Here is a 245,814-nt window from a genome sequence, read left to right as displayed (position 1 = left end):
GTAAATGCTCTCAGTGAAGGGCAGTTCACATTCACAGATGTGCTGGGCTGTCCGTACCACGGATGCTGCCCGACCTGCTGAGTTCATCCAGCTTTTTTGTACGTCTTGATTTGATCACAGCATCTGCAGTGTACTTTGTGTTTTCTCTCTGCAGTGCCCAGTGATCAAGGTTGGTGCAGTTCCCATACCAGACAGTGACACAGCCAGTCAGGATGCTCTCGGAGGTGCCCCTGTAGAATGTCTTTGAGGATTTGGGGGTTCATGCCGAACTTCTTCAGTCGCCCGAGGTAGAAGAGACGCTGTTGTGCTTTTTTTTGCCACACAGCCGGTGTGTATAGTCTAGGTGAGATCTTCGATGATGTGCATAGCGAGGAATTTGAAACTTCATCCTCTCAACGGCATTGATGTTGATCGGGGCGAGCCTGTCTCCGTTTCTCCTGTCATCCACCATCAGTTCTTACGGTTTTCGGACATTGAGGGAGAAGTTGTTATTTTGGTACTACTGTATCAGGGTGTTAACCTCTCCCCTGTAGACTGTCTTATCACCGCTCGAAATAAGGTCGTGTCATCTGCAAATTTGATCAGCAGATTGGAGCTGTGTGTGTCAGCACAGTCGTAGGTGTAATGTCTAATGATTAACTTCTGTCTTGAAGGTGACAAAGTCTAACGTGCTGGCAAACGGAAAAGGATAATGCAAACAAGAGAACATCAGCAGATGTTGGAAATCCAAGCAACACGCACAAACTGCTGGAGGATCCCAGCATCTATGGAAAAGAGTACAGTCGACGTTTTGGGCCGAGACCCTTCAACAGGATAATGCAATATCAAGTCAGGCAACGTTCTCGTCACGGAATAAAAAGAAACACTCAGCAGGAAAGGCAGTATCTGTAAAGGAAAATGGATAGTTGACGTTTCGGGTCGAGACCTTCCATCTGGAATGGACGAGTCACTGGTCCGATTTAAGATCCCCTCTTAAATTCTCCTTCTTGAGTCGTCTAATGTCTTTAATTTTGACTCAAGTGGTGAAAATGGAAGTGTTTCCAAAGAAGTCATAGCAAGTGACTGTAATGCATCATGTGGATAGCAAATACTGTACTGCAGAATTTTTGAATGAAATGAAGACCCGCTCTAACCAAATGGAGTCAGACTTAATGAGTGTTGTTAGCATAACATTTATCCAGTTATAAATGGTGAAAATATTTGGAAGATAGGTCATTTTCTGCAGTACTTCTTCCTTTACTTGTCTTGTGTCCATAGTTCTTGACGTGGGTTTTCAATTATGTTTTGGATCAATAATGAGGCTTTTTGTTTGGTTGCTTCAATTTTATTTATTTATTTATTGGGGTACAGTTTAAAACAGGCCCTTCGAGTTGTGCCATCCAGCAATGCCCCGCTTTAATCCTAGCTTAATCATGGAACAACTTACAATGTCCAATTAACCTACCAACAGATAGATTTATCTGTGGGAGGAAACAGGAACACCCAGAGGAAACTCAGGCAGTGGTAGGAAATGAGCCTGTATTGTAAAGTTTTGTGCTAACCACTGCACTACCGTGCTTTGGAGGAGAATATGGACTTTGTTGGCATAGTCAGCGTTAATGGCCCAAACTTAATTGCAGAAGTCAATGGTGGGTTGCTTTGCTTATTTAGTGAAGTGATGTCAATCTCCCAGTCGTCAAATTTAACCCCTTTCCTCCACATGAAGGAACTTGCAAAATGCTGCTTAGGTAGGAAATTTCAGGATTTGGTCTTGTCACAGTGGAGAAATGATGATATTACTTCCAAATCAGAGTGGTATGCACACCAAGAGGAGAACCTGCATGCAGTGATGTGCTAGGTGCCCTTGTCCTTCTTGGTGTCAGAGCTGACATGTTTACAAGGTGGTGCTGGAATAGTTGGGAAAGTAACTGTAGAACTCAGCGTGCTCGTGGAGGGAGTAAATATTCTGGGTGGTGGATACTTTGCAAATCATTGGACCGTCTTGAGGTTCTTGAATAATGTTGAAGTTCTGTTCATCCAGGCAAGTGACTCATCTGTCATCCCGCCCACTTGTGTTTTATTGATGATGGAATGATCTCTCCATTTCAGGAGGCAAGACACACAGCAGGATATCCAGCCTCTTGCTTGTTGTTTTGCTACAATACCTTTTGACCAGTCCACTTTAGTTTGAAGTGAATCCTGACTCCAAGACATTATTGAGGGACGGGAATGGGTTGTCAAGAAAAAGTTAGATTCTCTTGTTGCCTGAAACTTTTGTCAGTGAGATACCTGTAATTTGGTGAAGATCTTTAATGTGAATGGGAGGTGGACAAAATTTCTCTTACTCTTGAGGATATTCACACACTGGCGCTTAAGCTGCAAATGATACCTATGCCACAAATCAGCTGAAACCTGAATGTTATCTAAATGAGTCCACCGAATTTCGTTATCTCAAGAAGATACAAATTAGGATCTGCCTCTTAATTCCTGAGCCTAGTCTGCCATTTAATAGGACAATAGATGGTCTCATAGCATCTCTACTTCTCATTCCTGAACAGCCTGGAGTAATGATCAAGAATCTATCTCCCATTGCCTTTAAAAATTCAAGTTCTCTCTTCCTCAAAATGTGAACAAAGCATATTCGCAAAGGCTTACAACAGGTGAATCCAGACCTTTTGACACAATGTGAGTAGGTCTGACTCCAGATCAAAAGGCTGCATGTTTGAATCATGTCGGGGTCACAAACACTGCGCTGTATTTGTGGGTGATATGGTGACGTAGTAGTTAGTGTAACGCTATTACAGTGCCAGTGATGCACCATCAATAACTCTCTGAGACATGAGGCGAGATATAGGCTTTTATTGGCTGGAAGAAAGAACAAGCAGCAATTGACCACCACACTACATCCTGGAGACTGAGGGCAGGGCTCAGGCTCCAATCGCCTTTATACCGGGGTCCGTGGGAGAAGCCACAGGAGCAGTCAGCGGGGGGGGGGGGGGGGGGGGGCGTGTCCAGACAGGTATACGTAGTTCACCACAGCCAGGGACCTGGGTTCACTTCCACCACTGCCTATTAGGAGTTTCTACATTCTTCCATGACCATGTGGGTTTCTTCCAAGTACTTCTGTTTCTTCCCACATTCTATAGACGTGTGGGTTAGTGGGTTAATTGGTCATTGGTATAATTGGGTGGCTCAGGCTCATTGGGCTGGAAGGACCTGTTACTGTGCTGTATCTCTAAATTTAAAAAAATTCAACTCAATTTTGTCTTAAATGGCAAGTCCTAATTTTCAGACACCCTAGTTTTACATTCTCCCCATAGGAAAAGACATCCTATCACATTCATGCTGTCAAGATGCCTCACTTTGATTGCTTCAATCAATTCCCCTCCCCTTCTTCTGAACTGCAAAGATAGATTTATAGAGTGGCACCAGCATTTTAAAAATGAGCCAAATGAGGAGAGAGATGGGGAAAGAATAATATAGGTTGGCAAGTGTTTGAGGTTTGAGTAAAGAAACAAATTGCCTTTAAGTAGAAGTAATATTAGGAAAAGAATAATAATAATAATAATAATAGTAATAAGTACTTTATTGATCCCAAGTGGGAAATTCTTTCATTACAGCAGCAACATTTAAAAACACTTAGCAATGTGCAGAATCAACTAATAATAAAGTACAGAATATTAATATACACAATGATTTACCAATGTGTAGTAATAATGTACAAAATAATAAAACAGAGACTATTACACTATGAAGTGTGTTCTCCTGTTGTGCAGAGATGAACTGTTGTCTATCTTTATTGCTTTTGATAGGAAAGACTTTCTATGACGATCCTTGTGACAGCGGAGCTGAATGAGTCTGTTCGAGACGGTGCTCCACTGCTTACTCAGTAGCTCATGGAGAGGATGTGCCTGATTGTCCACGGTAGTCAAGCACAGATCCAGCTTTTTTGATTAGTTTATTTAGTCCTTTTGCATCACCAGGACCGATACTGCTCCCCCAACATAAAATCATCTGTACAATGTGCATAATTGGAGTAGCATGGTGCCCTAACACTTTACAGCACCAGCAACCCAGGTTCAATTCCACCACTATCTGTAAGGAATTTATATCTTCTCCCTGTGACCACATGGGTTTCCTCTGAATGCTCTGGTTTCGTCCCACTTTCCAAAGACGTTTGGGTTAGTAAATCGTGGGCATGCTATGTTGGCACCAGAAGCAAGGCGACCTTTGCGCTCAGCCTCAGCATATCCTTGGACTGTGTCGGTCGTTGACTCTACCAGCACATTTCACTGTATGTTTCAATGTACTTGTGACAAATAAAGCTTATCTTTAATCTTTACTTGCAGTTACTGTTTACAATCTGTCAATGATATATTAAAATAAAGATTCTCTTCTTTTAGATAACTACAAGCAATACAGAATCACAGCCCTTCAGCTGGTTTCATGCTCCCTAAAACTCAGGAGAATTGAACCCAGGTTGCTGGTGTTGTAAAGTGTTATGTGACTGTGCTGCTCCGATTGTGCAATTTTGCACAGATTGTTTATTGGCCAGGCCCCTTTTTAAAAATAAAATATTATGTATGTAGCTGGGATTCCCATCCTAAGTCTACAGATTGAGAGAAGAGATATGGTTACATTCTGAAAAACTGCAGTTTGGATGAGCATGTATGTGGTTGGCATGATTTAGTAAGTTTGTAGATGACACCAAAATTGGTGGTTCAGTGAACAGTGAAGAAGATTGTCCAAGGTGACAACAGGATCTGGATCAACTGGGAAAGGGTGCAAGGGAAATGCCTGATAGGATTTAACTCAGACAGATATGAAGTGATGTATTTTGGGAAGTTAAACCAGGGCAGGACATACACAGTGGGAGAAGAGATGTCAGACAGCATGTGTGTAGAGTGCCCAGAAATTGGAGACAGAGGTAGACAGGGTGGTGAAAAGACACATGGCACTCTTACCTTTCTCATTCAGGGCACTGAGGTGTCATGTTGCAGTTTTACAAGATGTTGGTGAGACCCACCTTGAGTATTGTGTATAGTTCTGCTCACCAGATTATAGGAAGTCTATGATTAAATTGGAGATGTACTTGATAGAGAGTTAAGAAGAAGAGAATGATCTTTTTGAAACCTAAAGAATATTGAAAGACCTAAATATAGTGGACATTGAGAGGATGTTTCCAATAGTGAGGGAGTCTAGGACCAGAGAGCACAGCCTCAGAGTACAAGGATGTCCCTTTAGAACAGAGATGATGAAGAAATTCAAGAGCCTGAGGGTAGTGAATCGGTGAATTCATTGCCACAGGCAGCTGTGGAAGCCAAGTCATTGAGTATATTTAAAGCAGAGGTTCAACAGTTTAGTAAGGTTGTTAAAGGTTATGGAGAGAAGGCAGGAAAATGGGGTTAAGAGAATCAGAATCCAAACCAGGTTTAATATCACCGGTGGAGCAGGCTTGATGGGCCAAATGGCCTAATTCTGCTCCTATGTCTGATGATGCAGAAAAGATTCACGAGGCTGTTGCTGAAACCGGATGTCTTGAGTTATAAGGCATGGCTGGATGACTTCTCTCCAGCACTGGCGGCTGAAAAGTGAATAAATGGAGATTGATCCCAGTCTTTTTCCCAGGTACAAGGCGAGAGAGGGAAGATTTAAAGGGGCTGAGCAGCAAAATTGTCCTATACAGAGTGGTGGAAATGAGCTGTCAGAGAAAGTGGTAGAAGTGAGTACAATTATGTTAAAAGACATTTGGACTGGTCTGTAGATAGCAAAAGCTTATAAGGATATAAAACAAATGCAGGCAAACAGAACTAGCTCAGGTAGGCACCTTGGCTGAAGGATCTGTTTCTGTGCTGTACAAATCTGACTCAATGGATTTCCAGTTAGAGAGCTATTGGTCAAAGCACTGTAGCTAATTATTGTTAAAGCACCCACTCCCTGGTCAATGATGTAGATGTCAATCTCCAGTTTAAACAAATCAAAAAAAAACTTGCAGATGTGAATATAAAATTAAAAATAAAGAAAATGTGGTTTCTGTGGGGGAAAAAATTTCAGATCACCAGCAATGGTACAAAACATTAATCCATAAAATTCACAACTAATTTCTGGTGTGTTTACACTGAATCATTCTCCAGCTACAACACAAAGTCTCCTATTGCACCATTTAATTAAGCAAAATAATTATTCAAAACATAGCCAGAATTACTAATTTTCCTAATCAGAGCCATACAGTATCAGATATTCAGCAGGACTCCACATTATATCAGCTCTTTAATCCCAATGGACAGGTTCTTGTTATGTAGGGTGTTTACTTGAAGTATATTCCCCATGCTGCTAGAGGAAGATAGAAATAGAAGTAAACCATTCTGCCCTTGGAGTCTGCTCCACCGCTAAATTACTGCACAAAAATGTAAATACACATAAGAAGGTAAGCACACTGATTTAAAGAATTGTCATTTCATTGACTGTGTAAAGGTTTTCTTGTCCTAATTAGAAATCTTAAAGCAAATTTAAATTTTGAATGTAAGCCTTCTGTTGATGGAAAAAATGTATACAGCAAATAGAGTGAAGAAAGAACTGAAATGAATCAGATTCAAAGATCAAAATTCAAATTAAATTTATTATCAAAGTACATATATATCACCAAATACTACCCTGAGATTAATGTTATTGCAGGTGTTCACAGTAATATGAAGAAGGACAGTAGAAACAATGAAAAATAAAGAGAATTTAGAGGTTAAGAATAAGAGAATGAATGAAAGAGCGGGGAGCGGAACATAACAGAAACATGAGATTAGACAACAATTCTTCACAAATTTCTTTGAACATTTAAAAAAAATAATTTCTGATAGGTGGGGTAATGCCTCTGTTGGTATTTCATTAAAGCCCTTTCGACTACTGTGAGTGTTGAAAGTCACGAAGAATCCTTCTGTGAGTCAAGCTTCTTTTCCCAACAGTTCCATAAATATACTTTATCAAGTACCTGTCTAGTTTGTTTGCTTATTTATTTATCTATTGGGGTACAGCACAGAATAGGTCCTTCTGGCCCTTCCAGCTCTGCCACACAGCAACCCCCCGATTTAACCCTAGCCTAATCACGGGACAATTTACAATGACCAATGAGCCTCCCAGCTGGCACATCTTTGGACCGTGGGAAGAAATCAGAGCATCTGGAGGAAACCCGCACGGTCACGGAGAGAAGGTAGGACTCTTTGCTAACAACAGCAGGAATTGAACCCAGGTTACTGGCTCTGAAAGCACTGTGCTAATGGATGGGTGGGGTATGGAGGGCTATGGTCCAGGTGCAGGTTGATGGGACTGTTCGTAATATATTCACTTTCATTACCCTATTATTCAGTGCTTTCTTGATACCTCATTTTGAAAGTATTGAATTGACTTTATTACTTACACCCTTCATATATATGGGGAGTAAAAATCTTTATGTTAAGTCTCCATCTAAATATGCAATGTGCAATTTATAGTAATTTATAATAAATAGTATGTACAACAGGATAGTCAATATAACATGGAAATACAGTTGTGTCAGCATGAATTAATCAGTCTGATGGCCCGATGGAAGAAGCTGTCCCGGAACCTGTTGGTCTTGGCTTTTATGCTGTGATCCCGTTTCCCAGATGGTAGCAGCTGGAACAGTTTATTGTTGGGGTGACTCGGGTCCCCAAAGATCCTTTGGGCCCTTTTTACACATCTGTCTTTCTAAATGTCCTGAATAGTAGGAAGTTCACATCTACAGATGCGCTGGACTATCTGCACCACCCTCTGCAGAGTCCTGCGATTGAGGGAAGTACAGTTCCCATACCAGGCAGTGATGCAGCCAGTCAGGATGCTCTCAATTGTGCCCCTATAGAAAGTTCTTGGGATTTGGGGGCCCATACCAAATTTCTTCAACCGTCTGTACAGCTGTGCCCTTTTAGATAGATAGATAGATAGATAGATAGATAGATAGATAGATAGATAGATAGATAGATAGATAGATACTTTATTCATCCCCATGGGGAAATTCAACTTTTTTTCCAATGTCCCATACACTTGTTGTAGCAAAACTAATAACATACAATACTTAACTCAGTAAAAAAATATGATATGCATCTAAATCACTATCTCAAAAAGCATTAATAATAGCTTTTAAAAAGTTCTTAAGTCCTGGCGGTTGAATTGTAAAGCCTAATGGCATTGGGGAGTATTGACCTCTTCATCCTGTCTGAGGAGCATTGCATCGATAGTAACCTGTCGCTGAAACTGCTTCTCTTCTTCTTTTCACCACACAGCCGGTATGTACGGACCACGTGAGATCCTCGGTGATGTTTATGCCGAGGAATTTAAAGCTGTTTACCCTCTCAACTCCAGATTCATTGATGTCGGAGTGTCAGACACCCTGAGCCAATAGGCTGGTCCTGGACATTTCCACTTGGAATAATTTACTTATTATTATTTAATTATTTATGGTTTTATATTGCTATATTTCTACACTATTCTTGGTTGGTGCGACTGTAACAAAACCCAATTTCCCTCAGGATCAATAAAGTATGTCTGTCTGTCTGTCAATAGGGGTTAGCCTGTCTCCATTCCTCCTGTAGTTCACAACCAGCTCCTTTGTTTTTGCGACGTTGACGGAGAGGTTGTTTTCTTGACACCACTGTGTCAGGGTGATGACTTCTTCTCTGTAGCCTGCCTCATTATTATTTAAGATTAGGCCAATCAGTGTAGTGTCATCAGCAAATTTAACTAGCAGATTGGGTGGCAACACAGTCATGGGTATACAGAGAGTAAAGGAGGGGGTGAAGGACACAGCCTGAGGGACACCTGTGTTAGGGTCAGAGGGGCAGAGGTGGGGGAGCCCACGCTTACCACCTGCTGGCGATCTGACAGGATCCAGCTACACAAGGCAGGGTGAAGGCCCAGGTCTGTGAGCTTCTTGCCGAGCCTGGAGGGAATTATAGTTTTGAATGCTGACCTGTAGTCCAAGAACAGCATTCTCACATAAGCATCCTTCTTCTCCTGATGTGTAAGGACAGCATGTAGAGCTGTGGCTAATGTGTCATCTGTTGATCGGTTGTGTCAGTAGGCAAATTGTAGGAGGTCCATTCTGGGTGGTAGCATGCTGCAGATGTAGTCCTTGACCAGCCTCTCAAAGCATTTGCTTATTATCGAGGTGAGTACGACAGGATGCCAGTTGTTCAGGCATGTTACCTTGGTCTTTTTAACTACAGGGACAATGGTGGATGTTTTGAAGCAGGAGGGCACTCTACACTGGGAGAGGGAGAGATCTGAATTGTACAATGGTTTCATTTATCTACCTTGGTTCAGTCACCTTGAATCTAACTATTTCAGTTTTCATGTGGTTCTGGCTTTCCTCTGCCCCTGCTTGACATTACCTCCAAAAACTTAACTCCATATATTTCCATGTTCTGGACTTCCCATCAGAGGAAAATCTTTTCCTAGGATCACTCCTTGAAATTGCTTGCTTGATTGATTACAGCAAAAGGGTAATTCTGTAATTTCACAAAATAAAGTTGGTGATGTTACTAACTAGAATAATAAATGATATAATATCTGAAATGCTTGATGTGATCTATAGAATAACTGTAATAGAATCAATGAAAGATCGCCCATCTAGGGCGTTCAACCAGAGCGCAGAAGATAACAAACTGTGCAAATGCAAAAAGAAACGATAATATAAATAAAAAAGCAACAAATATTAAGGACGTGAGATGAAAAGTCCTTGAAAGTGAGTCCATAGGTTGCGGGAACATTTCAATGCTGGGGCGAGTGAAGTTGAGTCAAGTTATACCCTTTTGTGGAAGAGCCTAATAACTGTCCCGGAACCTGGCCTTATGAGCCCTAAGGCTCCTGTACCTTCTGTCTGATACCAGCAACGTGAAGGGAGCATGGCCTAGGTGGTGGGGGCTCTTGACGATGGATGCTGCTTTCCGGCGACAGCATTTCATGTAGATGCGCTCATTGGCTGGCCGAGATTTACCCATGATGAATTGGCCCATTGATGCACCATCAATAACTCACTCTGAGACGGAAGAAACGAGATATCAGCTTTTATTGACTAGAAGAATGAACAACACTACATCCTGGAGAATGAGGGCCGGCCTCAGGCCTCATTCGCCTTTATACAGGGGTCTGAGGGAGGAGCCACAGGAGCAGTCAGCAGAGGTCTGTTGGGAGCAAACCACTCTGGTATATGTAGTTCACCACATTCACCCCCCCACCCCCCCCCGTTGGAAAAGAGTCCCCAGGTGGCGAAGTTTCTTACAAGTATATTTACAGGTTAAGTCTATCAGGTGGTCGAATCTGTCGCTGCGATCTGCGTAGCTCCGGCTGCGATTGCACAGGTGCTGGAGGTGGTGATAGCTCAGGGGACGGAGGTTGTGCTGGTTCTGGCCTAACTGGAGGTGTCAGTGATCCCTCACTTGTGTGCGAGGCGTCCGGAATATACGCGTACGAGATGTCTGGTACATGAGCGTCGTGAGGAGTCTGTGTAGGGCTCGGTGTGCTCGGTGTCACCTCGGGTACAGGGTTCATAGTTACCGTGGAGTGTACGGGGTAGTAGTCTGCTGCTCCTGCGGGCGCCAGGTCGCGGACGGAGACCGTGTCCTCCCGCCCATCAGGTAAGACCACGTAGGCATACTGGGGGTTCGCATGTAGTAGGTGAACCCTCTCGACCAGCAGGGAGTATTTATTACTCCTCACATGTTTCCGGAGCAGCACTGGCCCCAGGGACGTCAGCCAAACTGGTAGGAGTTTCCCAGTGACAGACTTCCTGGGAAAAGAGAATAGGCGCTCGTGAGGGGTGGCATTGGTGGACATACATAACAGGGAGCGGATAGAGTGGAGTGCCTCAGGGAGGACCTCCTGCCATCGAGAGACCGGCAACCCTTTTGACTTAAGGGCTAAAAGTGTGGCCTTCCACACCGTGGCATTCTCCCTCTCCACCTGTCCATTCCCCCGGGGATTGTAACTCGTGGTCCGACTAGAGGCAATGCCCCTAGCTAGCAGGTACCGGCGCAGCTCGTCACTCATAAAGGAGGATCCTCTATCACTGTGGATATAGCAGGGATATCCGAACAGAGTGAAGAGCTGGCGCAGGGCTTTTATGACGGACGCGGTAGAGGTGTCGGGGCAGGGAGTGGCAAAGGGGAACCGCGAGTACTCGTCAATAATACTGAGAAAATAGACATTGCGGTCTGTGGAGGGAAGGGGGCCCTTAAAGTCATCACTCAGTCGCTCAAAAGGGCGGGTGGCCTTGACAAGTTGCGCCGTGTCAGGACGGTAGAAGTGCGGTTTGCACTCAGCGCAGATCTGGCAGTCCCTGGTCATCGTCCTGATGTCCTCCAGGGAGTGCGGCAGGTTCCGGGCTTTAACGAAATGGTAAAATCGGGTGACCCCCGGATGGCAAAGATGTGCATGAAGGGCATACAGCTGGTCGAGCTGTGCGCTAGCACACGTTCCCCGGGATAGGGCATCAGGGGGCTCATTGAGTCTGCCAGGTCGGCAACAGGTTCACCTTGCTGACCGACCAGCGCTCGGTTGCTGATCATTCGCCTTTATACAGGGGTTTGTGGGAGGAGCCACAGGAGCAGTCAGCCGGGGTCTGTTGGGAGCAAACCACTCTGGTATATGTAGTTCACCACACCTATATCCACTACTTATTTGTCGGCTTTTCCGTTCAAGGGCATTGGTGTTTCCATACCAGGCTGTGATGCAGCCAGTCAATGTACTCGCCACTACACATCTATAGAAGTTTGGCAAAGTTTTAGATGTCATGCCGAATCTACACAAACTCCTAAGGAAGTAGTCTTGCTTTATTTGTAATTGCACTTACAGGACCTAGGCGGATCATCTGAAATACTAATATCTAGGAATTTAAAACGAGTCAACAAAACTTGTAAGCAAAAATCCTTCCCTCCCACCTCCAACAAATAAATTAAGGGATTCAAGACAAATAGCGATAACACTTCGTATTATTGTTGCCTAATGTAGAACAGCCCAAACTGTAGACCATTAATTCTAGAGATCAGTTTTCCTGTTTGGTACATTCTGTGTTGAGAGCCTAGCTCATTACCAGACTCATTAATAATTTTAATATTTCTCCCAAGTATTTGATGATCTGCATTCTTCATCTCCGCGTTACTTCACCTTTCCTCGACGTCACTCTGCGTAAGCGCCCGGTGTGTATTACGTCACCGAAACTCCGACCGTCACTATTCTGGATGCTGGCAACGAAGGGATGCAGTATATCATAGGCTGACGATACAAATTAAGTTGAATGACCTTTTCTTTATTTTCGGAATAAAGTTATTTCTGGAAATGTACCGACAAACCTCGCAAAGCTGCCAGCTAACCAATCGACTTCCTTGTCTCAAAGCACACCAATCAGAGAGCCCTGCTGAAGGGACGACCAATCAGCGGGCTCGTCTCACGGGAGGGCAGTGCGTAGAAACGGACAACAAACATGGCGGAAGGTGAGTCTGGGGATGGCTGGCCTCTTACTCTATGTCTTGTCATTGCTTTTGCTCAAAGGTGGATGCTGCGTTTCCACGGAGTGCCGGTCGCAACGGGATTGGGCGCGGTGAGGCCGTAAACTTGTTGCCGGCGCCGCAATTAACTCGACGCTGCATTTGGACGACCGTATGACCCGAAAATCGCAGTTCCTCGGTGTCCAGGGACCCCGGTTCCCGTGGCAAGTGTTTGTTGTCATAAGCACAAGTATGGTGAGGTACAGGTATAACAGAAAACTTTGCAGCAGCATCACAGGCACTTAAATACAAATAACAACATAAATTGTACAAGAGTGGGAGAAAAGCATGCAAAACAAACAATTATATACGAGTGCATGGAGGATAAGAGGTGGTCGGTAATACTCAGTTGTTGAGGTGGATTAGGATTCAGGAACTTGACATTTGTAGGGAAGAAGCTGATCCTGAATCTAGTGACGTGGGACCTCTTGCCTGATAGTAACAACGAGAAGAAGGCCAGATCCATATGGTTGGGATCCTTAATGATAGATACTGCCTTCTTGAGGCATCACCTCTTGTAGATGCTGCTTCAGGGCTCCCACTGTGTCCTGGGCTTCTGAGCCCCTTTTCTCTCAACCGACCCCATCTGACTTTCTGCCCCTCTGCACCATCCTTCCTGCAACTCCATTCTTGAGCCCGGGGTATCCAAGTAGGTTAAACTCTACCCTTTGTAGCTTTGTTTTTATTTAAACTACAGCTTTGCCACCAATTTAGCTCTCACTTCCCCGTACCACAGTTTGGATTTTAATCGTTTGAAATCCTATTTGCCAACATTTCATTTGGGACCTTGATGCCATGTCAGATCAGATGCAACCATTTGTAAATATGATAAGAGGTGTAGATTGAGTGGACAGCCAACTTATTCCTAGGGAGGCAATGGCTATTACAAAGGTGCATCATTTTAAGGTAACTAGAGAAAATAGGTTTTTTACTGAGAGAATGCTAAGTGTGTGGAATGTGCTACTTGGGGGGGGTGGTAGAGGCAGATTTATTAGGGACATTTAAGACAATCTTAGGCACGTGCATGAAAGAAAAGAGGAAGGCTATGTGGAAGGGAAGGGTTAGATTGGTCTTGGACTAGCTTAAAAGACTACTGGCACAATATTGTGGGCCGAAGAGCCTGTACTGTGCTGTACGGTTCTATGTTCTAATACAATTATCACCTGTTCCAAAGCTTGTATTTCTATCATTTCCTCCCACCTTTTTGTCACATCTACATTTTCTTTGTCCTAGTACCAGTTGGCATGTGACTTGAAGAATTAGAATGGTATTTTGGAAAGTTATGAAATATCTATCGTTTTTCATTCTCATTTCTGCAGTATCTAATTGTACATAGCTGAATGTTTTAATGCCACTGCCTCTTGTTTCTTAGAACACGGTGAAACACTCACAGAACCAAACATGGAAGGACAGATACAGGTAATAATACTTGAAGTAATTGAGAATAAGAGCTCAAGTTCCTTGGCTTTTACTTGAATTGGACAGTAGCAGTAATTTTCTCATTAAACATTTTCTTTTTCAGATGTCGGAAAATCCTCATGCAGAGTATGGACTCACAGAGAATGTGCAGGTATGTGAGTGATTTGACAAGATGTGACTGTTTACTCCAAGGACAGGTTCATGTAGTTAAGCCTAGATGCATGCAGCATTTTACCATGCATAATTACCCTTGCTAACTATTTATAATGATATGAATGCAATTATTTACATTGGCTTATAAAATGGTGAGACCTTTGGTTTGTAACTAGCATTGCTTTTTCTATAGCTGGCTGCTGCTAATGTAATTGTTAAAAACGTAAATAAGTTTGATCGCAGACAATTTAAATATTGAAAGTGTCTTGCAGCAGCAGACTGAAGAAAGAAAAGCTATTTACTGTCAAACATAGTTTATCAAAATAGTTGTGGTTTGAAAAATGAACCTTCTCTTTCCATAAAGAATATAATCTGGAGTTTTATTGTGCAGGCACTAATAACAAGAATGCCATTGTGTTAATATATTTACTAAATACAAATGTGTGTATAATTCTGTGATTGTTACAGCACCGGTGATCATTTGATTCATCAAGTTGATGGGCTCTCTTCTGAGTTCCATTGAGCAATTTTATAATTTTCTTTCTTCTGAACTCTGCAATTTTTCCCCATGTTTCTCAAAGCCCTGACTCTTTCTAACACCCCTACGGACAGAGTTTCAGATAATTTTTTTCTTTCTCTTTTTTAAGCTTTTCTTCACATACCTCCACTAAAAGTTTAAATTTGTCTTAATCCATCTGCTGTTAACGACAGCTTCCCTCTATATTCTCTCAACCAGTCATGATCTTGCTTACCTTGAATAAATGTACTCTTGTTCTAAAGGAAAACTAAAGTCAGTCTGTCTGTCCTTACTGAAATTCTTTAGCAAGTCCTTTCTGCATGCTCTCTGTGGTCTTCTCACCTTAAAGTTGTGGGCTCGGAAGTGGTTATGTTATGTTGTGCTAGTTATGGCCTCTAGCCAGTGTTTCTCGTATGTTTGATGTATCAATATATTCATGTATCATCCCTGCTTTTGTACATTGCTTGCACAGATAAATCTTATGATCCCATTCACTTTATTTAGTATACCCAGCCATTTTCAAGCATTTTTACACACATATATCCAGGTCCTCATTGGTTTCTGCAGGGATTTTGACACCCAGGAACTTGTAACTGCTCACTCTCTCCACTTCTGATACCTCTGTGAGGATTGGTATATGTTCCTTCGTCTTGCCCTTCCTGAAGTCCACAATCAGCTCTTCCACCTTACTAATGTTGAATGCAAGGTTGATCGTGCGATACCACTTCAATAGTTGGCATATCTCACTCCTGTACGCCCTCTTGTCTCCATCTGAGATTCTACCAACAATGGTTGTATCTTAAGCAAATTTGTAGATGGTATTTGAGCTATGCCTAGCCACACACTCATGGGTATAGAGACAGTAGGGCAGTGGGCTAAGCACACACCCCTGAGGTGCACCAGTGTTGATTGTCAACAAGGAGGAGATATTATCACCAATCTGCACAGATTGTGGTCTTCTGGTAGGAAGTCCAAGATCCAATTGCAGAGGGAGGTACAGACGCCCAGGATTGTGGGAATGATGATGTTAAATGCTGAGCTACAGTCAAATGAACAGTGTTCTGATGTAGGTGTTTGTATTGTCCAGGTGGTCTAAAGCTGTGTGAAGGCCCTCCTTTGCATAACTGAAGGTGGTCTTCCTCCATAGTTGGCCTGAACTAGTCATAAATGAAAGCAGATTAAAATGGTATTAATAGATGCATGGTAATCTTGGTTGCCCTTGAAGTGATCATTGGAAATGTTTTTGTTTTTAGAGGTTTAATTTCTTTTATTGATTATTAACACAAAGTAAAAGTGATTGTTGTACAAGTGGCTTACTACTTTGAAGATGTACTGAGGTCTAAACTGAAGCTGTACATATTTTCTCACTGGAGCAGAGGATAGTTGAGAATGAAAAACTGAATGCGGAGAAAACATCGAAGCAGAAAGTTGATCTGCAGTCCCTTCCAACTCGGGCATATCTGGATCAGACAGTGGTGCCTATTCTGTTACAAGGCCTATCGGTTCTGGCAAAAGAAAGGTAAGATGTGTTGTGGAAATTTGAGTACATGCTGCTCTTTGAATCAACGCTGCATTTGAATATAGAATATAAAACAGTACAGCATAGTACAGGTCCTCAGCCCACTATGTTGTACCAATCTATTAACCTTCTCCAAGATCAATCAAACCCTTCTCTCCCACATGCCCTCCCATTTTTCTTTCATCTATGTGGCTATCTAAGAATCATTTAAATGTCTCTAATGTATTTGTTCCTGTACCACCGCCCCGGGAGCATGTTCCACACACTTGCGACTCGTGTTTTTTTTCAAAAAAGACACCTCTGACACCACCACCGAATGCCTTAAAGTTATGCCTCATTAATCATTTCCACCGCAGTAAAAGTTGCTGGCTGTCCACTATCTGCTTTTTACCCTATTCATCTCTGTCAAGTTACCTCTCATGCTCCTTCTCTTCAGAGAGGAAAAACTCTTATCACACTCAACATATTGAATAAAATGTTTCTTGTGTTAAATGGATAGAAACATTTCCCAAATTCTAGGATAACTAGCAGCATACATTTTGTATCCAATGATCAAGTCAGGCATTTGCAGATATTGTAAAATGAAGTGAAAATATTAAACTAACAGTTTAACTGAATCATAATGCTTGGATTGGGTTCCAAGGCATGGAAAAATAGTTCTACTTCCATGTTTAATATACCAGCTTATTCTTTAAAAACATGTACAGTAGTCTGTGGAGTGAACTGCCTGGGATCATGTTACGGATCTATTCACAGGATTAATTCTTGGTTTTTGTTGCATTTTTATTTGGAAGATTGAAGACCTCCTCAGATCATTCAACCTGACCAATCAGTATAGCTTAAGACAACCTGAGCAGAATTTGAGCGCTGGGGAAACTGCACTCAAATTATTGCTTAGCAAATACAGAAGTTCCCCCCCCCCCCCCCCCAAAGGTAGAGCGTTCCTATGAAACCTTTCTTAAACCAAAATGGCGTAAAGCGAAGAACCATTAATTTATTTGGGAAGAATTTTCGTAAAAGCGAAAATCCTCTGTAATGTGAAAACAGGTTATTAATGTAGGTCTTTTGTAAAAGCGAAGCGGCATAAAGCGAACATTCGTAAACTGGGGGACACCTATACTGATTTTGCTGAGGAGTAATGCTCCAATCTTTGATGTTGCTTTGGTTCGAAAGGGAAATGTTAAACTTTTCAAGAATTAAAGACATAAATGTGTTGACGTTGACAAGCCTTACATCCTATAGGACTATCAGCAAAATTCATTTTTTCTTCTTATAGATATAGCATCCTGTCCTGACCTCCCTCGATGGAATAGCTTAAAATTCTTAAGTCTGTAAACATCTGTACTATTTTGTACAAACAAATCCATAATCTAACAGGAAAAATCATGTAAATGTGACAACAGAATGGATGCAGGTAACATCCAAGGAGCAGATATTCAAAACAATAACATTGAGGATTTTAAACAAGAGATTCTCCAAATGCTGGAAATCCAGAGATTCCCAAGCTTTCTATTTTTAATTTTCAGAGTAGAGGTGTAGAGTAGACATCCTCTGATCTCTCCAGTTACCTATAACATAAAGTTGAAATTGAGCTGAACCAATTCAGGTATATCACCTGACCTTAGCTGCCTCTTTCAACCTTCTGCAGGCATATTTGGGAGTCCTCACATTAACTTACTTTTGTAACTAGTCATGTTTGCTGTAAATAAGTAGTGGTTTAAATTTGATTCCATTATCGTTTGAATTAAACCTGGGATGAAAAATGCACGTACCATGGATATATATTAATGGGAAGTTTGCTAACCCTGCTTTGCATAAAACATGATCCAGTAAATGTTTTGCTTTTCAGACCTCCTAATCCGATTGAATTTTTGGCTGCCTATCTTTTGAAGAACAAGACACAGTTTGAAGAAAGAAATTAGCTTGCACCAAATTAGATTTGAACTTCACCAGTCCTGTTTTATCGAGAGGATAGAAGTAATTCCAGATTCAACTATCAGTTTGTATAAACAAATTTTAAACAGAAAATGGGCCTGTTTGGAAGACCAGAGTATGTGTGGAATGGCCCATTATATATTGTAACTGTGCAGGGTTCCCCATTGACTGTAATTTATGTAAACATTGTGCTTCTAAATAAACCAAGTGATTTTACATGTGCACTTCATTTACCTATATCTGAAGAAAAAGTTATCCTTTAAAAAAAAAAATCCTAAAAGAGCTTAGAAATGTGTGACTGGAATGTTTGAGTTAAGGATTGTAATTCAGCTAATTTAAGAGTTGGATGGCCCTGGGCCAATTGTTCTGTTCTTCCCTCACCATACAAGCTCTTCTTGTTTGTATCTTTTGATAAGATTGGTTTACATTTTTATTACCAGATTATACTAAAACAATTTGTCAGGTAGATCACCTTGGGGCAAGTTTGTCTGTAACTTGACTTCATGTAATATACCACAAAATATTAATTTCCTTGCTTGTACCTACTTGCTTCAGTTAATTTATAATTGATCTGGATGCGACAGGACATCCTTTCTACTTGCAAGTATTGGTGGTCAGGCTTTTCAGTTTATAAATCCAGAAAGTGAGGGTAAAATATAATTCTATAGATAGAAATATTGAGGTGCTGGAAAAATATTATGATAGTACATGCAAAGGGGAAGAGCCAAGTCAAAAAGTAATGACCAGAAGTGCTGCACGAGAGGAATCAGGACAAACAGAAATATAGTGCACATGCAGCCCTGTGAAATCCTGGCTAACTTTAGAACACTTGCTTAGAAATTATTAATGAGCTATTTATTTCTGGCCAGCTCAAGTTCAAAATGTCATACTGGGTTCCATAATTTCCAATGGGTAATGCAATTCATCCAGATCAATGATCCTCAAAAAATGTTCCTGTCAGAGTGAAGGGCAAGGCTGGCAGGATTGGGAAACACTGGTTCACAAGGGAAATTGAGGCTCAAATTGGGGGATAAAGGGGACATGTGTCAGGCATAGACAGCTGGGATCAAGCAAATCCCTTGAGTACAAGAAACATAATATTCTCTTGAAATCAGGAGGCCTTGAGATAACTTTGCCAATTTAGGTAAAGGAAAATATAAAAATTCTGTAAGTCTGTTAAAAGCTAAAGAGTAACACACACACAAAATGCTGGAGGAACTCAGCAGGTAGCATCTATAGAAATGAATATTGTTGATGTTTCAGACGGAAACATCGACAATATTCTTTACTATAGATGCTGCCTGGCCTGCTGAGTTCCTCCAGTATGTTGTGTGTGTTGCTCTTGTTTGTGATTAGGTAACTAGGGAGAATAGGTCCTTTTAAGGATCAGTGTGGTTGTTTATGTGGAGCTGCAGGAGATGGGTGAGATCTTAAATTCTTGTCTGTATTTACCATGGAAGCTCAGGAATTTGGGAAGAGGAGTAATGTTTTCAGATACATCCATGTTACAAGAGAGGAGTTGCTGGCAGTCTTAAAGTAGATAAGTGCCTGGGGACTGACCCAGGGAAGAAATTGTTGCGGCCCCAGTAGATAGATTTGTATCATCAGACTAGATTAGCTTTTATTTGTCATATGTGCATCAAAACACATAATGATTGTCCTGGGGGGCAATTCACAAGTGTTGCCATGCTTCCAGTGTCAACATGCCCACAACTCACTAGCCCTAATTGTACGTGTTTGGAACAAAAGCACCCGGAGGGAGAACATACAGAATTCCTTACAGACAGTGGCAGGAGTCAAACATCAATCAGTGGTCACTGCCATTGTAAAGTGATTGAGCTAACTGCTCTGCTCACATACTGCCCTAGTCACACAAGACTGGAAGGTAGCTAAAGTGCCGTTAAGCACCTAAAAGGGCAAGCCATGGAACTACAAGCCAGTCAGCCCAAAATCAATCGTGGGTAAGTTACTGAAAGATTCTGTGGGTTAAGATCTACATTTAGACAGGCAATAACTTAATTAAGGATAACTAGTGGGAAAGGGTATTTCACAAATTTGATTTGAGTTCGTATGAAGAGATAACCAAGAGGATTAATGAGGGTGGTAGATGTCTACATGGACTTTAGTAAGATTCCTGCATAGTAGACTGGTCCAGAAGATTAGATCACAGAATCCAGGGTGAGCTCACCAACTAGATATACAAGTGTTAGTGGAGTGTTCTTTCCATTCAGAGGCCTGCAATCATTGGTGTGCCACAGGAGTGAGTGCCAAGGCTGCTGTTGTCCATCTATAATAATTTTGATGAGAATGTAGAATCGGGTTTGTTATCACCGGCATGTGACGTGAAATTTCTTAACTTAGCAGCAGCAGTTCAATGCAATACATAATCTAGTAGGAAAAAATAAGGAATAAAATAAAACATAATAATAAACAAGTATATCAATTACATATATTGAGTAGATTTTTTTAAAAGTGTGCAAAAACAGAAATACTGTATATTTGAAAAAGTGAGGTAGTGTCCAAAGCTTCAATGTCCATTTAGGAATCAGGTGAGAGAGGGGAAGAAGCTGTTCCTCATCACTGTGTGTGTGCCTTCGGGCTTTCGTATCTCCTACCTGATATTAACAGTGGGAAAAGAGCATACCCTGGGTGCTGGAGGCCCTTAATAATGGACGCTGCCTTTCTGGGACACCACTCCCTAAAGATGTCCTGGGTACTTTGTAGGCTAGTGCCCAAGATGGAGGTGACTAGATTTACAACCTTCTGCAGTAGCCCCTCCATACCAGACAGTGATGCAGCCTGTCAGAATGCTCTCCACAGTACATCTATAGAAGTTTTTGAGTGTATTTGTTGACATGTCAAATCTCTTCAAACTCCTAATAAAGTACAGCTGCTTTATAGTTGGCATGGTTAGTAAGATTGGAGATGGCATAGAAGTGAATGAATAAAAGACAGGATAGGCTGGGACTTCTTTCACTTGAGTGCAGGAGGCTAAGGGTAACCTTATTAAGGTACATAAATTCATGAGGAATGCAGATAAGATGAATGGCCACATTATTTCTCCTAGATAAGGTGAATCTGAAATTAGACAGCATAGATTTAAAGTGAAAGTGGAGAAATTTAAAGTGGGCCTGACAGACAACTTTCCCCCCCACATAGAGGCTGGAATGATCTGCCAGAAGTGATGGAGCTGGAAACAATTACAACATTTAAAAGTTGTTTGGACAGATACCTGATGAGAAAAGGTTTATTTAGGGGGTTTGGGCCAACATAGACAATTGAGACTAACTCAGGAAGGCCAACTTGTTCAGTATAGTACAGTTGGGCGGAAGGACCTGTTTTCCATGTTGCATAACTCTATGACTAATGTGAACAGAACATAATTCAATCCAGTACTAGAAAAAAGCCAGAACTGAAGATTTTGTAATAATGAATTTTACTTGGCGCTAAAAATCACAGATTATAATTTTCAGATGTGAAGGTGACATCTCATTCAGTTACATCTTACTGGAAACCATCACAAACATCCTAACTGGTCTTTGCACAAGAAACCCTTCACCATCTTATGTGTTTCCACAGTGGCCCAGTGGTTTGGTAATGTTTGAACTCCCCATCCAAGTATTTACGCCCAAGCAAGCAGAAGGGACTATAATCATATAACTCTCATTAATAGCCCTCATTATTTTCATACTGAGCCAACTATTTGTCAATATTTTAGAACCTGTGAACCCTCAAACCTGCCACTCAAGATGTGTCAAGACAGCCTGTGACTATGCAAAGATAAGATGTCAATTTAAAGATACTGCGCAATAAAATTCTGGTTGTTGCCAGGTTTCTGAACATAAACCTTGGAATGGTACAGGGTGTCCATCTAGCTGCTTGAAACTCAACAACTTGGCTTTGTTTCCTCAGAGTCCAATAACATTTTCTCAAGGATTCATCCAGGATTTTTGAACAACCTCCACCACCCTTTCAAACCTTTGTGCAAAACACAACCCTGCTGTTTCTGACTTGTTTGCCAATTAAACCGAATGTTCATCCTTTGCCTCACTCTTTTGGAGAGATGGGGACGATTTTATAAATGCTAGTATCTAGCCATTATCTAGGTGCTTTGATATTATTGACCAATATCGTTGTTTTGATAAGGTTAATCTGGGGAATGCATCACAGTTACACTTTGAAGACCTTTCAGAGAGACTGCAATTCTACAATAGTTTGGCAAGCGTTTCTTCCAAAACGAGCATACAAATCAAAGGACATACAATTCTATTTTACTCACTGAAATGCTACAAAAACCTGAGGAAATATTTGGGCAAGACTGTTGCATAAAAATCAGTTTGTTGTACGAAAAGTGCTTCCTGTTCTGTGCAAATCGGCCTGGTACTGATCGTATTATCACAGCGACACTAAAAGTTTTTTTTAAAGAAATAGAAAATACACGAGCTTGTCAAGAATCATTCATGTCCAAACAAAATGTAAAACAGATGGTACTTCATTTTAACACAGGGTACCAGTTCCCCAATACGTCACAGTTCACAAATATATCGTTTGAAGATGAGACGCAATTATTCTCAAACAACTGAGAACATTGGAATAATTAACTCATTTAACCCTGGCTCCATTTCATACCGCCTTTAAGTTCTAACCTTAGCCTTAAAGGGATCAAGAACCTGAAGTTCCTCACTGAGACAAGAGTTGCTTCCTGTGGGACACTACCATCAAATCCTTGATGGCTAGTCAGTAGGATGACTAACTAAATACATTTCAGGTATCAACAGACTTGCTTTTATAACTTGTTTCTATGAAGACACCACAAAAACATCTTAACTGACGATCTGCTTGGCAAAATCAATGGTTTATCACTTTCATCATTAAATTACAACAAACATAAATGAAAATATTCTGTTTCTCTTCTTAAGTTCTACAGTGTAACGTCGGTGCAAACATTTCCCCAACATTGCAGTCAGCTCAAGGCGAGGTTTTAGTTGTCATTGGCTTCCTAGATATAAAACTGGTGGTAGGCAAGAGTGTCCATGAAAGGACGCACCAGGTTGTCGGTGGAGAAGTAGAACACCAGGCCGAAGGTGATGGAGATGGGAAGAGCAGGCAGGGCTTTCTTAAATACAGCTAGCAGCAAGAGGGTGAGACACAATCCCTGTTGAAAGCAAAGTGAAAGATTCAAGATTGTTTATTATCATTCTTCAGTCCACAAGTGCAAAAGAGAACAAAATGATTGTTACTCATGATCCATTGCAGCATAAACAAACACAGTAAGCAAAAAGAGCACAATAAAAATACAAATATAGATACTTAAGATGGCTTATATAAATAGACTGTATGTGCATAAGGAGTTGCTAGGTACAGGAGTTATCTGTACGTAAGGTGATGGACGGGAAATGATAAAGTGGGTGGTGTGGGTTAATTTGGTGGAGGTGTCGGTCATCCTGACAGGTTCGGGAAGAAAGTGTGTTTGAGTTCGGAGGTCCTGGTGTGGATGCTGTGTAGCCTCTTCCCTGATGGGAGTGGAACAATCAGTCCATGAACAGGGTGTGTGGGATCCTTCATGATATTTCCAACTTTTATCCGGCACCTTTCTGTGTGTATGTATAGAATATATACATTCTTGATGTCAGGTAGGCTGGTGGCCGGTGCTGGTGATGCACTGAGCAGTTTCAGTTACCCACCGTAGAACCCTTCTGTCCAGCGCAGTGCGGTTTCCAGACGACACAGTGACGCAGCATGAAAGAGTGACTTTCAATTAACATGCCTGACATGTACAGTTGGAGGCAGAGGGTGCTACTAATGGCTACAAATACTGCAGGGAACTATGAATGGATGTATTCTTACATGGCCTTCAGTCACAAGGACTTTCCCAATCACATATCTCCATCCCCCCTCCAAAAAGATCCCTTTCTGGGGAAGATTACGGCTCCTATACCTTCTTTCCAGAGGCAGCAATGAGCAGAGAGTATGGCCTGGATGGTGGGGGTCCTCGATGATGGGTGTTGCTTTCTTCTGGCAGTGCTCCTTGTAGGTGTGCTCAATGGCACACAAGCTGCACCACTGTGGTCAAAGCCAAGGGTTTATCCCAAGGGCCATGGCATAAATCAGTCCATTACCTCACCAGAGTGGTTAAAGTCAGCAAATTAATCTTCAAATGCCACATCCCATCCACAGTACCACTCACCTCCAACCTACTCAAATCACCGTGCCCTTGACACTCTCCCATCACCATACCTGATGAACCAGCACTCGCACACATCCATTCCCTTCAAATGACCCTCAAAAGCTGCAAGCCTGTATCACACATCGCTAACTATTCACTTGTACGGCAGTATTACATTATTTCCTTGACTGTCAGTCAAGCTGGCGTTATTCTTTCCAACCCCACGATGCCCAACAATTTTAGAACAAATAAATAAAACTATTCTAAAAAAAAATGTCCACAAGACATAAATCCCTAAATGCCCCTAAATAAATTCTCCATAGACCATAAAATATAGGACCAGAGTTAGGCCATTCCATCATGGCTGATTTATTATCCCTCTCAATCCCATTCTTTCTTTAGCCAGAGGATGGTGAATCTGTGGAATTCATTGCCACAGACAGCTATGGAGGCCAAGTCACTGGGTACTTTTAAAGCAAAGGTTGACAGGATCTTGATTAGTAAGGACATCAAAGGTTATGGGTAAAAGGCGGGAGAACAGGATTGAGAGGGAATATAAATCAGCCATGATCAAAAGGCGAAGCAGACCGGATAGGCTGAATGGCCTTAATCTGCTCCTATGTCTCATGGTCTTATGGTCTCTTGCATTCTCCCTGTAAATTTTGATGTCTTTACTAATCAAGAACCCATCAACCTCAGCTTTAAATATACCCAGTGACTCGGCCTGTGCAACCATCTGTGGCAATGAATTCCACAGATACACTTCCCTCTGGTTAAAGAAATTCCTGCATGGATTTGTGCTCACAAATTCGAATTAAGCTTTAGGACATGCTGTGAACTGCAGCAATACAAAATGAAACATGCAAAGTGCTCCTTCTCTCCACTTACAATGAGAATTGCGATGAAGCAGGCCAAAGTTGTGTTCCAGTCCCCGCTGGCACCTGCCGCAGCCTTGCCCACAAGGACGCTGTAGAAGATGAAGTCTCCCAAGCCTAGCTTCACGCCCTCTGTTAAAATAGTCACATCAATGACAACATACCCAGAGGTATAACAGTAACGAAAGACTAACCATGCTGGGACTGTTCCCGTAAGGTGCGGGATGGAAACCAGAGGACATCACTCCAGAGGTCCTCCCACATTCCAAAGACATACAGGTTAATAAATGGAGCAGCACAGTACCACAGTCGTTAGTGGAATGCTATCACAGTGCCAGCGACCCGGGTTCAATTCCCACCACTGTCTCTGATAAGTTTGTATGTTCTCTCCATGGGTTTCCTCCCACATTCCAAAACTGAGTGGGTTAGTAGTTCAATTGGTCACATGGGAGTAATCGGGAGCGCGAGCACATTTACCCCGTGTTGTATACGTAAATAAAGATAAATAATTGTGGGCAACCTATGTTGGCGCTGGAAGCATGGCACAAATTGCGGGCTGCCCGCAGCACACCCTTGGAATGTGTTTGCCTTTGACGCAAACAATGCGTTTCACTGTATGCTTCGATGTTTCAAAGTACACGTCACAAATAAGTTAATCATTAAAGATCCTTAAATCTGTAAGAATCCAGAATTGAGTTCAGAAGGAACCTTTGTATTAGATCGGGGAATGTGCTGAAAAGGATGCAAATCAGGTTTATTATCACTGACATATACCATGAAACTTGTGGAAGCAGTACACTGTAAGACAGCTTAAAAAATACTTAGTTTCTACAATAAATAGTGTGAAACAAGAATAGTGAGGTTGTTTTCATGGACCCTTCAGAAGTCTGATGGCAAAGGGGAGTATGATGTTCAGGCTCCTGTAGCTCTTCCCGAACGGTAGCAACGAGAAGAGAGCACATCCTGGGCAAAAAGAGTCCTTGATGATGGATGCCACCTTCAGAAAAGATGTATTTATTTTGTTTTATTTAGAGATTCAGCTTGGAAACGGGCCTTTCAGCCCATAAGCCTGCGATGCCCAATTATACCCATGTGACCAATTAACCTGCTAACTCAACTACACGCTTGTTATATAAGCATAGGATGGAAAATGAAGTAAAAGACCATATTGAGGAATGGGAATTTTGGGTGGAATTGTAACAGTCTACACAAATACCATATAAACTGAATTGGAACTGGAACTGAATATTTTACATATTTTGCTTGCACTTGCAATGCAAAGAATTACAATAGAATTTATGAAATAAATATATTTAAACAAAAGCTAACAAACAACCTATGTGCAAAAGAAGACAATTTATACAAATAAAAAAATGAGGGGTATAGATAAGGTAAATACAAACAGGCTTTTTCCACTGAGGTTGGGTAAGACTAGAGCTGGAGGTCATACGTTAAGGGTAAAAGGTGATATATTTAAGGGGAGGGGAAACTTCTCCACACAGAGGATGGTAAGAGTGTGGAACGAGCTGCCAATGGAAGTGGTAGATACAGGTTCGATTTTGACACTTAAGGGAGGTTTGGATAAGTACATGGATGGAGGGGTACTATGGTGGACTATGTTCCACATGTGAGTCAATGAGAATAACAGTTCAGCACAGACCGGATGGGCCAAAGAACCTGTTTCTGTGCTGTAGTTTTCTATCACTCTGCAAAGAGTCCCTTAAAGTGAGTCTCTAGGTCGGGAGCTCCCAACCTTTTCTACGCCTTGGACTAAAACCATTAAGCAAGGGGTCTGTGGACCCCAGGTTAGGAACCCCCGCTCTAGATAGTGGAATCAGTTCAGAGTCGTGGGGAGTAAAGTTATGCATGCCAGTTCAGGAGTCTGATGCTTTTAGGGTAATTATTCCTGAACCTGATGGTGTGGGACCTAAGGCTCCTGTAGCCCTTGCCCAATGGTAGGAGCAAGAAGACAGCATGGCCTGGATGGTAGTTTGTTATGAAAAGGTCAGACCCAATTTATGCCACACTATTCCATGCAGGACCACTGACAACTTAGAAAACTCCACGCTGGTTTGGGATTAGGGTTAAGGTTAGGGTTATAGCCCTATCTATCATGGTTTTAGCGTAATAACTGTTTCTGAACCTGGTGGTGTAGGACCTAAGGCACCATGTCCCACACCATGGTTTGAGTGTTTCTGCCCAATGGTAGTAGCGAGAAGAGAGCAAGGTCCAGTTTATTCCAAACCTTCTCAAACCCATTCTCTTGCCTTTTACCCATAACCTATGGGCAACTGAAAAAAACTCCATGCTTTTCCAGTAATGCTGGGATGTGGAGTTGGCGAAGTTGGCGGCAATGAGTTAGTGGAGCCTGCTACATCCAACTTCAGTTCCACGTTCCCTCTGAAAAACAACTCCTGACTCAACATACAGAGAAGTATTACACCAGGTAGAGATCAAGATATAACAACTTGCATGGCTGGAGGGATGACCAAGAGTTTACTCAAAGAAATAGGCTTTATTGAGGATTTACTTATTATTATATTTTTTGCGCTGTTTGTCTTTGTTTGCATATTGATTATTTGGCAGTCTGTGTGTAGTTTTTCATTAATTCTATTGTATTTCTTTGTTCTACTGTGAAACCCTGCAAGAAAATGTATCTATGGTGACATACAGATACCCCGATAATGAAGTTACTTCGAGCTTTGATTTGAAAAGGAGAAGTAGGCATGCAGGTTTAGTAGGATCTAGACAGACAAATGCATGGGAAGTGAAGGAGGATTAGAGGCACAGAAGAGTACAACACAGAAACAGGCCTTTTGGCCCATCCAGTCTGGTTGGTGGTTGAATGAGCAGAACAAGTTCACCTACTTTCCTCCTCCGGTTCCTCTGTACCAGAAGCTGCATGGTGCCCTCCGTGGACCTGGGCCTGGGGTAAACTGGTGACATCATCCAATGCTTGGTCAGCTTGATGGTTTACCTCAACATCCACATCAGGATAATTCTCTACACAGGAGAGTAAGGTTCTAAATTGACAAAGGTCTTCAGAAGAATTCCTATTTAAATAATAAAGCATCTCACAGACACTGCTTCAATATATTACTCCTGCTGATGTCCACACATTATTCTGTAGCTACTCTCCCATATTCCCAACACTGGTCACTCAACATGTCCAGCCTATAGTAGCTATCTTCCTCCAGCAATGGGAACAGAGACTTCTCCTTACCTCTTTGGTTGCTTCCTTAGCATCACAGAAGATAGAACAGTACAGCCCAGTACAGGCCCCTCTGACCACAATGTTGTACTGACCTTTAACCTACTCAAAGATTAATCTAACCCTTTTCTGCCACATAGTCCTCCATTTTTCTTTCAACTAAGTGCTCTTTCCCCACAACACAATAAAAACAAAGGGGGTTCCGGGTTACAGCTCCTCATCTCTGTCCTAAAGGGGCATCCCTCTATTCTGAGGCTCTGCCCTCTGGTCCTAGACTCACCCACTCTTGGAAACATCATTTCCACATCTACCCTATCAATGGGTTTCAATGAGATCCTCCCTTAATTCTTCAGTGAGCACAGGCTCAGAGCCATCAAACACTCCTTTTGTTCCCAGAATCGTTCTCATAAACCTCCTCTGGACCCTCTCTAATGCCAACACATCTTTTCTTCAATAAGGGGCCCAAAATTGCTCACAATACTCCAAGTGCAGTCTGAAGAATGCCTTTTAAAGCCTCAGCATTACATATCCTAGTCCCAGTGAACACTTGTTGTAGGAAAGGCATTGTCAAGCTGGGGTGGGAGGTGCAGGACAGATTTACAAGGATGCTGACTGGGCTAGACAGCCTGAGTTACAGCAAGGGGTTAGCCACACTGGACCTTTATTCCCTGGAGTGCAGGAGAATGAGGAGCGAACTTGGAGAAGTTTATCTGAACAATCATAGTCTTTTTCTCCAGGGTGGAGAGTCCAAAACTACAGAACATAGATACAAGAGGGGAGAGATTTATCATCAATGACGGGAATATGGTGTGAAAGTTATTGTTCAGTGGAATACATCAAAAAGCTATAACTTCCTACAAAATAAATAAATTAGTGCAAAAAGTGAGGTTTAAAGGAGACCCAAGAGGTAACTTCTTTATGTGGACGATGGTGAATACCTGGAATGAGCTGCCAGAGGAAGTGATCAGGGCAAGTATGATTGCAACACGCAAGAGACATTTAGATAGGAACAGGGAGGGAGGGGCTTGGGGGGGTTATGGGCCGAACATAGGTGACTCAGAATAACAGGGAGGATACTGTGGTTGGTATGCACCAGTAAGGCTGGCTATATAATCTATGACACTATGATTCCGTTTCTGAAGCCAGGTATTTCTAGAAGCCCTCTGCAGCTCACTGACCGGGCCATCTCTGAGCACAACAGATGGACCAATGTTATTTTAAAGCATTCATTGCTCACCACTGAAGTCCTGATGGAGGGTCGCGGCCTGAAATGCTGACTATACATTTCCCTCCATAGGTGCTGCATGAGCTTGCGTTCCTGCTGCGTTGTGTGTGTTACAGAAAGGTGGTGGAAACCAAAATCAGTCTCTCCCCCCCCCACCCCCCCACAATATCCAGGATAAAAATGCAACTATCACATTGTCATCACCAGGAGTGTCCAGATGTAGCAATAAGACAGGAGAATGGAGTTAAGGTGCAGATAAACCACAATCTACACTCAGTAGCCACTTTATTAGATACACCTGCTCATTAATACAGATATCTAATCAGCCAATCATGTGGCAGCAACTTAATACATAAAAGCATGCAGACATGGTCAAGAGATTCAGTTATTGTTCAGACCAAACATCAGAATGGGGAAGAGACGTGATCTAAGTGACTTTAACTGTGGAATGATTGGTGCCAGATGGGGTAGTTTGAGTATCCCAGAAACTGTTGATCTCCTGGGATTTTCATGCACAACAGTCTCTAGTGTTTATGGAGAAGGGTGCAAAAAACAAAGACATCCAGTGAGTGGCAGTTCTGTAGGTGGAAACACCTTGTTAATGAGAGAGGTCAGAGGAGAATGACCACACTGGCTCAAGCTAACAAGAAGATAGCAGTAGTTTAAAGAAACACGTGTTACAACAGTGGTGTGCAGAAGAGCATCTTTGAACCACACATCAAACCTTGAAGAGAATAGGCTACAGCAGCAGCAGGTCACGAACATACACACAACAGCCACTTTATTAAGCCAGTTCCCGCAGAGCTCTGTAGGATTCAATGATAATCAACATAAATAATATTGTCATTGCAATAAAAAGGGTCTTGGATCTGTATTCAACAAACTAACCTCCGCCCAAGTCCTAACATGCCTTACTGCAAATCTCCGTGTGTCAGTCTTACACCAACCTGAATTACATGTGTTGTTCAGAGGCTCCTCAGTGCCCAAATCTCGCTTTGCCATCGTCACCAGCCAGACCATGGTGGCTGCAGGGAAAGACATCTGATTAAGAAAGTGTGTCCACTTGCTTGGGTCAAGGCAAATTTAATTTGATTTCCTGTTATACCAATCTACCCAGGATAGACTGTGATCTGACTCTCCCATAGATAGCACCTTGGAAATCCCAGATTAGTCCTATTCCACTGTAGATTGTAAATACATTCCACTGTATTCCATTGGGCAGTGTGGTAGCGTAGCAGTTAGCATAACACTTTACAGCTCTAGCGATCGATCAGGGTTCAATTCCCACTGGTGTCTGTAAAGAGTTTGTACATTCTCCCTGTGACCGTGTGGGTTTCCTCCAATGTACAAGTTAGGGTTAGTAAGTTGTGGGCATGTTATATTTGTGCGGGCTGCCCCCAACACAACCTCAGACTCTTGATTGTTGATGCAAACAATGCATTTCACTGTATGTTTGTTTTGATGTTCCGATGTACATTTGACAAATAAAAACTAATCTTTAATAATCTTCAGACAGGGTCATAAATCCACACTTCAAAGCACAACCCAAAGTAGCAGTTTTGTTTAGTTATTATCATGTTCACCGAAGGATGAGCAGCTCCCAGCCAAATGTGCGTATCAACAGCCACACAGCTGGTACAGCCGCTGCCTGACTGCTCCCGAGACCCTCGTTCGTGCTTTCCCTCCCTCTCTCTCTCCCTCTCGTCACTGGCTTTGGACAATTCATGTTTAAGTTAAACTTCCCCAGAACACAATGGTGCAATTCTACATTGCTATCATAGACAACATCCTCACATCAGCTATCATTGTCCGTAGTGTTCTCTCACAATATATGAGAACTATAGCAAACTGTCAGGTCAGCAGAAAAGGTCATTGGCTGCAGTCCATCATCACTACAGCACTTGTATGTGTCCAGGACAAAGAAGCAGGCAGGAAAAATCGCTGCAGACACTACCCACCCAGCAAAGTGCCCTTTCCAAAAGCTCCCTTCTGGAAAGTGCTATAGGGCTATTAAAACAAAAAACTTCACACCTTCTGAAAAGTTTCTCCCTACAGAAAGTTAATGTGATCAACCATTCTAGTTACGCTCCCCCCCCCAATCGTCCCTGTCTATTATCCCCATCACTGCACTGCATCGTAAAGACTTCAAAACACTTTTCATAATACTGTTTACTTTGTAAATACATGCTGGTATTTATGAATCTATGCCCATTTTATTCCTTCAATCTCGACCTTTATTAGATATATCTTTATTTTCTAAATAGTTTTTATTCTTAATATTAATTGTAAAATGTTGTTTTTTGTTGTATGCCATGCCCTGACCAACACACCACAGCAAATTCCAATTACGTGTAAATACATATGGCCATAAGACCATTAAGACTACCAGACATAGGAGCAGAACTGGCTACTCAGTTTATCGACTCTGCTCCATCATTCCATCATGGCTGATTTAGAATCCATCTCCTGCCTTCCCCCCCATAAACTTTGAAATCCTAACTAATCTAGAACCTATCAACCTCTGCTTTAAGTTACTCAATGACTTGGCCTCCACAGATTCGCCCCTCTGACTAAAGAAATTCCACCGTATCTCTGTCCTAAATGGACATCCCTCTATTCTAAGGCTGTGTCCTCTAGTCTGAGACTCCCCACTAGAGCAAACATCCTCTCCACATCAACTCTACCTAGGCCTTTCAATATTTGATAGGTTTCAATGAGATCCACCCTCAATCTTCTAAACCCTAATGAGTACGGGCCCGGAGCCATCAAATGCGCCTCATATGTTAACCCTTTGATTCCTGAAATCATTTTCATGAACTTCTCTGACCCTATCCAATGCCAGCACATTTTTTCTTAGATAAGGGGCCCAAAACTACTCATAATATTCCTTGCGCGGTCTGACAAATGCCTTATAAAGATACAGCATTACATCCTTGCTTTTATATTCTAGTCACCTCTGCCACTTCTTTGCCCATTCTTCCAATCTGTCAAAGTCCTTTGGCAGACATGCTGCTTCCTCAACCTATCTGCTAACCTGGCCACAAAGCTCTCGATTCCATCATCCAAATCGCTGACACATAACGTGGAAAGAAGCAGTCCCAACACTAATAACAAATGTACTTTGAATCTGGGTCATTACATAACAACCAGTCTGGAACTGCCTTTCCCTAGTGGGCTCAACCACGAGCTGCTCTAAAAAGCCATCACATCAGCATCCTACAAATTCCCTCTCTTGGGATCCAGCACCAATGTGATTCTCCCACTCTACCTGCATATTGAAATTCTCCATGACTAACGGAACATTGTCTTTTTGACATGCCCTTTCTATCTCCCGTTGTAATTTACACTCCACATCCAGATGCTATTTGGAGGCCTGTATGTAATTCCCGTTAAGGCCTTTTTACCCTTGCAGTTTGTTAACTCTACCCACAAGGATTCTACATCTTCCAATCCGATGTCACTTCTTTCTAAGGATTTGATTTCATTTTTTATCAACAGTCACCCCAGTTCCTCTGCCTACCTGCCTGTTCTTTCAATACAAGGTGTGTGCTTGGATGTTAAGCTCTAACTTTCAGCCACGTCTCAGAAATGTCCACAGCATCGTACCTGCCAATCTCTAACCGCACAAGATCAATTACTTTATTCTGCATATTGCGTGCATTCAAATATAACACCATCAGTCATGTATTCATCACTCTTTTCAATTTTGACCCTTGTTGCACATTAACACATCCCATGGACTGTACTTTTGCCCTATCAGCTGCTTGTCCTTCCTCACAGTCTCACTGCATCTACTTGGAAACCAACTGTCCCTTCCTCAGTTGTATCACTCTGGTTCCCATCCCCCTGGCGAATTAGTTTAACCCTCCCACACAACTCTAGAAAACTTGCCCATAAGGATACTGGTCCTGCTCAGGTTCAGGTGTAACCCCTCCTTTTCCTACCGGTCAAACCTTCCTCAGGAGAGATCCCAATGATCCAGAAATCTGAAACCCTGACCCCTGCACCAATTCCTCAGCCACTCATTCATCTGTACCATCATCCTATTCCTGCCCTGTACTGGATGTGTAACGAGGAGTAATCCAGAGAATATTATCTTGAAGGGGTCACATCTGCCTGTCTGTGTTGTATTTTGTGTTATGAGTTCTCTACGGGGAATTTGTTACATGGGTTGGGGTGTGGTAGAAGTAAATGAATATATTTACATATTCATGCTTTGGCTTTAGGTCAGTTTAGTTTAGTTACAGCCAGGGTAAGTCATGTGGGGAGTGGGGGTGATTTTTTTTGTTGATCGCTAATTATGCTGAATGGAATGCTATTACACTGTTTAATATATAGCTAAGACCGCTAACTTCGTTATTTCGCTTATTTCATTAACTTCACTCTACCGCTAATTTTAGTTTTGTTAGTTTTTTTAAAATCACTATAAGATCATTCGTCTTTGCTGGTTTTGTAATAAAGGATCAGACGTACTTCTTTCAACTTGGAGATTAATTATCTGAGAAGCACATCATACAGTGCCAGCCTCCGCCCTCAGTCGCTCAGCCATTTGGTTTGTTTTCAAGTAACCCCTACAGTCTCATCTGAGATGTTTCCAGCCTCCCAGATGGTGCAAGTACATTCAGCTCCAGCCTCCAGTGCTTTGACCTTGTCAATCAGGTGCTGAAGTTGGCTGAACTTCCGGCAGATGTAGTCACCAAGGAGACAGTCAGATACCCTGACATCTCACATCTCACATGAGTAGCATTTCACTGCTTGAACTACCATCCTGCCTACACTTGTTACACCTCTAACTTCCCAAGCTTAAGCTCTAGCCTCTGTCTGTTCTCACTGGAGCCTGACCACTCTAACACTCACAATGGCTGCTCTGCTTCCCTTCATTTTATTGGTCTCTGCTGAGTGTGTAAAAGGTCGCGATGATTGCAGCCTGCCGAAAAATTCTGAAAGGCCTCAAGCTCTTTTTAAATCTCGCGCTGCCTCACCAACAAATACCCTCTCATGATGGTGCTTGATTCACGATTCCATGTGTCCTCTGCGCCTACATGACTGAGATGCTGCTGCAAACAAGTCTTTCATGGTACCTATCTATACCTTACTGTACTTGTGAACATGACAATAAACTTGACTTCACTCTATCTTGACCACCAACACTCTGTGCATTTTACACATTTTCGCTGTGACCATATGGGTTTCCCCCAGATGTTCGGCTTTCCTGGTCGGTAAGTTAATTGGCCACAGTAAATTGCCCGCAATGTGTAGGCAAGTGGCAGAATCTAGGGAAACATAAGAGCAGAATTAGGCCTTTCCATCATGGCTGATTTATTATTCCTCTCCACCCATTCTTCTAATCAGTCTAAGTCATTCCACAGACTCCATTCTTGCTCAACACTGCCAGCCCCTCAGCCTATCTTGGCCAGAAAGCCCACAATTCTGTCACCTGAATCATTGACATGTGGGCAGGATACAACGGGATTAGAGGCAGCATGCACTCAGTGGGCCATTGGAGCTGCTTCTGTCTTGGATGTCTGTCACATTATGACACCAATGTTTAACAAATTGATATTCCCAACATCAGTTATCAGAATGCCTAAGAGGAGCTGCTACTCTTCCACACAGTGGCCTTATCACTTACCCGAATCCCACCAATCCGCTCCATTACTATCACACTGGGAACCACAGAGCCTCACTCCCCCCCAATTCTACCTCTTCTAGTTTGCATGGGCCGAGGACTGAGAGGTAGTGTGGGAAGAGACAGACAGAATTTTGCACAGCAGAGAAATTAAGGGTTATGGAGAACAAGTGTGTAGGTTAGCTAGATCAGCCATGATCTTATTGAACGGTGGAGTGAGCTCGAGGGGACAGTTGGCCGACTCCTGCTCCTGTTCTTTGCTTGTATTATCCCGTTAATGACCGCAACCTTCCCCAAGTCTGCGAATTTTCCTTTAACAACCAAGTGTGAACAAGAAAATCAAAAGTGGACTTACATGAATATATCAAGGCTGGGAATATTGGTTCATTCCTCTCCTGGGCCGTCTCCACGAGCACTCTCAGGGGACCCTTAGGGCACAGCACTGCGATAAGATCTGGAGTAAAACAGGAACCATCTAGCATCAATGTGCTTGTGACCAGTACCTGCAATTATGCGGCTTAAAGGCCATTGCTGACAATGGTCCCGTCACATTCCTAGATGCTAATTTATTGTTGGTACAATCTACTACTTTGCCTACAATTGGTTATGGAAACTGCACTGCAACCGACAGGAAAGCCCTACAGCGAGTAGTCAAAGCTGCCCAATGCATCACCGTCACCAGCCTACCTGCCATCAAGGGCATAGATACAGAAAGGTGGCGGAAAAGGAGCAGTAACATCATGAAGGATCCCACCCACCCTGCTCAAGATCTGTTTGTCCCACTCTCATCAGGAAGGAGGCTACGTAGCATCTACACCAGGACAACAAACTCAAAACCAGTTACTTTTGCCAAGCAGTAAGGCTGATCAACACCTCCACCCACTAACCCACACTTCCACACCCCAACCACCACTACTTTATCATTTCCTATCAGTCACCTTATGCAGAGACTCTCCTGTGCCTAGCGTCACTTTATGGACATACAATCAATCTATGCATATAAGCTATCTTATGTATTTATATTTATTGTGCTTTTATTATTATTGTCTTCTTTAATTGTGTTTTCTTTTGTCTTGCGTCAAATCTGGAGTAACATTTATTTAATTTTCTTTTCCACTTGTTTACCGGAAATGACAGTAAACTCTTGAATCATGAAGACATTAAATTAGCACAGAAGTCTTAAACTTATAGAGCACTTCACATTGTGAGCATTCACAGCAGTGTTGGTGTAGAAAATGGGTGGCATAATAGAGTAGCAATTCATACAATCGCTTTACAGTGCCAGGAACTGGTCAGTGTTCGACTCCTGCGGCTGTACATGCTCCCCGTGACCACGTGGGTTTCACCCAAGCACCCCTGTTTCCTCCCACATTCCAAACACATATGGGTCAGGGCACTAAACTGTGGGCGTGCTACGTTGGTTCCGGAAGCCTGGCAACACGTGGGCTGCCCCAGCACATCCTTGGACTGACACATTTCACTGTATGTTTTGACATACATTTAACCAATAAAGCCAATCATTCTTTTTTCTTTCCTTACTACACATACTTTCTGTCCATTCCTGGCTCTCTGCTCTTGAGAACTCTGCCTGAAACTACCCTAATTGAGGCGTTAACTAATGCTAGGCAGTGTTGATGTTACAATGCAATTTCAAAAGCGGGGAGCTGTATCACGGAGGATGACACACATACCATATACTGATATTGCACCGAGAATGACCCAGGCTGACCACTCGGGAAGGTACTTAATGAAGACCAGGGCCATCAGTGCACTGATCATGATGAGGTAAGCCTGCTGCAGCTGGAGAGGACCCTTCCAGTGGATGCAGATCATTCCGACCACGCCGAAGTTCCAAATTATGAGGATAAGGGTCGGGTAGTCCATGGCCACATTGTATGTCTTAAGCACTTCACTGCGTGGGGAAACAGGTCAGTCTGTTATCACAGGAACCTACACCAAGCTGCAAAAACTGAGTTGGAAAACAAATGGCGGAAGGCAGATACTTACCCGAGGTATATATAGGTGAAGAGAAAAAGTAACAGCAGAGAAGAGAGGATCAACCAGCCGTGAATAAACTGGAAGACACAGGCACTGTGGTTAGACAGCAGTCCAACAATATCTCTCTTGTTATGATCGTAAGACACAAGAGCAAAATTGCTGATATAACGACATAAGTGTGGCCTGACCAATGCTTTATAAGGCCTCACACTTTTTAAACCCTGGTGGATTGTCACAAGGTCAAATTCCAACCATACCATATCTTAAGATCATACTAATCGCAGATCAGGAAAACTTGCTTTCCTCACAAACTGATGTTGTTTGGAGCTAATGAAGTCCTGTCACTCTTGCAATGCAAGAAAAAGACACAGCCAGTTTTTGCAAACACAACTCCCTCATAATAATTGGACAATCTGTTTTATGATATTGATTAAAGGATAAATGTGGTCACTCTGAACTGGGCGAGAACTTGTTCTTCATCAAGTTTGTGGAATGGGATGTTCTCTGTCCAAGGGAGGCCTGTCTACATTTAATTCTTCTGAAAAATGGCAGCCACAACAAAGCATCTCACTCTCTTGAATTCCCTATCTCTCTCTAACCCACCCCTCCCCACATCTCCCCTCTACCCCTCACCCTCCCTCCCTAACCCTCTCTACCTCTCCCCTCCCCTCTCAACCTCTCCCCCTCCCCTCTCCCCTCCCTCCCTACCTCTCCTCCTCCCCTCCCCCCTCTCTACCTTTCCCCTCCCCATCTCTCCACCTCTCCTGTCCCCCCCTCTCACTCCCCGTCCCCTCTCTCCCTAACTTTCCGCCTCCCCTCTCCCCCTCCGTGTTTCTGCTAAGTGTTAGCCTACATCAAATGTCAAAATCTCAGGACTGAGACCACTTTCCAACTGAGCAAGTGAAAAGCTGTCACTGAGCCAGGGATGACGACTGCAAAATACTCGTATTAATGGAAGTTGTCACTTCTTTTCTTCGTGCTGTTAGTGTTTTGTGCTCTGGGTGCTTGACACCTGTTGCTAGAGAGTTAAGCGTGAGCTTCTGTTTACACAGGGAGACAAACCTTTTTACAGACACAAAAAGCTGGAGGAGCTCAGTAGGCCAGGCAACATCCATGGAAAAAAGTACAGGGTTTCGGGCCGAGACCTTTTGGCAGGACAGAAAACACTGTCTGGAGCTGGACTGCATCATGAAAAAGAGCCCATAGAAGCAGAAATGAGATACTAAACCTCCCTTATTGCATTTGCTGTACCTAATAAAGTGGCCACTGAGTGTATGTTCACAGCCTTCTGCTGCTGTAGCCCATCCACTTCAAGATTCAACATGTGGTATGTTTAGAGATGCTCTTCTGCACACCACTGTTGTAACACGTTGGTTATCTGAGTTAGTGTCACCTACTTAGAACAAAGAACATAGAAAGCCTACAGCACAACACAGGCCCTTCGGCCCACAAAGCTGTGCTGAACATGCCCTTACCTCAGAAATTACCTAGAGTTACCAATAGCCCTCTATTTTTCTAAGCTCCATGTACCTATCCAGGAATCTCTTAAAAGACCCTTTCGTATCTGCCTCTACCACCGTCGCATGCAGCCCATTCCACACACTCACCACTCTCTGAGTAAAAAACTTATCCCTGACATCTCCTCTGTACCTACTCCCCAGCACCTTAAATCTGTGTCCTCTTGTGGCAACCAGTTCAGCCCTGGGAAAAAGCCTCTGACTATCCACACAATCAATGCCTCTCATCATCTTATACACCTCTATCAGGTCACCTCTCATCCTCCGTCACTCCAAGGAGAAAAGGCAGGTTCACTCAACCTATTCTCATGAGGCATACTCCCCAATCCAGGCAACATCCTTGTAAATCTCCTCTGCACCCTTTCTATGGTTTCCACGTCCTTCCTGTAGTGAGGTGACCAGAACTGAGCACAGTACTCCAAGTGGGGTCTGACCAGAGTCCTATATAGCTGTAACATTACCTCTCCACTCCTAAATTCATTTCCACGATTGATGAAGGCCAATGCACCATAAGCCTTCTTAACCACAGAGTCAACCTGCGCAGCAACTTCGAGTGTCTGATGGACTCGGACCCCAAGATCCCTCTGATCCTTCACACTGCCAAGAGTCTTACCATTAATACTGTATTCTGCCATCATATTTGACCTACCAAAATGCACCACCTCACACCTATCTGGGTTGAACTCCATTCGTGTCAGCTTGAATCTAAACACTGCCACACCCACATCCCTTAAAAATGAATTTTAAAAACGTGGGCTTGCGGGGTTTGTCCCAAAATATTGTATAGTTCTGTTCCCATTAGCTGAGCTCCCAGCCCTGGACGAGGAGTGGTTTGACTTTTCTTATGATTTGTTTATCTGCAATACTTCTGAACGTGGGTTTCCTCCAGATGCTCTAGTTTCCTTCCACATTCCAAAGACATACAGGTTGGTAAGATGTGGGCATGTTACGTTGCTGCTGGAAGCACACAAACACTTACAAGCTGCCTTCAGCACATCCTCGGTTGAAACAAACAACACAATTCGCTGAATGTTTTCATGTACCAGTGACAAATAAAGCTCATGTTTTTGAAAAAGTGAAGCATACAGAACTTAATTAGTTTCACTAACTTGAATTTATTACACAAACAGAAATCCAAAAACTCCTACCTTGTAACATCGATATTTGTAAAGAAAGACAAGAAGAATTGTCATTATGACAATAACACTGATCATGATCAAAGTGTTAAGGATAGAGTTGAGAATACGCTGTCCAACCGAGTCAGTATCTTCTGTGAACGGGGTGTAAATTCTGTGGGAATAGAAGTCAAAAATGTTTAATGTATTTCCAATATTTATAATTAGTCACAAATGTATTTGGATATCATCTTTAACTTTGCACTTACAATGTAATAAAAACACCCCAAGGCACTTTACGGGAACATTATCCAACAGGAAGTGAACAAGCTAGTGTCCTAGTGCAATCACAACAACTTGGATCTGAATGTCCTCACTGTGTTGAGGATGCATACCATCTTCGGGAGGATTGTTTCCTCCCTCCACCCGCTCATCACCAATGACTTTACGGTCAGCACCATTTCTGGTGAACAAAGTTGGTCCCTGATAAACAGATATCATGACACAAAAGTGTAGTTTTCACACGTGTCATGGAGGGAGGAAAGAGATGTAGACAGCTAGAGTGGTTTTGGGCAACAGTTGCTAAGCCTGAGGGTTCCACATCAGTGATGGAATGAAAAGCATCGTCCAGATTCAGAAATACAGGAGATTCTGCAGATGCTGGAAATCCAGAGCAACACACACAAAATGCAGGAGGGACTCAGCGGGTCAGGCAGCATCTACAGAAATGATTAAACAGTCGCCATTTCAGGCTGAGACCCTTCTTCAGGACTGGAAAGGAAGGGGAAAGACGGCAAAATAAAAAGATGGGGGGGTAGGGAAGGAGTACAAGCTGGCTGGTGATGGGCGAAGCCAGGTGGGGGGTGGGGAAAGGTGAGACAAAGTGAGATCATAGAACAGTAGAGCACAGGAACAGGGCTTCACCTCATGGTGTCCTGCTGAACCAATTAAATTAGTAATCAGATGGACAACTAAACTAATCCCTTTTGCTTACATAATGTCTATCCATTCCTCTCATGTGCCTCTCTTAAAAGTCCCCAATGTGCCTGCCTCTAGCACGATACCAGGGCAGTGCATTCCAGACACCCACCCCTCATTCTTTGTGTAAAACACTTGCCTTCATATTTCCTTTGGAGAAGCTGGGAGGTGATAGGTGGAATCGGATAGGCAAGGAGAGTGGACCATGGGAAAAAGGGGAGGAGGAGGGGCACCAGAGGGAAGTGAGAAGGAAATGGGTAAAAGGGGAGCCAGAAAAGAGAAAAGGGAAGGTGAGAGAAATTATACCGGAAGTTACAGGAATCGATGTTCATGCCAGGTTCAGAGGCATTTTACGTTGGTAAATCTCTACATTAAGGCATGCTGTTATGTAAAAATTTAAACCAGAAGACTACTCTAACGATAGAAATTGTCTCAAAACATGTCAATCATGAGTTGCAGAGCAATGAGTTTACATCCCAGCCCTGTCCTGCCAGTGTACCTAGGGAATGCTGCCCTGCCAAAGGGGCAGACATCTATTAAAATGCACTCTGCAATGCCAGCGAGAGTGAGAACATGGGTGGAACACAAACTGCAGCACAGACCACTTGCCACGTGGCAGGTTTCTATGCTGAGAAGGCTAATCTGAGAGATCCTTAAACTGCCCGGCTGCAAGTGGGTGCCGCGCAAGGCACTTACAGCTGGCCATCCTTCCTTGTGTAAAAGCTGACAGATTTGATGGTCACCACCACCACGGCCATGCACAGAGTGACTGGTACAAACAGCATGATGACGTGCTTGGCTCCATACTTCAGGATCAGCTCCTCCTCCTCTTCCTCCTCACCTTCTCCGCCCGCCTCTCTGCCTGAGGTCCCGGCCCCCGAACCTTGGCTCCCATCCACGGGGTGACTGGCAGAGGATCTGCTCTGCAGGGGTCAGACAGCACAAGATCATTGGAATTGGAGCTAGTTTATTATTGTCACATATACCATCGTACAGTGAGCAGCTTGTCTCGCGTACCACTCATACAGTTCAGATCATTACACAGTGCACTGAAAGGAGAATTATCATAGTAGCACCATCATGGACACACGTCTCTCCATCATCGAGGACACTGATGAAAGACGGTCTCAAGAAGATGCTGTGCATCGTGAAGCACCCTCACCATCCAAGACATTCCCTCTTTTCACTACTACAATCGGGGAGGAGGTCCTGCCTGAAGACACAGGCTCAAAGTTTTAGGGACAGCTTCTCCCCTCCACCAACAGATTTCTGATCGGTCCATGAACCCATCGACGCTACCTCACTATCTTGCTCTCTGTTTTGCATCCTTTTTTTATATGGTCCTATTTATAGTGTTTTTTTTAATGTATTTCTCTGTACTGCTCCCACAAAACAACAAACTTCACAACACATCAGTGTTCATAAACCTGATTCTGAGAAATAGTGTGCGAAAACGCTTTCAATGTGCCGTCATCTTGCATCAATCTTCTATTCTTTTTTGTTTCCAGATATTTCTCAGTATGCATCACCAATCTGTGATTTGCGTCTTAGAAATGAAAAATACCATTGTTTTTGAACCACAAGCTACCTCCAACGGATAAGAATGGATCAATGACTTAGACCTCCTGCTTAGGGACCTTACACATGTGTGGGAGAAGGTTGTAAAGACGGGCCACGGCTGGAGAACGGGAACTGGACACGTGGAGCGTCTTCTGTGTGTGGATTCAGAATTGGCTTGCCCATGGAAGTCAGTGGGTGATAGTAGATGGAGCATATTCTGCCTGGAGGTCGGTGGTCAGTGGTGTTCCACAGGGAACCCTATTCTTTGTGATTTTTATAAATGACTTACATGAGGAAGTGGAAGGTTGGGTTAGTAAATTTGCAGATGACCCAGAGGTTGGTGGTATTGTGGATAGTAGTGTAGAAAGTCAACAGCAGGACAGAGACAGGATGCAGAGCTGGGCTGAGAAATACAGGTGAGGTTCAATCAGGAAAAGTGTGAAGTGATACAACTTGGAAGGTCAAACTTAAAGATGGAGTACAGAGTTAATGGCAGAATTCTTAGCGGTGTGGAGGAGCAGAGGGATCTTGGGGTCCACATCCATAGATACTTCAGAGTTGGTGCACTAGTTGATAGGCTGGTTAAGAGGGTGCGTATAGTATCTTGGCCTTCATTAGTCAAGGGATTCAGTTCAAGAGCCGTGAGGTAATATTGCAGATCTATAAACTGGTCAGACCGCACTTGGAGTATTGTTTTAATGTCTGGTCGCCTCATTATCGGAAGGATGTGGAAGTTTTTGAAAGAGTGCGGAGGAGTATGCTGCCTAAATTAGAGAGCATGTCTCTCGTGGAAAGCTTCAGCGAGCTAGGCCTCCTCCCTTTGGAGCGAAGGAGAATGAGAGGTGACTTGGAAGCAGTGTGTAAGATTATAAGAGGCACAGACAGAGTGGACAGTCAGTGCCTTTTACCCCAGGGGCAGTGATGACTAATGCCAGAGGACATCCTCTTAAGATGAGTAGAGCAAGATTTAGAGGGCGGGGGGATGTCAGAGGTAGGTTTCTTTTTGCACAGAGAGTGACAGGTGCCTGGAATGCACTGCCAGGGGTCGGAACAGAAGCAGGTACATTAACGGTATTTAAGAGACTCTTAGATAGAGCAATGCATGAAAGAAAAATCGAGGGCTATGGACTGTGTAGGAGGAAAGGGCTAGATCGATTGTGGTTTATATAGTTCAGCACAATATAATGGGCCAAAGGTACTAAACAATGCTGTACTTTTCTATGTTCTATATTAAAAGTAGAAACAGTTGAAAACTTCAGCAAGTCAGGCAGAAACAGGTCATTGAACAGGGATCAGAGGAAAGGTCACCAGCTTGAAATGTTAACTCAGTTTCTCTCCCCACAGATGCTGCCTAGCCAGCTGAGTGTCTCCACCAACCATGGCATTTTAACTCCAGCCTCTTTCAGCTTCGTGAATACAACATAATCTGCACAATTCGACAAGGGACTGAGTAATTCAAGACACTTCACATTGTTCAAAATTCCATTTACATTAGATAAAATTAAAATTAGCTTTATTGGATACTGAAACACGATGAAATGCATCGTTTATGTCAATGGCCAAAGCAGTGCGTAGTTTCGCCATGCTTCTGGCACCTATATAGCGTGCCCACAAGTTAATAACCCTTAATAATCTGTACGTTTTTGGACTGTGGGAGGAAACCACAGGGAGAACATACAAACTCCTTACAGACAGCAGCAGGAATTGAACCCAGGTCTGTGGCACTGCAAAGCATCGTGCCTACCTCTACGCTACAGTGCTGCTCACTATCGGTGCCTGACGTTTATACCGAGATCAGCTGCAGCCCCACAACAGTGCAGCAGCTCTTACCCGATTCGTCCCCTTGCTGCCGAGGCCATGCACCCCATCCATCTCCTGGTACGAAGGCATGGTCGAGGCGCTGGCTGGTATCAGAGCTGTCCGCTCGCTGTACTGGTCGTCTTCACTGTCTGATGAAATCATGAACAAGCTTTCTATAGGCAGCAGTGAGTAATCTCACAGGCACTGGATAAGGCTGAAATGCAGAAAAGACCTATGTTAGAAATTTGTAATGAGTATTATTATAGAGCCATAGATCACTACACACAGAAACAGGCCCTTTGGCCCATCTAGTCTGTGCCGAGCTATTAATCTACATAGTCCCATCGAGCCACACCTGGACCATAGCTCTCCACACTCCTCCTATCCATGTACCTATCCAAAATTCTCTTAACTGTGGAAATCAAACCTGCATCCACTACTTCTCATCGCCCTCTGAGTGAAAAAAACTCCCACTCCTGTTCCCCTTAGACATTTCATCTTTCATCCTTAACCCATGACCTTATCGTTACATGAAGAGCAAGATTAGTTTTGTTAGTCACATGTACAGTCAAATGTATAGTTTGCATAAATGACCAACGCAACTGGGGGCAGCCCACAAGTGTTGATATGCTTCCAGCGCCAACATAGTATGTCCAGAATTTACTAACCCTTACTAAACCTCTTGGAATGCGAGAGGAAACTGGAGCACCCAGAGGAAACCCACATGGTACATGAAGAATGTACAGGAATTGAACCCCAACCATTGGCACTATAAAGCGTTACAATAGCCACTAGGCTACTGAGCCGCCATGTTCCGAGGTACAATGAAAATCTTTGATTTGTATGCCATCCACACAGAGCATTTCCCAAAGTCAGTACATTCACAGGTATGTGCATCCCTTGCTGACTATAAAAAGATTAAGAATACTCTTAAAAAGGAAATCAGGAAGGCAAAGAGGAAATACGAGATGGAGGGTTAAGGAAAATCCCAAGAGTTTCTAAAGCTCTATGGAGGACAGGAGATTCAGAAGGGAATCAGCCCACTTAGAAATCAGCAGGACTGCCCATGACAAAGCCGCTGAAGATGTGTTGATTTTTCAATAAATATCTCTCCTCAGTGTTTACTTAAGATTTCACTAAAGGTTTCGACAAACTTGTGATAAGTAAATTAATCCAATCTGATCTGGAATGTGAGTGTCTCCAGTACCATTGTGAAAGGGTTACTGGAAGCCGCAGTCTTGAACTCATACAATCCATGTGAAGGTTTTCCCACAACACTTTGCTGCACGTTGTTTCAGGTGTGGGATTATCTTTCCAGGTTAGGAAGGCTAATTAATTGGATGGGATCTTAGAGCTAGTAGTGGTGCCCTTCTGCCAAAGGAAATGGACAGTCGAATTTTCAGATTGACAAGTCCAGCTGAAGTTCAAGTTCAGGTTTAATTACCATTCAACTATACATCAATACAGCCAAACAAAACAGCATTACTCCAGGGGCCAAGGTGCAAACCATAGTACCAACAGCCACACACAGCACAAGGCACATATAGCGCATATGAATGCAAGCACATACATCATTAACATACAGCAACACAAAAAATATATAGTCTAAGAACCTGAGTCGAACACAAAGCAGCTTGTCTTCTGCTGAGCAAACACTGGGGACAGTACTGTCTCCAGCTTGGTCGCCACACCTCTGGTGGAGTGCTCCGACTCCAGGGTGGCTGTAAACAGGCGACACCACGGCTTGAGGCCTAATCCTCGCTACAACTGAGGCCGCGCAGCTCCCCCGCCATCTGTCTACAAATTAGTGAGTCAGACTTGCAGCATTCCACAATGTCCAACAGGGTCTTGCACCAAGTCCAGCTCCTTCAGATTCTCTGCCAACGAGCAACTCGCTGATGGGGTTAACCTGCAGTACTACAAATTCTTAATTTCCAGCAGGGTCTTGCAATTGTAAAAAGTATGTTTAAAAGAGTTTTGACCTGAATGTCAACAGTCCAATGTCAACTACTTCCACAGATGTTGCCAGACTCGCTGAGTCCCACCAGCATCTTGGCTGTTGCTCCAGATTCCAGGACCTTGTGCTTCCATGAAGCAGGGATACAGCCTAATGATATTACATTGTCTATGGGTAGCCTTTGTGACTGAACAGATTAAAAAGGTTCAAATCACGTTGGAATCTCAGAATCATACAGGCAGGGACCATTCAGCCTACTCTAACTGTTCAAAAGATCCATCCAGTTCATTCCATTCACCCTCCTTATTCCATAACTCTGCAAGATTTCAAGTTATCCAACTTTTCCAAAAATACTATCATGGACTACCACAGCACAGAAATAGGCCCTTTGGCCCATCTAGTCCATACTAAACTATTATTCTGCCTAGTCCAATCGACCTGCCCCTTCATACACCTCCCATCCAAACTTCTGTGAAATGTTACACTCGAACCCACATTCACCGACTCCTCTGGCAGCTCACACTACCCTCTGAGTGGAGACATTACCCCTCAAGTTCCCCTTACATAATTCACATTTCACCCTTAGCCTAGTTCTAGTTCCACCCATTTTTAGTGGGGAAAGCCTATCTATGCCTCTGTCAAATCTCCCCTCATTCTCCCAGCTCCAGGGTATGAAGTCCTAACCTATTCAACCTTTCCCGAAAACTCAATACTGGCAGCGTTTTCTCTGCTCTTTCTCAATCTTATTGATATCTTGGTACCCACTTCTACACCAACCCGTCCAGACTTTGCATCCCACACCATAACAGCTGCTGGGTTGGGGGGAGGGGAGTTACCGGGGCAGGCATTCATAGTCGGGTGCGTACCCGGAGGCTTCATCGAGTGAGCTGTATCACCGTAAACCTCGGCTCAGCACTCAACCCCCCTCGTTATCCAAGGAGAAGTGGATAAACTTCCTCATCCAACCAGCCGGCCAGCTCAAAAGGAAGAGGAAACGAAAGGGAAATCTTGGTAAAACCCAGCGATTTCTCTTCCGGATTATTTTGGTATCGAAAATGCTGCTGGATTTTTAAAAAAACTTGAAATCTTGGAGGGTTAGGGGATAATAGGAGAAGGTTCTGGAGATTAAAGTCCGGTTCCTAGGGAGTTGTGTCTGCTGGGCGCTGGAACATTTCTCCAGCTGGTCTGAGGGTCAGTGGCGAGGCGCGAACCTGTCGCCTGCCCGTCAGATCCCAAGGGGCCGAATGAAGGACAGAGGACGCTCGACCAGACAGTACCCCTTTACCGCCCCACGCCTCTGCAAATGGCAGCGGCCTGCAGTGCAGTGCATTCCAGCCCAGCCCAGCCCAGCCCCCGGCCCTTTATACTTGCCTGGAAGAAGTGTGGAGGGAGAGAAGAAGCCAAAAGCAACGTTGGTGCTTTGATGTCGCTAAATATCTACAGACAGGAGGAGGACATTCCACAGGCAAAACGATCGACTGCAAAGAAGCCGGACCGGGGAGGGCGACGGTAGTCAGCTGCTCGGATCAAAACATAGCGACCAGGGCTTTCCCACAAGCCCTACGTCTCATGGGAAATGTCCTTCCCCCTGCTCGGCGCTTGGCAATGCAAGGTAGCTGCCCCCTCGCTCGGCTGCACGGTGGAACTGTAGGCTAGCGCAGAGGCGCTCACTGTATCCTCAACCCTGACCGAAGCATACATTTTTGTTTTTCTAAATATGAACCCTCAATGGACTAACTTAAATCTTATAAAATCAGGAATTAAGTTGTAATATGCCGACTAACTTTCTGCATAGTGAATTCAATTCCGAAACCAGATTTGCATGATATTGGTATTAGTAACACAAGAGATTCTGCAGATGTTGGAAAGCCAGAGTAACAGATCAGACAAAGTCAGGAGGAAGTGGTGCTACCAGTGTTCCGAGCTGCGTATATTCCAATGCGAGAAGTATGGTAGGAAAGGCAGATGAATCTACATCTGGAATTATGATGTTGTAGCCATTAGTGAGACTTGGCTGCAGGAGGGGCAGGACTGGCAGCTCAGTGTTCTGGGGTTCCGTTGTTTAGAAGTGACAGAGCGGGAGGGGTGGCATTACTAGCTCGGGAAAATGTCACGGCAGTGCTCAACTCAGTCAGGACAGACTGGAGAACTCGTCTGGTGAGGCTTTTTTTGGGTGGAACTGGGAAATAAGAATGGAATGGCCGCGTTAATTGGGCCATGTTTTATAGACCACCCAACAGTCCATGGGAACAAATTTGTAGAGAGATTGCAGACTGTTGCAAGAAACATAAGGTTGTTATAATAGGTGATTTTAATTTTCCACATATTGACCGAGAATCCCATACTGTAACAGGACTAGAAGGAATAGTTTGTCAAGTGTGTTCAGGAAAGTTCCCTTCGTCGGTACATAGAAATCCGACAAGAGGATATGCGATGCTTGATCTACTGTTGGGGAATGAGAGGTGACAGAAGTTTGTGCAGAGGAACGCTTTGCATCCAGTGATCATATTGCCATTAGTTTCAAAGTAAATATGGAAAAAGATAGGTCAGATCAGAGGGTTGAGATTCTAAATTGGAGAAAGGCCAATTTTGATGGAATCAGAAAGGATCTGGCGAGTGTGGATTGGGACAGGCTGTTTTCTGCCAAAGGTGAGCTTGGCAAGTGGGAGGCCTTCAAAAAGAAGATTTTCAGCGTACAAAGCGTGTATGTGTTTGTCAGAATAAAAGGTAAAAACAACAGGTTTAGGGAATCTCAGTTTTCAAGAGATATTGAGGTCTAGGTTTAAAAAAAGGGAGGTGTATAACAAGTATAGGCAGGTAGGAACAAGTGAGGTGCTTATGGAGTACAAGAAATGCAAGAGAACACTGAAGAAAGAAATCAGGCATGAAGTTGCCCTAGCAGACAAGGTGAAGGAGAATCCGATGGGATTCTATAGATTTGTTAAGAGCAAAAGGACTGCAAGGACAAAAATAGTTGGACCTTGTAGACATTACAGAAGAGGAACTGTTTGCTAGTCTGAGGCAAATCAGGGTGAATAAATCCCCAGTGCCTGACAAGGTGTTCCCTTGGATTTTGTGGGGGGAAATAGCAGAAATTGCAGAGGCCCTAGTAGAGATATTTAAATCATCCTTAGCGACAGGTGAGGTACTGGCAGAATAGGGGATAGTTAATGTGTTCTGCTGTTTAAAAAAGGCTCTAAAAACAAACCAGGAAATAAAAGGCCAGTGAGCTTGACATCGGTGGTGGGAAAGTTATTGGAAGGTATTCTAAGAGACTGGATATATGAGAATTTGGAGAGACAGGGACTGATTAGGGACAGACAACATGGCTCCATGTGTGGTAGGTCGTGTCTCACCAAACTTATAGAGGTTTTTGAGGAAGTTACCAGGAAAGTTGATGAAGGAAGTCAGTGGAAGTTGTCTACATGGACTTTAGCAAGGCATTTGACAAGGTCCCTCATGGGAGGTTGGTCAAGAAGGTTCAGTTGCTTGGCATCCAAGATGAGGTAGTAAATTGGATTAAACATTGGCTTTGTGGGAGAAGCCAGAGAGTGGCAGTGTATGGGTGCCTCTCTAACGAGTGGAGTGCCGCAGGGATTAGTGCTGGGTCCGCTGTTGTTTGTCATCTATATCAAAGATCTGGATGACAATATGGTTAATTGGATCAGCAAACATACAGATAACACCAAGACTGGGGATGTAGAGGACAGTGAGGAAGACTATCAGAACTTGCAGCAGGATCTGGACCTGCTGGAAAAATGGTCTGGAAATGGCAGATGGAACTTAATGCAGAAAAGTGCAAGGTGTTGCACTTGAGTAAGTCCAACGAGGGTAGGTCTTATGTGTCGAATGGTAGGGCACTGTGAGGAGTGTGATAGAGCAGAGGGATCTGGGGATCCAGGTCCATAATTCATTAAAAGTGGTGTCACAGGTTGATAGGGTTGTAAAGAAAGTTCTTGGCACCTTGGCCTTCATAAATCATTATTGAGTACAGGAGATGGGATGGTATGTTGAAGTTGTATAAGACACTGGTGAAGCCTAATTTGGAGTATTGTGTACAGTTTTGGTCACCCACATACAGGAAAGATGTAAATAAGGTTGAAAGAGCAGAGAAAAAATTGACAAGGATGTTGCCAGGACTGGAGGACCCGAGATATAAGGAAAGATTGAATAGATTAGGAACGTATTCCTTGAAACATAAGAGATTGAAGGGAGATTTAATAGAGGTATACAAAACTATGAGAGGTACGGTTAGGGTAAATGCAAGCTGACCTTTTCCACTGAGGCTCGGTGGTCGTAGGTTATGGGTGAAAGGTGAAATGTTTAAGAGGAACTTGAGGGGAAACTACTTCTTTCAGAGAGTTGTGAGAGTGTGAAACGAGCTGCCAGCACAAGTGGAGCATGAACTTGATTTCAACCTTTAAGCAAAGTTTGGACAGGTACGTGGATGGTAGGGGTATAGAGGGTTATGTTCCCAGTGCAGGATGTTGGGAGTGGGTAGTTTAAATGGTTGAGCAAAATGGGCCAAAAGGCCTGTTTCTGTGCCATGATTTTCTCTGACTCTAAAACACATACAAAATGCTGGAAGAACTCAGCAGTTTCTTCCAGTACAGGAGGGAAATAAACAGTTGATGTTTCAGGCCAAGATCCTTCATCAGTACTGGAAGGGAAGGAGCCAGCAGCAGAAAATGAGAGTGATAGGTGTAGCTAGATGACAGGGAAGGTGTGTGGGTGGGTGGGGGTGGTGAGAAGTGGGATGAGGGTGACAGGTGGAGATAGATGATGGGGAAGGTGGGGAGGGTCGGTGAGAAGTGGGATGAGGGTGACAGGTGGAGATAGATGATGGGGAAGGTGGGGAGGGGTGGTGAGAAGTGAGGATGAGGGTGACAGGTGGAGATAGATGATGGGGAAGGTGGGGAGGGTCGGTGAGAAGTGGGATGAGGGTGACAGGTGGAGATAGATGATGGAGAAGGTGGGTGGGTGGGGTGAAGTGAGAAGCTGGAAGATTAGTGGAAAAAGTAAAGGGCTGACGAAGAAGGATCTGAGGAGACAGGACCATGGGAGAGAGGGAAGGAGGAAGGGCACCAGAGGGAGGTGTTGGGCAGGTGAGAAGATGAGAAAGGGTAAGGAGGGAGCCAGAAAGGCAAATGGAAAAGGAGAAAAGGGAGAGAGATGAGAAATCAACCTTCATGCCGTCAGGTTGGAGGCTACCCAAATGGAATAGGAGATATTGCTCCTCCAGCCTGAAAGTGGAGTCATCATGGCAGTGGAGAGGTCCGTGGACCAACATGTCCGAATGGGAATAGGGGGTGCAATTCCTCCCTGTTGCAGATGGAGCAAAGGCACTCATCAAAGTGGCTCCCCCAGTCACTGTCAGGTCCCACCGATGTAGAGGAAGCCACACCAGGAACACTGAATAGATAGCCCTGACAGAATTGCAGGTGAAATGCTGCGTTGCCTGGAAGGACTGTTGGCGGCCCTGAATGGTGGTAAGAGAGGAGGTGTTCATCTGTTGGCGGCCCTGAATGGTGGTAAGAGAGGAGGTGTTCATCTGTTTGCGGCCCTGAATGGTGGTAAGAGTGGAGGTGTACATCTGTTTGCGGCCCTGAATGGTGGTAAGAGAGGAGGTGTTCATCTGTTTGCGGCCCTGAATGGTGGTAAGAGTGGAGGTGTACATCTGTTTGCGGCCCTGAATGGTGGTAAGTGAGGAGGTGTACATCTGTTTGCGGCCCTGAATGGTGGTAAGAGAGGAGGTGTACATCTGTTTGCGGCCCTGAATGGTGGTAAGAGAGGAGGTGTACATCTGTTTGCGGCCCTGAATGGTGGTAAGAGAGGAGGTGTACATCTGTTTGCGGCCCTGAATGGTGGTAAGAGAGGAGGTGTACATCTGTTTGCGGCCCTGAATGGTGGTAAGAGAGGAGGTGTACATCTGTTTGCGGCCTTGAATGGTGGTAAGAGAGGAGGTGTACGTCTGTTTGCGGCCCTGAATGGTGGTAAGAGAGGAGGTGTACATCTGTTTGCGGCCCTGAATGGTGGTAAGAGAGGAGGTGTACGTCTGCTTGCGGCCCTGAATGGTGGTAAGAGAGGAGGTGTACATCTGTTTGCGGCCCTGAATGGTGGTAAGAGAGGAGGTGTACATCTGTTTGCGGCCCTGAATGGTGGTAAGAGAGGAGGTGTACATCTGTGGATTGCATCCTCAACTCTGGCTGGAGAAGACATGGTTTGTTCTTTAAAAATAAACCCTCAAGGATGAACTTAAGTTTGGTTTAAATATTAAAAAGTTATAAATCAATTAATTTCTGTAGAGTGAATTCTATTCCAAAACTAGATTTGCATTATATTGGTGTTTGTATTGGTTTACAAGTGTAACAGGTAACAGAATACAGTGAAATACAGTGAAAAGCTCGTCTTCCATATTGTTCAAATAGATCAGTGCATTGAGGTAGAACAAGGTGAACTAATAACAATGCAGGGTAACTGCACAGACTGTCCCCAGCACATCCTCAGACTGTTAACGCAATCAACATATTTCACTCTATGTTTCAAAGTATAAGCGATAAATAAATTAAAATCTGAACACCTGAGTCACTCTGTGGGTCGGGCAGCAAATGAACAATTCCCCCACTGAGGTCCTCCAACGGTTTTGTTTTGCTTCAGATTCCAGCATTTGCAGACTTGTGTCTTTGCATCAAATGAAGCCATCTGCAAACTGAAGTCAAATCTAAACTCTTACGTCTGTTGGTTCCTGATGGCTTTCTGACCTAAAGGTTTTTCGCAACTCAAAAATGAGGCACAAAACTTGTTGCTTACAATCATCTTATCAAGTGTTACAGGAGCAAAGAATACAAGGGAAGTAAAATAACTTCCCTTCCACAGGTATCAAAGATAGAGAGGAGACAAGTGGAGAAGAGTGGGGCAGGAGGTGATGGGGTGGGGGGGGGCATGGGGAGAGCCTCAGGAAAAATAGAACAAAGATGGTCTGATGACAGACCACTAATAACAATAAATTCCGGTAACCAATTAAATAGTTGGATTTAAGTAACGTGATACCTGTCACTGAAACCAAGAGGTTTCCAGAAAAATACAGAGGCAACTGAAAGACACACTGACCAATCACGTGTGTGTTCAGTGGCCACTTTGTTAGGTACACCTGTTTGTTATTGCAAATATCTAATCTGCCAATCATGTGGCAGCAGCTCCGTGCACAAAAGCACGCAGACATGGTCAAGAGGTTCAGTTGTTGTTCAGACCAAACATCAGAATGGGGAAGAAATGGGATCTTAGACTCTTTCATTGTGGAATAATTGTTGGTGCCAGATGGGATGGTTTGAGTATGATCTGGGACTTTCATGCACAACAATCTCTAGAGTTTATAGAGAGTGGTACAAAAAACAAAAAAAAAATCCAGAGAGTGGTAGTTTTTGTTAATGAGAGAGGTCAGAGGAGAATGGACAGATGAGTCCAAGGTGATAGATGCAACAGAGGTGTGCTGAAGAGCACCCCTGAATGCACAACTTGTTGAACCCTGACCCTGAGATGGATGAGTGACAGCAGCAGCAGACCAGGAACATACACTCAATCGCCACGGTATTAGGTACGGGAGGTATTAGCAACGGAACCACTGAAGTGTACAGAATATAGGCGATTATATAACAACAAAAGCAAGCATAAGAAAGATAAACTACAAAAACAACAGCAAATCTACACCCCAATCCAACACATTAAGCCAAGTTCAAGATCGTATTCAAATTTATTCAACTACACACACGTATACAGCTAAACAAAATATTATTCTCTGGAGCCAAGGTGTGAAATACTGTACATACACTCACACACAGCACATGTAGCTATGATCTGTACAGTCACACACAGCTTACATAGTTACGATCCAGTACAGTCACACACAGCTCATATAGTTACGATCCAGTACAGTCACACACAGCTTATATAGTTACGATCCAGTACAGTCACACACAGCATATATAGTTACGATCCAGTACAGTCACACACAGCATATATAGTTACGATCCAGTACAGTCACACACAGCTTACATAGTTACGATCCAGTACAGTCACACACAGCATATATAGTTACGATCCAGTACAGTCACACACAGCTCATATAGTTACGATCCAGTACAGTCACACACAGCTCATATAGTTATGATCCAGTACAGTCACACACAGCTCATATAGTTACGATCCAGTACAGTCACACACAGCTCATATAGCTACGATCCAGTACAGTCACACACAGCTCATATAGTTATGATCCAGTACAGTCACACACAGCTCATATAGTTACGATCCAGTACAGTCACACACAGCTCATATAGTTACGATCCAGTACAGTCACACACAGCTCATATAGCTACGATCCAGTACAGTCACACACAGCTCATATAGTTATGATCCAGTACAGTCACACACAGCTCATATAGTTACGATCCAGTACAGTCACACACAGCTCATATAGCTATAATCTGTACAGTCACACACAGCTCATATAGTTACGATCCAGTACAGTCACACACAGCTCATATAGTTACGATCCAGTACAGTCACACACAGCTCATATAGTTACGATCCAGTACAGTCACACACAGCTCATATAGTTATGATCCAGTACAGTCACACACAGCTCATATAGTTATGATCCAGTACAGTCACACACAGCTCATATAGTTATGATCCAGTACAGTCACACACAGCTCATATAGTTACGATCCAGTACAGTCACACACAGCTCATATAGTTATGATCCAGTACAGTCACACACAGCTCATATAGTTATGATCCAGTACAGTCACACACAGCTCATATAGTTACGATCCAGTACAGTCACACACAGCTCATATAGTTACGATCCAGTACAGTCACACACAGCTCATATAGTTATGATCCAGTACAGTCACACACAGCTCATATAGTTACGATCCAGTACAGTCACACACAGCTCATATAGTTACGATCCAGTACAGTCACACACAGCTCATATAGTTACGATCCAGTACAGTCACACACAGCTCATATAGTTATGATCCAGTACAGTCACACACAGCTCATATAGTTACGATCCAGTACAGTCACACACAGCTCATATAGTTACGATCCAGTACAGTCACACACAGCTCATATAGTTACGATCCAGTACAGTCACACACAGCATATATAGTTACGATCCAGTACAGTCACACACAGCTCATATAGTTACAATCCAGTACAGTCACACACAGCTTATATAGTTACGATCCAGTACAGTCACACACAGCTCATATAGTTACGATCCAGTACAGCCACACACAGCTCATATAGTTACGATCCAGTACAGTCACACACAGCTTATATAGTTACGATCCAGTACAGTCACACACAGCTCATATAGCTATGATCTGTACAGTCACACACAGCATATATAGTTATGATCCAGTACAGTCACACACAGCATATATAGTTACGATCCAGTACAGCCACACACAGCTCATATAGTTACGATCCAGTACAGTCACACACAGCTTATATAGTTACGATCCAGTACAGTCACACACAGCTCATATAGTTACGATCCAGTACAGCCACACACAGCTCATATAGTTACGATCCAGTACAGTCACACACAGCTTATATAGTTACGATCCAGTACAGTCACACACAGCTCATATAGCTATGATCTGTACAGTCACACACAGCATATATAGTTATGATCCAGTACAGTCACACACAGCATATATAGTTACGATCCAGTACAGTCACACACAGCTCATATAGTTACGATCCAGTACACTCACACACAGCTCATATAGCTATGATCTGTACAGTCACACACAGCATATATAGTTACGATCCAGTACAGTCACACACAGCTCATATAGTTACGATCCAGTACAGTCACACACAGCTCATATAGTTACGATCCAGTACAGTCACACACAGCATATATAGTTACGATCCAGTACAGTCACACACAGCTTATATAGTTACGATCCAGTACAGTCACACACAGCTCATATAGCTACGATCCAGTACAGTCACACACAGCTTATATAGTTACGATCCAGTACAGTCACACACAGCTCATATAGTTACGATCCAGTACAGTCACACACAGCTCATATAGTTACGATCCAGTACAGTCTCACACAGCTTATATAGTTACGATCCAGTACAGTCACACACAGCTCATATAGCTACGATCCAGTACAGTCACACACAGCTTATATAGTTACGATCCAGTACAGTCACACACAGCTCATATAGTTACGATCCAGTACAGTCACACAAAACACGTATAGTTATGACTCAGTTTCTGAGATAGTCAAACCACCCCATCTGACACCAATAGTCATCTCACAGTCAAAGTCACTGTGATCACATTTCTTCTCTATTCTGAGGTTGGTCTGAACTGCTTGCCTTTATGCAGTGAGTCGCTGCCACATGATTGGCTGATTAGATATTTGCATTATGAGCAGGTGTACAGGTGTACCTAATAAAGTGGCAACTGAGTGCAAACTAATCTAATCTAAACATGTGCAGGTTGATCGGCCTCTATTATCACTGCAAGTGTAGGGTAGGTGACTGGCAGGAAAAACAGAGACTGTTGATGAAATTATGCAAGAGAACTGATCACAGGGGACAAGTGGGGGTGGTGTTTAAAGGAATTACTGAGAGCCAGCATAAATTCAATGGGCTGAATGGACTAGTTACTAATTCAAGATAAAGATCTTGAATTAAAAATTTGCATTATTTGCCACATGTACATCAAAACATACAGTGAAATGCATCATTTTGTGTCAATGACGTAAGGATTGTGCTGGGGGCAGCTCACAGGCATTGCCATACTTTCTGCACCAATGCAGCATGCTCACAACTTCCTAACCCTAGCCTGTACATCTTTGAACTGTGGAAGGAAACTGGAGCACCCAGAGGAAACCCACACAGTCATGGGGAGAACATACAAACTCCTTACAGACAGTGGCGGGAATTGAATCCAGATCAGTGATAGCTGGTGCCGTAAAGCAATTGTGCCTACTGCTATGCTACCGTGCCACCTAGAATTTACAAGTGGCAGGAGGTCATCAGGAAACTAAACAATTTGCCCCTCTGCTTTGCAAAATAATTCTGGAAAAGGATACAGTACTCCTAAAACACCATCAAAATTGTAACAGTGAAAGCAGGCTGTTCCGGCCAACCAGTCAGTGTTAGTGTACATTTAGTGGATTAATCTCACGTTCTCCCTGTATCCTATTCTCCCTTTTTCTTTCAACAAAGGAAGGCTTACAAATGCCCAATACATCACCGGTACCTGCCTATCCACCATCAAAGACATATAGTATATACAGAAAGGCCAGAATTATCATGAAAGATTCCACCCACCCTGTTTATGGACTGTTTGTCCCACTCTCATCAGGGAGAAGGTTAATCAGCATCCATGCCAAGACCACCAGACTCAAAAACAGTTACTTTCACCATGCAGTAAGGCTAATCAACAGCTCTACCTACAAACACACCCCACCACCGCCAGTTTATCATTTTCTGTCAGATACTCCTGCTCCTAGTGCAATGTTATGTACAATCAGTATATGAGCTAATTGTACATGTTTATAAGGGAATCCACCCTAACAAAATATGTGGATCCCGGATCAGCCTCTACAGCTATCTGAGGACCCACCAATAGACAACCGCTTAGGAGAGCGTCTTACTGGACTCGCACTACTACCATGTATTTATATTTATAATGTTTTTTGTGTACTCTATGCTGCATCAGATCCAGAGTAACAATCATTTTGTTCTTTACACTTGCGTACTGAATGAATGACAATAATCAATCTTGAAACTTAACTAGTGTCATGCAACAAACTATCTGCTGGAAGAACTCCAGGAATACTGTAGTCAATATTACAGGGTGTGACCCCAAATGTTGACAATTCCTTTCCTCTCCCAGATGTTGCTTGACCCACTGAGTTCTTCCAGCAGATCTTTTGTTGTTCCCAGTTCCAGCTCTCGCAGTCTTCCATGTGACTAATCTCATCATTGCTGAAAGAGACTTCATGGCAAGTTAATGGGCTGCTATGTTTCTAAAAGAACAACTTCCACTTGCAGTTACTCTCTTTAATACAGGGCACAGATTGTTCAAAGAAGCCCAGGGATCATAGCAATAGCATGTCTCTGGTGACCATAAGACCATAAAATATAGGAGCAGAAGCAGGCCATTTGACCCATTGAGTCTGCTCCGCCATTCAACATGGGCTGATCCAATTTTTCCAGTCATCCCCACTCCCCTGCTTTCACCCCATACCCTTTGATACCCTGGCTAATCAAGACCCTATCTATCTCTGCCTTAAATGCACCCAGTGACTTGGCCTCCACAGCCACTCGTGGCAACAAATTCCACAGATTTACCACCCTCTGACTAAAGTAATTTCTCCACATTTCAGTTCTAAATGAACGTCCTTCGACCCTGAAGTTGTGCCCTCTTGTCCTAGACTTCCCTACCATGGGAAATAACTTAGCCATATCTAATCTGTTCAGGCCTTTTAACATTCCGAATGTCTCTATGAGATCCCCCCTCATCCTTCTGAACTCCAGGGAATACAGCCCAAGAGCTGCCAGATGTTCCTCATATGGTAACCCTTTCATTCTTGGAATCATTCATGTGAATCTTCTCTGAACCCTCTCCAATGTCAGTGTATCCATTCTAAAAGAAGGAGCCCAAAACTGCACACAATACTCCAAGTGTGGTCTCACGAGTGCCTTATAGAGCCTCAACATCACATCCCTGCTCTTGTATTCTATACCTTTAGAAATGAATGCCAACATTACATTCACCTTCTGCACCACTAACTCAACCTGGAGGTTAACCTTTAGGGTATCCTGCACAAGGACTCCCAAGTCCCTTTGCATCTCTGCACTTTGAATTCTCTCCCCACACATTCTCTACATGTCCATGAACAGGTTGAATTAGTACAATTTTGATGACATTTTCGGGATGTTGTTATCTGTACTTCGCTGCTGAAGCGTCTCTGACTGAACATCAATGTTTATTCCCCTCCATGAATACTGTGTGGCCTGCTGAGTTCCTCCAGCATATTGTACATGTTGCTCTGAATTTCCAGCATCTACGAAGTCTAGGGTTTGGAATTTTTTTCCTTCTTATGTTTTATAATTCAGAATGAGTTAGGAGTTCATTCAGCCCACTGAGTCTCTGCCAGCTTTCCATACTTTTATCCCCTATTTTAGCTCCCTGTATTCTGTTCCCTTGCACATTCCCAACAACACCCCTCTTTCTTCTTGCACCGAGTACCTAGACAAAGTTAAAAGCTGCTGTGTGTTGATGCACCATCAATAACTCACGCTGAGACTTAGGAAACGAGTTATCGGCTTTTATTGACTGGAAGAATAAACAACACTACATCCTGGGGAAAATGAGGGAGAGCAGCAGCCCACAGTCGCCTTTATACAGGGGTCTGTGGGAGGAGCCACAGGAGCAGTCAGACAGGTATATCTAGTTCACCACAGTGTGTGTGCTTGTTTGGATTTAAAATTGGTAACTTTTCAAAATGAGATGCTTTTAGACCGTAAGCCAATGCAGGTCAGTTGAGTGAATGATAAATTGATCTGGTTGAAATGCGTGTGCTGACAGCAGAGTTAGAGATAGGCAGAGCTGAGGAGGAGGCTGGTCAGTAGAGAATTGAGATTGCTAGCTTACCATAATGCATAGGAACAGAATTAGGTCAGTGAGCTCATCAAGTCTGCACCACCATTCCAACATAGCTGATTCACTATTCCTCTCAGATACCTTCTGCTGCTTTCTCCCCGTAACTTCTGGCACCCTTACTAATCGAGAGCCTCTGCTTTTACTATATTCAATAACTTGACCTGTAATGAATTCCACAGATTCATCACTCTAGCTAAAAAAATCCCTCATTTCTATCGTAAAAGGACATCCTTCTATTCTGATAGAACCATAGAACATTACAGCACAGAAACAGGCCTTTTAGCCCTTCTTGGCTGTGCCGAACCATTTTTCCGCTTAGTCCCACTGACCTGCACCTGGGCCATATCCCTCCAAACCCCTTTCATCCATGTACCTGTCCAAGTTTTTCTTAAATGTCAAAAGTGAGCCCGCATTTACCACTTCATCTGGCAGCTCATTCCACACTCCCACCACTCTCTGTGTGAAGAAGCCCCCCCTAATGTTCCCTTTAAACTTTTCCCCCTTCACCCTTAACCCATAACCTCTGGTTTTTTTCTCCCCTGGCCTCAGTGGAAAAAGCCTGCTTGCATTCACTCTATCTATACCCATAATAATTTTATACACTTCTATCAAATCACCCCTCATTCTCCTACGCTCCAGGGAATGAAGTCCTAACCTATAACTCTGCAACTCAGTTTCTCAAGTCCCGGCAACATCCTTGTAAACCTTCTCTGCACTCTTTCAACCTTATTAATATCCTTCCTGTAATTAGGTGTCCAATACTCCAGATTCGGTCTCACCAATGTCTTATACAACCTCACCATTACATTCTAACTCTTATACTCAATACTTTGATTTATAAAGGCCAATGTACCAAAAGCTCTCTTTACGACTCTATCCACCTGTGACACCACTTTTAGGGAATTATGTATCTGTACTCCCAGATCCCTCTGTTCTACTGCACTCCTCAGTGTCCTACCATTTACCTTTTATGTTTTACCCTGGTTTGACCTTCTGAAGTGCAATACCTCACACATGTCCGCATATACTCCATCTGCCATTTTTCAGCCCATTCCTCCAACTGGTCCAAATCCCTCTGCAAGCTTTGAAAACCTTCCTCACTGTCCACTACACCTCCAATCTTTGTATCATCAGCAAATTTGCTGATCCAATTTGCCACATTATCATCCAGATCATTGATATAGATGACAAATAACAATGGACCCAGCACTGATCCCTGTGGCACACCACTAGTCACAGGCCTCCACTCAGAGAAGCAATCCTCCACTACCACTCTCTGGCTTCTTCCATTGAGCCAATGTCTAATCCAATTTACTACCTCTCCATGTATACCTAACGACTGAATCGTCCTAACTAACCTTGTCAAAGGCCTTACTGAAGTCCATGTAGACAACATCCACTGCCTTCCCTTCATCCACTTTCCTGGTAACCTCCTCGAAAAACTCTAATAGATTGGTTAAACATGACCTACCACACACAAAGCCATGCTGACTTTTTCTAATAAGTCCCTGTCTATCCAAATACTTGTAGATCCTATCTCTTAGTATTCCTTCCAATAATTTACCTACTACCGATGTCAAACTTATCGGCCTATAATTTCCCAGCTTATTTTTGAGCCTTTTTTAAACAACGGAACTACATGAGCTATCCTCCAATCCTCCGGCACCTGACCCGTGCATATCGACATTTTAAATATTTCTGCCAGGGCCCCTGCAATTTCAACACTAGTCTCCCTCAAGGTCCGAGGGAATACCCTGTCAGGTCCTGGGGATTTATCTATTCTGATTTGCCTCAAGATAGCAAGCACCTCCCCCTCTTTAATCTGTATAAATTCTATGACCTCCCTATTTGTTTGCCTTGTTTCCATAGACTCCATTCCAGTTTCCTTAGTAAATACAGATGCAAAAAAACCCATTTAATATCTCTCCCATTTCTTTTGGTTCCATACATAACCGGCCACTCTGATCTTCAAGAGGACCAATTTTATCCCTTACTATCCTTTTGCTCTTAACATACCTGTAGAAGCTCTTAGGATTATCTTTCACCCTGACTGCTAACGCAACCTCATGTCTTCTTTTAGCCCTCCTGATTTCTTTCTTAAGTATTTTCTTATTCTTTTTATACTCCTCAAGCATCTTATTTCCTCCCTGTTGCCTGTACATGTTATACATCTCTCTCTTCTTCTTTATCAGAGTTCCAATATCCCTCGAGAACCAAGGTTCCTTATTCTTATTCATTTTGCCTTTAACCCTGACAGGAACATACGAACTCTGCACTCTCAAAATTTCTCCTTTGAAGGCCTCCCACTTACCAATCACATCCTTGCCAGAGAACAACCTGTCCCAATCTATGTTTTTTAGATCCTTTCTCATTTCTTCAAATTTGGCCTTTTTCCAGTTTAGAACTTCAACCCAAGGACCAGATCTATCTTTATCCATGATCAAGTTGAAACTAATGACGTTATGATCACTGGAACCAAAGTGTTCCCCTACACACACTTCTGTCACCTGCCCTAACTCATTTCCTAATAGGAGATCTAATATTGCATCCTCCCTAGTTGGTACATCTATATATTGATTTAAAAAACTTTCCTGAACACATTTTACAAACTCTAACCCATCTAGACCTTTAACAGTATGGGAGTCCCAATCAATGTGTGGAAAATTAAAATCCCCTACAATCACAACTTTCTGTCTCCCGCAGTTGTCTGTTATCTCTCTGCAGATTTGCTCCTCCAATTCTCGCTGACTATTGGGTGGTCTATAATACAACCCTATTAATGTGGTCATACCTTTCCTGTTTCTCAGCTCCACCCGTACAGCCTCAGTAGACAAGCCCTCTAATCTGTCCTGCTGAAGCACTGCTGTAATATTTTCCCTGACTAGCAAAGCCACCCTCCCCCACCCTTCATCCCTCTGCCTCTATCATGCCTGAAACATCGGAACCCTGGAACATTGAGCTGCCAGTCCTGCCCCTCCTGTAGCCAAGTTTCAGTAATGGCTACAATGTCATAATTCCATGTGTCAATCCAGGCCCTCAGCCTTTCCCACAATACTCCTTGCATTAAAATATACACACCTCAGAAGATTGTTACCACCACACACAACCTTACTATTTGTGACTTTGCATGAACTACTAACATCATTTATTTTTACCCCCGTTCCACTATCTACTCCGGCACTCTGGTTCCCATCCCCCTGCAAATCTAGTTTAAACCCTCCCCAATAACACTAGCAAACCTCCCTGCAAGTATATTGGTCCCCCTGTAGTTCAGGTGTAACCTGTCTCTCTTGTACAGGTCCCACCTGCCCCAGAAGAGGTCCCAATGATCCTGAAATCTGAAACCCTGCCCCCTACACCAGTTTCTCAGCCACGTGTTCATCTGCCAGAGCATCCTACTCTTACCCTCACTGGCACGTGGCACAGGTAGCAATCCGGAGATTACTACCCTCGAGGTCCTGTTTTTCAACTTCCTACCAAGCTCTCTGTACTCACTCTTCAGGACCTCCTGACTCTTTCTACCCATGTCATTGGTACTGATGTGTACCACGACATCTGGCTGATCACCCTCCCACCTCAGAATGCTGTGCACGTGATCAGAGACATCCCTGACCCTGGCACCCGGGAGTCAACAAACCATCCAGGAGTCTCTGTCATGACCACAGAATCTCCTGTCTGTACCCCTGACTATGGAGTCCCCTATCACTACTGCTCTCCTCTTCTTCCCCCCTCCCTTCTGCACTGCAGAACCAGACTCAGTGCCAGAGACCCGGCTGCCGCAGCTTGTCCCAGGTAAGCCATCCCTCCCAACAGTATCCAAATTGGTATACCTGTTTTGGAGGGGAATGGCCACAGGGGAACCCTGCAGTACCTGCCCTTTCCTCTTCCCTCACCTGATGGTAACCCAATAACCTGTGCCCTGTTCCTTAGGTGTAACTACCTCTAGGAAGCTACCATCTATAAACTGCTCAGTCTCCCGAATGATCCGGAGGTCATCCAGCTCCTGCTCCAGTTCCCTAAAGCGGTCTGTTAGGAGCTGCAGCTGGATGCACTTCTTGCAGGTATCATTGTCAGGGACACCGGAGGTCTCCCTGACTTCCCACATCCTGTAAGAGGAGCATTCCAACATCCTGCCTGGCATATTCTCTAGTCTGAACAAAAAAAAAGAAAAACAGAAACTTACCAGAACCCATCCTTGCCACTGCCTGTTTCTCGCCGAAGCCTGATTGAGCCAAAGCCGTCCCACTCCGACTCAGTCCACTCCAACGATGGCCGCTACGATGATGCGTGCCTTCTAGTCTTAGACCACCCCCCTCCCCCACTATAGGAAACATCTTCTCTATGTCCGCTCCATCTAGGCCTTTCAAAATTCGATAGGCTTCAATGAGATCTCCCCTGTTCTTCTAAACTCCAGTAAGTACAGGCTTAGGGCCATCAAATGCTCCTCACACATTATTAACCCTTTAATTTCTGGGATAGTTCTGATGAACCTTCTCTGGACCCTCTCTGATGCCAGCGTTTTCTTTCTTAGATAAGGATCTTCACCACCCAGGCTAAGCCCTCTTCTCATTACTACCATCAGGGAGGAGGTACAGAACATGAAGACACACATTCAATGTTTTAGGAATAGCTTCTTCCCTTTGGCCATCAGATTTCTGACTGGTCCATGAAGCAATGAATAGTACCTCACTACTCTTCTTTTGCACTATTTGCTTTTATTGTAGCTTATAATAATATTTCATGTCTTGTAATGTATTGCTGCCACAAATTTCACAATATATGTCAGTGATAATAAACCTGATTTTAATTAAAATGTGCAGGTATCTGGGTTGACACAGAATCAATAATATCTTACAAAATTTTAAAAAACCTTTTTCGCGAGACAAATAACTGATTCTCAGCTGGTGATGAGGTAGCATACAGGAGTGAGGTAGTTCAGCTCGTTGAGTAGTGTTTCAACAACAACCTTGCACTCAGCCAGTAAGACTTCGGAAAGGGAAATCTCAATCTATCCTGCACCCAACACTTTGATACAATCACAAATGCAGCATTTCCAACAGCTCCACTTCATTAGGAGTTTGAGGGAACTTGGTATGGCCTTAACACACTCAACAATTTAGAAACTTCTTCCTCTCTGCCATCAGATTTCTGAATGATTAACACAATTGAAAGGTTACTAAACTGATTCCACTATCTATGGACTCACTTTCAAAGATTCTGTAACTCATGTTCTTGAAATTGTTTGCGTATTTATTATTATGGTAATGTTTTCTCTTTTTGTCTCTACACAGTTGTCTTTTGCATATTGGTGTTTTATTCATCTTTGTTGTGTGTAGATTCTGTTATGTTTCTTGATATTTACTGTGATATATATACACACACACATACATAGCACACACACATATATACATACTCTTTGATAATAAATTTACTTTGAACAATTTATTTCATTGCATATTTCCATTAACATGAGATAAATAAATCTGAATCTAAACAAATTATAATACATTTTGCACCTTTTTTTGTAATTTTGTTATTAAGAACATTTACAGAACTGTATGCTTGCTAAAAAGGGAATTAGCGTGCTATACAGGTGCACAATGTACTGGAAGTAAGCCTTGGACAACTTTCAGTCTTTGGCTGGTAAAAGTCTAATACCACACAAGTAATTATCTTCAGCCTAATCTCTCGTCCTTGACATTTTAAAAAAGATTTTCACAACCAAGTCTCTTAGACCTTCCTTCTGCCCTCTCGCCCTGCCAAATCAACATCGGGAAGTCAACACTGAGCAGAAACACAAATGGACGAGCTACGTGACTACTGCAGTCAGCCTTGGAATGGACAATACAGCACAGTACAAGCAATTTGGCCCACAATGTTGTGCCAACCCTTTAGATAGATAGATAGATACTTTATTCATCCCCATGGGGAAATTCAACTTTTTTCCAATGTCCCATACACTTGTTGTAGCAAAACTAATTACATACAATACTTAACTCAGTAAGAAAATATGATATGCATCTAAATCACTATCTCATAAAGCATTAATAATAGCTTTTAAAAAGTTCTTAAGTCCTGGCGGTAGAATTGTAAAGCCTAATGGCATTGGGGAGTATTGACCTCTTCATCCTGTCTGAGGAGCACTGCATCGATAGTAACCTGTCGCTGAAACTGCTTCTCTGTCTCTGGATGGTGCTATGTAGAGGATGTTCAGAGTTTTCCATAATTGACCGTAGCCTACTCAGCGCCCTTCGCTCAGCTACCGATGTTAAACTCTCCAGTACTTTGCCCACGACAGAGCCCGCCTTCCTCACCAGCTTATTAAGACGTGAGGCGTCCCTCTTCTTAATGCTTCCTCCCCAACACGCCACCACAAAGAAGAGGGCGCTCTCCACAACTGACCTATAGAACATCTTCAGCATCTCACTACAGACATTGAATGACGCCAACCTTCTAAGGAAGTACAGTCGACTCTGTGCCTTCCTGCACAAGGCATCTGTGTTGGCAGTCCAGTCTAGCTTCTCGTCTAACTGTACTCCCAGATACTTGTAGGTCTTAACCTGCTCCACACATTCTCCATTAATGATCACTGGCTCCATATGAGGCCTAGATCTCCTAAAGTCCACCACCATCTCCTTGGTCTTGGTGATATTGAGACGCAGGTAGTTTGAGTTGCACCATATCACAAAGTCCTGTATCAGTTTCCTATACTCCTCCTCCTGTCCATTCCTGACACACCCCACTATGGCCGTGTCATCAGCGAACTTCTGCACATGGCAGGACTCCGAGTTATATTGGAAGTCTGATGTGTACAGGGTGAACAGGACTGGAGAGAGTACAGTTCCCTGCGGCGCTCCTGTGCTGCTGACCACCGTGTCAGACCTACAGTCTCCCAACCGCACATACTGAGGTCTATCTGTCAAGTAGTCCACTATCCAACCTACTTTAGATTTTAACCTACTTTAAAATCAATCTCGCACTTCTCTCCCAATCCCTCTGCAAGGCTTAAGTCAGGAACGTGATGAAATATGATGTTCTCGCCAGAATACGCACGGCTGACACCTCGGGAACCTTGAACCCATCCAGGACAAATCAAATCTGTTTAATTGGCACCTTATCTGTAAATTCTCTCACTCCAACACTGTTGTCACAGTGAATACAAGAGTTAATGGAGACATTTTATAATGGAGACATTTTATAATGGAGAGCATTTTAGAGATCAGCAACTTTCTCTTTTCTCCTCCCCCCACCCTTCATTTTTAAATTGCTTGAAAGCTCGCTCAGCTTGCTCAGCTTGCTTTTGCAAATTCTAGCCCTGTCTGAAATTTGTTCCTTCAAACATTGGCTCTTTATCATTCCAAGATCTTATCACATCATTAGCAGTTGTGCCTTTACTTGCCAAGACAGTAAACTCTGGAATTCCCTTAAAGCTGTTTTTTCCCTTTAATAGTCATTAAACCTCTCTCTTCGCTCTAACATTTATTCCTATCTGCTTTATTATCCCTTGCAGGGACAATAGATGAATGTGTGTTAGATTTTGCTAGCACCCCTTACAGCTGTTCATACATGAAATTAATTGCTGGCTAGCCTTTCCAGCACATATAAATGAACAAATAAATCAGGATGACTAGGACACTCGGCCGATCTACCCCGCCATTCAATTAGATCCTAGTTCATCAAAATGTAGCCTTAATTCTGCATTCCTGTCTACTTTCAATGATCTTTTATTCTTTCTCATAAATTCTAACTCTGCTTTAAGATATTCTGCTTCTTCCACTCTTATTAACAGTTCCAAAAACTCACTACCCTCTGAAGGAAAACACTACTTCATTGTGGTCTTTAAGAGGGCAGTCTCTTATTCTTCTGTGACGAGTAATTCTAAAGTAACAAGCACAAAATGCTGGAGCGACTCTGGTCAGGCAACATCTAAAGAGTCAATGTTTCGAGACGGGACTGTTCATCGGACTTCTTCATTTCCTCCGGCATTGTGTATGTTACCCTGGGCTTCCACCATCTGCAGAGTGTTTATGATGTACCATTAATCCTAGATTTTCCCACAAGAGGAAATGTCCTGTCCACATCCACCCTGTTGAGATCCATCAAAACAGGAACACAAACAGGAAGACACAACGCAGAAAAACAGGAAAACACCAGTCCCCCCCAAAAAAAACATTTGAAATATGCTAAAATTAAGCCTCTATACTGTATTTTCTAAAATCAGAAAGCATCACTATTCGATAGTAAAAATAAGCAAAACTGCAAGATTTACACTGTACAAAAAAGTCACACCCTGCTCTAAAAATGATGATTCTTGGGATTAGGCTGGGTTTACCTTTTTAAAAAAAATCGAGAACATCAACTTCTAGCTAATCACCAGTTCCGGCTCTCAGATTATTTCCCGTCAGTACTGCCTAAACCAAGGACGACCATTAGATTTAAACAAAGAACTGGAACATTCAGAGAATAAACCCACCAAACCCAGTTCCAATCAATTAATTTGCTCCTGGTTACTTAGAAAATGGAAGCCATTTGGTTCATCAGGTCCATTCCAGCTACCAACAGTATAAACCCATTAGTCTCATTCCTCTTCACCTTGTTTCCTTATGAGAGAGTAAAAGCTGCAGGGCTTTATGTCCATTTACATCCTTTGGACCTTTCTTTGCGGCAGCATGGTAACATAGTGGTTAGCACGCTTTACCACACCATTTGTAAGATCAGAGTTTGACTCTTGCCTTGTAAGGCATTTGTATGTTCTCCCCATGACCATATGAGTTTCCTCCAGTTTCCTCCCACAGTCCAATGATGCACAAGTTAGAGTTAGTTATGTTAAAGCCCAAATCGTGGCAGCAGTTGCACAATCCTTGCTGATTTGACACAAACGACACAGTTCACTGTATGTTTAGATGTACATGTTACCAATAAAGCTTATCTCTTCTTCCCCACCTCTAACCTTCTCCAAGGAGGAATTTACAGTAGCCAATTAACCATCAGCACATTTTGAGAAAGAGGAAAAACCAGAGCAACTAGCATAAACTTTTACATCACAGAGAGAAGATGCAATTTCTACATAGATAGCATCCAAGGACAGGATTGAATTCGGGTTGCTGGAGACATTAGGTAGCACCTCTAACTATGGCTCCATTCCAAGCCATCCTGATATGATGAATATGGCAGAATAACAAATGATTTGTACTCATTATTTCTCTACTTACATAACAGTGCATGAAGTTGTGCATGGCAGTATGGTAGCTATCATAATGCTTTACAGAACCCATGATCCAGGATCATTTCCCACTGCTTCTGTAGGGAGCTTGTACATGGGTTTCCACTGGATGCTCCAGTTTCCTCTTACCACGTTCCAAGACGTACATGTTAGTAAGTTGCGGGCATACTGGGTTGGCACCAGAAGCATGGCGACACTTACAAACTGTCCCCAGCACATCCTTAGATTGTATTGGATGTTGATGCAAAGTGACACGTTTCACATGCTGTCATGTATAGTACATGTGACAAATTCATGAACAGTAAATCATTGAATAGTCTTGCTCACAATACATTGAATGATTTTATATCGAGACACGGAGGAAACAGTAACTGAGGCTGTTGTTGATTACAATAAACAGACTTGAGGAAAGCTTTGTAGATTGAGCAGTTAGATGTAAAGGGCAAGATGCAATCAAACACAGACAAGTGAGAAATAATCAATTAGTAGACAAGTTACACAAGAGAGGTTTCAAGGTGTCTTTTAAAATGAGTCGGTGTGCCTCCCACCCACCCTCAGGAATGCAAAGGTTTCCTTCCATAGTCCAAAGACTTAATAGGTTATTGTAAATTGTCCTGTGATTAAGGTAGAGTTAAATCAGGGGTTGCTGGTGGTGTGGCTCAAAGGTCTAAATGGGTCTATTCCACACTGCATCTCTACATAAAAACTGGATATTGATGAGCTGAGTAAGTGGGCAGAAATGTGGTAGATTAAATACAATGTGGAGAAATATAAGATCATTCAATTAAGTGTGCAAACCAAAGTTTTATTTAAAATTTTGATATACTGGGAAATGTTGATGTGTGAAGGTATGAGAGCATCCTTCTGTCCACTGAAAGTTAACATGCAGGTGAAGCATTCAAGTATGGAGTAAATATGTCATACTACAATTACCTAACCTTTACTGTGATCCCTGGTTCTAGACGCCAACACAAGAGATTCTGCAGATGCTGGAAATCTGGAGTATCACACACTTAATGCTGGAGGAATTAAACAGGTCAGGCAGGGTCTATAGAAAGGCCCAAGATGTCAACTATTTATTCCTTTCCATAGACACTGCTTGATGTGCTGAGTTCCTCCAGCATTTTTTGTGTGTTATTATTATCTCCAAATTGAATCACATCTCCCTCATGCCTCCACTACTATTGTTTCATCCACAGCAAACCCCTTGTAAAAATATGCAAAAAATCCACATATGCAAAACAATTTAACCAAAAACATGTCTGTTACCAGTTTAGGTTTATTATCCTTTAGAGAAAACATCCATTTTTCAACATGGTTTCTGTATTTGGTCACTGCATCTTTAAAAGTGAGGTTTAAAAAAAAAAATCACAGTATAGGTTTAAAATGTGAAATACACAATATTTGTGCCTTCAACAATCGGCTAGGCATCAAGGGTTGCTATTTTTCTTTGCTAATAAATTTAATGATGCAAAGTGTTTTCTTCCCAGCTTTGAACCTATTACAATGCATGCAGATTAGTCTCACATAACCACAACCACTCCAAAGCAATCATGAGCTAACATTTGAAATATACAAGTGCAAATGGACAAGAAGCATGTTTTAAATTGAATGTCCCAGCTGCATAAAAATCCTGCTTTCACTGGACACATTCAGTATTGTAAACTGGAAGACTTGTTGATTTTGCAGTTCATTTAAATAACAAATACAACAGCTGAAATCTTAAAATTGCACTAAGAACTTAAATGTTAATGGGTAGGAGGCAAGAACAAATGATAGATCATAAGTGTCATTGTCTTTTTTGAAAACATTCTAGTGGTCAGTGTGATAAAGTGATGTTAAATCCCTTGCAATGTTCAAGGAAAACAAGTTGCTCTCAAAAGGCCATGCACAAGTACCTAGTCTGAAAACTTTATAGATAGCCAGCACTTGAAATGCAAGTCCAAAAAAAAATCAAAAGTGCTGTGCAAAAGTTATTGAACTGGATTTTCTATCCTCTTAAAGTGTCCTAAACAAAACTTTTAATATAATTCTGCACCAACTTCATAAATTAGAAATAGTAAAAAAGCTGAATTAATAATTTCAAACACCAAACCTCAAGATACAAAATGACTTGTTATAAAAACAGCTTTGCAAACCATGAAAGAAACTGCATTTTCAATATAGGGCTCTGTATAGTTAATCAAGTTCACTAGTGAAGTAGCCCTAGCTGCAAGTTTGTCTTCCATATATAATAAAACAAGTTAAATTTGGTATAAAAACTCTTAATCTCATTAATGAAATTTGTATACTCTTGCTGGGCTTTGATTGTTGTTATTTTAAAAACCCTAGAGTACCTTAGCAATAGAAGTTTAGAAAAATAAAGTAAATGAAAATAATTATGATTTGATGGAAGAGGTTGGTTCTGATGACAATTCCAGCAGCACTGTGTTTAACTGTAGGGATTTGGTTCTCTCCTATTTTACACAGAAAACATTTTATTCTGCAGCAAAACATTGCTGTTTTAATAAGTTCAGATAATCCTATAATCAACTCATTCTTACAACCACCTCAGGGCTAACCTAATTATTCTGTTATTATTCACTAGCAGTTATGCAAATATTTTATTATATCTTTGTAATAATTAATATTAAATCATTATTTCTAAACAATTCCCAGGAACTCTTTCACACCAGCTTTATACTTTCCAGCTTGCCAACAAGTTATTTTGCAGTGTGTGTGTGTTTTGGATCACAAGACCAGGTTAAAAAAAACGTTTTTTTCTGGATTAGTGCAGAACAAGAGCACAAAGTTAAATGTAACAATACAAAATTATCAGTGTGATTCATTCCTACTTCATGTTTACATAAATACACTCCAAATTTACAGACAAGCTTAATCACTTTCCAGTTTACTGTAGTCCAAAACCACTATCTCTCAGCAAACAGCAAGGGCAGGACAGTCTGACATGCAAAACTGGATTTTATTTACACATGGCAGGGAGTGGACTTCCATTCCAATACAAAACGACTAGAATGATTAGTTTAATTCTTTTGTGACTATAATTCTGTAATTATTTTAAGAAAAAGTTCTCAGCCCTTAATATGGTAATCACAGTGTTTATATTGTTCAGGCCTACAAACTCATTTGCTCAGCTTGAAAATTAAACCTGCCATTTTGATTTCTCAAAGACCACCAACAACAGCCCAACTCTAGTGCTTCAGCATCTAGAAAAAAAAAGCCTGGCTCCAACAATAAACTTAAATCCCTGCTTTGGCATTAGCCAAAAACAAATAAATATTATTTAGCTCAAAGCAATTTGCTCTTTTTGAGTAAAAGACAGTTAAGTACCAATCTTATCAAATGATCTTTACATGAATGTGTACAATGCTGCCAACTAACACTGCTTAACTTGGCTAATGAAATCTTGTTACTAAAACTTTCTCTTTCCATTCTATCTTCTCTCCAGATTACATTGAGGGCCCCTCCCCCACACTTCAACTTGTTTCCAAAATCTACAATGGTATTTGGTTAGAAACAGTGTGAAGGCCAAAACTGCAGAACATCTCTATATGGTAATGTGAAAGGAATCCTGCATCCACTGGTCTCGGGAATTGAGAGTTTTAGGCACTGCGAGATTTGTCTCCAAGTTGTCAGCTTTCCCATTTTCCACACTTTCCTGGAAATATTCTTCCTCTTCATCGAAGTATCCATTTTCCAATCCATAGGAGCAATCAGAATTTGCTGCAGCTGTTCCTTTATATTCCTGAATGGATTCATAAAGAGACCACAGCTGGCAGAGCAATGACATATCCAACTGGCGCAGACCAACCTGTTATATTAAAAAAAAGAGATAGAATTTAAGTGATTTGTACATCTTTCACTTAGCTCAATCGTGACATTAAAACAAATTCAAATGAATGCATGCACAGGAAGTTTACTGGGAGGTGAAATAGATCAAATAAATAAATCAAATAAATTGTGCTCTTGCAACTAGCCACCACTTTTCACAAAGATGCAGGGATTGGGGTGGGAGGAGCAAGAAAGGGGGTAGTTGGAAAAAAGACAACATTCCACAGCTTTCTACCACAACTGAAGAACAAGCTTGGAAAGTGTAAACAACTGGTCCAGACAAGATTGAGCCCTAAGCTTTTTTTCTAGACACCCAGCTTTTTCCAGAGATCCTGAAGGTAAAAGCTTCTACTGCCTTTAAACGAATCCCTGCCCATTCCACCAGCTCTCTCCATATTGTGCATCAGAAGGAGCAAACCTGGACCATGAAACTTCCTGTTTCCCTAGGGATCTGCCAGAACATACTATAGATTTGGTCCAATAATCGTTCCAGACAAACATACCATTTTGCTGGCAAATACCTGTGGAATCACAAAGAAAAATTCCATCTGTGATTGCTAGTCTTTTTTACATAACAAATAACTGGAAAAGGGCAAAGATTGATAGACTTAAATCAATTCCCTCTCCTTCCTTAAATTTTATTCCTACAAATCTGTTCCAAGCTTTCATTGCAAACTTTTATCCATCCTGCCATCTTGTCCCAAATTCCCTCAAAAGCTTCTGTGCCTCACTCTCTTCCTTAAAACCCAAGTTCACCACCAAGCTTCAGACCCAGTAACAGGCACCAACATCCTCCAAACCTTAGTTTTCTTTGTGACTATCAATAACCTTGGGCCATTTCCCCTCACAAACCTTTTCAAAAATTGCAGAAACTGCATAAAGGCAATCTGGGCCCAAATTAACCCATCAGAAAAAAAAAGTTACAGGACAGCAGAGCACCATTGGGTAGTTATTAAATGCAAGACAGCAACAGTGTGAAAAATTCATTCTATAGTGCTTAAGTGCACATTATTTAGTCATCTAACAAACTTACAGGAACAATGATTAAAATTAAGATCAGAAGTATTAAAATATATTGAATATATAAAGGGAATGTAGATCAAGATGAAGAAATATACCTTAAATAGTCTAGAAAATGAGATCTTACAAGAAAAGTATAAACATGGTTATCAGCATTTTGTGATCATGAAATTGGGAAAACAGACTACACATGGTGTAGTACACATGGTAGACTCTCACATGGTGGATTGGATAGTGGACTACTTGACAGATAGACCTCAGTATGTGCGGTTGGGAGACTGTAGGTCTGACAGGGTAGTCAGCAGCACAGGAGCGCCGCAGGGAACCGTACTCTCTCCGGTCCTGTTCACCCTGTACACATCAGACTTCCAATATAACTCGGAGTCCTGCCATGTGCAGAAGTTCGCTGATGACACGGCCATAGTGGGGTGTGTCAGGAATGGACAGGAGGAGGAGTATAGGAAACGGGGAGGAAGAGGGATGCCTCACGTCTTAATAAGCTGGTAAGGAAGGTGGGCTCTGTCGTGGGCAAAGTACTGGAGAGTTTAACATCGGTAGCTGAGCGAAGGGCGCTGAGTAGGCTACGGTCAATTATGGAAAACTCTGAACATCCTCTACATAGCACCATCCAGAGACAGAGAAGCAGTTTCAGCGACAGGTTACTATCGATGCAATGCTCCTCAGACAGGATGAAGAGGTCAATACTCCCCAATGCCATTAGGCTTTACAATTCAACCGCCAGGACTTAAGAACTTTTTAAAAGCTATTATTAATGCTTTTTGAGATAGTGATTTAGATGCATATCATATTTTTTACTGAGTTAAGTATTGTATGTAATTAGTTTTGCTACAACAAGTGTATGGGACATTGGAAAAAAAGTTGAATTTCCCCATGGGGATGAATAAAGTATCTATCTATTTTGTGTGTGTTGCCAGCTGCATTTGTACAATAGCACAGTGGTACTATTGATCTAAGGAAATGACTTAATTCTTTGAGGAAAAGAGTAGTAGAACTCAAGCAATCAGCAAGCTTCTTGAGATAAGGAATATCAGTCACAGAGATAAAGGCCCTGATCATATTATATATTGATCTCCAATAACTGAACAAACTGCAAGATAAGAGACTGGATGAAGTAATGCCTTCACTGAAGGTCTGTGACAGTTTATTTATTATGAAGTTTTAATGGCACTAGATCTCAACTCAGCCATTCATGTTGCTCAAATTACTAGAACTGTGCAAAATATAAATACACATCTATGCTTAAAAAGTATTCTTACATTAAGCCCAGTGTTGCAAAATGAAGTACAACCACACTAATTATGTGTGGCGCGTGGCCAAGTGGTTAAGGTGTTGGACTAGCGATCTGAAGGCCGTGAATTAGAGCTCCAGCCGAGGCAGCGTGTTGTGTCCTTGAGCGAGACACTTAACCACACATTGCTGCAGTCCACCCAGTTGAAAATTAGTACCGCCAAAATGCTGGGGGTTAACCTCGCGATAGGCTGGCGTCCTATCCGTGGGAGGGGGAACTCTCGTACTCTCAGTCACTTCACACCACGGAAACTGCCATAAGCCTGGTGAGCCTATAATGCTCGGGACAGACCTTAACTTAACTACACCAAGTGTGAAGGAACCAGCATACCGTTGATATCATACCTACTGTATATGCAAGGATTTAAGTTCAACTGAATACTATAAATATTATTCAGTTGAGAATGCAAGGAGCCAAGATATTTAATGCAGAAGTAATTGTAGAACCAGAGCAAGAAAGAAACTTGAATATTATTTGAAATGAAACAAGGGAGACAAAATGATCTGGGTTGGGACGTAGCAGCAAAAAAACATTTAGGAGAAATTCAGTTACATCAAAAACAAGGCAATGACTTGAGGGGAAAGTTCTTTTTAAAAACAGGTGGTTCATATAGGAAATATACCACACAAAGAGTTGATGAAGTCAAATACCATCACTACATTCAAGAATCATTTAGACAGACACTTAAATAGGCAAGTCCTAAAAAGATACAGATAAATGGGCTAAGTGTTAGATGGGCAATTAGGTCAGTATGGACATGTTGGGCTAGAGAGCTGTACAGCACAGAAACACCATCTAGGACCATTTGTTAATTCTGAGCAGAATCAGCCTCAAAGAAGTATCAATAACTGACAGGTTTAAAACTGTTGACATTCTGGACTGAGACCCAATGAAGGGTGTCAGCCCAAAATAGCAACTGTTTATTTCCCTCCACAGATGCTGGCTGACCTGCTAAGTTCCTCCAGCATTTGCTGTGTTACCATAAATCCGAATCACAGTTCAGCCATGAACTCGTCAATGGGATGAGTTTAAGGAGTAACTGACCCTACACCTGCTTCTATGGTCTTAATTGCAGTTAAAATTAACTTTGATAAACAAACAGGAGAATTTCCCAAATAGGTGCTTGGAAACAGTTGGGAAAAATCAGACCAAGGAAAATCATATCCAAAAGATTGAGCAAAAGCTACAAAGAAAAAGTAGAGAGCCTTTTCACAGAAATTCAAGGAGCAGGAGCAGCCTTCAGGTAAAGGCTTCAACCTGAAAAGTGAAATTGGTGATAGAGAAATTAACACAAGAATTAAACATTCCCAAAGGGAGAATCTAAAGAGCAGTAAACAATTTAATCTGTTGAGAGACAGGAAAAATGGCAGCAATTAAGCAGCTAACAAGGGCGAGTCTTCTCTCCATAATAACAGAAGCAGTAGTTTGTCCAAGGCGTCATGTTCCATGTTATTTTAAACATTAGGTCATATTGTGGCTTCAAGCCATATTTCTACTCTTTGGGAAACATTTTGTAAAGGTCTTTTGTAAAGAGTTCAAATGGAAATAGAAACCAGTGATCCATGTACTTCTGTGTATCAATGGGAAAGAGCTCACTGATACTGGACAAAACATCCATTTTGGGATGAAATCAGGGAAAGGAGGATAGAAACCAACTGATGCGGATGCCCAGCAGTGGCCAGTTAAAGAGTTATTATACCACCTACGAGTGTGAAGTGTTTGCAATTTAACTTAAAGGAAAACCAATCTATGAATGCTAAAGTATATAACAAGGTTAAACTTTTTCCAGGCTTTAATACTGAGTATTTTGAGAATTGAACCTAGTCTAGGATGCAAGAGAGGATATGTCATGCAGAGAATGATAAGAAAGAAATGTCAGATTTTTCCTTTGTTTAATTAGCCTTGGGCTTTGTTTCTTCCAACAAGATAAACATTGTGCCAAGAATTTGGTCCTGTTAAAACATCTGGAATACATTAGGTGGAACTGATTTTTTTTAAATTTGAATGCCTTTTGGTATTTGTATACAGGTAGTGTGTGTGTTACACAAGGATTACATTTTTTAAAGAATTGTCTGTAAACTGATTTTCCACAAGTCAGAAACTAGCTAATTGGTTTATTTATTTACTGTCTTCATTTGTATGAAAATCTATGTTTGTGATTGGATGATAACTGCACTCCAAAACAAACACTTAGTTCCCAGCAGTTAACCTTCAGCATTACCTGTGATACAACTCACCCAGAGACAATTAAACCAAATTCAGGTTTGATATGAAAAACTGTCTTAACAGCAAACGTTTCTATTTCTTCCACACAGAATGTACATCAGCCATGAAATGATGCATCTGTACGTTGTGCTCCACCCAAAGGGAAATTTAACTTGCTGGTTCTTAACAGCGTGCTCCGATACTGAGCAACTCCAAGTGCCACAATGAAACCATCAATGTCCAGACACGTACAGGCAGCTACAGGGCACGCCTCCGGGGTGGACAAGGAAAATGCCAGCAATAAACACAGGCATCGTTCGCCTCCAAAGTTACAGAAAAGGGCAAGGAGCACCCCGGGCACCCCAAGGCCGGGAGCACACCACTAGCATCACAGGTTTGAGGGAGCACCTCGGGCACCCCGGGGACAGGGAGCATCACCCTAGGGTTGCGGGGAGCACCACCGGCTCTCCCGAGGCAGGGTACCCAGGATGCCGGTGCACCCTGAACTCACCATTTCTTTGCGGAGCAGGGCCAGGGCAGCGTCCAGGTTGGCCGGCTTGCTGGGCTGCTGGGCGCGCCGGCTGCCCGCACTGCGGGCCCGGCTCAGGTCCTCCTGGATCATGCAGCGCTTGGCGTACACGCGCTCGATCTCGCGCCACGAGCCGCCGCTCGAGTTCAGCAGGCCGCTCAGGCTCTTGGGCAGGGGCGGCAAGCCCTGCAGGCACGTTGTGTTGGGCACCGGCCCGCCGTTCGCCTGCCTCCCGGCCATGTCAGCCGCTTCCCGAGGCAGCTCCGGCTGGGTATGAGGGAATGGGGGAGGGTCCATCACGCCTTCGCCGTTTCTCTGGGGACTGGGCGGCTCTCATTCACTCACATCCCGCGCACGCGCACCAACCCTCCCTCAGGCAGCGGCCGTTAAACTCTCCTTCGGACGCCTAGCGTACTTAACGATCACCGTGACGTCGGTCGCCCGCTGTCCGACTGAGACCCAGAAATCCCCGCCCCTACCCCTCTCTCATTGGATGATTTATCTCTATTCCCAATATCTATTGGTTGGAATGTCTGCCAATCAGAAGGGTGACGATCTGATTGGGCAAGTGCTGTACAGGGCTAAAATGGTTCAGAGCCGCCAAGGACATGTGTAGTGTGAGTTCTACGGGAAGGTGATGATAAATATATTTTATGGTGTATGCAGCGGCCAAAGTGCTTATTCTGGGCCCAGAGTTTGAGCAATGAACATAAGCACCTGATATTTTCCCATTATTAAAATCTTGACTACTAAAATGTATATGTCCTCCCTTTCTTCCAAGGTTAATGTTCGCTGAGCTGGAATATTCAGTTAATTCTGGGCATTACACTTTTTATTTATGGCAGGGTCCGTGACATAGTAGCATCTCTTACATTCTGCAGTAGGATGATCAGTTCAGCTTCAAGCGCTCAAGTGTCTGAAATGTATCTTGAATCCAAGAGCTTCTGACTCAGGCGAGGGTGCTATACGTCGACCGTGGGTGGCACAGTGAAATCATCTTCCACACATCTATCCTTTAAAAAAACTAAGTTCTTCAATAAGGATATACCCCTTAGCCGTTCTTTAGAGAATAGTGATAAGCTCGTAAACTAGGGATTCCCAACCGTTTTATGCCCTACCACCAAAGGATCCCCGGCTGTAAAGCCTTTCCTGGTGGCGATGTGAACATATGTTTTATGCTTCTCCGCCCATGTCAAACCCCCCTCCCCCTCACAAAACGGAACAAGAACATCGATCGCCAAAAACAACCCATCCCCCACTCAAAAACACCTCGGCATCCCTAGGAAAGAATAGCATTTCATATCCGTGTTTTATTTCCTGGTGTGTAGGAGAAGCAGTGGGATATACTTGAGACACATGGACGTCTCTCTAAAACTTTCACTATTTTCAGATAATCTGTTGATCTTTTAACTTATGTATCAAAATTACATTGAGATATTTTAAATTGAAATAGCTTTTCTTTTTTTGACAATTTGACTATTTGGAGAGATGTACCGTGCTCGGATTAAATTACGTAATTTGCTACAAACGTCCTGGGCACAATGTTAATTACAAAAAACAGATTTTCTCGTAAACGTTCTAAGTTTGTAAACTGCTGGAATAGCGCCGCCCAAGTTTTTGATCTCCTCTTTCTGATGAAGACATTGCCCAGCTGAGAACGGTGCAAAACTAAATAAAGAATCGTCACAGTAACCATTTCTGTAATGTCAGCAAACAAAAGTCTTCATTAATCCTCGACGAGCCTAGATGAGCATGGTACCAAGCAGGAATCAGAACCAGACGCAAAGTAAGGAAGAGTTCTTTAGCTGACTGGATATAATCCTGTCCAATTTTTTAATCAATCTAAACTTTACTCATAGTAAAAATATTTACAAGAATAAGCCGTGCAAATCCCTTACAACTCATAGCCAATGCTTTCCGCACTGTTCTATTATATTCCTAAACGTCAATAACACTGCAGCAATCATGCGGCCCCGCTCTCTCAGAATTACCCATGATTCTCAGTATTAGTTGATTTTTTTTCGAGTGGTAGTTCCCTTAATAAATTTTCTAGAACCACTATCACCTTACCTCACATATAACTTTCTATGGGATGCGGATATAAGCACAAATCATCCAAAACAAGTTACTAATCCCAATAATTATCCATGTGGGAACGAAGAAGTTCTACAGAGAACGAAAACAAGACGTACATTACTTTTAAAAAATCTGAAAACAGCTATCAAAATTCTTTGGACAATCATGCGAAGAGAATCATTAGAACATTTAGTTACAACTGGAAAACTGGAAGGAAAAAGAAGCAGAGGCTGACAAAGAATGAAAATGATAGATGGATTAACATCATGGTTAGAAACAGGGGAGGCAACAACTACAATTTGGAGGGTCAGGGACCGTGATGGATGAAGAGACATGATTGCCCACGCCGAACGGCAAGGCGCCTGAACTGGGAATTGTGTTCCTATGACGTCATTGTATTATCTACGTCAAAGCATTCAATACAATTCAATTGTTTAACGTCACATCTAGTACACTAGTGTAAGGATTACCAGTGTAGAGGAGGCCGCATCAGGAGCACCGGACAACCCCAGCAGATTCGCACTTGAACTGCTGCCTCACCTGGAAGGACTGTTTAGACCTTCTAATTTGGCGGACCACTTCGTCCCGCTCCTCCGCACCATCCGCCACAAGCGAGACTTGGCCAAACATTTTAATTCCCATTTCCGCCCCGACCTATCAATCCATTGCCTTCTCGTGTGCCAAGAAGAGGCCACCCTCAGGGTGGAGGAGCAATACCCTGCATTCCAACCTGGGTACCCTCCATCCCGATGTCATGAATATCGATTTCTCCTTCCGGTGGACATATTTCACCCCTCCCCTTCTGACCTTTTACTTCTTCTCACCTGTCTATTACTTACACCCGCGTCCCCTCCTCCTTTCCTTTCTCATATAGTCCACTCTCCTCCGCTAATAGATTCTGTCCTCTCCAGCCCTTGCCCGCTATCCCCTCCCCCACCTTTTAATGCTGGCATCTTCCACCCTTCCTTCTCAGTCCTGAAGAACGAAAACATCCACTGTTTATATTCTTCTCCATGAATACATTCTGCCTGACCTGCTGAGTTCCACCGGCGATTTGTATGCGTTGCTTTGGATTTCTAGCATCTGCAGACTTTCTCGTGTTTTTAATAACGGTAAATATACCTGGAATGTCCAGATTTATGATGTTCACCAGTGGAGTAATTGCAGACACTGGAACACTTTCCTGGCATTGTCTGGAGAAAAGCTGTTGAAACTGGCTGCCTGAAGACAATGTTGAAAATAGTGGCTCCCATCTTAACTGCGTTTCCCAGGAGCACCATTGAGAGCGTCCTGACAAGTTGCTATGGGAGCAGAAGTCCCTGCAAAGGACTGTGAGAACAGCTGAGAGGATCATAGGGGTCTCCCTACCTTCCATCGGAGACATTTATCCGGAGCGCTGCGTACGCAGGGCGCCACCTATCCTTCCAGCATCCTCTTTGACTTTCTAGCATCAGGCAGGAGACTACAATGCATAAAAACGAGAACGGTTAGAATGAGAAAGTTTCTTCCCGCAGGCTTTTAGGCCTCTGAATTTCCAACCGTATCGTACTCGAAGTGTCACTCGTTAGTTAATCTGTTTTGTACTTTGCAATATTTAAAATTATGCATCTCAGTTTGTTAGTTATGTGTGATTCATGTGTAAATTTTACCCTTACTTTCATAAATTACCGTGTGTTATATGTGCTACTGTGCTTTACACCCTGGTTTGGAGAAACATTGTCTCATTTCTGTATACATTATGGTTATATACGTTAGATATACAGTATGTACAGAATGTAGTTAAATGACAATAAACTTGACTAGTGGTAGTAACTGAGACGGATTTTACATTGACCATGTAGCTTACTGCTGTTCTGAACTCAGCAGCATCCATTGAAATGAGCAGTCAACGGATGCTGCCCGACCTGCTGAGTTCATCCAGCTTGTTTGTGCGTGCTGATTTGACCACAGCATCTGCAGTGTACTTTGTGTTTACTGCTGTTCTTGTAGGTAAATGTAAAATGTTGCCCTGTTAAGGCACAATGATTTAGTCTCCCCTGAAAAATAATTTCAGCTTCCATGGCTACAGCAACAATATCAGAATTTCATACTTATAAGTATGGTAAATTATACCCTCTGGCTCAGTCCTTGACTAATTTTGGTTTGCTTCCATTTCAGCTTTGTGGCATACTGCTACTTTGAAAACATTGGACAAAAAGCTGGAGAAACTCAGCAGGTCAGGCCGCATCTATGAAGGAAAACGAACAGTAGACGTTTCGAGCAGAGGCCTTCTTCTGGATTCGACCCAGTGCCGGCCCGATACGTCGGTCCACTTCCCTCCGAAGATGCTGCCTGAGTTGCTGAGTTTCTCCGCCTTTGTGTGTTGTACAGATTCCTGTATCTGCAGTCTCTTTGTCTCCATTTGATTAGTTTTAAACTCGGGCCACTATACTGTGCGAAGTTAAACCTCGCAATCTGACTCCGGATTCCAACTGAATTTGCACATGCACACCCAATTCGCCTGATTGGCCCAGATGCATTTGTAGAATATACAAACCAAAAAGAGTTCGTTATTATTAATACTAACGGAAACCTGGTGACTGCAGAAACTTGCCAAGACTGATGAGCGTGTCTGGGAGAAGGGTGCAGTCGCCCTACTCGGGCATGACAATAATGGACTACAAATCCCGACAAGCAGTGCGAGGGCTCGGCCTCCCTCCACGCCGATGGAGCGTGCACATGCGCAGTACGCGACGGTGGCGCTGTCCCTCGCCGGGTGCTGGTGAGCGGCTGAAAGCTGCACGTACCACTCCGCCGCCTCCTCCTCTCACTCGACGATTCCCCGGTTGCCGCTGCATGGCTGACATGGAAGACGAACTCAAGTGCCCGGTCTGCGGCTCCTTCTACCGCGACCCCATTATCTTGCCGTGCTCTCACAATGTGTGCCTGCCGTGTGCGCGCACCATCATGGTGCAGACTCCCGAGGCAGAGCCATCGTCACCCCAGGGCCGCCCGCCAGCCTCCGACTACGACTACCTGGACGTGGACAAGATGAGCGTGTACAGCGAGGCGGACAGCGGCTACGGCTCCTACACCAGCTTCGCGCCGCCCGTCTCCAACCAGAAGTCTCCGAACGGGGTGCGGGTCTTCCCGCCGGCGCCGCCGCCGCTCCGCCACTCGAGCCTGACCTGCCCGCAGTGCCACCGCAGCGCGCTGCTGGAGGAGCGCGGTCTCCGCGGCTTCTCCAGGAACCGGCTGCTCGAGGCCATCGTCGGCCGCTATCAGCAGAGCCGCTCGGTGGCCGTCCGCTGCCAGCTGTGCGAGCGCAACCCGCAAGAGGCGGCCGTCATGTGCGAGCAATGTGACGTCTTCTACTGCGAGCCATGCCAACGGCGCTGTCACCCGGCCCGCGGGCCGCTGGCCAAGCACCGGCTCCTGCCGCCCGCTCAGGGCCGTGCGGCCGGCAAACCCGCGCCTCGCAAGATCTCCACCTGCACCGAGCACGAACTGGAGAACTACAGCATGTACTGCGCCAACTGCAAGATACCCGTGTGCTACCAGTGTCTGGAGGAAGGCAAGCACAGCAAGCACGACGTGAAGGCACTGGGAGCCATGTGGAAGCAGCACAAGGTAGGAGCTAGGTGGAGAGCATGTGATGTGAGAGGCCCCCTCAATGTTACCAATGGAAGAGGGGCTGACTAGCGACATTCAACCGAGAGAACAGGATTGGAAAGGGGCAAATCAGAATCTTTGCACCTAGCAGATGGTTAGAGCATGGGTAATAGAGCAATTGGATAAATCCAATCCCTTTCTCGGTTGGTAATCGGGAATCATTATCTTTTGGTTGTAGGGGTTTGAACAGAAGCTGAGTTGCCTAGCTTCTCAACGTTGACAATTGACAGTGGGACTGCTTGATTCCTGCATGCCTGGACCACGGTTTGCATGTGTGCAAGGTTAAAATCTGCTTTGCTTGGTGCGTGACATTTTTGGAACATGCTAAGTGAATTCAAAAGCATCCCACCCCATCCCCCCAGACTTGTCTGCAGTTCCTAATGAGACACAGTGAAGTTGTACAATATCCAAATGGTCAATCAAATGTAATCTTGGATTTGGAGCATTTAGCAAGCTGTCTTACAGTTGTTGAATGAGTTTGTTAATTGGAGTGCCAATGCAGAGGCTCAGCTGGTCAGATCTCATGCTCAGGCTACTCTGATATAATTTGGGTCTGGCTGTTGTATTGTCCCCTAAGGTAAAAACTGCTGAGATCTCATCACAGAGCCAGTAACTAGGGAATAGCTCCTCATCAGCTTCCTCACAGCATTTGCCTTCAAAGTCTAACTGGGTTACAAATAATGTTTCAAAAGCCAGTACCTTTCAAAGCAAGTACACATGTGGGTCCAGCTCATTGAGAGCTGGTGCTGACATTATGTTGCTTTGAAGGATACATTCTGACCTACGGAAAGTGGATCAGTGAGCATTTATAACTGTCCAGCTCAGATTTGCAAGTTATTTTCATTATGGGCAGGACACTAGTATAGTGGTTAGCGTAAGGCTGTTACAATGCCAATGAGCTGGGTTCAATTCCTATCACCATCTGTGAGGAGTTTTTTCATTCTCCCCATGACAGCTAGTGTTTCCTCCGGATCCTCTGGTCTCCTCCCATATTACAAAGGCATATGGGTTAGTAGATTAATTGGTCACATGCATGTAAATGGGTGATGTGAGCAAGTTGGACCAAAGGACCTGTTACTGTGTTGTATCTCTAAATAGAATAAATAAAATATTGCAGGCCTTCAGGCTGAATGTATAATCTTCTAACCTAGGTGAGCTTGCCGCTCAGCCAGCATTTCCTTCTAATCTTTATCTGAAGGAGATATGGTACATATCCATGAGCATGTGGATGATTGGAAGATGCAGTCAGTCAGAATGTTACAGTATATGTAAAACCGAAAGCACTGGAAGCCTGATTTCAGTAAATCCGAATCACTGTCCTGTAGTTTGAATATTATTTAAGTGGTGGAGGGAAAAATGTCATTAATCGAGCAGCTGACCATATTTGGAGATGGGGTGACTGGCTCGTAACAACCACAATCCCCTTACATTTTACAAACTATGATTCCAGTCAGAGTGTCTTCCCACTGATCACAATTCATATCAGTTTTACTGAGGTTTCTCAATGCCGTCTCAGTCAAACGTTGCCTTGAGCAGTCACTGTCACCTCACCTTTCATATTCTGCTCTTTTATCTGCTTGGATTATGACTTTAATGAGGCGACTTGATGTGTATAAGATTATCTAAGGCATAGACAGAATGGACAGTGAGCAGCTTTTTCTCAGTGTGTCAGTGCCCAATACCAGATGACATCTGTTTAAGGTGAGTAAAAGAAAGTTCAGGGGAGATATCAGAGGTAGGATTTTGCACATATGTAGTTGGTGATTGAAACACACTGCTGGAGATGGTGGTAGAGGCTGATATTTATAACCTTCCATTTCACAACATTGCATAACCTATTTTACTTACCCTCTATGCTAAGAAAAAATGGAGGGTTAGATCAGAATCAGGTTCAATATCGCTGACATATGTCGTGAAATTTGTTTACTTTGTGGTTCCAGTACAGTGCAATACATGACAATACGGGGGGAAAAAACTGAATTACAGTAAGTATATATGTATATCAAATAGTCAAATTAAATAATTAGTGCAAAAACACAAATAAAAAATGTAGTGAGGTGGTGTTCATGGTTTCAATATCCATTCAGATATCAGATGGCAGAGGTGAAGAAGCTGTTGCTCAGTTGCTGAGTGTGTGCTTTCAGACTTCTGTACCTCCTTCATTGATCATGAAGGAAGTTTATAGAAGTTGTCATGACATTGTGTGCCAAAGGGCCTCTACTGTGCTGTTCTGTTTTATGTTCTAGGATGTAACCCAGGGAATTTTCCCTGATATTGGAACAGCTTAATAGGGAAGTAGCTAATTTTGGAGTGCAGGTGTTTTGTACTGCAGCTGGGGTGCTCATTCTTCCCATGGTCTCTGCTGTATACAGCTGTTTATTAATACCACGTGGAGTGAATCACATTGGCTGGAGACCAGTCTGGATCTCAGCACTTCTGGCTGAGCATGTTTGTGAGTCCGTCAGTCATTTCGTTAGCACTCGTATGCTGGGCTCCTCCATTGCTGAGCATGAGAATGCTATTGGAAACTTTCTTCTCCTGCATCTTGCTCAATTGTCCACCACCATTTATCAGTTGATGGCAAAACAGCGATTAGTCCCAGGCTGGTGGGGGGCACTAATGTTGTAGCCCTGCCGAAGCAGCTTGGCTGGAGTCCTGAACAGGTCTTGAGCACAGCCTTAACACTGCAGCCCGAATGTTTTCTAGTGTCTGAGCCTCTGCTCTCAGCTGTGACTTGTTATCATGCGGAACAAATTGAATTGGTTGAAAATTCATATCTGTGTATGAGTGATCTTAGAGAATGCCAAAATGGATCAGTCTTGCTGTGAATCATTGAAAATGGTTCAGTTTTGCCTTTGGCACTTGTTCTGGGCTCTGCATGACTGAACACGGGGATATTGTTCTATACGCCTCCTCCCATTACCTATTTAATAATCCACCACCATTAAATACAGCCTGTCCTAAACACAAGAGATTCTGCAAAGGGTGGAAATATTGAGCAACACATACAAAATGCTGGAGGAACTCAGTGTCAGACAGAATCAGAATAAAGTTTAACATCATTGGTATATGTCATAGAATTTGGTGCTTTGCGGCAGTAGTACAGGGCAATACGGTACATAATAAAAAATCTGTAAATTACCATTTGAAATATTATATATATTTCTGTGAATTCCAGCGTATTCCGTAGGTTCCGGTTAATTGGGCCATCGGTTAATTGGGACAGCCGCTTATTTGGGACAACTCTTAAAGAACAAAAACTAATCGAGAAAATAGCTGGGTTTCCGGCTTTTGTTGCAGAACAGTTTCTAACAAGCATCAGTCATGTGCACTTGTGTGCCTGTTAGACACTACACCGTGCTTAGAGAGAACAGTTTCTAAATGGCATCAGTGGCATGTGTGTGTGTGTTCAAAAAGCTACGAGTTTTGTCACTGATAGTTGGTGAGAAATAAGCAGTAAGGCAATTCAGAATTGTTCACTGTGGTTTCAAGCATTGAGGCTTGGAGATGCCAGAAATGGCTGGGAATGAAAATAGAACTATTTCACTACTTCAAAAAGTTCGATATTGCGAAGATTTGAAGGAATTGACAATCATCTTGAATATACAATGAAAATGAAGATTTGGAGGATGCAATCTTGGCAGGCAGTCCATTATCTACACTAAAATTCTGTGCTGATTGTGTTCTTTTACAGTCAAAAGAATGTGACACGGATAAACTCCTTGATCATCAGTATTAGGAACTAATACACGGTCTTCCAGTACTGCAGTATTATTAGTAGTGTTCTAATTTGTTCTGTATTTCATTTAAAAATGTAATTTTATGCTCAGTTTGTCTTTTTTTTTAATACCTTTTTAACTATTTCTGGGAAACCAGTTAATTTGGGCGGCTGCCTTATTAGGCCAAAATGTACTAGACTCGATGTGTCCCAATTAACTGGAATTCACTGTATATACACATGCACTATTTATTTAATTTAAATTGTAAAAAAAAAACAAGAAGTAGTGAAGTAGTGTTCATGGGTTCATTGTCCATTCAGAAATCTGATTACGGATGGGAAGACACTGTTCCTAAAATGATGAGTGTGTGCGTGTCTTCAGGCTCCTTGTACCTCCCTGCTGGTAGCAATGAGAAGAGGGCATATCCTGCATGATGGTTCTTAATTATGGATGCTGCCATTTGGAGGCATCACCTTTTGAAGACGTCCTTGATGCTGGGGAGGCTAGTGCCCATGATGGAGCTGGCTGATTTTGCAACTTCCTGCAACATTTTCTAATCCATTGTAGTATCCCCTCCATAGAAGACAGTGATGCAACCAGTTAGAATGCTCTGAAATACAGCATCCATGGAAGGGAATAAACAGTCAACGTTTCAAGCTGAGACCCTTCATCGGTCCTGGAAAGGAAGGGGGCAGAAGCCAGAATAAGAGGGTGGGATGTCGAGCTGTGCTCTGAGCTGCAGAATCATTGAACTGTTTCTCGCATGCTGCTTCCCTTTCCAGTTCTGTGTGGGAGTTTTTCCAGTTTGGTACCTCATTTTGTCTTTTTTGCTGCTGGTGTACCATTCTGTGCCCCTTATTGAAGGAGGGTTGGTCTCCTGTCTTGCCGCTGAGTAAAAGGATGTGTCAAGCTATTAGATTAGAGGTTGTGATGGAATATGGTTTTGTTGCTTGAAATGCTTATAGATACTCAGTTTTGAACTTTTCTTAACTCCTATTTAGCTCAAATCTATTGCCCCCCCCCCAACACCAAGGATCGACTTTATTTACCAGATATAATTACTGTACATGTATTTGGAATTTGCCGTGTTGTGTTGGTGCGACATGCAACAAGAATAACATTCAAAGAATAACAATTTATGTAAAAATAAGAGGTTAAAGTACAGATATGGAATAAAATGTGCATAAATATTTAAATGCCAATAAATAATGGAGGATGTCTCTGCATGCAGATAGAACTTTGTGTGCATAAGCACAGTGTGAAGGCACCTTATCAATACAATAGGTAGTCTCATCTAGATTGGTGAGAACTGAGCTTAAGTACGGTACATTTATTAGTTGCCACAGACTGATTGGATATCTATTGGATGTAGGATCAGGAATTGTTCATTTAGCCTTGACTCTGCTCCACCATTCAATAGGGATCCCTTGATTCTCTTAATGATCAAAAAATCTACCTCAGCCTTAAATACACCCAAGGACTCTATCCCTCACCCAGTGTGGCAAAGAGTTCCAAGTAACCTCCTGAAAGTAGAATCCTCCTACCTCAGTCTTAAATGGATTCCACCTTGTTCTGAAACCATACCCTCCAGTTCTGAACTCTCCCATGAAAGGAAATAGCTTCTTTATGTTAAAAAATCTTTATGTTTAAAAAAAAAAGATAAATATCTCTGTAGAGGCACCATCATCACTGATGTTATTAAGCTAGTCTAGTGATTGAAGTCATCCACCCATTGTGGTGTCTTTGCTCTTGCTACTCTCAGTGCTGGAGGTGTATTGAGTCATCAGCTGAAGGAGGATGAGTGTGTGCATTTAGCAGGCTTCTTTGTGCATGTTCCTGATACAATGCCACAAGACTTTTTTAGATCTGGCATCCATGTTGAAAACCCCAAGGTCACTAGTACCTGATCATATAGCAGTGTGCGGCTATTTCTGATCAACTCTGGGATTAGGTTGAAGTGTTGGTTAAATCTATGAATTTGGGAATAATGGGCTTTTGCTTGACAGATCTTCAGATTTATCTTTATTGTGTTTATAAGTATTGGGTTGACATAAAATACTCGGTGGTTTCAGAGGATTGCTAAAAGTCTGGAGATGTATATATATATATAACCAGATGGGCCTCTAACATAATATGACAGTTTAATGATCACATACACTAGCTTTTGGAAATAAAATGTTTAATCAAACTGAATTTAAATTTCCTAACTGCTGTGATGGGATTTGGACAAGTATCTCTGAATTGATAGTCTTTGGGTTGCTAGTCTAGTGATGGCATACCATTTGTTAATTATTCTCCAAATCACAATGGATCATTCAAAAAATGTAACACAAAGGACATAATAGCTGAAAGGCTCTCAGCGTTAAGGACAAATTCAGCTTTTCAAGTTATTTTGCCACCCACCCACACTGAATGGATACATTCCACGGATAAACTACTGTATCGTTCAGAAGCCAAAGTGGTCGTAATCTATAGATTGTTGTATAGTTTTTGATTTAATACAAAATAACAGAACCCTGCAGTGCTTGGAAACAAAAGTTTAAAAAAATCGGTCATAACAGACCTTTGTTGTCCTGGGACTCTAGTACAGTATAAAAGATTAATTCTTTTATTCTTCTCCACTAACATTTGAGATAAGAAGATTTTTTGTATCGGGCAAATGATAAGAGTCAGATGAATGGGCATTTGTATAGTTCCTTATTTTACTCTTGGGATAGCATAATGCAATTGACAGCTATTGAATTCTTTAAAAAATGTTGAGAAGAATTCAGTGCATCAAATTCACTATTATCTAGAATATTGCAGACAATTTACACATAATATGCAATGAAATATAACAATTCAGAAACCAATGATTTTTATGTCCATGTGTATCTTCCACATGAATAAATATTTCTAATCACATTCTAGCAGTTTGTTCCTGTATCTGTTCAATCTCTTTTCTTTCATCTGCTATCCAATCTAATCTTGAATGCTGACCTAGTTTCCTCCGCGGCCACTAATCCTAAAAGTCAATTTCATGCTTTGTAACCCCATGAAGCTGTTCCTCACAGTTTTAAAATCTCTTGCATTTAATATAGTCCCCTGTTGATCCCACCAAACTATAAGAAGTAGCTTTTTTTTCTACTTTAATGCATTCTGCCACAGTGCTAAGACCTGTACATTATCCTGTAATTTGAGTATTAGTATAAAGACCCAAATTTCTTTGCAATTCTTTCCTATTGAGCAGCATTTCAGTAAATTGCTGGCATTATCCTTTCTGAATTCCAATGTCTTTCCTCCAACACAGAGCCCCGTAATACCGCAGAGATTTTATTGAGGTTTTATTTTGGCCGATAATTATTTCTTTCTTACATTCCATACTTGTAAGATGAGGCCTACAGTTCTGTGTTTTTTAAAAAGTGCATTTGGACCTGTAACCTAATTTTCTCTGTTCTTCCCTAACACCTTTATTCATGCAGAGGATTAATTTTGTTACTTTCTTTTATAGAAATGCATCAAATTACAAGTGATACTACAATTTCATCTGTTACTGTTTAGTTCTATTGCTCCATCAAATCAATCGATCAATGCTCAACTTACCTTTAATTGGCTAAGAATTAACCGTGCCAATAACCTGGTATTATTATCAAGTTTCAATGCCCTTCCCTCTAGACTCGTGTCCAAGACCCCATGAAAATTGGATGAACGGTAGTTGAATGCTTTTTTGATGGTTGGTGCAGAGAGGAATGCTCGCAAGCAGCGCAGTCTGTACCTTGAATTGCGCATGTGGATCTGTTGGTCCAGCTGGTGACTGATGGCACGATCTCTGTTGCTTTGGTAGGTGGGTGACATAGTAGCATGGTGGTCGGCACAGTGCTGCCGATCACCAGTCAGGGTTCAATTCCCACCACTGTTCTCCCCGTGATTGTGTGGGTTTCCTCCAAAGACATACGGATTAGGGTTAGTAAGTCAGCATGCTATGTTAGTGCCGGAAGCGTGTCAACACTTGTGGGCTGCCCACAGCACAATCCTCACTGATTTGATTTGACACAAACCAAACTTCAAAGTAAATTTATCATCAAAGTGTGTACATGTCACCACATGTTGCCTTGAGATTCATTTTCTTGCAGGCATTCACAGAAGAACAAAAAAAATACACAATAGAATCAATTAAAACTACACACCAAGACTGACAAGCAACCAATGTGAAACAGAAGGCAAACTGTGCAAATAAACACAAATAATAAATAAAATAAATGATACAGAGGACATTTCACTGGATGTTTTATTGTACACATGACAAATAAGGTTAACCTCTTTGCTCCAGCATCTCCAAGAACATGCTGTCCCTTGTTTTCACAGTGAAGTATGCGCTGCATGAAGTTCTGAAGAACTCCCAAGTCTGGTGAAGGAGTGGTGACTGATGTATTGAAACTCTAGTCCTTTGAGATAGAGAGATGAGTTTTACAGCTAACCTAACCTGAAACTTAAATCCATAACCTGTCAATGTTAAAAGTTAATTTTCATGACTGTGAAATATGTAAAGGGGAATATATGGTTTAATGGCTATCTTTATGTTTTTTAAAACTATAGGCCCAACTATCTCAAGCATTAACTGGTGTTTCTGATAAAGCAAAGGAGGCCAAAGAGTTTTTAGTGCATTTGAAAAACATGGTACAACTAATTCAGGTAAGGCAGTTATGAGATACTTGGCATTGCGTGTATGGTTCATTCGTGAACTTACACATTTTTGTAATACTTTGTACTTGGATTGCTGATTTTCCATCATTGGAAACTGGAGCTTTTTCCCATTCATACCATGAGGCGTCATGGTGTCATAGCGGTTAGTGCGATGCAATTACAGCTTGGGGCATCAGAGTTCGAGTTCATTTCCGACACTGTCTGTAACAAGTGTCTGTCTGTATGTCTTCCCTCTGGAATGTGTGGGTTTTTCCTGGGTGCTCCAGTTTCCTCCCTCAGTCCAAAGACATACTAAGTCAGTTAATTGGTCATTATAAATTGTCCTGGGATTAGGTTAGGGTTAATTGGGGGTTGCTGGGTCAGCATGGCTTGAAGGGCCAGAAGGGCCTACTCAGTGGTGTAATAGTAAATAAATATATTCCATTCTTGGTGCTATTTAGTATATCATTTTTAAATCTGGCTGTGTTGAGGTTCAAATATTGAAAATCCTTTTATTTATTAGCTGCATTATATTTAATGTTTAATTTCTTCCTTGAATTTGTTTAACATGATTATTGCTTTTGTTTCTTTACTTGCAGTAGATGCATGATTTTACAACTATATTAACATATACAAATGTCATTTGACAGTAAATTTACTTCATATTCTGCAATTCCAACATCTCAGCTAAGAGACCAGACCATTGCCATTGTGCTTTTAAGTTTGCCAGCATTTCTTTTATTTTTCTTTCTTTTCTGAGCATGTCTATTTAAGTCCTAGGCAGTGAATGATAAACATTTATGGCACAGATGAAATCCATAACAAATTATTTTTACAAAAGTAGACTACTGTGTTGTTTCTCAGCATAGTCTTGTAGATAACAGCTCTTCAGGTACAGATCCAGGTACATTTTGCAAGGTTTTCAGCCTCTGCAACTCTTTTCTCTTCCTCCGCCATCCTCTAAACCTAGAGCTCTGTTGGGAACACCTTCCGCGGAAGGATTTCTGTGCTTTAGAGAGGTCACCACCATGTCCTGGGCAATTAAATTTGGACAATAAACGCTGGCCTTGCTAGCAATACCCTGATCTCCACAGTGGATAAACTAAAACAAAATTAAATCTTCCATGAGTCACACTCATAGAGGCATACAGCAGGGGAAGCAGGGCCTCCAGCTTGCCTAGTCTATGCTGCACATCAAGCACCACTTTATGCTAATCGCATTTTATTCCCCCTGCAGTCCCACAAATTCCCCCGAGATTCTACAACTCATATACACAGATTGTGGGCAATTTACAGCACGTAGTTAATCTCCTAATAGAGGACGTAGGGAAAAATACTGGAGCCTCTGATAGAAACTCATACAGTCACAGGGGGAACATGAGGTCAGGAGTGAACCTGGATTGCTGCAGCTGTAAGAGAGCAGCTCTGCTAAGCTTCTTTGTTCTATAGAAGCAACTCCAGCTCTGGGAATATTCTCATAAGGCAATAAGATACAGGAGCAAAATTAGGCCACTTGGCCCAATGAGTCTGCTCTGCCTTTCAATCATGGCTGATTTTGTTTTCAACCCTATTCTCTTAACCTTGTCCCTGTAACCTTTAGCAACCTCCTGCCCCACCAATCAAGAACATAAGTCGTTGAGTCAGTGGTGAGGAAGGCAAATGCAATGTTAGCATTCATTTCAAGAGGTCGAGAATACAAGAGCAGGGATGTGATGCTGAGGCTTTATAAGGCACTGCTGAGGCCTCATCTTGAATGTTGTGTACAGTTTTGGGCTCCTCATCTTAGAAGAGCTGTGCTGACATTGGAGAGGGTCCAGAGGAGGTTCACAAAGATGATTCCAGGAAAGAAGGGTTATCATACGAGAAACATTTGATGGCTCTGGGTCTGTACTCGCTAGAATTTAGAAGGATGAGGGGGATCTCATTGAAACCTTTCAAATGTTGAAAGGCCTAGACAGAGTAGATGTGGAAAGGATGTTTCCCATGGTGGGAGAGATGCAGAGAAATTTCTTTAGCCAAAGTGTGGTGAATTTGTGGAATTTGTTGCCACATGTAGCTGTAGAGGCCAGGTTGTTGGGTGTATTTAAGGCGGAGATTGGTGGGTTCTTGATTGGACACGGCATCAAAGGTTATGGGGAGAAGACTGGGAAATGGGGTTGAGGAGGAGAGAAAAAAGAATCAGCCATGATTAAATGGCAGAGCAGATTTGATGGGCCAAATGGCCTAATTCTGCTCCTATGTCTTATGGTCTAACAATCTCTGACTTAAATACACCCAATGACTTGACCTCAATGGCCCTCTGTGGCAACAAACTCTACAGATTCATCACTCTCTGGCTGAAAAAATTCCTCCTCATCTCAGTTTTAAAAGGATGTCCTCAGATTCTTGATTCTCCTGCTAATAAAAGCATCCTCTTCAAGTCCACTCTGTGCAGGCCTTTCAGTACTCAATAGGCTTTATGAGATGCCCCTCATTCTCCTGAACTCCAAACCCCAGAGCCATCAAACGCTACTCATATGTTAAGTAGCAACACTTCACCTGTGAGTCTGTTGGGGTCATGTACTGGGCCTCCTGTATATGGGTGAGACTTGTTGTAGGTTGGGAGACTGCTTCACCGAGCACCTATGCTCCGTCCGACAGAAGAAGAGGGATCTCTAGGTGGCCACCCATTTCAATCCCACTTACCATTCTCATTTCAACATATCAGTCCGAGGCCTCCTCTACTGTCACAATGAGGCTACACTCAGGCTGGAGGAGCAACACCTTAATTTACGTCTGGGTAGCCTCCAACCTGATGGCATGAACATCGATATCTCAAAACTTCTGGTAATTGTCCCTCCCCCCCCCAACCTCACCCGTTTTCCTCTCTCACCTCACCTCCTTACCTGCCCATTGCCTCCTTCTGGTGCTCCTCCTACTTCCCTTCTTCCATGGTCTTCTACTGTCTCCTATCAGATCCCCCATTCTCCAGCCTTTTACCTCTTGCACCTATCAGCTTCCCAGCTCTTTACTTCATCCCTCCCCCGCTCCTGGTTTCACCTATCACCTACCGCCTTGTACTACTTCCCCTCCCCCCACCTTCTTGATCCAACCTCATCTTCCTTTTCCCCAGTCCTGTTGCAGGGTCTCGGCCTGAAGATTTGACTGTGTACTCTTTTCCATAGATGCTGCCTAGCCTGCTGAGTTCCTCAGCATTTTATGTGTGTTGCTTGGATTTCCAGCATCTACAGATTTTCTTGTCACATGTTAAGCTTTTTATTTCCAGGATTATTCTTGTGAATCTCCTCTAGACTCTCTCCAGGGCTAGCACATCTATTGTTGGACATGAATCCCAAAATTGTTCACAATATTGCAAATGCAGTCTAAACGATGTGTTAAAGCCTCAGCTGTATGTCCTTAATCTGAAGTCCAACCAAGTGCACCCTTGCACCCATGTTCATGAATTTTCTCAGCACCCTCTTTAGTGCTAGCAATTACTTCCTTTGAGATGGACAGACCTCTTTATATTATTCTATTTGTGGTCTCACAAATCTTTTATACATTTTTAGCATCAGACCCCGCTTCTGCATTCTCTGCCTCAGTCAATAAGGGCAAATATCCTGTAAACCTCTTAAACCAGCTTCTTGCTGTCCTGCTACATTCAGGGATTTGTGAACATACACTCCAAAAGCCTTCAGATCCTACTGCTTATCATGCATTCTTTGCCTTAGTTGCTCTTCCCAAATGCATTACCTCATACACTCGGTGGCCACTTTATGAGGTACCTTCTGCTGCTGTAGCCCATCCACTTCAAGGTTCAATGTGTTGTGAGCTCAGAGATGCTTTTCTGTACACCACTGTTGTAATGCATGGTTGTTTGAGTTCCCATCTCTGTCCTGTCAGCTTGAACCTGTCTGGCCATTCCTCTCTCATCTCTCCCATTAACAAGGCATTTTCACCCATAGAATAGTCGTTCACTGTAATATATATTTTTTTGTTTTTTGCACCATTCTCTGTAAACTCTAGAGACTGTTGTGCATGAACATTCCAGAAGATCAGCAGTTTCTGAGATAGTCAATCCACCCTGTCTGGCAACAACAATCATTCCACGGTCAAAGTCATTTAGATCACATTTCTTCCCCATTCTGACATTTGTTCTGAACAACAGGTAAACTTCTTGACCATGTCTGCATACTTTTATGTACTAAGTTGCTACCACCTGATTGGCTAATTAGATACTTGCATTACTGACCAAGTGTATCTAATAAAGTGGCCACTAAGTGTATTTCTCCGGATTACATTACATTTGAAACTTTTTTTCACTTATCTGGTATCTGATATCTTCCTGCCACCCAGAGCTTTCTTGCTCAGGATCATCCCCATTGCAAAATTTTATGTCTTTGGAAAATTCATTATCGCTGTCCCTATATTTAAGTCTGGAGTGGTGGGGTTGAGATAGGTCTCTACCAAAGGAGGTGTAAGGCATGCCTTCCCTCCTCTAGCCTGCTGCTCGACAGAACTGTATTCTGTTGTAGCAATCTTCCACTCACCAATATTTTCTTCAACCAGAATCCAAGACTTTCTTCCTGAGTCATCTTTTCCACAAGCTTTTTATAATCTGCCGTGTGTCAAATACCTTGTTAAAGGTCCGTCCTACATCAAACTCATTAGACTTATCAATACTCCTTGTTACCTCTTCAGTAAAATAAATTATTAGTCAGATGAATCCTTGGTTAATTTGTGCTTCTGAAGATGATTATATGTAATTCCTCCAGAATATTTTGGCATTAATTTGCCCACTACTGATGTACTGTAATGATGGTCAACCTGTAGTCACTTGGTGTCTGACACTATCTCTTTTATACAATGATAGTACATCACCTGTCTGCTGGACCTGGTCAGGACCAGTGACCAAAAAATATAGGAGAACGATTGGAGAATATTTCCTCACCTGCTCTTGCATGTAAAAGCCTGGGATACATTTTACCCAGGCCTGGTATATGGATATGATTCCATTTTTGAATTGGCACACTGGGTATTGAGATATCTGGAAATATTTGCTTGTTGCAGTATAAATTGATAGAGCAGACATTGATTGATAATGCACAGAGTGGACAGCCAGCACATTTTACCTGGTGTGGAAATGGCTGATATGAGAGCGAGTAATTGTAAGGTGACTGGAAGAAATATAGAGGGTTGACAGAGGTAGGTATTTTTATATAGAGAGTGGTAGGTGTGTGGAACACGTTGCTGGGGTGGTAATGAAGCAATGTTGTCGTCTCTGGAAACGGAAGTGGATGAACTGCAAAAGCTTTGTGAAAAGCAATCGAAGTCCAACGAAAAGTTAAGACAGTATCCACATAGAAAATAGAAGTAGAAGGAACAATCTACGGATTCTGGGTCTCGAAGAATTAATCGAAGGTAATCATCCTATGGAATTCTTTGCAAACTTTCTACAAGAATTATTTCTGGAAATTTTGGTGTCTTTGCCTATGATTGATCGAGTTCACAGGTCCCCGTGGTTAGATCTCCTAACAGAGAAAGACCAAGATCCATAATAATTTATTTTCATGAATTTAAAACAAAGGAACAGTTATTTCTAACCCTCACAGTAATTTATATTGTTCTTTTGCAGGAGAATGGTGTGGAGTTTGAAGCTTGCCTTGTGGCACAATGTGATGCACTTGTTGATGCATTAAATCGTCAAAAAGCTAAATTGCTTACGCGAGTGACCAAGGAGCGTGAGTTTAAATTAAAGGTGGGTTCTGTAGATGCTGCCTGGCCTGCTGTGTTCCACCAGCATTTTGTGTGTGTTGTTTTTTATATATTTCCCTATCTGTTTAAACCTTGTTGATCAGTGGCAAGCCAGTACTAATTTCCTATACGTAACTGTTGATAGAAATATAGTGATGAACTGCCTTCTTGAAATTCAATTACATTACCTTTATTAAAGGTTCGAAGTACATTTATTATCAAAGTATGTATGCAGTATGCTTCCACCATGAGGTATATTTGGGGGGCAATGCAGGCAATTGTCATGTTTGGACTCCCAATCTAGAGAAGATCATTGTCCATCAACTGTGTTGCATTTGTTACCATAATGTCATGGCATTACAAACGCTACACAATACAGATCAACCCCCCTTGTCTGAGCTGGCTTCTTGAGCCACTTCATGCTCTTTCCCTTTTGTCTTGTAGATATTTTGCTTTCAAGTATTTATCCATTTATCTATTCAAAATTCCAAATGAATCTTCTTCTATCATCCTTTTACTTACACTAGGAAACTCTTCCTTTCCTTTACCTCTAATCTTCAGTATTCAGTTTAAATAGAATGCTGGAAGAATTCGGTAGGCAGGCAGCATTGGTGGAGGGGAACGTGGTGTAAGCTTTCCTGCTTGAACTTTAAGTAGAATTGGGAATATTTAGAGAGAAGGCACGGTATAAAATGCAGAACAAAGGGGAGAGAAGAAGGATACAAGGAACATGTGATAAAATGGGGATTAAGTAAGAAGCAGTAAAGGAGGGTGGCATAGGTCAAAAACAGGTGTATTGATGGCATGGGGCAGCACAATTACACAGCAGTTAGTACAATACTTTACAGAACCAGCTGTAAAATCGATTGGGTTCAATTTCCACCTCTGTAATAGAGTACCTATCACCCCATGAGCTTCTGCATCCGACATATCATCCTCTGCAAAATTCCGCCATCTCCAAAGGGATCCTACCACCAAATATATCTTTACCACCCCCCCGCTTTCCACATTCCCCTATCCATTCATCCCTCCCCACTAGTCTCCCTTCCAGCACTTAACCCTGCAAGTGGCCAAAGTGCTACACCTGCCCATTCACCTCCTCCCTCACCTCCATTCAGTCCTTCCAGGTGAGGCAACACTTCATCTGTGAATCTGCTGGGGTTGTCTGGTGCTCCTGATGCAGTCTCTTCTACATTGTTGAGCCCTTTCGTAAATTGGGGGACTACTTCATCGAGTGCCTTCGCTCCATCCACCAAAAGTGGAACTTCCTAGTGGCCAAATATTTTATTTCTGCTCCCCATGGCTGCCTCTTGTACCAGGATGAGGCCACTCTCAGGGTGGAGGAGCAACAACTTATACTCCATCTGGGTAGCTTCCAACTTGATGGCATGATTTCTCCTTCCAGTGAAAAAAAATTCTGTTCTTCCCCCACCACCCGCCTCTAATATTCCACACTCTGGCTTCTTACCTTTCCTCAGTTGCCTATCACCTCTCCCTGGGTTCCCTCCTCATTCCTTTGTTTCTGTTGTCCTCTATACTCTCCTATCAGATTCCTTCCTCTCCTGCCCTTTATCTTTCCCACCCACCCAGCTTCACCTCTCACCTTCTAGCTATCCTCCTTCCCCCCCCCCCCCCCCCACCCCACCTTTTTATTCTGGTGTCTTTTCCTTTCCTCTCCAGTTCTGGTCTCGCCCCCCAAATGCTGACCGTTAATTCATTTCCATAGATACTGCCTGACTTGCTAAGTTCGTGTAGCGTTTTGTGTGTGTTGCTTTGGATTTCCAGCATCTGCAGATTTTCTCATGTTTGTGCATTCTCCCTGAGACTGCATGGACTTCTTCCAGGTGCTCCAGTTTCCTTCCACATTTCAAAGACATACAGGTTAGGGTTGATCAGTTTTGGGTATGCTATGTTGACACCAGAAGCACTGTGACACTTGCAGGCTGCTTTGCACAATCCTCACTGCTTTAATTTGACACAGGCAATTCATTTCACTATATGCTTCAATGTACATGTGACGTATAAAGCTAATCTCTCTCTCTAATCCCTGATGAAGATGTAGTCCCTCCTCTTCAGAACCAAAATATTAACTTTGCAACTGTAGTCTGCCAGTAAATGTTCAAACTTTACACCAAGCAATATTTTGCATGATAAACATTTGAATATTAGGACAGTTAAAATATGAATGAAAAGAAACCCCGTGATGTGCTGATTTCTTGCTTTATTTTCACAATATACTGAGTTGAGTTGGATTATACCCCTGCTTTGCAGGTTGTTCGGGACCAGATAAGCCACTGTACTTTGAAGCTTCGTCAGACGACTGGTCTCATTGAGTACTGCTTGGAAGTATTGAAAGACAATGACTCCAGTGGATTCCTACAGGTGTGTAACATACTCCTTTTTAGCAGCAATTAACCTGGTGGTGGTAGCTAAAAACAAATTAGCAAGACCTTGCAGATGTTGGGAATCTGAAATAAAATTTAAAAAGCTGGAAATATAGTGTGGGTCAGAGAGAACATGGAGCTCTACACCAACAGCATCAAAAATCAGGATTCAACCTGATCTCTGGAGAGAGAGGCAGTTAAAGTTTTGGGTTTTGATGAGAACAAGGTCATTAACCTGAATCATCAGCTCTGTATCTCTCTCCACACACATATGCTGCCTGATCTGCTGCGCATTTCCAGCATCTTCTGAGATTGACTGTAATGTTACTGGGGGAAGGACTTCACTTGTATGGACAGATAGGAGAAACTGGATTTATTTCCCTTTGAAAAGAGAAGAGTAAGGTGGTGTGCAAAATCACACATGGTTTTGACCGGACTAAATAAAGAGAAATTATTTACAGTGGCAGAAATGTCAGTAGTTAGATGACTGACATCTAAAATATTCCAGAAGAATGAGAAATTGCAGAAAGAGCAAGAGGTAGGGACTAATTAGGTAACTGTACTGATGAGCAGGCTTATGAACAATGAGTCATACTGAACTGGAGACTCAGTGCGTGGAAACAAAATAATCTTTGTTCAGATTTCAGATTTAGATTTATTTATCACATGTTCATCAAAACAAATGTGTCATTTACATTAACAACCTTCACAACCTAAGGATGTGCTGGGGGCAGCCCACAAGTATCACCAGACATTCCAGCGCCAACGTAGCTAGCCCACAGTGTTTAGTAAAACAACACAAGCAACAACAAGACAAGACCCTTTCCCAGCCACTCTCATGCACAGACAGGCGTCTAGTCCCAGAACAGGCTGCCTCCAAGCCTCTGGCCTCCAGTCCCTCACCTGGATTCTCAGACATTGGGCCTTCGACTTCCATACACACTGACCAAGAGGCATCAACTTCTGGACTTTGTAATCTAAATTCTCCATCCTATATTCATTTAAACTGTAAGCATTTCTCTGAAACAACTTCAAATCAAAATATTGAATATTACAGTTAACTTGCAATAAGAAGTTTTGTTTCCAGATTTCAGATGCACTAATCAAGCGTGTGCAAGTATCTCAGGAGCAGTGGGTTAAAGGAGCTTTAGAACCCAAAATAAATCCTGAATTTGACCTGACACTCGACAATAGCCCATTACTGCAGTCAATTCACCAGCTGGACTTTATTCAGATGAAAAGTAAGTAATGATGCAATATACTAGATTATCTTTTGCAAAAAGTACCTTTTATTTAATCAAAACCTGCCGAAAATGTTATATCATATAACCAAGTACTTTGGCTTCCCTCATATGGTATTAGGGGAAGTATGTTAGTATGGACTGAAGACTGGTTATCAAAGAAGACAGAATTGGAATCCACGTTCCTGTTACCGGCTGTAAGGATGTAACTAATGAAGTTCCCCAATGATCTGTCCTTGGCCCTAGATTATTTATGATTTATAGCAATAAAGATAGATTAAACTCTAATGTAATTGTTTTCAGAATCTGGTTTATTATCAGGATTGATGCTTTGCTGCTGCCTGTGTGTGGGAGGGGGAGTAGGGGGGTTTTGGGGTTCTAATGTTTTTACTGTCTCTCACTCTTATGTTTTTGTGGATGCCTGTGAAGAACTTCAGGTTGTATATTGTACACATTTCTGATATTAAATGGAACTATCGAACTACTATCACTAACATACTGTATGTCATGAAGTTTGTTGTTTCGTGGCAGCAGTACAGTGTGATACATAAAATGTACTATAACTTATAATAAGAAATGTATATTTAAAATAGATAAGCAAGTAGTGCAAAACGTTAGGTTGTGTTCATGGCATCATTGTTTGTCGAGAAATCGATGGCGAAGGGGAAGATGCTTTTCCCAAACCGTTGAGTGGGTGTCTTCAGGCTCCTGTACCACCACCCTGATGAGAGTAATGAGAAGAGGGCATGTCCTAGGTGCTGGAGATCCTTAATGATGGATCCTGCCTTTTGATTATGTATGATTTATACAATATTATGGAAGACGGAGTAGAATGTGAGGTATCCGAGTTTGCTGATGACATCGAAGTAGTCAGAAGGACATGAATATTGATAGGCCCAGATAGAGTGGATGTGCAGAGAATGTTTTTGATAGTCTGGGTATCTCAGACCAGACAGTACAGCCTCAGGACATCCCTTTTGAACAGAAATGAGGAATTTCTTTAGCCAGTGATCTCTTTACTAATCTGTGGAATTTGTTGTCACAGACAGCTGTGGGAGGCCAAATCATTGGGTATATTTAAAGTGGTGGTTGATAGGTTCTTGATTAGTAATGGCATCAAAGGTTACGGGAAGAAGGCAGGAGGGTGGGGTTGAGAGGAATGATAAACCTGCCCTGATGAAATGGTGTAGCTGACTCAATGGGCCAAATGGCCTAACTCTACTCTTGTGTTTTATGATCTGATGATCTTATGTAATGACAAGGTATTAAGGCTCTGCAAGAGAATATGGATAGATTGAATGGGTGGATAAAAGCTTGGCAAATGGAGCTTAATGTGGGCAAATGTGAGCTTTGGACTTCTGTAAGAGAAATCTAAATACAGGCTATTATTTAAACATCGGAAAAATTACAAGTGAGCATTGTACTGTGGATGAAAACACAAAGTACACTGCAGATGCTGTGGTACAAAAGCTGGATGAACTGAGCAGGACAGGCAGTATTCATTGAAATGAGCAGTCAACATTTCGGGCCAAGACCCTTCATGCTGCCCAACCTGCTGAGTTCATCCAGCTTTTGTACGTGTACAGTGGATGAAGGTGTTCCTGTGCACATTCTACAGAATGTTAGGCATGTACAGCAAATGGATGTTCCATGGCACGTTGCCTTTGGAAGACGACTGGAGGTTAGAAGTAGGGATTAGTGTTACAGTAATACAGGGTACTAGTGAGACCGTACCTTGAGTACCACACACTGTTTGATCCTCTTATTTGAGAAAGGATACACTGGCATTGGAAGCAGTCCAAAAGAGATATAGTAGGTAATTTCTGGATGAGTAGATTGTCATACCATGAGTGGCTAAAGAAATTAGATCTACACTCAGTTGCCACTTTATTAGGTACACCTGTTTACCTGCTCGTTAATCCAAATATCTAATCAGTCAATCATGTAGCAGCAAATCGACACATTAAAGCATCCAGACATGGTCAAGAGGTTCAACTCAAACATCAGAATCAGGAAGAAATGTGATCTAAATGACTGACCATGGCATAATTGTTGGTGCCAGACAACGTGGTTTGAATATTTCGGAAACTGCTGATCTCCTGGAATTCTCACTCGCAATAGTCTAGAGTTTATAGAGAATAGTGAAAGAAACAAAAAAAAACATCCATTGACTATTCTACGAGCATTTGGAGAAGTACAGTCTACTCATGGATAGTCAATATGGCTTTGTGAAGGGAAGATCATGCTTCACGAGCCTGATTGAGTTTTTTGAAGAGGTAACAAAAGAAATTGATGAGGGTAGGGCAGTGGATGTGGTCTACATGGACTTTAGCAAAGCATTTGACAAGATCCCTCATGAGAAACTCATCCAGAAAGTCATGAGGCATGGGATAAGTGGAACCTTGGCTGTTTGGATAAAAAATTGGCTTAAAGGAAGAAAGCAGAGGGTAGTTGTGGAAGGAAAGTATTCTGCCTGGAGGTCAGTGACTAGTGGAGTGCCGCAGGGATCTGTCCTGGGACCCTGCTATTTGTGATTTTTATAAATGACCTGAATGCAGAGGCCGAAGGATGGGTGAGTAAGTTTGCAGATGACACGAAGATTGGAGGAGTTGTGGATGGAGCTGTAGGTTGTTGAAGGTTACAAGAGGATATAGACAGGCTGCAGAGTTGGGCAGAAAAATGGCAGATGGAGTTCAATCCGGATAAGTGTGAAGTGATGCATTTTGGAAGGACAAACCAGAAGACTGAGGACAGGATTAATGGTCAGTTACTTAAGAGTGTGGATGAACAAAGGGACCTTGGGATTCAAATCCATACATCCCTCAAGGGCACTGCACAGGTTGATAGGGTAGTTAAGAAGGTCTATGGGATGCTAGGTTTCATTAACGGGGATTGAGTTCAAGAGTAGAGAGGTCATGTTGCAACTCTACAAATCTCTGGTGAGACTGCACTTAGAGTATTGTGTTCAATTCTGGTCACCTCATTATAGGAAGGATATGGAAGCTATGAAGAGGGTGCAGAGGAGATTTACCAGGATGTTGCCTGGTTTGGAGAACAAGTCACATGAAGCAAGGTTAGCAGAGCTGGGACTTTTCTCTTTGGAGCGTAGAAGAATGAGAGGGAACTTGATAGAGGTCTACAAGATTATGAGAGGCGTAGATAGGGTGGATAGTCAGTACCTGTTTCCCAGGGCACCAATGGCAAACACCAGAGGGCATATGTACAAAATTAAGGGAGGGAAGTTTAGGGGAGACACCAAGGTTAAGTTTTTTACACAGAGGGTTGTGAGTGCCTGGAATGACTTGCCAGGGATGGTGGCGGAGGCTAAAACATTAGGGGTATTTAAGAGCCTCTTGGACAGGCACATGGATGAAAGAAAAATGGAGGGTTATGGGGTAGTGTGGGTTTAGTACTTTTTTTTAAGGATTATATGGGTCGGCACAACATGGAGGGTTGAAGGGCCTGTACTGTGCTGTAGTGTTCTATGGACTCAGTTCTGTGGGTGAAAATGCCTTGTAAGTGAGAGAGGTCAGAGGAGAATCACCAGACTGGTTCCAGATAATGGAAAGCAACAGTAATTCAACACGTTACAACAGTGGTGTGCAGAAGAGCATCTCTGAATGCACAATCTGTTGAACCGTGAAGTAGATGGGCTACATCAGCAGAAGACCATGAACATGTGTGGCCTCTTTATCAGGTATAGGAGGGAGCTAATAAAGTGACTACTGAGTATGTATTCTTGAGGTTTAGAAGATAAAGGATTGATTTTATAGAAACACATAATGAGCTGCTACAGTCCTTCTAGTGGAAGAAGATCCACAGAGCTATTGGGTAGGGAGTTGCTGGATTTAAACTCACCTGTGATGAAAGACTCGTAACTTACTTCAGAATTAGGATGATATGTGACATACAGTGGATCCTGCAGGTAGTGATCTTCCCAGGAACCTGCTGCTCTTGTCCTTCTTGGTGGTAGAAATCACTGGTTGGGCTCATGTTTTGCTGTAAATGCCTGCAAGAAAATAAATCCCAAGGTAGTCTATGGTAACACATATGACCTTTGACATTAAATTACCTTGACTTTTGACTTTGTTTTCGGAGCGTCCTGGTCGAACAACTGCACAGCATTTTATAGATGGCACACGTTGCAGGCACAGGTATTGCAATGAAGGAATGTTCATCGTGGTTGATGGGGTACTATTTGGTTGCTTTGTTTTAAATTATGTTCAACCTGGGAGTTGTACACATCCGTTCTATTACAATCCTAACCTGTGCCTTGAAGATGGTGGAAAGGTCAATGGTGTCAGAAGGGAGTCACTCATTGCAGGATGCTCAGATTCTCAGGAGAACAGTGAATTAATCCTAGTGTGGTAGAATCTAGGGGCAGTTGGTCAGATTGGGGAGAATAAAACGGAATGAATGCAGCATGAGTGTAAGTGGGTGGTTGATGGTCAACATGGGCTTCATGTGCTGTGGGGTCTGCTCCTGTACTGTGTCTTGCTGTGACTCTGGTGACAGAAAGCTCCATTGGCAGTAGATGATACCGGCCAGGGTAATTGAAGGATATTCACTCCTCATTTTGTTTCAGACCACGATGAGGCATTGGAGCAGAATTCGACCATTCAGCCTATAGAGTCTGTTCCACCATTCAATCATGGCTGATTTATTTTCCCTCTCAACCCCCAATCTCTTGCCTTTTTCCCATAACCTTTGACATAACAATCTCTTCCCATGGTTAATTTGCTGAGGTGTTCTGGACAGAACTGGAAATGTGTACTATGTAGTAAGAGGTACAGAGCAAGTTGATAGACAGAGACTTTTCCCCAGGGTGGAAATGGATATTGCAAGGGTGTGTAACTTTGTGTTGGTAGTTAAGTATTGGGGGAGGGGGGTGGAATGTCAGAAGGCAAAGTTTTTTACCCAGAGAGTGGTGGTGCACGGAACATGCTGCAGGGATGGTGGTAGAGGCAGATACATGAGGGATGTTTAAGAAATTCTTAAACATAGGCACATGGATGAAAGCAAAATGGAGGGTATGTTGGAAGGAAGGTTTAGATTTATAATAGGTCATCACAAAGTTGCAGGCTTAAGGACCTGAACAGAGCTGTAATGTCTTATGTTCCCCAATCATCAGCAAACAATCCCACAGAAGGTAATTCATTGAAGAAACTGAAGATTTCTCTGCCTCTTCTTTGAGGAATTCCTGCATTGATGTCCTGGGTTGGGATGATCTTGCCACAATTACTTTTTTTTTCTGTCTAAAAATAAAAATAGCCTGGTGTGAAACTTTGAAACTGTTCGTCAAAAGAACATCAATATGCTTAATTGATAGATTAATATGAGGCTGAGTAAAAATTCTTTGGAACAGTAAACCCATTCATGTCATTTCAAAACATATTTAGAAATATGTACTGTATTTTGTGAAACAGGAAACTGATTTTAAGCTTTTAACCCTTTTGTGCAAAGAGAGAGTTATACTAAGATGTGCTTAGTTCCTTCTGCAGTGCCCCCTGTGCCAATTCTACAACTGGAGAAATGTTGTACCCATAACAATAATGCCACACTTGCATGGAAGGCACCTCCACTAAACCAGACTCAGATTGAAGGCTACATCCTAGAACTTGACGACGGAAATGGTGGACAGTTTCAAGTAAGTTTTTTACTTTACATATGGTCAAGAATATATATAGAGAAAAATGAACAGAATGTTTTTTTGCATTACAGTGGCTGATAAATTTGTAGGATGTTTACTTTTAAATAAAGCAAAATAAATACATTTTGATTGAAGCTACAAAATAGATTTTTCTTTCTCTCTCAACTTCTTTCCATTGTTAATGAAAATGCTGACTTGTTGAAGTCCAGTTCAATAGGGCCAGTGTATTATGTAGTTTGCATGACTAGAAAATCATTTTATATATATATATATATATTTGATTTATTGTTTGCTATGGTGCCTAAGACTTTTGCACAGTACTGTATTTGTGTGTGGGACAGGTGGTAGAGAAGGAGTGCCAGAGGTGGGGTGTGGCATGGGTGCAAACACACCCACCCCTGAGACACAAAGCAAGGTCATTTGATTCCAAACAATAGGTTTATTTATCATTACAGGTTGTTTCTCTGGTGCTTTCCACTTCCTCCCCTTTCTCTTCCCCTTTTCCCAACCATAATTTCCCCTCTCCCTGCCCACTTCCCACTTTCAGTCCACAATAGAGACCCATATCAGAATCAGGTTTATCATCACTCACATATGTCAAGAAATCTTTTTTTCTGTGGCAGCAGTACAGTGCAATACATAAAGCTCCTCAGTACCGTGCAAAAGTCTTATGCACATGTATATTGCTGGCATGGCTAAGAGTTTTGCACAGTATTGTATGTCATGAAATCTGTTGTTTTGCAGCAACAGTGGTGCAACACATAAGAAATACTATAAATTACAATAAGAAATATATGTATATATAAATATTAAATAGTGAAAAATCACACATACACATTGAGAGAGCCTAGTTGTCAATTACCTATTCATATGGTTAATTGACAGCAGTAAGTTGAGTGTTTGCAGATTTTAACATTTATGATTATCTACTCAAGATTGCATGATCCTGTCATGTCAACAATCTCTAATTGCATGGGCTGAATGCAAAAGGTTGGACTCTGTCTACTCTCAAACTATTGCAAACAGACAAAGCTTACTAGAAACAGAATTGACTTGTAGCCAGAATTTCCACCTGTAGGATTTACTTATGGCAACAAATACTTTGCTGTGTTTCGGGAATTTGATGGATCCCTGGCTTAGTGTTAATGAATTACTCCTGCAGTTTGACGTCATTATCAAAAAGCGTATTGCAGCATAGAAATTTACTCCAGCCTCTTCAGTGTTCCACAACCAATAAAATGTTATCAGCCATTGACCACCAGTGGGAGTTCATCCTCCCAGATATTTCCAGTACCCCTCCATGAATGCCAGAAGTATGAGCCACTTGATGTTAGTTGCCTCCATATTAAAAACGCTCAAGGACGCTATGGTAGCGTAGTGGTTAGCGCGACGTTATTATCACTGGAAGCATCGGAGTTAAATTCCGCCATCTGTAAGGAGTTTGTACGCACTCCCTGTGAACGCGTGGATTTCCTCCAGGTGCTCTGTTTTCCTTCCACATTCCAAAAGACCTAATGTTGGGTTAAATGGTCTTGGTGAATTGTCCTGTGTTTAGGCTAGGGTTAAGTAGGTGGGTTGCTGGGCGGGAAGGGCCTGTCCTGCACTAAATAAAATAAAATAATCTGCCTGTGACTAAAGTAAATTCCATTAACATCTGTGTAGACATGATAGTCTCCCAAGCTTTTTGAGTTGTGCTTAATTTCATCTATGGCATATATTTGGATTTGTCTATTTTAAGTCTGGAATAAAAACTCTTAGATGTAGGGAAAATTAACCACATGGTTTCTAACTGAACTGATGAGAGCTAGAAAAAGAATTGGTAATTTGCCATTTCTTTAGTGTGAAGACAATAACAGCATGCTGTTTTAGAGTTGTGTGGCTTTGTTGTTGATCTGTGCCAGGCAGAAGGATGGTCTTCTATTCAGTTTTGTTGCTTCTAAATTGCCATCCCAGATCATAATTAAATCTAGTTAAATATCTAAACTTCTGTTTTGAGACCTTCCGATGTGGGTGGGGGGGAGGAACAGGGCTTGTTTTGCTGTTGTTGTTTTATTGCCTGTTGTTCTGCCGAGGATTATGGACATGCTATGTTGGCGCTGGAATGTGTGGTTACACTTGTGACTCCCCCCCCCACACCCCCCAGGACACCCTCAGGTGTATTGGTCGTTAACACAAATGACAAGTTTCATTGTATGTTTCAATGTACATGTGATAAACGAATCTTTCAAGCTTGCTCACTGTTTTTGTGACTGCATGTGCTATCATAACTATGTGGTGTGTACTGTGTGTGACTCTATGTCAAACATGAGAACATCTGCAGATGCTGGAAATCCAAAGCAACACACACAAAATCCTGGAGGAACTCAGCAGGTCAGGCAGCATCCATGGAGAAGAGTAAACAGTTGATGATTTTGGCTGAGACACTTCATCAGGACTGGAAAGGGAGGGGGAAGATGCCAGACATGAAGGTTGGGGGCAGGGAGGAAGGTGGCAGGTGAAAGGTGAAACGGGGAGAGGGAGAGGGTTGAAGGAAAGGGATGGGAAGCTGATACGGGGCTGGAGAAAGGGGAATCTGATAGGAGTGGTCAGAAGACTATGGAAGAATGGGAAGGGGCGGAGCACCACAGGGAATGGGTAGGTAAGGGGTTAAGGTGAGAGAGGGAATGGGAATGGTGAAGGTGAGGAGTGGGGGGAGAGGCAGTTACCAGAAGTTTGAGAAATCAATGTTCATGCCATCAGTTGGAGGCTAACCAGACAGAATATAAGGTGTTGCTCCTCCGACCTAATTGTGGCCTCATAGCGGCAGTAGAGGAGGCCATGGATTGACATGTTGGAATGGGAATGGAAAGTAGAATTGAAATGGGTGGCCACTGAGAGATCCCACTTTTTGTGGCAGACAGAGCGAAAGTGCTCGACGAAGCAGTCTCCCAATCTATATTGGGTTTCACCGATATACAGGAAGCTACATCAGGAGTACTGGACACAGTATATGACCCCAACAGTCTCACAGGTGAAGTGTCACCTGACCTGGAAGGACTGTCTGGGGCCCTGAATGGTAGTGAGCAAGGTGGTGTAGGGACAGGTGTAGAACTTGTTCTGCTTGCAAGGTTAAGTACCTGGAGGGAGATCAGTGGGGAGGGACGAATGGACAAGAGAGTCACGGAAAGCAGACAGTAGGAGAAGAGGGAAAGGTACGCTTGGTGGTGGGATCCCATTGGCTAGTTACAGAGAATTATGAGCTGGGCGTGGAGGCTAGTAGGGTGGTAGGTGAGAACAATAGGAGCCCTATCCTTGGATGGAGTGAGGGTGGATGTGCATGAAATGGAAGAGAAGCAAGTGAGTTCCTCCAGCATTTTGTGTTTGTGACTGTAGGTGCTGCGTTTTTCACCGTGGCACTGGGGAAATGCTGTTCCATTTAGCTGTATACATGTGTATGATTGAATGACAATTAAACTTGAACAGTTTTATTGTGGCCTAACACATTCAGGATAAAATAGGAAGAAAGGTTTTTCGCTATATTTCTGCTGTTGCAATGGTGAGATGTGCAACAGTGGTCTTCCTCCAGCTTTGTTGCCCAGTTACCAGGTTGTACCCGCATCCCTCCCTGTCACCAGTTTTCTTTCACACTGCACATTTACTGCTAGCAAGTGGCAGTCACGTCCCTGTTTTTGATACAGACAGCTCACCACTGTTAAAATGAGTTCCGGTCCAATTTCAAATGAGCCTCAGGTTAGCGGCTTAAGAGTGGCTATAACTAAATCTTAAAAGTAGTATCTAACCTCCTACTGAATTGGATATCATAAGAACATGGTGAGTAACTACAAAAGATAGGTGCAGACAGAGTTGTGAAAACTATTAAAATTATTTGCTTCTGATTGAAGTGGGTAAAATCAGTTATTTCATTTACTGAGTACAGAACTTATTTACAGTGTTAATTTACACTACACTGAAAGTGTTGATGGCTCTATTGATATATTTGTTTATAGGGTGGCAAGGTAGTGTAGCGGTTAGCCTAACGCTATACAGCGCCAAAGTTTAATTCCTGTGAACGTTCTCCCTGTGACCGCGTGGGTTTCCTCTGTATGCAGTTTCCTCCCAGGTTTCAAAAACATCCCCAGCCCACACTCAGACTCTGTTGGCCATTGACACAAACAATGGGATTTGATGTACCTGTGACAAGTAAAGCTAATCTTTTTTATCTTTCTAATTGTATGCAGAATTATCACCTGAAAACTTTTCGCATTTGGATTCTAATATTGCAGAGCGATTTTCTTGGCATATGTCAGCAGTTGATGTACTATTTAGTACCATTTAGAGGGTGTAATTCTTAATACTGTATCACTTATGCAACAAACAACCTGAAGTTAGAACTATTTTAGATCTGTTGTAACACACACAAAAAGCAAGTCAGGCAGCATTTATAGATGGGAATGAACAGTTGCCATTTTAGATCTGATCATGCATTCATATTCTAATTTCTAGTACCCTTGAACTTTCAGGAGGTGTATGCTGGCAAAGAAACTGTCTGCACAGTGGATGGGCTTCAGTTCAATAGTACCTACAATGCAAGAGTGAAAGCCTTTAATTCAGCGGGTGTTGGGCCTTACAGTAAAACAGTTGTGCTGCAGACATCTGAGGGTGAGTGATCAACAAACTTAATATTACAAAATTTGTTTGCAATAGTTGATGCACCATCAATAACTCTCGGAGACGGGAGGCGAACGATAGACTTTTATTAGCTGCAAGAGACCACCACACAACATCCTGGAGACTGAGGGAGGAGCAGTGCCTCCAACCGCCTTTATACAGGGGTCTGTGGGAGGAGCCACAGGAGCAGTCAGCAGAGGGGCGTGTCCAGACAGGTATATGTAGTTCACCACAATAATATTTGCTACAATATTCAGAATTAGTATTATTGCCTTAGGATTATTTTTCTTTGCTCAAACTTCAACTATTGGTTTTGACTTTAGTGAAACCCTGATTTTCTTCAATCTCTCATAAATGTTGATGCAATCAAAGTACCTCATCTAAATAATTTTTAAAAAGTTAATGTTAACAGTAAAAAATTAAAATACATCAAAAACAGATTCAGTTGCAATTATAAAACACAAGCAATTCAGATGCTGGAAATTCAGAGAAGATACACAAAATGTTGGAGGAACTCAGCAGGTCAGGCAGCATCGATAGAAAAATAAACAGTCGACATTTTGGGCCAAGACCCATATTCAGGACCCTTCATTAGGATAGTTCCAATCAAGTTGAAATTCTCAGAGATTCTTAGGTGGAATCATACAGGAAAGAAGGGTTAAGTTTAGCCAAGTACCCTTTAGCTAGTTACTCAAGCGGCATTCCACCATTGTAGGGTTACATTTTCTGCAGACTCTCCAGGTATTTAACATGTTTCATTGGTATAAACCTGATTGCTGTCATTCTGTATCACATCCCTATTTAACTATTGGTTTATAAAGTGTCAATCAATATTTCTATAAATGGAAATCTGTACTTGTGCCTTGCATAACACTCTGGGAAATATCACCTTTTGCAAAATTAATGTGTGTATTACACACTTGGCATTCACAGAGTCCAGATTTGTCAAATCCATTCAATCAGTCAAAAGATTAGAAGGTAGTAAATTCATAAAGTAAAGGGAGAAGGACATAAGGTAAACTATATAAGACACACAAAGAAGGTAATTTACATGTACTGACAGATTACATTTGATTGGTCCATCAGTTAATTGGAGCAGCTGCTTATTTGGGACAATTCTTAAAGAACAAAACCTAATTCAAAATCAGAATCCGGTTTATTATCACCGGCATGTGTCATGGAATTTGTTAACTTAGCAGCAGCAGTTCAATGCAATACATAATCTAGAAGAAACAAATAATAAATAAATAAATAAATAAATCAGTTACAGTATACTTATATTGAATAGACTAAAAATCGTACAAAAAACAAGTAATATATATAAAAAAAGTGAGGTAGTGTTCAAGGGTTCAATGCATATTTAGGAATCGGATGGCAGAGGGGAAGAAGCTGTTCCTGAATCGCTGAGTGTGTGCCTTCAGGCTTCTGTACCTCCTAGCTGATGGTAACAATGAGAAAAGGGCATGCCCTGGGTGCTGGAGGTCCTCAATTATGGACGCTGCCTTTCTGAGACACCGCTCTTTGAAGATGTCCTGAGTACTTTGTAGGCTAGTAGCCAAGATGAGAAAATAGCTGGGATTCCTTTGTTTATTTGGGATCCTGTGCTGCTTAATTGAGACAGGAGACTGTTGTCGAACAGTTTCTAACTAGTGTTAGTCGCGTGCGTTTGTGTGGCATCAGTTGTGTTTGTCTTCAAAAAGAAGTGCTTTTTGACACTGATAGTTGGCAAGAAATAAGCAGCAAGGCAAATGAAAATGCAATGATTTCAGAAAGTTAGAAACTATGAAGATTTGAAGGTAATGACAACCATCTTGAATGTTACAATGAAAATGAAGATTTGGATGACTCAGTCACTGAAGGCAGTCCATTTTCTGCACTGTGTGATTTTATTCATTCACAAACAAAAGGATGCAGCAGTTAAAACTCAAATATAAGACAGTTAGATTTAGTTAATTATGAAAAGTGACATAAATTAGACTGAGAGCAAAGCTTATAAAATGGCTGATGCCAATCTTACTACAGTGAGATGATCTAGCTGTTTTAATGCAAATCCTTTTCATAGCAGTAGAGGACATTTAAGAAGATGGTGACGGTTCAGATTATACATTATAAAGGGAAACTTCTAAATCTGACTCTCCCATGAATATTGAAGAAAAAATGTGTTAGAATAATTTTAAAAAAAGGAAATCTTGAGAGTCACTGAGAGCTCAACACAATAGAAAGTTTAAAGAGTATAAAAAGTGCAGGGGTGAAATTAGGAAGCCAAAGAAGACATATGGAGAGAAAATGTAAGATAACATTGTAGGACTTTCTTTGATTTTATGAGATGTGAAGGGAAAAAGGATATCTAGGGAAAAAGGATATCTAAGGAACAAATAAAGCTGTTAAGGATCAGTGTTAACCTGTGTGCGGAGGATCTGTATATAGTTCTAAATGAATATTTTGACTTCATGGAACTTGTGGTTGTTATAGACTTTAATACTAGGGAAGTAGAGTGTGGACAAATTATTGCAAAACTGTTCTGAAAGACGGTATAAATCAGCATTTAGGGAAACTCATATTAGTGGGAATAGGCAGTCAGTTTGTTGAGGGACGATTATGTCCGGTCAGCTTAACTGAATGTTTGGGAGGATAATGAGGACAGTCGCTAAGGGAGCAACATTTGATGTCATGTGTATGGATTTTTTACAAGGCATTGAAAAAGTCTGCCTAGCAGATTGATCAGGAAAGCTAAAGGCCAGAAAATGAAATAGAGGTGATGGGATGGAATGACAAAACAAATTGAAAAGATTTGTTCAGTGGGAAAAAGCAATGGCTAGTGAAATTCTAGTGATTAGAGGATTGCATACATTGGGGTTCTGCAGGACTCAGTGCTAAGTCCCCTGATTCAGATCTGAATCAAAGAATTGCAGTGACTCGGGAAGAGTTGCCCATTGAGGCTATACTAGGACTATGGTAGATCAATCAGAAGGTCCCATTCCCCAGCTGCTATGCTAAAGTCATGCAAATTATTGACTTTCAACTGCCTATGAAATTCACTTTTGAAATCCGTGATTTTCACTGTTTCCACTATCCTTGAGTTGATGCATTATGTTCCAGGTCATTTCTAAACATAAAATGACTTTCCTCACATTCACTGCATCTTTTGTTCATCTCCTTGAACTATCTGCTAATGGAGCCAGCTACTCTCATAATCTTGAATGTGTCTGTCAAATCTCCTCTCAGTTTTCTATGCTTCATGGAGAAGAAGCCCACTCTGAACTTGCATCCAAAATCCCTGTATTCTGGAAAGATTATATTGAATGAATTCTCCACCCATTTCCACATCCATTTTAAAACTTAGAAACCAAAGTCGTATGTAATACTGTAGTTTTGGCTAAACCGGTGTTTGTAAAGGTCGATTAAACCCTTACTTTTATTTTTAATTCTATATCACTGTTTCCAAGGCTCAGAATTCTTTTACTAACCACATGCTCAACATGTCCAGCTGTTCTTTGCACGTATTGAGCAACATCCTTTGTTGCTGTGCCATTCTTTCTGCCAAACTATTTAGCTTCACATTAATCAGCATGAAATTTCATCTGCCAGAAGTAATTACCTCTTCGGTTTCCAAGTTTGATGACTTTTGAAAATTCTGCACACATCAAAACATTGATGAAAAGCAGGAGTGATAAAATACTGATGACTGAATAACTCCTCTCTCTGTCACCCTCCAGTTTGGAAAACTAGATTGTATTTAATGCTCCACTTGTGCTGTATGAAAACTTGATGTTGCACTTGTCCTCTTGTCAATCAGAGATCCCTTACTGGGAAGTCTATGTATCTAGACACCAAGACCGTTCAGGTTGAGTATGGTCCTCTCCTCAAAAAATAACCCAGTACTAATGCTCACCTAATACAAGAGATTCTGCAGGTGCTGGAAATCCAGAGTGACATGGCATGGCAGCATAGTGGTTAGCACAATGCTTTACAGTGCAGGTGACCTGGGTTCAATTCCCGCCACAGCCTGTAAGGAGTTTGTATATTCTCAACGTGACCATCTGGGTTTCCTCCAGGTGCTCTGGTTTCCTCCCACAGTCCAAAGACATACTGGTTCACCCTGTACACATCAGACTCGGAGTCCTGCCATGTGCAGAAGTTCGCTGATGACACGGCCATAGTGGGGTGTGTCAGGAATGGACAGGAGGAGGAGTATAGGAAACTGATACAGGACTTTGTGATATGGTGCAACTCAAACTACCTGCGTCTCAATATCACCAAGACCAAGGAGATGGTGGTGGACTTTAGGAGATCTAGGCCTCATATGGAGCCAGTGATCATTAATGGAGAATGTGTGGAGCAGGTTAAGACCTACAAGTATCTGGGAGTACAGTTAGACGAGAAGCTAGACTGGACTGCCAACACAGATGCCTTGTGCAGGAAGGCACAGAGTCGACTGTACTTCCTTAGAAGGTTGGCGTCATTCAATGTCTGTAGTGAGATGCTGAAGATGTTCTATAGGTCAGTTGTGGAGAGCGCCCTCTTCTTTGTGGTGGCGTGTTGGGGAGGAAGCATTAAGAAGAGGGACGCCTCACGTCTTAATAAGCTGGTAAGGAAGGCGGGCTCTGTCGTGGGCAAAGTACTGGAGAGTTTAACATCGGTAGCTGAGCGAAGGGCGCTGAGTAGGCTACGGTCAATTATGGAAAACTCTGAACATCCTCTACATAGCACCATCCAGAGACAGAGAAGCAGTTTCAGCGACAGGTTACTATCGATGCAATGCTCCTCAGACAGGATGAAGAGGTCAATACTCCCCAATGCCATTAGGCTTTACAATTCAACCGCCAGGACTTAAGAACTTTTTAAAAGCTATTATTAATGCTTTTTGAGATAGTGATTTAGATGCATATCATATTTTTTACTGAGTTAAGTATTGTATGTAATTAGTTTTGCTACAACAAGTGTATGGGACATTGGAAAAAAAAAGTTGTTATCTATCTATCTATCTATCTATCTATCTGGTTGGTAGGTTAATTGATCATTGTAAATTGCCCCGTGCTTAGGCTAGGATTAAATTGGGGGATTGCTGGGTGGTGTGGCTTGAAGCCCTGTAAGGGCCTACTCCATGTTGTATCTCAACAAATAAGTAATTAAAATTCTGGAAGAACTCTGCAGATCAGGCAGCATCTTTGGAAAGGAATAAACAGTCGATGATGTTTCAAACTGAGATCATTCATCAGGATTGGAAATATGGGAGAAGCAGCCAGAATAACAGATTGTGGGGTGGGGAAGGAATACAAGCTGGAAGGTGATACGTGAGACCAGCTGAGGGGGAAGGTAGGTGGGTGGGGAGGGGGATGATGTGAGAAGCTGGGAGGTGATAGGTGAGACCAGCTGAGGGGGAAGGTAGGTGGGTGGGGAGGGGGGTGATGTGAGAAGCTGGGAGGTGATAGGTGAGACCAGGTGAGGGGGAAGGTAGGTGGGTGGGGAGGGGGGGTGATGTGAGAAGCTGGGAGGTGATAGGTGAGACCAGGTGAGGGGGAAGGTAGGTGGGTGGGGAGGGGGGTGATGTGAGAAGCTGGGAGGTGATGGGTGAGACCAGCTGAGGGGGAAGGTAGGTGGGTGGGGAGGGGGGGTGATGTGAGAAGCTGGGAGGTGATGGGTGAGACCAGGTGAGAGGGAAGGGGGTGGGGGGGGTGGAGATGAAGTGAGAAGCTGGGAGGTGATGGGTGAGACCAGGTGAGAGGGAAGGGGGTGGGGGGGGTGGAGATGAAGTGAGAAGCTGGGAGGTGATGGGTGAGACCAGGTGAGGGGGATGATGTGAGAAGCTGGGAGGTGATGGGTGAGACCAGGTGAGAGGGAAGGGGGTGGGGGGGGTGGAGATGAAGTGAGAAGCTGGGAGGTGATGGGTGAGACCAGGTGAGAGGGAAGGGGGTGGGGGGGGGTGGAGATGAAGTGAGAAGCTGGGAGGTGATGGGTGAGACCAGGTGAGAGGGAAGGGGGTGGGGGGGGTGGAGATGAAGTGAGAAGCTGGGAGGTGATGGGTGAGACCAGGTGAGAGGGAAGGGGGTGGGGGGGGTGGAGATGAAGTGAGAAGCTGGGAGGTGATGGGTGAGACCAGGTGAGAGGGAAGGGGGTGGGGGGGGGTGGAGATGAAGTGAGAAGCTGGGAGGTGATGGGTGAGACCAGGTGAGAGGGAAGGGGGTGGGGGGGGTGGAGATGAAGTGAGAAGCTGGGAGGTGATGGGTGAGACCAGGTGAGAGGGAAGGGGGTGGGGGGGTGGAGATGATGTGAGAAGCTGGGAGGTGATAGGTGAGACCAGGTGAGGGGGAAGGTAGGTGGGTGGGGAGGGGGGGTGATGTGAGAAGCTGGGAGGTGATGGGTGAGACCAGGTGAGAGGGAAGGGGGTGGGGGGGGGGGTGGAGATGATGTGAGAAGCTGGGAGGTGATAGGTGAGACCAGGTGAGGGGGAAGGTAGGTGGGTGTGGAGGGGGGATGATGTGAGAAGCTGGGAGGTGATAGGTGAGACCAGGTGAGGGGGAAGGTAGGTGGGTGGGGAGGGGGGGTGATGTGAGAAGCTGGGAGGTGATAGGTGAGACCAGGTGAGGGGGAAGGTAGGTGGGTGGGGAGGGGGGGGTGATGTGAGAAGCTGGGAGGTGATGGGTGAGACCAGGTGAGGGGGAAGGTAGGTGGGTGGGGAGGGGGATGATGTGAGAAGCTGGAAGGTGATAGGTGAGACCAGGTGAGGGGGAAGGTAGGTGGGTGGGGAGGGGGGGTGATGTGAGAAGCTGGGAGGTGATGGGTGAGACCAGGTGAGAGGGAAGGGGGTGGGGGGGGGGGGGTGGAGATGATGTGAGAAGCTGGGAGGTGATAGGTGAGACCAGCTGAGGGGGAAGGTAGGTGTGTGGGGAGGGGGGATGATGTGAGAAGCTGGGAGGAGGAGGATGGTGGGACATTACCGGAAGTTTGAGAAATCAATGTTTATTCCATCAGGTTGGAGGCTACCCAGAAGGAATATGAGGTGTTGCTCCTTCATCTGACTGTGACCTCAGTGTAGCAGCAGAGGAGTCCATGGGCCAACGTGCTGAAATGGGGATAAAATTAAAATGGGTGGCCACTGGGAAATTCGGCCTGTTGTGGAAGCCGCTCGATGAAGCTGTCCCCTAATCTGTGCCAGGTTTCACTGATGCAGAGGAGCCCACACCGGCTGCAGTAGTCATCACAGGTGAAGTGTCTCCTCACCTGGAAGGCCTGTTTAGAGCCCTGAATGGTGGTGCAAGAGGAGATGAAGGGACAGGTGCAACACACCAATACTCACCACAAGAAGAGTGTCTTCTTGCTGTTTAAAAAGCTTTCACGCCTTGCACAAGTCTGTACGAGAGGACGGCCAGGGTAGGTTCAGGTCTGTCAGAAAATGATTCCCATTATTTGAAATTTCTGTACTCTTATTCTGTTCGCAGTGGCTTGGTTCACCTTTGATCCCAGTTCAGCCCATCCGGACATCCTTTTATCCAACGATAACCTAACCATCACATGTAACAGCTACGACGATCGGGTTGTGCTGGGATCTGTGGCGCTCTCCAAAGGGATCCACTACTGGGAGCTAACCGTAGATCGCTATGACAACCATCCAGACCCTGCTTTTGGTGTGGCAAGGATTCACTTACAAAAGGATATAATGTTGGGAAAGGATGATAAGGCATGGGCTATGTATGTTGACAACAATCGCAGTTGGTTTATGCACAACAATTCCCATACAAACAGGTAAATCAATAATTTAATGTTTGCCAGAAACCTTACCAAATACAATGTTCACATGCAATAAATATAAAATTCAACTGCTGCAGTAATTTGTAAATCAAAACTATTATTTGAATAATGAAGGAACCATAAACGTGTAGAATTCGTCTTTTTTGTTAAAGTTTTAGAAATTATTTTCATAATTGCATCACATTAGAAATAATAAATAATTATTGGAGTTAGGTTTATTATCATTAACTTATGTCATAAAGTTTATTGTTTTATGGCAGCAGTATGGTGTAATATGTAAAATTACAATAATTTCCAAGTACAAGTAATGGAAAAGAGGAATAGTGAGATAATGTTCATGGTTTCGTGGACCATTCAGAAATCTGGTGGCAAAGGGGAAGAATTGTGGGTCCTCAGGCTCCAGTATTTCCTCCCCAATGGTGCTGGAGGGTGAGGGTTTTTAATGTGGCACTGCCACCTGAAGATGTCATCAATGGTAGGGAAGGTTGTGCCTGTGATGAGGGAGACGTGAACTTGTAACCTTGTTGAGATGCTGTCCATTGGAACCTCCATACCAACTGGTGATGCAACCAGTCGGAGTATTCTCCATGGTACTGCTGTGTGGTGACATACCCGATCACCTCTGGTTGGTGTCCCTTCTTCATTATTGCATCAATATGGTGGGCGCAGGACAGATTCTCTGAGATGTTGACGCCCAAGAACTTGAAGCTGCTCACCTTTTCCACCTCTGACCCCTTGATGAGGACTGATGTGTGTTCTCCCAACTTCCCCTTCCTGAACTTCACATTCAATTCCTTGGTCTTGCTGACATTGAGTGCAAGATTGTTCATTCAATCAATCGAATTACCTTACTCTCATATGCCTCCTCGTCGCCATCTGAGATTCTGTTAACTTCAACAACCTTATAGATGGCATTTCTACTGCTTGTTTAATTGTTTGTATAAATGAATCAAAGAAAGGTTGTGTAGGTTTGCCTTAAACCAGGGTTTTGTGTTTCTGATTTCAGGACTGAAGGTGGGATTTGTAAAGGTACAACAATTGGTGTTCTGTTGGATCTAAACAAGCGCAACCTCGCGTTTTACATCAACAACGTGCAGCAAGGCCCAGTTGCCTTTGAAAATTTGGAAGGCATCTTTGTTCCTGCTGTTAGCATTAACAGGAATGTCCAGGTACAAGTAATGATGTGGGCCAGTGGTGGTAGAACCTTAGTGCGTTCCTTACTGAAATGACCTTGAATAGACGATGAGATGTCAGCTTTGTTCATTTACCTCCAGCAATGAACACGGTTTTGTGTGAGCGCTGTGGAATTGTGGCTGGAACGATGCAGTGGGTGCAGGTTCAATGAAAGTACCTTGGGGATTCCCTAAAACTGATGTTTAATATAAAGGAAGACCCTGGGAAGAGTCTAAGCAACCAAAGGGTTTGTAAGTGCAGAGTGTTCTATATTAATAATCGAACCATTCAGTGGGTTGTCACCGATGAACTGCTCCCTGAAAGCTTGCACTGGTTCCTCAATCACAATTATGCACAACTTGTGCTGACCATTGATCAGACCATCTTGAAGTGTTGCAAGTAGTTTTAGGCCCCTTATCTAAGGGAAGATACACTGGCATTGGAGAGGGTCCAGAAGTGGTTCATAAGTAGGATTCCAGAAATGAAAGGGTTAATGAGGAGTGCTTGATGGCTCCGGGCCTGTACTTGTTGGAGTTTAGAAGAATGAGAAGGAATCTCATTGAAACCTATTGAATATTGAAAAGCCTAGATTGAGTAATGTGGAGAAGACATTTCCAATAATGGGGAGTCTAGGCCAGAGGGCACAGCCTTGGAATAGAACATACATTCAGAACAGAGATTAGGAGGAATTTCTTTAGCCAGAGGGTGGTGAGTCTGTGGAATTCATTGCCACAGATGGCTGTGGAGGCCACGTCCTTGGGTATATTTGACGTGGAGGATTATAGATTCTTAATCCATCAGGGTGTCAAAGGTTATGGGGAGAAGGCAGAAGAATAGGGTTGAGAGGGTAATAAATCAGCCATAATGGAATGGCAGAACAGACTCGATGGGCCAAATTGCCTAATTTTGCTCCTATGACATAAGGTCTTATGCACAAGGGGAACAGCATGGTCCCTGCCTCTGCACTGTCCTGAAATGTGAACAAAAAAACGACCATTTTATACAGAATTGATTATTTGGGTACAGATTCTGACCAATTGGTAACCTTGTGTTGAAAAATCTTATTTGCATGATTAGTCTCCAATAATAGGTTTCAATAGCTAATGGAATCTACACATTAAAGGGCGATAATATTTCAGAATTAGTAAAGAAACTAATCCTTTGTTTGCATCCTTATCTTGTCTCTGCACAGCAGGGGACTGCAGCTAATTGGCATAGAAAGGGAAACAATAATCTTCAAAGACCTTTCTTACCTGGGCTGACTGCACACCGTCCATAAACTATCTTTACCTGGACATTACCTTAACCCTCGTCTTTCTGCAGCTTCTACAGAGAAATGAATAAGTTTACATCTGGCTTTCTGCTCAATCCCACACACAATTACGTCGTTCCAGTCAGCCTGATTGTAGTTGAATGTGGGCTTCTACAAAGCCAGGTGCTTCCCGTCAGAATAATGATACACTGTGTCAGAACAGGTAAAGCACCAAGAGCAGAGTGGATAATACCAGGGGGGCATAACTTTAAGGTGATTAGAGGGAGGATGTCAGAGGTAAGATTTTTACACAGAAAGTGCCAGGGATGGTGGTAGAGGCAGATTTATTAGAGATGTATAAGAAACTCTTAAGACAGGCACATGATGAAAGAAAAATGGAGGGCTATGTAGGAGGGAAGGGTTAGATTGATCTTAAACTAAGTTTAAAGGTCAGCACAACCTGGGTATATTTACATGTATTAGGAATCTGCTCAACACACGCAAAATGCTGGAGGAACTCAGCAGAGAGCATATATGGAAAAAAGTGCAGTCGACGTTTCAGGTCAAAACCCTTCGGCAGGAATCTGCTGTAGTGTGTTGGTCAGGGTGCAGTATGCAACAATAAACATTCAACAATTATAAAGCATTATATATAAAGAATAAAACTAATAAAGTTAGAGGTTAAAGGAAGGATTGGAATCAAATGTAGATAAATAAATACCAACATGCATTTACAATATAGACAGCATTATAAAAAGTGGTTTAAAGTATCTCCAGTGCTGTGATGGGGGTAATAGACAGAAAGGGGCGGGGAGGAGCTAATTAGAATAGTTATAATGTTTTCTTGTTTAATGATTTAATGTATAATATTGAACCTTTTGTAAACAAGGTAAAGAGAAGATACAAATATAGTTAGAAGATAGGCTGACTGGCAGGAGGCGGAGTGGGAATAAATGTGGCCTTTTCTGGTTGGCTGCCATTGATTAGTGATGTTCCACAGGGGTCAGTGTTGAGACCATTTTTTTCATGTTATATGTCAACAATTTGGATGATGGAATTGATGGCTTTGTGGCCAAGTTTGTGGATGATAATTCCACTCCTATGCCTTATGGTCTTATGGTGACATTCTGGGGACAAAAAGAGATTGCAGCAAGAAGAGGGTTTATTCATTGAATTTGAGTAAAACCTGTATGGGTTCATTGGGTCGGCAAGTGTAATTCTGGTGGATGATCAGAGACATGTTGCCTCCCCCCCACCCCCCCATTTGCACTAAATCACTAATTTTATGGCTCTCTGATGGGATGGTCTCTACCAAGATCACACCAGAGTTCAGTTAGATTTTAGTTGTTGTCACTGATTAAATGGTCTCTGAAAACTTGCACTCATTCCTCTATCATAGTTTGTTTACTTGTATACAAGGGAACAGCATGGCCCTGTCCTGGTCTGAACTGAGAAATGCCATTTTTATACAGAATTGACTAGCAGTTACAGATATTAACCATTTGGTAATCTGTGTATGTTTGAATTCCTTATTTGTGAGAACAATCGCCATTCACAGTACAGGTGTCAATAGAAACCAGAAGCTAACAACCAGTGGATGCTTTGATGCTAATAAAGTAATTGTCCCTTAGTTGGTTTCTCTACCTTGAATCGCTTATCACGGCTCTGTAAGCAAAGTTACTCCCCACCCCTTACCCACCATCGCCCCCCACCCCTGGCTGTGCAAAAGGAAGCTATGCTCTTCAAAGACCTTTCTTGCCTGGGCTGGTGCACTATAGATGCAATCCATCCTTGCCTGGATATTGTTAACCTTTTCTTTGCTGCAAATTCCACAGAGGAAAATCATTGCATAATTTCTGATTCACTCCAACTCAACCTAAAGTGTGCCCCCAAAACTGTGTTTTTAAACTTTTAACATAGGAAGACATTTTGGATTTTGTTTGGGAATTTCTGGTGGAAAGTTTCAATAACAGGATAAAGAAAAGGAATGTGTGACCATTCGAGGGCGCTCATTACCACAGCATGAGTGGATGAAATAGCAGAAGTCTGTAATAAGGACAGACTAAAAATTAGAGTTAATTTGTTTAGGAGATCCATGTTGCACTTTAATTAAGAAATTATCCTGTGTTAAAGGAGGAAAATATTAGATTTGGGAAAAGTTTGATTTACTTTAATCTGGACCATTCTGTAGGATCACTATCAGGAGGTGTTCCTGGTGAACACAATTCTCCAATCATGAAAATACAAAATCTTTTGTTTCCCTTTGGTACTATGCAGAAAGATATAAGCAGCTTAACTGTGTATTAGGAAGACTAGAGATCTTCTCCTCCTTACTATTCCTTTTGCTTGCTTTACAGTTTACCTGAGCCTCAATTCTACATAAATGTATTCATTGTTAGCAATGTGAATCTCAGAATCTCTACGGAGGTTTCATGAGACCTTTATTGCCATTGTGGTATACACTAGCTTTTCCATAGACCATACAAACATAAGCCATTGGAGCAAAATTAGGCCATTCAGCCCATTGAGTCTGCTCCACCATTCCACCATGGCTGATTTTATTATCCCTCTCGACCGCATTCTCCTCTTAACCCTCACTAATCAAGAACCTATAAACCTCTGCTGTAAATATACCCAATGATGGTCTGCACAGTAAATTCCTCAAGTTCACACTATCCAGCTAAAGAAATTCCTTCTCATCTCTGTGCCAAAGTGGTGTTCTTGTATTCCGAGTCTGTGCCCTCTGGTCCTAGACTCTCCCACTGTAGGAAACATCCTCTCCACATCCACTCTATCAAGGCCTTTCAATATTTGATAAGTTCCAATGAGAACCCCCGCTCTCCCCCCTCATTCTTGACTTTTCAAACAAACTGTTTTGTTGTTGAAATATTCCTTTGTAGTTTCATTCATATTCAAATTTTCTGTTTCGCTCAAGCTCTCAATCTTTCTTACTCACTCTTGCCTCACACCCTGCCCCTTGATCCCTTCTCCATCTTCTCAATCTCTCTTATCATATATTAAGGGATAAATGTTGAACCTGCATTTCCTTCACTTTGTTCTTATACTGAGTAGATCTGTCGGGATTCACAATTCTGTACCTGACAGCAATTTTCACACCAGCTCATAATAAAATGCTTCTAGTCAAGTTCAGATTTATTACCATTCTACCGTATACAGCCAAATGAAAGAATGTTCCTCCAGAGCAAGGTGCACAAACCGGTACATATAACTCTCACACAACACAAAGTAATGTTACCACAAATAAATTAACAAATAATTAAATGTATTCCAGAAGAATTGACATTTAGGTGCGACAAAAGTAGCAGATGATTATCTTAGACATTTTTGTTATGATCACAAGACCCTGTTGGACATTGGTATTGTGGAGTACTGCAGGTTTGGTTCACTGGCGAGACTGACAGCAGACAAGTTGCATTGCCTCAGATGTGGCGAGGACTAGTCTTCTTGTTGTAGCCTCCCAGAAGAGGAGATGCCAAGGTGGTGTGGGAGTGAGCAGAGGCCTCTGTGGACACACTGGTGTCCATGCTGGTTTGGGGGGGGGGGGAGGGGGGTGACCCGTCCTGTCCGTGTGCTGTCCTCCAGTGTTCGCTCAGTGCTGCCCTCCAGTGCTCACTCAGTGGAAGAACAAGCTGGGTCAGGACAACATCCCATGCATCATCATTCTACAGGCCATGCCATGCCATTCAGGGACTTGTGCTATATATATATATATATAGTGTCTGTTTTCTGTTATAACCATATGTGCTGTGTGTCATCAGCATGTGTTTTGCACCTTGGGCCTGGACGAAAGCTGTTTCATTTAGCTATATTCATATATGGTTGGCTAGTGATTAAACTTGAATTCGAATTTAGCATTAGGTACATTTACGACACAAGTTAAAAAGTAAACAGTATAATGCTACTGGTGCCTCATACATGATGAGACCTGGATGGTGGCAAGGAGTTCAGTAGTCCCATGGTCTGGGGGATAAAGCTGTTTCCCATCCTAGCAGTCCTCCTTCTAATGCTCTGATACCTCCTGCTTGATGGTAGGGGTGTCAAAGAGATTGTAGGATTTCTGTACATAAAGTGATGAACATTGTCATTTGTTCCTACTGCTGTTAAACTTTGTGTTTTTCTGTCAATAGGTGACCCTTCATACAGGACTGGAAGTTCCAAATCATATCAAGCAAGTCAAATCTTCACTATCCTACAGCCCCAAAAGCAAGACCAAGTACTGACACTTCAGTAACCAGCAAAATGACAGTCGATTCAGGTATAAAAAGTTTCAAAGTTCCCAATACCAAATGCAAAAAATAGACTAAAATCCCTTTAAAATTCTTTGCTCCTGAAGTTCTCATTAAATCTTAGTTGCACATCACTGCTATGATTTAAAACTCAAGAACTACTGGCAAACAAATAGCATTCAGATCAGTTTACACTAGTAATAAGCTTTAGTTACACATATACCAACCTGTTGTGTCAGAGAACATGGATAACTGAAATCTCCACTCACACTGCAAGCAGGCTTGCACCAAGCAGTCTGTTATTATTTTCTTTAAAGAAATGTACAATACATCAGATTATGGAATGATAAAAAATTCATCTCCAGTGAAAGATGAAAACAACTCTGACATGTTGGATTTGTTTTCCTACAAGAGATCATAAATTCTTTAGGTCAACAGGAAACATTTGAATGGGGACATTCATATAAACCAAGATAGAATCTTATAGCACAGTCATTCCCAACAGTTGGTAAAGATCAACTGATTAAATGAGGAGTATTAAGCTGGGAGACAGACATGACACTGTAGCTTTCAAATAAATTAGTAACAAAGTGAAGAGGATACTTTACTTCAGCAAATCCTGTCATTTTTTAAAGTTGCAGTGCCCTGGCACACAGATGGGTGTGATGAAGAAAGCAATTAACTAGCTTGCTTGAGCAGCCAGTATGTTTGCTACTTGCTTGGTGCTTCTGTGGTCCCAGTTTTGGTCAATGCTAGGAATGTGCCCAGATTTCTGGATAGCAAGTAAATGCAGGTCTAGTGGTGTAAAGGTATCTTGGCTTCCCGCCACTGCTTTCTGTTTCTCCTAGTTAAGACATTTGATATATTTGATTTGATATGAAGTATGGAACAACAAGATAAAGAGAACAGGGTTTTATCTAGCAGATGAGGAAACCACTGGACTAGAAAGGAAGGAGTAAGCTGCCTAAGGACAGTGTTATTAGGAGGATTGCTTTACTTTCTCCAATAGTTTGACCCATCGAGCAGACTTGATGCCACTGTTGAGATGCCTGCTAAAGCATCAGCCCTTAGCAACAAGCATGGGTAAAGAGGTTAACTAGTATTTGGGGGGATGTATTTGGGTTTGTTAATATAAAATATGGGTAAGTTATTTTTTAAAGGTATATAGGACTTAAAATCAAATTTCTCTAGAGCAGGTATTGATAATTTTCCTAAGTACTGCCTTTAAATAATATTCTCTTTGATAGGAGGAAAATATTTAAGCAAAAAAGATTCAATGTGAATTGCCAGAATTACTGTCTCTGGTAATTAGCCTGCACTTTTGCAATGTAAAACTGTAAAATTGCTGTTCCAGCGTTCACGAGGACAAATATAAAACTGGTTACTAAAATAGCTTTAAGCCAGTATCTACATGACATTGGTTCATTTTTCTGATTGCTGAGGTGCCATCATCAACTTTGCCTTTGAAATTGCCGTCTACATACATCCTCAGCGATGGGAGACACCCGTGATTCTGTTCCTTTGATAAAATCCCAGACATGGTTGAGATTCTCCAAGGAGCCAATTCAACTCGTGCTCCTGTGCACCATCATGTGGCTGACTGGAGAACTACACTTCCAGATGCCCAGTCCAACCTTGGGTGGGCCAAAGGATCACTGTAAAATTAGAAATGCACACTGAAGTTCTTCAGAACCAGAATCAATGCATTTGTTTCCATTTACTTTGCTGTATCAACCATGAAGTATGAGAAGATAGTTTACGGGAAACTATGTGGAAAGAAGAGGTACAGATATAAGCTAAATATTGAAAAGTTTGTATAAATATAATAGAGGTGTTTTGTGATTGTTACTGCAAGTGTCTGTTTTGCTAATGTTTGTCAGTTTGTATAGTTTCCAAGGTAAAGTGCTGTTAGTGGCAGACACCAGGAATGTTTAAAATATTGCAGATGAATGTTGCTTTGCATGGACAGTTGAACAGAATTTGCTGATGTTGTGGATACTATTTACCTGATTATGCACATTGGTGACACTACTTAATTTGATGATGTGCAAAATTTTGATAAGGTTTTAGATAGAATTACTTTAACTATAAAATTTTAAAAACTCTTAACATTGACCTAGGTGATCAAACCTTTGTTTAAGTAATGAAGGCACAAGATTCTGCAGATTAACTTACAAAATGCTGAAGGGACTCAGCAGGTCGGGCAGCATTTATGGAAATGAATAAACAATCGATGTTTCGGGCTGAGACCCTTCATCAGAACCATTCTGCAGATACTGGAATCTGGAACAAATGGACAGGGCTTGCTGAGTTCCTCCAGCAGTTTGTTCTATTTGCTGTTCAATAATGATATTGGTGATACCAGCCAATCATGAAGCAGGCACCGCTGACTGTTATTTTCAGAATGGGTCTGCATATTTGAGGTCCAAGAGATTGGATCTCAGCAGGTGATCTACTAAATTTTGGGAGGTGGTCAGGAGCAATTCTGACAGAAGATCTTACACAAAAGTTGAAGCAGGAGATTGAAATAAACCCAAGAATATTCTATCCTGTGTCTAATTTCCAACCGGAAAGGTTCCTTCCCACCCAAAGGGTTTGCACGTCCTTACCCTGTTAATTGGTGCATTTAAAACCTGCAAGCTTACCTATGTGGGAGAAGTGAACCCTCGGCACTGCAGCTAGTGGGTTCAACTGAAATTAAATTTGTGTACTCTTTGAGCCCTCTAACTGACAATAGCATTTTAATGATCCAATTTTGTGAAACCTATTTCTGGATGATTGTGCTAACTGGTGAAATCAAGCTGCAAAAATTTTTAGACTTGAGTTGATTCTCTACTTCTGAGCAGGCTTGCTGGTTATAGAGAGATACAGCATGGAAATAGGCCATTTGCCCCAACAAGTATATGCAAACCATCAAGCACCCAATTGGACATTAATCCTACCCAAGCCCAATTTATTCTCACCACTCAACCCTGTACATATTCTACCACGATTAGGTGCCATTTACTAACCTAGAGACCTGTACATTTGGGATGTGGGAAGACAAGGGAGCACCCAGAGGAAACTCCTGTAGTCACAGACCAGACAAATTCCAGCCAGACACCACTGGAGATCAGCAATGAAGCCAGGTCACTGGAGCTATGTGAGACAACAACTCTACTAACTGTGCCACTGTCATTTCAAACAACCTTGTGCAAGTGGCAAAATTTAGATGAGGAGAAATGAGAAAAACAAAATTTTAATTGCACCTAAATTTTCACTGTCAAAACACTGCACCTTGTAAATCATGTTATGAGTAATCCTTTGTTAAACGCTTAACTACACTCTCAGTGGCCACTTCATTAGGTACAGGAGTGTAACCCCATGTGGTCGTTTGCCGCTGTAGCCCATCCACTTCAAGGTTTGATGTTTTGTGCATTTAGAGAAGCCCTACTGCACACCACTGATGTAACTTCAAAAGCCTTCTATTCCTCTGAACATCCTGGGACCCCTCTGTTTATCACATATTTCCCTGCCTCGTTTGCTCTTCCCAAAGAATTACCTCATACACTCAGTGGCCACTGTAATAGGTACAAGAGGTACCTAACAAAGTGGCCACTGCGTGCATGTCTGTGCACTTCTGCTGCTGTAGCTCAGTACTTCAAGGTTTGACATGTGGTGCATTCGGAGATGCTCTTCTGTACACCACTGTTGTAATGCATGGTTATCTGAGTTACTGCTGCCTTTCTGACCTGTCCAGGAGAACAACAATTCTGAGATACTCAAACCACCCCATCTGGCACCAACAATCATTCCATGGTCAAAGTCACTTAGATCACATTTCATCCCCATTCTGATGTTTGGTCTGAACATCAGCTGAACCTCTTGACCATGTCTGCATGCTTTTATGCATTGAGTTGTTGCCACATGATTGACTGATTAGATATTTGCAGGTGTACCTAATAAAGAGGCCACTGAGTGTATATTCCCTGTTTACTGGAAGTTCTGTGTACATTAATGAAGAGTAAAACCAGTTAATTAGTGCATTCTTTACATTTCTGAAGTAATTGCTTATGAATTCAAACCTAATGTCAGCAGTAAAATAGGTAATCTGGGCTCACACTCCAGGTCAACATTATTGGAGATACTGTACACAGGACAATGTTAAATCCAGGTTAGGGAGATGACTTGTTCAATAATTCCATTTAAACCAACATTGCTTAAAATAAAACAAATGCTTGGTGATTCCCCATGTGACAGACAACACCTGCCTTTTTTATTTATCTTCTCCTTTCCCACCATCCAGCCACCCAAATGCTCTTATAAGACGAACCAGCAATTAATTTGCATTTGATGCATTGCATTGGTGTATTTTGCGTCAGTGTTCGCAGTGGACAACGCTAGCAAAATACCAGAACTGTGAGAGTGTTGGGGCAGACATTTCCAAGGAGAAGGTGCTTGGGAAGATGAAAAGTCCAAAGGTAGATCAGTCATTAGATTCTGGAATGGTTCTGGGGGACTGGAACATCGCAAATGTCACTCCTCTCTTTATGAAGGGAGGGAGACAGAAGAAAGGAAATTATAGGCCAGTTAGCCAGACTTTAGAGTTGGGAAGATGTTGGAGTCCATTATTAAGGACGAGGCTTCAGGGCACTTGGGGGCACATGATACAATAAGCCAAAGTCAGCATGGTTTTCTAAAGGGGAAATCATGCCTGACAGATCTGTTGGAATTCTTTGAATAAATAAGAGGCAGAATAGACAAAGGAGATTTAGTGGATGTTGTTTATTTGGACTTTCGGAAGGCATTTGACAAGGTGCCACACATGAGTCTGTAAAACAAGATTAGTGCCCATGGTATTACAGCAAAGATGCTGGCATGGATAGAGCATTGGCTGATTGGCAGGAGACAAAGAGTGGGAATAAAGGGGGCTTTTCTTGTTGGCTGGCAGGTACTACTGGTGTACCACAGGGTTCTGTGTTGGGATCTTTTCATATTATATGTCAATGATTTGCATGAAGGATTTGATGGCTTTTTGACTGAGTTTGAGGACGCTTCGAAGGGGTGGGTAGCGCTGAGGAAGCAGGCTGTCTGCAGAAGGACTTAAACAGATCAGGAATTGGGCAAAGAAGTGTCAGGTGGAATACCATGTAGGGAACTGCATGGTCGTGCACTTTGGCAGAAGTAAAAAGGGTGGGGAGAAAATTCAAAAACCAAAGGTGCAAGTCCTCGTGCAGGATTTCCTGAAAGTTAACTTGCTGGTTGAGTTGATGGCAAGGAAGGCAATGCAATGTTAGCTTTCACTTTGAGGATTAGAATAGAAAAGAAGGATGTGATGCTGAGGCTTTATAAGGCAGTGGTCAGACTGCACTTGGAGTATTGGGAACAGTTTTGAACTCCTAAGAAAGGATGAGCTGGCATTGGAGAGAGTCCAGAGGAGATTCACTAGAACGAACCCAGGAATGAAAGGGTTAACTTTTGAGGAGTGTTTGATGGCTCTGGACCTGTACTCACTGGAGTTTAGAAGAATGAAGGGGGGGGGGGGATATCATTGAAACCCATCAAATATTGAAAGACCTAGATAGAGTGGATGTGGAGAGGATGGTTCCTATATTCTAGGACCAGAGGGCATAGTCTCAAAATTGAGGGACAGTACAGAGATGAGGAATAATTTATTTAAGCAGAGGGAGATGAATCTGTGCAATTCATTGCCACAGACAGCTGTGTAGCCCAAATCACTGGGTATATTTAAGGTGGAGGTTGATAGATTCTTGATTTTCGAGGGGGTCAAAGATTATGGGGAGAAGGCAGGAGAATGGGGTACAGAGGGATAATATGATTGAATGGTGGAGCAGACACGATTTGCCAAATGGCCTAATTCTGTCCCTGTACCTTATGGTTTTATGGTCTAATGCCAAGGTTCACCAGAAAGAGGTTTATTAGGATCATTGTATGGATCAGAAACTTTGAATCTTTTTCATTATAAAAAGCTAAGAGGAGATTTAAGAGAGGAGTTTTAAACTAAGTTTTGGTATACGGTCAATCTATTTCTGAAAAAGGTAGCTAAGGGAAAAATTACCTAGGATTATTTGCAGAACGAAGGGATATATTAGGAGATGCTCATTTATGGGGAGAGTAGTTAAAATGTACAAAATCCAACAAAAATGATGGACACAGAACACTTAATGCTTTTAAAATAGATGTGCAGTTATCAATATGATCACTCAAAAATAGACACAGAATACTTACAAGCTTTTAACATGGATAATCATTATCAATATGATTGAGGGCTGCCACAGGAACGAATGCTGACACGCCCTGATTCTATAGTTTTGGAAGAACGTGGTTCACTACGTCAAAGAACTGAAGTAGTCCATAAGCTTTTCATACCACATCAAGGACTGCATTAATCTCAGAAGATGTTGAGTGAATAAAGTCCTCTGAGGTTGCCTGATGCAAACTCCATCAGATAAGCTATTAAAGTCCTCCCTCCCCCACCTCCTCTTATTTTTGTTTAGGGAGAAAATGTGTTTGTGATGCTGTTAAACTGCTTTCTCATTGGGGCTATGTATTGGTTGCATTAGTGTCGAGATGGTTTGCAATGATAGTGTACCTCAGAAGAAACCCATCCTCCTTAGATCAACAAGTATATGACACTCTAGAATGTAGGGTAATGCTAAAGTTGCAAAATTTTTAAACCTCATTCTTCACAGTGTCAGTCCTGTAAACTTTTTTCCTAAATGCAAAATCCTTAAAGCTGTTTAACTCCTTAATGACAAGTAACAAGGTTCAATCTCGTTCTCAAAACGGGTAGTGTTGGCAAGTTTTAATGTCTTAAGCTGATTTTATACAAAACCTCTTTTGAACGCATTGTTCTAAATTATTATTAGTGGACCACAATACATTTAGAAATTTGTAAGCAGTATTGAATAAGGCACAGTATACCACAGGACAGATGTTATTTGCCAGCTAAACCACTGCCACCCGTCAGAATGGTGACCAGTATATACTTTTGTTGGCAAATTTGCTGTATAGCACTGTTTGCTAGAGGGAATTACTAAATATAAATTATGAAGATTGTAATGTAAAGGATTTTATATAAACATTACAGTCTAAGGCAATGAGCCAAGAGTAAACAGATCTGCAATCTTCATTTCTTAAGAATTTTTTGTTTGAGTTAACCTATTTCAGGGTATGACTCGTATATCTATAAAATAATAATTTAATAATATAATGCACTGGCATTGGAGTAAAAAAATTGTAACTGTGAATACTGTTTAATGTAAAATGCGTCTCATTTGTGTGTTAGATAACTTTTTGATTCCTTATAATATGAACTTTGCATTCTGTAAAGTGTTAAATTTTATAGAGAACATATTTATTATATATATATTTAGCCAATTATTTTAACTGATCAAAAGTATTACAGAATATTGTTTGGTTACATATATTTTTTTTGTTAACACTTAATAATTATTAAATGGCATTCTATGTTTGCAGCATTTTAATAGCACGGTATCTGTTTGTCGGCTGACCTATCACTACCAGGCTTCAGGTGTGATAAAAATTCTAATAATTTTTCCCTTGTTATTATTGACATTGAGCACAGGAGAACCTGCCTCAACCACAACTTTTAAAGCTAGAAGATACATTATTCATTTTGTATTTAGAAATATTGATTACAGGTTCTTCAGTGTTGGCCCATTCTGGAAATCCCCACACAGAAGAGCCCCAGCAGTTTATTTTAGCTGAAACTCTGAACATGTGAAAGATGGGTTCAAACCTTTTGAGGAAAACCTAGTTTCCTCAGTGAAGTAAGTTAGGCAGAATATAAAAGGAAATGGCCGTTTTTGGTTATTAATTAACACTGACCTTGAGTTAGTAAAATCTGCTTGGTCCCAGTTAATATTTATTGGCCATAAGACATAGGAGCAGAATTAAGTCATTCTGATTTGATTCTAAGTTGATTCTGCTCTCCATTCCTTGATTTATTCTCTCTCTCAACCCCAAGCCTGCATCAAAAGTTTGATATTTTTTGGTGTTGGTGATGATGTGACTGTTCAAGGACACAACTGTTACTTACATCTTGGCCTAAAGCTTGATTTTGCTCATAAAGTGGGACTGGTAAAACATAAGATCAAACCTACCAGCATGAACTCTTTGCCTCAACTTCACTGTGAATATGCTATTTCATTGGTCTGTAAATCAGACACATAAAATTGATCAGTAAATTGGACAAATAATCATTATTTCTAGACAGAAAATGTGGCTTTTTATTCTTTCAAATTGTAATTCACTTTTTAAAAAATAAGTGGCTTTGTACCTCTTTAAATTTAAAGTCAATGTTTTAGAATCCAGACAGTTAACACTGCAGAATTACTTGCTCTCATTGAGAGCAGAAATCTTTGCCTGAATAATGTGCAAGAAAGCTGGATAGCTTATGGATCATTCCTCTCCACATGCAACTGTCTAAAACTTTAAAGAGCACAATGCTTTTTATATTGAAAGTGCAATTTAGTACTGTGCAGTTTGTACTTAACCAGCATTGACTTGGAGATGGTCCTGGCCTCTCTAAAATGAATGAATTCTGTCCAGTTAGGGTTCCAGTGTACTTTTTAAAAACTCTTAAATGTTAATTCAGTCATAAATGATTTAAGCGGCTGGTCCGCTGGTTCTTTTTGTTGTAACTGGTGGGTATTTCATTAACACTAAACTTTTTTATGTACACTGGAGAGTTTGGTACTTTTTTGTGTTTTATACAATTCTGTGACTCTGTCTACTCAGTGCTCTCAAACCAGGTATTGCATAAACAGTGAATATTTGTCCTGTAATTGGTGTATGTTCATAAATTGTGATGTGCCAAAAATGTATGTTGTAGTTGGTTAATTAAATAAATCTGGCTATTACAGTTTATACTGGCTTGAGTTTCAATATATTATTTCTTCGATCATACGCTAAATTTGCTGGTTTATGGAAAGAAAACATTTCTCTCAATGCATTGTGTGAGGAATTGGAAAAGTCTAGAATCAGAAAGGCCTTTCTCAAAAAGAACTAATAATTCACAGTTGGTCAGGATGTCACACAGTAGCTTGTCCACCACTCCCAGATGTTCAGATTTTTCAGGTAAGCTGTTGAATCTTACTTCCAAAACTCTGAGCTTTATTCTAGTTGATAGAAGGTTAAATAGCCCTCAGGCTACACCAGTGCTTGGATAACCATGCAGGAATAGTGACAGAAAAGGATATGTTTTGTGTAGAATCAATACCATTTGCCAGAGTTTGTGCTGAGATTTCTTGGCTTTATATATCTCAGAATTTCTTTAAATCTCCACTCTACTGCAGTGTGCAAGACTGCTTTTTTCAGAGCATCTCAGAATTAAAAGCTCCTCTCTTGGGCTGAGAACTGGAGTTTTCAGAGACATATGCACACAAGCATGCCCTTTGACCACTGTGTCCACCACCAACCACTGATCCTATTTACCATGCTTGGCCTGTAGACTTGCATGCTTTGGCTACTGCATTTGTCCAAATGTTAAACTACTCATGCCTTAATTGAAATCGTTGCCCTTTGCTTTGGGAAGTATTCTCATACTACCTACCCTATCTATTGTTCCTCATGACTTGTAGGTTTCTGTCAGGTTCCCCTCACCCCCAGCCTCATCCACTCCAAGTAAACAAACCCAGCCTTTCCTGCCTTCCTTCACCATTCACAAGCTCCATCCCAGCCAACATCCTTGTGAATTCCTTCCACACACTCTCCACTGCAAATGAACTTTTCTCTCAGCCTGAACATAAAGTTTCCTTTGTCCCAGCCTCCCCATTCAATGGATCGTTCTCCATAATTATTTATTTAGTGATACAGCGCAGAACAGACTCTTTCAACCAAACGAGCCGTACCTCCCAGCAACCCACTTATTTAACACTAGCCTGATCACAGGGGGTTTACAATGACCCATTAGCCTACTAACTGGTATGCCTTTTCTGGACTGTGGGAGGAATCTGGAGCACCTGGGAGAAACCCATGTAGTTCACAGGGAAGATGTTCAAACACCTTACAGATGGCGCCAGAATTGAACTCCGATGCCCTGATCACATCACTCTAACTGCTAATTTGTATCACTTCCAATGGGATTCCGCGGGCGATACATTTACCTCGCCCTCTCAGCATTTCACTCTTCCCACTCCAGGCCCTGGCTGCCTCCTTCATCCCTTCACAATAAAACGTTTCTGTCATAGCTTGTCATCTTTTTCACATTGGTGTTTGTCAGTCTTTTGTCTATAAGTGTATAGTTTTTCATAAAATTCTATTGTAGAACATGGAACTAAAATACAGGGCAAGGGAAGAAGGTTAATGAGTGGAGTGGCGTTACTGAGATAGTACTTCAGCTGTAGACGGAGAATTTCACTGAGGGTTTGTCTGTTGAGTCAGTGTGGGTGGAAGTCATAAACAGGAAGGGAGAAATCACTCTGGGGAGTATTCAGCAATAGATTAGATTTAACTTTATTGTCAAATGAAGTGCAGTTAGCATCTAATCAGAAATGCAAAGAATAGTGTTATTTACAAAATAACTGTGAATAAAAAGTAAGTGCTACAGTATACAAATATAAAAGTACTGAGACAGTACAATATGGGTGCAATACTGCTTAACGCTGTGATGTGAGGTTCAGCAGGGTCACAGCCTCGGGGAAGAAGCTCTTCCTGTGCCTGCTGGTGTGGGGGCGGAGGATCCTGTAGTGCCTACCAGACAGGAGAAGAGTAAAAAGTCCATGGTTACGGTGAGATGTATCCTTGATAATGCTTCTCACCCTGCCCAGGCAGCATTTATGGTAGATGTTCTCAATGATGGGCAATTGGGTGCCGATAATCCACTGGACAGTTTTCACCACACGCTGGAATGCTTTGCGGTCTGATATGGGACGATTGCCATACCACACTTAGAGATGCAGTTGGTGAGCTTGCTCCCAATGGTACAGCGATAAAAGTCCGTCAGTGTCCTGGGACAGGGGTGAGCTTTCTTGATGCTCCATAGGAAATAAAGGCGCTATTGTGCCTTTTTGATCAGGATGGAGGAGTTCGGAACCAGGTGAGATCCTTGGAAATCTGGACACCAAAGAAATTGAAGCTTCAGCTCCACTGCAGATCCATTGATGTAGATGGGGCGCAAGTGTGGCTCCCAGCATGCCTGAAGTCCACAATGATCTCCTTGGTCTTCTGGGCATTAAGGGCCAGGTTGCTGTCGGGACACCACACGGCCAGGTGCTGGAATAGCAACAGAAACACCGAAGAACTGAAGGTTTCAGCACGAAACGTCAACTGTACATAGATGCATAGAACTGAACATAGATGCTGACTGGCCTGCTGAGTTCCTCCAGCATTTTGTGTGTTACAAGCAACACTAAGGAACAGACTGTGAGGCAGGTTTTAAAAAATAACACTGTGACTTCAACTTCCCTAATAGTGATTGGTACCAACTTAAGACAAAAGAGTTAAATGAGGTGGAATTTGTTAGGTATGTCTAGGAAGGATTCCTGACACAATATTTCTTTACAAATTATTTCTTATTTTGCTACGTCTGCTAGAAAATGAATCTCGATAGTATATGGTAACACATATGTACTTTGATAATAAACTTTGAAATGTGAACTTTCTCACTTTCCAGTGTAGGTGAAGGGTCCTTGACTTAAAGATACTTTTTTCTCCCCCCCCCCACCCCCAGCTGCTTGATTTGCTGATGTTTTATGTTTCTATTATGATCTACTGCTATTTTCCCCCCAAACCAGAACTTTCATCTTAACAACCACACTGTCAATTTGGCATCATTGGCAAACTTCTTAACTGCGGTCCGTATCTTTAAGTCCAATCTATACATTCCACAAGAGTCATGAGGACTAGTCACAGTTCTGTGGAACTCCAATGCATACAACCTCCTGCCAATTACTATTACCATTGCTTTCTCCCATTGAGCTTCTGTTTATTCCAGTTTTCCATAATCCCTTAAATATTTACCTTCTTAATCACATTGGACTTGACAAGCTCTTTGCTAAAATCGATTTAGAAAATGACTCTTCTCAGGCTTCCAGCCAGGTACAGACTCCATAACATTCTTTGTTACTTCCTCAAAAAGTTCAGTTGCATAAACCAGAGCTGCTATCCCTTAATAAATTCATGCCAGTTATCCTCAATTAACCCTTCTAAATGTTAGGGATGGGCAATAAATGCTGGCTTAGCTGGCAACGCCTACATCCTGTTAATTACCGGTAGTAATAAAAAAAACCACTGGCCTATAATTACTGAGTTTGACTTGCCCTGTTTTTAACAACACTACATCAGAAAGCTTCTAGTCCTCCAGATTCACAAAGAGCATTATTATAGTTAGGGCATGTGCAAATTCCTCTCTTGCCTTTTAAAAGTCAGGCATAAATTTTTATCTTGGGATACATCCACTTAGAGATGCTAGGTCCATTGTCTTCGTTTATCATTTGCAAAATTTCACATTCTTTTGCTTCTGTGGCAACAATGAGCTCATTAATCAATTTTCAAAGTGAGAAACATTAATAGAAACCTAGTTTGAAATTAAAATATAAATTAATACAACATCTCTTCTGAGCCTTAATATTTCAATTCTCTTTTGCTCTTCCAAAACATCATATCCTTGTTCACCCACCTGTTTTGATTACTAATTGATTCGACACACCATTGTGGGCCGAAGGGCCTATTCTATGTTCCTAATTCAAAGCATTCATAACTTTGCACACCATTGTCCCCAACACTTTGGTTTGCGAACCTGTTTGAAAATGTCACCTCTGATCATTCAGTTCTTCTTCACTACTGGGCTCTGGATTTCAATCTAACTTTTACATTCAAGTGGCTGGGTGGGTTTTGAAGTCCATGCATCACCACTGAGCCATGGCAGGAAATTACATAAAGTGTACAGCACAGTACAGGCCCTACAACCCACAATGTCGTGCTTACCTTTTAATCTACTCCAAGATCAATCTCACCCATCCCTCCTACATAGCTCACCGCTTTTCTTTCATCCACAGGCCTAAGAATCTCTTAGATGTCTAATCTATCAGTCACTACCACCCCCCACCACTCTCCATGTAAAAAGACATCTGCCTCTGTCATCTGCTCCCTTTAACTTTCTTCTAATCACTTTAAAGTTATGCCCCCCACATTTATCCATTTCCACCCTGTGGCCAAGGCTTTGGCTGTCCTATCTCTTAAAATTCATACACCTTATCAGGTCACCTCTTATCCTCCTTCCCTCTAAAGAGAAAAGCTCTAGCCCACTCAACCGATATGCTCTCCAATCCAGGCTGCATCCTGGTAATTTCCTCTACAAAGCATCTATCATTTCTATAAGGTGACCAGAACTGAACACAATACTCTAAACGTGGTCTAACCAGTGTTTTATAGAGGTTCACATTACCTCACTGCTCTTGAAATCAATCCTCTTACAAATGAAGGCCAACACACCAGCCTATCAAGTTCTGTGGCAACTTTGAAGGATCTATGGATACAAACCCCAAGATCCCTCTATTCCTCCACACTGCTATGAATCCAAGACTTCCCCATTCCTCCCACTATAAAGAATCCTGTTATGATGAAGCAGCTCAGTACCTATCAAAAGATGTCCTAGGCTGACCAACTAACAACTGAAAACTCAAGCCTATTCTCACCCAGTGCTTTGCTATTGATTCAGGACTGTGCGGGATTCAGTAACAAATTATTCAAAAATAGTCCAAAGCTTTATGTCCCAAATTAGCTCTTTTATAGTAATATTAGCATTGTACTTTTTTGGGACAAAGTGCAAACTTGAAAGACTGTAGCCAATGATCCTAATGCTCGGAAGAAACATCCTGTTCCAGAGCTCATATTCCAGAAATATGAAACTTAGCAGGCCTTATTGAATGAACTGACAGATACATAGCTGCCAGCAATCACAGCCATTTTGTAATCTGGAGAATGTCTGTTGATTTATTTATTATTTGTATTGTTTTATATTTGCAGTGTCTTCTTTGCACGATGGTTTCAGTTTTTCTGTGTACCTTTTCATTGATTCTATTGTATTCCCTTGCTCTACAGTAAATGAGGAAAACCAATCTCAGAAAAGTACACGTTGACATATACTGTGCAAACTTTGATAATAAATTTAAACTTTGAAAGTGCATTTACCCATTTATAGGTTATTTATCTGTACAACAAACTGTTCCAATGATTTCCTGTAATTTTCAAATAAATCCACTTCTTGGGTCGGCATTTTTTGACCATATTTACCAAAAACAACTGAAATAATATAAAAGATAAATTTTAGGTGCAGCAGCTTTGATAATGAATGAAAATCAATCAGAAATACTTTTAACACACATCACAATGAAAACAAACACGCACTGAGTGCCATGTCTGCATATAATAATTTATTTTTCCACGCATTTGGAACTGTACAAAACTATGTGCGTTTTGACGAACTGCTTTTGAGTTTCTTGATGTCACTGTCACTGAGGATTAACGCTCCATTTTTAAATCTTCCCAGCTGTCCAGTGAGGGACCTGTCAGCCTTTTTGTTCCGCCTGTGGAAACCAAATTACAATTAATGTCAGCAGTTAAGCGTCTTTGCTTCCTATAACATGATACTTATAACTAGCCAGGTTAACTGTGAGTTGTCTAATTGACTGGAGATTAATTGATGGATTTTACATAAAACATACAACAGGTTCCTTGGCCCACGATGTTGTACCAATCTCTTAACCTACTCCAAGATCCAACCTTTCCCTCCCATGCAGGGAAGATTGAAGATGTTGGAATCTGGAGTAATAAACAAGTTACTTGAGGAACTCCGTGGGACAATTAACATCTAATGCAGAGCAGAGGAGTTGTTAATGTTTAGGGTTGAGACTCTATTACATCAGAATGTAATTTTTGATCCCAACTGACCCATGAACTCTGTATTCCACAACACGCACATATAAAATATTACAAAAACACGAGCTGTACTAACAAAAATGATGTTAATTAAAAGAGACAAGCAACCAGAGATGAGTGGAAATAGCCACTAATATGGCATGACATTAAGGTGATAGGAGGGATTGGGTGGCAGGGTGGAGCTATGCCTCTATCAAAGGAAGTGTACAGTACCCCTTCCTCCATTAGTCTACAGGTACCCTTGGGCAAGATGTAGCACCTGCTTAACCCCCCGATCAGGGTCACATGAAGCCAGGGGAGTAGGTGGTAAATGTTCATATGCATAGCGCAAATCTTGATGTTGAGACCACTGACGCCAGACAGACAATCTTTGAAGAGTATTGATAAAGGCTGGGATCACCATCTTGTAACAACACTGCCCAGAAAGTAATGGCAAACCACTTCTGTAGAAGAATTTGCCAAGAAAAATCATGGCTAAGACTATTACCACCTATGGCATATGACACAGCACATAACGAATGAATAGAGAGAAGTCAGTGGTAAGTTTTATTTTATAAACACAGAGTGGGAGGTACTGCCACTGCCAGGGATGGTGGGTGAGGCACATATATTAGGAACTTTTAAGAGACTCTTAGATAGACACATAGATGGCAGGAAAAAAGGAGGGTTACGTGGGAGGGAAGGGTTAGATTGATCTTGGAGTTGGTTAATAGGTTGGCACAACATCAAGAGCCATAAAGCCTACACTGTGCTGTAATGTTCAATGTTCTGTGAAAATCTAACAAAGAGGGACACATATCTTCTGCCACACACAACAGGTATCATAGCTTGCTCACCTTTCGTCTACTTTCTTTTCCCTCGATGGGACCAATTTTGCATTCTGAAGTGAAAAAGATATGATGTGACTGAATGATTATGCTGTCCCTTAACCAATAAACAAATTATAAAATAACAAATTACAAATATTATTCAAATATATTCTGAAACATGTTTCACAAGGATGCAGCAATGTTGAAGCTCAGGATCAATTTGTTCTGTTGAAAACATGTCCCAACAATAAAAGAGCACTAACCATTTTTACTTGTTTCACTGTAGACTTATTTTTCATCTTTTCCTGGTAAGTTTTATAATTTACATATTCGCGTTTTGGGGGCTGAAATAAAAATAGCAAAAGGGTTGTTAAGTTTAAATTGTGATTTTCAAATTTAAACATCTATGATGATTACAATGTTGGCAATTTTCAGTGTGGCACATAGGGTGCCTTGATAGCATAGCAATTAGTGCGACGCTATTAGAATTCATAGTTCAATTCCGTCAGAATTCTGTCTGTAAGGAGTTCTCCCCATAACAATGCCAGTTCCCTTTGGGTTCTCAGGTTTCTTCCCACAGTCTAAAGAATTCAAACAAATAAAGCAGCAAACAGAAAATGGAAATAGGATCAAGTTTCCCAAACGTGTTTGAATGCCAGAGCAAAGGGCTAGACTCCTCAGCCCTCTTCTAACTTTTCTCTCAAACACTGTAGTTAGTACAGGTCGATATTCTCCTATGTGGATCGATCTCGTGAAGAGAGACATTGGTATGAAGAACTACAGCAGGACACAAACAAATATGCATGCATCAAGGATCAAATTCATTCACTATATACGACACACTTACATGCATTAGGAACTTGCTGTGGTGTATAACAAAAACAATGTTCAACAATTAAAAAGAATAAGGAATAATATAAAAATTAAAGTCGGAGGTTAAAGTTCAGATATGGAATAAAATGTGCATAAATACATGAATACCAGCATGTATTTACAAGGTAAATTATAAAAGTAGTTTAAAATATTTACAGTGCAGTAATGAGGGTAACAGATAGAGTGGGGTGGGGTTAACTGGAATGGTTGACCAGATTAACTGCCTGAGGTAAGTTTTTGTTTTGACCTACCCTAGCACCAAGCATAATGGCTCTTTCTTGTTCTAATATCCTCTGTTCTTCTTTTTTGTATCCTGTGATGCCAAATCTGTGCACTTCCAGACGGGCCTGTAAAGCAAAAGGCAAAAAGGCACCAACAGTGAGGCTTGTGGAGTCCCATGAACAGCGTTCAACTGACAGCTCTGGAGTGAAGAACTGGAGGCACAATGCGAGCTTCTTCTCAGTGAACCTGGTCAGCGATTCTCCCACGGGTCCGCCAACCTACTGAGCTCAATGGTGTCTGCCTACAAGGGCTGGGTGTGTATGCTTTGCAGATACGGTAAGTGGGAATGAATTAGTGTGGGCAACCTTTCTCACACGGCACAACCCACTCACACTCTCACCATTCTTCCTGGTTGTGACCAGCAGTCAGTCACTCTGCAGGGGCTGACGGCCGAAGCCCTAGATCTATGAGTCTGAAGTCAGAGGCCTGGAGGCTTGTCCTGGGATTGGAAGACTGTCTGTGTGAGTGGGTGGGGAGGAAAGAAAGGGGTTTGTTTTGCCGTTGTTTTGTTGATTGTTGATGTTCTGTTGAGCTATGATGGCACCAGAATATGTGAGCTGTCCCCAACACATCCTTAGGTGGTCCTAAATGTTAACACAAATGACCCAATGTGCCCGTGCAAATAATCTGAGCCCCTCCTTCCACTACCTCCACATGATGTTATAATTTCTTCCTTCCAAAAATCACTATAATAGTTTTTAACCTTTATAAGACCTGTAAAAGCTTGACAAAACATGAGATGTTTCTGAGTGCCTCGGCACAGAAGACTGAATCAATGGATTACATACCAAAATCAAAGTAACTGATACAAGACTTACCCTCTCCAAACTGAATGCATTTTGTTTCGCGTTGTTCTTCTCAGCTGTATCTGTCACCTAAATGTGTAAAGATATAAAGTCATTGTTTCAACTTTTAAATCTGCTGAAAAGGCACTTTTTGTTGCAGTATTTTCCTACAGTATAGACACCTGTCCCCCTCTATACTGTGCATAAAGGAGTAGTTTAGCAAGGGGCAGGTAGATATTTGAGTCTTTCAGAAAATTAGTCAGCGTCAACCATTTTCAACAGTACTGTCCCCGAGGGGAACCAGTTGCACAATAACTGAGGAATATCAGTATTAAACAAGAATCTTCTCCTACGAGAAGGTGGTCTCTAGGTCTTTTAAGTCACATTTTAAGCTGCCACATAATTTGCACCCTATGTTTATTTTTATTAATTTATATATTTAGAGATACAGCACAAACAGGCCCTTCCAGCCCAACAAGCTGCACCACCACCCAACCCAGTCACACAGAACACTTTACAATGACCAATTAAACTAACTTGTGTTTTAATGGTATTTTTATTTAGAAATACATTACGGTAACAGCCTCTTCTGACAGAATGAACTAACACTGCCCAATTACACCTATGTGACCAATTAACCTACTACCCATACACCTTCGGAAAGGGGGGGGGGGGGGGGGGGAGAATACTAGAGTAACCAGAAGAAACCCTTGCAGGTCACGGGCAAACTCCTTACAGACAGCAGTGGGAATTGAACCCAGGTCATTGGCACTGCAAAAACATGATGCTAACTGCAACGCTGTCGTGCCGTCTCCATCAATTTTGCAACACAATAGCCTGGAAATTTCCAACTCAGCAAACTAATCATTAAACCAGACAGTTAATGGCAAATCTCTCACTCCATCACATCCTTCTTGCAAACTGGATATAAAGTTTAGATTGGTTCTAGACTGCCATTACTGAGTCACAGAGTTACAGAAAAGTACAGCACAGAAACAGGCCCTTTGGTCCATCTAGTCCATGCCAAAACCATTCAAACTGGCTACTCCGATCAACCTGCACCAGGACCACAGCCCTCCATACCCCACCATCCATGTATCTATCCAAACTTTGCTTAAATGTTGAATGTGCACCATTTGCACTGGTGTTCCAACATCTCAAACAACTTTAACATAACATTCAAAATCCTGTACTCAATACTTCTATTTACGAGGATGAATGTGCCAAAAGATTTCTTTACAACTCCATCTACCTGTGACACTGCTTTCAATAAATTATGGACCTGCATTCCCAGATCCCTTTGTTCTGTTCTACCACACTCCTCAGTGCCCTACTGCTCACTGTGTAAGACCTACCCTGGTTGGTCCTACCAAGTGCAACACCTCACACTTGTCTGCATTAAATTCCATCTGACATATTTCAGCCCGTTTTCTTGAGCTGATCCAGATCCCTCTGCAAGCCATGACAGCCTTCCTTGCTGTTCACTACACCCAACCTTGGTATCATCCACAAGTTTGCTGATCCAGTTAACTATATTATCATCCAAATCATTGATATAGATGACAAACAACACCAATCCCTGTAAGACTCCACTAGTCACAGGCCTCCAGTCAGAGAGACAGCCATCTACTACCACTCTCTGGCTTCTACAAAGCCACTGTCTAATCCAATTTACTTCCTCATTTTGAATGCCGAACAACTGAACCTTCTTGACTAACCACCCATGCGGGACTTTGTCAAATGCCTTGCTAAAGCCCCTGTAGACAACATCCAACTTTTCCGATAACTTCCTTGAAAAACTCCATAAGATTAGTTAAGCATGACTTACCACACATGAACCATGCTGTATATCCTTAATCATTCCATGTCTATCCAAAGACTTACATATCCAGTTTCTTGGAATACCTTCCAATAACTTTGCCAGAATTGATAGCTTATATTTCCTGGTTTATGTTTAGAGCATTGGTTAACCTTCTGGTACTCTCCTAGCGCTAATGTAATGCCCTGGTTCACATGGTTCATCTTTTTTCTCTGGATGCTTTTCCGTTCTCTGTGTAAGCTGCTTGTTTGGGTTACTGTTGAAGACAAGAGATCAGAGAAATGTGTGCCATCCAGTGGGGATGAACCGATTCAGGGGAGGTTTCTCTGGTGAGGGACACTAAGGTTGGACTTGGGCCTTTTGAGAGGGGAGGAGAGAGAAGACGCTGGGGAGAAGAGGTCATAGGAGTCGACCCGGAGTGGGGCTGGGATTCGATGAAGCCTGGAGAGATCAAAGTAGGATTGGCAAAGGGGAAACCGTGAGCTCTAACTTGTTTCACTTAGAATGGGCCCTTTTCTTTTTTTTGCTTTTTCTTTACTAACCCTTTAGCCAAATTAAGAATTATAAAGCTAAATCTTTTAATTGCATATGGTGTACTGTCTTATTTTGTGGTACTGATTTGTAACAGGGTAACAAATCATGGTGCATCCACACAAACAGGGCGATTTTGGTGGGGGGGTTGCACTTCAATCTCCATGTCTGGCAGGGCCGGAGGGTGTCTTCCCTAGACTTACACAGCCAGAGTGTTACACGAAGGATGATTTAAATATCTCTGCTCGGGCCCTGACAATTTCTGCATGTCTCCCATAATGTCCGAGAGAACACCTTGTCAGGTTCTGGGAAATTATCCACCTTGATTTGCCCCAGGGCAGCAAACACCTCCTCTGTAATCTGTACAGGGGCCATGAAGTTGAAGCCACTTTGCCTCACTTCTATAGTCTGTGTGTTCATCTCCTGAGTAAATACAGATGGAAAAATATCATTCAAGATCTCTTTTGGCTCCACACATGGATTACCATTCTGATCTTCCAGAGGAGCAAATTTGTCCCTTGCAATCCTTTTGCTCTTAACATCTGTCGAATCCCATAGGAATAACTTAATGCTTTCTCTTAGCCTTCCTGATTTCTTTCTTAAGTGTTCTCTTGAATTTCTTATACTCCCTAAGCCCCTTATTTGTACCTACATACCTGTATGTCCTAGGCACCTCATTTTTTTCCTTACCTGGGGCCTCAATATCTCTTGAAAACCAAGGTTCCCTTCACTTGTTATATTTTATAATTATCTTTTATTCTAACGGGCACAAACAAGCTCTATACTCTCAAAAATTTCACTTTTGAAGGCCTCCCACTTAGCACATGCACCTTTGCCAGAAAACTGCCTGTCCCAATACATTCTTGCCAGATCATTTCTGATACATCAAACTTGGCCTTTCTCCAATTTAGAATCTCAACCCGAGGACCAGACTGATCCTTTTCCATTATTATCTTGTAACTAATGGCATTATAACCACTAAATGCAGAGCGTTCCCCTACACAAACTTCTGCACCTGTCCCGTCTCATTCCCTAATAGCAAATCAAGTATCGCACACTCTTGATGGGACTTCTACATACTGTATAAGGAGTCCCAGTCAATATGTGGAAAGTTAAAATCACCTACTAGCACAACCTTATGTTTCTTGTAACACGCTGCTATCTCTCTACAAATTTGATCCTCTAAATCCCTTGGACTCTTGGGTGGTCTGTAATACAGCCCCATTAATGTGGTCATACCTTTCTTTTTCCTCAGTTCGAATCATTACGCTTCACTAGACAAGTCCTTCAGTCTGTTCTGAAGGAATATTTTCCCTGACTAGTAACGCCAGCCCTCCTCCTCTAATCCCTCCCAATGTCACATCTACAATAACGGATGTTGGAATAGAGTTGCTTGTTCTACAACCAAGCATCATTGTCTTTCCTACAATACTTCCTGCATTGAAATATACACAGTTCAGCACACTAGCCACTCTTTTGATTCCTGACTTTGTTTGGGGTCTTACCAACATCAGTCTCCACAACCTCTCCACCAACTGATCTGACATTCTGGTTCCCAGCTCCCTGCAACTCTAGTTTAAACCCCACCGTGCAGCATTAGCAAATCTTCCTGCTAGGATATTAGCCCCCTCCAGTTCTGATGCAAACTGCCCCCTCTATCTAGGTCCCGCCTTCCCTGGAAGAGAGCCCAATGATCCAAAAACCTTATGCCCTCCCTAATACACCAACTCCTTAGCCACATACTAAACAGTATAATCTTCCAATTTCTGGCCTCAGGTAGCAATCCTGAGATCACAACCCTGGAGGTCATGCACTTTAACTTAGCACCCTGTTCCCTGAGCTCTCTTTGCAGAATCTCGTCACTGGTCCTCCCCATGTCATTGCTACTTACATGAACAACAACTTCTGGCTGTTCACCCTCACACATAACGATGCTGAGGACTTGATCTGTGATATCCCGGACCCAGGGAGCAACATACCATCCAGGAAACTTGTTCTCACTCACAGAACCACCTTTCTGTTTCCCTATCTAACGAATCCTCTATCATCACAGCTCGCCTCTTCTCCCCCTTCCCTTTTGAATCGCAGAGTCAGAGACCTGCCCACTGTGATTTTCCTCCCAACAGTATCCAAAGTGATATACCTGTTGATGAGGTGGATGGCCACAGGGGCCACTCTGCAGTGGATGTTTAAACCCTTTCCCCTTCTTGACTACCACCCAGTCTCCTGTGTCCTGGACCCTGGCAACTGGGAGACAGGAGGAAATGGCTGATAGAAACAGATTCTACAGATGATGGAAATCTTGAGCAACACACACACAAAATGCAGGAGGATCTCAGCAACTTAGGCAGCATCGGCAAACAATCGGCATTTTAGGTCAAGATCCCGCATCGAGGTTGGAAAGGAAGCAGAGGAAGATGATGGTGGTGGTGGGTGGGGAGTTGAGGGGAGAAGAATCTGATAGGCAGTGGAGAGTGGACCATGGGATAAAGGGAAGGAGGGGCACCAGAGGGAGGTGATGGGGAGATGAGGAAAAACTAAAGGGAGGGAGGGGAACAGAATGGGAAATGGAAAGAGAGGGGAGATGTTACCCTAAGTTTGAAAAATTGATATTCATGCCATCAGGATGGAGGAGACCCAAGCAGGATATGAGGTGTTGGTCTTCCAGCCTGAGAGTGGCCTCATTGTGGCAGAAGAGGAGACCATAGACTAACAAGTCAGAATGGAAATAGGAAGTTGAATTGAAAGAGGTGGCCACCAGGAAATCTTGTCTGATGTGGCAGACCAGAGCAAAGGTGTTTGACGAAGCAGTCCGCCAATCTACATCTGGTCTCAACAACGTAGGAGTGGCCATACCAGAGATGGAAACAAGAGGAGAGAGGTTCACAAGAGCTGGTTAGCAGTCGGCTGTGAGAACTTGCGGAAAGAGGATCAGAGTGAGAGCTGCTCATTTGCATTTTCAGGGCTGAACTGATGGAACAACATAATGTGTAAAACATACTTTATTGAGCTGCTCTGTGACAGGTGCAGGCTTCTCTTTCTTGCGAGCACCCGTGAAGCATACAACTTCCACCGGCCTCTTTTGGCCTACGGTTACCGTCTGACGATCCAGCTCTTTTCCTCCCTCGTCCTTTGTGCTTGCTGTCCAGTCATCCTCAGAATCAAGAAGCTCTTGATGCAGCCTTTCCAGGCACTTTGGAGTCTGACCAGAAGAGATCAGCCTTTTCTTTGTGTGGAAATCACCTGTCCTGGGCTCTCCATTAGTGGGTAGCACTGGTTGAGGCTCAGAGCCAAACGTTTTCTCCTCTGTTTCCTTTAGTTTGCGTTTTCTCCCTTTTAGTTTTGGTTTCTTGTTCTTCTTTCTATCCACATCAGCTTCCTCTGTAAGTCAATGTTAAATAAAAAGTCAATAAAGGAGACTGGGAATGAATGGCTGTTTTGGAACAAATGGTCACGATGCATTTCAGGTTTTCTACAGAGGTACCGTGGAGAGCATTCTAACTGGCTACACCACTGCCTGGTATGGAGGGGCCACACACAGAATCGGAAAAAGCTGCAGAGGGTTAAGTTGGATTTTCTGTATAATTGTTATTTTCTGTGCAGTTTAACAGTTTCTGCCTGCTTGTATTTTATATAACTACCAATATACATACAGCCGTTAGGTAATGGTCACAGTATGTATTTGCAGTTGCTCAGTGGTTACAGTTCTTTGTATCGTTCTGCAAGCTTTTCTGGCATCACATTATTTGAATAGGGGCTCTTCCAATTGATCTTTGACCCTTGATCTTTAAAGATCAGCTTTATTTGCCACATGAAATCCATATCATTTGCGTCAGCATGAACACATTCTCAGGGACAGACCCATAGTATAGGTGTCAATCACTTGAACTGTTACTGCACTCCCTCTATCATGACCTGTAAATACAGAGCCAACAAATCTCAGTGACTCCTGAGAGCTCTGTGAACTCCACAAGTTCTCGACAGTCTGACTCCAACACACAAAGCACTCTGCATATGCTGTGGTCAAAGCAACACGCTGGAGAAACTCAGCAGGTCGGGCAGCATCCATGGAAATGAGCAGTCAGCATTTTGGGCCAAGACCCTTCGTCAGGACTGAAGAGGGAGGGGGCAGGGACCCTATAAAGAAGGTGGGAAGAAGGCTGGTAGGTGCCAGGTGAAAACCCAATCAGAGGAAAGATCAAGGGGTGGGGGAGGGGATAGGCAGGAAAGGTGAAGAAGGAATATAAGGGGAAAGCACTGTGTAGAAGAAGGCAGAATCGTGAGAGGTGATAGGCAGCTGGAGGAGGTAGCTACAGAGAAACTTGGATGGGGGAAGGGAGAGGGAGGAAATTACCAGAAGTTGAAGAATTCAATGTTCATGCCAAGGGGCTGGAGACTACCCAGACGGTATATGAGATGTTGCTCCTCCAACCTGAGTTTGGCCTCATCATGGCAGTAGAGGAGGCCACTTATGGACATATCCGAATGGGAATGTGAAGCAGAGTTGAAGTGGGTGGCAACCGGGAGATCCTGTCTGTTGTGGCCAACTACAACACACAGCAGCAGAGTCTCCGGCTCACGGCACAAGAGACCCATCCCTCGAGGCCTCACGTTCATGATCGAGTCCTGAGGACCGGATCTGAATTCCATTGTCCAGAGCGGAGTTTGTGAATGTCTGCAAACCCGCCAGGAAAAGCCTGTGGGTATGCTATCTTGGCACTGGAATGTGTGGTGATATTTGCAGGCTGCCTCCCAGAACACCCTTGGGTGTTAATGCAAACAACAGTTAACTGGATGTTTCGATGTACACTTGACAAATAAACATGACCTCCGGTACTCTCTGTGTGGAGCTGTGAACATCTGGGGTTACCCCCAGGTAATCTGCTTTCCTCCCATAATTGGTTATGGGGGTTCATTATTGTCCTGTGTACTGAGGTGCAGTGAAAAACGTGGCTTTGCCTGCCATCCATACAGATCATTTCATAACATCCGTACATTGATACACTGACAGTCATCAAAGATCTCACTGTTAAAGGACTGGACGTCGTCATCGGATTCCGATGGACAACCGAAGACATTGATACATTACAAGGACAGGCAACAGAAGGCAGAGTTTATCAGTTACAGATAAAATACAGTGCAGGCCAACAATAAGGTGAGGTCAAGGGCCCATCTTATTGTACAAAGATGTACCACATGCACAAGAGACTGCAGATTCTGGAAATCTGGAGCAACACAGTAAGTGTTGGAGGTATCAGAATCAGGTTTATTACTGATACACGAAAGAAATTCAGGGTTAGGCGGTGAAAAGAAATCACATTTCGAGTCCAAATGAAGGGTCCTGACCCGAAACGTTAGCTGTCGATTTCCCTCCATCGATGCTGCCTGACCGGCTGAATTCGCCCAAAGCAAAGTGGTTGTAGGTTAAATGGCCACGGTAAGATATCCCTAGCGTGTGTGTGAACGGACAAGGGAACACCAGCTCCACTCCTCAACCCTCAAACGCAGCCCGACCCCGCCGACCGCTTTCAGCTCCTTCTGTACCGACCCGTACGGGTGGTCGGCGTGGCCCCACCATCCACTCGCCCAGCCTCACTCCCTCACTCACTCACCGTACTGATAGAGCTGACCGAGGATGCAGTCGAGCAGCCGCCGCTCGGCCTCGCCGGCATCACGCTCACCCATTGCAGCTGCCTTCCCCATGTCACGCCGACGTTTTACGTCAGTGTCTGATGTCACTGCGTTTTCCGACGTCCGGCGATCAAACCGGGGAGGGACGCACGCCACGTGAGGCGGAGCGAGCGTCGTGCCGTCATCATAAGGGCGTGGTTTATTAGGTTTGGGAAGCGGTTGGCAGGGGCGGGAGGAAGAAGGGCGGTGGCAAGGCGATTGGTTGTTCGTTGGAGGACAGTGGGCGGAGCTTGCGGTAGCTCGAGGGAAGGCGATAAAACGATTGGTTGGTTGCGAGGACGGTGGGCGGAGCCGCGGCCTGGCGGGGTGGTGGTTTGCCTTTTGGCTGCTGGTGACAGGCGTTGGTATTATGAGCCGCGGATGCCTCACATGGCCCGGAGCACCATGGCGGGCTCGACTGTGGAGTCCCTTTACTCGGTGAGTGCGGGACGGTGTTCACAGAAGGAAAGTGGAGCCCGGGAAGGCGAAGCATACCCTGGGCCCCGCCTGAAGGCTCTCGATTGCGAGGCCAGTGGGGACATTGTTGCGCTCCGAGGAGGGTTGGCCCACAGCTACAGAGATGGAGAATAACAAGTTAACCGTGAGGTGGAAATTCTAGATTCCCAAAATCATCAGTGAAATAAATCCCGAGAGGCAGAACGGAATGGATTAGGGAAGCACATTCTTCATTTAAGAATTGCTGATGAAGTTTTCTTGGATAGTGAATCAGTCAATATGTCAGCAGAGAGAAATCTAGCTTTCGGAAATGTGCCTATGCATCTTCGATCACCAGTGATAAATTGTGGTTTTAATCAGTGGGTGACATTTGAACGCTGTCTTTTCTCTTACGACCTTAATAGTTAAGGGTCAGTGATGACAGTCATCTGAATCAGAACATTGTGGATTGAGATATTTATACACAAATGTTAGATTTCAGGGTATCACTGAAGCAATTATTTACTGAAGGTGCTTTGCTTTAGCTGAGACTTCAAGCTAAGGCCTTGATCCAGTCGTGTTATGGCTTAGCAAATATCACTGAAATTAGTGTTAGTAGTCACGCTGTTGTGACTGATTATGTTGTGCAAAAGGACATCTGTTTTCTACATGACAGATGGTGACTAAGTTTCAAACATGCTTTTTGCCAGGATGTGTTTTGTGATATCTCAGGTTGTTGAAGGCTGAAAAGATTATGTAGTGTCTTAAACAGCTGAGATAAGCAATCTTGAGAGAGAGTCAGGAAATGAATAAGAAACTAGTTGAAAAGAAATGAAGTTCATAGTTGAGAGTGTAATGACTGGTATAAATCGTGTGGACCAGAAATTATCAAGTGATACTAGAAATCTTATTTTGCAAGCTTGTGAGTAGTTTCCCAAGGATGTGTAAAAGGCCTGGAAACTTGCCCTTAATCCATCTAATTGGAACAAAGCACAGTTTTTAAAGAGATTGGGAAAAGATTCAGACATATTTAAGAATAGACATTTTACATGATTAATTGTTATCCAGAATACACAGACTAAAAGCACAGTGGATCAACTCATCTGTGACTTTTAAAAGGTAACTGGATAATATTTGAAGAGTTAGAAAAATATTTTTGGTCTGTGGGGAAAGAGGAGAATGAGAATGGCCAGGTAAAAAAAGAACTGGCATCAACTAAATGGGGTAAATGTCGTCCTGAATTTTAACAAACCATAAATTCATAATTTTACTGAATTTATAATCCTTTTATTGCTAAGGATGAGTACTACATCTGAGGACATTGACCCGAGTCGACTCATAAATGTGAAACAATCCTAAAATTTTCATTTAATTGCTATTTGTAAATGAGTGTTTGATTTCTAAAATAGCTTTCTAAATGAGTGTCTTGAATTTTTGCTCCATTAAAGTATATTATCACAAAATTTGACAACTTCTGCAAATCAGATAGTGAGAAACAGAAAACTGATTTTTTAATGAACAAGACAAACAATGATTAGTTATGAAAGGATTGTTTGAAAGTTAAAAAGTGACTCCGAAGAGAACTAGTGGTAACTGCAAGGTTTACAGGAGCGTTTACAAAATGGAATGACAACTGTATGCCTTGAAGACAAAGACTTCAGATGCTGGAATCAGGAGTTGAAATCAATAAACTGGAAGAACTCCACATCTCAAGCAGCATCTGTGGAGGCATTTTGGGTCAAGACCCTGCATTGGGATTGAGAGGGAAGAGGATAAGTTCCTAGTATGTGGCAGTATAAAGGAGGTGTGAAATGTGGAACCAGGGGAGGTGGTGATGATGGGAAAATGGAGCTGGGTATGAGAGTGTGGGAATGGGAAAGGTAAATAAAGGAAAGAAGAAACCTAGGTGGACAGTGATCACATGGGGGAGTGGGGGAAAACACCGGCAATGTTGGTTACCCGGAATTGGAGAATCTGGCATTTAAAGATTAAGATTATCTTTATTTTTCACATTTACATCCAAACATACAGTGAAATGCATTGTTTGGATAACCCAAACCTTTGGAATGTGGTAGAACCTGGAGTACCCAGTGGAAACCCATGCTGTCACAGGGAGAACATACAAACTCTTTGCAGACAGTGTTACATATTGAACCCCAATCACAATCGCTGGTGCTATAAAGTGTTACTCTAACCAGTACACTACCTTGCATATGATTGGGTGCCAGCTGTCCAATCAGATACAAGATTTGTTCTTCAAATTTGTGTTTGGCCACAAGTAGCAATGGAGAAAGCTGAAGACAGACAGACCAGAGTCTGAGCAGGAAGAAGAATCAAAACTACGCAGCTGGACACTGTTGTGGACAGAACATCAATGTGCTAAATGGTCATCGATTATGTTCTTTGTTCCTCCGTTGTAGTGAAGGCCATGTTGAGTGCACTGACTACAGTAGACCAGGGTGGAAGAGGTTCATGTAAATTTCTGCCTCACTTAAAGGTGCCGCTTAGGTCCCTGAATGGTGGTGAGGAAGGAGATGAAGCAACAAGTGTTACACTTCCTACAGTTACAGAATAAATTACTAAAGGACGGGGAGGGGAGGATGGGAGGCGATGAGCAGAGCAAGGAGTCACAAAAAGAGTAGTCCATTTTGGAAAACAGGAAGGGGGTAGAGTGGAAGATATCATTTTGGAGCTGAATGAAATGGTGAAGAAGGATATGCTGGGTGGAGGGGCTAGAGGATTAAAGGTGAGGACAAAGGGAATCTGGAGATGGAGATGCGTCATGAGAGCAGACATGTAGGAAATGAAAAGGTGTTATGGTGTGAAAACTTGTTTTGTAGACCATCCATAGAGATCATTTCATCACAGTACATCAGTGTCGTAGAATGGAAGAGTAATAGCAGAACTCAGAATAACACACACAAAATGCTGGAGGAACTCGGCAGACCAGGCAGCATCTAGGACAAGACTACATTTGATGTTTTAGGCCAAAACCCGTTGGCAGGACTCAGAATAATGTATTACAGTATTATGGTTGCAGAGAAGGTGCAAGCCCATGACCAAGTAAATTGTAAGGTCAAGAGTCCATCTTATCATACTAGGGAACCATTGAATGCAGCAGGGTAGAAGTTATCCTTGAGCCTGTTGTATGTGTTTTCAAGCTTTTGTATTTCCCCCTGTAGGAAGAGGGGTCACTGGGGACTTTGATTATACAGGCTGCTTTACTGAGGCAGCAAGAGTAAAGACAGAGTCCATGTAGGGGAGGCTGGTCTCTGTGATATGCTGCGCTGTGTCCACAGATCTTTGCAGATTTTTGTGGTCTTCAGCAGAACAAAGTAAATTTTGTTATCAAAGTACATATATGTCATCATATAAAACCCCAAGATTCATTTTCCTGAGGGCTTACTCAGCAAATCTATAGAAAAGTAACTATAACAGGATCAATGAAAGATCAACCAGAGTGCAGAAGACCGCAAACTGTGCAAATATATATATATTAATAGCAATAAATAACATGAACATGAGATAAAGAGTCCTTAACGTGGGATCATTGTTTGTGGGAACATTTCAGTGGATGGGCAAGTGACAGTCGTTATCCCCTTTTGTTCAAGAGCCTGAAGGTTGAGGAGTAGTAACTGTCTTGAAACTCGTGGTGCAAGTTCTGAGGCTCTTCCTTCTACCTGATGGCTGCAGTGAGAAAAGAGCAGTTGCCATACCAAGCCTTGATGAATCAGAGAGGATGCTTTCTGTGGTACATCAATAAAGATAGTTAAGTTTCAATAGGGACATGCCAAGTTTGACATGTACATGAATAAACAAGCTTTTGTGTCACCTGGATCACATGTCAGAATCTCCCTAATTCTTTCCTACCTTTCTTCTGCTATGATGCTCCTTAAAATCATTTCCTTGTTTTTTTTTGTTTTGTCGCTATATATACTTGTGTGGCCTGACATGTTTAAACACTTCTGTGTAACTAAATGTTTTTTTTGTGAAATTAGTAGTATTAATGGAAGTAATTTTAGATTGTAAATTAAGGTTCACGATTGGGTTCTCTCTAACTGTATATAGAGGTAGGACTCTTGACTCAACCAACCTCTGCTGATTCTTTGTCAAGATATTTGAGGCACATACACTGTAAAACTTTGTGTTCTTTATCTTAGCAAGATACCACCAATATAAAGAAACTTGCAAATTGCTAACAGGAAATCCACTCCACTTCATGTGACATCACAGCCAATATTTCTGTTGAACTCTTGCACAGTTTGTTTAAGAACTTAATGTCCAACTGAACATCATCCAAAATAGTTTAAGTGTATCTTGGTGTTTAACAGCACTAGCCCTTCAATTTTTAGCACCGTATGGTACAAGTAGTGGAGAATATTTATTTTATTAATTTATAATCTTCAGATTCAGATTTATTTATCACATGTACAGCAAATATAGTGAAATGCGTAACTTACGTTAACAACCAATACACCCAAGGAAGTGCTGGAGGTGGTGGGGTTGGGGGAAGATTGCAAGAGTCACCACACTTTCTAGCAACAACATAACGTGCCCACAATATTGCACAGAACACAACAAGTTAGAACACAATTAGCAACAACACCACAACGTCAAAACAAACCCCTTTTGTCCCTCCCACCCTTGCACGCGCGTAAACACTTGCAATCTCTTGCACTCATCTAGCTCCAGAATGGGCCTTCATTCTCTAGTCTTTGGCAATCGAGCTACAACTTCCGGATTTACGATTGAACTTCAGTCTTCGATCTTTGGTATCGAACCCCATCCAAGATGATGGGACCCTGAACTCTGGGTGTGCCAGCTGACCAGCCCTTGTGACCAGTTCTCATGTCAGACTGGATTTGTAAATGTATCTCACTCTAGTTTTTAATATACGCTTTTGAATTGCAGCAAAAGGATACAACACTGAATAAACGAGGGCGATTTGAAGATTTGATGGAAGAGCGCAGGCAGAGCAGCGATCTGAAATATGCCATGCGATGTTACACTCCAGTGGTTTACAAGGACCTTGTGCCCCGAACACCTAGTGCTCTTAGGAGTGCCGTGTTGAAGTCTGATTCTGTGCAATATGTTATCAAGCAGGTATGAGTAAATGTTAGGATTTAGCTTGATTAAAATTGTGCAACATTAAATGAAATTGTAGCAGTATATTCTATTGGTATACTGACATCCCGATCATATGATTGCTTTGCTTTTGACTTAACCTTATGATTGTGGGTTTAGGTCCAGAGCTCCACTCAGCAGTGGTAAGAAAAAAATGATAATTATGCAGGGGAATAAATGTAGAGAGAACCCACTTGACCCATCATATCTCTGCTAGCTGTTTGGAAAGAAGCGTGAAAATGTGTTCTGTTTGCTCAGAAATACATATTTGAAAATTGGCCAAAATAAAGACAGGTTCTGTTTATTGCATGCAGAGCTGTCAATACTGGCATTGGCAGGAATTTCAGGGAGCAGTCAGCTGTCTATCTGGTATCAGAATTATGAGGATTCTAACATCAAACCAGGGAGCAAACAAAATAATTGTGATAAAGAAACTAATGGCATTAAATGTGAGAAATCCCCATGATTGAATGTTTTTGGCGTTCTAAAGGAATTGATGTGAATGATACCGATACCATAACTATAATCTGGTAAAATTCTCTCAATTTCTGAACCAATTCATTAGGTATGGATAATTGTCAATATATCTCCACTGTTTTAAGAAAAGTGAATGAGAGATCATACACCACAGTAAACTAATCTGATCAGTTCGTATAAAATATAAACTATAACTATATAAACTATTGAATATAGTTAATCATTCTTTCCAGAACAAGTTTTGTGCATTTCGTTACTCCTCCAATTTACTAGAGAGTAAACAGACCACTTGGAAACACCACCTTCAAAGGTCGTTTACTATTTACTTGCTATGGTAAAAAATTTCTTGTCATTTGGGGAAATATTAGAGGATATTGAAAATTGTCTGTGTAAGATGTTGTTGAAATGTTATGTTTTATTTCTAGCTAGCAAAAGAAACTGGTGAATCCATGGATATTATCAGTGATGAAGCAGTTGACATTTTGGAGAAAATGGGCCACAGTCTTCACTTAAGCGTTGTACGATTCTTTGCATTCACTCTGAGCAAAATCTTTAAAGCCCTCTTTCAGAAAGTACATGTAAATGAAGAAGGAATTCAGAAGGTTAGTTCTGTCTTTTGTAATATTGTCCAGTAACTCTCTGCAAATATTTCTACTGAAATTTATTTTTGCTGATATTTAACACTGCATAGCAATTTGGGGTTGCCCAGGAGAAATATTTTATTTTTTTCAAAAAGAACCCATGTTTCTTTTTTGCATCTGTACTTTTTGAAGAATTGAAGAACATGAAGCAAATGTGTTGGGTATGCTTTCATGAATAATAACCGCCCTGTTCATGGTAAGACTCAATAGAAGATCCCACCCCCTCCCCAAAGAGTGATTGTAGTAGAACTTCAAATTCAGTTTCAGAAAGAAACTTTGGTCTGAAACTACTGTCCTAAATATAATAAAACAACAACAATGGTAAGGATAAGTGGTTCATTAAAGTGGACTAGAGAAGGTTAAAATGATAGATCGGTAGTTTCAGACATTTAAAGAAAAGTTCCATAAATCTGTGCAAAGGTTATTCTGGTGAGAAAGAGAAGCTCTTTAGAAGTTTGCATCTTTCCTGGCTGACTATGGAAGTTACAGATGGTATCACTTTGAAAGTAAAGGCATATGATTTGCAAGGATTATTTTCTTGAAATCAGATTTTAAAAATTGTGGAGAAGATGGAGTCATGGAAACAGGGCCTTCAGCCGACAGTCAACAGCAAACATCTTCACCATTTCACTTTTCTTCTTACATCCTAATTAACCCTGTCCCACTCCATGACCAGTACACAGAAGCCAGTGAACTTACCAGTTTTGGCTTATGGGTGGAATCTGGAGAACCGAAGGGCTGTCTATGTGGTGGCAGGATGAATGTGCAAACTGCACGCAGTACCCAAGTGTCAGGTTTGAAAGCAGGATACTGAAGCTATTATATCAAAATGGATTCAGTCAATGGGATGTATTTCTTCCTTTAAGGCACTATACAAATTTTGATAATTAACATTGAATTCTCTCCCCATCCCTTCAGGTGTTAGGTGTTATGACCTTCATGCATTTGTCTTTTGTATTTCTCTGCTCTACTGTGAATGCCTGTAAGAAGATAAATCTTGAGGTGACATATACATACTTTGACCTTGATATGGTGAACGTGCTTGACCCATGCTGAAAATAATGGCCAGCTTCCTCTATACTATTTGGGCAACACCCTCCAATCCTAGGGTCTGTCTTTCCACAATTATAAACTCTTTAGAGCAGGGACTGCCAACCTGGGGTCCATGGACCCCTTGCTTAATGGTATCGGTCCATTGCTTAAAAAAGGCTAGGAACCTCAGCTTTAGAATATCAAAATGTTGCCATTAAGTAGATCAACTTTCCTGTACCATGTTAAATAATGCTCAGGGTGCCACATTTTGCATTTTAGTGAACAATTTTTCTTTAAAATATGGCTCATATGTATTAAATAAGGATATGAGACTGTTATTGTTCATTTTCAGCTCCATCAGGCTATTCAAGAGTATCCAGTTGTTCTGCTACCAAGCCATCGCAGCTACATAGACTTCCTCATGTTGTCATATATAATGTACACTTATGACCTCTCCTTGCCAGTTATTGCTGCTGGAATGGGCAAGTATCAATTTTAATATAGAAACTGTGTGCGATAAAGTTAATTGCTCTTTGAAGAGTGGGATACGGCTCAACTTGGCATGATCTTTATTTCTCATAATCTGTATTTGAACAATTATTCTGCTTCCTCTTCAGATTTTATGGGAATGAAAATAGTCGGTGAGATGCTGAGGATGTCGGGCGCTTTTTTCATTCGACGTTCATTTGGAGGAGATAGACTTTATTGGGCTGTTTTCTCTGAATATGTGAAAACAATTCTAAGGGTCAGTATTGTGTTTACGAGTGATGCTGATTGAGAATCAGATTTATTTATCACATATGCATGAGAACAACATGCAGTGAAATGCATCATTTGTGTTAAAAACCAGCATGCCCGAAGATGGGCTGGGAGCAGCCTGCAAATGTCAGCATAGCAAGCCTGCCATCTTCAGCAGGGCAACACAGATTACAACAAAACGGAACATACCAAGCGATAAAGCAACAACAGCACGACAAGCCCCTTTCCTCCCTCCCATCCACGTACACACATACTCAGCCCTCTAACTCCAGTATAGGCCGTCTTTAGCCTCCAGTCTCAATGACTCAGTATTCTTTTATGAATACCGAGTTTTGTAATTTGGCCCATTTATTATTGTTATATTAAAATCAAGGCTCCCTTTAAACAGTTACTGGAATGATGTAGACTCTACATTGTAGAGGCTTTGGCAAGGATTCAGAAGAGGTTTACTGGGATTAGAGTGTTAAGCTATAATGAGAGGCGGGAATATAAGGGAAGTATCAAAGGCTGGGGAGAGAGCTGTTGCATGTTTTCTAAAGTATAGAAGCATAAATAGTGTAGATCTTTTCCCCAGGGTAGAAATGGTAACCAGAGAACACTGCATTAAGGTGAGAGGAAAAAATGTAAAGGAGATGTGCAGGGATGCTTTTTTACACAGAGTGGTACATGCCTGGAATGAGCTGCTAGGAGTAATGGTGTTGTAGGTACAATAAGAAGCATTTAGACAGACATATGAACATGCTGAGAATGGAGGGACATGCAGAAATAGACCTTATTAGAAATGCTGGGTAGCAACTGTTTGGTGAGTACAGTTTTCTTGAAAGGAACAACCAGGACACTAGAATTACAGAGAAAACGTCCCAGATTAACGATTCTGAGATGAGGAGAAACCTCCTTTGAAGGGGATGTAGTGTGTAATGTTGGATCTGTTTCTTTCAGAGCAATGACCCCCCTCCACCCCCCCCACCTTAGCACTACGTATTGATATGTTGTCTATGCATGCGCATCTGTCTCTCTCTTGCTGCAAAGTGAATACACCAGTTAAATGTTCTCCCACGTGTGTGCTTTTATTTAATTGATATGTAATCTGCACAGACATTACCTAGCGCTTTTAAGTTACCTACCTTGAAGGGCTGAGCAAAGGTTCATTTTATTGTCAAAATATGCATGAATAATACAACTCTGATATTTGTCTGTTCCAGAGAGCCATTAAACACAGAAAGACCATGAGTGTCGATGAAATTTTTATAGGTGCACCGTAGAAAGCATTCTTCTAGGGTGCATCACAGCCTGGTATGCAGTTGTCCTGTCCAAGACCGGAAGAAGCTGCAGAAGATCGTGAACGCAGCCCAGCACATCACACAAACCAATCTTCCATCCTTGGACTCACTTTACAGCGCATGCTGTTGGAGCAGTGCTGCCGGGATAATCAAGGACAAGACACACCCAGCCAACACACTTTTTGTCCCTCTTCCCTCCAGGAGAAGGTTCAGGAGCTTGAAGATTCATACGGCCAGATTTGGGGACAGCTTCTTTCCAACTGTGATAAGACTGCTGAACAGATCCTGACCCGGTTCTGGGCCATACCTTCCAAATATCTGGACCTGACTTGCACTACCTTACTTTCCCTTTTCTATTTTCTAATTATGATTTATAATTAAAAATTTTATTATATTTACTATGATTTGTACTCCAGGGAGCGCGAAGCGCAGAAACAAATATCACTGTGATGATTGTACGCTCTAGTATCAATTATTTGGTGACAATAAAGTAAAGAAAAGACGTCAACACCCCAGCCCCCCCAAACTGTAATGAAAAAGAAAAGAAAAAATCTCCTAAACCCCAAAATCCTGCAGCAGAAAACAGTCACTAAAACAATCAACAATCCTCTACACATAATCCCCGACCCCTTCACTTGCAGAAAAGAACAGTGACAGTAGCACCAAATCCCCAACCCCCCATGAATAAAAATTAACAGGTCACCCACCTGCCAATTGACCACAAGAAAGAAAACACTGAAAAAAGGAAGCCGATATACAGTCCAATAATCACATAAATCTTAGAATATGGGAAACATCTTTTTGCTGCATACAAGGAGAGCAGCTGCACCAACTCAGTCCTTCTGTAAAGAGTGGCTGCTGATCTAGGGCCGAGTACCGTCCACCCGGGACTGAATTGCCGATCCGGCTGCCAGCTGTCTCACACCAAGCCATCACTGACCTCTGCGTTCACCTGGATGCTTCAGTCTTCCTCACTGCTTCGAGATGGAGTCATTCATGACCCTGCACTTCGTCTCTGTCTTTTCTACGAGTCAGCTTACGTTCTTGGACCTTGTCAACCCCCCATCTCTGATCTCTATGGGGCAGCTTTCGGGACACAGCACAGGATCCTTCAATCAAGATTTGAACTGTACGTCACGGGCTCCCAATAGTTTCCATAAAGGAAATAAGACAAAAAGAACAGGCAGAAGGCGTGGAAAAGTGAAATAATTGGAAAGATTTGCTATCTAGAAGATGTTCCCCATGAAATCATTGTTCACAGACACCATTTTGACCAGAAATCAATGAATTTTTGTCCATTAAAGAAATCAAGATATGTGAACTTGACAGGAAAGAATGAACAGACGAGGCCCCTTTTCTCAAAAGGAAAAGTTTCAGTGACCCTAATGGAAGTCTTTTCATATAGAAGTTCTGCCATAATCTTATTGAATAGCAAAATAGGCTCTATGGGCTGCATCACCCGCACCTAGCCTGTTAATTGTGATAATAAGCTTTGCTCAAAGAGCACCAAATTAGTCCCATGATTTGCACATTTACCTAGTGAAAAATTTGCATTGTGAATAACTATTTATTTTCATTAGTTTTGTGTTTATTTATTTGCGTAGATTGCTTTCTTTTGCACACTGGTTGCTTATCAGTCTTTTTCACTGATTCTATTATATTCCTTGTTCTACCCTGAATGCCATAAGAAAAAAATCTCAGGGTAGTACATGGTGACATGTAGTTTGATAATAAACTTACTTTTTTACCAGATTTTTACTTCTGGTAAAAATCTTCCTCTGCATAGAAATGATTTGTTTGATTCTAACGGATGCTATGTTTTCACTACAGTCAAAGCTTCTGTATTAACTTAAAGTTCATTTTTCAGAATGGCGATGCACCCGTTGAATTCTTTGTGGAGGGCACAAGAAGTCGTACTGGAAAGTCACTGATGCCAAAATTAGGTGAGTAAAATGGTTTGTTTCTGTGACTTTTGAAATATTTGATCTTGTAATCCTGAATTGTGCAGATTGAAAACATGATGACTTTCATATTTATTTTTATTACCTACTGTTCAGGATACTTACCATTGAGAAAAGGCCTTGGTTACTTGCAGCCCTTCACAATTATCTGCAAGAGATCAGCCCCTCTGTGTACATTCTACCCATCATAACTAAGGACTTTCTCTCCCCCTTCTCCTCTCCTCGTCTACCTATCAGCTCCCTCTGGTGCTCTTTCTCCTTCCCTTTTTCCCCATTGTTCATACTCCTTTACTGTAAGATTCCTCCTTCAACTTTTTCTAGCTATCACCTCCCAACTTCTCACTTCACCCCCCTCCCTCACCTGGTTTCACCTATCCTCTTCACTTCACCCCACCTTTTTATTCTGGTGTCTTTCCCCTTCCTTTCCAGTCCTGATGAAGGGTCTTGGCTTGAAACATCAACTGTTAATTTATTTGCATAGATGCTGCCTGACCAGTTGAGTTCCTCCAGTACTTGGTTTGTGCATCTGCACATTCCCTTGTGTTTACAATCCAGGTATGTGGTAATGACTCATCACTCACGATAATTGCACCAGAAACCAATCTGAAGCCTCGAAACAATCTATTGCAGAAAAAAATATACACCGGATTAGCACTAAACCAGTGGTAGAAACAAATAAAGGTGCGGGAAACCGTAAAGTTAAAGATAGACCATGCATGGGAGCACCTGTTTTCCTTCATGCTCGGTAGTAGGGAACTGTATCCAAAATGTTTTTAAGGCCGGAGTTCATGAAATGTTTGCAAGCTGTCATGGTCTTGCAGCAAAAGGTATTAATAAGCCACCTCTCTTTTTTTTATCCCCACCCCAAACCCAATCCTCTTTTTTTTCTCTCCCTATCTAACTGCCCTCATAAGCTATCAACCCAATAGTATGGTCTCAGCTTGTCAGAAATATTCCCTCAAAATAATGAAGGGTCTTGGCCTAAAATGCCAACTGTCTATTCCTCTCCATAGATGCTGCCTGACCTGAGTTCCTCCAGCATTTTAGAGACATAGAATAGAGACACAGTAAAGGGACCTTTGGCCCATCTATTCTGCCTAGTCCCATCAACCTTCACCCAGTCCTGAGCCCTCTATACCCATCCCATGCACGTACCTATACAATTTTTTCTTCAATGTTGAAATCAAACTCACATCCACCGCTTCCATTAGCATATTGTTCCACACTCACACCACTCTCTGAATAAGTTCTCCCTCATGTTCTCCTTAAACATTTCACCTTTTACCCTTAACTCATGACCTCTAGTTATAGTCTCAATCAGCCGCAGTGGGAAAAGTCTGCTTGCATTTACCTGATCGATGCCCTCATAATTTTGAATACCTCTAACAAATATCCCCTCATCCTCCTATGCTCTAGGGAATAAAGTCCTAACCAATTCATCCTTTCCCAGTAACTCAGATCCTCAAGTCCTGGCAACATCCTTGTAAACTTTCTCTGCATTTTTTAAATCTTATTGATACTGTTCCTGTAGGTGGGTGAGCAGAACTGGACGCAACACTCTAAATTAGGCCTTACCAATGCCTTGCAAAACTTCAATGGAACATCCCACCTCCTGTACATGATACTTTTATTTCTGAATGCCAAGGTGCCAAAAGCTTTTCTTTATGAACCTATCTACCTGTGATTCCACTTTGAAGGAATTAATAGTCTGTGTTTCCAAATCTGTCTGTTCTAACACACTGCCCTAACGCTCACCATGTAAGTCTTACCTTGGTTTGTCCTCCCAAAGTGCAACACCTCACACTTGTCTGTATTAAATTCCATCTGCCATCTTCCAGCCCATTTTTCTAGTTGGTCCAGATCCTGCTGCAAGCTTTGATGGCCTTTCTTGCTGTCCACTATGCCCTCACTCGTGGGGTCATCTTCAAATTTGCTTAACCAATTTACTGCATTATCATCCAGATCATTGATCTGAATGACAAACAACAATGGACCCAGCATTGATTCCTGCGGCACTCCACTAGTCACAGGCCTCCAGTCAGAGACTCTGGATTTCCAGCATCTGCAGAAGCATGGACACGAGAAAATCTGCAGATGCTAAAAGTCCAATGCAACAGGCACAGAGTGCTGGAGGAACTCAGCAGGCCAAACAGCATCTATGGAAAAGAGTAAACAGCTGATGTTTCGTACTGAGACCCTTCAGTCCTGATGAAGGGTAAACAGTTGATGATTCGGATCAAGACCCTTCAGTCCTGATGAAGGATCTTGATCCGAATCATCAACTGTTTACTCTTTTCTATAGATGCTGCCTGACCTGCTGAATTCCTCCAGCAGTTTATGTGTGTTGATCTGCAGAATCTCTGGTATTCAGAAATATTTCCTTTGTCCAATCTGTCCCTCCTCTATTCTCTCTAAAACTTCTTCTCTGCCAGTTCTGATAAGGTTCTCTAATCTGAAATATTAACTCTGTTTCTCTTTCCACAGATGCTGTCTGACCTACTGAATGTTTCTTGTATTTTATTTCAGATCTCCAGCTTCTGCAATCTTTTAATTTTCATTCACTCCTAGTTGATTTTTTTACAGAACATTTCAGCATTTCTCTATCCATAGCAAATAATTTTTTACACTTCCTTTATATGTGATCAGAAGGTTAATTTGTTTGTAATTGCTTGTGTGACTCTGTGGTATGCAGCTGAGTAAAAACAAATATTTTGGATTCCCAGGCTTTAGTTATGAAACTGACAAAGGTGGACATTTGTTTTGATTTTCTGTATAATGTGAATGCACTCTAATAAAAATGTTGCCTGCTTTCTGACAGCACCAACTCTTAATCTCAATTGGCTTGAATTCAGTCTGATTTATCTGGTGTACAGAATGGTGATTTGATATTGGAGTTTGTTTTAATAGGGAAAGGAATGTGCTAACTGACTTCCCCATTTCTCACCCTCAGTTTGTTAAAATAGTTTCTGCCTTTTATTTAAGAAAAAGAGAACTTAGATTAATGAGCATAGTTCACCATGTATGTATGCCTCAAAGAACTGACGTAATGTAACAACTGCTAATTTTATTATTATTAGTTGTACTGCCCATTACACCACTGATGTTTAGGGCAGTTCCTCCACCTCTGGTGGTGTTCCTTCATCATGTCAGTAGCTTCCTCTCAATTTGCACTGCCATCAGTCATACAAGTCCTGGGTGAAGACTCAGGAATACCGTTGCATTCAGATGCAGAAGGATTCTTCATTGCTGTGTCTGTAACAGTCTTGTTTCCCCAGTCAGTGATGTTAGCTCTGAGCTGAACCCCCAAACCTGGAGGACCAGTGGATCTCTCTTAGCCTGACCTCTACCCTTTGACCTGTTTGGCATGAGTGACCTACCGAGAGCCAAAACATAAAACCCCAGCTGCAGCCAACGGGTCACTGAGACACGGAAGCCTCCAAAGCATGACAAGGTTGTGTCCTCTAGAGGAATTGCTAATTTGTATACAGAAATAAGCTAGAAATGCAAGGATAATGTCCTTATCAATTTTTAATGATGCTTAATAGGTAAATATTAGCTTGTATATCAGGGTACTCCCTTACTCCTCTTCAGCAGAGTGCCATATGATTTATTACAATACATTCAAATAAAAGAGCTAATGGTTTAAAATCTCATAAGAGCTTCAGTGATCAGTACTCCGTCATTATGCAGGGTAAACATTTTGCTTCTCTTTAGAATGGATAGAGTTTGAGAATGCAACCACAAAGCCACGGATGGCAGTAGTGCAAAGGTTCACTTAAATGACTTAAATGTTCCTAACACTTGGAAGATAATTATAAATTGGTCACAAAAATATTAACAAAATAGGAGGAACACACACATAATGTTGGAGGAACTCAACAGGTGAGACAGCATCTATGGGGAGGAATAAAGATTCAATGTTTCAGCCTGAGACCCTTCATCAGACTGCTTGGCTCTAATGCCTGCTGTGTCTTCATGATCTCCACTTGACCTTCCACTCTCTGAAGTGGATCTTTCTGTCCTCAGCAAGGACCTTAACATTGTCCTTCTGCACGTCCACCTCAGTGAGTTCTGCACCTGACATGACACTGAGCTCTTCTTCTGTCGTCCTATCTCCTTCTTTAGCAAGGATTCCCCAAACCCCCATCTCATCAATGACTCCTTCAGCCCTCCTGTTCTTTGTGGACACCCTGTTCTGGATTTTTTCATCACCAACTGCCAAAGAGTCTTCAACCATCTCAATTTCAGCAGTCCAGTCTCCTATTTGAACTTCACGCTCCTTCTTTATTCCTCTCCATAGATGCTGTCTGATTTGCTGAGTTCCTCCAACACTTTGTGCTCCTAAATATTTCCAGCATCTGCAGAATCGTTTGTGTTTATGTTTGTAATTTTCAGCATGAAAGTGGCCAACTATATTTCAAATCATTGCAATATAATTCCATCTTTGCAAGAGGGATATCAATCTGAAGGTTAATTTTGATTTTTAATAAGCAATATTTGATCTGTGGGCAACAGACAATCATTAAGTTAAATGCTTTTCAACCTCTTAAAAAAAATAATAATAATAGTCTTACCGGCATCGTGCTGCTAATGCTTGGATTCCGTGCAGTTCAGACCCAGGCAAATGTGTCACTGATAGCTACAGTGTCAAGTGGCTGTCAGGTAAGTTCATTATATTTTACTGTATTTTTGTATTTTAGAACTCGCACTTTCAATGTAAACGTGAATATTTCATGCTTTAAGCAATAATATTTGTAGACAATTTGTTTTTTTCACTTTACATTCTTAAAATGTTCTCTCTTACAGGGCTGTTAAACATAGCAATCGAACCTTTTCTGATGGGGGAGGTTTTTGACATGTACTTAATTCCCATAAGTATAAGCTATGAGCGAATCCTGGAAGAGTCCCTCTATGCACATGAACTTTTGGGCGTTCCAAAGCCAAAGGAATCAACTTCGGTGTGTTCATATTTCTTGTTGTAATGTCTCTAATTTAGCTGTTTTCTGGAAAAATAAATGGGAGTTGGTGACCAAACCAGTTTTCTTTTATAGGGTTTGCTGAAGGCTAGGAAGATTCTAAGTGAAAACTTTGGAAGCATACATGTTTACTTTGGCCAACCTGTGTCAGTGCGATCCGTAGCAACAGGAATTGTTAGGAGAGCTCATTATAATTTGTTACCCAGGTCAGTTATCAATATCTAAAATAGCATGTTAATAAAATATACACCATAATTCTGTGTTGTACAATAAATATTTTACACGTGTTAATTGTTAGGCACTTTGTCAGGCTAGACATGAGCCTGGAATAGTGGAACCATGTCAGAAATGAAATGCTATGAAAAGAAGTGATCAATTTTCATTAAGAAAAAAAAGGTAGAATTATAAGCACAAGAAATTCTGTAGATCCTGGAATTCCGGAGCAATACATGCAAAATGCTAGAGGAACTCAACATGTCAGGCAGAGGGGAATGAACACTCGATGTTATGGGCTGGGACCCTTTATCAGAACTGGAACGCAAGGGGGAAGAAGCTAGAATGAGGAGGATGGGGGGCAGGAGGAAGGATTTCAAACTGGCAGGTGACAGCTAAGACCAGGTAAGGAGAATGTGGGTGGGTGAGAAGAAGGGGATGAAGTGAGAAGCTGGAAGGTGATAGGTAGAAGAAGAGGTAAAGGGCTGAAAAAGAAGGAATCTAATGGGAGAGGCCAGTGGGTCATGGGAGAAAGGGAAGGAGAAGGGTTACCAGAGGAAGGAGGTGGGCAGGTGAGGAGAAGAGAAGGAGAAAAGAGGTGGAATTAGTAAAACACAACTATGAACATCCCCTAGTGTAATACAGTAAAACAAATAATTTCTGTAACTTTATAACTTGGTCAGTCCCTGTCCCTGTCCCAGTCCTGGTTTGATTGGAGTACACCAAAGGCAGAAGTGATGCCTACTGGTTCAGTGTGGTAATAAGATCAAAATTAATATGGTATAAATATTCTTTAAATTCTCTCCGGTCCTGTTCACCCTGTACACATCAGACTTCCAATATAACTCGGAGTCCTGCCATGTGCAGAAGTTCGCTGATGACATGGCCATAGTGGGGTGTGTCAGGAATGGACAGGAGGAGGAGTATAGGAAACTGATACAGGACTTTGTGATATGGTGCAACTCAAACTACCTGCGTCTCAATATCACCAAGACCAAGGAGATGGTGGTGGACTTTAGGAGATCTAGGCCTCATATGGAGCCTGTGATCATTAATGGAGAATGTGTGGAGCAGGTTAAGACCTACAAGTATCTGGAGTACAGTTAGACGAGAAGCTAGACTGGACTGCCAACACAGATGCCTTGTGCAGGAAGGCACAGAGTTGACTGTACTTCCTTAGAAGGTTGGCGTCATTCAATGTCTGTAGTGAGATGCTGAAGATGTTCTATAGGTCAGTTGTGGAGAGCGCCCTCTTCTTTGTGGTGGCGTGTTGGGGAGGAAGCATTAAGAAGAGGGACGCCTCACGTCTTAATAAGCTGGTGAGGAAGGCGGGCTCTGTCGTGGGCAAAGTACTGGAGAGTTTAACATCGGTAGCTGAGCGAAGGGCGCTGAGTAGGCTACAGTCAATTATGGAAAACTCTGAACATCCTCTACATAGCACCATCCAGAGACAGAGAAGCAGTTTCAGTGACAGGTTACTATCGATGCAATGCTCCTCAGACAGGATGAAGAGGTCAATACTCCCCAATGCCATTAGGCTTTACAATTCAACCGCCAGGATTTAAGAACTTTTTAAAAGCTATTATTAATGCTTTTTGAGATAGTGATTTAGATGCATATCATATTTTTTTACTGAGTTAAGTATTGTATGTAATTAGTTTTGCTACAACAAGTGTATGGGACATTGGGAAAAAAAAGTTGAATTTCCCCATGGGGATGAATAAAGTATCTATCTATCTATCTATCTAAAAGTTCAAAACCCTCAATGTGCAAAACACTGAGCTCGATACATGTGTACAATCAACTTTTGAGATAAAATTGACTACTGTGACTCTGCTTTTGTGTGTTTATGTTTCTGCCAACTCCAGCTGAATAAGAAGATGCCCAAAGAAAGACCTTTTTAACATAATTCTTTTGAACTTTCAAATAGGCATATTCCACGGAAGCCTTCTGGAGATGTGTACAGTTTTCTTGATGCTCTAGGCCATAGAATAGTAGTCCTTCAGCAGAAAAATATGGTAATGAGTCCCTGGGTACTAATGGCTACAGTGGTCATCCAGAACCTGCCAGGCCTAACTCTGTCAGATCTAACTAGACAGACACTATGGCTCAAAGCAATTGCAGAAACATTTGGTGCTTTCATTGACTGGCCAGGTAAGTAAAGGTTTACTTTTATAAAAAATATTTATTGTGAAAACATCCGATGTCCCCAACCCTTACCTGTTTTACCAGGTGACACATAATACGTTAAAGCTCCTCATGAAAAATACTGTTTTACAACAACTCATGGATATTTCTTGCCCTCCAGAACTTTACCTAAATTGTAAGGTCTAGCAGATGTGATATTGTCTGGTCCTATTTGCACATTTCCTTTCCAGTCAGGCAGCTACTGCCGACCAAGAACAGAGACAGTGGCTGGTTACTTTGCTAAAACTCTTGCAAAGAGTGCTGATAACCTCTCTTGTTGCTTTGCAATGTCTCCCTATGTTACTGGCATATTATTATTGAGAAATGCACATAACAAGAACACTTTTATCTTGATCTCCAGCTGCGGAGATGATTCACTTTCAATACCTGTAGTCCTTTTCCTTTACATTGGGTAATAATAGTATAATGCAATTACTCAAGTTGAGTATGATGTTCTCCTAAGAGGTTGTCTATTAGTAGGTCTTCAGGTAGTTATAGACTTCTGAGAGGATCACAATCTTGTAGGGCTTGGAGGCTTGTGTGCCTAAATGAGCCAGAGACCCGTGTTGGCTGGAGTCAGAGCCTTGTCTTTGGCTCTTGGTAAGGTCTCCCATGCCAAATAGGTCAAAGGGTAGAAGCCAGACTAGAAGTGGTCCACCAGTCCTCCAGGTTTGGGAGGTTCAGCTCAGGGCTAACCACCTTGACTGGTCAAAAAAAATTGTTATGGAAACAGCACTGAGAAGTCCTTGTATGCAGAGATGGAGAACCTTCATTGCTGCCCTAAACGCTGTGGTATAATGGGCATTGAAAAAAAATAGGTGGCTGTAGAGAATAATCTGGGATCGTTACAGGACTTAATCTGGAATATTGTGAAGTGTCATCATCTTTTGCCAGCTCCACTGTTGAGTCTTGGTTGGATCATTTTTTGACTGGAAATTCTGTATTGACCTTTCTACCATGGATGACCCTACCAGGAGCTAAGCTCCAGACATCATCGTTCTCAGGATCACAGGAACTCGAGCTTCTCCAACATGACAAAGTGACGATCCTCGAAGAAGATTGTTTTGGGTATCCCTGTAGACAGTAAAAAGTTTTCTGTTTGCTTGCTGGTCAGGAATTTCAAATACACTAGAGCTCTTTGATGCCATACTCAGATAAATGCTACATCAAGGGCAATCATCACAATGCATCTCTGGAATTCAACCCCTTAGTCCATGGTGTGGACAATTTTGTAATAGTGACTAGAGAATGGCTTTGAACGTGGTATGGAAACACCAATGCTGAGGAATGGAAAAGTCTACAGAGTGGTGGCTAGAAAGACCTCCCCACCATGGTGCATGTTTACAAGGAGTGTTACCACAAGAAAGCAGCATCATTATGAAGGACCCACCATCCAGGGCATGCTTTTTCTCACTACTACCATTGAGCAAGAAGTACAGGAACTTTAGATCCCACACCACACAGTTCACAAAGTTATTACCTCAATCTGAACTGATTCCACAACCTCCAGGCTTGCTTTACAACTCATGTGCTCAGTATTATTTCTTACTTGCACTATTTTAGAACATAGAACATAACAGCACAGAACAGGCCCTTTGGCTCATGATGTTGTGCTGACCATTTAACCTACTCTAAGATCATTCTAACCCTTCCCTCGGTTTATTTTTTTATCATCCATGTGTCTATCTGAGAGTTTCTTCAATACCCCTAATGTATCTTCCAGTTCGTTGTCTTTGCACATTGGTTGTTTGTCAGTCTTTATGTATAGTTTTTCATAAATTCTATTGTATTTATTTTCCTGTAAGTGCCAGCAAGATGATGAATCTCAAGGTAGTGTATGGTGACTCGTACGTACTTCGATTTTGAAACAAATGACTGTGATTATGATGGAAACCAAAAGGAGTGTGAGTGAACAGATGATCATAAAGTACCACTAGATGGCTTTTCACCATGTGGCACAGTGAGATGCTTTTCACCACGTAAGCACAGATAAAGTAGCTTGTTAAGTGTCTAGAGGACAGATGGGGGTAGTAATAGGCCAGATTAGATTTTTATGGCTTTCTCTGAACAGTATGCATGTTGATAGTTTACACATAGTGGCACATGAAGCGTATTAAGTATCGTGAGAGTGCAGTAAGGTACAAATGTTGTAACTTCTGCAGCTAAGTTGTTGAGATCAAATACTGTGTTGTTAACCATCTGTCTGCTGATGATTACATCTCAGTATTTTATCATACAGTCTTCAGATAGAGGAATGATATATTTTGCAGTGATCAAAAGTTGAGACTTTTGAAAGGCATTCTTTTCTCCCTTGTTAAACAAAGAGCAGCACAGTAGTGTAGCAGTTAGCGTAACACTTTACAGTGCTAGCTGTAAGATGAAGGCTCAGCTACTACCACTGTCTATAAGGAGTTTGTACATTCTTCCCATGACCATGTGCGTTTCCTCCAGTTGCTCTGGTTTCCTCTCCCAATCCAAAGACGTATGGGTTAGGATTTGTAAGTTGTGGACCTGCTGTATTGGTGCTAGAAGCACAGTGCCACGTGCAGGCTGTCCCCAGCACATTCTTGGACTGTGTAGGTCATGATGCAAAGGACGCATTCCACTGCTTGTTTTGATGTAGATGTGACGATGAAGCTAGCTTCTTTCAAATCTCTAATCTCACAATCCAAAGATACTGCTGACAGATTAGACTAACATTTTGAACCAAAATTAAAATCATAGTCATTCTTAAATATTCTAATTTTTAAAATTTTAATCACACTTATTGATATGTTCAACATCTATCAGTTTTTTTTGCTTCTATTCCATGTGTACAGTGAAATAAATGCATTGATAATCTGTGATCTGTTGCAGAAAACGTAACACCTGACAAAGTGATTCGTTCTAATCTGGCCTTACACCACAATATAGTGAAGACAATCAAAAACCAGGTCATGCTCTGCCAGGAAGACACTCCAGCTAAGTTCACAGTGGAAAAGATTTTCAAGCACACAGTCTCAGTGCTGATGTGTGCTTCCTACAGAAATCAGATACTGCATGTCTTTGTACGCCCTGCCCTGATAGCAATTGCATTTCAAAGCACACAAAGCTGCAGGAGAGGTAAATATGCAATTCTTTAAGAAATATGTCTATCTTTCATCTAAAATGAGACAGTAAGTTTTCTTTCATCTATGGAATGTGGATTTATATCTACAAACTGTGCCCACTTTATCAGGTACCTATTCTCTGTAAACTCTGGAGACATTTGTGGATGAAAATTCCAGGAAATCAGCAGCTTCTGAGATGCTCAAACTATCCCATCTGGCATCAACAATCATTCCACGGTCAAACTCATTTTGATCACATTTCTTCCCAGAACTACAACTGAACCTTTTCACCATGTTTTCATGCTTTTATGCATTGAGTTACTGCTACACAATCGGCTGATTGGATATTCATATTAACAAGCAGGTGTACCTAATAAAGTGGCCACAGATTCAAAGAAGGTTGTCTCTCTGCTGGCATTGAGAATCATTGTTTAAAAAATTCTACAGACTTTCTATTCTAGGCATTAGTCATAGAAATAATGATACTGAACTCCACAACAAATGTAAGAGTGCAGTTTAATTTGTATTGTTCAGGTGTTAGAAGAGAATATGATCTTCCTTGTGCTTGACCTGACAGGACTTAACATCAACAGAAGTTAATTTTGTTGTTCAATCTGTTATTCAATTTAAAGTGATAAATATGTATTCCGTATTTAAAATTAAGTAATTGTTTACAAATTTGATCACCTTTGCACAGCATTTAACACATTAGTAGCCTCAGTTCTAATCAAAAGCTCCAAAACCTAGGTCTCTGTACCTCCCTTTGACTTTCTCAGTGGGTGACCACAGTCTGTGGATTGGAGATAATATCTCCTCCTCACCGACAATCAACACTGGTGCACCTCAAGGATGCAAGCTTAGTCCACTGCTGTACTCTTTCTGTACCCTCGATGTTGTGGCTAGTACAGCTCAAACACCATCTATAGATCTGACAATGATACAACTATTGTTTGCAGAATTTCAGGTGATCATGAGGAAGCATTTTGGAGCAAGGTAACTGCTAGTTGAATGGTGTCGCAACAACAACTTTGCACTCACTGTCAGCAAAACCAAGGAATTGATTGTGGACTTCAGGAAGGGGACGTCAAGGGAACACACTTCAGTCCTCATCAAGGGGTCAGAGTGGAAAGGGCAACTGCAAAGGATCCGGAAAAAGCTGCAGGCAGTTGTAAACCCAGCCAGCTCCTTCATGGACACTAGCTTCCCCAACATCCAGGACACCTTCAAAAGGCAGTGCCTTGAAAAGGCGGCATCCATCATTAAGGATCCTCATCTCCCAAAACCTGTCTCTTCTTATTGCTACCGTCAAGGAGGAGATACAGGAGCCTGAAGACACGTACTCAGTGTTTCCAGATCCACCGTCAGATTTTTGAATGGACAATGAACCCATGAACACTATCTCAGTATTTTTGTCTCCTTTTTGCACTACTTAAAAATTTATTTTTTATATATGCTTATTGTAATTTATGACTTTTTTATTATTATATATTGCATTGTACTGTTGTCACAAAACAACATATCTCACGACTAACACACACATGAAATGCTGGAGGAACTCTGCAAGTTAAATTTCTGTGATCTCAGTCTCGGACGCCATTGTTAGGCTGCCTTTAAAGAAGGTGACCTTCGCAAGGCGGAAAGCCCCAATGGAGTACCTGGTAAGGCTTTGAAAACTTGTGCCAACCAACTGGTGGGAGTATTCAAGGACATTTTCAACTTCTCACTGCTACAGGCAGAAGTTCCCACTTGCTTCAAAAAGGCAATAATTATGCCAGTGCCCAAGAAGAAGAATGTGAGCTGCCTTAATGACTATCACCCAATAGCACTCACATTGACAGTGATGAAATGCTTTGAGAGGTTGGTCATAACTAAACGAAACTCCAGCCCCAGCAAGGACCTGGATTCATTTCAATTTGCCTATCACCACAATAGGTCAATGGCAGATGCAATCTCAATGACTCTTCACATGGCCTTAGACCACCTGGACAACACAAACACCTATGTCAGGCTGCTGTTCATCAACAATAACTCAGCATTTAACACCATCACTCCCACAATCCTGATTGAGAAGTTGCAGAACCTGGACCTCTGTACATCCCTCTACAATTGGTTCCTTGACTTCCTAACTGGAAGACCACAATCTGTGTGATGTCTTCTCCTCACTGACGATCAACACTGATGATCCTTGGGTGTGTGCTTAGCCCATGCTGTACTCTATGCACATGACTGTGTGGCTAGGCATAGCTCAAATACCATCTATAAATTTGCTGATGATACATCCGTTGTTGGTAGAATCCCAGATAGAAATGAGTGGGTGTACAGAAGCAAGATATACCAACTAGTGGAGTGGTGTCGCAGCAACAATCTTTCACTCAATGTTAGTAAGATGAAAGAGCTGATTGTGGACTTCATGAAGGGAAGGAACACATGCCAATCCTCATAGAGGGATCAGAAGTGGAGAGAGTGAGCAGTTTCAAGTTCCTGGGTGTCAAGATCTCTGAGGACCGAACCTGGTCCCAACATATTGATGCAGTTATAAAGAAGGCAAGACACCAACTATACTTCTTTTGGAGTTTGAAGAGATTTTGTATGTCAACAAATACACTCTAAAACTTCTATAGAAGTACTGTGGAGAACATTCTGACAGGCTGCATCACTGACTGGTATGGGGGGGTGTTACTGCACAGGAACAAAAGAAGCTGCATAGGGTTGTAAGTCAGCTCCATCTTGGGTACTAGCCTACAGAGTACCCAGTACATCTTCAGGGAGCGGTGTCTCAGAAAGACAGGGTCCATTATTAAGGACCTCCGGCACCCCAGGGCATGCCCTTTCCTCACTGTTACCATCAAGTAGAAGGTACAGAAGCCTGAAGGTACACACTTAGTGAGTCAGGAACAGTTTCTTCCCCTCTGCCATCCAATTCCTAAATGGATATTGAACCCATGAACACTTACTTCATTCTTAATATATATTATTTCTGCTTTTGCATAATTTTTAATCCAATCAATATACATATACTGTAATTGATTTACTTATTTATTTTTACCTTTTTCCCCTCTATATTATATATTGCATTGAACTGCTGCTGCTAAGTTAAATTTCACGACACATGCCAGTGATAAGAAAGTTGATTCTGATTCTGAAATTTCACAACTAATGCCGGTGATATTAAACTTGATTCTGATTCTTAATAAATTGTTTCCCAGACTTTCAGAACTGTGAAGCTCCAACCTGTCAGGAGTTCCTCCTTGTGGCAAGGTTTTAAAACTTACCAGTTTATTTCATCGTCTCTTCACCCATCTTGTCATTAATTTTCCTTTTGGTGGCTCTTGGCGTTATCTTCCGGCACCAGGCCTTTTCTAATTAAATTGGATATATCAAAATCTGCCAATCCTATCACTTTAAAGTATCACTACCCATCTTGTTATTTGTCTGTGGACTTTAAACACACCAACAAAGAAACACTGAATTTGAGATTCCAACTAGAGGCAAAACTTGATTCTAACAAAGTTTTGATGAATTTCTGTCCCCTTTCTACAGCATTCTCCAAAAATGTAGCACTGTGGCAACCCACTTTCTGTGCAGGCAAACCGGCTACAGCACATCTCCTGGTACCCTTTCCTACTGACTAAGGAATGGTATCTGATAGTAGGTTTTACCAAGGTGTATGTTGTATGAAATGTACCAAGATATGACCTGAATAAATTGACAGTATAAGATGACAAGAGACTGCACCTTTGTTTGCTAACACAAGTAAAGATATGTTTTAAAGTATAATCTATTTCTGCATACCAGTAAGAGAAGGGGCACCATGTAGCGTGGTGGTTAGGGTAATGCTATTACTGTTTGGAGTATTGGAATTCAGTTCTGGTGCAGACTGTAAGGAATTTATATATTCTCCTCATGACTGCAGGGTTTTCTCCCGCATTCCAAACACGTACCACTTAGTAGGCTTACTGGTCATTGTAAATTTTCCTGTGATTAAGCTGGAATTTAAATAGGTGAGTTGCTGGTTAGTATGATTCGTTGGGCCAGAAAGGTCTGTCCTATGCTGTATCTCCAAATAAATAAAATGAAGCATATCAGGCTTCAGATTTTCTAATCAGAACTACAGATTGCACCTAATTCCCTTTTCTCACATCTTTCAGAGGACATTTACAGCTGCTTCAGCTACCTGCGTGAAGTTCTGTCTGACGAGTTTGTTTTCTCACCAGGGAATAATGTCAAGGTAATGTAAAATAAAACATGATGTGTAAATCTTAGCCAAGTGCAGTGTACACAGTGTACTAGGGAAAAGGTTAGAAAGGGATATTTCTACTTTCATAATGATCTATTACAGGTAAAAAAATCAGTTGTGTTATTAAGAAGGTGGTGCACTTGATAAAGTCATTTAAACTTTTAAGATCAGAAAATTGAAATGTATGTTGAGTGTTTTGTCATAACATTTCTATCCTAAGTAGGAAGAAATTTCTCCAAAGGACCAGACAACATCCTGGTTCCAATAATGAATATTTTTTTAAAATAAAAGATTTTTAAGATGGGTTCTTTTTTTAAAAAACTTGTATTACACCCAAATCCTAAATGAGTAAGTGAATTTTTTTCAAGAATGGTTTTCAAGGGATAGTAGAAACTTGGTTCGGAAAAAGAGGGATGTCTACAATAGATATAGGCAGCATGGAGTAAAGGAATTGCTCGAGGAATATAAAGAATGTAAAAGGAATCTTAAGAAAGAGATTAGAAAAGCTAAAAGAAGATACGAGTTTGGTTTGGCAAATAAGGTGGAAGTAAATCCGAAAGGTTTCTACAGTTATATTAAAAGCAAGAGGATAGTGAGGGATAAAATTGGTCCCTTAGAGAATCAGGGTGGTCAGCTATGTGTGGAGCCGAGGGAAATGGGAGAGATTTTGAACGATTTCTTCTCTTCGGTATTCACTAAGGAGAAGGATATTGAATTGGGTAAGGTGTGGGAATCAAGTAAGGAAGTTTTAGAACCTATGACAATTAAAGAGGTGGAAGTACTGGCGCTTTTAAGAAATTTAAAAGTGTATAAATCTCCGGGTCCTGACAGGATATTCCCCAGGACCTTGAGGGAAGTTTGTGTAGAGATAGCAGGAGCTCTGACGGAGATCTTTCAGATGTCATTAGAAACGGGGATTGTGCCAGAGGATTGGCGTATTGCTCATGTGGTTCCATTGTTTAAAAAGGGTTCTAGAAGTAAGCCTGGCAATTATAGACCTGTCAGTTTGACATCAGTGGTGGGTAAATTAATGGAAAGTATTCTTAGAGATAGTATTTATAATTATCTGGATAGACAGGATCTGATTAGGAGTAGCCAGCATGGATTTGTGCGTGGAAGGTCATGTTTGACAAACCTTATTGAATTTTTTGAAGAAGTTACGAGGAATGTTGACGAGGGTAAGGCAGTGGATGTAGTCTATATGGACTTCAGCAAGGCCTTTGACAAAGTTCCACATGGAAGGTTAGTTAAGAAGGTTCAGTCGTTAGGTATTAATGCTGGAGTAATAAAATGGATTCAACAGTGGCTAGATGGGAGATGCCAGAAAGTAGTGGTGGATAATTGTTTATCGGGATGGAGGCCAGTGACTAGCGGGGTGCCTCAGGGATCTGTTTTGGGCCCAATGTTGTTTGTAATATACATAAATGATCTGGATGATGGGGTGGTAAATTGGATTAGTAAGTATGCCGATGATACTAAGGTAGGAGGTGTTGTGGATAATGAGGTGGGTTTTCAAAGCTTGCAGGGAGATTTATGCCGGTTAGAAGAATGGGCTGAACGTTGGCAGATGGAGTTTAATGCTGAGAAGTGTGAGGTTCTACATTTTGGCAGGAATAATCCAAATAGAACATACAGGGTAAATGGTAGGGTATTGAGGAATGCAGTGGAACAGAGAGATCTAGGAATAACAGTGCATAGTTCCCTGAAGGTGGAGTCTCATGTAGATAGGGTGGTGAAGAAGGCTTTTGGAACACTGGCCTTTATAAATCAGAGCATTGAGTACAGAAGTTGGGATGTAATGTTAAAATTGTACAAGGCATTGGTAAGGCCAAATTTGGAATATTGTGTACAGTTCTGGTCACCGAATTATAGGAAAGATATCAATAAATTAGAGAGAGTGCAGAGACAATTTACTAGGATGTTACCTGGGTTTCAGCACTTAAGTTACAGAGAAAGGTTGAACAAGTTAGGTCTCTATTCATTGGAGCATAGAAGGTTGAGGGGGGATTTGATCGAGGTATTAAAAATTTTGAGAGGGATAGATAGAGTTGACGTGAATAGGCTGTTTCCATTGAGAGTAGGGGAGATTCAAACGAGAGGACATGATTTGAGAGTTAGGGGGCAAAAGCTTAAGGGAAACACGAGGGGGTATTTCTTTACTCAGAGAGTGATAGCTGTGTGGAATGAGCTTCCTGTAGAAGTAGTAGAGGCCAGTTCAGTTGTGTCATTTAAGGTAAAATTGGATAGGTATATGGACAGGAAAGGAGTGAAGGGTTATGGGCTGAGTGCGGGTAGGTGGGACTAGGTGTGATTAAGAGTTCGGCACGGACTAGGAGGGCCGGAATGGCCTGTTTCCGTGCTGTGATTGTTATATGGTTATATAGAATTTGTTGGTCACACAATTGGCCAAGACTGGTGTCACTTGACATCCTGTCTTCCTTGCTTGCTTGACCATGGACCACAGTTCATTCAGCATAAGGTATTTTTAATGTGTAACTCGCTTGCTCTCTTTCTATCCACAGGATTTTGATGAAGGCTTGTACTTGCTGATGAAGAGTGGTGCTATTCAGGGATCTCAGGCTGATCTCTACATCTCTGAGAAGGGGAATGCCACTATTTCCTTTTTATCAGTGATGTTTACACCTTTTCTTGAAGGTTATCAGGTATGTGGCGATTTTCTTGTTCAAACAACAACTATTGTTCCTTCAGAGTTTAAAATGGATTACTTTAATCTAGAAAATTTTGATTTGAATACTATGCTGAAAATAGTTTCAGATGTCTGTGTTCCAATAGAATACTTCATCTTTGGGATGTATCTGTCCAGTACCTTCTGAATTGCTCTCAGAACATTAGAAAGCTTTCGAGAAGAACAGGCCATTTGGCCCAGCAAAGCTTGTCAAATTCCTATTCACATATTATGTTGTAGATAATGATATACTCACATAGTAAAGCTTGTCAAGTTCCTCTTCACACATTCACATAGTAGATGATGCATGTAACATGAATGTAAGGAAGGACAAGCCAATGATTAGGTATAAATAGAGACAGAGCAAAGAGTTACGTTGTACCACACAGGCAAAATTCAAAAGAGTGAAGAATGTAGGACCAGAGGTGTTTTTAAATGCATGTAGCATGGACAAACTCCTGGCACAATTACAGTGTGGACATCACTGAGTCATAGTTGAAAGAAGGCTGTAGTTGGGAGCTTAACATCAAAGGATGTACTTTGTATTGGAAGGACAGGCAGGAAGGCATAGGTGGTGGTGTGGCTCTGTTCGTAAGAGATGGAATTACATCTTTAGAAAGAGGTGACATAGGGTCAGAGAATGTTGAATCTTTGTGGGTGGAGTTCAGAAACTGCAAAGGTGAAAAAGCCATTATGGGAATCATATATAGGCCTTCAAATAGTGTGTTTGGTAGCTTTGGGCCTATACTCGCTGGAATGCAGGGAGGCTCTCTTTGAAACCTACCGAATGTTGAAAGGACTAGAAAGGGTGCATGTGGAGAGGACGTTTCCTATGGTGGGGTATCCAGAAATAGAGGGCACAACCTCAAAATTGAGGGACAACCTTTTAGACAGAGGTAAGGGGGAATTTTTTTAGCCAGAGAATAGTGAATCTGTGGAATGTTCTGCCATAGACTGCAGTGGAGACCAAGTCAAATGGGTTTATTTAAGGCAGAAGTTGATAGTTTCCTGATCAGTCAGGGATATGGCAAGAAGGCAGGTGTATGGGGTTGAGTGGGATCCAGGATCAGTAATGATGGAATGGTAGAGCAGACTCAATGGACTGACTGGCCTAATTCTGCTCCTATGGTCTAATGGTCTTATAACTATTGTTTAGATCTCTAAGGTACTACTCTCAACTACACAACTCGGTAGTTTGTTCCATGTGTCCACAGCTCACACTGTAAAGAAGTGCCTCCTGCTGTTAGTCTGCAATCTCCCTTTAACCAGTCTCCACCTATGGCCCCGTGTCCTCATTGATGGATTAATTCTGAAGTAGCAGCTGGCATCCACCTTATAACCTTCATAATTTTGAACAATTCTATTGTGTCTTCTCTCATTCTACATCTACTTACGCTAAGAAGATTTAATTATTTCAATCTTTCTTCATAACTCACACCCTGCAGACCTGCAGTGAATCACGTTGCCCTTTTCTGAACTCTCTCCAGTGCCTTCACATCCCTCACAAAATATGGAGACCAAAATTGTGCGCAGTACTCAAGATGTGGCCTCACAAGCGCATTATACAGCTTAAGGAGAACATCTGAAGAGTTGAACTCCACTGTGTGCATTATATAGCTGAACATTCTATTACCCCTTCCTAATTGCTTCTCTACATTGTCTAGATGTTGACAGTAATGAGTCAACCAGGACGTATAAATTCTTCTCATACAGTGCACTTTCTAACTCAAGAACCTCCTCCATTATATATTTATATCTAACATTTCTACTTCCTATATGTAATATTTTACATTTTGTTTACATTTTATCTGCCTACATCTCCAGCCATTGCTGTTCTGCCATCATCTCTGCTAGTCTCCCCTTCCAATAAACTTTGGCCAGCGCCTCTCTCATGGTTCTGTAATTTCCTTTACTCCACTATAATACTGATACATCTGTCTTTAGCTTCTTCCTCTCAAACTGCAGTGAATTCTATCATATTATCACTACCTCCTAAAGGGGTTCCTTTACCTTAAGCTCCCTAATCAAATCCAATTCATTACACAACTCCTAATTCAGAATTGCCTTTACTCTAGTGGGATCAACCACAAGCTGCTCTTAAAAAGCCATCCTGTAGCATTCTACTAATTCCCTCTGTTGGGATCCAGTACCAACATGATTTTTCCAATCTACCTGCATATTGAAATCCACATGATAATCATAACATTGCCCTTTTTACTTTCCTTTTCTGTCTCCCATTGTAATTTGTAGCCCACATCCTGGCTACCATTCAGGAGCCTGTCTATAACTCACATCATCAGGGTCTTTTGCAGTTTCTTAACTCTTAATATACCTGTCATATTAAAATTGTAGCTGCCTTTTGTGCCCTACCTCTGTCACAAATAGCAGTGTGATAATGAGAAGATTGTCTGTCCATTTTGGTGTAATCTAAATATTGGCCGGACAGAACCAGCACTAGATCTAACTATGAAGGCAGTGATTGATGGGAAGTGTCTGAAGCATAGCCACTGGATAAATTGACATGCTCTAGTATATATACTAGACACAAGTACTGAATTGCTGCCTATATTATCACGCTTGTTTGTGTAGGGGATTATCTTTGCAAATGTTAAGAATACATGTGTCACGATCATGGTGAAGTCAACTCATAGATTCACTTGTTTAAAAATTAGGTTATTCAAAAATTAATTAACTGCAACCCCTTTTAGTAGCAAGACTGGTGTATTACTATATTCCCATGTGATTTCTGACAAATGATTAAGCTGATATCACAATAAGAGTACCCTAAACCTCATCCCTATAGTGTTAGACAGTGTACATCATAAATAACACTTAGGTTTATCAAGTAATTTGAGCATAGGGCATTGATTGTGTGTTTTTGTGTACATCTGCACAAGTGCACAATTCTGGAATGGTTTCTCCACAGCTTGTTTTATATACACCATGAATGGTTGTAGATTCAAGAATTACTGAGTCACGGTGGACTTTGCCTCAGTACGAGAATTGTTACGTCTTTCACAACTTGCATAGGTTGTGTTGCAGCTAGTGACAACTGATTGCCCAAACCCTTTATCAGAAATAACTTCAGCCTAAAATACAGCTTTGTAAGTAGAGTGTAATCATCTGCTAAAGTTATTGAATGCTGCCAAACTGTGGATGCCCACCAGCTCTGATTAGTGACTGTTTCTGTCTGTGCCATGCTTTACTGAACAATTCTATAGCTGTCTGACAAACTCTGCTACGTTGGTGTCAGCAGCAACAATAAGGCAGTATAAATAGTCTAATTGATGCTGGTAGACTGAAATTGTAGCCCTTGGTACTGACAGCGGTGGCTCATTTTATGTTGTTGCAAAGCCCTTAGCAGTGTGGATGAACAGAAGGATCTTGGGGTCCAGGTTTATAGCTCCCTGAAAGTGGCTACAGAGCTTTACAGGGGATAAGAAGACATATAGCATGCTTGTCTTTATTCATTGAGGCATTGAGTTGAAAAGTCAGAAGTGTTGCAGCTCTATAAAACTAGCTGGGCCGCTTCTGGACTATTGCGTACGGTTCTGGTGCCCCATCACAGGAAGGATTTGGAGGCTTTGGAGAGGGTGCAGAAGACGTTTACCAGACTGCTGCCCAGATTAGAGGGCAGGTGCCTATAATGAGAGGTTGGACAAACTTAGTTTATGTTCTTTGGAGCAGCGGAAGCTAAGGGGTCATCTGATAGATTCGTAAGATTATGAGAGGCATATGAATAGACAGACAGTAGCTTCTCCCCGTGGTTGAAATGTCTGATACCAGAAGGCATGCATTTAAAGAGAGAGGGGAGAAGTGCAAAGGAAATGTGAGAGGCAAGTATTTTATCCAGAGTGGTGGGTGCCCAGAATGTGCTGTCTGGTAGAGGCAGATACATTAGGGAATTTGAAGAGACATTTAGATAGGCACGTCAATGTGAGGGCAAAGGAAGGATATGGACATTGTGTAAGCAGAGGGATTAGTTTAGTTGGCTATTTGATTATTAATTGATTCAACACAACATTGTGGGCTGAAGGGCCTGTTCCTGTGCTCTACAGTTCTGTGTAATATTTTAATTTCTGTGTTACTCTATTGTGCTTCAATATTTTGCAAACACACTCTAATTTTTTTAAAAATGTTTAATGGTGCATCTTAGAATACTAATTTTTAAAATTCAAGATTTTTATTTTGTTTGTAAACAATCTTTTTAATTCTCTGGTTTTCTCTATAAATATGTATGGTTAAATAAATGCTTTCATTTTTCAAAAACCTGTACAGTATTTTCTCATAAATGTTTGAATTTGTAGGTTATATGCAAGTACCTGTTACACTCTGAATTTACGGATGATTTTACCGAGAAGAAGTTTATTGCTGCATTCCGAAACTATGCAGCGGAGCTCATTCTAACAGGTATCCATTCCCACTGATTCCTTCTTGGTGTCCCTGATGTATTTGGATCTGGAAGTTTTGATTTTGCATTATCAGTGAGTAATGCTGAGCTTCTGTGTAGAAGTAGTAACTGTGATTATTTTAATAATGCCTGTTTTGAACATGGGATTTGGAGGTGTTGAGTATACCTTCACTGGAGCAGTTAAGACGATGGGGAATTAGGCCAATCTGCCCCTCGAGTCTGCTCCACCAATCCATCATGGCTGATTTATTATCCTTTTCAATCCCCTTCTTCTGCCTTCTCTCCATAACCTTTGACACCCTTATGAACGCAGAACCTACTATCCTCCACTTTAAGTATACCCTGTTCAGCTGACTGTGACAACGAATTCCAGATTCACCTTCTCATCCCTGTTCTAAAAGGATGTCCTTGTATTCTGAGGCTGTACCCTCTGGTCGTAGATTCTCCCACTATTGGAAACATTATCCCATGCCCACTCTGTCTGTGCATTTCCATATTTGGTAGGTTTCAATGTGATTTCCCCCCCCCCCCATTATTCTAAACTCCAGTGAGTACAGACTCAGAACCCATCAATGCTCCTCATACATTAAACCTTTCATTCCTGGGATTATTCTTGTGAACCTCCTCTGGTCCCTCTCCAATGCTAGCACATCCTTTCTTTGATACGGGGCCCAAAACTGCTCACAGTACTTCAAGCACAGTATTTCTATCCTGTTTCCTGAGTTGCATCACTATTAAGGCCTTATTCACATGGGCCAAGAAGCTATAACTTTAAAAAAATTGTCTACTGGTTGTGCTGGGAGGTTGTACTAATTATCAGGTGTACTCCTCTCGCCCTCCATACACTTCATCCCCACCACCCATCCCACAATCTCTCTTAGCTACTACCATCAGGACTCGGACCGCTAGACTGGGTACTAATGAATTCCCTGCCACCACCGAGTTCTGTACTATTTACTGTTAATCTGTGCTGTGCACTACATGCATTTTTGAATTATATTTTATTAACTAGTGGTAATATTTTGGTTATGTGCTGTGTGCAGTGTTTTGCAGATGCACTGTGGTCCAAAGGAATGTTGTTTGGTTGTATATATGTACAGTCAGATGACAATAAACTTAAACTGGAATGTTAGAGACCTGCAGAGTGTACAAGTGTGAATCCATTGCTGATCAGACCTGGGTGAGAATTTGTGACCCATGATTGAAATAGTCAGTTGTCCAGCATCATATCCCTGGTTTATTACAGTACCACTGTTCAGAGTCATTCCCATCAGAGGCTGACTTGCCCTTTCTCTTATTACAGGTGCCATGAAGTACAATGAGGTCCTTTCAGTGGATATGCAAAAAAACGCCCTGGCTGCTTTAAGCCGTCTAGGTGCTGTGGAAAAATTTAAGACGTATGTATCAATAAAACACATCTGAACAATTCTGTTTCAGAAATGGTAATTGTGTCTGATTGATTTTTTTTGCATTACAGAGCTGATGGGATCATCTGTAAGGTTAATAAACAGACTCTCAGTAGGGTGGTGGACATGTTGGGTAAGTTTTTTTATCATCAGTTTCCACCAGCATAATAATTGCATGAACACCTTGCCAGCCATGTGGTTTAGCTTGCCTCATACATTCAGTCCCACTTTATTAGGTACCTCCTGTAGCTAAAAAGTGGCTACTTGGATGTATGTTTCTGGTCTTCTGTTGCTGTTGTTACGTATCCCGTAACTGGATCACTTACCAGCAAAGATAGAGAGGTCCGCTGAAGTCTGATGGTACCATTTTCAAACGTTTTTTATTTATAAAGGGGCACAAAAGTAAGGTTAATACAAACATTCAGATAACATAAGTCATCAATACTCAATCTAAAGCGCAGGTATAGTAATAACCAATAAGAAATAAGCTCTATCGTTGTCTAGGGGTAATGTATATATTGTCCGCTGTATATCTGAAAGTCTCTTGCGTTCACTGCAGTTCCACCAGCTGCCGTCTTTTGTGGTGTTGCGTTGGTGCACTTTGTTAAAGAGAGAGAGATAGAGATTAAATGAAACAGTTACCCGGCGGGGTTTTCCAACCTTTAGGAGTTCGATTCGTCGGAGACTCGTTGGGGAATGGACGCTCACTTGTGGCCTCCCCTGTAGCTAAGCCGTTCTTTCGTGGTGAGGTCGCCAATCCCAGGCAAGGAAAAGATGCACACGAACCCCACCACCAGCTGTCGCTATCAAACGCTGTTGCAGGATTTCTAGCGTGTCTTCTGGTGCATCTCGGGGGCCGTCTTTACAACCCCTCTTTTATCTGAACTCACGGGGTCTCAGATGTCAATCAGGTTGGGATGATGCAATCTCTCTCCATCTCGCCACCCACGTTGCCCTGAGGGTATACACATAGTACAGTTCCCAATTCACAAAGGTGTCTCCACGAGACAATGACCACAGTCGCCAGATTTGCCTCGCCGTGAAACGAGAGACACCGCACGTATCTCTCTCTTCTCTTGGGTCACTGACTCCCCCTTCACTAAGGCTCTGGCGATCCTCACAAAGGAGGGGGCTGGGATCATAACACTGTAGTCCATCCACTTCCAAGGTTCGATGTGTTACGCATTCAGGGATGCTCTTCTGCACACCACTGTTGTAATATGTGGTTATTTGAATACTGTCAGCTTGAACCAGTCTGGCCATTCTCCTCTGACCTCTCTCTTTAATAAGGCATTTTCACCCACAGAACCATCACTCACTCTAAAGTTTTTTTTTTGTTGTTTTTTTGCACCATTCTGTAAACTCTAGAGACTGTTGTGTGAGAGATATTCAAACTACCCCATCTGGCACCAACAATCATTCCACTGTCAAATCACTTAGATCATATTCTTTCCCCATTTTGATGTTTGGCCTGAACAACAACTGAACCTCTTGACCATGTCTGCATGCTTTTATGCATTGAGTTGCTGCCACGTGATTGGAACTGATTGGGGGTGCACTATGTCATGCCTTGTAGCTGTACTCTATAATTTTCTGATTGCTTATAGACTTTAAGGAGCAAATTTAAAAATTATGAGTTAACAGAACCCATGGAGGAAACCCATGCAGTCCTAGGGAAAATATACAAGCTTCTTATAGTGGCAGGAGTTGGACCAAACTTGCTGGTGCCGTAAAATATTACGCTTTATCACACCACCATGCTAACCTGCTCCTCAAGGAAATTCATCCCCATCTTATACACCTAATCCATTAATACTTGGCAGTACTCCCTTTCATTAATTCTGTTGTGTTTCTTTGTATTTACTGTGAATGTCTGCAAGGAAATCAATCTCAGGGTTGTATATGATGACATACATGTAGTTTGATCTTTGAACTTTCTACTTTTGTTTTATATAGTAAGTTGTGTTAATCTGAGTATGATGGACCAAATAGTTATCTGAGGTGTATAATATAAAGATTTTTAAAAAGTTAACTCTCTGTTCTTTTGCAGTGCCCAGGATGCTAGTGAAAAATGCTGCTGTTGCCAGACTCTGAGTGCAGTCTAACAACGCACGATTGTTCCTGGAGTAGGTGGAAGTTGTTGGGTTTATAAGTCAATGAAAGTGGAAACCAAATGCAGCTGTCAAAAGATGTTGCTTCGAATGGATCTAGTGGGCTGATGACTTACTCAAGAATCCAAGGTCACAAGAACCTGATCTGCACTGATCAGAAGCAGGAAATCCCTGTAACTACTCAGTTCATGCTTCAAATTGCTTTCACCTGTGGTGTCTTTTTTTAATAATATATATATAAAAGTGGAGAGTTTGTTTCATGTAAACACAGTATTGAAATGTGTTCTTCAGAACCACATTCAGTTAAAAGTGCAGCAGAGCCTAAAAGGTCAGGTTTACAGTATACTGTTTTGCCCCTAATGGGACAATGCTGTTTATCATAAATTTCTGCGAAGCATTTGTTTAATCTGGAGATTCAGTGGATCTGTCTTCAAAATCTAGTCTTGGACAAGGCTATTTCTGTTGTCACCATTTCCAAGCAATAGCTACTGTGGAGTAAGACCTGTTTTGAGCAGGAGAGGCCTGTTTGCATTTGCCTCAGACTCAAAATTTCATCGAAGTTCATCTCTTCAGTTCACATACAGCCTTAAATGCCAAGGGTGGTAGTGGGGTTTATATTGTTCTTTAAAGTCCCTTAAAATTGGATAAAGTCTTTTTAACTTTTATACTGTGGATGGAACAGCAAAATCAGAAGCTTTTGCAAATGCAGAAAATGCTTATGGTAAAAGCACTTAATCTAATCCAGGACACAACAGACAGTGGGAATTGTAATGGTAAGAAAGGTAGTAAAAATGGCCAGGGTTGAGCACTTTTTACTTTGTACATGGATGTCAATGAATTGGCCACAAACAGTTAGCATCTGTTTATGCTGTGTGCTTCACAGCATTGTCAGAATTTAGAAAAAGTTTTAGCTTTGCAGCTGTCGAGTTTGGAGGTGGCTTTCCCACATTGTGGTGATTGCACTTGAGGGAGAAATATTTTAATAGATTTGAAACCACCCAGGACGTGCTGAGGGTGGTGATGAGGGGCAGGTGAAGGTTTGTTTAACTTGTTCTATTTAGATCCAGGAAATCGCTCCAGAAATTGAACCACTCCAAAATGGTCACTCTGTTTGTTAGCTTTCTCTAGAAATGGGGATGTGTGGCCACTACTGAAATGCAGAGTTTACGGCCTGCCTCGTAATTGAATTACTCCTGATATACACTCACTGTCAGTTCAGGCCACCCCAGAAATGGGAATTGTGCTCTCACTTTGCTGATTGGCTCACTGCTAAAACTGAGCCATGTTTGGATCACTCCTGAAGTGAACAGACAGTGTACAGTTCTTGTCTGATATCTGGGTCACTTCACTTCCAAGCTGGGGATGGTGGTGGTTCAGATATTTGGATCAATCCCACAATGGAGATTGTGGTTACTCTAATAGTAGGGTCACTCCTGAAATAAGGGTATGTGTTACTGTAGACATAAAGATAGGGGTGAAGTGTCACATGGTTACCTCAGTAATTGTCTCTAAACAAGTGGTCACTTTGATACATTAGTTTAACAGCCAACGTTCAGATGAATTTGTTTACAGGTAGTGGAACTCAACCATTTCAGTAATATGAAACCCTGCTCCAACCATTCTGTTTAAATAACATTTAAAATGTGGTTGGATATTTGCAATATTCCTTAATAAATTAACAGTGCTAATCCAATTAAATGCCTACATTTATTGATATTGTACTTTGTGTTTCTTTCCTTTGTGCCTGCGTGGGCTATAACTAATGTGAGATCACTTCATTCTTCAGTGGCCTAATTTACTTCTGGTTAATTTAAATGTTTTTTGTGTGTGCTCCTAATTCATACTGGTGAGGAACACTTAATTTGTTATAATTGGGATTAGCAGTGACTCCTCTCATCACTTGAATAAAATCAGTTTGACCAATCCATCACACACAAAATACTGAAGGAACACTGCAGACATTTGTGTGTGTTGCTTTGGGTTTCCAGCATCTGCAGGATCATTTTCGTTCTCGGCCAGTTGATGGTCTTACTTCCCAATGGTAATCCTCAAATCAGTCTTAGGAATTTCAGAATTGGATAATTCTATCATTTCTGAATGAATGTGCTAACTGCTGTCTTTAAAAAATATTAAATGGATATCAATATTTTTGAATTATGAATACCTTCTATAAACTCCTTCATATTGAGGAAGTATAGATTAAATACAACTTAAGCACTTTGCAGAACATGATTAATTAGACAATTTAGTAATCAGTCTGTATTTGAACCCAGGTCAGTTAACGTATGGATTAAACACAAAGGATGCCAGCTTACCCACAGCAACACATTGTCAAACTTCCTCCCCTCGTTAATCTGCAGCAAACAGCTACTAGGTTGATGAATGAAAGAAATCTTGAAGATAAGACGCAACTTGTTTCTCCAAATCATTATAATCAACTTTAGAAAAGTATTTTTGGCAAATGTCAGGTACCATATCAAAGTTGCACAGCATTTTATCTTTTACCATCTGAAAAGCATTAAGTCTTTGATTACATTTGATATGTTCTGAAGAGGTTGAGATGAAGGATTGAATTGGTCGTGTGAGTTAGTCAAAACAAGATGGAAGAATTGTGATATAATTACAAAAATGCCACATGATAAGCCATGCAGCTCTTAAGTCTTCGCCAGCTCTTCCCTCAGCCTCTCCATTTAAGTCCCACTACCTGGTTCCTGCCTCACGAGCCTGCATCTTTTTCTGCTTATTCAATTTTACTACTTATCCAGTTTTCTGTAGCCTCAACCAAATCCATTTCTACCATACTATCATCCCACTATAAATCCTAAAAATATTCAGTGCATGTAAATATGTTCTCATTGGCTGGTTGTTAATCATAAATCCATATTTGGAACAAAATTACATGTATGTTTAGAATAAAACTAGCCATAGTAGCCTGAAAATGCTCAATCTCATCCAACCTCAGATGCTAAAGTGGCTCATCCTTGATAAGTATTTGGATGGAAGACCCCCCCCGGATTACTCGGCATCATAGACTTTTGAGGGCAGTATGGTAACATAGAAGTTAGCACACTTTACAGCACTAGCAGTAAGATCAAGTTCAATTCCTGGAGCTTGTTTGTTCTCCGTGACTGTGTGAGTTCTCTCCCACATTCCAAAGACATCAGAACAAAGGGTCTCGGCCCAAAATGTTGACTGCTCGTTTCCACGGATGCTGCCCGACCTGCTGAGTTCCTCCAGCTTGTTTGTACTTGTTGATTTGACCACAGCATCTGCAGTGTACTTTGTGTTTAATTTTAATCACCTCTGTAAAATTGGTTCTTGAGCTTCTACTTAATGAACAAATCTAACTTCCAATCCCTGCACACAACTAGAAATCTCCAGTTCTTCACTCTCTAAAGGTATGGTACCCAAAATTGTTACTTGGTCACAAGATTGTATAAGATGACAAATTTAGAAAAGGGAAAAGCCTAATTATAAAACACATTGTTTTATTCAGTCACTGCAGTATTACAGGTCTGGTCAAAGTTCATTAGGAAGGAAGTAGGTGGGTACAGAGAGAATACTGGAGAGGAAAGCTTCTCTACAAGTGAGGTGGGAAGAATATAGATTGAGGTTCTGCAGGCAGTTTGGAATTAGGAAACAGTCAGGATAAGGGTATAGAGGGCTATGGTCTAGGTGTGTTTCAGTAAGATGGCAGAATAACAGATTAGATGATCTGAAGAGCTTGTTTCTACACTGAGGTGCTTTATTTCCTTAAAAGTAGAGACCTCCAGGTTATTCCCAGTACTATGTGCTAGGTTTAGATGGATAAATGCAGGGCTAGAGAGATGATACAGAAGAGAAGACTTTATTGGGATGAGTTCTGAGGAAGGCACACTTAGTAGGGCCAAAACCAATGTCCTTATCAAAACCAGCATTTTAAGTGTTTAATGAAGTTTATTAGGGGTCAAGGGAAGCTGAACTAAGATTCAGAAGGGGGGAGGAGGAAATCACAGATCTTGATGTGGAAAATATAAAATGAAGGGTTTGTAAGACAGGGAAAATAAAACTGGGCAAAAAAAATGGAGTTTGTACTTAAATAGATGTGTAAAATGCAGAATAGCTAAAGGCATTAACAGGTGGAACTAAGCATGGAAACATAGTTTCAGGAGGAGTATGAACACCAGCCTAGTTTTCATTAGAAATCTGTCAAGTGACAGATGGGGAGAAAAAGGAGGGGTCCAACAATAATGGACAGAGGGAAAAAATATCAGCTACCAGAATATGCCAAGATCATAGAAGACTACATGAGTTCAATGAAAGAACAAAGGAGGAGGTTGCACTACTGGGAGCTCCAAATCCAATGAGGACAATTCAGTGAACTTGTAATGTGCAAAAATATTAGGCTGGTAGTAGCAAAAGATATGAATTGGCCAAACGTTAACAGCAATAGAGTAAAAGATCGAAAGCACAGAATTTCCAGACTGGATTTAGATTTTTGCTTAGGCAAACCGATCATGGGTGCTGGGAAGTTCAGGATTAACTTTGGAGAGCAAGAGTGGAATGATAAAAGGACACATCTGTTTGAGAGCAAGGCAGACTGGAATGTGGCAAATCTGATCCAAATATTCCCAAGTGAGACAGAACTCGGTGGAATTGAGAGTAAAGATTAACTTTATTTGTCACATTTACACAAAAACAGTGAAATATGTAGCTTGTGCTGGACAAAGCCCACAAGTGTCACCACACCTCTGGCGCTAACATAGCATGCCCACAACCTGCTTGACTACATCTTTGGAATGGGGAGGAAACCAGAGCACCTAGAGAAAACCCAATCGGTCATGGGAAGAATGTACAAGGCCTCAAAGTGAAGAATTCAAACCATGTGTCCTGACGAAGGGTCTTGGCCCAAAACATTGACAGTGCTTCTCCTATAGATGCTGCCTGGCCTGCTGTGTTCCACCAGCATTTTGTGTGTTGTTAATTCAAACCATGAGTAGGTTTTGATTATAATACAGAAAATAAAGTAGCCTACACCTACATACAGACAAGTGTGGACCAGAGGTGCCAAGCATTGACCACCCTCAACAAGATGGTGTCTGACACCAGAGTTCTTTCAAAAATAACGAGGACAAGAGGTAATTTGATAGAGGTGTACAAGGTAAGAGGCACAGATAGAGTGGACAGCCAGTTTGAAAAGGCTCATACTGGGGGGGGGGGGGGGGGGGGGGGCGGCATAATTTTATGAATAGAGTGAAGTGCAGGAGGCAAGATTTTTTTGAAATATAGAGTGGTGGGTGAATGGGACACCCTGCCAGGGATGATGATAGAGGCACTTAGATTTAGGGGAATTTTAAACACTTGTATATGGGCACACCGCTGATAGGCATGTTAGATTGATCTTAGAGTAGGTTAAAAGTTCATGGGCCAAAGGGCCAGAACTGTGTTGCAGTGTTCTGTGTTCTATGTTTGATGCACTAAAACCCAAAAATATCTGGCTCAAACATATTGATCAAATCAACAACTACTTTAAACACAGCAGAAGATGAGGGTGCACTTTAGGGGAGTTCTGAACAAGCAACAACTGATGTCATGTCACAAACAGAACAGCGTGGGATCAAGAGCTTGGTCAGAAGGTGGCTTTAATGAGCACAAGTGAAAGACCAGAGCAGAGAACCTTAGGAAGAAATTCTGGCAGTTTTGTTAAAAGTTCAACAAAACAGATTCGTAGATGAATCAAGAGATGCGAATTTAAAGAATGTAACTATCTCAGGAGCAACATACATCTACTGGTATTGTTTCATCTTCTACGCCAGCACAAACACAATGGAAAATAAGTCACTGTCATCTTTATTGGAAAAATAGATTATCCAAATAACTTAGATCCACAGAAATTGCATTGAAAAATATTCAACATTTTAATTGGCTCTAAGAATTAAGGAAGTATCAGTTAACATTAATACAACTAAATACCATGATAAGAACTGCAAAAAACATTCTTTTAATAAACGTTCCAAATACACGTTTTCACTTTAAAAGGTCTTAAAAAACAGTGGGGATTAAGTTAAAATGCAGAATATCCGTAGGCAAAATAAACCACTCCTAAATTAACTCCCACCCTCTCCTGTTGATTCTTACCAACCCTGACAATTCTGAAGTGAATTTACAATTTACATTTTCCTAATAAATTCCGTCACTGAAGGCACAGATCCAAGTGTTGGTTAATTTCAGAAGCCAAGACGGCAGATTGACAGACTGGGCAGTTAACAGGCATATTGCTATCATTCCCACCACTTGCAGAGGCTTGCAGAGGTAACACGGCAGCACCTTTCGGGCTCTGCAGATTCTCAGAGTCCGCCTCACTGGAAATGCTTGCCCCAGTGGATTGACCTCCCTGTCTGACTGTAGTCAATTTACCAAAGGCATGCAAAATGGTCCCTCTGGGAAAGGATGGATCAGGCCTTGCCTTCTTCTCATCACCCCTGTCCCTTTGAAGAGGAGATCTGTCCAAGTCAGAGATGGGCCTTTTCGGGCAACCTTTTGGCACCTTCTTCACAGTGTTCATTAGCATGGCACTACTGATCCGAACAGGTGATCCATCGATGCTGACAAAAGCCTTGCTGTTGGAAACAGACTTTTTAGTAAGTTTTGAGCTTGGGTGGGCTCCTTGACTTTTTGGTGGGCTTCCAGGAGACCCCAAATCTGACAGCAGAGAGTTAGATGAACTTGAGGCCTTCACAGCAGCTTCCTGCCCATTAGATTCAGCGGTCCGGAACCGCAAAGGAGATTCAGAAGCCCATGGTACACTGTGGGATGACCGAGCAAGCAATCTCTCAGGAATATTCCCTGCGGACACATGTTGAACGGCTGAGTTTGGACTGCTGCCTTTGAGGATGTGACCTTTACCACTGAACGGGATGACAGTGGATATATTGACACCCATAGATTTACCTAAACAACAGAGCAGGAAGATTATTATCCTGAGCTAGTCACACATGGAGCCAAGTGGTTGTATTTATTAAACAAACCAAAAGGTGTTAAAGATCACTATGTTTCTTCTTTAAACTGTATACGTCACACGTTATCATGTGCATTAGAACTGCTGCCATCAGGAAGGAGGTACAGGAGCCTTGGGTCCCACACCATCAGGTTCAGGAACAGTTCAACCATCAGTGAACCATAACTTCACTCAACCCCAACCCAACAACCAACTGATTCCACACCCTACAGACTTGACAACTCGTGTTCTCAGTTTTATTATGTGATTTTTTTTATTTGCAGTTGTCTTTTGCACATTGGTTGTTTGTCAGTCTGTTTTTCGTTGATCCTATTGTATTCTTTTGTTTTATGTGAATACCTGCAAAACAACAATCTTAGGGTAGCACATGCTGATATACTGATTTCGGTTAACAAATTTACTTTGAACTTTCAATTACAAGGACGTTATTGCAACACCAATAACATATCAATATATTTTGGCTAACTGCTCTTTAAAATGGCTTAGTGCCCGAGAACACTAACTCCTTGGAGCAACAGAGGATGAAAGGTGACCTGATAGATCGTGTGGATAGCCAGCGGCTTTTTCCCCAGGGCTGAAATGGCTAACACGAGAGGGCATAGTTTTAAGGGACTTGGAAGGAGGTACAGGGGGGATGCAAGAGGTAAGCTTTTCACACAGAGTGATGGATGTGTGGAATGCACTGCCAGCGACAGTGGTTGAGGTGGATACAATAGGGTTTTTCTTAAGAGACTCTTAGATAGGTACATGGAGCTTAGAAAAATAGAGGGCTATGCAGTAGGGAAGTACCAGGTAGTTTCTAGAAAAGGTTACATGATTGGCACAACATTGTGGGCCGAAGGGCCTGTAATGTGCCGTAGATTTCTATTTTCAATGGATGTGGAAATGTATTCCAGAATAGTGGACCCATTTCACAGTAATGCAAACATACATGCTAGTCTTTAAAGATCAACTTTACATGTATTTGGAATTTGCTGTGGTGAGTTGGTCAGGATGTGACATGCAACAAAAAAACATTCAACAGTTAATAAATTATATAAAATATAAAGCTATTCAAATATGCATCAAAACAAAACCAGCAGGTACCTGCAATGTACAGAGCATTATAGAGTGTGCAGTGACTGAGGTAATACAGAGAAGTGGGGGGGGGGGTCTAACGAAAACGGTTGATGTGAATGGCTGATTAAGCTGACAACAAGAAGCTGATTTCACTTTATTTCAGCAATTTTTTTTAATAAACCTCAACTCACAGCAAGATAGGAGAATAATTAGGGAGTTCTGTTCATTTCCAGCTGATGAAGCTATAGAGCAGCTTAAGAACCAACTAGACAGGTAATGGGATCAGCTGTTGAACAAACCTCTCAAGAATTGAAGCGAATGAGGCGTTAAATCTGAAGGACAATTAAATCTCGCCTTTAGAAAAGATAACAGTTAATCAGTCTGAACTTCGAAGGCCATAAGGGTTAGGAGCAGAATTAGGCCATTCAGCCCATGGAGTCCTCTTACATTCCATCTTGGCTGATTTATCATCACTCTCAACTCCATTCTCTTGCCTTGTCCCCTGAAGCCTTTATGGATCGAGTATCTCTCAATCTCCACTTTAAATATATCTAGTTTCCCGGCATTCACGGCCGTCCATGGCAATGAATTAAGTACCTCTCAACCTCTGCTTTAAATATACCAAATTTCTTTGCCTCCACAGCCACCTGTGGTAATGAATTGCAGAGATTCACCACTCCTGGCAAATGAAATCCCTCCTCATCAGTTCTAAAAGGATAGTCTTCTAGTCAGAGGCCCCCACTATAGGAAATATCCCCTCCACCTGTACTTTCAGCAGCCGGTAGGTTTCAATGAGATCTCCCCCACCCCCCCAGTCTTCCAATCCAGCAAGTACAGGCCCAGAACCAACAAACACTCAATTCATTGCAAACTGTAACAGAAACAGAAAACTATTGTTTCACCTTCAAAGTCAAAAATAAACAAATGTTTGGTGTCGTGATGAGTGCAAGACTAAGAATACGATGAACTAGAGTTGTTGCACAGAAACAGGAACAGGCCCTTCAGCCCACATAGTCCAGCCGAACTTCTGTATTCCAAAATATAGCCACCTACCCAGGGATGTACAGTACCTTTATCCTTTGAGGGTCTTGAGAGATGTCCTGGCGTTCCTTCTCCCTTCCCTTTCTTTGCCTTGTAATTCTCTGGCTCCTTAATTTTAGTAAACGTCCCACCACATGTCAGCTGATGCTCAGCCCACCAGGGGTCTCGAGCCGATGGCGCTCTGTTCATTGCCCGTTTCACATAACCGTAGTAGGGCCGCCTGTTTTGACAGGGCCCGTCACAACGCCACCAGTGCTGCCGGTATACATCAATCTCGTCGTGGAAGTTGTGATAAATCTGAAAGAGACAGACTGGTAGCAAACTCCTCCAAATGTTAAAACAAGCAACAATTCTGTGGCTAGAAATATCACTTCAGGTTCACTTTCCAATCTGTGTTTCTCTCTATTCTTCATGTTTGATAATGCAGTCAGTCTGCAACCTCCATCCATAATCACAGCTACATTCTAACAGACCAACCAGCTACGTGCACACACCACAGACACAAACTGCCCTCCCCAAAGCTACAGACCATTTCAAACTAAACCATACATCAGCATTACAGGACAATTTAAGAATTGTGTCATCACTGTCATTGACCTATTAGTACAATAGACAACCAGCCTTGTGTACCTTATATAATAGTAATAGATTATAGAATCATAGAGCACTACAGCACAGAAACAGGCCCTTCTGCCCTTCTAGCCTGTGCCAAACCATTACCCTGCATAGTCCCATTGACCGGCACATGGGCCATAGCCCTCCATACTCCTCCCATCGACATAACTACCTAATCTTCTCTCAATCGAACCCATATCTGCCCACTTCCACCTCGCTCAACACTGGTGCCACACTCTGAGTGAAGAATTTCCCCCTCAGGCTCCTCTTAAACATTTTATCTTTCAACCTAAACCTATGACCTCTAGTTGTAGTCTCACCCAACCTCAATGGAGAAGGCCTGCTTGCACTTACCCTATCTGTAACCCCTAATAATTTTGTATTCCTCTATCAGATCTCCCCTCATTCCCCTACATTTCAGGGAATAAATTTCCAAGGAACTTCACTGAGTCATTAACAGGGAATTAGAAAATGGCAACAGAACATTAAAAAGGTCACTAACCAGGTTAGAGAGAAATAGATAGTTGCAGTCATTTTGGGTGGGACAACCAATTATGTAGTAATGAAAATTAGGGTTACTCAGAAGCCAAACAAGCAAATTATTACCAGAGAAATGACAGACGAAGGGCACAGAGTTAAATGCAAGTCGGCTTTTTCCACTGAGGTTGGGCCACTAGAACTGATGGTCACTGGTTAAGAGTAAAGGGTGAAGTATTTAAGGAGAACTTGTATACTCATGAGGGTAAGGAGAGTGAGCCAGCAGAAATGTTCAATTGCAACATTTAAAAAGTCTGGATAGAGAGGTATGGAGGGCACTGGTGCAGGTGTGGTTCAATGGGACTAGGCAGGATAACAGTTCAGCATGGTCTCTTTCCATGCTGCAGTGCTGTATGTACGGACACAGCTATGGGGAAATTTGTTAAGCATTAAAGCTGGATGGGACACAATATCAGACAACTATTAAATGGTTTTGGGAGCACTTTACTAGGGATGATAAATACTTGTTATTTAAGATGCAAATACCCCTCCATATTTAACCGAAAGAGCTCATCCCGATCACAGCACATCTCGGTGCTTCTGCCCTAGAGCTGGGTCCAATATCCCTTTCTGATTTGGAGCTGGCCATGCCACACCTTATTCAAGGCTGTAAGACATAGGGGCAGAACAGGCCCCTTGGCCCATGATGTTATGCCAACCTTTTTAATTTACTCTAAGATCAATGCAACCACAAGACATAGGAGCAGAATTAGGCTATTCAGCCCATCAAACCTGCACCACCATTCCATCACGGCTGATTATTATCCCCCTTAACCCCATTCTCCTGCCTTCTCCCTGTAACCCTTGATGCCCTTACTAATCAAGAACCTATCAACTTACACTTTAAATATACTTGATGACTTGGCCTCCACAGCTACCTGTAGAAATGAATTACACAGATTCACCACCACGAGCTAAAGAGATTCCTCCTCGTCCCTGTTCAAAAGGGACACATTTCTTTTCTGAGGCTGAGCTCTCTAGTTCCAGACTCCCCCACTATGAGAAACTCTGCTGCAAGGGATCCCCAGCATTTTACTGGATTGTGTCCAGGAACACAAGAATAGGAGCAAGGGTCAGCCACCTGGCCCTTTGAGCCTGCTCTGCCATTTGTGAAGATCAAGCCTGACCATCTATCTCAGCCAAGGCAGCACCGTCTCTGTTGAACTCGGCAACTGAGACCCAGAGAATTCCAAAGATGCAGCACACTGCAGGTGAAGAAACTAACCTCGATTTTCTAAACTTTCACCCTTATACAAATTTTGTACATTTCTATGAGATCTCCCTTCATTCATCACAAGCCTGATACAGACCTAGTCCACTCAATCTCTCCCTATGTGGCAAAATTGCTCTAATGAAGCTTTGGCACATACAGTGGATTCAGGTTAATTGGGACACATCAAGACCAGTACATTTTGGCCCAATTAAGTGGCTTCCCCAATTAGCCAAAGTTTCATGGAAATAGTTAGAAAGGTATAAAAAAGACAAACTGCCATTTAACTGAGAAACACATCATGTACTTAAATGAAATCCAGAACAAATTAGGACACCAATACTACTATAGTACTGTAAAACTGTGTTACTTCCTAACAGGTGGTTTGGTGATTGTCCATCGTATACAATGATGGCAAGAAACCTCTGCAGGAGGGATTTTGAAGTGGAAATGGCATTGCACTGGGGGAACTCGACTCTCTCGACCTTGGAAGGCATTGCACTGGGGGAACTCGACTCTCTCGACCTTGGAAATCTGCGTCTAATGGTACAGGTAGATATCAGAACGATGGTTCCTTGCATGCAGTAGCTGACCATCACTTCAAGCAACTGAAGGTATTTTTAAACTGTTCGCTCTGAGCACAGTGTAGCGTCTAATGGCCACACAAGTGCACGCACCTGATGCTAGTTATAGACAGTTTCACAAGTGTCCTGTCCCAGTTGAGTGGCAGTATCTCAAATAACCGAAGGGAAGTCTGGCTATTTTCTCCATTTGCTCTTGTTAAGAGTTGCCCCGGTTAACTGGAATCCACTATACACCTTTTTGTAGGCAAGGATACCAAAAATGCACACAAAACTCCAAGTGTGGCCTCATCAAGTAGGTGAGGCAGCCTTGCTCCTCTATTTAAATCCTCATAACAAAGACCAACACAGAGGGATGTGTCTGGAAACCGTTGCCTCGGGTGCTGGTGGGGGCAGATACATTAGGAATGTTCAAGAGACTTTTAGATAGGCACTTGAATGTGAAGGAAAAGGGAGAATGTGGACATTAAGTAGGCAGAAGGGACTAGTTTCGTTGGCTATTTGAATACTAATTTAATTGGCTTGGCATAACAGTGGGTTGAAGATCTTGTGCTGTACAGTTTTATGTTCTAGGACTCTCCAAGCTCAACCACCACATGCAGAAATGCAGCCAACAAACGGGCAGAAACCAATCCAAGAAAAGCTGCTCATCAAATTACATCCTCTTTCATCACCAGCCCTGACACAGTGAACCACTGCCTTAGCTCAGAATGTGGGGATTGATGTGTGCTTCGGGACTTTATTTTAAAGTGAATGACTCATAATTGGAGTCTGCCTCGGTACTTACAGTGATCTTGGTTCCAGACATCTTGTTGATCCTGTTCATGTGTTTGCAGAATTCGGGGCCATGAGAATCATGATCTTTGTCATTGTTTGTAACAAACAACAAGGCGTGGATCATTTCATGTAACAGTGTCTATTGAGAAAGCAAAGCGAAAGTTGTGACTATGTTATTGTAATTGGTTCCTTTCTAAATATTTTTCATAAAATAAAACATTTTCTTAACTGAAAGTACAATGACGATCTAATATCTTACAGATCTGCATGTATGTTTTTAGACACCACACTCCAAAACTATTACACTTCTACAAACCCCATTTCCAGAAAAGTTGGGATATTTTCCAAAATGCAATAAAAACAAAAATCTGTGATATGTTAATTCACATGAACCTTTACTTAACTGACAAAAGTACAAAGAAAAGATTTTCAGTAGTTTTACTGACCAACTTAATTGTATTTTGTAAATATACACAAATTTAGAGTTTGATGGTTGCAACACACTCAACAAAAGTTGGGACAGAGACATATTTACCATTGTGTTACATCACCTTTCCTTTTAATAACACTTTTCACTCGTTTTGGAACTGAGGATACTAATTGTAGTAGATTTGCAATTGGAAATTTTGTCCATTCTTGCTTGATATAAGACTTCAGCTGCTCAACAGTCCGTGGTCTCCGTTGTCTGATTCTCCTCTTCATGATGCACCATACATTTTCAATAGGAGATAGATCTGGACTGGCAGCAGGCCAGTCAAGCACACACACTCTGTGTCTACAAAGCCACGCTGTTGTAGCCCATGCAGAATGTGGTTTGGCATTGTCCTGCTGAAATAAACACGGATGTCCCGGAAAGAGACGTCACCTTGATGGCAACATATGTCTCTCTAAAATCCTAATATACGCCTCAGAGTCAATGGTACCTTCACATACATGCAACTCACCCATGCCGTGCGCACTGATGCACCCCCATACCATCACAGATGCTAGCTTTTGCACCTTTTGCTAATAACAATCAGGATGGTCGTTTTCATCTTTGGCATGGAGAACTCGACGCCCGTTTTTTCCGAAAACTAGCTGAAATGTGGACTCATCTGACCACAGCACACGGTTCCACAGTCTTTCGGTCCATCTGAGATGAGCTTGGGCCCAGAGAACTCGCCGGCATTTCTGCATAGAGTTGATGTATGGCTTCCTCCTTGCGTAATACAGTTTCAAGTTGCATTTCTGGATGCAGCGACGGACTGTGTTAAGTGACAATGGTTTTCCGAAGTACTCCCGAGCCCAGGTGGCTATAATTGTCACAGTAGCATGACGGTTTCTTAGGCAGTGCCGCCTGAGGGCTCGAAGATCACGTGCATTCAACAGTGGTTTCCGACCTTGCCCTTTACGCACTGAGATGTCTCTGAATTCTCTGAATCTTTTCACAATATTATGTACTGTTGAAAGACCTAAATTCTCTGCAATCTTGCGTTGAGAAATGTTCCTTTTGAACTGACTAACAACTCTCTCACGAATTTTGGCACAAAGGGGTGAGCCACAACCCATCCTTGCTTGCAAAGACTGAGCCTTTGATGGACGCTACTTTTATACCCAGTCATGATACCTCACCTGCTACCAATTAGCCTGCTTAATGTGGAGTCTTCCAAACCGGTGTAACTTGAATATTCTGTGCACTTTTCAATCTTATTGTAACTCTGTCCCAACTTTTGTTGAGTGTTGCAGCCATCAAATTCTAAATTTGTGTATATTTACAAAATACAATTAAGTTGGTCATTGAAAATCTTTTCTGTGTACTGTTGTCAGTTAAATAAAGGTTCACGTGAATTAACATATCACAGATTTTTGTTTTTATTGCATTTTGGAAAATATCCCAACTTTTCTGGAAATGGGGTTTGTAATTAGCTTTCACTTCTAAACATAAAGTAAAATATGAGAAGTTGTCCTCAAGCCTGATGTTATGTGTTTTTGTATCTTTTGCCCGAAAAGAGAGGTGGTCCAGGGTGAGTGGTGGGGGGGGGGGCTGGTCTTTCATTATGCTAGCTGCTTTACTGAGGCAGGAAGGACAGAGTCCATAGAGGGGAGACCGGTTTCAGACACGTTACAGCTTCCCCAAGTTGTGAATATTAAAGGTTAGCTGGATTAGAAAGTGAAGTGATAGGTCTGCAGAGATCACAGCACTATGTTAGCAAAGGAATAGTGAATGGGAGATCTTCCTAGCCTCATGGGAATGACGAGAACATACCTTTCAGAAAGGAACAGTGAATGGGAGATCTTTCTGGCCATGTGGCAATGGTGAGAAGATACTTTTCAGAATTATGCATTTCACATTTCTGGAATGAATAAGGCAACGTTGGATTAATTACAGACAGGCACTAGGTGCTGAGAATTCTGTTCCTGTGACTGGCCCATACCACAGACCCATGAACCCAGCAAGTGCTGGAAGGGAGACCTTTTGTCCACCATGTGCATTGCATTCAAAAGTGAAATAAAACATTTAACAGACTTGTCAGGGTTCCTAAAGTACTAAACACTAAAACTACGTAGCACGTACTTCAACCAAGTCACGCCTGGGCCGCAGTTTCAGCAGAGGTTCACTGATGCGTACTGAACACAGTCCCCCTCTCCCCTCGTAGCAGCATAAACCTGCACATCTGTAACAATGCAAAGCAGACAAGTGGTACCAAACATTTGAAATATAGTAACTGCAAATGTTTTTTTTTACGACACAGAACGAGACTAAAGATTTATTTCCAAATGAATGATCACATTTTTGTTGAGAAATGTACAAAAACAGACACATAAGAATCATAGAACACTCCAGCACAGAAACACAGCCTTTGGTCCATTCTGAACTGTTATTCTGCCTAGTCCCAGCGATCTGTACCTGGATCATCGCCTCCCACACCCCTCCCAACCACATCCTTATCCAAACTCCTCAAGTGCTGAATCGAGCCCACTTCCACTGGCAGCTCATTTCACCCTCTGGGTGAAGTTCCCCTTCAATATTTCACCTTTCCCCCTAACCCATGACTTCTGCTTCTAGTTGGCAACTAGATATCCCTCCCCAAACAACTATCTAACCAAATTGGTTTTGATTTGAAAGACATTGACTAGACAGGTACAAGGCAAGACCCAACTCCACCCCCCCCCCCCAAAGAAGCTGTCGAGATTGGCAGTGAGCAGAATCGATACCAGAGAGCAGGAGAGCTGAATAAATTGTACAACTCTATAAGTCAGTCAGCATCCATCGTGGGGATTAAACAATCGAGACTTCCCCTCCACCTTCCCTCTCCCATGGTCCACCCTCCTTTCACAGATTCCTACTCCAGGAGTTTACCTTTTCCATTAAGGCACCTACCAATTTCTTACAGCATTCCTCTCCCCTGCCCCAACCTGGCTTCACCTATCACCCTCTAGCTTGTAGCTTCTAACCACTTTCCCACTCCCTCCCCCACCATCTTATTTTGGCATCTTCCCTGTTCCTTTCTAGTCCTGACAAAGAGTCTCATGCCAAAACATGGCCTACTCAATCCTCTCCACCTGATCTGAGTTCCTCCAGCATTGTGTGTACGTGTGTGGGAGCAGACCACTCAGACTCTTGCACCTACCCTGCCACTTGTACTCGTCACTTGCCTACACTAAACCTGTACCTCATTTACTAAAGGTACTCTCGCTGGAACGGCGATGAAATCCGCACCAGGACAGGTCCCTGCAGCACTCCTAAAGGTGGTGCTGAGAATCTGGCACAAACTCAGGTGGACAATAGGACAGTATCTGGAGCAGGAGAAGGCCATCTATTCATTCAGTAATATCATAGCTGAATAATATCATGGTAATTGGACTCTGCTCCAACTACCAACCCTTAATTCCCCTGCTAATCTAACAGCGTCTTAAATATACTTAATGAGGCAATTCCACACATTCACTACTGTTTGAGAAATTCCCTCGATATTTTAAGGCTATGTGCCCAAACACTGGAAACAACTTCCCAGCCTTTATCTATTCCTTTATGATACTTGGGAAAAGGTCACTTTAGGGAGAAATCAGCCCCACCATAGTTGCTGATAATCCGGTGCGAACTGTTTGGCCCGACCCCAACTCACAGCGTCATCCTCGGGCTCCAGCGCACCTCCACCCCGGCCAACCGGCCCCAGAAGAACATGTCATTGAACTGCAGAAAGAGGCCGCGCAGGTCCGGGTTCGGGTCGATCAATTCCCATGACTCGTCCACCACAGAAAGCGGGACCGGGGACTCAGCTGGACTCGCTCGACCGACCCCCGGGACGCCATCATCCTCGGCCGCCCAGGCGGCTTGTAGCTGGAGGGCCAACAGCAAATCTCCCTCCATCTTCAGAACCCATTAGCGCCAGACCCTCCAATATCACGTGACGACAATGGACCCGATCAGACCAATGGACGTGCCGGCAATCTACGCGACAGGGCCACTCAGAAGCCAGGATGGGTGGGGCAACAACCAATGAGAAGTAAGTGAGGATGCTGATTGGTCATGCTGCAAAACGAAATCAACCTATAGTCAGGGGGTGAATTTCCACTGACCAATGGGGATCAAGAAAATGAACGGCTTAGTCATCAGCTGCCAATGAGAGCCTCCGCTCTATACCAGGCGGAAGGAGCTGTCAGCTGATGGGGCGAGCGGAAGCAGAGGGACAATTCTGAGGTGAGGCCTGGGACTCGATTTCTTCCTCAGCCTACCGGTCTCGGCGGTTAAGGATGGCGGCGGACGGCGGCGGAAAGCTGCGGCGCCAGCTGGAGGCCATGCGCTTCGACCCGGCGCTCTACGTGAAGCAGCTGTCGCAGCAGTCGGACGGAGACCGCGACCTGCAGGAGCACCGGCACAAGATCCAGAGCCTGGCCGACGAGACGGCGCAGAACCTGAAGAAGAACGTCTATAAGAACTACCGGCAGTTCATCGAGACGGCGCGGGAGATCTCGTACCTGGAGAGCGAGATGTACCAGCTCAGCCACATCCTCACCGAGCAGAAGGGCATCATGGACGGCCTGACCCAGATGCTGCTGACGGCCGACCGAGAGCAGCAGCAGCAACAGCAGCTCCTGCAAACCGGGGCGGCCTCCTCCTCCTCGGCCTCGTCCGTCGCCAGCACCGGCGCCTCCTCGCAGTCGGACTCCTCGCTGCTGCCGCGGGATGCCGAGGAGCACAAGCAGCGCACGCTGACGCCGCTGCTGCAGAAGGTGGAGGGCTGCCAGGAGCTGCTGCAGGCGCCCGGCCGCTACCTGGTCTACAACGGCGACCTGCTGGAGTGCGACCCGGAGAGCGCGGCGCAGCTGCAGCGGGTGCACGCCTTCCTCATGAACGACTGCCTGCTCGTGGCCGCCTGGCTGCCGGGCCGCCGCGGCGCCGGCCTCCGCTACCGCTTCGACGCCGTCTACCAGCTGGACAGCTTCGCAGTGGTGAACGTCAAGGACGCGGGCCCGATGCGCGACATGTTCAAGGTGCTGATGTTCCCCGACACCCGCGTGTTCCAGGCCGAGAACGCCAAGGTGAAGAAGGAGTGGTTGGAGATCCTGGACCAGACCAAGAAGAACAAGGCGCTGAGCGAGCGCCGGGAGCTGGAGAAGGCCGAGGCCCTGCGGCTGGCGGCGGCCAAGAAGGAGGAGGAGGAGCAGCGCAGAAGACCCCCGGCGTCTGGCAGTACCAACCCATTCGAGAAGGAGGGTGAGGAGCAACGGGCGGCCCTACAGCCGCTGGACCTTAGCCTGGACTGGATCCAGGAGCTGCCCGAGGACCTGGATGTGTGCATCGCCCAGCGGGACTTCGAGGGTGCCGTGGATCTGCTGGACAAATTGTCAGCCTACGTGAGCGGCGCCGACGGTCAGCCGGGTGTGCGGCAGCTGAGGAGCCGGGTGGAGCAGCGGGTGCGCCGGCTGACCGACGTGCTGGTGTACGAGCTGTCGCCCGGGCGCTCGCTGCGGGGCGGCCCTCGGGCCACCCGGCGTGCCGTCTCGCAGCTCATCCGCCTGGGCCAGTCCACCAAGGCATGCGAGCTGTTCCTGAAGAACCGGGCGGCCGCCGTGCACACGGCGATCCGCCAGCTGCGCATCGAGGGCGCCACCCTGCTCTACATCCACAAGCTCTGCAACATCTTCTTCACCGGCCTGCTCGACACGGCCCGCGAGTTCGAGATGGATTTTGCTGGCGACAGCGGCTGCTACTCGGCCTTCGTGGTGTGGTCGCGCTCGGCCACTCGCCTCTTCGTGGATGCCTTCAGCAAGCAGGTGTTCGACAGCAAGGAGAGCCTGTCCACCACAGCCGAGTGCGTGGAGGTGGCCAAGGAGCACTGCAACAAGCTGCGTGAAATCGGCCTGGACCTCACCTTTACCCTGCAGGCCCTGTTGGTCAAGGACATCAAGGCCGCGCTCCATAGCTACAAGGGAATCATCATGGAAGCTACCAAGCACCGCAACTCTGAGGAGATGTGGAGGAGGATGAACCTGATGACTCCTGAGGCCCTGACAAAACTGAAGGACGAGATGAAGGCTAGCGGAATCACCAACTTCGATCAGTACACAGGTGATGACTGTTGGGTCAACCTCAGCTACACCATCGTGGCCTTCACCAAGCAGCTGATGGCTTTCTTGGAGGAAGGGCTGAAGCTCTACTTTCCAGAGCTGCACATGGTCCTATTGGAGAGCCTCCAGGAGATCATTCTGGTGGCTGTGCAGCACGTTGACTACAGCCTGCGTTGTGAGCAGGACCCAGAGAAGAAAATCTTCATTCGGGACAATGTTTCCTTCCTTTATGAGACGGTCCTCCCAGTGGTGGAGAGACGGTTCGAGGAGGGGGTTGGGACACCAGCTAAACAGCTCCAGGATCTCCGCAATGGCTCCCGAATCATTCGTGTCAATCCAGAGAGTACCAATTCCTTTGTCTGAACAGCTGAGTACTTGTAGGCATCTCCTACACAGCCACTCCTGTATATTTCTTATTTAATACAAGCTGTATCTGTTTGGGACAATCTTAAGTTATCTCATGTTATACAAAGGACACTATATTCACCTGCTAGTTGTTATGTTTAGCAACTCCTGCTTTGTCTGGTTATATTTCACTAGTAAAACAAATTTATGGTAATACCTGGACTTGCTTACATACTAACATTTGTGGGGGGGGGGGGGGGGGGAGGGAGGGAAATTGCCATTGACTTCCAAGGCCCAGTTCTCCTTCCACTGCCAAAAACTCTGTGTCTCTCTGTCTCTCACTTTAAAATGAAATTCCATTACCTAAACATTTGGGATACATGTAACTCAGTGCTTGTTTTTTTTCTGCTGTTGGTGTTGCATTTGAAATAGAAGGTGGTTTCATTGCTGTAGTCCTCGAGTTTCAATGCTTTCTAAATTCAATATCACCTGAAGCTCATTGTATTTTTCACCCCATTTAAATCCCATGAAGTACTTCGGATTTAACAATGAAGAAGTAACTTTACATGTCCTTAGACAGTGTCAGCATTGCAACTTGTTGCTATGTAGTAATGCTGCAATTCTGCCCTAACGTTGGAGACTTGCTTTGTGAGGACACCAGTTTGGCAGTTCCATATTATAGGTACTATCCTGTTAGTGGTAATTCAGGCTTTAAGCAAAGGTCCCCATCAATGTGTTTATTTGATTGCCAAGGGTTACCTGGTAGTTCTGAAAGATCGGACAAGTATTCTGATTATCAGTTACCTCCGAGCTAATGCCACAAGAACTGATGTCCATCGCATTGCTTTTTCTATGTGGACTAATTATACTATAATATATACTATCCTACTCTATAAAACTTTCAGTTATAAATGCTTTTGGGGTCAATTTGAGGTTTTTGTTTACATCTACATTAGCTTAATGACTGAAAGTCACTTCACCTTACGGTGCTTCTGCAAATATATCCGAATTCAGGCTCATTACCCAAGACCTATAGAAGTGATTGGGCCTCCTTGTGATGTGCTGCCTTCACAAAGCCAAAATATTCTTATTTTCATTTTGGAACATTTTCTTCTCCGTTTTGCCATTAGACTGTAGAATTTGTAAATGTTACGCTAGTCTACTGTAGAGTTTGATCCTTGTAATATGAGAGAAATGGCATCGGGTAAAGTCCGACAAGTTTTTGGGGTCTGGAGGATTTATTTGATTGCTTCAAAGCTCAGGAGATTAAAGATCAGTGATCTCCAGTGCTGTCCATGTGGAGTTTGGTCATTCTCCCTCATTACAAAGGTGCGGAGGTTGGTAGATCAATTGACCACTATAAAGTGGCTGCTACTGTAGCGTAGCAGTTAGCATGGCGTTATTACAACTCAGGGTGTTCCAGAGTTCAGAATTCAAATTTTGGTGCCATTTTCCTTTGAGAGTTGACTACCCTTGCTTTTCTGAATGTATTGACTGCAGGACCGTGTCGTGGCTCTTGAAGTGAACAGCTGTCTCACTTGATGTGTTCTCATGGTCAGTTAGCTCTACCATTTGTGACAGGTTTTCAATTGCAGCTTAAATGTGGCAGGGGCCAATAGGATGAAGTGCATCTGATTTTGTTCTAAATTTTGCCCCAGTAATTTGGATTTTTAATTGCATATTCCATTCTCTGTGGGAGGTTACAGTTTATACGGTCCACTACTTCTAAATGCTATTTTTATTATCTTCACTTTAAAGTTAGAAGTAAAGTTGCCACTGTAGTGAAAGTCTGATTTAATCCTGATCCTGCATTAATGCTCTGAAACAATAAAATTTGAAGTACCTTTATAAAATAAAACTTATTTCTGGTATTCAGATTATCAAAATATTGATGCCCATTTTTCCATTTTAGTACAATGGCTTTATTAGAAAATCAAATTTGTATTCAATTTTAAGGGCTACAGTTCTGTGCACAGATGTTTGTCACAAAATACATGCCATACCTAATCAGATTCAGTGGCAAAAATCTTCACACAGAACTTTGGCCCTCAGAATACAAATTTGATTTGTATTTAATTTTCTTTTCTGTTTTTAGAATGGTATTATTTGGGGCAAAATGTATCAAAGAAAATGGCATTATTTTTCACATGCGTGTCAGCAAATTGGAAAAACATTTCATTAACAAAATTTTAATGCATTCTTGTAAATGTACGTGTTCATTGGTAGTACAGTCAACATTGAGATGTAGGAAATGAAAAGTCAACTTGGATGTCAGGTTCCAGCAAGCATCAACATGATAATGTTTGGTAATCTGTAGTGGTGTTAGTTGGCAGAATCAATGTTGAGTAAGGCATCAGAGAATCTGTATATTCTTTAGTGTAAACCTTTATATCCAACTGAATCTGTGGCTGGATCTTTGGTTTTATTTCTCCCTGAAGAAATGACATGGGTAATTGGACATTGCTATCTCTAGATTGCACTAAGTATAAATTTTGTGTTAGCCCACCGTAGAGTTTGAATCCTTGTGATAAGAGAGAAATCGCATCGTGAAGGCTGAATTTTTGTGTATTGCATTTATGCTGTTCTAATGTGGAGATGCAAGTACTGTCTTAACTTCTGTAATTCCCCCATGTGAGAGATCAAATGGAGATTGCATGTCGACAGCCATTGCAAAGTTATTGAGTTTAAATTTTAATTTGTCAAGTGAAGCAGGATCTATTGAATGATTATTGCTGAGTTGATAGAGCACTTGCAATATTTTCAGAAGGACTATAGAATTGTTTGTAAAATAAGAACCCAGAATAGGCTGTTGGTCTTTTTGAGTTGGTCCATTATTCATCAAGATCATTACTAATCTATTTCAGCCCCATTTTCCTACCAGGTCCCTGTATCTTTGAAATCCAGTACTAATCTGTTTTGAATGCCATTAATGATGATACTTTACGCCCCCTCAGACTGAAAAATTCCAAAGAAATCTCTCCCTGTCTCAACCTTACACAATCCACCCTTTGATTTAAGTCTAACCCTCTTGCATCCAAACCCATCAACCAGTGAAATCAGCCACCTTGTCAGACCCCAAAGAATGGCAGATGTTTCAGTGAGGTCACCTTTCACTCTGCACACCAGTACAGTGTTCTTCAAAGGAGTGGTTATCTTATTGTTTATATGAAACATTAAACACAGACCAGGAAAGAGTCAGTATTGAGTCCCACTGAGTTAGAACAGGTAGGAGAAAAGAGCATTGGAGAGCGGTCTGGGAAGTGGAGGGGATGAGAATTGCCAATCCTGCTTCCATCTCAATCATTCTGTATAACAATGAAAATATAAATTCTCATTTTCTTCTGATTGCCTTTTACGGTGTCACTAAAATGAAGAAAATCAACAAAGCTATTTATAGTTAGCTAATTATTGCACACGTTTGTATGAATGAACCATATAGTATGTCTAGAAAAAATGAAAAATTACTTGTAGTCATTGTTGCTAGGATGTATGGATAAGGGTTTTGCCTGGAAAAAAAAGTGACTGAGCATACTGTCTTGTTTACATAATTTCTCCAAATATTATAAGCCTAACATCTTCAAAACTAGTTTGCTGAATCTTCATTGTAATAGTTCATTGCAAGTATACAGAGGGTCAAAGTTGTACACAGTTTGCCAGAATTGGTCTCATTATGATGGCTTTTTGATTCGGATGCTCTTGAACTCATCCTTTTGCACTGAAAGCCAACATATCCTTTGCTTTCATAGTTGCTGGTAGTACCTGCAAGCTGGTTTTGGTGACTTGTATTCAAGGAAGCCTGGGCCCTTTCAATGTATTTCCTAGTCTCTTTCAATATAAAACTATAATATTTGGCATTTATAATGTTTATATACTCTCAAGTTGTCCCCCATATACAGCTGTGGAGCTTCCCACTTCTCAAACCTACATATAACAGCTGGGTGGCTTTGCATCCTCGTTACTACTCACACTTTGTCCAAGCTGTTGAAATGGATTGTAAATAGCTGGGCAATCACTAATCCCTGTTATGTTCTGTTTGTCACTGCCTGCCAACATGAGGAGAGCTCATTTATTCCTTCTTTCCATCTGTTAACCAATCTCAATCTACCCTTAATAAGTTTATACACTAGGGGTGATGTGGGCCCTTCAGTTAAGAAAAGATGGAGAAGGTCCAGAAGAAATTCATGAGAATGATCCCAGGAATGAAAGGGTTAACACGTGATGAGTGATTAATGGCTCTGGGCCTGTACTCACTTGAGCTTGGGCAGGGCGTGGACTCATTGAAAGCTATTTATTACTGAAAGCATAGAGTGGACACTGAGTGGATGTTTCCAATTGTGGGGGAGTCTAGGATTGGAGGGCACAGCCACAGAATAGAGAGATGTCCCTTTTAGAACAGAAATGAGGAATTTCTTTAGCCAGCTGTGGAGGCCAAGTCAGTCAGTATATTTAAAGTGGAGGTTGATAGTTTCTTGATTAATAAGCGTGTCAAAGGTTACGGGGGGAAAGGCAGGAGAATGGCTAATAAATCAGCCATGATGGAATTGCAGAGCGCACTCAATGGTTCGAATGGCCTAATTCTGCTCCTATGTCAAATGGTCTTGTTATCTCCAATTCCACATAGTCGAGCTTTATTCACATTCTTCCTGTGTGGAAGCTTGGGGGGGGGGGGGGGGGGTAAAATCTCATTGTTACAATAAGTCTACTTTGAATAAGTGTTGGGATTGTGTAACATTGATTTGAAAGAATGGTGTTCTGTTTGAAAGAACCACATTTAGAAAACTTTTAACTATTAATTTTGATCATGTTTCTTTTCACCTTGCCGTATGGCTTCTCCCTCCAGGTGATGAAATGCAGTAATAATTAGGTTTTCACATTTAAGCTCACTGCCAGGGGAACTTGGGTGGCAATGTCTACAGCAGTAGTAGCACAATCACACAAGTCAAGTAATTCCCTTAATGGAGAACCCTTGTGCTTGACTTAGTTTAATGTGGGGAGGCTGGTGCGCTGGCAGCCACCACATGGTCCTTGACAGATGGGGGTCAGTACCCAGGGCCGTGGCATCCAAGATGACTGGGGACACTTCACTGCCTTTGTGATGTGACCCGACCAAGAGCTGAGCTCCAGACAGCCTTGCTTTTGGCAACTCAGGAACTCAGAAGCCTCTCCACCACGACTGGGCGACGCTCCTCAGAGCTGAAACTTTATATTTAAAGTGAGTGGATGAGAGTATGTTTGCACTCTCTATTGGCTGATTTATTGTACGTAAATTGAACCACAGTACAGGTCCACACTGAGTAGGAGACAAAATTCAAAGGCAGTGAATGGCACACTGCTGCTCTGGGATTAGAGTTGTACCAGAGGTCACTGTTACTGGAGTAAATGCTATAGCCTGCACTAATGGTATTTTTATATTGAGAGAAACTGGAATGAAAAATAATAGAATAAATTTCACAATTTCAGAGTGAAGTTGTTTTTCTTAATCTAGTCAACCTGAGTTCCTCACAGCCAGTAATGTTTTGTGTTCCCACGCTAGATGTAAAAAGTTAGATTTAGGTTTCAAATTTAGATTCAGATTGTTTTTTCTTTCACATGTACATCAAACTATATGGTAAAATGTGTCGTTTGCATTAACAACCAACACACCCAAGGATGTGCTGAGTGTAGCCACACATTTCAGCACCAACGTAGTATGCCCATGTTGTTCGACACAAAAACACAAGCAGCAGCAGCAACAACAGAACAAAACAAGCCCTTTCTCACAGACGCACACAGGCCGCCAGCCCCAGCACAGGCTCCCTCCAGGTCTGCAGCCCTGGGCCCGCACTCTCAAACTCACAGATACTGAACCTCAAGTCCCTCACCACGATTCACAGACATGACCTTCTTTCGGTTTTCAAAGTGACACCAGTTGAATTTTCAGCCATATTCAGTGAGCTGCAATCAGAGCGAGAGGTTGTTTGGTGATGCAGTGCGAGGTTTAAAAAGAATTCCAGTGCTTTCGACTATCCCTTTTCAGAGGGCTGCAATTGGTGTGAGGTGTGTTTGAACTTCAAAAAGGATTGCCATCAGCACAGGGTCAATAAAAAGGTGTAAGCAGAGTGGTGACTGTCCGAGTGGTCTGCCTTTGGCTCCACAGGCTTAGGCAAGCACAACTGGAGGTTCCAAGTGAGTAAGTTTTTAGTAAGTTCACAGCTAGTGCACTGAGAATGGGTTCAGAGGTAGTGGGATGTGGGATTTATGTGGTATGGGAACTCCAGTCTTCCTGATAACTACATCTGCATTAAGTGTAACGAGCATCAGCTCCTGAGAGAACGTGTCAAGGATATAGAGCTGCAGCTGGATGACCTTCAACTCGTAAGGGAAAATGAGGTGATATATAGGAGTTACAGGAATCTGGTACCTGGGTGACTGTTGGGAGACGGAATTGGCAGCCAGTACAGAGTACCCCTCTGGCTGTTACCCTCAGTAGTAAATATGCCACTTTAGATACGGTTGGTTGGGGGAGGTGGGGGGGGCTAACGAGAAGCCACAGTGAGCAGGTCTCCGGTAGAGAGTCTGGCTCTGTGGCTCAGAAGGGAAAGGGGGAGAAGAGGAGTGCAGTAGCAATATAGGATTCCATAGTTACAGGAACAAGAAGAAGATTTTGTGGACGTGAAAGAGACACCCAGGTGGTATGTTGCATCTAAGTGGAAGGATCAGGGATGTCTGGGATCGGGTCCACGACATTCTGAAGGCAAAGGGCGAACAGTCTGAAGTCATGGTACATATTGGCACCAATGATATAGGTAGGGAAAAGGTGGAGGTGCTGAAGAGAGAATGGAGCTGAAAAGCAGGACCTCCAGGGTAGTAATCTCCGGATTGCTGCCTGTGCCACGTGCCTGTGAGGGTAAGAATTGGATGATTTGGCTGAGGAATTGGGGCAGGGTTTTAGATTTCTGGGTCATTGGTATCTTCTGTGGAAGGTATGACCTGTGCAAAAGGGACAGGTTACATCTGAACTTGAAGGGGCCAATATCCTTGTGGGCAGGTTTGCTAGGGGAGGCCTTGGACTGACACTGGGAAATTCTGCTTTTTTGTGATGAATGGAGCAAAGGTGCTTGACTGAGTGGTCTCCAAATCTACATGGGGTCACGCTGATTTACCGGATGCAGCAGATGACCCCAACAGACTCGCAGGTGGTGTTGCCTCACCAGGAAGGTCTGTTTGGGGCCCTGAATGGTCAGGAGCGAGATCAGTGGGGAGAGATGGGTGGAATAGGGAGTGATCCCTGTGGGAAGTTGAAAATAGGGGGGAGGGAAAGATGTGTTTTGTGGTGGGATCTTGTTAGAGATGGTGGAAGTTACAGAGAATTATGTGCTGGATGTGGAGGCTTGTAGGGTGGTAAGTGAGGACAAGAGGAACTCTATTGCTACTGTGGCAGCGGGAGGATGGGGTGAGTGCAGCTTTGATGGTGGAGGAGCAGTTTTGGGCCTCTTATCTAAGAGAATATGAGCTGGCATCATAAAAGGTCCTTGAAAGGTTCACAAGAGTTATCTTAGGCATGAATGGGTTAACATAAGGAGTGTTTGATGGCTCTGGGCCTATACTCACTGAAGTTTAGAAGAATGAGGGAGGAATCTCATTGAAACCTATCGAATATTGAAAAGCTTAGTTCTGGTTAGAGTGCATGTGGAGAGGATGTTTCCTATAGTGGAGGAGTCTAGGACCAGAGGGCACAGCCTCAGAATTGAGGGATGTCTGTTAAGAATAGTTATTTACGCAGAGTGTGGTGAATCTGTGTAATTCAGTGCCACAGACTGCTGTGAAGGCCAAGTCATTGGGTATACTTAAGGAAGAGATTGATAGGTTCTTGATTAATCAGGGTTATAGGGAGAAGGCTGGAGAATGGGGTTGAGAGGAATAATAGATCAGCCATGATGGAATGGTGGAGCAGTCTTGATGGGCTGAATGGCCTAATTCTGCTGTGTCGTATAGTCTTGTGATATCCTTTAGAAAGATATCAAGTAATTTCAGGTGGGTATATGGATTTCTCAAAGAATATCAACATGTTATCCATTGCAAGAGAGAAGAACAAGTTTGAATGTTTAACTCTTTATTTCAATTGTTAGCTGAACCTATGCTATGGTGTTCCAGTGCATTTTTTGTGTCCATGTATTTGGTCTTCATCATGTGCAAAAAAAAAAATGGTGCAATGTTGTGAAGTGGTCTTCATGCAGAGTCTTATGAATTTGTTCCTTTGTTACTGATGTATGGAATGAAGAGGAAGATTGATAAAACTATTCCTGCATTCGGTACTTATAATTGACGTACTTGTAACCGCCCCATTGCTTGTAATGCTGCTGTATCAATGTTGATGTATTTCAACTCAGGCTTGTTCTAATGCACATGTATGCACAAGTGGAATGAAAAACTCTATTTGCAGCAGCATTAAGACAATAAGACATGGGAGCAGAATTAGGCCATGTGGCCCATCGTCCATCATGGCTGATTTATTATCCCTCTTAACTCCATTCTCCCGCCTTCTCCCCATAACTTTGATGCCTTTACTAATCAAGAACGTATCAACCTCCACTTCAGTTAAACCAAATGACTTTAGAGCCACATTCAGAAAAAGAACTAAATTGTACAAGGAAGAACCAAAAAGAAATGACCAAAATCCATTGTAGTGTAAAGTGATACATTACTCCACTGAGGTAGTAATTGGGTTACTGCAAGAACGAAGTGTTTGAAGGGAAGTCACTGTTCTTGAGCCTGGTGGCGTGGCCCATCAAGACTTTTGTGCCTCGTGCTCAACGGATGTGAGAAGATGGCACAGGCCAGATAGTGGGGATTTTCACTTGATGCCGCCTTCTTGAGGCAGTGCCCCCTGTAGATAGAGGGGAGAGCTGTGCAGTACTATTTCCAGGATATTTTCTGTGAAGAGGACTTAAAGTTTATTTGCTTTCTCTTCCATTTCCTCATTTCACAGTACATTTTCTCCTGATTAACGTAAAAGAACGCATATTAACTTTTGTTAGGTTTCCTTTTTGTGTTAATAGAAACTTATAGAGTCCTTTTTTATCCCTGCTGTTGCTGGCTAGATGACAATCCTACTCTGTCATCCCTTTCAATATCAATGCAATGGTCCTCCATTTGGGGGGAAAAAATTATAAGATCTCTTAAAAGACCCTATCGTATCCACCTAAACCACCGTCGCCAGCAGCCCATTCCACGCACTCATCACTCTCTGTGTTTAAATTTTTTTTTTAAAAAAAAACACAACTTGCCCTGACAGCTCCTCTGTATCTGCTTCCAAGCACCTTAAAACTGTGCCCTCTCGTGCTAGCTATTTCAACCCTGGGAAAAAGCCTCTGATTATCCACATGATCAATGCCTCTTATCTTGTACATCTCTCAGGTCACTTCTCTGTTGCTCCAAAGAAAAAAGGCTGAGTTCACTCAGCCTATTCTCATGAGGCATGCTCCCCAATTCAGGCAACATCCTTGTAAATCTCCTCTGCACCCTTTCTATGGTTTCCACATCCTTCTTGTAGTGAGGCGACCAGAACTGAGCACAGTACTCCAAGTGGGGTCTGACCAGAGTCAAAGCTGCAACATCACCTCTTGGCTCCTAAACTCAATCTCACAATTGATGAAGGCCAATGCCTTTGAGTGTCCTATGGACTCGGACGTCAAGATCCCTCTGATCCTCCACACCACCAAGAGTCCTGCCATTAATACTATATTCTGCCATCATATTTGACCTACCAAAATGAACCACTTCACACTTACGTGGGTTGAACTCCATCTGCCACTTCTCAGCCCAGTTTTGCATCCTATTGATGTCCTGTTGTAACCTCTGACAGCCCTCCACACTATCCACAATACCCCCAACCTTTGTGTCATCAGCAAATTTCCATCTCTCCATTTCCTCATCTAGGTCATTTATAAAAATCACAAAGGGGTCCCAGAACAGATCCCAGAAGCACATCATTGGTCACTGACGTCCATGTATAATATGACCTGTCTACAACCACTCTATGCCCTGTGTGGGCAAGCCAATTCTGGATACACAAAGCAAGGTCCCTTTGGATCCCATGCCTCCTTACTTTCTCAATAAGCCTTGCATGGGGTACCTTATCAAATGCCTTGCTGAAATCCATATAGACTACATCTACTGCTCTACCTTCATCAACGTGTTTAGTCACATCATCAGAAAATTCAATCAGGCTTGTGAGGCACAACCTGCCTTTGACAAAGCCATGCTGACTATTCCTAATCATATGCCTCTCCAAATGTTCATAAATCCTGCCTCTCTGGATCTTCTCCATCAACTTATCAACCACTGAAGTAAGACTCATTGGTCTGTAATTTCCTGAACTATCTCTACTCCCTTTCTTGGGAATACAGGAACAACATCTGCAACCCTCCAATCCTCTGGAACTTCTCCAATCCTCATTGAAGCAAAGATCATTGCCAGAGGCTCAGCAATCTCCTCCCACAGTAGCCTGGAGTATATCTCATCTGTTCCAAGAGATGTATTCAACTTGATGCTTTCCAAAAGCTCCAGCACACCCTCTTTATATATGCTCAAGCTTTTCAATCTGCCGCAAGTCATCCCTACAATTTCCAAGATCCTCTCCTGTACTGAATACTGAAGAAAATTATTCATTAAGTACCTCCGCTATCTCCTCCAGTTCCATACACACTTTTCCACTGTCACACTTGATTAGTCCTTTTCTCTCACATCTTATCCTCTTGCTCTTCACATACTTATAAAATGGTTTTCCTTAACCCTGTCTGCCAAGTCCTCATGGCCCCTTATGACTCTCCTAATTTCATTCTTAAGAACCTTCCTGCTAGCGTTATAATTTTCTAGATCTCGTTTTTTTTTTAAACTGTCATAAACTTTTCTTCTTGACTAGATTTTCAACAGCCTTTGTACACCATGGTTCCTATACCCTACCATCCTTTCCCTGTCTCATTGGAACGTACCTATGCAGATCGCCACGCAAATACCCCCTGAACATTTGCCGCATTTCTACCGTAAATTTCATCTGTTCCCATTTTATGCTTCGAAGTTCCTGCCTGGTAGCTTCATATTCCCCGTTACCCTAAATAAACACTTTCCTAATGTGTCTGTTCCTACCCCTCTCCGACGCTATGGTAAAGGAGATGGAATTGTGATCACTATCTCCAAAATCCTCTCCCACTGAGAGGCCTGACACCTGACCAGGTTCATTTCCCAATACCAGATCAAGTACAGCCTCTCCTCTTGCAGACTTATCTACATATTGTGTCAGAAAACCTTTCTGAACACACCTAACAAACACCACCCCATCTGAACCCCTTGCTCGAGGGAGGATGCCAATCAATACTGGGGAAATTAACATCTTCAATAATGACAACCCTGTTATTATTGCACTGTTCCAGAATCTGTCTCCCTATCTGCTCCTCGATGACCCTGCTACTATTGGGTGGTCTATTAAAAAAAAAGCACCCAGTAGAGTTATTGACCCCTTCCTGAGACTCAGTAGATAATCTCTCCATGACTTCCTCCTTCACTGCAGCTGTGACACTATCTCTGATCAGCAGTGCCACACCCCGACCTCTTTTTCCTCCCTCCCTGTCCTTTCTGAAACATCTAAAGCCTGGCACTTGAAGTAACCATTTTTGCCCCTGAGCCATCCATGTCTCTGTAATGACCACAACAACATAGCTCCAAGTACTCCTTGCATTAAAATAGACACACCTCAAACCATCGGTCTGAGCACATCCCTTCTCTATCACCTGCCTATCCTTCCCCCTCTCACTGCCTACACACTTTCTCTATTTGTGAGCCTTCCTCCGTCTCTTCGGTTTGGTTCCCACCCCCCAGCGATTCTAGTTTAAATTCTCCCCAATAGCCTTAGCAAACCTCCCTGCCAGGATATTGGACCCCCTGGGATTCAAGTGCAACCCGTCCTTTTTGTACGGGTCACACCTGCCCCAAAAGAGGTCCCAATGATCCAGAAATCTGAATCCCTGCTCCCTGCTCCAATCCCTCGGTCACGCAATGATCCTCCACCTCACTCTATTCCTATACTCACTCTCACATGGCACAGGCAGTAATCCAGAGGTTACTACCCTTGTGGTCCTACTACTCAACTTCTTTCCTAACTCCCTGTAGTCTGTTTTCAGGACCTCCTCCCTTTTCCTACCTATGTTGTTGGTACCAATATGTACCTCAACCTCTGGCTGTTCACCTTCTCAGTTCAGGATATCGTGGACGAGATCAGAAACATCCCGGACCCTGGGACCTGGGAGGCAAACTACCATCCGTGTTCCTTTCCTGCGTCCACAGTATCACCTGTCTGACCCCCTGACTATTGAGTCCCCTATTACTGATTCCATCCTCTTCCTTTCCCTACCCTTCTGAGCTGTAGGGCCAGACTCTGTGCCAGAAGTGCGGCCACTATTGCTTCCCACACGTAGGGTCCACAGCCCCCCCCCCCAAACAACAGTACTCACTTTCCTGACCAGACGAAGGTCATCGAGCTGCATGTCCAGTTCCCTAACCCAGTCCCCAAGGAGTTGCAGCTCGACGTACCTGGCGCAGATGTGGCCATCCGAGAGACTGGGAGTCCCCCAGACATCCCACATCTGACACCCAGTACAGAACACCAGCCTCACAGAGATACTTCCTATTCCTGTTCTCACAAGTAACTTAACTCGCCTCAATGCGTTATCGCCAAAGCCCTCCGCTCTGCCAGTCTAACTTGCTGATGTTCACGTGCCTGCGCAGTCGTGCCTCAATCAAATTGCTGAAGAGAAAATGATCTCCTTTTAAATTCTTCCCGCCGGTCTAACTTGCTGATATCCACACACCTCTGCTGTCATGCCTCGATCAAACAGCTGTTCGAATACTGTTTTTGAATTCCCTTGATACTCATGGCTGAACCGCTTCCTTCTGGGTTTTTGATCCTGAATGAGATTTGATATTAGCTAGGTATGAATTATTTAAATATTGCACATGGCTTGTTTATTCTCGTGCCATTCAATTCCATTTTCCGATCTACCACAGCCAATGTAGGCCTTGCACATTTGTAGTTCACACTTATGTCAATATTTGCAATATTAACAGTATTTTTGTGTCTTAATATAAAGTTTATCAGCTTTTGAGCACTTCCTCGTGGTTCCTTAACTATCAATTACAATTAGTCTATCGTCATTGTACAATATTAAATCTAAAGTTTCATCTAAGATAAAAGACATAAACCACAGAATTAGGAGAGCTTTAGAAATGCAAAGAAAACAAAAATAAAATGAAGGGGGAAATAGAATACCTTGCCAGATATAATAAAAATTACTTGCAAGGCTTTCTGTGGGTATTTAAAATGGGAAATGTAAGTCTTTCATGATGAAGGCAGGAAAGATTGTAATGACACATTAAGGAAGTGCAAGAAATCTTTACCAAATATTTGCATACATCTTCATAAAAAGCAAACGAGAATAGGAATAGGGGAAGTGAGTGTTTTCAAGTGAGGAACTAAATGCAAAGCTACCAGGAAAATAAAGTACAAATGTGGAGCAGATGACTAGCCCCTTTGTTCTGAGAAGGAACCCATGGTGGTGATTGGATCAGGACTTTGTAACGCCCCTATTCAAACAAGGAGGGTTAAGTGAGAATCCAGAAATCACATTCCCGATAACCTGGTCTTGGTCCTTGCATGTATTCTAGAATCCATTGTGAGGGTTTGACAAATTAGCATTTTATATCATCAAATTTATTATCTGAATCTTAACACAAGAGCTTCTGCGGATGTTAGAAATCCAGAGTAGCATCTATAAAATGCTGGAAGATTTCAGCAGGTTAGGCAGCATTTATGAAGAGGAATAAAGTGTCAAGGTTAATATCTATAACATCGACTCTTTATTCCTCTCCATAGATGCTGCCTGACCTATTGAGTTCCCCCAGCATTTTGTGTGTTATTATCTGTGAGTCAGTTATTGGTTTTATGAAGGGACCACTGCATTTGACACTTTTTTTTCCTTTGAAGATGTAGCAAGCAGTGCTGTTGAGAGAGAGAAATTGGTGGATGCTGAACCTGAATTGTCAGTGTCTGGATAAGGTATCATACTAAATGAAGGTGCACATAGTTTGGGCAGACACTAGCTAAAATACAAAAAAAACTGAATAAATTGATTACTTTCAGGTGGTTACCAGTAGCTTCACAAGGGTCAATGATGAGCCTCAACTATTTCAACATTCAAGGTGGTCTATTGTCATTCTTAACTACATGAGAATGAAATGATTGTTACTCCAGATCCAATGCAGCAAAAAAAACCACAATAAGCATAAAAAATACAATATCTATAAAAGCGATCCTATAAAACACAATGTACAAATAATGGATCTATGTATGCTGTGGTCTAATTGTATGTACATAAAGTGACATAAATTTGCAATTTACATTGATGTCTTTGATGAGGGAACCATATGCAATGTATGCACAATTTCTCATCAGCTAATCTTCAGCCTAAATATCTATAATCCAAAAATATCTGAAATCAAAGTAATATGGATGTCATAGGATTAGTAACTTTTATAAGCTTGTATTAAGTAAAATAAAAGGTAAAAATTGTGTCACTGATCTATGAACTAACTATATCTGTACTCTGAATACAGCTGGGTTCTCAGGAGTACTCACTTCTGTATTCCAAAGCCAGGTGAGACGGGATGTTGTGATGAAGTTACCAAGAATCTGGAAAGGGATAAATTTCAGCGGTTAAAGCAAAAACATGTAAATTGAAATGGGGATGTTAGTCATTTTGGTATTAAGTACAGAAAACATTAACTTAAGCGCTTTCTTATGGTATGGGCTGGGATAGGTGGATGCAAATATGTCTGTTGGGGAATTGGGATTGGATCAATCTTCATCTGGCATCTCATCCACAGTCGTTCCAATGTGGGTGGCCCTGAGTTGGCGTCGCCTGTTGGAGGCCTTGAAGCACGCAAGCCTCCACACGGCGTCGATTGTTGATCCAGGTCGTGGAGAATTTATGTTCTGAGATAACTTAAATAACCAGACTGAGTTGGCTATTCTTTAAATGAGAACTAAATGCAGTAAGCAATCGGGAAGGGGAATAACTATTGTAGGAAGTGGAATGAGGTGAAGGAGTCGTTGAACATCTGTTCAGATCTTTTGAGAGCACACTTAGTTCCCATAATCAGTCTGTTTGGTTGACTCAAGGGGGAAGAGGAGGAACAAATCATTAGACTGATGCCTGCAATAGCAGTTCAACTTACAAAATGGAGTAAGTAAAATGTGAGGTAACAGTGAGCAAACTCAACAGTGAAGATACAGTTTACCTTGGCAGGGAGTCGAAGGCCCGCGTTCAGTATGGGGTATCAGTATATACAGGAGGGTTTGTGAAGTATTATCACGAAAACCTTTGCAAGTAGAGCAATGTATTTACCAACATAGAGCCCTGATATTGAGTATCTATTGACAGGGTGGAGCCAGTGGCCTAAGGGTCCAGGATTAGGGAGCACACCCACATGGACACAACCTGCAATTATAGGATTTGAGTATTGATAGATTTGTTCACTTGTGGTGGAGATGTGCTGTTTATTTATTTACGATCAGTGGTAGTATTTTTATTTGCACATTGGTTGTTTGTCAGTCTGTGTGTTTCATTGATTAAATTGTGTTTCTTTGTTCTACTGTGAATGCCTGCAAGAAAATGAATCTCAGTAGGATATGGTGACATCATGTGTATTTTGATGAGAAATGTACTTTGAGCTGTAAAGGATGGTAAATCTCTGGAATTCTCCTCTAAAGCGAGAGGAATAGTCTGTTATTGAGCTGGACAATAAGGGATTTGAAGGATATTCTGAGTGAATGGGCAAGATGCCAACCTTGGTGTTTATAAAGGATGCCCATTGTTGGTAAAGCTATCCATGATGGATTACTGGAATGACTTGGTTAGGAGTACAAGTGGCTCTGGAACAGCCAAACAAATACTGCAGGTCAGTCACTGACCCAACAAGTTTGAGCCCATCCAGACAGAGCAGCCTGTTTTGTCAGGATGCAAGTGCTGTGTACACAGTAGTTACCCCGCCCCCTTAAAACTACCAACAAATAGATCGAGGACGATAGGTGCTTGGAAAACCACCAGCAGAATCTTCTTGTCCATCAGGCAGGAGTTACCTTAGCTTCCACACCACCAGGTTCAGGGACAGTTGTTGCCCTTCAACCATCCGGCTCCTGAAATGCCGTGATTAACTACACTCACCTCAATTCTGAATAGATTTAACAACCTTCCAAGGAACCAACATCTTGTGTTCTCGGTACTATTTATTTATTATTATTTAATATTTGCGTAGTTCATCTACTTTTGCACATCTGTTGATTGTCAGTCGTTGTTTCTGTGTAGTTTTTCATTGATTAAATTGTATTTCTTTGCACCTACTGTGACTGCCTGCAGGAAACGGAACTTCAGGATAGCGTATGGTGACATTTATTTATTTATTGGATACAGCACAGAATTAGGCCCTTTGAGCCACGCTACCCAGCAATGCCTGATTTAACACTAGCCAATCATTGGGACAGTATACAATGAGCAATTAACCTACCAACTGGACTGTGGGAGGAAAACAGATCCCCCAGAGGCAACCCACGCAATCAGAGGGAGAATGTACAAACTCCTTACAGACAGCGGTGGGAATTGAACCTGGATCGCTGCTTCTCTGAAGCATTGTGCACCCACTAGGCTAATAAATTTACTTTGAACCTTTGAAACCTTTTACATCGCACACCCTCCTGATTTCGAAATATATTACTGGTGGCTGAGTCTGTGTCGTGGAATTCGCTATCGAACAGCACTGTGGGAGCACATTAACCAGGAGAAGGCTGTGGTTGTCAAAGTAAGTTATTATCAATGTACAGTATGTCTGTGTCACCATTCACTACGCTGTGATTCAGTTTCGTGCAGACATTCACAGTTGAACAGAGAAATACAATAGAACCAATAAAGTACACATAATGACTAACAAATAACACTATGTGCAAAAGATAAACTGTGCAAATAAATGAATACTGAGAACATGAGTTGTCGAGTTCTTGTAAATAAGTCTGAAGGTTATGGAATCAGTTCAAAGTTGAGGTGAATGAAGTTATCCATGCTGGTTCAGGATCCTGATGGTTGTAGGGTAGTAAATGTTCTGAACCTGGTGGTGTGGGATCTAAGGCTCCTGTACTTCCAGCCAGATGGTAGCAATGGGAGAGAGTAACCCGCATAGGGAGGGTCCTTGATGATGGGTGCTGCTTTCTTGTGGCAGCACTCCTTATAAATGTGCTCAGTGGTGGGGAGGGCTTTTCCTGACCACCTGATTGCTCAGGTAGGTCTATTGTCTCTGCTTGCTCCACTGAACTCGTGCCCTCATACCTCGACTCCATTCTGTCCCCCTCAGTTCAGTCCTTTCCCACATAAATCCACAACACTTCACATGCTCTTGAACTCCTCAACAACGTTCAATTCCCTGGCCCTGACCATTTCATTTTTACCATGGATGTGCAGTCCCTAAAGATTTCTATCCCCCATCAAGAAAGCCTGAAAGGTATCTGCTTCTTTCTCAACAAAAGAACCAACTAGTTTCCCTCCACACCACCCTCCTTTATCTGGCAGAACTTGTCCTCACTCTCAACATTTCTCCTTTAGCTCCTCCTACCTTCTCCAGATTCAAGGGGTAGCCATGGGGCCCTGCAATGCCTGCCTTTTCATTGGCTACGTAGAACAGTCCATGTTCCAAGCCTCCCCGACTCTTCCTCTGCTACATTGGTGTCTGCATTGGTGCTGCTTAGTGCACACATACTGAGCTTGTCAATTCCATCAACTTTCTCTCCAACATCCACCCTGCCCGTAAATTCACTCGGTTCATTTCTGACACCTTTCTCAATCTCCCTCTGGCTCCACCTCCGCAGATAAACTGCCTACCAGCATCTTTTATAAGTCTACTGATCCCTGCAGCAATCTTGATGATAGCTCTTCCCACCCCGTCTCCTGTAAAAATGTAATTCCCTTTTCTCATTCCTTCATCTCTGCCGCATCTGTTCCCTGTATGCAGCTTTCCATTTCAGAACATCGCAGATGTTCTACAAAGATCGGGGTTTCCCTTCCTCCACTGTTGATGCCGCCTTCACCTGCATCTCCTCCATTTCTCACCATCTGCACTCACCCCCATCTTCCCTTAACAGAGAGAGTTCCTCTTGTACTAACCTACCACCCCATCAGCTTCTGCATCCAACAGGTCATTCTCCACAACTTCTGCCATCTCCAAAGGGATCCTACTTGTCTCCAATCTATGCAGGAATCACTCCCTCTGAGATTCCTTGGTACATTCATTCTTCCCCATTTGGCAAGTGGTCAAAGTGATACATCAAGACATACAAACAAGCTGGAGGAACTCAGCAGGTCGGGCAGCATCCGTTGAAATGAGCAGTCAACATTTCGGGCCGAGACACTTCATCAGAACGTTGACTGCTCATTTCAACGGATGCTGCCTGACCTGCTGAGTTCATCCAGCTTGTTTGTACGTCTTGATTTGACCACAGCATCTGCAGTGTACTTTGTGTTGGCCAAAGTGATACACCTGCCCATTCACCACCTCCCTCACCTCTATTCAGGGCCCTAAACAGTCCTTCCAAGTGAGGCAACACTTCAGCTGCAAATCTATTGTGGTTGTCTATTGTATCCAGTAGTCCTGACGTGGCCTCTTCTACTTTGGTGAGACCCATCGCATCTCTCTCATAGGTATTTGTGACAAATTGGGCTGTCTGTCTTTGGCCTCGCTCGATGGAAGTAGTGTTTTTGTTTGTGTATGCATATTTCCAGATGTGCCCGAACAAGGGTGAGGTACAACTTCTCCTTGACAGAAGTTCAACAATGATGAATATTGCGTCTCGGAAAATTTAGGACTCCTGTTGCACTCACTGTTGCATGATGCGTCTGACCATTCCAATGCAGATCATTCTGGATTTTGATACCAAGATACTTGATCTGTTTGGTTTCTTCAAGGATTTTATATGATGTTTTACTTGGCTTTCTCTTCCTGGTGACACACATGGTTTCACATTTGGAAGGATTGAACTGCATGCCCCATTGTTGTGACCACTCAACCATACTATCAAGATCTTTTTTGGAGAGCATCTTCAAGAAGTTGCTTTGGATTTCCAGCACCTACAGAATTTCTTGTGTTTAGGGCTTTTCTGTGATGGAACTGGGCTCTATCCACTACTTCTCTGTTGCTGGCCATTGGAGTTTCCCTACCAGGCCGTGATGATACTCTCCACAAGTTGCTCCCCCCACCTCCTCAAGGGAGGTGGTCTTGACAGGGACGCCCGAATCCTGAAATTAAAATTAGGACAAAAAATAAAAATCGGGAACAAACTACAGCTGTTCCAGTGTTTCCTGGTGGTTCTATCCGGCTCTGTGAAGCTCGCCACCTCAACAGGCGGAGCAAGTCCTCTCCTCCCTCCCCGAGTCTCCGCCCCTCTGCCTTCCGCCAACCTTCGCCCCTCGGTGCGGCTGTGTGAACCGGGGCAGCGGCGATGGAGGAGCTCGGTGCGGTGCCGGGAGAGGAGGAGCTGCTGCGGGCTCTCGAGGACTTGTTACAGGGCGGCCGGAGGATCCTGGCGGCGGCGAGGGAGGAGAGCGCCGGAGGTGCGGTTCCCGGGGGATGGGGAAAGAGTTGTTGAAACCTGCGGCCGGCCCTGCATCAACACGTCGAAGGAGAGGGTCCCCCTCTTCTCCCCTTTCCCAGCCCATCGCCCCTTCTCTCCATCCCCCTACCTGATACTTTCCGCCGCTCTTTCCTCATTCCCACCCACGACCTTCGCCTCCCTCTCTTCGTCTCCTTCCAGCTGAGGCAACAGTTCACCTGCAAATGTGCTGGGGTTTCAATTCCTAACCCCTTTCCCGTAACAACGTGTCCTCCTCTTGTGACGCAGTAAGGCCACTTTAAGGGTGAAGGAGCAGCACCTCACCCAGGTGCTGCATCTGGGTCGCCTCCAATCTGATGGCAAGAACATCCATTTCATCTTCTGGTATTTTTTTTACTTCCTCCTCCCTCCCTCCCTCCTCTTCCTCACTCCAATTTCTTCTCCTCACCTGCCTATCACTTCCCCTGCCTTTTCTCCCATGGTCCACTCTCCTACCAGACTTCTCCTCCAGCCCTTTACCTTTCCCACCCACCTGGCTTCACCCATCACTTTCAACTGGCCTTCTTTCCCCTCCTTCCCCCCACCACCTTTTTATGCTGGCGTTTTCCCTCTTCCTTTCCAGTACTGAAGAAGGGTCTTGGCCCGAAAAGGTCGGTAGTTTACTCGTGCTGCCTGAACTGCTGAGTGTTTAGCCTCGGGTTTCCAGCAGCTGCAGAATCTCTTGTGCTGCGGAAATGTCAAGCACTTGGTGACTGTTGTGGGGACTGAAGAGCTGCAGAGCAGAGAGGGTACGCCACCTAATGGAGATGCTGGCATAATTCCCCATTGAGGAATTAATGTCCCCAATTATGCAGAGTCACTACTGGAAGTTAATTCTTTGGTGTCCCGTTTACTTGCGCACAGTAAATTTCCGTTGCGACGTGTCAACTTCAGGTAGCGGAACAAAGAAAAGTGACCCACTTGAGGTGTGGAGTAACAAATAACTATCAATATACAAACATGGGATTCTGCCAACGCTGGAGAAACTCGACAGGTCAGGCAGTATGAAGTAAATAGATGGCGTTTTATGCCAAGTCTGGTCATTAGGACTGATCTCATCCCCGACGTGCCAGCCACATTGTGTGAATTGCTTTTCACACTTCAGATAATTTTAGTTTTTAAAGAAATCACCAAATTTATGATGTCTTAGAACCAGCTCAGTTAGAAGTAGTCAGGCTAAATATTCTTTGCGTTTGTTATGTGGCGGTGGTGTAGATTTTTAAACAGTGGTCCTGATGAAGGGTCTCAGGCAGAAATATCAGCTCTCTATTCCTCTCCATAGCTGTTGAGTTCCTTCAGCATTTTATGTGTTTTTTCATCCCACTTTTTATTTATGTAGAAATACAGCGTGGAACAGCCCCTTCCAGCCCAGTAAGTGGTGCACCCAGAATCCCACCCTTTTAACACCAGGCTAATCACAGGACCATTTACATTGACCAATTAACCTACTGACCAGTGCCTCTTTGGACTTCGGGAGGAAACCCGTGCAGTTCACACTATTAACTCCGTACAGGCAGCACCGGAATTCAACTCCGAACACTCGAGTACCCTGAGCTGTAATAGCACCATGTACCCTAACCCTAACCCTAACCCTAACCCATACCCATGCTACTGGTTCTTAAAGCTCCGCAAGTCCTGTTGAGCTGCTTTTACTAAACGTTATGCTCCTGTGGCCTTTGTTTTTTAGAGAAGGTCCAGGAATTTGTCTCACAGAAGATAGGCCGTTTGGCTGAACTGATTCGGCTCTATGCAAACTTTTTCAACAGGTAAGTAACGGTCAGTTCCCTCGTATCAAAGCCGATTCTAAAGGAGAATAAAACCTAATATTTAGAGTATTGTTCTTGCTTGGGAGGTTCAAGTTAATACTGTATTGTAATACCCCACCCACCCTGCTCATGGACTGTTTGCCCCACTCCTATCAGGGAGAAGGCTGTGCAGCATCCACGCCAAGACCATCAGACTCAAAAGCAGTTATTTTCCTCAAACAGTAAGGCTGTTCAATACCTCCACACCCCCCACAAACCTGCCCCTCCACACCCCCCACTAACCCGCCCCTGCACGCCCCCACTAACCCTCCCCTGCACGCCCCCACTAACCCGCCCCTCCACACCCCCCACTAACCCGCCCCTCCACACCCCCCACTAACCCGTCCCTCCACGTCCCCCCCACTAACCCACCCCTCAAACCCCCACTAACCCACCCCTCCACACTCCCACTAACACGCCCCCCGCTAACCCACCCCTCCACAACCCCTTAACCCGCCCCTCCACACACCCACTAACCCGCCCCTCCACACACCCCACTAACCCGCCCCTCCACACCCCCCACTAACCCGCCCCTCCACACACCCAACTAACCCGCCCCTCCACACACCCCACTGACCCGACCTTCCACGCCCCCCACTAACCCGTCCCTCAAACCCCCACTAACCTACCCCTCCACACTCCCACTAACACGCCCCCCGCTAACCCACCCCTCCACAACCCCTTAACCCGCCCCTCCACACAACCACTAACCCGCCCCTCCACACCCCCAATCCACCCCTCCACGCCCCCCCACTAACTCACCCTTCCACACCCCCCACTAACCCGCCCCTCACTCCCCCACTAACCCATCCCTCCACACTCCTGCTAACCCGCCCCTCCACACCCCCGCTAACCCGTCCCTCCACATTCCCTCTAACCCGTCCCTCCACACCCTCGCTAACCCGCCCCTCCACACCCCCATTAACCCGCCCCTCCACACCCCCACTAACCCGCCCCTCCACACACCCACTTACCCACACCCCCACTGACCCACCCCTCCACGCCCCCCACTGACCCACCCCTCCACGCCCCCCCACTAACCCACCCCTCCACACACCCCACTGACCCACCCCTCCACACCCCCCACTGACCCACCCCTCCACGCCCCCCACTAACCCATCCCTCACACCCCCACTAACCCGTCCCTCACACCCCCACTAACCCACTCCTCCACACACCCCACTGACCCACCACTCCACGCCCCCCACTGACCCACCCCTCCACGCCCCCCACTAACCCACCCCTCCGCACACCCCACTAACCCGCCCCTCACACCCCCACTAACCCGCCCCTCCACACCCCCACTAACCCGCCCCTCCACGCTCCCACTAACCCACCCCTCTACACACCCCACTAACCCGCCCCTCCAAACCCCTCGCTAACCCACACTCCCACTAACCCGCCCCTCCACGCCCCCACTAACCCACCCCTCCACACACCCCCTAACCCGCCCCTCACACACCCACTAACCCGCCCCTCCACACACCCACTAACCCACCCCTCACACCCCCACTAACCCGCCCCTCCACACACCCCACTAACCTGCCCCTCACACCCCCACTAACCTGCCCCTCCACGCCCCCACTAACCCGCCCCTCCACACACCCCACTAACCCGCCCCTCCACGCCCCCCACTAACCTGCCCCTCCATGCCCCCACTGACCCGCCCCTCCACACACCCTACTAACTCACCCTTCCACACCCCCCACTAACCCACCCCTCACAACCCCACTAATCCATCCCTCACACCCCCACTAACCCGTCCCTCACACCCCCGCTAACCCGTCCCTCACACCCCCGCTAACCCGTCCCTCCACACTCCCGCTAACCCGCCCCTCCACACACCAACTTACCCACACTCTCACTAACCCGCCCCTCCACGCTCCCGCTAACCCACCCCTCCACGCCCCCACTAACCCACCCCTCCACACACCCACTTACCCACACTCCCACTAACCTGCCCCTCCACACTCCCGCTAACCCACCCCTCACTTACCCACCCCTCCACGCCCCTTGCTAACCCACCCCTCCAAGCCCCCCACGAACCCACCCCCCCACCAACACTACATTATCATTTCCTGTTGGTCACTTTATGTACAGACAGTGTATTTACATTTAATTTGATTTTTTATTATTGTGTTCTTTATCTTAATCTTTTTTCTTGAGCTGCATTGGATCAGAGTAACAATTATATCGTTCTCTTTACTCTTGTGTACTAGAAGTGACATTAAACAATCTTGACTCACATTCAAAGAGTCAACTTATGTTCTCAATATTTATTGCTTATCTACATGTATTATTATTATTTATTTCTTTTTATATTTTGTTGTCTGCCCATCCTGTTGAGTGTGATCTTCCATTGATTCTACAAGACATAGGAGTAGAATTAGACCATTTGGCCCATCAAGTTTTCTGCTATGTAATCATGGCTGATTCATTCCCCCCCCAGCCCTCCTTTCTCCCCGTATTCCTTCATGCCCTGACTAATCAAGAATCTATCAACCCCTGCCTTACGTATGCCCAATAATTTGTCTTCCACAGATTTGCCACTCTCTGGCTAATGAAATTCTTCCTCATCTCCAGTCTAAATGGAAGTCTCTCTATTCTGAGGCTGTGTACTCTAGTCTTAGACTCCTCCACTACAGGAAACATCCTTTCCACATCTACTCTATTGCGGCCTTCCAACATTTAATAGGTTTAATTGAGATGTCCCCTCATTCTTCTGAATTCCAGTATGTATAGGCCCAGACCCTTTGGAACACCATTAGTCACCAACAGGCAACCAGAAAAGGCTCCCTTTATTGTCACTTTTTGTTCTTTGCCAAACAGCCAATGCTCTATCTATGCTAGTATCTTTCCTGTAATACCGTGGGCTCTCAACTAGTTAAGCAGCCTCATGTGGCATCTTGTGAAAGGCCTTCTGAAAATTCAAGTACACAATATCCACGATTCTCCTTTGTCTATCCTGCTTGTTACTTTTTCAAAAAATTCCAACAGATTTGTCTGGCAAGATTTTCTCTCAAGGAAACCATGCTGACTTCGTTTTTATCATGTGCTTTGAAGCACTCCGAAACCACATCCTTAACAATCGACTCCAACATTGTCACAATCACTGAGGTCAGACTAACAGGTCTATAATTTCCTTTCTTCTGCCTCTCTCCCTTCTTGAAGAGCAGAGTGACATTTGAAATCTTCCAGTCTCCCAACACCATGTCAAAATCCATTGATTCTTGAAAGATCATTACTAATGCCTCCACAATCTCTTCAGCTACTTCTTTCAGAACTCAGGTGTGTATACCATCTGGTTCAGCCAGTTGAATTATCTACCTGAAGACCTTTCAGTTTACCAAGCACCTTCTCTGTAGTAAAGACAACTCTACTCACTTTGGCCCCCTGAAACTCTCGAGCATCTGGCCTACTGCTAGTGTCTTCCGCAGTGAAGACGGATGCAAAATACTTAATCATTTCATCCACCATTTTCCTTGTACCCCATTGCTACCTCTCCAGCGTCATCTTCCAACGGTCTGATATCTACTGTTACCTCTGTTTAACACTTCATAGATCTGAAGACATTTTTGATATCCTCTTTAATATTATTGGCTAGCTTACCTTCATATTCCATCTTTTCCTTCTTTATGACTTTTTCTAGTTGCCTTGTTGGTTTTTAAAAGCTTCCAAATACTCTAACTTCCCACTAATTTGTGCTCTATTGTTTGCCCTCTCTTTGGCTTTTATGTTGGCTTTGACTTTTCATGGTAGCCACAGTTGCATCTTCCTGCCTGTAGAATACTTCTTATTTGAGAAGTATCTATCCTGCACCTTGTGAATTGCTCTGGAAACTCCAACCATTGCTGCTCTGCTGTTATCCCTGCTTAGTTTTTCCTTCCGATCCATTTTGGCCAGCTCCTCTGTAATTCCCTTTACTCCACTGTAATCCTAATACCTCTGATTTTATCTCTCCTTCTCAAATGCAGGGTGAGTGCTATTATATATATAGAACTCACTGCTTCGTAAGGTTTCCTTTATCTTAAGCTCTCTAATCAATTCTGGATCATTGCACAACACCCAATCCAGAATAGCCTTTCCCCTAATGGGCTCAACCGCAAACTGCTGGAAAGAACCATCTCATAGGCATTCTACAAATTCCCCATCTTGGGATCCGGCACCAACCCGATCTTTCCCAGTCTGCATGCATATCGAAATTCCCCCATAACAATTGTAAGATTGCCCTTTTGACAGGTATTTTCTATCTTCCATTGCAATTATGTTTCTATAAAACCCAATTATTTTGTGTTTTTTGTATTTACTGTGAATGTCCACAAGAAAATTAATCTCAGAGTTGTATATGGTGTATGTTCTTTGATAATAAATTTACTTTGAACTTAGCACTTCAAAATACATATTTATGCCCACAATCTTAGTAGTTTCCAGACCATTTTACAGCTTTAATATATAGTGCCTATAAGAAGTATTTACCCCCCCCCCCCCCAGGGAGTTGCCATGTTTTATTGTTTTACAACATTGAGTCACGGTGGATTTCACCTGGCTTGTTTAACACTGATCAACAGAAAACACTCTTGCGTGTCAAAGTGAAAACAAATTTTTTTCAAATTGGTCTAAATTTATTATAATTATTAAATGCAAAATAATTGATTGCGTAATTACTCACCCCCTTCACGTCAGTATTTAGCAGATGTACCTTTGGCAGCAATTACAGCCTTGAATCTGTGTGGATAGATTTTCTATCAGCTTTGCACATCTGGACACTGTAATTTTTCCCAATTCTTCTTTACAAAACTGCTCAAGCTCTGCCAGATTGCATGGGGATCATGAGTGTACAGATCTTTTCAAGTCCAGCCACAAATTCTCAATTGGATTTAGGTCTGGACTCTGACTTGGCCACTCCCAGACATTAACTTTGGTTTTTTTTTGTGCAGCTTTGGCTTTATGCTTGGGGTCATTGTCTTGCTGGAAAACAAATCTTCTCCCAAGTCACAGTTCTCTTGCAGACTGCATCAGGTTTTCCTCCAGGATTTCCCTGTATTTTGCTGCATTCATTTTACCCTCTACCCTCACAAGCCTTCCAGGGCCTGTGGCAATGAAGCATCCCCACAGCATGATGTAGCCCCTCCGTGCTTCATGGTAGGGATGGTGTGTTTTTGATGATGTAAAGTGTCTGGCTTATGCCAAATATAGCATTTAGTCTGATGGCCAAAAAGCTCAATTTTGTAACTGACAAAACCCCAACTAAGGCGAAGTAATTGAGTATCTAAGTCAAACTATTTACAAACTGTAATATAAATCTCAATAGATTAAAAAATAAACCTGAATATTTTTTCTATTAGAACTAATCAAGACACTTTTCTTCCCCCTTAAAGTTTGCATGTGCAGAAGCGAAGTGATACTGAAGATCTGTTCAAAAGGTTTTACCAGTAAGTATCAGGTTGAGCAGTTATATTTAATCGTGAGTGTTAGAATGTGTTTTGTTTCCGTAGGACTGTTGAGAATGTACATAGGATCAGGGGGCACAGCGTCGGAATAAAAGGATGTTGCTTTAAAACGGGATGAGGAGTTTCTTTGGCCAGTGGGTGGGGATTCTGTGGAATTCATTGCCACAGATAGCTGTTGAGGCCAAGTCACTGGGTGTATTAACAGCATCAGGATTGGTAAGGGGGCAAAGGGCTACAAGGTGAAGATGAGAGAATAGGGTGGACAAAGAATTGGGCGTTATTTAATGGTTGAGAAGGCTTAATGTGCCAAATGGCCTAATTCTGCTCCTATACTGTGTCTTGTAGCAACAGGAGATCATTCAGACTCTCAAAACATTTTCACAATCCAGAGACATCATGGCTGATCTGCATCTTGCTTCCTTCCACCTGCCTTGGTGCCATAACTCTTGATGCTTTGTATATCCCTCTCCCCTCTTCCTCCACCACCCCCCCATTAATCTACTGTAGAGATCAGATGGCTTTCAAGTTGGGATGGGGGAGGAATAAATTCAAAAACCCTTTGGGCCGCTAAACCCGTACATTTATTTGTGTCCAACAGCTCTGTCTCTGTACAGGATCAGGTGGAGGACTTACTGGAGTTTGAGGTAATTCTGCTTATTATGTTGTATGTTACTCAAGTTGCAAACATAGTCTGTATGTAGAGTTATGTGCATTTTTCTACGTAACATCTCACTAGATGTTACAACTGTCAAGGTGATCCTAAGCCCAGTTGTGTGGAAAGTGTTTTCCATGCCTAAGCCCTAGATCCACTTCACTGGAGAGTAACATTTGTATGAAAAGGCTGAATTCAGTGTTCAGTGCTGGTTTGCCTAGAGGCAGATTAGGTTAAAATCACACGGCGTTGCCCCTACTTGACCTTTGCTTCAGTTGAAGATTTTTTCTGGGTGCCAAGGCCATGGTCAGGCTAGTGTTGACATTGTACCCACTGATTGGTGGTATGGGCACAAAGACCGTAGGTGAACGCTGGAACAAAGGAGGGAGCTGTTTGCATTTTGTATGAGTGTCTGGATTCTACTGTTCATGTTTAACATTGGTACAAAATCTGTTTCCACTAACATTAAACTTATAAACTGGCCCATCCCACAACAGAATAGCTATTGGCTGCTGCCCGTGACAAATGAAACTACAGTGGTAACACAGAGGTGTAATGGTTAGTGCCAGACATTGGAAGATTGGTTGCTAGTGATTCTTCCCAGAAGGATGTGGATTTCAACGTCCTAAAGAGGATGGATCTGGGTTGGGTGGATTTTAAACCTGCTTCCAACCTCACTTCTGGATTTACCGGAGGTGGACATCCCGGACAACCAGCGATCTTGGTCCAATACCTGCTGCTACCTGTGGGGAGTTTGTACTTTCTCCCCGTGACCGTGTGGGTTTCCTCGAGTGCTCCAGTTTCCCCCCAAGTTCCAAAGACAAACAATTGGGGTTAGAGAATTGTGGGCAGAATGGTGATATTTGAGGGCTGCCCACCAGCACGTTGTCGGACTGTGTCATTGCTGCAAACAACGAGTTTCACCGAATGATTTGATGTGTGACAAATTAAGTTGATCTTTAATCCTTAGGCGGAGTGGAACAATTTCCTTGGTGATATGGATGACCGAATGAAAGCTCATTCTTTGCAAGCCCAGCTGACAATGGGGACACAGGTGCCTGGAAGCCTTGTGTTCACTGATGTCAGAACTGAAAGGTAAATGATTGTACGTACTCAATGACATGAGGTAACAATCCCGGATATACTCCAGGTAAACTGACTCAGCTGCCTAAAGATCCCATTTATAACTTGGCAATCTGAGTTACAACGAACAACTAAGACACCCTGCTGGAAGAACTCAGCAGGCTAAGCAGGATCTGTGGGTGGAAAGGAATTGTCCGGGAATTTGACCTGAAATGTCGACAATTTGTTTTTTTTCCTACAGTTGCTGCCCAGCCTGCTGAGTTCTTCCAGCAGGTTCCAGCATCTAAGCCTTTTGTGTTTCATGCTATTAATTAGTTGTTGAAGAGGATTAAATGTTCAAAACTATACTCAAGCAATCACAAATGTGAATAGGCCATTTAGCCCTGTGCAGCCTCCCATTTTCTAGCCCCATAATCACACCTTTCCAATTAGCTCTAACACTCCATCAGCCCACCTCCTCAGTCCCTCTACCCTTGTGGGAGGTGCATGTCTTACGGGAATAGGTTGAGCGAGCTTAGGCTTTTCAATTTGGATTAGTGAGAGGTGACTTGATAGTGGTGTATAAGATATTAAGAGGCATAGAGTGGACAAGCAGTGACTTTTTCCCCCCGGGGCTAGTACAGGGGGCATAATTTTAAAGTGATTGCTGGAAAGTAGGGGAGTGTGAGAGGTAGGTTTTTTTTTTACACAGAGGGTTAAGTGTACATGGAACGCCAGGGATGGTGGTAGATGCAGGTATATGAGATAGGCCATTGATGGAAGGAAAATGGAGGGCTACGTGGGAGGAAACCGTGAGATTGATCTCGGAGTAGGCTAAAGTGTCGGCACAACATTGAGGGCCGAGGGCCTGTCCTAAACTGGACTGTTCTCCATTGATCCTTTCCCCACTGCTCCCTTGAGGTGCTCTGTTGTACAAATGTGGTCTTGTCCTGCAGAATGAAATCCCTCTGAATAAGGGCAAGTCCAGTGCTCAGTGGGTTAACCAGGCTGGGTTTCTAATTTCTCCTCATTCCGGTTTGCGTTTCAGAGAAGTTCAACTGGGTGAGTTCCTACAGGATGAGAAGAAGCTGCTGCTGGTCCTGCTCAGGCACTTTGCCTGACTCCCATGACGAGATCACCTGGCAGAGCTGCAGGCACGCCAGGTATGGCTCCTGTTCCTTGTAGCCTTCCCAGAGAATCCTTTAGATCAACTTAAGGCAATGCAGTGTTAAGTTCTGTAGCTACGTCTAACAGAGGCAACCTCAATGTTTGATCAGTTGTATTAATATGGGTCCTGTGAATTTTGCTTCAAGGTGTTTTTTTTTTGGTTGAGTCTATTGTAGGTTTAGTTACTGAGAGGATGGTGTTGTGTTTCACACAGAGCTGCCTTGATGCTGTACCCCTCAAGGTCTTGCTGATCGCGTTTGGGTGTCGGGATGGAGCTGTTCAGTGGCTTCAGGAGACTAAGTGCCCCTATGACATGTTGCTGGATCCCAGTCGGCAGGTGATTTGTACTTTCTGCAGCAGGGCAGTAGGTAATGTGACCCACCATGCCAGTGCCAACTCGTTTAGAGTTTCCCGAATTGCTTCCCACTTCATATTCTGCCTTCAACCTGACGGCGTGAACACCAATCTCCCTAACTTCCGGTAATTGCTTCCCCTCCCCTTTTCACTTCTTCCATTTTTCATTCTGGCTCCCCTCTCACCCTTTCCCTTCTCTTCACTTTCCTCTGATGCCCCTCATCCTCTCCTCTGCTATCAGTGATTCTACCCCAATCACCTCCCAGCTTCTCATGTCATCCTCCCTCCCTCCATCCCCTTCCCCTTCCCCTTGTCTCACCAAACATCTGCCAGCCCGACGAAGGGTCTCGGCCCAAAACGTTGACTGCTCGTTTCCACAATGCCGCCCGACCTGCTGAGTTCCTCCAGCGTGTTTGTACGTGTTGACCTGCCAGCCTGTCCTCTTCCCCCTCCCTCCACCTTTTTCAGGCTTCTGCCCCCTTCCTTTCCAGTTCTGATGAAGGGTCTCGGCCCAAAGCACCGACTCTTTATTCCCCTCCACAGAATATGGATGGATTTGATCAGGAAATTAAATTTATTATATTAAAATAGCAAGTGAGCCCCGAGACAAAATGGGCATCTTGTCTGTGTCTTTTCCAGTTGTATCATGCGTTTGGATTGGGAGTGTCCATTCAGAAGGTCTGGAATATCAATATGACTACTTATTATGCTGAACAAATAGTCAGCAATCGGCTCTTACCAAAGAAAACCCACCCGGATGATGTGCACCAGGTTAGTTCAGTGCCTGTTATGAACCAACCGGTTAAATAATTCATTCACACCTCTGTCCCATTCCCCAGAATGTCCTTGATGTTTTAAATCAGCATTTGAGAGATGATATGACCTTTCAAGAGACATGGGATCCAGGGAAACTTGGCTGCGTGGATTTAGAACTGGCTTGCCCACAGGAAGCAAAGGGTGACAATAGATGGGACCTATTCTGCCTGGAGGTCCGTGACTTGTGTTATTCCATGGGGATCTGCTCTGGGACCCCTGCTCTTTGTGATTTTAAAAAAAAAATATTTAACTGACTGATTAAGAAGTGGGAAATGGGCAAACAGGTTTGCAGTAGTGTAAAGGGCTACTGTAGGTTACAACAGGATGTTGACAGGATGCAGAGCCGGCTTGAGAAGTGGCAGATGGAGTTCTGTTCACCAAGGTGTGAAGTGATTGACTTTGGAAGATTGAACGTGAAGGCAGAGTAGTGTTAATGGCAGAATTCTTAGCAGTGCAGAAGAATGGAGGGATCTTGGGCTCCACATTCATAGATCCCTCAAAGCTGCCATGCAGGTTGATAGGGTAGATAAGAGGCGTCTGGTGTGTTGGTCTTCATTAGTTGGGCAAGAGCCATGACTACCTGGATTAGATAGAGAGCATGAGGTTAGGTTAAGTGAGATGGGGCTCTTCTCTTTAGAGCGAAGGAGGGTTAGAGGTGTACAAGATGACAAGAGACATATACATAGAGTGAACAGCCAGAGACTTTTTCCCTAGTGGAAATAGTTAATAGAAGGGGGCATAATTTTAAAATGATTGTTGGAAAGTATAGGGAGGTTTTTTTTACACAGAGAGTGGGAGAAGTGCATGGAACATGCTGCCAGGGATGGTGTTAGAGGCAGATACATTAGTGACATTTAAGAGACATATGAATGATAGAAAAACGAAGGGTGATGTGAGAGAGAGGGTTAGATTAATCTTGGAGTAGGTTAAAGGTCCTGGACTGTGCTGTACTCTTCAGTTTTCTTTCATTGAGAACTTGGTGTCACTTTGGTCTAATGCTTTTACTCCTTATGCCCAAGGGCAATGAGAACAAAGCATAAGGAGTATACGAGCATCATCTGATCTGCTCTCATTCAGACATCAAGGATATCAGTGCCAGTCCTGGACGGGCAGAGAGTCCACAGCAGTCCTGTGGGGGCACTTTAAAATTGTACTTCAGATTGACAGGCATTATAGAGCCTCCCCAAACTGCCAACTGGTTCACAGTAGCATAGCTGTTAGTGTAATGCTTTACAGTGGCAGAAATCTCCAATCAAGGTTCAATTCCCACGGGAATTTGTTCACGTTCAGAGACGGGTTGTTGGTTCTACAGCTAACAGTCTGGTGCAGAGCCAACAACCTGTCTCTGAACATGAACAAAACAAAAGAGATAGTTGTTGACTTCAGGAGAGCATGGAGTGACCACTCTCTGCTGAACATTGATGGCTCCTCGATAGAGATCGTTAAGAGCACCAAATTTCTTGGTGTTCACCTGGCGGAGAATCTCACCTGGTCCCTCAGCACCAGCTCCATAGCCAAAAAAGCCCAGCAGCATCTCTACTTGCTGCGAAGGCTGAGGAAAGTCCATCTCCCACCCCCCCCCCATCCTCACCACATTCTACAGGGGTTGTATTGAGAGCATCCTGAGCAGCTGCATCACTGCCTGGTTCTGGAATTGCACCATCTCAGATCGCAAGACCCTGCAGCGGATAGTGAGGTCAGCTGAGAAGATCATCGGGGTCTCTCTTCCTGCTATTACAGACGTTTACACCACACGCTGCACCCACAAAGCTAACAGCATTATGAAGGACCCCACACACCCCTCACACAAACTCTTCTCCCTCCTGCCATCTGGCAAAAGGTACCGAAGCACTTGGGCTCTCACGACCAGACTGTGTAACAGTTTCTTCCCCCAAACCATCAGACTCCTCAATACTCAGAGTCTAGACTGATATTTATATCATTTATTATTATATTGTAATTTGTCCTCTACTGTGCCTATTGTCTTGTTTATTAATTATTGTAATGCCCTGCACTATTTGGTGCAGGTCTGTAGTCTAGAGCAGTTTTTATGTTGTTTTACGTAGTTTAGTGTAGCCTTGTGCTGTCTCACATAGTCTAGTGTAGTTTTGTGTTGTTTCATGTAGCACCAGGGTCCTGGAGGAACGTTGTTTCGTTTTTACTGTGTACTGTACCAGCAGTTTATGGTTCCAGCGTGACCGTTCCCACCGTGACTGTGTGGGTTTCCTCGTGGTGCCCCTGTTTCTTCCCACATTCCAAAAATGTTGGGTTAGGGTGAGTGAGTTATAGACATGTTGCTGTTGGAAAGCTTGGTGACACTTATGGGCAGCTACCAGGACAGCTTTTGTGTTGGTCATTGACACAAACAACACATCTCACTCTGTTTCAATGTACATGTGACAAATATCTTTAATCTTTCTTAAATTCAGAGGGGTCTTTATTCTTTTTCCCCAACAGCTTGGTGGTGACTTTGGATTGAATCAACAAGGGACCATCATTTTCTTCCACCCATGTGCCAACCCAACTGATCGACCTGGCGTGGCTGAAATACTGAAAGCCATGAAATAAAGCTGTTTGTGTAGAGTCACAAGAAGCTGCAGGAAGGGAAAAATCTTTAGCTGTAGTTTTAGTAACCTTGATTCTATATTCCTGTTCTTTGCTAAACTAATCCTTACAAGACAACATAACATGCAAATAATAAGTGACAAGCCTAATGCCTTAATACAACAAGAGTTCTGCTTTCTCCATTGACTTGTTTGGCTCTAAGTGGGAACGGGAGCTCCACAGATATTCAAGAGAAGATTGTGTGTCGAATTGGACGTAGAGCATTAAAGCACAGTGCAGGTTTATCTGACCACCATGTTGTAACAACCCTTTAACCCATTCTAAAATCGATCTAACCCCTCCCTTCCCCATAACCCTCCGATTTTCTATCATTCACATGCCTATCCTAGAGATTCTTAAATGTCTCTAATATATCTGCCTCTGCCACCACCCCTGGTGGGGCATTTCATGCACCCACCACTCTCTGTGTTAGAGAACTTGTCTCTGACATCCCCCAATACTTTCCTCCAATCACCTTAAAATTATGCTCCCTCATATTAGCCATTTCCACCTTGGGAAAAAGTCTCTGGCTACTCAATCTATGCATCTTTCACTTCGTACACCTCTATCAATTTATCTCTCATCCTCCTTTCCTCCCGAGAGAAGGGCCCTAGTTTGGTTCAACCTATCCTCTTAACAGGTTTGGATTGACTTTGCTTCCTCAGTAACTGGGCAAGGAGGATCACCTGCTCACAGGTTATGGTGGAATATCAGTTGGGTGTTTTTGGTGCAGTGAGGTTGGGGTTGGCAAGGCAAAATCACACATCCGGAGTGATCATCTGTCCCTTAATGTGGAATGGCTGGGATGAATTGGAATGAAGTATCACACCTAAAATGCTGGAGAAACTCAGCCGACCAGGCAGCATTTTGGGTGTTACTCCAATTTCCAGCATCTGCAGATCTTCTCGTTTGTGAAGTATCTTCAGAATAGTTCTTCTGTGTTACACCTAAAGGTTTTAAGAGGAAGAGATATCCTTCCAGAAAAATAAATGTAGAACATGATAGTCTTAGAAGCAGATCCTTCAGCCCATCTAGTCAGTACTGAACTCTTTCTGCCTGGACCCATGTACCCACACCCAAACCTCTCTCATCCAAGTTACTCTTCGATGCTACAATTGAACCCCCATCCACACTCATGCCACCCTCTGGATGAAGACATTCTCCCTCAGGTTCCCCTTAAATATTTCACCTTTCACCCTTAACCTATGACCTCTTCTACTCTCTCTGTGCGCTAGAATCACACAGGGAAAGGATGAGTTAAATTTTCTTTTGATTAGCCTTGAGAAGTTTGGTTATTTTTTTCCATCTTGTAGTTGTCAGGATGTGAGTGTTTGGGGAGAGGTAGAGAGCAATGAGAAGGGGTGGGGTCTCAGCCTGTTTTATGTGGATGACAGTGGTACTATCACTCAGATTATCTGAATGGCACCACTCGATGTGACCATAGAACGGACAGAGGCCTCACCTCTAAACAGAGCATCATCTTGAAAGTGCGCAGGTTGTGAAGGATGGAATTATTTTTTAAAATGAAAATCGAATACAATGGATTTGGGTGCAACAAACCAACCTCTGTAATGGTCATTGAAACTTTCTCTACAAGGCAATAAACACCTCTGTACAGGACAGAAATGTGGCTCATTCACTAATTTGTATTTAAAACCATTCATTTTGGACGTGGAGGTCTCTCCCCACTCCGCCCCATCTCTCCCTCTCGTGCATCTGCCTCTCACGCCCACGCATCTCTCCACAAAGTCAGTATGACAGTGATACTCTGGTACCTACCAGCACAACACTCAATAGCTTGACTATCAGGCTCTTTAAGCTCTGATGGGATACTAGAGGGCCTGAAGGTAGATAAGTCCCTTGGTCCTGATGGGATGCATCCCAGGGTGCTGAAGGAATTGGCAGAGGTTAGAGCAGACGCATTGGTAATCATTTATCAAAACTCTCTGGACTCTGGGCAGGTCCTGGCGGATTGGAAGACAGCAAATGTCACGCCACTTCTTAAAAAAAGATGTAGGCAAAAGACGGGCAACTTATAGGCCAATTAGCTTAACATCTGTATTCAGGAAAATGCTTGAAGCTGTCATTAAGGAAGAAGTGGTGACACATTTAGAAAGGAGTGGTTCCATTAGACAGACGTAGCATGGATTCAGAAAGGGCAGGTCCTTAACCTTGCTCTGTATTAATGCTCCTCATTGGGATTTGGGGTTTTTAATTTTGTAAAATGTTTTGAAAAACTAATAAAAAAAATTAAAAAAAAAGAAAGGGCAGGTCCTGTTTGACAAACTTACTGGAGTTCTTTGAGGACATTATGAGTGCAGTGGATAGAGGGGAACAGGTGGATGTCATATATTTGGATTTCCAGAAGGCGTTCGATAAGAGAGTTGTAAAAAAGATACGGATGCATGGAGTCAGAGTAAGTGTATTGGTGTGGTTAGTGGATTAGTTAACCGATAGAAGGCAGAGAGTTGGTATAAATGGGTGTTTCTCCAGTTGCCAGTCAGTGGTGAGTGGGTGCTGCAGGCGTCGGTGCAGCTGTTTACCATTTACATTGATGATTTGGAAGAGGGGACTGAGTAGCGTAGCAAAATTTGCTGATGACACTAAACTGAATGGAAAAGCAAATTGTGTAAAGGATGTGGAGAGTCTGCAGAGGGATATAGATAGGTTAAGTGAGTGGGCCAAGGTCTGTCTGGCAGATGGAATACAATGTTGGTAAATGCGAGATCATCCTCTTTGGAAGGAATAATAGAAGAGTAGATTATTATTTAAATAGTGAAAGATTGCAGCATGCTGTTGTGCAGAGGGACTTGGGAGTGCTTGTTCATGAATCGCAAAAAGTTGGCTTGCAGGTACAGCAGGTTATTAAGAAGGCAAATGGGAACGCTGGCCTTCATTGCTAAAGGGATTGAATTCAAGAGCAGCCTGCAACTATACAGGTACTGGTGAGGCTGCACCTGCAGTACTGTGTGCAGTTCTGGTCTCCATACTTGAAGGATATACTGGCTTTGGAGGCAGTGCAGAGGAGGTTCACCAGGGATGAAGGGGTTAACCTATGAGGAGAGATTGAATCGCCTGGGACTATACTCTCTGGATTTCAGAAGAATGAGAAGAGATCTTATAGAAACATGCAAAATTTTGAAAGGGATAGATAAGACAGAAGTAGGAAAGTTGTTTCCATTGGTAGGTGAGACTAGAACTAGGGGACATTGCCTCGAGGTTCAGGAGAGAAGATTTAGGACGGAGATGAGGAGGAACTGTTTTTCTCAGAGAGTGGTGAATCTGTGGAATTCTCTGCCCAGGGAAGCAGTTGAGGCTTCTTCACTAAATATATTTAAGAAACAGTTAGATAGATTTTTACATAGTAGGGGAATTAAGGGTTATGGGGAAAAGCAGGTAGATGGAGCTGAGTTTATGGACAGATCAGCCATGATCTTATTGAATGGTGGGGTAGGCTCGATGGGCCGGATGGCCTACTCCTGCTCCTATTTCTTATGTGTGTGCATCTAGAGGTTGAAAATATTATGACAGCCACCAATTCAATCACAACGGGACGAGAGAAAAATCTTTACTTTGAGGTGAGTGTTATCACAGTGGTGGGGGCAAATAGCAGAGACGTGTTTACGAGAACACAATATTCTTGTCTATCCTGAGCT

The 245,814-nt window shown here is 42.7% G+C and overlaps 9 protein-coding genes across 13 annotated transcripts; 5 read left to right on the top strand and 4 right to left on the bottom strand.

The window, feature by feature from the left end:
• Positions 1-12,380: 12,380 nt before the first annotated feature.
• dpy30 (dpy-30 histone methyltransferase complex regulatory subunit) lies at positions 12,381-18,286 on the top strand. Of its 2 annotated transcripts, none has more exons than XM_073056603.1 (5): positions 12,381-12,473; positions 13,900-13,946; positions 14,050-14,097; positions 15,990-16,135; positions 17,985-18,286. In XM_073056603.1, the coding sequence occupies exons 1-5, from the start codon at positions 12,464-12,466 to the stop codon at positions 18,055-18,057; spliced, it is 324 nt and encodes a 107-aa protein (XP_072912704.1). In that variant the 5' UTR covers positions 12,381-12,463; the 3' UTR covers positions 18,058-18,286. The 2 variants fall into 2 exon arrangements, with proteins under 2 accessions (XP_072912704.1, XP_072912705.1); XM_073056604.1 differs by having other exon boundaries at positions 12,384-12,473; positions 15,993-16,135.
• Positions 18,287-21,489: 3,203 nt separating this feature from the next.
• On the bottom strand, positions 21,490-47,714 carry psen2 (presenilin 2). Of its 2 annotated transcripts, none has more exons than XM_073056601.1 (11): positions 47,473-47,714; positions 44,175-44,358; positions 41,481-41,707; positions 39,840-39,981; positions 37,184-37,251; positions 36,868-37,088; positions 35,532-35,630; positions 30,495-30,572; positions 27,980-28,114; positions 25,125-25,243; positions 21,490-23,225 (listed from the first exon to the last, which is right to left on the bottom strand). In XM_073056601.1, the coding sequence occupies exons 2-11, from the start codon at positions 44,304-44,306 to the stop codon at positions 23,070-23,072; spliced, it is 1,377 nt and encodes a 458-aa protein (XP_072912702.1). In that variant the 5' UTR covers positions 44,307-44,358; positions 47,473-47,714; the 3' UTR covers positions 21,490-23,069. The 2 variants fall into 2 exon arrangements, with proteins under 2 accessions (XP_072912702.1, XP_072912703.1); XM_073056602.1 differs by lacking the exon at positions 47,473-47,714 and adding an exon at positions 46,968-47,087.
• A 22,585-nt stretch (positions 47,715-70,299) lies between these two features.
• Positions 70,300-78,367, bottom strand: fam89a (family with sequence similarity 89 member A). Its single transcript, XM_073056600.1, has 2 exons — positions 77,915-78,367; positions 70,300-72,849 (listed from the first exon to the last, which is right to left on the bottom strand). Exons 1-2 carry the CDS (start codon positions 78,227-78,229, stop codon positions 72,586-72,588), a joined length of 579 nt encoding a protein of 192 aa, XP_072912701.1. The 5' UTR covers positions 78,230-78,367; the 3' UTR covers positions 70,300-72,585.
• A 4,378-nt stretch (positions 78,368-82,745) lies between these two features.
• trim67 (tripartite motif containing 67) lies at positions 82,746-135,008 on the top strand. 2 transcript variants are annotated; one of them, XM_073056598.1, is made up of 10 exons: positions 82,746-83,617; positions 91,954-92,049; positions 97,655-97,777; positions 100,045-100,155; positions 101,245-101,398; positions 106,900-107,045; positions 111,548-111,686; positions 119,135-119,438; positions 120,451-120,613; positions 126,018-135,008. In XM_073056598.1, exons 1-10 carry the CDS (start codon positions 82,844-82,846, stop codon positions 126,108-126,110), a joined length of 2,103 nt encoding a protein of 700 aa, XP_072912699.1. In that variant the 5' UTR covers positions 82,746-82,843; the 3' UTR covers positions 126,111-135,008. The 2 variants fall into 2 exon arrangements, with proteins under 2 accessions (XP_072912699.1, XP_072912698.1); XM_073056597.1 differs by having other exon boundaries at positions 106,888-107,045.
• A 5,494-nt stretch (positions 135,009-140,502) lies between these two features.
• fsaf1 (40S small subunit processome assembly factor 1) lies at positions 140,503-151,844 on the bottom strand. The gene is made up of 7 exons (XM_073056596.1): positions 151,732-151,844; positions 149,121-149,500; positions 143,803-143,859; positions 142,954-143,049; positions 142,093-142,173; positions 141,857-141,900; positions 140,503-140,668 (listed from the first exon to the last, which is right to left on the bottom strand). The coding sequence occupies exons 1-7, from the start codon at positions 151,820-151,822 to the stop codon at positions 140,548-140,550; spliced, it is 870 nt and encodes a 289-aa protein (XP_072912697.1). The 5' UTR covers positions 151,823-151,844; the 3' UTR covers positions 140,503-140,547.
• A 253-nt stretch (positions 151,845-152,097) lies between these two features.
• gnpat (glyceronephosphate O-acyltransferase) lies at positions 152,098-190,530 on the top strand. Of its 2 annotated transcripts, none has more exons than XM_073056594.1 (16): positions 152,098-152,227; positions 157,136-157,327; positions 158,251-158,427; positions 159,851-159,980; positions 160,116-160,243; positions 163,405-163,480; positions 168,305-168,456; positions 168,550-168,680; positions 170,618-170,841; positions 173,731-173,976; positions 178,112-178,191; positions 180,723-180,863; positions 185,194-185,296; positions 186,601-186,694; positions 186,775-186,836; positions 188,754-190,530. In XM_073056594.1, the coding sequence occupies exons 1-16, from the start codon at positions 152,171-152,173 to the stop codon at positions 188,795-188,797; spliced, it is 2,037 nt and encodes a 678-aa protein (XP_072912695.1). In that variant the 5' UTR covers positions 152,098-152,170; the 3' UTR covers positions 188,798-190,530. The 2 variants fall into 2 exon arrangements, with proteins under 2 accessions (XP_072912695.1, XP_072912696.1); XM_073056595.1 differs by lacking the exon at positions 152,098-152,227 and adding an exon at positions 158,059-158,159 and having other exon boundaries at positions 157,191-157,327.
• A 4,096-nt stretch (positions 190,531-194,626) lies between these two features.
• sprtn (SprT-like N-terminal domain) lies at positions 194,627-206,031 on the bottom strand. The gene is made up of 5 exons (XM_073056593.1): positions 205,738-206,031; positions 204,186-204,285; positions 201,642-201,770; positions 197,941-198,208; positions 194,627-195,744 (listed from the first exon to the last, which is right to left on the bottom strand). Exons 1-5 carry the CDS (start codon positions 205,980-205,982, stop codon positions 194,987-194,989), a joined length of 1,500 nt encoding a protein of 499 aa, XP_072912694.1. The 5' UTR covers positions 205,983-206,031; the 3' UTR covers positions 194,627-194,986.
• Positions 206,032-206,267: 236 nt separating this feature from the next.
• exoc8 (exocyst complex component 8) lies at positions 206,268-208,781 on the top strand. Its single transcript, XM_073056592.1, has one exon. It carries the CDS (start codon positions 206,366-206,368, stop codon positions 208,544-208,546), a length of 2,181 nt encoding a protein of 726 aa, XP_072912693.1. The 5' UTR covers positions 206,268-206,365; the 3' UTR covers positions 208,547-208,781.
• A 19,255-nt stretch (positions 208,782-228,036) lies between these two features.
• Positions 228,037-243,784, top strand: selenol (selenoprotein L). Its single transcript, XM_073056591.1, has 9 exons — positions 228,037-228,210; positions 229,936-230,014; positions 235,432-235,485; positions 236,102-236,147; positions 237,126-237,250; positions 238,266-238,380; positions 238,599-238,721; positions 239,378-239,509; positions 242,012-243,784. The coding sequence occupies exons 1-6, from the start codon at positions 228,099-228,101 to the stop codon at positions 238,336-238,338; spliced, it is 489 nt and encodes a 162-aa protein (XP_072912692.1). The 5' UTR covers positions 228,037-228,098; the 3' UTR covers positions 238,339-238,380; positions 238,599-238,721; positions 239,378-239,509; positions 242,012-243,784.
• Positions 243,785-245,814: the final 2,030 nt, after the last annotated feature.

Source organism: Hemitrygon akajei, chromosome 9, assembly GCF_048418815.1.
Source record: "Hemitrygon akajei chromosome 9, sHemAka1.3, whole genome shotgun sequence".
In the NCBI taxonomy this organism is placed as follows: domain Eukaryota; kingdom Metazoa; phylum Chordata; class Chondrichthyes; order Myliobatiformes; family Dasyatidae; genus Hemitrygon; species Hemitrygon akajei.
This window is presented reverse-complemented; position numbering and strand designations above follow the sequence as displayed.

Excerpts from the sequence above, each read along its gene's own strand:
- psen2 (XM_073056601.1), bottom strand. The coding sequence starts at position 44,306 with ATGATTTCATCAGACAGTGAAGACGACCAGTACAGCGAGCGGACAGCT. Across the intron at positions 30,573-35,531 it reads CCCAGCCTTGATATATTCAT|CCACCATGGTCTGGCTGGTG; the intron begins GTAAGTCCACTT and ends CTTTCCCTGCAG. Across the intron at positions 23,226-25,124 it reads GCTTCATCGCAATTCTCATT|GGATTGTGTCTCACCCTCTT; the intron begins GTAAGTGGAGAG and ends TGCTTTCAACAG.
- exoc8 (XM_073056592.1), top strand. The coding sequence starts at position 206,366 with ATGGCGGCGGACGGCGGCGGAAAGCTGCGGCGCCAGCTGGAGGCCATG.
- sprtn (XM_073056593.1), bottom strand. The coding sequence starts at position 205,982 with ATGGAGGGAGATTTGCTGTTGGCCCTCCAGCTACAAGCCGCCTGGGCG. Across the intron at positions 201,771-204,185 it reads CCAGGCGTGACTTGGTTGAA|ACACTGTTACATGAAATGAT; the intron begins GTACGTGCTACG and ends CTTTCTCAATAG. Across the intron at positions 195,745-197,940 it reads AAGACCCTCAAAGGATAAAG|GTAAATCTATGGGTGTCAAT; the intron begins GTACTGTACATC and ends TCTGTTGTTTAG.
- fsaf1 (XM_073056596.1), bottom strand. The coding sequence starts at position 151,822 with ATGGGGAAGGCAGCTGCAATGGGTGAGCGTGATGCCGGCGAGGCCGAG. Across the intron at positions 149,501-151,731 it reads CGGTCAGCTCTATCAGTACG|AGGAAGCTGATGTGGATAGA; the intron begins GTGAGTGAGTGA and ends ATTGACTTACAG. Across the intron at positions 143,860-149,120 it reads TCACAGAGCAGCTCAATAAA|GTGACAGATACAGCTGAGAA; the intron begins GTATGTTTTACA and ends TTACACATTTAG.
- fam89a (XM_073056600.1), bottom strand. The coding sequence starts at position 78,229 with ATGGACCCTCCCCCATTCCCTCATACCCAGCCGGAGCTGCCTCGGGAA. Across the intron at positions 72,850-77,914 it reads CCCTGCTCCGCAAAGAAATG|GTTGGTCTGCGCCAGTTGGA; the intron begins GTGAGTTCAGGG and ends TTAATATAACAG.
- selenol (XM_073056591.1), top strand. The coding sequence starts at position 228,099 with ATGGAGGAGCTCGGTGCGGTGCCGGGAGAGGAGGAGCTGCTGCGGGCT. Across the intron at positions 230,015-235,431 it reads TATGCAAACTTTTTCAACAG|TTTGCATGTGCAGAAGCGAA; the intron begins GTAAGTAACGGT and ends TCCCCCTTAAAG. Across the intron at positions 237,251-238,265 it reads ACTGATGTCAGAACTGAAAG|AGAAGTTCAACTGGGTGAGT; the intron begins GTAAATGATTGT and ends TTTGCGTTTCAG.
- dpy30 (XM_073056603.1), top strand. Across the intron at positions 14,098-15,989 it reads GACTCACAGAGAATGTGCAG|CAGAGGATAGTTGAGAATGA; the intron begins GTATGTGAGTGA and ends TTCTCACTGGAG. Across the intron at positions 16,136-17,984 it reads TCGGTTCTGGCAAAAGAAAG|ACCTCCTAATCCGATTGAAT; the intron begins GTAAGATGTGTT and ends TTTGCTTTTCAG.
- gnpat (XM_073056594.1), top strand. The coding sequence starts at position 152,171 with ATGCCTCACATGGCCCGGAGCACCATGGCGGGCTCGACTGTGGAGTCC. Across the intron at positions 158,428-159,850 it reads ATGAAGAAGGAATTCAGAAG|CTCCATCAGGCTATTCAAGA; the intron begins GTTAGTTCTGTC and ends GTTCATTTTCAG. Across the intron at positions 159,981-160,115 it reads AGTTATTGCTGCTGGAATGG|ATTTTATGGGAATGAAAATA; the intron begins GCAAGTATCAAT and ends CTTCCTCTTCAG.
- trim67 (XM_073056597.1), top strand. The coding sequence starts at position 82,844 with ATGGCTGACATGGAAGACGAACTCAAGTGCCCGGTCTGCGGCTCCTTC. Across the intron at positions 83,618-91,953 it reads CCATGTGGAAGCAGCACAAG|GCCCAACTATCTCAAGCATT; the intron begins GTAGGAGCTAGG and ends TTAAAACTATAG. Across the intron at positions 92,050-97,654 it reads ACATGGTACAACTAATTCAG|GAGAATGGTGTGGAGTTTGA; the intron begins GTAAGGCAGTTA and ends GTTCTTTTGCAG.